This window comes from Esox lucius, chromosome 17 (genome assembly GCF_011004845.1).
Source record: "Esox lucius isolate fEsoLuc1 chromosome 17, fEsoLuc1.pri, whole genome shotgun sequence".
In the NCBI taxonomy this organism is placed as follows: domain Eukaryota; kingdom Metazoa; phylum Chordata; class Actinopteri; order Esociformes; family Esocidae; genus Esox; species Esox lucius.
Genome location: NC_047585.1, coordinates 14,512,414 through 14,775,633, shown reverse-complemented (window position 1 = coordinate 14,775,633; position 263,220 = coordinate 14,512,414). Strand labels below are relative to the sequence as shown.

General features: G+C 42.8%; 7 protein-coding genes and 1 long non-coding RNA gene across 22 annotated transcripts; 6 read left to right on the top strand and 2 right to left on the bottom strand.

Moving 5' to 3' along the window:
• The first annotated feature begins 72,056 nt into the window (after nucleotides 1–72,056).
• LOC105017413 (alpha-1,3-galactosyltransferase 2) lies at nucleotides 72,057–94,913 on the top strand. Of its 4 annotated transcripts, none has more exons than XM_010882015.4 (6): nucleotides 72,057–72,253; nucleotides 82,545–82,596; nucleotides 84,615–84,704; nucleotides 91,510–91,605; nucleotides 93,795–93,932; nucleotides 94,061–94,913. In XM_010882015.4, the coding sequence occupies exons 2-6, from the start codon at nucleotides 82,592–82,594 to the stop codon at nucleotides 94,746–94,748; spliced, it is 1,017 nt and encodes a 338-aa protein (XP_010880317.2). In that variant the 5' UTR covers nucleotides 72,057–72,253; nucleotides 82,545–82,591; the 3' UTR covers nucleotides 94,749–94,913. The 4 variants fall into 4 exon arrangements, with proteins under 4 accessions (XP_010880317.2, XP_010880316.2, XP_010880319.2 ...); XM_010882014.4 differs by having other exon boundaries at nucleotides 84,612–84,704; XM_010882016.4 differs by lacking the exons at nucleotides 72,057–72,253; nucleotides 82,545–82,596 and adding an exon at nucleotides 85,044–85,274 and having other exon boundaries at nucleotides 84,617–84,704.
• Nucleotides 94,914–101,545: 6,632 nt separating this feature from the next.
• LOC109616816 lies at nucleotides 101,546–104,353 on the top strand. The gene is made up of 2 exons (XR_002198092.2): nucleotides 101,546–104,133; nucleotides 104,215–104,353. It is a non-coding gene; the product is annotated as an uncharacterized LOC109616816 (long non-coding RNA).
• Nucleotides 104,354–105,903: 1,550 nt separating this feature from the next.
• Nucleotides 105,904–156,106, bottom strand: si:dkey-264d12.5 (trichohyalin). 8 transcript variants are annotated; one of them, XM_010882018.5, is made up of 15 exons: nucleotides 155,796–156,106; nucleotides 152,224–152,344; nucleotides 149,367–149,578; nucleotides 147,361–147,444; nucleotides 146,703–146,874; nucleotides 135,734–135,805; nucleotides 135,443–135,558; nucleotides 129,847–129,932; nucleotides 126,264–126,654; nucleotides 111,225–111,337; nucleotides 110,982–111,123; nucleotides 109,779–109,915; nucleotides 109,468–109,600; nucleotides 108,002–108,066; nucleotides 105,904–107,870 (listed from the first exon to the last, which is right to left on the bottom strand). In XM_010882018.5, the coding sequence occupies exons 1-15, from the start codon at nucleotides 155,808–155,810 to the stop codon at nucleotides 107,627–107,629; spliced, it is 2,103 nt and encodes a 700-aa protein (XP_010880320.2). In that variant the 5' UTR covers nucleotides 155,811–156,106; the 3' UTR covers nucleotides 105,904–107,626. The 8 variants fall into 8 exon arrangements, with proteins under 8 accessions (XP_010880320.2, XP_010880321.2, XP_010880323.2 ...); XM_010882019.5 differs by having other exon boundaries at nucleotides 149,442–149,578; XM_010882021.5 differs by lacking the exon at nucleotides 108,002–108,066.
• On the top strand, nucleotides 152,345–166,254 carry si:dkey-264d12.4 (epithelial membrane protein 3). 2 transcript variants are annotated; one of them, XM_010882025.3, is made up of 6 exons: nucleotides 152,345–152,406; nucleotides 160,789–160,935; nucleotides 162,158–162,362; nucleotides 162,815–162,917; nucleotides 165,019–165,159; nucleotides 165,529–166,254. In XM_010882025.3, exons 3-6 carry the CDS (start codon nucleotides 162,285–162,287, stop codon nucleotides 165,705–165,707), a joined length of 501 nt encoding a protein of 166 aa, XP_010880327.1. In that variant the 5' UTR covers nucleotides 152,345–152,406; nucleotides 160,789–160,935; nucleotides 162,158–162,284; the 3' UTR covers nucleotides 165,708–166,254. The 2 variants fall into 2 exon arrangements, with proteins under 2 accessions (XP_010880327.1, XP_010880325.1); XM_010882023.3 differs by having other exon boundaries at nucleotides 162,068–162,362.
• A 1,415-nt stretch (nucleotides 166,255–167,669) lies between these two features.
• fam83e (family with sequence similarity 83 member E) lies at nucleotides 167,670–177,061 on the top strand. 2 transcript variants are annotated; one of them, XM_010882026.3, is made up of 8 exons: nucleotides 167,671–168,018; nucleotides 168,219–169,012; nucleotides 169,298–169,444; nucleotides 173,449–173,573; nucleotides 173,662–174,105; nucleotides 175,324–175,552; nucleotides 175,674–175,886; nucleotides 176,156–177,061. In XM_010882026.3, the coding sequence occupies exons 2-8, from the start codon at nucleotides 168,542–168,544 to the stop codon at nucleotides 176,351–176,353; spliced, it is 1,827 nt and encodes a 608-aa protein (XP_010880328.2). In that variant the 5' UTR covers nucleotides 167,671–168,018; nucleotides 168,219–168,541; the 3' UTR covers nucleotides 176,354–177,061. The 2 variants fall into 2 exon arrangements, with proteins under 2 accessions (XP_028969613.1, XP_010880328.2); XM_029113780.2 differs by lacking the exons at nucleotides 175,324–175,552; nucleotides 175,674–175,886; nucleotides 176,156–177,061 and adding an exon at nucleotides 174,598–174,745 and having other exon boundaries at nucleotides 167,670–168,018.
• A 6,850-nt stretch (nucleotides 177,062–183,911) lies between these two features.
• utp3 (UTP3 small subunit processome component) lies at nucleotides 183,912–188,696 on the top strand. The gene is made up of 15 exons (XM_010882031.4): nucleotides 183,912–184,181; nucleotides 184,314–184,401; nucleotides 184,595–184,651; nucleotides 184,738–184,794; nucleotides 184,896–185,010; nucleotides 185,174–185,242; nucleotides 185,383–185,504; nucleotides 185,612–185,752; nucleotides 186,025–186,137; nucleotides 186,214–186,310; nucleotides 186,434–186,562; nucleotides 186,652–186,797; nucleotides 187,094–187,154; nucleotides 188,150–188,257; nucleotides 188,490–188,696. The coding sequence occupies exons 1-15, from the start codon at nucleotides 184,165–184,167 to the stop codon at nucleotides 188,577–188,579; spliced, it is 1,410 nt and encodes a 469-aa protein (XP_010880333.1). The 5' UTR covers nucleotides 183,912–184,164; the 3' UTR covers nucleotides 188,580–188,696.
• ppcs (phosphopantothenoylcysteine synthetase) lies at nucleotides 188,046–190,866 on the bottom strand. Of its 3 annotated transcripts, none has more exons than XM_034287540.1 (4): nucleotides 190,761–190,866; nucleotides 189,805–190,341; nucleotides 189,366–189,469; nucleotides 188,046–189,283 (listed from the first exon to the last, which is right to left on the bottom strand). In XM_034287540.1, the coding sequence occupies exons 2-4, from the start codon at nucleotides 190,337–190,339 to the stop codon at nucleotides 188,954–188,956; spliced, it is 969 nt and encodes a 322-aa protein (XP_034143431.1). In that variant the 5' UTR covers nucleotides 190,340–190,341; nucleotides 190,761–190,866; the 3' UTR covers nucleotides 188,046–188,953. The 3 variants fall into 3 exon arrangements, with proteins under 3 accessions (XP_034143431.1, XP_034143432.1, XP_034143433.1); XM_034287541.1 differs by lacking the exon at nucleotides 190,761–190,866 and adding an exon at nucleotides 190,657–190,748; XM_034287542.1 differs by lacking the exon at nucleotides 190,761–190,866 and adding an exon at nucleotides 190,423–190,519.
• Nucleotides 190,867–192,138: 1,272 nt separating this feature from the next.
• foxj3 (forkhead box J3) lies at nucleotides 192,139–262,898 on the top strand. The gene is given in 12 exon segments (XM_010882034.5): nucleotides 192,139–192,381; nucleotides 223,845–224,322; nucleotides 242,630–242,704; nucleotides 245,599–245,682; nucleotides 246,949–247,050; nucleotides 253,384–253,518; nucleotides 255,967–256,141; nucleotides 258,211–258,675; nucleotides 259,010–259,111; nucleotides 260,790–260,990; nucleotides 261,117–261,215; nucleotides 261,480–262,898. Coding segments are annotated over 11 exon segments (1,875 nt in total). The 5' UTR covers nucleotides 192,139–192,381; nucleotides 223,845–223,998; the 3' UTR covers nucleotides 261,593–262,898.
• Nucleotides 262,899–263,220: the final 322 nt, after the last annotated feature.

Genomic DNA, 263,220 nt, shown 5'->3' with positions numbered 1-263,220 from the left:
AGCACTTTGTATACATAGTCCCCCCTATTTCGGGCCCCAAAATTAATGGGACAATAGGGTTGACAAGTGTTTCTGGTTAGGTGTGTATAGTCACATCATTTTGTGCAAGCTTAACAGAGCTGCTAATGTCTAGTATTGATTTTAGGCTTTGTTTGCATTTGGAGTCTGCGGTGTCTGTCAACATGAGGACCAAAGTGATGTCAAGGGTTACAGCTTAGTCAGGTATGCCTGCCACTAAAACTGACTTACTTTTCTTTGTTGATAATGTAACTACTGACTTCAGCAGCAGCAGAATAAATTCTGAAGTGTACCGTAACATTTCATCGGCTGAAGTATAAGTGAATCCCTCCAAACTCCTCATACAGAAAAACAATTATCCTAAATATACTGCCATCGCAACTAGGCAGGTTTTTGCAACCAAGAAGTGGAAAAATGTTTGACTGGCCAAGTCAATGTATAAATCCAATTGAAAATTCCTTACTTTTGCTCTAAAGATGAGACAAAAAACAACTAAAAATAGCTACTGTCAAGGCCAGGCAGAGAATCACCAGAGAGGATACCCAGTGAATGGTTGGGTCAGTGGGTCACAGACTGTAAGTAGTTATTATATACAAAGGATATGCAACCCGTTACTAAACATGAGTTCTGACATTGGAATTTTCATTTTTAATGGTAAAACCACAATGTATACAAACTCAAATAAAAGCTAAGAATCTATTCCAGAAACTCTTAGTTGATTTCAGTTAAGAGCCAAAAGAAATAAAAATACAAAAGTATCCCAATACCTATGGGGGCACTGATGTTACAGAAGGATAGCAATATGGAAAGTCAATTTCGATGCATGTCTGTTTCAAATATCTTTCATTTAACACAAATATACAGCATAGGGGGGTTTACACAGAATGCACAATGTGTTTTTATTTTTATTCTCAACATCAGGATACTTTTTTGGCAGAAATTAGACTGTAAAACATCAGTTCTTGTTGTGTTTCTTAAGTCTCCAGAATCATTAACAGTGGATCTGTGTCCATCATGACCTCTAGGACAGTTGAAATGATCAAAAAGATTCCTAACCAATTGCTGCTAAGGTTTTTGGACAGGGCAAATCCATGAAGCAGAGTGTGACCTTAGTCACATTAAGGAGAGGTATATACTAGCTATAAATATTCAAACATAGTCTCTAATTTGTCAAAAATTATTTATAGGTAGGTCCTCTGCTCTGAATCCATTGCAAAAATAAAGTTTAGAAAGGACAAAGATCAGAAATGACATTGGCATAAGATCAAAACACACAGTGGAAATAAAAAGTATACACACCACTGTTAAAATGCCAGGTTGTGATTTAAAAGAATGAGACAAAGATAAATCATGTCAGAACCTTTTCCACTTTTAATGTGACCTATAATGTGAACAATTTAATTGAAAAACAAACTGAAATCTTCAAGGGGGTAAAATTAAAAATAAAAACCTTACAATAACCTGGTTGCATAAGTGTGCACACCCTCTCAAACTGGGGATGTGGCTGTGTTCAGAATCAACCAATCACATTCAAACTCATGTTAAATAGAAGTAATTACACATCTGCCATCAAGTGACTCTGATTAATCACAAATAAAGTTCAGCTGTTCAGAGACATTACCAAGAACTGGACGTCCCTCCAAAATTGATGAAAAGATGAGAAGAAAACTGGTCAGGGAGGCTTCCAAGAGCCCTACAGCAACATTAAAGGAACTGCAGGAATTTCTGGCAAGTACTGGCTGTGTGTTACATGTGATAACAATCTCCTGTATTCTTCATATGAATGGGTTATGGGGTAGGGTGGCAAGACGGAAGCTTTTTCGTATAAAGAAAAACATCCACACCCGGCTGAAGTTTGCAAAAAGTCTCCCAAAAGCATGTGGGAAAATGTGTTATGGTCTGATGAAACCAAGGTTGAACTTTTTGGCCATAATTCCAAAGGTATGTTTGGTGCAAAAACAACACTGCACATCACCCAAAGAACACCATACTCACAGTGAAGTATGGTGGTGGCAGCATCATGCTTTGGGGCTCTGGAACCGGGCCTTAGTCAGGGTTGAGGGAATTATGAACAGTTCCAAATACCAGGCAATTTTGGCAAAAAAGCTGAAGATGAAGAGGAAGTTCACCTTTCAGCAGGACAACGACCCAAAGTACACATCCAAATCCACAAAAGCATGGCTTCACCAGAAGAAGATTTTGTAATGGCCCAGCCAGAGCCAGAAACCGGAAAAAAAAAGTATATTTTAAAAGGCAAGTCAGTTAAGAACAAATACTTATTTTTCAATGACGACCTGGCAGGGAAGGGGTGTAGGGATTAAATCAAAAGGAACACAGACAGAAACCTAGAAGAACAACATAGTACTAACAAATGACAAACCAAACACACCAATAAGAACACCTATAAACTATGAAGCAACTAACAAGAAACCTTAAAAGCCATCACATTAAAACCAGTACTAAACTATGAAGCAACTATCAAGAAACCTTAAAAACATCAAATTTAACCAACACTAAATTATGAAGCAACTACCAAGAAACATTAAAACCATCTAAAAAACTATGAAGCAACTATCAAGAAACATTAAAACCATCAAATTTACACCAGCACTAAACTATGAAGCAACTATGAAGAAACATTAAAAGTAGCACATTAGAAACAACATTGAACTACAAAGAAAAAATGAACAGCACATGATAAACATAGACCTAACAGCAGACACTTTAAAAACAATACACCAGAAGACAAATATGTTTGGAGTGGAAAGACCTCAGGGCAGGAGTACAATGAACTGTCATCACAGGAATCAGATTTTGTTTTTGGAATGTAGCAATGGTGACAAAAGTTGATAGAGTACATACAGTATGGCAAAATCTATGAAACATTTAGAGTAAAACTAATTACATGCATTTGGTGATTCATTTTAGTGATGATTAGTTTGAAATGTTCAAATATAGTGCTGTTCAATCCTGTCAACAGGGAACTGAAAGGGGTGTACACTAGGGTGAAACCGAAATAGACATTTAATGGTTCCTCACTGATAGGGCCAAGAAGCACTGCTCAAACGATGGGCAGATACATTCTCAGCGGAATCAAGCCGAAACAGTCAAGAAACAGGACATATGTACCGTGGCGCAAATGAGCCCTCATCTGCTGAATCAGCATTGTACCAATGCCCCCAAGGAAGAAAGCGAGCAGGTTGCAGGACATTTTGCCAGCAGGGCCAGCCCCTTCGAGACCTCGTAAGGGGAGGCTTTCTAAAGACCCTGCAGGGCTGCTTGAGGCCAAAAGAGTTAATGGACAGAGAGGGAAATACAGGTGACACCTGTATATGATCCAGGAAAAGGTCCACGAGAAGAGACAAAAACAATTACAAGGTTGAGATTGGGACACAAGGCTCAATACTTCTATGAAATGGGCAGGGAAGCATCAGTTTGGGAGGTGTTATCATTGCCAGAGATGGAGACAGCAGAAAACATGTTATTTCAGTGCTATAGATATGGGAGGGAAAGGGAGGAATTTCACAATTTTTTACTGTTCCTGTCTTTGTTGCATTCATATTAATGATAATAGTAGAAACTCTAGTTGTCATGACAAAGATTGGAAGGGATTACTACTTGCGTTGAGAAATAGTGGTGTTGAAGTAGTTGAAACAAGATTTTTAGTAAATTATCAGGCCATGTTTTGTTTCATTAAGTAATTGAATTCCTTAGGGAGACAAGAATAATGTGGAGAATTTTTGACTTTCCTGGTCTGGTACACACAAGTGATGGGCATTCCGAATCACTAAAGTGAACTGAATCATTCAGTACAGGTCTTCGATAAGACTCAGATCATTTGGATCACTGATTCATTTAATGAATCTTTTTGTCCAAGCTCCTAATTCCATCTCTATATCATGGTAAAACCTTGTGGTTCACTATAATAGCACTCTGTTTACTGACTCACAAAAATAGTAATGTAACCAAATTAACCTTCATTTTTTTCAACAGTTACCAAATTATTCAGTGTACAGAAAATAATTTCACAAGTAAATGTAATAGGCCGCCATGAACAACAGCAATACAAAAGTTATTGAATTTACTGTGAATGTTTGGTTTCTGTAGTTTAGGAGAATGTACAATTAGGCTGCAATGAAAAACCACTGATATCATATCCTAATGATTCATACTTGTTTCCTGCAGAGTGTGGAGGCACTCTGGTTCTTACAGGAAAACCACCGGTTTCAGAATTGGCTAAAGTTGTAGTTATGGACCCTTAAATGACAGCCATTTAAAAATGTTCAATAACTTAAATATGACAGCACAGCCTATGTGTCATACATGTTAAACCTGAAGAGGAGGTAGAGGTCTTCACGGATACATCCGAAATCCGATTTCGCGAGATCCGATTCGTTATCCGACTTGGTGGGATTCAACACTATGTAGGGCTAGTTGACTGTCGGATCCCGAGTCGGATCAAGCTTGGTTGCAATGGTTCTCGGATAGGTGCGATTATATCCGAAATTATAGCCTATAATAATAAGAAAATATCCTCAAAATAATGAACATAATATAATTAAAAACAGCTATGCTTTGCGTTGGTTAAATGAAGATTATTTGAGCGTTCACAGCTCTTCACAGCATATGGTTTGAGGTTCTTAAAATTGCAACAACCAAAAAAAATCCCATATTCCGCGGTTCAGGTAGCCTATTTTAAACATATTTAATGGAGATATGCGATCAGATGCTTTTATGTTACGAGGCTTGGTGGTTAGTACTGTTGTTAATACATTTCAAATATATTATTCGCAATCGCAAGATGTCCAATGCGGAAGACTTTGTGTGAGGTGACGACAAATTACTTTTAGAAGCTCTGCGGCTCTGGAGTGCAGTGTATGTAATTATTCTAAAGTAAGACATCCCACAGGCTCTGTTATAGACCTACTTTTTGGCACAGGCCATGTAAAGGATGTGATTAAGCAGCCTACTGTATTTAATAAATACATTAAAGCGCACAATTTAGCGGAAGATAGCGCGTTTTGGAGAAAGATGAGTGCGACCGAGGTAAAATTGGTTTGATATTCGATACTGGACATTCAACGTATATTCAAACCCCGTCATAAGGTACTATTTTCCCTGACTCGGCCACACTATAACCTGGTGTATCGAACGACGTACAGCCGTCTACTTATGGTTAGGAACCATCAATAAATTACATGCCTCAAAGTTATTATCTTTTTAACCATGTGGCTTTGAAACCTCAAACCACTTTCAAATGTTTCATAGCGGACACCCACATATTGCATAGCCTGGATTTTCCCAAAAAAGTGTTGCATTTTTTAAATACACATTTGAAAATTGCAACATTCAATATATTTTTGGTTTAATGGCTTAGAAACCTCAAACCACTTTCAAATTGTTCAAAGAGGGTGCTACATTTTGCACAGCCTTTGGAATTTCAAAAGAACTTTTTTTTAATAAACACTTGAAATTTGTCATTAAACAAAACAAATGACAGCAGCACAAATGGAGCACAAGCAACTGAAGGTATTTTACCTGCGTAAAGATGGTCCCCCATACGGCGCAAAACAGACAGAGCTGGATGTGGAAAGAGAGTCAAGTCAGTGCACTATCCAGTAGGAATGTAGGTTATGTACCAAATTCTGTAGCAGCAAAAACAAAACTTTTGGTGGCACTAACAGAGCACAAACATTGAGACTATTTTGAGGCAGTTTGGAGCAGATTGGGGGCTGGTGATGCCTTCATCTAAAATTAAATGTCTAATATATAAAACGCTGCTTCAGCACAAACGAAACTTTTAATGGCACAAACCAGCACAAGCGAAACACAAACAAACAAGACTATTTTGGGTGAATTTGGGGGATGTTACAGGGCTGAGTGCCCTCAGAATGACCTATACAGTTTTATTTAATATCAAAAAAATTAGAGCAGCACAAACAATAATTTTAACAGCACAAACGAATGCACCTATTTTGACTCAATTTGGAGCATGTTGGGGGGCTGAGTGACCTAATCACCAGTAATTAAATGTCTAATATATAAAACGCTGCTTCAGCACAAACGAAACTTTTAATGGCACAAACCAGCACAAGCGAAACACAAACAAACAAGACTATTTTGGGTGAATTTGGGGGATGTTACAGGGCTGAGTGCCCTCAGAATGACCTATACAGTTTTATTTAATATCAAAAAAATTAGAGCAGCACAAACAATAATTTTAACAGCACAAACGAATGCACCTATTTTGACTCAATTTGGAGCATGTTGGGGGGCTGAGTGACCTAATCACCAGTAATTAAATGTCTAATATATAAAATACCCAAGCAGCACATACAAAAACGGCACATACGAAGTACAAACAAAGGAGATTATTTTGGTTGATTTTGTGTTGTGGGGCGACCTCAGACTGACCTACAAAATATTCTTTAATATCTATAAAGTGACAGCAGCACAAACGAAGACTTTAACGGCACAAACGGAGCACAAACGATTGAGCCTATTTTGCCGAAGTTTTGCGTTGGGTGGGAGGCCAACTTCACACAGCTGTTATAAACATTGATGATGTTCCTGCCATAATCAATTTTTCCCTGAAATGCACATAGAAGTTGATTGGAGAACTGAGCTGGAGGACCGGGTATGAAGCAAGTGATCAAGTTGTAGTAATCCGCTGTCAAACATTAGAATGAACGATACAATTGAACGAGTCACTACAAAAAAGATTTGTCCAACTCACATTTGAAATTGAACCTACGCCCCTGCGTTTAATTTCAAATGTGAGCGGAATAAATATTTTTTGCAAATGCCCATGGTTTTGGAATGGGATTACCAACAAGCTCATATAGGTGTGATGGGAGAGGATCTTCATACTTTTGGCCATATGGTGTATGTGTATGGTTTAGACACAACATCTATTTGATTCTGGTAGAATAATACTGAATAATACTGCCTTCAGCCATTTCATTTAAGGGCAATTCTTAGACTACGGGCACTTTCATGTCCTTTGATCATATTTTATGAAAAACATTTAATTTTGAAAGGTTCACACTTTCATAGTTAACTTTACAACTTTTTACCAGTAGTCTATGATGATTTTTTCACCTTTTTAAACATTATTATAGATGCAAATATTGCTGTTATGTGCTTGTCCCACACCCAGACTTCTGATCTTCAATAATGACAAAGAAGTGTAAAAAAATGATTTATAAATTTTTTTTTTATATGACTGAATAAAGTATCAGTAAAATAATCAAACAATAATTGTGGTATTTAAGGTCAGACAACTATTAATGTGATTTTATATACAAAATGTAGTTGTCCCACAGTATTGCCGTCATTTCCACCACAACGCTGTAATGTCCCTTTTAAAAAGTTTTTATGAAAGATTGTTTGGGTTGTTTCTATGGCGATGAACAATGACATCACAGCACATGTCTGACATGGAGGAGATTTTGAATTTCTTCACCACCTTGGAGAATAAAACTCAAGGTAAATATTGCTTGAAATGAAAATATTTTTATTGTACGTCATTTGCAAAACATCAGTTGAGTTTGTAAATAAATAGATTTTTTAACATAAATAGATGTGTTTTGCATGCATGCAATGCTAGCTACCAATTCATAGCTAATATGTAATACTAGCTTGGATTTTTTTACAAAATAATGTAGGATTGTCATTTCCACCACCGTCATTTACAACACATTACCTTCTTGGGTGGAAATGACAAAGGTGTGGTGGAAATGACATTTATGCTTACAAGGTGCAATTCATAGATTGTGTGGAAACTTGAGAGAGGACGAGGTCATTCTGCATATTGATTTTGCAGAAAACTACAACAGTGAAGTCCAGGCAGTACATTTTGGAGATTCGCATCACCAAGTCTCACTCCATACTGGTGTGGCCTTCACCTGGAAGGATGTAAAGTCCTTATGCTCAATCAGCTCTTCTTTTCGCCACGATCCCTCAGCAATATGGGCACATCTAACCCAAGTGCTAACTTACTTGAGAGAACAACATCCCACTGCCACCACACTTCATGTGGTCAGTGACAGACCAACAACACAATACCGCTAAAAAAAACCTTCTTCCTCCTCACCAATGTTCCTTACCAAATGGGTTGGAAAAGGGTGAACTGGAATTTCTTAGAGGCTAGCCACTGAAAAGGCCCAGTTGATGGGATTGGAGCGGCGGTGAAGAGAAGAGCAGATGATCTTATTGCAAGAGGAAAGGACATTCCAGATGCACAAGTACTGCTTGAGGAGCTAAAGCAGCAAAAGTCTGCCACAGAGCTGTTCTATATTGAGCCAGATGCCGTTGAGGCAATGGATGTTCATGTTCCATCTGAATTACAGACAATTCGTGGCACGATGAAAATTCATCAGGTATGGTCTCGCTGTTGTTTCTTTATACATTTTATGGTCTTGCTGTTGTTTCTTAACACAAGTTATGACTAATTGAATGCTCTGACAGACTTTCTTTTAATCTCCTTGCAGATCACCTCTCATTCTCCAAGCCAGATGTCATGGAGGATTCTTAGTTGTTTTTGCTCTGCACCCAACGATTGCAACTGTTTCACACCTGAAACAGTCAGGTTTCAGCCATGGGATGAAGCTACCCCCACAACCAGTACACTTCCTGTCACATCCCAAGATGGAGGTCTGCAACCAATTTTGGACTTGCATGATGGTCTTATCGGTCAGTGGTGTATGATGTACCCAGGTATTATTCAGGATTTTGAGTTATTGCTTTTATTGGCCACTGAGAGATGATGTCATCTGGTACCAACCGATGGATATAATAGGCCTCATCCCTGAGCCTGTACCAGTGACAAAACGGCACAAGGAGATTAAGACGGAAGTTTGGAAAGAAATCTGCAATATTTGGCCTTGAATCACATTGCCACCCTCTCTCTCTCTCTCTCTCTCTCTCTCTCTAATAATAGTGTTATCTCTCTCTCTCTCACACACACACACACTCCCTCTCTCATGAACTGTCTCTCTCTCTCACACACACTACCTGCACATTATCTCTCATACATACCGTCTGGTCATCATAATTGCCCTCTGGACAAACCTCCATGCTTACTTCTCTCTTAATCTCTCTCTCTCTCTCTCATGCACGCACAGCCCTCATGTTCAAGATGCTCTACAGTTCATGTTATATGATAATATGATAGGCTCACCACCCACAGGAGGGACCATAAGGGGCCGGTGCGAAGAGGATCGGGCGGCAGTCGAAGGCAGGGGCCTAGACAACCCGATCTCTGGACACGGAAACTAGCTCTAGGGACGTGGAATGTCACCTCGCTGGCGGGGAAGGAGCCTGAGTTAGTGCGTGAGGTTGAGAGGTTCCGATTAGAGGTAGTCGGGATCACCTCTACGCACGGCTTGGGCTCTGGAACCACACTCCTTGAGAGAGGATGGACTCTTCACCACTCTGGAGTTGCCCATGGTGAGAGGCGGCGGGCTGGTGTGGGTTTGCTTATAGCTCCCCAGCTCTGCCGCCATGTGTTGGAGTTTACCCCGGTGAACGAGAGGGTCGTTTCCCTGCGCCTACGGGTCGGGGATAGGTCTCTCACTGTTGTTTGTGCCTATGGGCCGAACGGCAGTGCAGAGTACCCGACCTTCTTGGAGTCTCTGGGAGGGGTGCTGGAAAGTGCTCCGACTGGGGACTCTATCGTTCTACTGGGGGACTTCAACGCCCACGTGGGCAACGACAGTGACACCTGGAGGGGCGTGATTGGGAGGAACGGCCCCCCTGATCTGAACCCGAGTGGTGTTCAGTTATTGGACTTCTGTGCTAGTCACAGTTTGTCCATAACGAACACCATGTTCATGCATAAGGGTGTCCATCAGTGCACGTGGCACCAGGACACCCTAGGCCGCAGGTCGATGATCGACTTTGTTGTCGTCTCATCTGACCTGCGGCCGTATGTCTTGGACACTCGGGTGAAGAGAGGGGCGGAGCTGTCAACTGATCACCACCTGGTGGTGAGTTGGATCCGATGGCGGGGGAGGAAGCTGGACAGACTCGGCAGGCCCAAGCGTACTGTAAGGGTCTGCTGGGAACGTCTGGCCGAGTCTCCTGTCAGAGAGATCTTTAACTCCCACCTCCGGCAGAGTTTCGACTGGATCCCGAGGGAGGTTGGAGATATTGAGTCCGAGTGGACCATGTTCTCCACCGCCATTGTCGAAGCGGCCGCTCGGAGCTGTGGCCGTAAGGTCTCCGGTGCCTGTCGAGGCGGCAATCCCCGAACCCGGTGGTGGACACCGGAAGTAAGGGATGCCGTCAAGCTGAAGAAGGAGTCCTATCAGGCCTGGTTGGTTGTGGAGGCAAAAACTCGGGCCTGGGAGGAGTTCGGTGAGGCCATGGAGAAGGACTATCGGCTGTCCTCGAAGAGATTCTGGCAAACCATCCGGCGCCTCAGGAGAGGGAAACAGTGCAGAGGTGGGCAGCTGTTGACCTCAACTGAGGATGTCGTCGGGCGGTGGAAGGAGTACTTCGAGGATCTCCTCAATCCCGCTGACACGTCTTCCATTGAGGAAGCAGAGGATGAGGGCTCAGAGGTGGACTCGTCCATCACCCGGGCTGAAGTCACAGAGGTGGTCAAGAAACTCCTCGGTGGCATCTTGTGGAGGGTGCTTGGGGAATATGGGGTCCTGGGTCCTTTGCTAAGGGCTGTCAGGTCCCTGTACAACCGAAGCAGGAGCTTGGTCCGCATTGCCGGCAGTAAGTCAGACTTGTTCCCAGTGCATGTTGGACTCCGGCAGGGCTGCCCTTTGTCACCGGTTCTGTTCGTAATTTTTATGGACAGAATTTCTAGGCGCAGCCAGGGGCCGGAGGGTGTCAGGTTTGGGGACCACACAATTTCGTCTCTGCTCTTTGCAGATAATGTTGTCGTGTTGGCCCCTTCTAACCAGGACCTTCAGCATGCACTGGGACGGTTTGCAGCCGAGTGTGAAGCGGTGGGGATGAAAATCAGTACCTCCAAATCCGAGGCCATGGTCCTCAGTCGGAAAAGGGTGGCTTGCCCACTTCAGGTTGGTGGAGAGTGCCTGCCTCAAGTGGAGGAGTTTAAGTATCTAGGGGTCTTGTTCACGAGTGAGGGAAGGATGGAACGGGAGATTGACAGACGGATCGGTGCAGCTTCTGCAGTAATGCAGAGCCGCAAGGCGAAGCTCTTGATTTACCAGTCAATCTACGTTCCTACTCTCACCTATGGTCATGAGCTTTGGGTCATGACCGAAAGGACAAGATCCCGGATACAGGCGGCCGAAATGAGCTTTCTCCGCAGGGTGGCCGGGCGATCCCTTAGAGATAGGGTGAGAAGCTCGGTCACCCGTGAGGAGCTCAGAGTAGAGCCGCTGCTCCTCCACATCGAGAGGGGTCAGCTGAGGTGGCTTGGGCATCTTTTTCGGATGCCTCCGGAACGCCTTCCTGGGAAGGTGTTCCGGTCCCGTCCCACCGGGAAGAGACCCCGGGGAAGACCTAGGACACGCTGGAGGGACTATGTCTCCCGGCTGGCCTGGGAACGCCTCGGTGTCCCCCCGGAAGAGCTAGAGGAAGTGTCTGGGGAGAGGGAAGTCTGGGCATCCCTGCTTAGACTGCTGCCCCCGCGACCCGGCCCCGGATAAGCGGAAGAAGATGGATGGATAATAATTGATATGATATAGTTGAAGGTGTCTTTTAAATTTTCTCTTCAGAACAGACTTTCATCTAAGAGACTGATTAGAATTTTACAACACCAAACTCACTCACACACAGCATGTGCATGCTCAAGATACTTTATAGTTTATGTTACAATGCATTGACATGACTAAAGTTTAGGTGTTTTTTTAAGTATTCCAAAATTCAAAACAGTTCATTTAACCAATTGGAATGTTACAATTTTACAATCTGCATTTATGCGTAACTTTTTTTTGTGATGTGGTTAAAGTTGTTTACAGTAAGACTGTAACTGTTCATCTGGTTATGGAACCAAACAGACTAATGACTAATGACTAATGATTTGTTAAATGGAATTGTCTGCTTCAGAAGGTTTCAAATAAATGTCTTCTGTTTTTCTACATGGATGTCCATTCATTGTCATTTCCACAACACCCAGTAATTTCCACCACTTCATAACTTTTTAAAAAATATTTACAAAATTCTAATCACTCATTAAAAACTTCTGCATAGTTTAGGGGATAATGTTCCACTTAATGTAATAACACAAGTAGTAATTTTTCTGAAACGTATCTAACCAATCCAATATTATATTTCATGTTGCGGTGGATGTAAACTTTGTGTTTGGGCCTCTTGACAATTAATTTACTTAATCCACAAATCTATGGTAATTGCAATATAGGTATAAACTGGTAAAACTATGTGTTAAAGTGATCGTACACTGTAAAGAAATGATGTACATCATAATATCTTTAAATAATAATCAAATATTTACATGTGATGGAAATTACATTTGTTCAGTGCAGATCAGAAAATATGTCAAAAAACACCAATTTGTCTTATAATGTAAGTGCGTTCTCTTATGGATCATCAAACTAGACTAGTTATATTAAACTGTTAGACTGTGACCGTTTTGATTAGACATTTTTTTTCCCCCTCAAGTTCACAAGGCCAAAAGTGCCTGTAGTTGAAGAAACACCCTTAAATATTACTAGTTAAGATATTTTCTGTGATGTCTGCTCTTAGAGAAGAGCAGTGGCATCATTTGGCCTGGGTGTCCGGGCTATAACACCGGATCTTTTATGAAGAGCCCCAATCTCAAATTGACCAAAAAAACTAAAGCAAATAGCCCCTGATCTATTCATTGTACATTGTGAAAATCAGAGAAGTTGCTAGGATCATAATACATTCGGGGCTTAGCCCATCCTCCTGACCTGCCCAAGACAGGAAGTACAGGGTTTTGAATGTACATGCGGAAAACTTTGATATAAACCCTAGCGGCCTAGATGTCTACATTGTCATAATTGCGCAATCGTAATTATAGATTAATAGATCAGGGGCTATTTTTTTTGGTCTGTTTGAGATCCGGGGCTATTCATAAAATGTCCGGGGCTAACGACGCCCCTGGTGACAATGTAGACGTGTAGGCCGCTAGCATGTACATCGACATTTTCTACACGTACATTCAAAACCCTGTACTTTTTGTCCCGAAGGTATTGTGATCCTAGCAACGCCTCTGGTGAAGAGCAACACAGACCTCTGTATTTCAATGTGTGTGGCTGATAATGTGATATACATGTACATTTTACTTTCTATAGGGCTTTTCATTTTAGATAATAATCAAAAAGCACTTGAACAAGCAAAATAAAGTAAAACGACTACAATAAAGTAGGTCTTGACTAGAACTTTCTGACAGAGCTGAAGGTTTTCAAAACAGAGCAGAGTGAAGAGGACTGTATTCATAATGACATGTACAGCTTGCTCTACATTGACGCCTGCAGAACCAGGTGGCAATGTTTGATCTATCCACATTAGGTTGAAAAGTCAGCTAACTATTAAAAGGAACCCTGACTATTAAGATACATAGGCCTAAATATGCTACAATTGCTCTCTCCTACAAAAAAAACATAGTTTGAAATACATAAAATATTTTCGTTATTTAAAAAATCCTCACAGTGTATTACAGAATTTGAACTACAAAGGCAACCATTATTTTTTGCGTGCGAAATGCATTCTGGGTCGATGACGTGTAATGGTTGTGTTCAGATTGAGAGGTGAGCTAATGACGCTAAGTTTAACTGTAGCAACCATAGACATAATAAAGAGAAATTAGAATATCATCAAAAAGTTGATTTATTTCAGTAATTCCATTCAAAAAGTGAAACTTGTATATTATATTCATTCATTACACACAGACTGATATATTTCAAATGTTTATTTCTTTTAATTGTGTTCTAAAAATATATTTTTTTGTATTGGTCTTAAGTAATATTCACATTTTCTGAAATACTGCATTTGGGGCTTTCATTAGTTGTCAGTTATAACCACAAAATTCAAAGAAATAAACACTTGAAATATATCAGTCTGTGTGGAATGAATGTATATATTATACACGTTTCACTTTTTGAATAGAATTACTGAAATAAATCAATTTGAACTACAAAGGCAACCATTATTTTTTGCGTGCGAAATGCATTCTGGGTCGATGACGTGTAATGGTTGTGTTCAGATTGAGAGGTGAGCTAATGACGCTAAGTTTAACTGTAGCAACCATAGACATAATAAAGAGAAATTAGAATATCATCAAAAAGTTGATTTATTTCAGTAATTCCATTCAAAAAGTGAAACTTGTATATTATATTCATTCATTAAACACAGACTGATATATTTCAAATGTTTATTTCTAATTTTATGACCATCACCTGTATAGTGAAAAAAGGTTGGGGCCTAAAATGGAGCCTTGGGGGACCCCACAAGTGAGAGGTACCGTGATTAAAGAGCAATGTGCAGGTTGAATTCATAACTGAAATACTACTTAATGTTGTCTGAAGAGGTCTTTTAAAAACACATAAGTAGAAATTGCTATGTTACACAAACCCTAAAGCAGAATTTTTTATGAAATGCCCGTTTTTAGCTTGGCTCTGAAATACGCCTTTCATGCTAGCAACGCGTCATATGACGTAGGCAAAGGCAAACAATAGGTTGTGCTCCCGCTGTGCTTCACACTCTACAGTGGTGAGAGAGAGCAAGATATAGAGAAAGTTTTAGAGAAGTCAAGTCATAATGGTAAATTATTGTGTTTGTGCTGGTTGTACAAATTCCAGCCTGTCTGGAAATCGTGTACATCATTTTCCTTCTAGGAAAAGCAAGGTCTTTTGTTTTTGGGTGCGTTTTGTGCAGGTGAAGAGAGCAGACTTCACTGCCGTGTCTGTCACCACACACACTCGGTCATTTGTGGCGCTCATTTCACTCCGGAGAGTTTTAGACCTGGAGATTTGTTGGAGTCTCGGATGGGATTTCGGAGTAAGGACCATGTGAGGCTGATTACCGATGCTGTTCCCTAGGTGCACTCCATGGAATCAAGTCCACCACCATCAAAGCTTTCACCTGAACCTGGCGCGGGCAGGACTGGAGGACCAAGTGCTAGCACATTCCATGCACCGAAAAAGAGCTCTTAGCAGAGTAAGTCTTACTTTAAATTATTTTAACTCTTAATTTGGCTGATTTCGGAATGTTTTAGTTTAATAATTTCAGAATAAAGAAGTGATTTGAGTGTGTATTGGGCAATCCACCATCTAACTAGTAACATAGCTACATGTTAGCTTGGCTATTGCATTAGCAAACATTTGGTAGCTGTTGATTTGATGACAGGAGTAGCTAAAATTGATCTGAAACCATTCCCTCATCTGGATTAAAAATTTACTGACTGAAAGTTCCTAGCATCAGGGCTTCAGTATACAGAGAGAGAGAGGGAGAGACTGAGCTTTAGGACAGGTTTTCGCAATTGCCTGCCTTGACATCAATGCAGTTTGCACAAAGTTAACCCAACACCCCCGTTTCCCCCGCATTTTATTAAGCTAGCTATGAGCTGTTGTCAGCTAGCTAGCCCAAATACCCCCGTTTCCCCCACATTTTATTATGCTAGCTATGAGCTGTTGGCAGCTAGCTAGCCCAATCACCCCCGTTTCCCCCTCATTTTATTAACGAGCTCTCCCCCCTAATCTCCCCCTGACCTCTATCTCGCCCAGGAGGCTCATAATTATAGGCCTGTGGGCCATCATAGGCATGCTCGCCGAAGTTGGAGAGCTTGGTTTCTTCATCCACGTCCATTGTAATTTGAGCATGAACTTGACCGGACTCCCTCGCGTTACGTCACTTTCGGTCAGTGATAGATAGATGCGGAAGTTAATTTATCACAATTTTATCTCAAAATATTGTTTATGGCGGTTATATATTCCTCCAGTTTTTGAAAATCTAGTTGTCTATCATTAATATACACTATGCTGTATAGGGGTGTCCAACCTGCACGTTGCTCTTTAATGAAAATTCGGCTAGAAGGACCAAAAAACTCCTATCAGTCAGGTAAGACTTAAACCATTTCAGGACAGTTCCTTTGATGCCAATGGACTGTTCAAGGCGTTTCAATGATCTATGATCCACCGTGTCAAAGGCTGCAGACAGGTCCAGAAGCACCAGAATAGTGGGGCTCCCTGAGTCAACAGTTTCAAGGAGATCATTAAAAACTCTTAAGAGTGCCGTTTCAGTACTATGATTTGGCTTGAAGCCAGACTGAAACTTTTCCTGGATATCATGATTTTCTAAAAACATTGTCAATTGGTTAAAAACTACACTCTTTAGTATTTTAGAGAGAGAAGGTAGCTTAGAGAAGGGCCTAAAATTTGAAAGACCATTGGAATCCTGGTTTATTTTTTTAAGAGGTTGTACTACAGCATGATTAAAAGCAGTTGGAACACACCCAGAAATAAGGCAAGTGGGTCATTGACAAATAAGGTTTTAAAAAACGGACAGAATAAATTATTTTTAATTTGGAAGAGTGTGTTTAAACAAGTCTTAATGGTTGCACAACTTTTAAAGGGGTTTTGATACATTTTTAGACTGTATTTGCAATTTCACCACTCAAAAGATGTCACCACTCAAAAGAGGTGGCGCAACCATACGTTTCAACAACGAAAAACAGACTTCCTTCTTTTTATTCTAAGTGGGTTTTTTTTGGTAAACATACCTGAGAGTGTCTACTGTGCCTAATAAATTATTTTGTAGTTGAGCTTGGTATTAAAACAAACTATTGCATAATTTATTGTAGTGGGTGGGTAATTTGGTTTGCCAACATCCAACTTTACATTTAAAATGTGAATCAATTCTTTACAAATTTAAAAAGTCTATTTTTCTATAGAATAATTATGTACCTTTATGTTCACTTTAATCTACTATTTCTTGGTTTAAAGTAGTATTTTACCTGGTTGCACCACCTGACGATGCGGTTGTGCTGCCTGACAAGATTCATAATGACAAGAAATATGTTGAATAATTGCATTTTAATTACAATACAGAATAAGAAAATCACAGGTGTCTTTGTTAACAGTCAATTAAAGTACAATTGGTAAAGATTAAAAACTGGTTATCAGTCCATTTAAGTAAACCGTATCAAACTGATCACAAACAACTTTGTTTGGGCAACATTACATGACAAAAATGACACTTCATATTGGGTAGAAACTGAATAAGCTACAATGGATAGAATTGACTAATTAATAAAATTTTACTGTAGTTGAACGATAGTCATGTTTTAGTTTGGTTAAAAAACAACACATCTGCTGATGTCCACTAAAAACATGTATTTTAAATATGTAAATTCATCAAAAGTACTGGGAATTTAAAACGTTTATCCCCTCAAATAGTAACAGGATTGCAAAATATAACTTACACAAGATAAACATGGATAATCATAACAACAAAGAACTATAAAGCTTTTCTTAACAAGACATTCTGAAATGTTTAACAGTGATCGTTTTGTGACCGGCATGTGGAAATGCGTCCGGTATGAATGACCAGGCGTGGGATTAGGCACTTATCTACCCCGGTGTGTTTTCACTGTAACTTCTTATTTTTAGGGGAGTCTACTGAAGCTGGCCCAGCCTGCATGGGTAAGCTGTGTGTGCCGTGAATTAAGAGGCTCTGGTTCTGATATAACTTGGAAAACATCGGTTAGGTAGTAATATCACATCTGCAGGATAGGGCTAAGTAAACAAAGTTTTATTGCCCAACTGCTGCATGCAGCTGACCTCAGTCTCCTCATCAACCACCTGAAGAACCTGCCCCACAAATGGCAGCTCCTCATATTTCACCAAAACAAACTTTCCAATGAGATCTGGATCCTGAAAGAGATATATTTTAAATATAATCATAAAGGTATTCAATGTATATTGTAACTATTAATGTACATTTAATTAATATTTGTAAAAATATACAATAAAATAATTGAAGTTAACATGTTTATTTGATCCAGAAGTGACATTCCTTCTGGTTGTGCCACCTGACTTACTGGTTGTGCCACCTGACATTTGCTACTAATTTCAAATTATACATGCATTTTCTTGGACACCTATATAACTTTTTGTCTTTGCTAGCAAGTTAATTCATTCCATTTTATAATACAATAAAGAGTTTTATATTAAAATAACTTGTTCTTAGTTTTACATTGGTTGTACCACCTGACAGTGTAAACTGTACAAGTCTAACTATGAAGAGAAAGTTGCTATTTTTATGAATATATGAGAGAGATTTACAAACCTTTCACTCATCAGTAAAGGTCAGTTGGAGTCCTCTTGATGATGCAATATCCTGTCCACTCTTTTACCTCATCACTTCAAAATAAAAGTTCTATAAATGTGGTTGCGCCGCCCTGACATTTCACATATGCATATTTCCGGACAAAGTATTTTTTCAATTTTCCAAAACATTTAAGAGCTATTAAACTAGTAAATTTTGTTTATTTTGAAAGGTCTTCAATGTAAAAGTATGCCCCCATGTTTATTTTTTATTTCCTTACCTTATAAATTCTATATTTAATACTTTGCACATAGTGTTAATTGGCTCAGACGGTTGCAGCACCTGACGTTTTGAGGCCTTTAGATGGCAAAAAATATATATATACCATTTTTATGATACACTAAAATATGTTCAAACTATACAGGTTTTATAGAATGAAATGATGCTTGTAAGGATCATTTTAAATTATTTTAAACAAAAGTAATGCACTTGGACACAAAAAGCTGCATGACACGTCACTGAACCAAGTATTAATCAGAATAAGAATACTGGGCCCAACCATATCAAAAACATATTTTAAAAGACAAGAACAGTACAAGTACAGTACAACAAAATGCAGTTAGTCTGTGGGGTTTTTATTTTACATTTATATTCTGCTTTACCAGGTGCCAATCGGAACAAAAGCAAAAGGATCTACAACTATCAACATTCACAGGCCAGACGTGTGATTGAGAACTAATTTGGTATGATGGTCGCAAGGTGAATTTTAGACCGTCGGAATTCCTATCAGACTAATGTACACGTTGTGGAGTCCTGTGCTGCACTGTACAACTATCTGGCCTATACAGATGCTGCCAACACACCTGCAACAAAGTATGTACCACCTCATTTCAAAGACTCTCTTTTTAACAATGGCGAGGCACAGCCAGGGTGTGGAGAAGACAGGTCACAGAGGGAGGCACCTTGGCTGATGCAGGGAGAGTCTCTCGGGCTGCTGTTGGATTCTGCAATGACCTGATGAGGTTTTTCATGTGCCATGACATGATATGGTGCTGAGGGCTGGCCTACTTAACTCTCAGTGAATAATGGACATACACTCACCTAAAGGATTATTAGGAACACCTGTTCAATTTCTCATTAATGCAATTATCTAATCAACCAATCACATGGCAGTTGCTTCAATGCATTTAGGGGTGTGGTCCTGGTCAAGACAATCTCCTGAACTCCAAACTGAATGTCAGAATGGGAAAGAAAGGTGATTTAAGCAATTTTGAGCGTGGCATGGTTGTTTGTGCCAGACGGGCCGGTCTGAGTATTTCCCAATCTGCTCAGTTACTGGGATTTTCACGCACAACCATTTCTAGGGTTAACAAAGAATGGTGTGAAAAGGGAAAAACATCCAGTATGCAGCAGTCCTGTGGGCGAAAATGCCTTGTTGATGCTAGAGGTCAGAGGAGAATGGGCCGACTGATTCAAGCTGATAGAAGAGCAACTTTGACTGAAATAACCACTCGTTACAACCGAGGTATGCAGCAAAGCATTTGTGAAGCCACAACACGCACAACCTTGAAGCGGAAGGGCTACAACAGCAGAAGACCCCACCGGGTACCACTCATCTCCACTACAAATAGGAAAAAAGGCTACAATTTGCATGAGCTCACCAAAATTGGACAGTTGAAGACTGGAAGAATGTTGCCTGGTCTGATGAGTCTCGATTTCTGTTGAGACATTCAGATGGTAGAATCAGAATTTGGCGTAAACCGAATGAGAACATGGATCCATCATGCCTTGTTACCACTGTGCAGGCTGGTGGTGGTGGTGTAAAGGTGTGGGGGATGTTTTCTTGGCACACTTTAGGCCCCTTAGTGCCAATTGGGCATTGTTTAAATGCCACGGCCTACCTGAGCATTGTTTCTGACCATGTCCATCCCTTTATGACCACCATGTACCCATCCTCTGATGGCTACTTCCAGCAGGATAATGCACCATGTCACAAAGCTCGAATCATTTCAAATTGGTTCCTTGAACATGACAATGAGTTCACTGTACTGAAATGGCCCCCACAGTCACCAGATCTCAACCCAATAGAGCATCTTTGGGATGTGGTGGAACGGGAGCTTCGTGCCCTGGATGTGCATCCCACAAATCTCCATCAACTGCAAGATGCTATCCTATCAATATGGGCCAACATTTCTAAAGAATGCTTTCAGCACCTTGTTGAATCAATGCCACGTAGAATTTAGGCAGTTCTGAAGGCGAAAGGGGGTCAAACACAGTATTAGTATAGTCCTTTAGTTGAGTGTACACATTTACATGTACACAAAGTGTAACAAAGTATTGCAAACAGTGAAAAGATCAGACTACATAGAACTTATTTAAAATGCAGAGAAAGTGCACTTGAGTATTCTGTTCAAACATGCACTTTCTCTGCATTTAAATCAACAATTTTGAATAAAATAAAAGGTCAACCGCCATGATGTATGCAAATTATTTTGACTCAAATCACAAACAAAAGTTATATAGTCACTTTGAAAAAGATGACTTTAGCCACATCGGGGTGTGTATTCAAACAGCGCCTTCAGCACTTTCTTTCCCCATCTCAAATAAAAGCTGATGGATTTTGAAATTGGCTAGACCTTTTATGTTGTGGCAGTTTGTGGATCAGTTCACCTATGGTGTGACAAAATCTGGCAATATCATCATCAAACTCTGAAGTTAGCATGGCATGTCTCTCTTCCCTCTTTTCTGCGCTGATCCAGAAGGTTAAGTAGAGCTGTAAGGTCATCATTCTTCCTAATTCTCTTTGGTGCTCTCTAGGAGGATGAAGAAGAGTCGAGACAGGATGTACCTGGAGAGACTCCTAGGTTGTTTTTGGTGGACAGGTTTTTGTTAATTAGACATGGCAGGTTCTAATGGTTGTCTGTTCTAAGACTCGGGGTCAACTGATGCAGCAGGTGAAGTTACATTTGAGTGCAGGTCAGTTTCAGATGACTGTAGGATTGATGAGCTGCTGGTGTACTCAGTCTGCAATGACAACATGTTACTATTCAACAGGCCTAATCAACCTGAATAGGGGAGGGGGGCATAACATAAGCTTGCAGTACATGACTACTGAAAATAAACCGGCATATGCCTGCGTTCAAGTAACCTTAAACTTATGCCACAATATCACTGTTGTATAAAAGTAATATTTTTGATTTGGTCATTATCTCCATCTCTTCTCTCTGCTGTCTCCTATCCTCTGTTCCACTATGGTCTACTCTCTCCTCTTCCATGTCCCCTGATGGCTCTCTATACCATTCTGTCCCTCACTATCAAGACTCTTGTCCCTTCTCTGCCTACTAAAGTAATGCATAAACTTATAAAAACACAAAGTATAATCTTTAAGAGATGGTAATAATCATTTTCTCCTAATAAGGTTATTCAGGTTCAAGTAAATACATAATTTCATTCAACTTAAAAATTGCCTGACACTTGTCCCTGCTCCCCCTTTCACTTTCAGCTAAAACTATTTACACATCTGAAGAAACATCACGTCAACACATTTACTTAGCATTTAATGTTGGATGAACAATTAGCTAGCATGGCAAAATAGTACTATTAGTGTTAGCTAGCCAAACCTTTACATAACTAAAGCATGGCAAAATAGTACTATTAGTGTTAGCTAGTGTTGAGGTAAATGAAGTTTAACTAATGCTGATTTAATAACCAGGTATGTTTTTGTTGTATTAAATTGTATGCTGCAGTCAGATTAGGAAAATATGATTGAATACAATAACCATCAAAGTTTAAAACTCCATGCTTTTGTAATTATCACTCCTTGTCCCTCTCTAAATAGGTCTAGACAGCCTTTGTAATTACTCTGGTCCAATTAAATAAGGCCACGCATAATACCCATGTCTTTTGATAATTTATTTCCACATTTTCTTTGTAAGACACCATGAAAACTACAAAAAGAAAACACACAAAATACAATGAGTCAAATATATTTCTTTCAGTCATTTTACAGTCTCTAAGCACATTTCTTAACCAGACATTCCCCACAATGTTAGTGTCACAACAGTACAGAAAGTGCATTTAATGCAAAGAAATTACAACAAACCTAATAAGGCTGAAATACAAAAGCACAATTACCGTGTGCGCCTCTTGGACCATGCAAAATTATTACACTGTTTTAATGTTTTTAATTAAGTATGAATTTAAACACTAATGAAATTATCAAAATATAGCCTAAACATGAAATCTCAGAAACACTGTCCCTCAGACAGTTACAGCCTTCTGTCTTACACTCACTCTGATTTTCCCCCTGGCATATTTAGAGAGATAAGATTAACACCCAACAATTAACTTGCAAAAGAAACCGCCTCCTATACAGCAGGAAGAAACCTTCTGTCTCCAACCCCCTGATGTTCTAGACTAGGTTAGGACAATAGAATGTAAATTCCTGTAACTTTGTAAAGATTTCACATCTGTATGCAAGAATCTGTTGATCTGTGACCGAAAATGACCCCATGGGGGGAGAGTTTAGAGCATGTCCTTCCTCATTGGACAGCGAAGAAAACAATGAGATTCGTCCAACATGTCATAACGCCAACGAAGAGCCATTAAGGTGAAAAGTAACCACCCCTGTGTTTAGAGGAATAAAACCGATAGGGGCGAATAGATCGGCGGGAATAGATGTGGAGACTTAAGGGTTAAAACAACTATTTTGCCCGCTGCAGCGTAATTCATGTATTATGACTTTAAAAAAAAAAAGTATTAATAAATATTTTTGTTAAATCTTCATTCGGACCAGCCTCTCAGAGATTCTGAAACACGTAAATTCTCTACACTAGCCAAACTTGCTTTACCTAAAGCATGGCAAAATAGCAATTATTGTTAGCTAGCCAAACTTGCTTTACATAAAAAGTCAGATACAATTGTGGCAGCAATATTGATAACAACATCTAAATATAACTACATTTAACTGAGTAGTTAAATGTTAATTAACGCAGCCATGCAAACTAACAACTGGTAAAATGAAGGCAACAGAATCACTAGAGTATACACTTTTAGTACTTGCAGTTTAGTTCCTCAGAGAACGTGACTAAACGTTTTGTTTACTCCCAGTCCATAGCATAGGAATAACTCAAGTGTATTGAGAAAAACTATTTACTGGCCAGTTAGCCAACTTTGTAGTAGAAGTAATCAACAATGAATTTGCCAATAAATAAAACTGAACTTACCTTGTGTCCTCGCCAAAATTGGAATTGGTTTCACTGTGTTTTATGTGCCCGGACAGCCAAGAAAGCATTATATTATACGGAGGTGCTTTTTTCCCTCCTGCATCTCCACTTTTACTCTTCAATTTCTTCTTTATTCTTACATATTTGTCCCTAATCAGCTTCCACCTTTTCTGACTCCATTGTTGTTTCGTCTTTGTTGATACAGGAAGTCAAATTTGGCCGGAATTCCGTACTCTCTGTAAAACCCTCACTCCGCCATCCAACCAATCATCGTTTGTGCGGCTCTGCAGTTCACGTACGCGCAGCTACGCCCTTTTAGATTTTTGAGCTGGAGCAGCCTGGCTGTGCGGGCATGTGCGGCTCTCTGCGCTGTCCACGGATCCTACTCAGACGCGTTTGACATTAAAGCATAAATCATCCTTTAAGTAGCTAATGTTAAAGGGAACAATGGAAATGGAAACCTAAAACAGAGGGTCAATGTAAAACGAATACTGTTTCACTGTTCACATGAACAGTATGCCGCAATTTGTAGTCATATTGAGTAGTTGAACACAGGAACAGATGTCCATTTGCTGTTCATCAAAACGAGTCCACACTTTGACAGGGCGATGAATCAGGACAACTCATAATCCTAAACCAAAGTATGCATTCATACAATCCCTCTCTGAAGGTAGTAATACAGACCATTTGAAAAAAGGGGTTCAGGGCAACACATTTGTTTATTCCATTTTGTTGCAAATCTAGCGCTCGCTTCTTCACATACGAGAGCATCTTCACCTGGCTGATGGAGGGCAGCTTCTGTCCAGCAGAATCTGAAATACAGGAAGGTATCTGATAGAGAATTTACTGGGGTTGCCTGCACATAGCAATGATGTAATTTAGCTGTCCCACTCACGTCTGATAGTTTTCTGAGAGTTTGAATATCCATTTGGTCATGCTTCTGACCAGGATTATGTTTTATAGACTCAATACATGAACCCACATGCATTTATTAATTACTACAAGTTGTAGTCCTAAAATGTTCACCCGGCACAGCCAGAAGAGACTGGTCACCCCTCAGAGCCTAGTTCCTCTCTAGGTTTCTTCCTAAGTTTCGGCCCCTTTTAGGGAGTTTTTCCTAGCCACTGTGCATCAACACTGTTGTTGCTTACTCCTTGGGTTTTCAGGCTGGGTGTTTTGTAAAAGCACTTTGTGAAAACTGCTATAAAAAGTGCTTTATATAAATACATTTGATTGATTTGAAGATGCTCATGGCCAAAGCTGAGGGACCAAAAGTTACAGAAGATGCTGTGGGAGAATCTAAAGCACCAGTAGAGAAAGAATCGACAACTGTAAGGCAACCCCTAGCCATGCTGCCCTCGCTATTTCTCTGCCCCAGCCATGCAAAAGCCAGAGGGTGAAAAAAAGCCAGGAGAAGAAAGCTGTAGAAGTCGCCTAAGCTATAACTGCTTGCCCTGTTTCCTATCAAACTTCCACTGGAATGCCACTCCAATAGTGATGGGCATTCTGAATGACTAAAGTGAAGTGAATCATTGAGGTACAGTTTTCAGAAAATATTCGGGGGGAAAAATATTTTTGTCCAAGCTCCTAATTCCATCTCTATATCATGGTAGGACTTTGTTGTTTACTATAATAGCACTAGGTTAAATGACTCACAAAAATAGTAATGTTAGCGAACTAACCTTGTTAATTTTTTTTTTTACAGTTACCAAATTATTCAGTCTGCAGAAAATAATATCACAAGTAGGTGTAATAGGCTGCCATGAACAACAGCAATAAAAAAGGTTATCGAGTTCACTGTGAATGTTTGGTTTCTGTAAATACACAATTAGACGGCAATGACAAACCATTGATATCATATCCTAACGTTTCATACTTGTTTCCTGCAGAGTGTGGAGGCACTCTGGTTCTTACAGCAACACCACTGGTTTCAGAACTGGCTAAAGTTGTAGTTATGGACACTTAAATGACATCCATTTAAAAATGATCAATAACTTAAATAAGACAGCACAGCCTGTGTCATACAGTGGGGAGAACAAGTATTTGATAACCTGCAAAATTGGCAGTGTTTCCCACCTATAAAGCATGTAGAAGTCAACATTTTATCGTAGATACTCAACTGTGAGTGACGGAATCTAAAACAAAATCCAGAAAATCACATGGTATGATTTTTAAATAATTCATTTGCATTTTATTGCATGACATAAGTATTTGATACATCAGAAAAGCAGAACCTAATATTTGGTACAGAAACCTTTGCAATTACAGAGATCATACATTTCCTGTAGTTCTTGACCAGGTTTGCACACACTGTAGCAGGGATTTTGGCCCACTCCTCCATACAGACATTCTCCAGATCCTTCAGGTTTCAGGGCTGTCGCTGGGCAATACGGACTTTCAGCTCCCTCCAAAGATTTTCTATTGGGTTCAGGTCTGGACACTGGCTAGGCCACTCCAGGACCTTGAGATGCTTCTTACGGAGCCACTCCTTAGTTGCCCTGGCTGTGTGTTTCGGGTCGTTGTCATGCTGGAAGACCCAGCCACGACCCATCTTCAATGCTCTTACTGAGGGAAGGAGGTTGTTGGCCAAGATCTCGCGATACATGGTCCCATCCATTCTCCCTTCAATACGGTGCAGTTATCCTGTCCCCTTTGCAGAAAAGCATCCTCAAAGAATGATGTTTCCACCTTCATGCTTCACGGTTGGGATGGTGTTCTTGGGGTTGTACTCATCCTTCTTCTTCCTCTAAACACAGCGAGTGGAGTTTAGACCAAAAAGCTCTATTTTTGTCTCATCAGACCACATGACCTTCTCCCATTCCTCCTCTGGATCATCCAGATGGTCAATGGCAAACTTCAGACGGGCCTGGACATGCGCTGGCTTGAGCAGGGGGACCTTGCGTGCACTGCAGGATTTTAATCCATCACGGGGTAGTGTGTTACTAATGGTTTTCTCTGAGACTGTGGTCCCAGCTCTCTTCAGGTCATTGACCAGGCGCTGCCATGTAGTTCTGGGCTGATCCCTCACCTTTCTCATGATCATTGATGCCCCACAAGGTGAGATCTTGCATGGAGCTCCAGACCGAGGGAGATTGACCGTCATCTTGAACTTCTTCCATTTTCTAATAATTGCGCCAACAGTTGCTGCCTTCTCACCAAGCTGCTTGCCTATTGTCCTGTAGCCCATCCCAGCCTTGTGCAGGTCTACAATTTTATCCCTGATGTCCTTACAACACAGCTCTCTGGTCTTGGCCATTGTAGAGAGGTTGTAGTCTGTTTGATTGAGTGTGTGGACAGGTGTCTTTTATACAGGTAACGAGTTCAAACAGGTGCAGTTAATACAGGTAATGAGTGGAGAACAGGAGAGCTTCTTGAAGAAAAACTAACAGGTCTGTGACATCCAGAATTCTTACTGGTTGGTAGGTGATCAAATACTTATGTCATGCAATAAAATGCAAATTCATTATTTTAAAATCATACCTTGTGATTTTCTGGATTTTATTTTTTTGATTCTGTCTCTCACAGTTGAAGTGTACCTATGATAAAAATTACAGACCTCTACATGCTTTGTAAGTAGGAACACCTGCATAATCGGCAGTGTATTAAATACTTGTTCTCCCCACTGTATATTACCAATTCTCCAAGGGTATGCAAACTTTTAAGCACTACCGTATGTCAAAGTCATCGTCATAGACATAGTCCTAGTTCTGTGTTTTATGTTTTGCATTTGCTAGCACTCCTTTGTGTGTTTGTGTCGTCTACACTTTGTGTAACTAATAGGGTTTCCTGTTTTAAAAACATCCTCCACCACCACCGTGTTTATGCTTCTGTACCGGGGCCTCGTATGAATCTTGCGTATTTGTCACAAATCCACTGGGTGCTTCGTCTCGGGGGGGATACATCATCACTCCAGGGGTCGTCATCGCCAACCTTCTAGCTGCCACCATCCCTTTTCCACCGGCACACAAACGCATCCTGGACTGTCATTACGCACACCTGCTTCACATTCCCTCATCACACACTGCTTAAAGCTCTCCTTAAGGCCACTCCTTGTCCAGTATTGCCTTATGTTCGTAGTACGTGCTTGTGTGCGCACCAAATCTTCCAGTTTATCGCCTTGTTGCTATGCTTTTTGTTTTCCCCTTGTTTGAGTTCGGGAGTGATATGCGTCGTTGTGATTAAAGGCTGTTCATTCCAATCTCTGTGTCTGGTCCCTGACTCTCTTTATTAGTTGGCTATGGTCCTGCTGTGTGCCACTCGTTACCATATACTACTTTCATTGGGAACTTGAACTTCCGTCGTACCATCGCAACAGTAAAAAGGTGGTTCTCTGAATCGGGTGCCCTTTAAGACCCCCAGACTTTAAGACCCAAAGGAAACCACAAAATGCATTTTAAAGCCATCATTTAATAAAACCAGGTGTCTTTGCATTATAATGCTAAATAAAACTTTTTTTTTTTTAAATGGGTTGTCTCAAATACACATTTGAATGTCCTCCGATACCATCATAACATTTTCATTGAATATTAAACAAATAATAAATGCTATTAATACCAAAAATGTGCTGCTAATATAATCATATGCTTTTCTACTTTAAAAAGAAACATTAAAAAAAAATCTTCATAAAATTGCAATATTGACACACTTCCCCCAGTTTGTTTTAACCCTGTCACACCCTTACACTTACACACTATAAAAATAATGGATCAGTCCATGTGACTTAAACTTTGAGGAAGTGACATCACACAAGTCTTTTAAACATGCTGCAAAGAAAGGCAGGGGGCAGTATCTCACCTATATTTAATTGTTTTTATGGTCAGATTATGATTTTCAGGCTCAACATTTCAACTCTGTTATATGAATAATTGATAGTAAACAATTGTTTAGGAAAAATTAAACAGTTGTGTTGTGTTGCAAAATATTAAAATATTGTGATGCCATGTGGTGCTACTGTCTTAGCCAAAGATTTGTAGCAATGGCTACTTTTAGCAAAAAACTACAACCTTGTCACATTCAAACCTGAATCATTGTGATGGGGTTGAATGTTTGACACCTCTTAGTAGATGAATTAATTGTAGACTTTGATTTGAACTGTCTGAAATAATACTTGATACTATTTAATGTTCAATATTTTCAGACATCACAATGGCACAAACAGGCAAAGAGAGTACAGGGCAAGCAGGAATGCATACCCAGAGAGAAGGGAAAAATATCTCAGGAGTGAGCATGAGAGGGTGAAGAGAGAAACCGAGGCAGGGAAAAAGAAAAACATCAGGGATCTGAGTGATAGAGCTAAATGACATAAGCGCAAGAGTTGAAAGAATTCTTAGAAAGACAGAGGTTAAGGGATGCTTTGAGGAAAATCAACACCCCTCCACAAAGTCCTGCTAATCCAAATGCAGAGCAACCCAGATCTGGCTCCTCAAGGTAGGTTGTTAGAGGTTACTTAAGATATAGTTGGAAAGTATAAAATGCAATTTTATTAGGGTGTGATTGAGTGTGCATACAGTGTACTGTATATGTAAGTGTATAGGTGTTTGTCCATGTGAGATTCTTATAAGTTGGCTGCAGTTTTGGTGATAATTTATTGCCTGGTTTTGTTTTAGTAAACATTTGGAGGGCAAGAAACAATCCCGAAGAGCAAGATACCAGGGCCTTAGGGCCCCCAAAAGGCTAGAGCCGGCACTGTCTATATCTATGACACCTGGGCCCAGTTTTTCAAAAGGTTTAATCCGGATAAAATTGATCCGGATTTAGTAATCCTTTTTTTGCGATCCGTGATCACGTAATCCAGCTTACTTTTGAGGCAGTTTTTCAAAGCAACATCAGATTGGATCAATCTGATCCGGATAGGAACTTTTCAGGATCACCAAATCTGGATAACCAGTGCTCAAACAGGATAGGAAATCACAATGTAGAACTATAGATATGTAAAGAGCAACAAGTAGAATAGCCAGTGTGGGGTCAATAGAAGTTTATTCATATTTGAAATGAAAACACACACATTTAATAAAAACTAAAAACAAGAAAAACCCCACCCCATTCTCATCCAGCAGTCCGCTCATCGGAGACCTACAACACAAACACTGTACATTGAGGATATTAATAACAAGTTTCAAATATAGTATGTATTGAATTTTAAAAAAAGACTTAATGTCAAATACTCCACAATAATTTCAGACTTCCTCATCTGATGTGGAGAGACCAGCTTGTCTGAGCGTAGCCTTTAGGAGGCGGATCTCAAGTCTGGCCTTGGTTTGCTGCAGTTTGGTCAGAGTCAGTTGTTCCTCTGCCAGACGAAGCTGTGCTTCTGCCCTTTCAGTCTCTTTTTGCAGAAGTGCCTTGTAATCATTATCTTTGTTTGATGAAGGGCGCTTCAAGCCTTTCCTCTGAGATCCTGTGGCAACTACCACTGGCTCAACCAATGAGGATCCAGCTTCTTCCTCAGGAACAGAGCTGAGATCCAATATAAATACGCTCTCTGGATTAGCCTCAGGAGGAACTGGCAGATTCTCCTCCTCCTCAATCCAAGGCTCGCCATCCCCTACAACACCTTGAATACCATGGAGAGCTTGCGACTTCTCACCTCCAATGATGTTGAGGACCACATCTGTGTAATCTCCCCTCTTAAATGGCTTGTTGCCTGTTTGTGGGTTTTTGGCATCAGCATGGTCCTTTGTTGCCCTAACCTTAAGATTCTTCCACCACAATTTGATTTGGTCTGTGGTCCTCCTCTGGCCAGACCCTATGGCATTCACATTTTCTGTGATTAAAGTCCAAACATCATTTTTCTTTTTGTTGGTATCCTTAGCAGAATTAAAACTTCCCACTATTGTTCCATAATGGCACCGAACACCCTCTAGTAGTGCATTGGTTTCAGAAGCAGTGAAGTTACAGCTTCTTGAGTCCATGGTTCCGTTGCTTTACTATAGTGAACATTGTTCATCAATTATAGGTCTTGGGTCCAATTGCCTCAATTGAACACAAGCCTAAACCAATCAGTTGTAATATGTGTGTTTGAAACGACCAACTACACAGCCATATAAATCAGCCTTCCTCAGAGGATTCACAGAGAGACAGTGACATGGCAGGTGTTGTCCACCGCCACCACCACTTTACCAGGAGAGGATACCGTCAAAGGGTGTATGTTGAACGTACCAAGCCACTGGGGAAATACACCACTGAGGAGCTGTATGTCCGGTTTCGCTTTGGGAAGGCTGATATAGAGTACCTTGTGAACCTTCTCAGGCCAAAACTTCAACACAGAACCCAAAGGAGTCATAGTCTGTCTGTGGAAGACCAGATCCTCATTGCTCTCCGATTTTATGCATGTGGGACTTTCTATCAAGTTGTTGGTCACTATATGGGAGTGGTGAAATCAGCTGTGTGTGATGTGGTGAGAGATGTGTCAATCGCACTGGCCAGCCTGGTCAATGAATTTGTTTCTTTTTCAAAGGACAACCAGATTGCCCAGGCCAAGTGCAGCTTTTTTCTTTTGGGGAATATGCCCAATACTATTGGAGCAATCGACTGCACACATGTGCATATACAAGCACCTCGTGAGGATAAATAGGAGTTTATAAACAGAAAGGGGAGGCACAGCATCAATGTCCAACTTGTGTGTGATGCTGACCTCATCATCACCAACTGCGTTGTCAAGTTGCATGGGTCTGTCCATGATGCACGCATCCTGAGGGAGAGCGCTCTATATAGAGACCTCCAAACCAACCGACCGGATGGCATAATATAATAAGACAGTGCCTACCCACTCCTACCATGTCTGATGACTCCTTTTCTAACAGCAAATACACCGGCGCAGGCACGCTTCAACTCTGCTCATTGCAGAGCAAGATGTGCAATTGAGCGTTTAAATGGAGTTCTTAAGAGGCGCTTTGCATGCCTTAACTACCTGAGAGCGGAACCACAGAAAGCATGCAACATAACCCTTGCCTGTATTGTCCTGCACAACATCGCTACTAAGCGCAATGTCCCTCTCCGTGCTGACAATGATGCACCTGAGCCCCTTGGAGACCCTAACCAACCTCCTGCATTCTGCCAGAACAAGCAAACAAGACGTGCAACAAGGGACGCAATAGTTAGACACTATTTCTGATTTGGATTTGTTTTGGATTTCAAAAATCGGTGATTGCCATTCTTTGCATTTTTTTGGTTATTCTGTAATCATTGCATGCATCACTAATAAATATTCTAAAAACGAAAATATTTTCGATTGTGATGAATATATATATCAATTAATGACAGAATAAAATGTATTGTTTCTGGTCAATTTTGACAGCTGTTTGGGGGATTATTTTATGAGGCCAAACTCTTTCTACTTTGCTGTAGGCCTATACTGAAAGGCTGAATACGTTAAAGCCTACCTAATCACTGTAGCCTGACGGATGAACAAATAAAAATAAAACCTTATGAATAAATAGGATATCTTGTAAGATACTGCATGATCCAAATATAGTATTATTTGATACATTTTTAATGTTTTCATTACATTTTGGGCATGAAATCCACGCTGAATCCACCCTTCTCAGTTTAATCCAGATTTTTTGGATCAAAGTGATCCAAATCCTACAAAAAAGTTCTGAAAAACCCAAACTAAAGGTTTGATCCGGATCAAAACCAAGATTGGATTACGTGATCTAATCTGATTGTGTAATCCGTTTTTTCTTTTGAAAAACCAATTTTCAAGATTTGATCCAATCTGTTATCCAAAATCCTAGTGGATGACTTATGAAAAACCGGGCCCTGGGTATCCTTTATCGTCATAACTGACAACACACCTCTTCCCTACATGATTAGGTTCAATGGTGCCAGGTCGGGCTGTTGATTATTTGAGCCATTTCACAAGAATTTTTTTGCACAATATTATAATTCCAAAATCATATGTTTCCAATCTGAATGAGGGAGTTTAATGCCAGTGTTAGAAACTTCTCAAATTAACCACGTCTGTTATGTCCATTTCAATCAGTTAGGATGTCTAGCCCTGGGGTGCAGAATATTAGATTCAACTTTCACATTGAACAAGTACAGTACAATGAAATGCAGTTAGCCTCTGAAGTGCCTCAGAAGTGCAAATAGATGAGGGCAGAACATTTACAAGTATTAAGTATAATGTATGTTCCAAGTGGGGTAAAAAGTTGTGCGGGTACAAATGGCAATTCTGAATGGCATTCTAAATGAGCAGTTGAGGCAAAGAGGTCCCCTAGGTAGCCATGTATATGTAACAACTGAAAAATGCAAGTACAATGGCAATTATGTGCAGTGAAGGCAAATTGAAGGTGCAAGGTTGTATGTGCAACTGAAATGCAGGGATAGCAGCAATGAGGTTCCCGGGGTAGACAAGTACATGTTACAACTGGTAAACTTCCTTATCAGACTCAGTAAGTCAAGCGGTACAAAGGGAAAAGTGCAGCAACCTCCCTGAGAGGCAGGGGGATATGGTTAGTGATGGTTCACAGAGTTCAGCAGTGTTACAGTAGATGGAAACTGATCCTGAGCCTGCTGGTGCAGGAATGAAGAGACCTGTACCGCTTGCTTGATAATAGGAGGGCAAACAGTTTGTGGCCTGGATGTGAAGGGTCCCTGACGATGCTGCGTGCCCTGAGGAGACACTGCTTGCACTGGAGGTGTACGATGGCTGGGACCTGGGCACCAGTGATGTGCTGGGCGGGTTTCACCACCTGTTGTAGGGCCTTCCGGTCGGTTACGGAGCAATCACTAAACCACTCTGTGGCGCAGTTAGTCAGAATGCTCTTGATTGTGCAGCGCTAAAAGTTCACAAGAATCATGGAAGACAAGCGGGCCTTTTTCAGCCTCCTCAAAAAGTAAGTAAAGGTGCTACTGCACCTTTTTGACCTGGGCTGAGGAGTTGAGGGTCCAGAAGAGCGTTTGACAGCTCTGTGGAAAGTTTTAGGCACAGATCATCTACTGAAAGTAATTTGCATCTTAATATCAGTATGTGTAAACCCAGTTTAGAAATGTTTATGCAATTTTATCGTGCAACATTATTATTTCATAAACAAACGCTTGTTCACATACGCAGAAGTATAGTATGGGTCTGAAGCCTGATGCCCACCAAATACGTCAAACTTGTTGTGTTGTGCAGAAAGTCATTAATTGCCAGTGAAGCAATCCAAAAAGGTACCAGTGAAGCCAGTGAAGCAATCCAAAAAGGTACCAGTGAAGCCAGTGAAGCAATCCAAAAATTGCATTGCGGTGCGCTTGGTGTAACACAAGCATTCAATATTTTCAACTTGTTTTTACTGTTGCAATGGTACGATGGAAGTTCAAGTTCCTCATGAAAGGAGTACGTGGCAACAAGTGGCACACAGCAGGACCATAGCCAATAAAACAAAAATGGCAGGTTTATCAAATGTATTATTTATAATGTCAAGCCTACTTTGGTCAAGCAAAATTTGATAATCTGCTAAATCAAATAATTCAAGTGGCTACAGTAGCCTACCTAACCAACTCAAAAACGAATGAATAGCCATTAGCTATTAACTTCTAGTAACTTCTCTTGCACTAACAGTTTTATATCAATACATCGCAGTGTCCCAAAGCACGTGTAAGACTGTGGGAGCCTGAAGTTGACAACCTCCACATACAGTTCACTCGGTAGAACCTCCCATCCTATCCAGAACTTAACAAGTTCTTTCAGCTGTGTTGGGGATGCTAAAAAAGAATCTGCACAAAACAATGGGTTCCATAAGGGGTTTACAGGTGTCCCTGAGGGGGAAGCTATCCTTTTTCGGTTCCTGGTTAAAACTTTTAGTTTCCAAAATAGTTATACCTGAAACCTAAAATGTTCAAAAAAGATGTTCTGGGTGCAGGAAAACCTATGTCCACCTGTCTTAGCTTTACCCCCTCCCCCCAATAAAAAGGACAATTTCGATGAACCTTCGGAGGTATTCTTCAAATCTGCATTTGGACTCTCTACAGCATTCATCATCAGAGTCCTCTGTCATAGTGGGCCAGATGATCTTTTCTAGGATAGCCTACAATAATAGTCATGTTCTCATTTAAAAACAGTGTCAAAACTCTAATGTACATGATTAGGTCACAAAATGTACCTCAGAGGTGTACACAATCCCTGTAGTCTTTGGCATCAGTAAGGGAATAACATCTGCCCTTTCCTACAGAAGCGGCCACACCATGGAATCCTTCAGACCTTTCCTCATCTGCTTTACTTGCTGTCTGGTGCGCCCAATGACCTACATGGAAATTGGGAAACAGGATATTCAATTAGTATCATGTATGCACAAAGCAGTGACATGCAAACATAATTTTTTCCCCCTCAAACACTTAATGTACATTGTAATAAATAAAATCATTGTTTTAATTTAGCCTATTTTAGTGTTTTCAAATATTAATTATTGCCCATGGTACAGCCATCTTCTGTTTTTTCCACTTAGTATGGGAAGGTCTTTGGACGATGCAATTGCGGTTATCAATCAATCAATCAAATGTATTTATAAAGCCCTTTTTACAACAGCAGTTGTAGTGCTTTACAGAGACATCCGGCCTTAAACCCGAAGGAGCAAACAACAGTAGTGTTGAATTTCAGTGGCTAGGAAAAACTCCCTAAGAAGGTCGAATTTTAGGAAGAAACCTAGAGAGGACTCAGGCTCAGAGGGGTGACCAGTCCTCTGAGATATTAAGTCCAATTGGAATAATAAATACATTTCTCTGGGCTAAATCCAGAGTCTATTTGAGAAGTATGACCAGGTGAACAAGGACAGGGACAGCAACGGGCCCCCCAAACCAGGTAATCCGCAGGTGTGGACCAGGACCTCACCTAATCCTAAAATTTAAAACTGGAGGAGACTGGAAAAAAAGTTAGTAGTGCATTCCTCATATCCCCCAGCACAATAATATAGCAGCGTAACACCTTGGAACTGAGACGGGGGGGTCCGCCGGACAGGGCCCAACAGGCAGGAAATCAATCCACCCACATTGCCAGGCATCAACCAAAGGGACACCCACCAACCGCAACCCCCCTGAATGAGGGCCGAGTATTGCCAGCAGCGTACAGCCCAATTGCACAAGTGCGCAACAGAGTGTCAACAACAAGCCAGTGACTCTTCCCCCGAAAGGCATTGGAGGGAGGGCATCCCAGTGGCAACGAGAGCCCACCTGGCAAGACAGCAAGGGTGGACAGAATCAAGCCTACTGGTCACCTTCACGCCCCCGGGCCAGGCTACACCTAATTATAAACCGTGCTGTAGAGATTAGTTTTTAGTAGACACTTGAAAGTTTGCACTGAGTTTGCATTTCTAACCTTAATTGGCAGATCATTCCACAGGAGTGGAGCTCTATGAGAAAAGGCCCTGCCGCCAGCTGTTTGTTTAGAAATTCTAGGTACAATTAAAAGGCCTGCATCTTGCCATCTAAGGTTACGTGTAGGTATGTATGGCTGGATCATTTCATCAAGGTAAGTAGGAGCAAGTCCATGTATTGATTTATAGGTTAAGAGTAAAACCTTAAAATGTGCCCTAACCCTAACAGGCAGCCAGTGTTAGGACGCCAGGACAGGAGTAATGTGTTCAAATTTTTTTGTTCTAGTTAGGATTCTAGAAGCCGTGTGCAGCACTAATTGAAGTTTATTAATTTGTCTGGATAACCAGAGAGAAGAGCATTGCAGTAATCTAGTCTAGAAGTAACGAAAGCATGGATACATTTTTCTGCATCAGTTTTTGATAGAAAGTTTCTAATTTTTGCAATCTTTCAAAGATGAAAATAAGCAACTCGAGACATATTTTAAATGTTTTTCAAAGGAGAGGTCAGGGTCAAGGGTAACGCCAAGGTTTTTTACAGTTTTTTGGGATACGACCATGCAGCCGTCGAGGTTCACAGTGAGATCTGCTAACAACGCTATTTGTTTTTTGGGTCCTAAAACGAGCATTTCTGTTTTCTTTTAGTTTAAGAGCAAGAAATTCTCTGTCATCCACTTCCTAATATCTGAAACGCATGCTTCCAAAGTAGCTAATTTAGGGGCTTCTCCATGCTTCATTGAAATATATAACTGTCTCATCAGCATAACAGTGAAAGCTTATATTGTGATTTCGGATTACATCGCAAAGAGGGAACATATATAGTGAGAACAATAATGGGCCCAGAACCGAGCCTTGAGGAACACCAAAGCATACCTTTGACTTGTCAGAGGATATGCCATCCACACTAACAAACTGATATCTTTCAGATAAATATGATTTAAACAAGGCTAGAACATGTCCACGTAGCCGAATATGGGTTTCCAGTCTCTCTAAGAGAAGGGAGTGATCAATAGTGTCAAAAGCAGCACTAAGATCAAGAAGTAACAGGACGGATGCGGAACCTTTGTTTGAGGCCATTAGAAGGTCATTTGTTACCTTCACGAGTGCAGTCTCAGTACTATGATGGGATCTGAAACCGGACTGGAGTATTTCATAAATGTTATTTGTCTTTAGGAAGGGATTCAGTTGTTGGGAAACACATTTTTCTAAGATTTTTGAGAGGAACGGGAGGTTCGATATTGGCCTATAATTGTTCAATATGTCGGGATCCAGATTAGAATTTTTTAGAAGAGGCTTAATTTCCGCTATTTTTAGTGAGTTTGGTACGCATCCGGAGGAAAGGGAGCAATTTATTATGTTCAGCATTGGCTGACCTAGCACAGGAAATAGCTCCTTAAGTAATTTTGATGGAATCGGGTCTAGCTGAGAGTTTGTGGGTTTAGAACTCATTACAAATTTTGTAAATGTGTCGAGCGATGCGGTATAAAAAAATTAAAGTGTCCCCATTGACACCTGGTCAGGGAGGTTCAGGAAATTTTTTGGACAACTGAGATTTTGAGGACCATAACTATTTAAGGAGGAGTCAGTTATTTGTTTTCTAATGGTGACGATCTTTTCATCAAAGTAGTTCATGTATTCAATACAACTAAAATGAAGACCCACTTCACTTGCTAAGATTTGCTTTTTTGTTAACTTTGCAACTGCAAAGAGAAATTTTGGATTGTTTTTGTTTGCCTCAATCAGGTTGAAGAAATAAGCTGATCGAGCAGACGTGAGTGATTTTCGGTATTGTAGTGTACTGTCTATCCAGGCTAGTCTAAATACTTCCAACCTGGTGGAGCGCCACTTTCGCTCCAATTTTTCTGGAGGCTTGCTTAAGTGCTCTAGTACTGTCTGTGTACCAGGGAGCAAGTTTCTTGTTGCGTATTTCTTTTGTTTTTAGTGGTGCAACTGTGTCTAATGTATTTCGCAGTATTGAGTTTAGATCCTCAATTTGATCGTTTTCAGATTTATTTACTCTGTCGTTAATGAGCGAACTTGTAATAATATCAAGGAATTTATTTGTAGTCCGAGAAATTATAGTACGGCTTTTGAAACTCATTGTTTGGGAGGCAAGTGGATTTCTTGTTTTAACGGTAAATGTAATAAGACAGTGATCCGATAATCCAAGATTTTGGGGGTAAATTATTAGATCTACAATATCTATTTCTCGTGACAGGACTAAATCTAAGGTGTGATTGTGGCAATGGGTTGGACCTGAGACATGTTGGATGAAACCCATTAAATCAATTATGGCTTCAAAGGCTTTTTGAAGAGGATCATTGGACTTTTCCATATGAATATTGAAATCGCCAAAAATTAGAATACTATCTGCCATGACTACAAGGTTAGACAATAATTCTGGAAACTCATTGAGGAACATTGTGTATGGCCCGGGGGGCCTATAAATAGTAGCTATGTAGAACGATTTATCGGCCTGGTTAACTTTCATGAGTAAAACTTCAAAAGAATGAAAACTCAGTGATATGTTTGAGAGTAAATGTATATTTACTGTCATAAATATTAGCAACACCCCCTCCTTTTCGGGACGCACGAGGGATATGATCACTAATATAACCAAGAGGAGAGGCCTCATTAAAATGGCAATTCATTCATTAGGCTTTAGCCACGTTTCACATAAACCAATAACATCTAGTTTATGATCAGAGATTAATTCATTTACTGCAACTGCCTTTGGAGCAAGGGATCTAACATTTAGGAGTCCCATTTTGAGATGCGAAGTGATACAATCATTTTTTTTATTATTTGTGACCGAGGTGGAGGAAGGCTTTATCTTAATAAGGTTGTTTTTGTTAGCACTACCTTGTTTAACTTTTCTCAGCCTGGAACGAGTCACAGTGGCAATAGGTAAAGCTGCACTAACTACTCTGGCTATGCTTTTGACAGACTCCACTGTGCTAGCAGGCTGGCTAACAGCATGCAGCCTGAGCTGCACCCTATGTTATCTCGGTTATGATACTCCACTGCTCCTCTGACCGTTCTGTGTCACCCTGGAGCTGGAAGCTCTGCCCTGGCCTTGTAGCTCTGCCCTGGCTCATGGACCTGGTAGCTCTGCCCTGGCTGGAGGACCAGGAGCTACCTCACTGTCATTAGAAGTTGCTGCTACACTGTATGCCATCCTTTTTGACTTTTTTGGAAAACTCAATACCTTCCCTTTTGACTTTTTTGGAAAGGAAAGAAAAAGGTGCAGTGCTCCCAATTTTTTTCTTGGGCTGTATGTTCAGGTTCAGTCTTGATTCATACTTCTCTCTCAAGCTGACACTAGAACAGTCAGACCTGAGATTGCACACCACATGTAAATCAAAAACATTACGGAATAAAATGCACAGCAGGTAGGCTAACAGCTAGAGCTTTGGTCCAGTACTCGAAAGTTCACTGGTTCAAATTCTCCAGCCAACGAAATGAAAGGCTGTAGCGATAGCCTTAAGCAAAGCATTTATCCTAAACTGCTCTTTTAAATCGCTATGTGTAGTTTGTTAACATTAACATTTCAAATAAAAAAAACTCAGATAAAGCAATTTTGCATGTGGTCTTCAGTTTGCAAATTAGATTGTGGATCAGACTGTGGTCTTCAATCTGATCCAAATGAAAGACTTGATGATAGGTTGATTACATCAATCAAGTGTTTAATGGGTAGGGCAACATTTGAAACAGGTGTGTGAGTGCTTGGGCAAAAACTAAAACATGTACTCCTTTGGGTCCCGAGGACCAGGATTGGGAAACACTGCTTTATATGTTTATTTTACCTTCCACCCATAACTTTCACACTTGCAGTTTGTTCTCATGAATACGTTGATATTATGGACGGTTTGCTTGAATTAATCAACTTCTATTTTCTCCTCGGTTTGAGGCACTGGGAGATATTAGTGTCATTGAGTCATTTATATGGTATTGTCATTAGTTTACGTACATTGAGAAGAATTTTGAGTTCTCAAAGCCTCCACAGAAGGAAAATCAATCGGACCTACTTGACACTGCATTATTCCTACGCAGTCAACTCAGTATACATGGGAAGCTTCATGGACACAAACTAATGCATCTTAAATGCATCCAAACAGGGGGGCATTGGGGGCTAAGCCCCGAATGTATTGTGATCCTAGCGACGCCTCTGATTCATATGATAAACTAAAGCCTTAGGGAATTTGTATCAATAGTGCAATTGATGGCTTTTCTCGAATGGTTATTTGGCTCCACGCTTGTTCTACCAGTAGCTATCCGAAAGTAATCGCTGGTTACTTTATGGACGAGGTCAGATCTAGAATGGGAACCCCTACTCAATTTCAATCTGACCTGGGAACAGAAAACGGTTTTATGGAGCAGATAAAGATGTTTTTGAGACACGACCACAGAGACAAATTCACAAGAAAAATCCATATGGATCCAGCAACCACAACCATCGGATTGAGAGCTGGTGGGGATTTTTAAGGAAACACCTTGCCCAGTACTGGATGAACAGATTTCAAGATTTAGAGGACTCTGACAATTTTTCAGGGGACTTTATAGACAAACAGTTAATCTTATTCACCTGTCTACAAATAATCGAGGCATGTAATGTTCCTTTAACAGTCATCACAGTCAACTGCCCATTAACCCTATAAACTGTAGCTCAGTGGTTCCAAATCAGTGGTTCTACGACCCTTGGGGGTACTTGCAGACTGTAAGCTTACTGGTAAAGTGAACATGAGGGAATACGTCAGGGAAAGCCAAAATAAAATAATGTTGTTGGTACAGTATGAATCAATGTAAAATATTGAGAAACTGTTTGATGTAATGATTATCTGGTTTGAATTGACTAGTCAAAACTACTTAAGCAGACTACATATGCCACTTAAGCCATCAATGCACAACTACCCATCACTCTGTGCCCTCAACTAAGAGAGAACATTTGTATTGATTTAATTATTCTGATACATTAATAAAATTAATTTGGTCTTGCATTTTTGTCTTTCATATAGGAAGAATTGCAGAACCTTCATCTCTGGAACACTAATCGAATCCGCCCCTGCAGAAATGCTGTAGCTCCTGGACGGCCACTGCTTATATACAGCCTTCCACAACTGTATAGGGCCAGGGATCACCTCAAAGGAGTTTTTCAACAACAGAGGAATGTCCTCCGAGATCAAAATGTCTGATATTTCATGCCTTGCAATGGCATCCACCCAGTAGTCCTGAGGAAGCTATCGAACTGTATTTGTACTTTCATATAAACTCACCTGTAACACATTGCTTTCCCAGGTAGCATTTGGGAAGAACTCACTTAATTGGTTATTAGATCCACAAAACAATAAGTGAAGCTTTCGATTAAATATCTTCGTTCAAATACGCTATTTTCACGTTCGCTTATTTTACGATTAGGCTACAATTTCTTCCCATTTCTTCCCACCACCCGATTATGAATCACACTATTATAAGGTGGAAATCATAGTCTTTCCATGCACTGCTTTCCCAATGCAACCTGTGGAGAGAAGTTTAAGAATTATATAAGATAGGCTAAATGTGTACAAACAGAAAAAAATACGGTTAGTCACTGTTGCCATGCTCACAGACAGGCTATGAAAGTTTAACATGTTCTGTTTAGGGCTGCACTATGTACTCGAAAATAATCTCCACCCAGGTTAAGGGTGACAGGTTGTAGATAAAACACGGCAAACTCACTGCTCGTCAGGCCTATCAGCGCCCAGTCTAAGGTGTGTATGGTTTAAATTGTTCTGCACTATGTACTCCAACATTATCTCCACCCAGTTTAAGGGTGACAGGTTGTAGATAAAACACGGCAAACTCACGGCTCGTCAGGACAATCTGCGTCCAGTCTTAAGGTGTGTGCGGAGTATTTAACTAATTAATTACTGTCAATGTTTATTTAATATACAGTTATTCTTAATGTAAAAAAAAATTGCCGTTACTGGGGTGGCAAAAAAACTAAATTCAAATGCAGTAAAAGTTTATACTTAACTAATTAAATTTTGCTGTTTGCTGTTTCAAAACCATTAGGCTTAGAGAAAATGTTAAGATACAATATCTGTGTCTGTGACCATGGTAACAGTGACATCTATGCAACCTCAGAACAAAAGTTTAGTATTTTGTTTGAATGTAAATATTTTGCCTAACTAATTTTTAAACGAATGGAAAGGCTAAATCGAGAATTCAATGCCCAGATAAAACCCAGCCTTCTAGCCAATAGAGGCTCAAAATATGGTTTTGAGAAAAGATTAATCAAGATTAGCTAGCGGTTAGCGTTACCTTGTACTATGTGGCAAAACACTAGCAGGGAAATTGCCTTCAAAAATGAATTCAAGCCATGCCGCTCTTCTGTCCTCTGCGGCTGGGACGCGATGGAGTGTTTTGTGCTCCTCTTTACAGCCAACAACAGCACAGTTTAAGTGGTGCTTCGACTTGGTGCTTCTAAATCAGTAACAAAATGGAGGAGACATTAGGTATGCTCTGTTGGGAGGGGGTGGAGGGTGGGAATATTCAAATTGTTCGGACTGTGACATCACAGTCCGAGGAGTTTTCGAACAGCTCACCCAGAGACTGAAGACAGAGGACATTAAGAAACCCATATCTCACTCGAAACAGCATGGATGTTTTTTTTCCAAAGTTTGTATGCGTGTGGAAGCACCAGAGACACAAAAGAGCACCCCAAAACCCAGAAAAATAGATTTTTTTATAATATGGGCTCTTTAAATACTTGTTCTCCCCACTACCGTAAGCACTACCGTATGTCAAAGTCATCGTCATAGACATAGTCCTAGTTGTGTGTTTTATGTTTTGCATTTGCTAGCACTCCTTTGTGTGTTTGTGTCGTCTACACTTTGTGTAACTAATAGGGTTTCCTGTTTTAAAAACATCCTCCACCACCGCTCTTCATTTTGTGGTTGTTATGTTTCATTTTTGTTTGTAACACATAGTTAAACCACCCATCCATTTTATTTGAGCACCCTGCAACACAGACAATATTTGAAAAGCCTGAGCCGTTAACATACAATAATTTAATAACAGTATAGTGTAGATTTATTTTGCAACGTTTGTGCAAAAGCAGAACCGCCAGTCTAGTTTACGTGTTATGCTTCTGTACCGGGGCCTCGTATGAATCTTGCGTATTTGTCACGAATCCACTGGGTGCTCCGTCTCGGGGGGGATACATCGTTACTCCAGGGGTCGTCATCGCCAACCTTCTAGCTGCCACCATCCCTTTTCCACCGGCACACAAACGTTTTAGTAAACATTTGGAGGGCAAGAAACAATCCCAAAGAGCAAGATACAAGGGCTTTAGGGCCCCCAAAAGGCTAGAGCCGGCACTGTCCATATCTATGACACCTGGGTATCCTATATCGTCATAACTGACAACACACCTCTTCCCTACATGATTAGCTTCAATGGTGCCAGGTCGGGCTGTTGCAATTATTACATAATTGCCTGATTGTGATTATTTGAGCCAGATCGCAATTATTTTTATGACCATGATCTTTTTGCACAATATTATAATTCCAAAATCATATGTTTCCAATCTGAATGAGGGAGTTTAATGCCAGTGTTAGAAACTTCTCAAATTAACCACGTCTGTTATGTCCATTTCAATCAGTTAGGATGTCTAGCCCTGGGGTGCAGAAGATTAGATTCAACTTTGTCATTGAACAAGTACAGTACAATGAAATGCAGTTAGCCTCTGACCAGAAGTGCAAATAGATGAGGGCAGAACATTTACAAGTATTAAGTACAATGTATGTTCCAAGTGGGGTAAAAAGTTGTGCGGGTACAAATGGCAAACACACTGTGGCGCAGTTAGTCAGAATGCTGTTGATTGTGCAGCGCTAAAAGTTCACAGAATCATGGAAGACAAGCGGGCCTTTTTCAGCCTCCTCAAAAAGTAAGTAAAGGTGCTACTGCACCTTTTTGACCTGGGCTGAGGAGTTGAGGGTCCAGAAGAGCGTTTGACAGCTCTGTGGAAAGTTTTAGGCACAGATCATCTACTGAAAGTAATTTGCATCTTAATATCAGTATGTGTAAACCCAGTTTAGAAATGTTTATGCAATTTTATCGTGCAACATTATTATTTCATAAACAAACGCTTGTTCACATACGCAGAAGTATAGTATGGGTCTGAAGCCTGATGCCCACCAAATACGTCAAACTTGTTGTGTTGTGCAGAAAGTCATTAATTGCCAGTGAAGCAATCCAAAAAGGTACCAGTGAAGCCAGTGAAGCAATCCAAAAATTGCATTGCGGTGCGCTTGGTGTAACACAAGCATTCAATATTTTCAACTTGTTTTTACTGTTGCAATGGTACGATGGAAGTTCAAGTTCCTCATGAAAGGAGTACGTGGCAACAAGTGGCACACAGCAGGACCATAGCCAATAAAACAAAAATGGCAGGTTTATCAAATGTATTATTTATAATGTCAAGCCTACTTTGGTCAAGCAAAATTTGATAATCTGCTAAATCAAATAATTCAAGTGGCTACAGTAGCCTACCTAACCAACTCAAAACGAATGAATAGCCATTAGCTTATTAACTTCTAGTAACTTCTCTTGCACTAACAGTTTTATATCAATACATCGCAGTGTCCCAAGCACGTGTAAGACTGTGGGAGCCTGAAGTTGACAACCTCCACATACAGTTCACTCGGTAGAACCTCCCATCCTATCCAGAACTTAACAAGTTCTTTCAGCTGTGTTGGGGATGCTAAAAAAGAATCTGCACAAAACAATGGGTTCCATAAGGGGTTTACAGGTGTCCCTGAGGGGGAAGCTATCCTTTTTCGGTTCCTGGTTAAAACTTTTAGTTTCCAAAATAGTTATACCTGAAACCTAAAATGTTCAAAAAAGATGTTCTGGGTGCAGGAAAACCTATGTCCACCTGTCTTAGCTTTACCCCCTCCCCCCAATAAAAAGGACAATTTCGAATGAACCTTCGGAGGTATTCTTCAAATCTGCATTTGGACTCTCTACAGCATTCATCATCAGAGTCCTCTGTCATAGTGGGCCAGATGATCTTTTCTAGGATAGCCTACAATAATAGTCATGTTCTCATTTAAAAACAGTGTCAAAACTCTAATGTACATGATTAGGTCACAAAATGTACCTCAGAGGTGTACACAATCCCTGTAGTCTTTGGCACCAGTAAGGGAATAACATCTGCCCTTTCCTACAGAAGCGGCCACACCATGGAATCCTTCAGACCTTTCCTCATCTGCTTTACTTGCTGTCTGGTGCGCCCAATGACCTACATGGAAATTGGGAAACAGGATATTCAATTAGTATCATGTATGCATTAATCGAATGAAGGTGGGAAGAAATTGAAATCGTAAGAAACTAACCTGTTTGAACGAAGACATTTTAAGATCGGACGCGAAAATTCATTTAATGATTTTAGCATACAGCTCTGGAAAAAAATTAAGAGACCACTTCACCTTTTTCTTTCCTTGAAAAGCAAGGTTTTGAGTGAGGAACGGAAGGGTTAAAATTAAGAGACCACTGCAAATTGAATGCGTCTGTTCCTCACTCAAAACTTTTTTGGAAAGAAAACGGTGCAGTGGTCTCTTAATTTTTTCTGGAACTGTACCCTTTAACCACGTTTGCATAATATTATTTTCATTTTCATACAATTGAATTTAGTTGTTTCATACTATGAAATATTGCATTTATGTTTTTCTTTTCTTACAGTCAATATATTTGAGCTCAATTTGGCTCCATAACAACCACTCATGAAACCAAACATCTCCCCACATTATCTGGCTAAATATAAAATGTGGCCCATAGATTCTGTTTAGATCATTGGGACCCGCAGCCGTTCCATGTTTTTGATCTACTCCAGATCTAGAACACTTGATTAAAGGTGTCAACTAATTACCAAGCACCTAAATTAGTGATTTAGGTTAGCCTGTCAGGGCTACAACCAAATTGTGAGTTGCCTAATGGTGGAGAGGTCTGAGAACCACTGGTTTACATAATTCTTACAAGGCTAATCTTTCATGCTAGTTTGGGAAACACTCTTAACCTCTGGGCTAGTAAATAAATAATGATATATCTGTTATGGTCATCAAAATGTTTAACTTACACCAAAAGTGTACACCCACACACACTGCTGGCAAACATCCCAATTGACGCCAAGTACTTTACAGTGATAGATTTGTGTGGTGCCTTTTTTACTATCCCTTTAGCAGAAGAGTGTAGACACCTGTTTGCTTTCACTTATGGTGGGAAGCAATATAGATACACGCGCCTACCTCAGGGTTTCAAACACTCCCCGGACATTTTCAACCAGGTGTTAAAAGCAGATTTGGAGGAGCTCGTCTTAGAGGGAAAACTGATCCAGGATGTAGACGACTTGCTGATATGTGCTACTACATTGGAGCAATGCCATGCAGACTCCATAAAAATACTGCAGACATTGGCTGAGAGAGGACACAAGGTGTCCAGGAAAAAGTTACAGTATTGCCAAACAGAGGTTAAATACTTGGGCAGGACTGTGGCTTATCAGTCAAAAACTATAAGCCCAGCTCAGCTAGAAGGGGTAAGCAAGGCCCCGCTGCCTCAGACGGTAGGGCAGATGATGATCTTTTTAGGGATGACAGGATTCAGTTCAGACTGGATAGAGGACTATGCAATGAAGGTGGCACCACAACGGGAGCTAATGAAAAGCGCTGGACAGCAGCAGCTTAGCGCTCAGTTGAATTTGAAACAAGATATGCAATCTGCATCTGCTCTAGTAACACCTGATTATACAAAGCTATTTTTATTATATGTTGCTAACAGAGATGGGGGACATGCGACAGCAGTTCTGATGCAGGAGACCTGTAGTGGCAGAAAGAAACAGCCCATTTCATATTATAGCACTAAATTGGATTCAGTGGCACAGGGTTACCCACCCTGTTATCAGGGTTTGGCAGCAGTTCAATATGCATATGATAAGGCCTCAACTACAGTGGGGAGAACAAGTATTTGATATTAACTGCACCTGTTTGAACTCGTTACCTGTATAAAAGACACCTGTCCACACACTCTCACTCTATTAAACAGACTACAACCTCTCCACAATGGCCAAGACCAGAGAGCGGTGTAAGGACATCAGGGATAAAATTGTAGACCTGCACAAGGCTGGGATGGGCTACAGGACAGCTTGGTGAGAAGGCAACAACTGTTGGCGCAATTATTAGAAAATGGAAGATGTTCAAGATGGCGGTCAATCTCCCTTGGTCTGGGGCTCCATGCAAGATCTCACCTCGTGGGGCATCAATGATCATGAGGAAGGTGATTGATTAGCCTGGAACTAGATGGCAGGACCTGGTCAATGACCTGAAAAGAGCTGGGACCACAGTCTCAAAGAAAATCATTAGTAACACACTATGCCGTCATGGATTAAAATCCTGCAGCGCACGCAAGGTCCCCCTGCTTTTCAGCAAAGGGGACAGGACGACTGCACCGTATTGAGGGGAGGATGGATGGGGCCATGTATCACGAGATCTTGGCCAACAACCTCCTTCCCTCAGTAAGAACATTGAAGATGGGTCGTGGCTGGGTCTTCCAGCATGACAACAACCCATAACACACAGCCAGGGCAACTAAGGAGTGGCTCCGTAAGAAGCATCTCAAGGTCCTGAAGTGGCCTAGCCAGTCTCCAGACCTGAACCCAATAGAAAATCTTTGGAGGGAGCTGAAAGTCCGTATTGCCCAGCGACAGCCCCGAAACCTGAAAGATCTGGAGAAGGTCTGTAAGGAGGAGTGGGCCAAGACGAGAAGGACCATACCAGATGTTCAAGCTACACCAACAGCGATACGGGGTAGAGGGCAGCAACACTTGGTACCACCTCAACCACTGTACCAAGGTTCCACGAGGAGCAGGTCAGAGGCAACAAGGAGAAGAAGCTGATCATGCAGATGACTCAAGTGGACCAGCAGAAGCTGAAGGAGACCTGGGACGTCCTGCTTTACCCGCTGGGACACCATTGCCTGCTGGAGCGGAATCGCCGGGAGAGGGGGCACGTCAGGCATGGGGCATGATGATGGTCTGTCTGCTATTGCTCGGTTGCACGCTATGGCCGATGCTATTAGCCCAAGGAGAGATGTGACGAAGGTGATGGGGAAGCACCCGATGCCTTGGAACTCGATAGCCCAAGAAGCCCAGGGGAGGCACCTGCAGAAGGTGCACAAGGAGAACCAGATTCCCCTATTCCTGAATAAGAGTTTGCTACCATAAACCTTGCAGACCTGGACTGGGAGTAATGTGACTGAACTTCTTCCTGACGTAAATGACTCAGACGTTGACCTGGACAGAAGGAATAAGGTATATACAGCAGCACTATTAGCAGGAATAAAAAAGAGAACCGATTTAGGTAGAGGTAGAGGCTTGCAGTGAGACAGGTGTGTGCGGCCCACCTGGAAGAAAACAGGTGCAAAGTGGGGAATATCAGGTGTTATGTAAGCAGCTGAAATGTAAAGTCAGGGCAGGACCAAAAATAAACAAAACACGGGCCAGAGAACTTTTTGAGGAATCAGCACCTTCAGAAATGGTAAGAGAGAGAGGTACAGTGAAGATTAAAGGAGAAACATGGGGCAATTATGGGATAGAGACATAGACAGCAAGGAATTGAATACCTACATACTGTGGGACCAAGAGAGAGAAACAAAGTGCAGGAGAAGAGCTGTAAGCACTAAAGAAATACTTGAGGCTAGAGAAGTGTCAATTCTGAGGAAAACTTGGTATGAGACACAAAGGTCCATCAGGGCAAGATCTCAGAATGAGAACAACCTGTGTAGTTGGACAGATTATGCTCAGTATGGTCAGGCAATCTGGTCAGGGGGTACCTGCCGGATCAGGGTTATGGAGACGTGGAGAATAATGGTTGAACATGACAAAAGTAAAGAAGGGTTATTTCTTGAACTGGTTATCACTGACTATGTGAGTGGGAGCAAGATACAACGAATAGATTGGTGGCACGATGACACGGGTTCAGGAAGTGTGGAAACATCAATTATGATGACCCAGACTCCTAGAAAGTACAGCAGATGTTGACTCCAGTGCCTACAATAGTACAACTGCATAGGTGTGTTACAGTTTACCACTACCACCTGATGGCGAATCACCTGGTTCTCTTTTTTGGAGCTCTTTTTTGGAGCTCTTTCAAGGGCGGAGAAAGTACAGTAGAACACAGTTCCATTGATTAATATGGATGGGTTAATCACAGAGAATACAATTCTAATTTCATAACTTAGGGACACATGGGTTATCATTACTCTCTCTGGACAATCGTTGCCTATTACTGCTTTCTTCTTTTCCTGTTCTCATGAAGCTGTTTTACACATTTGGGCAGAATATTTTGGTGAAGCAGGTAAGAGACTTACTACAGTTGCAGGAGACCCTGGGGTAAACAGACATTCTATATGGGCTATTCTGTCTCTCCTGCAAACAGTAAATATGGGATATTTAGCCTGTCGTGTAATTGTAATGTATAGGTGAGAGAGCCCCCAGAATGTGTTCTTGGAGTGTGTGGGTGAGTGGTGGATGTCTTGAGGTGCAGTGTAAAGGTGCAGTGTAAGTGTGTTTACGTGTGGTGACATCTGGTCTCATTGCTTGTTCGGTTCGGCTGTCAGAGTCAACTTCCAGGCCCGTCCTTTCATAAGATATTGAGCAGTCGTGTTGTTCATTGGGGCAAACTGCTAAAGCCCCTTGTTGATTGGTTGATCAGTTGTTACTTCCTTCGCAGAAGGAAGAACCGTTATCTTTACCGCTGTTTTCCTGGTTGGTGGGAATTGTTTGGGCTTTCCCAATGGAGTCCTTCCATTTTCTTCTGGTGTGAATATTTTCGCTTCAGCCATTCAATGTATCTTTACCCATCCCGATTTTACCTTTACTCCCATTGGATTTTAATTTAGCTAGTACATTCTAGTTACAAGTTTTGACTTCCCTCTTCATTTTGACCTGATATAACGCAACCTCTATCCCAACACATGTCAAAGTCAAAATGTAATTGTGAAGTTACTCCCCAGTCCTCTCCCTTTACCTGGCACATAGTGTTGTTGTTGTCCTCATCCATTGATATTGACCCAAAAGGCCTCTTTGCCTCAGTCTTGGTGCTGTACACAGTCTCATCTTCTTCTAGTAACCGACTCTGCGCCTAAGATTTGTTGCTGTTGGGCACAAGACTCAAGGTTCAATTTCAAATATTGTTGTTCTGTCTCACTGTCGGATTGGAGATGTGTTCCAGAAATAACAAGGTGGTAAGGCCTTCCGCCTTTCCCAAACAAATGTCCGTTATGCCAGAAATTCAAACTCAAAAAGTGCCAAAGGGAAAGGTTTCAGGAGGTTTCACTTCTCATGATTGTTCCCAATACGTCTCCATGCATTGAACTAGTGGTCTGCCACACTGTCCTTACAGGAGAAAGGACAAGACAAAACACTGCATCTGTTTAATTATTCTCCTGTGCCGCAGCAAACAGGCTACAACAATACGGCTACAAAATTATGATTTGAAATAAAAATATGGAAAAAATCTCAAGTGTAGTGAAAAAAATACCACAATGTCCTTGAAGTATAATAACAGTGAGAAAAAATTGACAATAGGGCTTTGCTGGTAAATTTGCTAAAACCCAAACATAAAATTTAATAATAAAACAAGAAAAAATGATCTCCCCATGTCCTGGTGAATGGCTCCTGACTGGTGTAGTCATGGATGTTGACGCCACGTTGTGTTGCGTGGTCCTCTCCACTCCTCCAACCTTCCTAGTTGTTAGATATTAAAAACTACAGGGGTTTAAAGACTGATACTGCTGTTTCGTGCCTTGTGATTTGATGTTGTCAGCCATTCTGGGGTCCCACGTTTAATGTGTGTGCCCACTATTGTCTGTACTGTACCTCCCTGTGACCCCAAAGTCCCAAAGTCAAGTGTCCCTCTTCCTATGAGTCAGTCCAGATGGTTACCACTCCTTCATAGAGCTCGGCTCCTCTGGCTGTGATGGTTTCCAGTAATGGTCCTTTTTACATGACAGTCTGTCCCCCACCTCTCCTTGGTTTTGGTGAAGTGGGAACCGTCAGTGTCCTGGCTGGCTCACCACTCTAACTGAGCCCAAGTCGGTCTCATAGGTCTGGGCTTGGTTTGGCCCTGGAATGATCTGGGCCACAGGTGTCATATTCAACTAACTCAATTCTTGTATCTGTCATTTCTCAATTGCAATTATTGCCTCCCCCACACACAAACTTTTTATCTTTTTATAAAGAGAATAACATGGCCCAGTTTGTAACAACAATAAACAACAACTAGGAAATAAAATGCTAAATAGGCTATCACCGATTAAAATCAAGACTCATGTATTTGTCTTCCCTTAATAATAATAGGAAGAATCTATTCATATTAGGCAACATTTCCTCCATGGTGGACTAAGACAGAAACAAAATGTACTTCATAATGACAAATGGTCATAAAACCCTGGCTCCTGACTCTTACTGATACTAGTCTAAGTGTTTACTGTTAGGGCGTACATTAGTCATTCCTAGTGCTTTGTCAAAAACCGAAACCTGAATCTGTAAATATAATACACTCACTAATAAAACAAAACAGAGGCTCTACTGAACAAGGCTGGGTCATAAAGAAAGAAGAGAATAGGTGGTGGAGAGGTTTTATTTTTGTCTCTCAGCACTGGTGAAGGCTAAATGACAGTAGTGGGATTAATGCTAAATGACTAAATGATTAATGCTAGCTTGCTCCTGGGCCTGCTTTATACTTCTAATACAAACAGCCAATAAGGATGCATCACCCAAATGCTTAATTTTATCATAGAAATGTAAGTCCGCAATGAACACTCCACCTTTCTGCTAACAGTGTCCTTCTCCCCGTTTTCTTCCCCATTCAACTTATGTCCTTGGACACCACTCTCTCGACACTGAGGGGAGACAGAAATTGTTACTATACATAGATCCCATCTGGGGATCTAACTAGTGTTTACCATAAAAGAAACAGTGGATCTAACCCAACAGCATTTGTGAGGATGTTGAATTTAACTAATGTAACATTCAGGTTATGGGAAGGTTATCACCATGCTAACAATGTATACATCAACCTATAAGGATGGCTGTCTTGCTTTTAGAGAGTTTAACTAAATGCATGGATCGATTGTGGTGACACTAATACAGTTAAATATGGAACTTCACCATCTCAGTAGCGCCTCAAATGTTGGATTGAGAAGGACCACACCACAGAGGTAACCACATACTCCTTCTTAAGACCATGAGTTCCTTCTAATAAGGCCATCCGCTCGTTCTAACAGTACTTTGTCTCTCTTGGTGGGCCAGGAAACCAGCAAACCCCTCTCCTATACTTATAACCATTGTGGCAGTCTAAATTGGGAACAACAATTGTCATTATGAACGCAACACTTGTAGAAACACGTCTAGCTTAAATCGGGAATAACCATTCTGCAAATGTCCCCATGAACGTAGCACGTACCATCTACTCACTTTGAATTATTTTTGGTCATAAACTTTGAGGTAACGGGAGAATCATTGACCATCCAGACATAAATGACAAACAAAACAAATAGCCACATAAGAAGTTAAAGAAGAAGCAGGCTTGCAGTTAATTGTTAGTTTTGTTAAGCAGACCGTTTGCATGTCTTGGACATAGAACAAACACATAACATTTGAACGTACACACACAAGACAATACATTTAACGTTGGCCAGTTGATTCTTATCTTAAAAGTGAGTCTTGGTCACATTTCATAATTTATATATTCCAGATTGTCCATGGAGGACCATTTCGTTTCGTGTACACTGAGTTCCCCAATTGGAATTGGAGAGCAACCCCAGGCGACCGTCATCTCAAATAGTGCACTATTTCCTTCAGGCTAAAATCTTAATTTATAACTGTCACACATTCAGGTCTTAGCACACAGCGAGATCTTAGCAAGTTAAACTATAAACAATTTTGTGGCTATTAATCTATTTGAATATTTTATAGTACCAGAATAATAATAATAATAACAGCCAGGGGCATTGGACTGGGGGGAAAAGGGGTACTAAGTATATAGGGCCCTAATGTGTAGAGGGGCCCTCAAAAATGTTTGAATCTTGAATAAAGTGGGGAGGGGCCCTCAGAGACCGCCTATGTACAGGGCCCAGAATTTTGTGCTACATCCATGATAACAGCTCTATTAATAAACAGAACCCAGTCCTATTTTGGCTACACTTTAACAGAGAATGGAATTGCATTGTATACATATATTCAGTTAATTTGTATTGCCTATATTATTACATAATTTTTTGCGAGTGCCTAGTGCTTGGCACAGATCTTCTTTTAGTTTATTTTATAAGTGTGTCCCTTTGGTGTATCCACTATAAAGTCTCCAACCTGTAGAGTCATACGTGTACCAGGATAGTTAAGCGTATGGACCTGGTACCACTTCTACCCTGTTAAATGTTTTGGTCAATTAAATGGCCTAGACAAGAGAGCTAGTGACAAAGACTGTACAGGCTTTGACTAGTCGTGATAAATAGTAAAAATAACTGTTTAAATCCCAAAATATGTTTAAACCTGAAAATGTGTATTAATGGTCTCATTAAACCATTAATATGTTTATATGAAAGATATGTTTAAAACAAACCATAGGAAAGATAAAAGTGAGTGTAAGTATGGCAATTGCCACTCCGGTGTTTATTTTAAAGATTACAGATAACTTTGCAAAAATATAACGCATACTCAATATTGCACACTATTATATTCGATGTGTTAGTTGTCTATGACGAACCTCCTTCAAATCTTCCAAAGAAGAATAGAGAGCCGTGGTGTAATTTAAATGTCCGGCTATACCATTACAGGCCCTAAATGGCTTATATTCATTAAAATAAATTGTATACACCTGTTGCTATAATTTTCAAGCAGACCACAGATCATTACATGCCAAAGATGGAAACAGTGTAGTGGTGCGATAGTAAGGAACGCAACCCAATCATTTGTTTTATTGAGTACATTTTCTCATTCACACACACATCCAGTCTCCAACTGCACACACAAAACTTTGGCCCACTCACTCACTTTCATATTTCTGTTAACAGTGCAGAGAGAATTTTTCAACCCTTCTGTTTTTTTAGCTCTTGGGTATCCACAATAGTTTGGGATATTTACAGCTCTTTAGCCCCTCACTTTTATCCACTATAGTGGGTTTTCTGGGTAGCCCTTTTCCTTTTAGTGGGTCTTGGGTATCCGCAATAGTTTTGGATATTTACAGCTCTGTAGCCCCTAACCTTACCCGAAATGTGCTATTAGCTTCTTGGGTATCCGCAATAGTTTTGGATATTCACAGCTCTTTAGCCCCTCACTTCCAGATCTTGGGAATCCGCAAGATAATTTTGGATATTTACAGCTCTGTAGCCTCTATCCTTACCCGAAATGTGCTATTAGCTTCTTGGGTATCTGCAATAGTTTTGGATATTTACAGCTCTGTAGCCCCTAACCTTAACCGAAATGTGCTATTAGCTTCTTGGGTATCTGCAATAGTTTTGGATATTTACAGCTCTGTAGCCCCTAACCTTACCCGAAATGTGCTATTAGCTTCTTGGGTATCCGCAATAGTTTGGGATATTTACAGCTCTTTAGCCCCTCACTTTAATCCACTATAGTGGGTTTTCTGGGTAGCCCTTTTCCTTTTAGTGGGTCTTGGGTATCCGCAATAGTTTTGGATATTTACAGCTCTGTAGCCTCTATCCTTACCCGAAATGTGCTATTAGCTTCTTGGGTATCTGCAATAGTTTTGGATATTTACAGCTCTGTAGCCCCTAACCTTACCCGAAATGTGCTATTAGCTTCTTGGGTATCCGCAATAGTTTTGGATATTCACAGCTCTTTAGCCCCTCACTTCCAGATCTTGGGTATCCGCAAGATAATTTTGGATATTTACAGCTCTGTGGCCCCCTCACCTTACGCACTATGTTGGCTTTGGGTAATCGTATTGAATTGTCTAATTTACTTTTCTAAGTGCCAAGACCTTGTCTTGGCACTTAGGGGATCGTCAAACACCATTGTCCTAGTGCAGCGGGATCAAGCGGAATGTGCGACCCAAACGGTTTGCGTCACACACCTATCTTATCATTGCAGCCATGGCTACAGCCTCAGTGATAACCAGTCAGGTAACTCCCTCACTTTTGTGTCGAATGAGTTGTAATTGGCTATACTAAACGTTTAGTTCTCTTAATTATATATTTTTTTGTTTTCTCTTATTGATGGATCGCTGATATATATAGTCCGTTCAACTTTCTTTGAAGGATCTCCTATATATAGTCCATTCAATTCTCTTTGAAGGATCTTTTATATATATCATCCAAACAACTAAGGATTTTTTACACTTTGTACAATCACAACATTATGAAAATAACAATCACAGTATTATGCACAGCATTATGACAATGAAAAACATGTACCATCAACAATCAACAGTTATTTCACATGTAATAAATCGGACGTCGTCACTCCTGGCTCCAGTGCAAACAATTCAACTCTCAAAACAGAATGATATGAACTAATGCGAATTTTGTCAAGTAGGTTTCGTTTACCTATTTATGATGCCTGGGAGTTCAGTGAGCTGGAGAGAGTCGGAAAGAAAACACAGTCACCGTGAAGATATTGAAGTCCCATCTGGGGTGCCAAATTGTGGAAAATGTTTGCGATTTATACAAGTAAAAACTTCTCAGAGTCTGGTATAACGATTGTAGTGTCATAACAATTGTTCTAAACATATTATGGCTTCTAGCTCTTTATACTCCTCCTTGTCAGCTGGCAGAATATTATCTCTAATGCTATGAGATACATACAAAACAAGTCGTCATACTAATATGAAAACAAGATAGAACCCTATAATGTCATGGCAACCATAGTTCTAGGTCATAGTTACCAGACCTCCTGATCTGAGCTACCCCTAGTGTTCTACACGAAAGGAAGAATACAGAGGAGACACAGGCAGCTTTACCTTGGAGCCAACTGAACAGGGTCAGATGAAAAATGAAAGTTACTCTTCCAGCTGTTGAGAATGCTGGGTAGACTTGAGTGTTTTCAGGCAAAAGGAACTGTTGATGTTAGACATTTTCCAAAATTTAAAATTACTATTGCTTTGGATAGAGGTGAGATATCAATGGTTCAAACATGTAATGACTTTACTCTGTTCCAGAGGGCAGGAACTCAAAGCATCTATTTGGAGCAAGATCAGGCTATTGCAGATGTATTTTGGATGTGTGGAGGAAGACAGCTGCGCTCAGTGTTACTGAGCAGTTCGTCAGTCGAATGCGCCAGAGTTAGGGTGGCCCAAGATGTGACCATAATACCTCACATCCAGGTACAAACGAATGCTATACAGCACCCAGAGGAGGAGCCAGTAAAGTCACAAAGCAAAAGGTCCTACATACCAGATCCACAGGTTATCATCGCTGCAATAGGTCAGCCAAGAGGGATCCCGAATGAGTTTAAGGCAAGGAGTGAAATTAGTGCAGGTTTCGAGTCTATAATTCCATGGATAACACCAGGCAAGAATGCAGAGTGGATCAATTACATATACTAAAATCAACAGCGATTTATCAATTATACAGATGCAGCCCTGACAGCCCTGGGTGAGTAATTACAAGCAAAATTACAAGTAAAATGACAGGCAGAATAGGCAGGCACTGGACTGGATTTTAGCAGAGAAAGGTGGAGTTTGTGTGATGTTTGGAGAACAGTGTTGCACTTTCATTCTGAACAATAATGCCCGGATGGTTCCTTTACCCAAGCCATGATCAAACTCAAGCAGTTGAGGAAGGAAGTGAAGGATAATGCAGGCTCAGATGCTCACACATGGGATTGGCTGGAAAGGTCACTAGGACAATGGCGTACAATCTTAACCAAAGTAGGGATTGTGATAAAGATAGTATTAGTTGTGTTGGCAGTAGTGGCATGCTGTGTAATTCCTCTCCTTAGAGCTTTTTTGACCAAGACTGTTGTATCCCAAATGCCTTTAAGGGCTATGGACTCTGCTGCTAGTGACACAGAAGTTATCCCGCTACAGGGTCACCCAGGACAGTACATGGAAAAGTATGGACACCCCTGCAATGCTAAAAGAGGACCCCTGAACTGCCGGTATGGAAACCCAAACTGTGAATGATCAGTCAGACCAGGAGCTGGCTGGGCGTTCATCGACTACTATCAGAATTCTATTTCAGCAAGTAACATTGCTGTGGTAGCCCCAGTCATGGACAGTAACATGCATTATGATTCTATGATGGATTGTAGTGTGGTTAATGTGATGGTAATTTCATCGATCAGAACTTTTAAAGGAGGAAGTACAGAGACAAAATTCTGTTGGCACAATTTAACAGTTTATTTATTTGCAAATAGAGAGACGCGTCAAACGCTTACAAACATAATCATCCGAGGAGTCTCTAACTTAATACATGAACAGTTCGTATTTATAGAGGAAAAAGGGGTGTGGCAAGATACTGTCCTAACTCAACAGAACACATTCCCTTTGTTCTATTACCACCTAGTCTTCACACAAGGGGCAAGCTGTCCTCCCCCAAATGGGTAACCTATTGAACTCTTAAGAGCTCTTACAGCATCTGGACAGACAATAGATTCCCTGATGAATTATACAGATACGCAGATTAAAGAGTAACCATTTCATCTGCTGATACCAGTCAATGATGCCCCCTAGGAAAATACCAGATCCCCCACTCCCACATTCCTTTTCTAATTTGAACAAGGGGACTCGGTCCTTACATCAGTGAGAATACATTGGTTAGAGAAATTTCCAAAACAATGGTTAACCAAGGCTATAAGGAAATGAAACTTCAGGCCTGACTAGGTTCAAAACATTACCCCTGCCCTAACAGAGAAACCTGGTGTCGATATTGTAGTAAGAAGATTAACGGACAAGTATTCTCGGATGGACATGATCATTATCCAGAACCACATGATTGTGTGTTATGTCAAAGGGGGGATTGCCTTTTATGTGCTGAAAAAGATTGTGCTCCAATATAAAGAAGGTTAAAGGCACCTAGGTGGCTGGTAGCCAACTTAGCACGAGGATATTAATGGTTGGAGATGATGGTTTTATTATATGTTTTCTTATATACTCTGTATGTTCCTGATTACAAGTGATTGATGTGTTGTTTTTCTTCGTATATCATGTTTACCATTTATATGCATAATCATTTGAGACAACACAATTGCAAGTCTTTGAGAAAAAGTTGCACATGCTTACACTCATGTTTAATTGATTGATCAACAGGGGTGGGAGGTCTTTTACTTCCTTCCAGCCAAAAGGGAGGGAGAGGTTTGGCTTCCTGACCCTCTGGGATGGTGATTGACAGAAGGGATTGTTTTAGCTAATGGAGCTGATTTCCTCACTTCCCATTCCCAGGCCTAGATTATGGGGCTTGGGGAAGCCTAAAAGGGGGGATTATATACAATATAAAACATAATATAAAACATAAGAGGTTTGTCATAGAATGTTTCTGAACTCTGAACTCACACTTTATGAATGTATATGCATCAGTATAAATATCACCCAATCATGAATCATTAATGTATCAATATAAGGTAATCAAGTGTAATAATAATGCATGGGTAACAAATCAAATATAATAATCAAATAACATAGTTATTTAAGTGCCCTAATGGCTCTGTCTGAAGCCTGCGCCACCAATATTTAACAAGGAACAGATCTTGGAAGGTTGCGAAACAATGGTGTCGCCGTTGTTTCAGTGCAGGTCAGTGGATACATGCGACCCTTAGGGAGTGCGCCTCCGTCAATGAGGTTTATCACGCAATCCCCCGGTCTGTGTCGTGGTAATACAGTGGCCTTTGCCTTGGAAAATAACCGCAGCCAAGTCCAGGTATTCGGGGGGAATTGGCACGGCGGGAGCACTGTCTGGATTTTCCACCATGTTCGAGCCAACGGAAACACCCAAACACCTATCTTGACACTTCCGCGACCACCCCGAAAGACAGTTCCACCAGCTGGTCAAAGGAGAGGCAGGCGTCCCGTCATGTCAACTCCCTCCGGACGTCCTTGCGAAGGCTGCATCGGTAGTGGTCGATGAGAGCTTGCTCGTTCCACCCAGACCCCGCTGCCTGGGTTCGGAACTCCAGTGCGAACTCATGCGCCGATCTCGTCCCCTGCCGCGGATGGAAAAGCCATTCACCCACCCCTCTCTCCACTCGTGTGGAGGATGAACTCAGCGTAGCTGACCTGGGTGGGTCCCTCTGTGTTACCGGACAGGCAGGAGATGAGCGAGGAGATCTTCTGGGTGCCTGTCGGCGCAGGATGGATCGCCTGGAGCGTGATGTTGACCTGCAGCAAGAAACCCTGGCAGCGGTCCTTTGTCCCGTCATAATCCCGGGGGAGCGGGATGTGCATCGCCCCCACACGCCCATGTTGCGGGGCTCTGCTGGCTCAGTTTTAGGCGCTGCACTGCTTTTAGAACGCTGTCCATCGCGACGCCTAGGCTGTCCAGCATGGACGAGTGTTCCTTTACCAGATCTGCAACACCGGCCTCACTTTCGGCTCCTCTGTGCTCCATATATTTAGGGGACCAAGTACCATAGGTACAGGTACCATGTTGTTTTTTGTTGTTTTTAGTATTATTATTTTTCTCCGGTCCCATTTTCAGAGGCCCGTAACTCGGCCATTTGTGGCTCAATTTGCATGAAACTTTGCATACTTGTTGCCATGAGAGACAAGTTTCAAAATTCGACTGAACTTCATTTCAATAGCTCCAACAATAAATATGACATGATAATAAAAAGTACATATTCTTGATCAGGGGAGAGTGAGAGTTGTGAAACTTCAGATTTTGTGTGTGCATTGATCATCACCCTGCCTTGATCAATAATATGTACTTTTTATAATCATGTCATATCTATTTTTGGGGCTATTGAAATTAGTAAGTTCTGTCAAATTTTGAAACTTCAGATTTTGAAAAAATGAAAGATTTGCATTGTTCCTCACCCTCCCCTGAACAATAATATATACTTTTCATAGTTTTGTATACTTTTTGTAAGAGCTATTGAAACTAGAAGTTTGAAGAAGATGGCTGCATTTGTACACTCTTTGAACGCTCCCACAACCAGCACCGGACGGAGAACGCTTCCTTTTCGGTTTCGGCTCTGATACACAGCGGATAGTTCGCTTACTTTATGCTCGGTTAAAATATGGGTAAATAAGTGCTGTGCAACATCGTATACACTTGTAATCACAATGAAACCAAAATTGGATTACATGAATTCTTCGTTAAAGAGCTATTGAGGTTTGAAGAGCCGAATGTCTGTCGAATGTCCAATATAAAACTAACTTCACCGCAGTGAGCTTGTTAGCAACCTCATTTCTCACAATGTTGTGCACAAGGATGTAAAGCATATAGCAAGCTAGTTCCTGTATCAAACAAGGTTGATGGCAGACAACGACCAAACATCTTACAGCTGTTTTGTATGCAGTATTGTAGCTATCTAATTTACTAATTGAGCTACAAGAAGTTCGCTAGCTTGTTGATTAGTGCTGTGCTGGAGAGCTACGCTTTAGACAGTTAACAAAGCTTGGACTTGGAGCACCATGTCTCATCAGAATATTCAATTGTGTACAATTTTAGAATTCAGGAGCTTTTCAAAAATCCTCACTTAAAAAACAATCCTGTATTTTACTAACTTAAATGTCGAGGTTGCTTGGCTAGTTTCTTTGGCTAATATTTTTTAATTGTATCTTTGCAATAGTGTTTTCCATTTTCAGTGTGTACATTTGCTTGGTGAATTCTGATCCTTGCTTGTTTGGTACTAGAAAATTATTTTCCATTATATTAAACCCAGCTGAAACCTATTTGGTTTATTTTATTTAAACTTAACGTTGTCTGTGTTATTGAGTTGTCACAGTATGTAATGCACTGGCATGTGTTAAGTTTGGTATTAGGTTACAAATAACAGAAAGGAATTAAATTAAGCTGAGGACGTGAGGAGTCCATTTCTGAAATTAGACATTCTGATGTACTTATTCTTTTGTTTAGTTGTACATTTGCTCCTTCCACATTTTTCATTTTTGAAAACATTGATTGACTGACTGGTTTCTAGTGGTTTCTTTTTTGCACCTTTTGACGTAATATTGACCTCAACACATGCCAGTCTACTGCATACTGTGGCTACTCAAAAACACAAAAAACATATATAGCTTAATTTATCAAATCAAATAGCTTTTAGCTGTTTTTGATATAATTAAAAGTGATGTTCTAGTACCACATTAGCAATTTGGCATGATCACTCAAGGATAAGGTGTTGGAGTAATGGTTGTTGGAAATGAGGCCTGTGTAGATTTAATCAAAGACTTAAATAGTAATGTTTTTTACGTCATTGATGTCCCGACTATACTTTGATCAGTTGAATACCACGTTGGTGAATGAAAGAAAAAATGTCCTTTCAAAATTATTTCCAACTTTTATTGAAATAACTTTTATTGACCTGTTGTAATGAATGGGGAAAGGGAGAGAGGGAGAGGCTGGTTCCAGTTGCGAAGCAGGCTGTTATTCAAGGAGACAAACTCCCAGTAGGGCAAGGTGAAGGTGAAGGGTCAGAATCACGAGATACGAATCAATACAAAATCCCAGGGCTAGAGATGGAGTCGAGGAGCAGATCAGGCGATGGTCAAAACATGGGCACTGTACATACTTGTACATATTTTTTATATTAATACATTTGATTTGTGTGTAAACACATTATTTTTATTTACAATCTTGTGTAGTGTAGTAAAACAAAAATGGAAATTGATTCCTTTATTAGAAACTTGCTAAATTAGCAATAAAAATGATTTGACATAACTACTCAATGCTGGTAATTGTTGGATTCTGTCAATTTTTTATCCATGAACAAAATTAATGCAACCGGAAGTCAGGGGTGAGCCATCTTTATTCAGCATGAGGTTACGATGTTAACCTTCCTTCTTTCATTTTTCTCTCCAATGATTACAAAGTGAACACAGTCTTTTATGCCCCAGCACATCCCTTCCAATATCTGTCTGTCTTCCAATCACATACGTGTATTCTACATCCTAACCTTACATGGCCTAATAGTGTCCTCTCTTAAGTTTCTTGGCTCCACAGCTTATCAGGTTGTGTGGGGCCCCTCAGTAGTAGATACCAACTGCTTGCGATACGGTACCTCATATAGCACAAGATAACGAACCACTCCTATAACAAGAGAATATAACTAAAATACATATTTCATCAGGTAAAGACAGACTTCCTCACAATGCTATGTGCCAACCTACGGTCCATGGGTCTATTCATAAAGTATATGACAGTCACATGGAAAACTCCTATCAGGAGGTACAGTGAAGTGTACTCTCACAGTTGAAGTGTACCTATGATAAAAATTACAGACCTAGGAAAACCTGCAAAATCGGCAGTGTATCAAATATTTGTTCTCCCCACTATATGTACAGGGTGTGTGGAACCCATCAGAAATAGGGCATCACATTTCCTACCTAGTGTCCTTCGTACAGAGATCTTTAATACTCTCATACATTGTGTCAAGCTTTATTCAGTTACATTTCATGCCCAATATCTATCATAATGGTGTGATTGTTATTAATGTACAGAAGTAACTTCCCTAATTTATTACCTACATTATCTAGCCCTGCTAGTTTTAATATTATTTTTAACTTAACCTTTCAAATAGTAATTTCCATATTCAATGTGTAGCTTAGAAAAATGAAGCTTTTCACTATATAAGATGTCTGTGAGTGTGACATTCATCTACAAACCCGATTCCAAAAAAGTTGGGACACTGTACAAATTGTGAGTAAAAAAGGAATGGAATAATTTACAAATCTCATAAACTTATATTCAATTCACAATAGAATATAGATAACATATCGAATGTTGAAAGTGAGACATTTTGTAATGTCATGCCAAATATTGGCTCATTTTGGATTTCATGAGAGCTACACATTCCAAAAAAGTTGGGACAGGCAGCAATAAGAGGCATGGAAAAGTTAAATGTACAGATAAGGAACAGCTGGAGGACCAATTTGCCACTTATTATGTCAATTGGCAACATGATTGGGTATAAAAAGAGCCTCTCAGAGTGGCAGTGTCTCTCAGAAGTCAAGATGGGCAGAGGATCACCAATTCCCCCAATGCTACGGCGAAAAATAGTAGAGCAATATCAGACAGGAGTTACTCAGAGAAAAATTGCAAAGAGTTTGAAGTTATCATCATCTACAGTGCATAATATCATCCAAAGATTCAGAGAATCTGGAACAATCAAGGCCGGAAAGGGTCAAGGCCGGAAAACCATACTGGATGCCCGTGATCTTCGGGCCCTCAGACGGCACTGCATCACATACAGGAATGATACTGTAATGGAAATCACAACTTGGGCTCAGGAATACTTCCGGAAAACATTGTCGGTGAACACAATCCACCGTGCCATTCGCCGTAGCCTGCTAAAACTCTATAGGTCAAAAAAGAAGCCGTATCTAAACAGGATCCAGAAGCGCAGCCGTTTTCTCTGGGCCAAGGATCATTTAAAATGGACTGTGGCAAAGTGGAAAAGTGTTCTGTGGTCAGACAAATCAAAATTTGAAGTTCATTTTGGAAAACTGGGACGCCATGTCATCTGGACTAAAGAGGACAAGGACAACCCAAGTTGTTATCAGCGCTCAGTTCAGAAGCCTGCATCTCTGATGGTATGGGGTTGCATGAGTGCGTGTGGCATGGGCAGCCTACACATCTGGAAAGGCACCATCAATGCTGACAGTTATATCCAAGTTCTAGAACAACATATGCTCCCATCCAGAGTGCATCTCTTTCAGGGAAGACCTTGCATTTTACAACATGACAATGCCAGACCACATACTGCATCAATTACAATGTCATGGCTGCATAGAAGAAGGATCCGGGTACTGAAATGGCCAGCCTGCAGTCCAGATCTTTCACCCATAGAAAACATTTGGCGCATCATAAAGAGGAAGGTGCCACAAAGTAGACCTAAGACAGCTGTGCAATTAGAAGCCTGTATTAGACAACATTGGGGCAACATTCCTATTCATAAACTTGAGCAACTTGTCTCCTCAACTTGAAACTTCCACATCATTGCATTCTGTTTTTATTCACAATTGTACAGTGTCCCAACTTTTTCGGAATCGGGTTTGTACTATCTTTTATTACACTGATACTGAGAATGTTTTGTTGTAATCATCTAAGCTATTCCACAAAGTCAATTGACAATGTGTGTCATTAGGGTTTCAACAGTATGCCAAAATCCTACTATGTTTGTTCCAGTTCACTAATATTATTCTTCTGGCTAAAAACTGTTAAAATGGTGTAAAGGTACCCAAAGTAATATAGTAAAGCATCAAGAAACACAACTTTTGGTGCAGTGGACATGCAAATCAGCCTCATGGTGGCACAAGCCTGTGAAGTTGGACTTTTTGAAAGGTCACCACGCCCATCCCTTGTGACCTGGTCTTGAAAGTCACTCACTATGACAATTTATGCCACTGAGACCCAAAAAATCTGCCAATTTTCAGCCATCTTAGTTATTTTGAAAAACACTTAAAACACTACTCATATGGCAGCAAATGACCAATCTTGTAAAAAAAAAAAAAAACTACATGGGGTCACCATTGGACAGAAAAGAACATTCTTCCAACATTGGGTTAATGTTTGTACACGTGTACAGTTTGTCTTTTACTCTTTTTTTACGCCATTGTGAGCCCAACGATGCTCACAATAACACACAAAGACCAGGGGAGCAGAGCGAACATATATACAGGGGGGAATGATTGTAAATGAGGACCAGGTGTGCTAAACAAGACAACAGGTGAGATGAACTGATGAAATGGACGGTGGTGTCAGAAGGCCGGTGACGTCGACCGCTGGAGCCTTCTCGCTGCAGGGGGAGGAGAGCCAGTAGAGGGCGCAGTCATCACAAATGACTGATTCTGCCAATGAGATTTCAAATGTTTAGAGTGTAAGATCAACTACAATATCTTTCCCTTGGTGTCAGCAAATAGACTTGGAAAGTGGAACCACCCAAATGTCGCGATCTTGGTTCCACTGGTCACGTGACCCATTAGTTTTTACCATAGACATTTCAAAAAAGGACTGGTTATGGAAAGCTACTGATGTCGGGAAGCTACTAGCTAGCATTACTTTGGTTTGGTAACCAGCAGTGGTAAATTTGTGCCGGATCCTGCTGGGACAACATCCAGCACCTCTCAGATTTAGCTGTTTGTTCAGGCACCTACTTTTCACAGATCCGGTCTGCTGCGCATTACTTGTCTTTTTCCATTGCTGTGTTCGCCCTGTAAACATTCCACTAGAAGCAATTAGAATTCACAAAGTTGCCTATTCTTGCAGCCTCTTGTAGCCTCAGCTCTGCCTGACAATATAGTGAAGTTTTAGCTTTTTGCTGTCAGCTATTTGTGCTACCGACGTGCTTTGTGTCGATTTGCCAAACAGGTCCATGTCTCTTGCGAATCCCAATGTGTTCTGGGACCTGAATATTCAAGGGGATTGCAGCCAGAGGATAAGCAATTGCCACAATCCCAGGAATGTCATAAATTGACATGGTCTTCCCAGGATTGATCCTCATTCAGGCATCACACACGGTATTGATGTGCCTCTTTAGTGGCCCGTATGCAGACCTGTTAAGGGTTGAAGGCAAAGTTCAGCTGTTCTAATAGGATTGTCCTGACATTTTCTTTGTTGAATCTCAGAGCAAAAGCCATGATCCGCAGAGAGCTTCCAAAGCATCAGAGGGATCTCATTGTTGAAAGATATCAGTCAGGAGAAGGGTACAAAATAATTTCCTAGGCATTAGATATACCATGGAACATAGTGAAGACATCATCAAGTGGAGAAAATATGGCACAACAGAGACATTACCAAGAACTGGACGTCACTCCTAAATTGATGAAAAGACGAGAAGAAAAGTGGTCAGGGAGGCTTCCATGAGGCCTACAGCAACATTAAAGGAACTGCAGGAATTTCTGGCAAGTACTGACTGTGTGCTACATGTGACAACAATCTCCCGTATTGTTCATATGAATGGGTTATGGGGTAGGGTGGCAAGACGGAAGCCAAAGAAAAACATCCAAGCCAGGCTGAAGTTTGCAAAAACAAACATCAAGTCCCCCAAAAGCACGTTGGAAAATGTGTTATGGTCTGATGAAACCAAAGTTGGCCATAATTCCAAAAGCTATATTTGGCACAAAAATAACACTGCACATCACCCACAGAACACCATACCCACAGTGAAGCATAGTGGTGGCAGCACCATGCTTTGGGGCTGTTTTTCTTCAGATGGAACCGGGGCCTTAGTCAGGGTGGAGGGAATTATGAACAGTTCCAAATACCAGGCAATTTTGGCACAAATCCTTCAGGCTTCCGCTAGAAAGCTGAAGATGAAGAGGAAGTTCACCTTTCAGCACGACAACGACCCAAAGCACACATCCAAATCCACAAAAGCATGGCTTCACCAGAAGAATATTAACGTTTTGGAATGACCCAGCCAGAGCCCAGACCTGAATCCAATTGAACATCTGTGGGGTGATCTGAAGAGGGCTGTAGACAGGAGATGTCCTCGCAATTTGACAGATTTGGAGCGCTTTTGCAAAGAAGAGTGGGCAAATATTGCCACGTCAAAATTTGCCATGCCAATAGACTCCTACATGAAAAAACTGAGTGCTGTAATAAAATCAAAAAGTGCTTCAACATAGTATTAGTTTGTGTGTGCACACTTATGCAACCAGGTTATTGTGAGTTTTTTATTGAATTGTTCACATTATAGGTCACGTTAAAGGTGAAAAAGGTTCTGGCATGATTTATCTTTGTCTCATTCTTTTACATCACAAGAACCTGGCATTTTAACAGGGGTGTGTAGACTTTTTATATCCACTGTACATGCAGTATCTCACAAAAGTGAGTACACCCCTCACAGTTTTGTAAAAAATGTATTATATCTTTTTATGTGACAACAGTGAAGAAATGAAACTATGCTAAAATGTAAATTAGTGAGTACAGCTTGTATAACATCTGTCCCCTCAAAATAACACAACACACAGCCATTAATGTCTAAACCGCTGGCAACAAAAGTGAGTACATCCCTAAGTGAAAATGTCCAAATTGGGCCCAAAGTATCAATATTTTGTGTGGCCACCATCATTTTCCAGCACTGCCTTAACCCTCTTTGGAATGGAGTTCACCAGAGCTTCACAGGTTGCCACTGGAGTCATTTTCCACACCTCCATGACGACATCACTGAACTGGTGTATGTTAGAGAACTTGCGCTCCTCCACCTTCCGTTTGAGGATGCCCCACAGATGCTCAATAGGGTTTAAGTCTAGAGACATGCTTGACCAGTCCATCACCTTTACCCTTGGCTTTTTTAGCAAGGCAGTGGTCATCTTGGAGGTGTGTTTGGGGTCGTTATCATGTTGGAATTTTTCCCTGCGGCCCAGTCTCCGAAGGGATGGGATCATGCTCTGCTTCAGTGTGTCACAATACATGTTGGATCATCGGATTGGATCAATCTGATCCAGATAGGAACTTTTCAGGATCACCAAATCTGGATAACCAGTGCTCAAACAGGATAGGAAATCACAATGTAGAACTATAGATATGTAAAGAGCAACAAGTAGAATAGCTAGTGTGGGGTCAATATAAGTTTATTCATATTTGAAATGAAAACACATTTAAAAAAACTAAAAAAAAAAAAAAAACACCCCATTCTCTTCCAGCAGTCCGCTCATCTGAGACCTACAACACAAACACTGTACATTGAGGATATTAATAACAAGTTTAAAATATAGATGTATTGAATAAAAAAAAAATACTTAATGTCAAATACTCCACAATAATTTCAGACTTCCTCATCTGATGTGGAGAGACCAGCTTGTCTGAGTGTAGCCTTTAGGAGGCGGATCTCAAGTCTGGCCTTGGTTTGCTGCAGTTTGGTCAGAGTCAGTTGTTCCTCTGCCAGACGAAGCTGTGCTTCTGCCCTTTCAGTCTCTTTTTGCAGAAGTGCCTTGTAATCATCATCTTTGTTTAATCAAGGGCACTTCAAGCCTTTCCTCTGAGATCCTGTGGCAACTACCACTGGCTCAACCAATGAGGATCCAGCTTCTTCCTCAGGAACAGAGCTGAGATCCAATATAAATACGCTCTCTGGATCAGCCTCAGGAGGAACTAGCAGATTCTCCTCCTCCTCAATCCAAGGCTCGCCATCCCCTACAACACCTTGAATACCATGGAGAGCTTGCGACTTCTCACCTCCAATGATGTCGAGGACCACATCTGTGTAATCTCCCCTCTTAAATGGCTTGTTGCCTGTTTGTGGGTTTTTGGCTTCAGCATGGTCCTTTGTTGCCCTGGCCTTAAGATTCTTCCACCACAATTTGATTTGGTCTGTGGTCCTCCTCTGGCCAGACCCTATGGCATTCACATTTTCTGTGATTAAAGTCCAAACATCATTTTTCTTTTTGTTGGTATCCTTAGCAGAATTAAAACTTCCCACTATTGTTCCATAATGGCACCGAACACCCTCTAGTAGTGCATTGGTTTCAGAAGCAGTGAAGTTACAGCTTCTTGAGTCCATGGTTCCGTTGCTTTACTATAGTGAACATTGTTCATCAATTATAGGCCTTGGGTCCAATTGCCTCAATTGAACACAAGCCTAAACCAATCAGTTGTAATATGTGTGTTTGAAACGACCAACTACACAGCCATATAAATCAGCCTTCCTCAGAGGATTCACAGAGAGACAGTGACATGGCAGGTGTTGTCCACCAGGAGAGGATACCGTCAAAGGGTGTATGTTGAACGTACCAAGCCACTGGGGAAATACACCACTGAGGAGCTGTATGTCCGGTTTCGCTTTGGGAAGGCTGATATAGAGTACCTTGTGAACCTTCTCAGGCCAAAACTTCAACACAGAACCCAAAGGAGTCATAGTCTGTCTGTGGAAGACCAGATCCTCATTGCTCTCCGATTTTATGCATGTGGGACTTTCTATCAAGTTGTTGGTCACTATATGGGAGTGGTGAAATCAGCTGTGTGTGATGTGGTGAGAGATGTGTCAATCGCACTGGCCAGCCTGGTCAATGAATTTGTTTCTTTTTCAAAGGACAACCAGATTGCCCAGGCCAAGCGCAGCTTTTTTCTTTTGGGGAATATGCCCAATACTATTGGAGCAATCGACTGCACACATGTGCATATACAAGCACCTCGTGAGAATGAATGGGAGTTTATAAACAGAAAGGGGAGGCACAGCATCAATGTCCAACTTGTGTGTGATGCTGACCTCATCATCACCAACTGCGTTGTCAAGTTGCCTGGGTCTGTCCATGATGCACGCATCCTGAGGGAGAGCGCTCTATATAGAGACCTCCAAACCAACCGACCGGATGGCATAATATTAGGAGACAGTGCCTACCCACTCCTACCATGGCTGATGACTCCTTTTCTAACAACAAATACACCGGCGCAGGCACGCTTCAACTCTGCTCATTGCAGAGCAAGATGTGCAATTGAGCGTTTAAATGGAGTTCTTAAGAGGCGCTTTGCATGCCTTAACTACCTGAGAGCGGAACCACAGAAAGCATGCAACATAACCCTTGCCTGTATTGTCCTGCACAACATCGCTACTAAGCGCAATGTCCCTCTCTGTGCTGACAATGATGCACCTGAGCCCCTTGGAGACCCTAAACAACCTCCTGCATTCTGCCAGAACGAGCAAACAGGACGTGCAACAACGGACGCAATAGTTAGACACTATTTCTGATTTGGATTTGTTTTGGATTTCAAAAATCGGTGATTGCCATTCTTTGCATTTTTTTGGTTATTCTGTAATCATTGCATGCATCACTAATAAATATTCTAAAAATGAAAATATTTTCGATTTTGATGAATATATAAATCAATTAGTGACAGAATAAAATGTATTGTTTCTGGTCAATTTTGACAGCTGTTTGGGGGATTATTTTATGAGGCCAAACTCTTTCTACTTTGCTGTAGGCCTAAACTGAAAGGCTGAATACGTTAAAGCCTACCTAATCACTGTAGCCTGACGGATGAACAAATAAAATTAAAACCTTATGAATAAATAGGATATATTGTAAGATACTGCATGATCCAAATATAGTATTATTTGATAAATTTTTTACGTTTTCATTACATTTTGGGCATGAAATCCATGCTGAATCCACCCTTCTGATGGGATCATAATAATCCAGATTTTTTGGATCAAAGTGATCCAAATCCTACAAAAAAGTTTTGAAAAACCCAAACTAAAGGTTTGATCCGGATCAAAACCAAGATTGGATTACGTGATCTAATCCGATTATGTAATAAGTTTTTTCTTTTGAAAAACCCATTTTCAAGATTTGATCCAATCCGTTATCCAAAATCCTAGTGGATTACTTTTGAAAAACCGGGCCCTGCACTCAACTTCTTTGGTCGACCATGGCGAGGCCTGTTCTGAGTGGAACCTGTCCTGTTAAACCACGGTATGGTCTTGGCCACCATGCTGCAGCTCAGTTTCAGGGTCTTGGCAATCTTCTTATAGCCTATGCCATCTTTATGTAGAGCAACTATTCTTTTTTTCAGATCCTCAGAGAGTTCTTTGCTGTGAGGTGCCATGTTGAACTTCCAGTGACCAGTATGAGGGAGTGTGAGAGCGATGACACCATATTTAACACACCTGCTCCCCATTCACACCTAAGACCTTGTAACACTAATGAGTCACATGACACCGGGGAGGGAAAATGGCTAATTGGGCCCAATGTGGACAATTTCACTTAGGGGTGTACTCACTTTTGAAGCCAGCGGTATAGACAATAATGGTTGTGTGTTGAGATATTTTGAGGGGACAACAAATGTACACTGTTATACAAGCTGTACACTCACTACTTTACATTGTAGCAAAGTGTCATTTCCTCAGTGTTGTCACATGAAAAAATATACTCAAATATTTACAAAAATGTGAGGGGTTTACTCACTTTTGTGATATACTGTGTATATATATATAATTCATTTACAGTAACATTTAATACTATAATCAGAGTTGATCACAATGTTTTTTGGACTGGCAATTACATTGCAACTTCAATCAAAAGACAAGACAGTATACACAACAACATAAATGTAAAAGGTTTATACTAATGAACAAATAAACATATATTACTAAAAATATTCTAAATACAGCGATTCACATATACAGATAAGTATAGGGGATTAAGAAGGTACAATTTAATTCTATTCATTTTTTTTGTAGACTACAATTCTATGTAGATCACTCTGTAGGTTGCCTGCACTGTCATCTGCAGTGTCAAACAAGCCTATGGTTGCTTTGGTAGTCACCATCCTTGTGGCAGTCTTTTGAATGCAGAAAAAAAAAAAAAACTGGTTCCTCCATAGAGAATGATAGATAAAGTATCCCTGAACAGTTCCCATTGTGGTTTTTGGAAGCACAGGCAGAAAAATAAAAGCATTTTTAAGTAGTAAATTGCATTCTTCATGATTGATTACTACAGGCCCATTGGGGGACATTGGGCAAGATCAACCAAGGAAGTAAAATCTCCAAAACCAGATTACTACATTAAAATTATGGAACCACTTAATGTTGCTGCTTTACTATGATGGTATATTTAAACATACATCCAATGATAATGAAGTCAAACTACTGTAGAATATAGTCAGTTAGTGGGACTTCCAACATATCTGCTCCTTCTAGATGGCTCCTCATATATACTGTAATCAAGCTGAAAGTCCCACCCAGCTGACTATGTTAAATTGGCAGCGTTTGTCAATGGCGATTTACTTGCAATAAGTTGTTGTTTTACTTTTACTGTATATCCTCTGGTAATATATATGCACTCCACGTGATATAACTATAGAGAATAATATAAAGCTCTATTGGCAAAAAATGTAGCCTACATGCCTGTTAAAAGCTTTCACCATTTTAATGTAATCAATGGTTGGGACTGATCTTTCCTGATGACCCGTTTGGAGTCAGGTCCAACTGGGTAATCTGGAGAAATCTACCTATTAAATGATACTTGCAAAATTGCGTGAATGAATATGCAATTGCTCTACTTTAAAACTGAGGTCGCTTCAATGTCACTGGCCGTGCTCAAATACGTCTTAATGATAAATCCACAGACATGAGTGCTCTATCCATTTCTTCGGAAAAACACTACCTGTTCTTCGCCGCCCACTCACCCACCCAGTTCGTTTACCATCTTGCTTAGACGTGTGATGACAAACACGCTCAGAACAACCCGACGCCCAATGACGTGAGCAGCTTTTCCTGCAGATAAACTCTTGCCATGGTTGTTTGGAAGTAAATTTGTTGTCTGCTATTGGATGGTACTTTTCTTTGGATTATTTTATAATTGAAGCAACAATAGACAAACTAGCAACGAGCAGGTAGGCTACAACATTTCCAACTTCACCATTTACATATTTGCGGTACTTTAAATTTGGTTTTAAATTGGCTTATCATGCTTTATATTTCCGTGAAAATAGTTTAAATTACAATGTATTTTAACTAAACTCTCATTTACTGTATTTCTAGTCTACTTTTCAATCACATATATTGGTAGTCTTGCCCGCAGTAAATGTTGGGTCGGTGGTAGTCATTTGGGCTCTTACAAAAGGCAAATAGGCTCTACATAAGAATCCAATGAAGGTAGAGAAGGTACATCGTTGTTTTTATCCACAGGTTTACTCTCTCCTTAGTAGAGATCAAAAGTAGGCTACATTATCTAATTGGTGGTCGTAAAATTGTTATACCTGTGGTGCTTTTTAAGCAAAAAAAAATGTGTTTTATTATTTCTTATTCACGAGGATGAAACTTCGGCTCAATCATTGGTTACTCTTCAAGGATACTTTTCAAGGATACATCCTATTAAGTAAAAATTTGAACATAATGTTAAGCCATGCATTCACTGATCCATTCAACCGTAATAATAATTAAAGTAACAGATTTTTACTATGGTAAAAATCTACATGGGCTATGTCTCAGATTAATTTATTAACAGTTGTTATCCTCAATGTCCTGCTTTACTGGCTTTGACACTTATTTGCTCATAATTTTTAGACAAAAGCGACATACTCCAAAAGCAAATGACACGGCTAGAATCACCTGTACTTGTGCAACACTGTAAAACCTAGAATACTCAATACTTTTGTGGAAACTGATTACATAAAAATATTTAAGTCAACTAACTTAAAAATTACCATTTATTGGAACTTAATAGTTAAGATTTTTAACTCTACATAAAGTTAACTGTACATAAAAATATAGAAGAAAATTCCCAATATGCATTGCCCTTTAAATGAACAAAAGAGTTACCACCCATGACTGTATTTGTTAATGCCTGAGACATGGTTATTGAACACATTCCATTTGTCAATTCCTTGCCAACAGTTATGAACTATTAAACTGTGAATCCTTAATATTTTCATAAATCCTTATTTTGAAGTCTTGTAAGCCACCCACCATGAGTTCATCGACTGTTTATTTCAGATGCCATCAAATGATGCTGTGTAATGTCATACTGAGATCTTACCACAGTGGCTTGAAAGATTACTTAAAGGAAATTTCCAGATTTTCAAAATAAAAATCAATACTACTGGAAAAGACTTCTGGAAATACTGGGAGTTTTGGCAGAGTTGGTTTGCATAGGCACACATAATTCCCATTGGAACCACAACATCTGAAATAAAGATGGATATTTTTATGTTATTGATACAATCATTTCAGTAGCGGGTGCAAAATAAATGTTTGACTAAATGATTGGATTACTTTTGACAAATGTATGTGTTTGATGTTTGTGTAGCTAAGATGAATTAATCAGTCAAAGTACATGCAAAAAAAGGATAATAAAACGTTTCCAAAATATCAACTTGAAGCAGAGCATGCTGGGACTGGGATTTTTTTATTTAAACTTATAAAAATGTAGTAAAAGTCAGTAAAACATAAAAGTTTTAAGTTATTGGGAACATTTATCTAACTTTGAGTTACACTTAGTAGAAACATTTGAGTAAGAAATGCGTTTGGGTATACAGTGTACTGTCCAAATACCAATATAGATCAACTGTTTTACACACAAAGTACTCCTTTTATGTTCTGTAAAAAACAGTGCCGTTTGAAAGTATTTGTACAGGAACAGAAGTAGGGGAGATTCTAGCTCATTCTTCCCTTTTTAAGTCTGTGGCTGACAACTTCCTTTTTTAAAGTTAGGTCAGCAATCTTGCTTGTTCAGTGTACCTACATGTAATTAGCATTTCTTTATGCAAAAAAGGGAAAAGTATAATATACAGTGGATATAAAAAGTATACACACCCCTGTTAAAATGGCAGGTTCTTGTAAAAGAATGAGACACTGATAAATCATGTCAGAACATTTTCCACCTTTAATGTGACCTGTAACGAGAACAATCCAATTGAAAAACAAACTGAAATCTTTGAGTGAAAAATGTTTTAAAGCTGGGACAAGGACAGCAAAAGACTGGAAAAGTTGAACATCTCACACCTAATTATAAAAAGAGCATCAGAGGGTATGAGTCAGAAGGGAAATTGGGGAGGGGTTCACAACTCTGTGAAGGACTGCGCAGGCAAATAGTGCAACAATTTAAGAATAACGTTTCTCAACTTAATTGAAAAAAGTTTGGGGATCTCATCCTCTAGGTTACATAATATCATTAAAACATTCAGAGAATCTGGAGAAATCTCTGTATGCAAGGGACAAGGCCAAAAACCAATATTGGATGGCTGTGATCTTTGGGCCCTCAGGTGGCACTGTGTTAAAAACAGACACTATTCTTTAGTGGACATCTCTGCATGGGCTCAGGAACACTTCTGAAAACCATTGTCTGTGAACACAGTATGTTGCTGTTATAACTCTACCATGCAAAGAAGAAACCATATATAAACAAGATCTAAAACTGCTGGTCTGATGAAACAAGTTAGAAAATATTTTTGAGAATCAGGGATGCCATGTCTCTGGACTAAAGAAGTAAGGGACCATCCAGCTTATCAGAGCACAGTTCAAAAGCCAGCATCTGTGATGGTATGGGGGTGCAATAGTGCACATGGCATGGGTAACGTGCACATCTGTGGAGGTACCATTGATACTGAACAATATATACAGGTTTTGGAGCAACATATGCTGCATTCCAGATTACATCTTTTTTGGGGAAGGCCTTACTTTTTTTTCTAATTTCAGCAAGGCAATGGCAAACCACACTGCAGTATTGTAAATACATGTCTCTGTAGTAAAAGAGTCTGGGTGCTAACCTGGCCTGCCAGGATCAGTGCTTGTGGGTCCAATTACAGGCTCAAAATGGCAGGAAACAAATAACTTTCTCCTGGAACTTACCAGTCTATTCTTGTTCTGAGAATTGAAGGCAGCTCAGAGCGAGAAATTGCCAAGAAACTGAAGATCTTGCAGTAATGCGTAGTGGTCTCTTCACAGAACAATTCAAACAGACTCTATCCGTACTAGAAAGACGAGTGGGAAGCCCCAGTGTACAACTGAGCAGGAGGACAAATAATTTTGAGCGTCGAGATTGAGAGATAGACGCCTTGCAACAACTGAATTGGCAGCTTCATTAAACAGTACCCACAAAATACCAGTCTCAATGCCAACAGGGTAAAGCCGACTTACATTGGCTAAATCTCAGACTGGCCAATAAAATTTAAAAAAATTAAATGGGAAAAGGAACACAGACACTGGACAGAGGAAGATTGGAAAGAAGTATTATGAACAGATTAATCTAAGTTGGAGGTGATGTGATCACAAAGAGGAACATCTGTGAGACGCAGACCAAATGAAAAGATGCTGGATGAGTGCTTAATGCCATCTGTTAAGCATGGTGGTGGCAATGTGATGTTCTGGGGATGCTTGGGTGTGGTAAGAGGGACATTTATACAAGGTAAAGGGATCGTAACTGTAATTTACTTTAAATTGTACATGTAATTCTCTGTATTTCAGAATTACAGTGAAATTCTGTTTTAAATTATACATTCAAACCTTCATTTAAAATTTGTCCTGGAAAATAACTGGAAAAGTCTGTTATCAGGAAACATAAGAATTATCTGTTTTTCCACAGACTTTGATTTGCAGTTTACAAAAAACAGTATTTCTGTTTTATTATTGATATCCCAGCATGCTTTGTGGCAGTTCATTTTGTTAATGTTTGTTGTACTTGATATGAAGGTGAAAGAGCTTTTTTTTTGCCATCTTGTTCTTTATGTTTTTTGCCATCTTGTTCAGTGTTACCCTTTGGAATGTTTTTTGGGGGATTATGGTGTGCCAACTATATAAAAGAAGACTTCTATTTTGTGTGATTTGCTGCTTGGTGTGAAATTCTTAGGGAGCTCTGACTATTGTGTCTGGTGGAAGTTGGTAAGGCACGAGTCATCAAAATACAAATAGTTGATGTGTAAGTGCATAAAACTTGAAGAACAGACATTTTAAAAAGCTATTGATGACAGCAACGAAAGGGAGAATTTGAGGGAGAAAATCGATTCTTGCTGTGAAATTATTTCAATATACTTTATTTTAAGTAAAGTAAATTTCCGTATTTCTACAGATTAATAATGTATTTTTACGCTATGTAGTTTTACAACATACCTGTTTTTTAACGGTATTTTTCCGGAACCCCAGCTGCCAGAATTTTTTTTTTACACTGTGGAGAAGGAGTCCGCACAAGTCCTCAACTGGCAGCTTCATTAAATAGTACACCCAAAACACCTGTCTCAATTTCAGCAGTGGGGGGATTGTGGCCTCCTAAGCAGAGTTGTAAAGAAAAACCGTATCACAGTATGGTCAATAAAAAGAAAAGATTATGATGGGCAAAAGAAGACCGACACAAGACAGAGGAAGAACTCTGCGTAGAGGGGCATAGGGGTGTAAACGGTACGCAAAAGTCACGGTTCGGTACGTACCGAAATTCTTTATCACGTTTTGGAACGATTTCGGTACAGTGGAAAAAGACATAACAAACATAACATTTCTTTTAATTTATTGCGATGTTATAAACTTTGCTCATCGCCACTGTAGTTAAAGCTGCACTACTGGTAGGATTTTTTTTTCCAGTAAAAAATAAATAAAAACTACAGCATTGCAATCACAGGTCAGAAGCAGTATCGCACCAATGCCCGATAGAGAATGAAGTTCCCAATAATAATATGAAAAATAGCATTTGCTACCTGTTCCAAAAAAAAAGCACTAACTCAAAGTTCAATGACATTATTGTTAGCCTTAATAACGTTGGCTTAGGGTTCTTGGTTGCTAGCTGTAGAGAGCTAGTCTAGGTCTTCTTTTGCTTTCTTTGCAGTTTTCGTAGTATATGCTGTAGTAGACAAGGGAGAAATTGGCAGTTTGTCACCCTTGTCTCTAGCTGTAAAGGTTATTACCATAGACATAATAAAGAGTAGACATCGCATCGACCGCTACTGCCTACTGGCGCTGACGAGCCGTGGGGCCGCCATCTTGGACCGGTCCGCCGCTCCACTCAGAGTAATCTGTTTTGGCAGGTGAAATGAGCTGTCAGCGCATTTAATTAATCATACCTCAGTGAGGTATGCTGCAAAGGTCATACATGTAGCTATGATACAGGACACATGGTTAGGCGTATTTTAATATTCATAGTGGGGTTAACAGTAATAGAATATTCTGATATATGATATAAAGGGACCAGAGGTCCGAGATCAAAACTGTGAACATAATCCCCAAAAAGGGAGAAAAACAGGAACATTTCCAGTTTGACTATCATTCTGATTGAAACACCTAATGTGTAAATAGTGGCAGTAAAGTCAGATATATATATATATTTCTCTCATTTCGCAGCCCCCCTCCCAACATACACAAATGGGTCCCAGTCTAAAATAGCAGGATAAAATTAAATGTGACAGTTTTCATTTAAACTGCACATTTACTTTGTTGAAACGCCCTTGAAAAGTCTGCAAACTTAATGTAGCAGTATTCAAAACACAGTTACAAGTGCTTTTCAGAACCCAGAGGGAAAGAGATCAGGGTTAAGACAATCACAAACACAAAGACATAACATAAAGATAAACTTCATTAAACACAATCTCACAAACCCAGTGTAAGGCAAAGGAGACCAACATTTTGATTCCTGGAGACACACACCATGAGGCTAGAGTTCATGAAACATGAACAGAGGTATTTACAGACCCACCAACACTTACAGCAGTATTCACATATAATGTGACAGACCACTGTTTCCAGGCAGTTTTAAGGCACTGCTTTCAGTTTCAGTGTTAATCTTGTCAGAATGATGACAGATATGACATAAAGATACTATGTGTGATGAGTAAGGTTAAAGTACAGATATAAAGCTTAGAATTAGTTTTTGGATGGTGGTATTTAGGATTAAAGTCTTGAATTTTCGTGGAACCACACACATGCACACGCTCTAAAACCCCTGAAAGAGGACAGTTCTTCCTCATGCTCCCTTTCTGCAGTTCAAGAGAGGTGAGTTTGGCAATGTTGTGCAGCCTTATTTTGAGAAACACAGACACAACCAATGACAACAAGTCAGAATGATGGTTGTCGATGCCAAACAGTCTCCTCAATGTATTCCCCAAGCAGAAAAACATCCTCCGTTTTGTGTGTGACTGTCGACACCTTAGGAGCTTGCATTGGTGAAGTTTGGCGGATCACCCTCTCTGCAGCTCTCAGCACCTTATTAAAATAATAATGAAAAAAACCCATTATATTTATATAGTGCTTTACACAGGTGAGACACTACACCGAACCATCAGGTGGCGGAAGATGGCCTAGAACTGGCGTGCCGATGGATTGTAAAATATGTCTCAAGGATTGCTTATTTTCATCTTCAAAACATTGCAAAAATTTGAAACTTTCTATCAAAAACTGATGCAGAAAAATGTATCCATGCTTTCGTTACTTCTAGACTAGATTACTGCAAATCTCTTCTCTCTGGTTATCCAGACAAATTAATAAATAAACTTCAATTAGTGCTGCACACGGCTTCTAGAATCCTAACTAGAACAAAAGAATTTGAACACATTACTCCTGTCCTAGCGTCCTAACACTGGCTGCCTGTTAGGGTTAGGGCTGATTTTAAGGTTTTACTCTTAACCTATAAATCAATACATGGACTTGCTCCTACTTACCTTGATGAAATGATCCAGCCATACATACCTACACGTAACCTTAAATCGCAAGATGCAGGCCTTTTAATTGTACCTAGAATTTCTAAACAAACAGCTGGCGGCAGGGCCTTTTCTCATAGAGCTCCACTCCTGTGGAATGATCTGCCAATTAAGGTTAGAAATGCAAACTCAGTGCAAACTTTCAAGTGTCTACTAAAAACTCATCTATACAGCACGGTTTATAATTAGGTGTAGCCTGGCCCGGGGGTGTGTGGGTGACCAGTAGGCTTGATACTGTCCACCCTTGCTGTCTTGCCAGGTGGGCTCTCGTCGCCACTGGGATGCCCTCCCTCCAATGCCTTTCAGGGGGAAGAGTCACTGGCTTGTTGTTGACTCTCTGTTGTGCACTTGGGCTGTACGCTGCTAGCAATACTCTGCCCTCATTCAGGGGTTGTGGTTGGTGGGTGTTTCTTTAGTTGATGCCTGGCAATGTGGGTGGATGGACTTCCTGCCTGTTGGGCCCTGTCTGGGGCCTCCCCCAGGTAGGGCCACAGTGTCACAGTCTCAGTTCCAAGGTGTTACGCTGCTATATTATTGTGCTGGGGGATATGAGGAACTCACTACTAACTTTTCTCAGTCTCCTCCAGTATAACATTTTAGGAGGAGATGAGGTCCTAGTCCACACCTGCGGATTACCTGGTTTGGGGGGCCCGTTGCTGTCCCTGTCCTTGTCCACCTAGTCATACTTCTGACCTAGTCTAAAATCAAATAGACTCTGGATTTAGCCCAGATAAAAAAAATTATTCCAATTGGACTCTTAATATCTCACCCGGCACAGCCAGAAGAGGACTGGTCACCCCTCTGAGCCTGGGTCCTCTCTAGGTTTCTTCCTAAAATTCGACCTTCTTAGGGAGTTTTTCCTAGCCACTGAAATTCAACACTACGGTTGTTTGCTCCTTGGGGTTTAAGGCCAGGTGTCTCTGTAAAGCACTTTGTGACAACTGCTGTTGTAAAAAGGGCTTTATAAATACATTTGATTGATTGATTGTTATTCCAGCCGGCACACAATACATACATTACTCACAAGACAAAGAAATTCATTAGGTATATTTTCCAAATTGTAATTAAAAGAACACCAACCCTACCTGACGCTCTGATTGAATTAAATTGGTGCTCCAAGTGATCTTGGCTGAACCTGTATGTGAGCACATACCGCTGAACTAAATAATGAGCTTGTTTGAAAACCGTTCTACTATTAGATGTTCTGTTGCCTTTATTTTAAGTGGGGTGGGTATGAGACATGAGAGGTAACTTACTTTTGTTAGGGTGAATTACATACATAATACACAGTGTTGGCGGCCTAAAGACGCCACTGGGCTACTCTGAGTTTAGAATGTTAGTTTTGCACACAAAAAAAGTAACGTGTGTGGTTAAACCTGGACTATATTCATTCGGATCACAACATGTACCAAACTGAATGTTCTGTACCGAATGGTATGGTTGTTATACATGCACCGCTACACCCCTTGAACGGCAGTATCCTGGAGTTGCCTCTTCACTCTCTCTACAATGGAAATCAAATGTCCTTCACAAACATTTTCTAGATGTTCCCACAAACTTTGCTTTCACCCTTATGCCCAGTTCATCCCAAGCTAGCTTGATGGGAGATTATGCCTGACGTTCTATAATTTGGAGTGTACTGTCTTTCTTCTAAAGTATAGTCTGGAGTTATGTTTTAGCTCATTATCTTGCAGTAGGATGAACCCTGACCAACTAAGCATTACCCAGACGGTATTATATTGCGATGCAAAATGCTGTTGCAACCATTTTGGTTTAGGGTCCCACTCACTCTGTGCAAGTTGCAGACTCTGGATCCAGCAATTGAGCCTGAAACCATCATGTGTTCTCCTCCATGTTTGACAGTTGGTCAGACACACTGGGGAACCATAATTTCACCTTCTCGATGGCATACAAAAACCCTGTGCAATGAATTGAAGATTTTAAGACCTCAGTAGTCCGCTGGCGGTGCTTCATGGTTCAGGCAAGCCTCTTGCTCTTATAATGCCATCTTAGCAATGGCTTTCTTCCACTTGACCTGTCAAACCTGCAGCTCAAAGTCTTCTCTTCACCGTTGAAACTGAGACTTGCTTGCTTTGATCAGTGTTAAGCTGTGCTTAAAGCTGTTGTCCTGTGAGGCACCTTTCCCGCAAGCTTTTAACTCACAAACTTCTGATCAATCCTTTTGTGGTGTTGGTTTTACCAAACCTCGTCTTGTCAAAGTTTCCTGCAGTTTCTAAGAACCTTTTCATGCTGTAGGAAGCTAACACCAAAGCCACATTTATTTCGCATTGCTGGCAAGACAGCAGTAAGTTATTTAACCCCTTACTTGTTACCTGAAAAGGCCCTTTTTTGTAACTCTGAAGGTACATAATTTTTTTGTTTTTCGTAGCCTAAATGCTTACCGTTGTACCATTTCAGGTTATTCACAGGACTTGAACTGCTTAATTGTCCATGCCAATAGCTGAAAGAATGTCAGAGTAAAACCCTACTGAGAGCAACCAATAATTGTAAGCACCTGGAGTGTAACAACATTGTTGATGACAAATTGGCAATATTTTCAAAATGTTCATATTTTTCAATACTCAACATCCATATGATCTAGAGATCTATAGACAAGTGTGTTTTCCTTATTACATTCTCTTATTAAAGGTATTTCCTTGTTTAATGTTCTGCAAGGTATTTAATGTATAGTTTTTCCCCCATATTTTTTTCCAGTTATAACCACATGGGCGATGTCTCAGGAGACATCTGGACATCAACTAAACATCTTAATCTGGAAGAATAATTGCATAAAAATTCTAACAAAAATAATAGCAATTTAGAAAAAGTATTTAATAATTGTGACTTTGAAACAAATCTATTAATTCATGTGAAAAAAAAAGTTTTTAAGTGACAGTTGTAGTAAGACAAAAGCATTTATGAAACAAAGCAAAGCCCTTATGAAAATAATAGGTACGTGTCATCTGGTTAGGAATCAATATAATTAAATAGATGTATGTTTATTTAAACAATAAATATTATTAAAAAAACTGAAAGTGTGTGTGTGGAAAACAAAATCTGTATACTTTTGCATTCATTGTGCTGCCATCAGCAGTTGCCTTGTCACATTATCAAGAAAAATGACTTACTACACTTCATGCTGATTATACTTTGCTCTTCATCTTTGTTTCATTCTAGATTAATGTTTCATTTTTTTGTGCCTCATAAAAAATTTCAGATTACTGAACTATCATTTCCTATTACTGATTTACAAATGGTACATTGAAACACCTACACTTAGAAAATACGAGAATTGTTCAGGGGATTGAATACATTTACAAAGCAAAGTATTTTAGACCTTCTGTCAACAAGCTATTGAAAACCAAATGAAGACATTTACTGAGACAGATATTGATATTTTGATTTGCTTAAATCACAACAATAATATTTTTGTGATACACAGTTCAATATTGCCAGAATGTTATCAGTTTTGGTATTCACTTTAACATTATACATTTAATTCCCTCAGCATATTTGTTTCACAACTCTGAAAACATCTTTGAAAAAAACAAAACAATGAGGTAAGCTGTGACCTTTTTAACTATTATTTTCTAGGTAAGTATGATATGAACACATTAAATGTTACATACATTTTCTGTGAGCAATCACAATGAACTGTCTTGCTCACTGGGTTTTTCATCTTGTCGGCTTAAGGATTAGAACCAACAACATCTTGTTTTGAGGCTATCCTGCTGCCCCATGTTGATTTTACATATATTATGTGATTTCAGTCTTATTATCTATTATCAATCAATGTGTAAGTCATCTGAGTACAATGTTTCAGTTTGGGATATGTCGATGTAAAATAATGCCTGGAATAGGGAAGTCAGGATAACAGAATTTTGATTCTTTAGATACAATACCAGAGAAATTACACAATTCTTGATGCATATTTTGATAATACAAAAAAAAGTGTAATACATCAATAGTGAAATGAACAATTACCATTTCAACATATAATATTTTGTAAGGAAAATTCAAAAACGTATTACAGAATCAACAAATACATTAAACCTTCGGTTTAATCTTTTAATGTACCAACACGTGTCTGAATCATCAAGTCGGGCCAACATTTTTTTACTTCAGTTGTAACAAAGAAAATTCTCCCATTAAATGTGTTCCACAACTTTTAGGCAAGTAGTGCTGTTGAGCAAAAACAGATCCCCAAATATTATTTTAGTTTTAGCTAATCGTAACGTAACTGTCACTCCTAACACTAAATACTGAGCCTTAAACATAGCTTGTGCTCTAAATTTCAGAGGTTAAGACCAATTCTACTTACAGATTTGCAGATATACAATATATTACACATCCTGCCTAAAATGGAGGAAATGCTTAATGTGCAATGTATCTTAACTAACAAACACTTCAGTATAATTTCCCATGCTTATTGCCTGCCTACAATGTGTTCTTCAATCAAGTGTCCATTCAAAAGTTTGGGGTCAAATGGTTATTGTAGCTGGAAATGGCTGATTTTTAACAGAATATCTACATAGGCGTACAGAGGCCTCCTCTTCATATTATAGTTAGAGCAAGTTTAAGCTGTTCTGTGTAGGGAGTAGTACACAATGTTATTTTAGTTTATCGGCTATTTAATCGATTAGCTTTGAAAAATGATAAACTTTGATTAGCAATCACAATGTGCCATTTGAACACCGGACTGATGGTTGCTGATAAAGGGCCTCTGTACGCCTATGTAGATATTCTATTAAAAATCTGCTGTTTTAAGGGAAAATCCAGCAGCGTTTTTAAGGACAAACCAGATAAGGAACCAGGCAAGCCTAGGTCAGCCGGCCCGCAGTTAAGTGATAAATGTTGTTGCCCTCACTGGATTGAAACTAGGGTCTCCCACGTGAGTGGCTGTCTAGAACCACTACACCACAGTGCTACACGTTTGCCCAGTGTCGGTATAGTATCTACTGTACCTAGAAAAATGCCACTTCTGAGAAAAGGTTTAGCATTTAGTTTCACTATGTAAATTCTGTGCAGTTACATTTGTAAACCTTCTCAAAGCATTCAGTGTTTTAATGTCCTAGATTGTGTGTGTGTGTGTGTGTGTGTGTGTGTGTGTGTGTGTGTGTGTGTGTGTGTGTGTGTGTGTGTGTGTGTGTGTGTGGGGGGGGGGGGGGGGGGGGGGGGGGGTTTAATAGGACACTAAGGTTAAGGTGTGCTTGGGGTAGAAGCACATCTCTCTGTCCTGATTTTGAGGCTCTTGGATCATCTCTGTCTGCTGTATGGCAGCAGGGCAGGACACCCAGGGTTTGAATGGTTATATATTCTGGCGCCTGCCTGGAATACTACACTTCTACAATATTTGAATGTCTTTCTTTGTCTCTGTAACATTGATAAGAGGGTTTAACATCTATTATGGTAACTTCTATGTCTTAAGTAATAATGGAAATGAGAATGTTTTCAAAATGATGGTCTTGGCTGAACACAAAAACGTTATTGCAATTTGTGCTTTGATCTAGGATTTACAAACTCACAATGAGATCCCTATTATACTCTCTGAAATGTTATCTTGTCTGTTTTCCAGCAGAATAATTTACAAGGCAAAGCGTCTATTTGAATTTGCATTCTGTTCTGTTATGCTGCTCAGCATTGTCTACTTCATACCTACATCAGTAAGGTAAGAATTATATTCATTAAACAGCTACTTGTTGCTGATTGGCTAGAAATTGACTTCTAAAATGCATGTTTATTCCTGATATAGGGGACAGTTTGTGTTACGACCAAAATAAATAAAAATACAAAAAATAAATGCTACAGAATATCCTCCCCAGGACCACACACAAACTTGCTCTCCATTTCCCTCCCTCTATTTTCTAACAAAGAAACTAGATTTTTCAGCTTTTCTCTTAATTTGTGTATTCCATGGCACGCACAACATTCCATGGGGCACAATGGTGTTGAAGGATGAGCTATAAGCAATGAACAGCATTCTCACATATGTGTTCCTTTTGTCCAGATGAGAGTGAGCAGAGTAGAGGATCAGAGCGATGGCATCCTCTGTGGATCTGTTTTGTCTGAAGACAAATTGTAGCAGGTCAAGTGTTGCAGGCATGGAGTCTGTGATGTGTGTTTTAACTAGCCGCTCAAAGCACTTCATGGTGATTGGTGTGAGTGCTACAGGATGGTAGTCATTCATCCAGAGGACCTTTTGCTTTTTGGCACAGGAAGAATTATGGACTTTTTGAAGGTGAGGACCACTGACTGACGTAGCGATAGGTTGAATATATCAGTAAAGACATCAGCCAGTTGGTCAGCACAGACCTTGAGAACACGGCCTGAGATGTTATCTGGTCCAGGAGCCTTGTGGGTGTTAATCCTTTTTAGGGCTTTACAGACGTCTGACCTGGTCATTTGGGAAGGGCAGCCGTCCTGGTCCATTTGAGTATCCATGACAGGGATGATGTTCTCAAAGCGAGCATAGAAAGAGTTCAGTTCCCCCACACTACCTGTATTGCCTTTATAGTCAGTGATGGTTCTCAGACCACTCCACATGTTCCTGGTATTGGAGCCCTGGTAGAGAAATTCTAGACGTCTTTAACTAGAATATGAAGAATACATAAATTGTGTTTTGGACCAGAAAATGACATGCTCGGAAACATAACATTTATTTTAATACACTGCTCAAAATCATTAAGGGAACTCTAGTGGTTATATTATATTGTGCACAGACTAACCTAACATGAATACTGGGGAAATACACTGCTCAAAGAAATCAAGGGGACATGTAATTATCACAGTATAACACCAAGTCAATTAAACTTCAGGGATATCAATCTTTCTAGTTTGGAAGCATAAGCGATTGTGTGACCTGTTTTTGTGCAAATGACACCAGGTGCACTGGAGAGGCAACAACAAGACAACCCCCAAAAAGGGAATGGTTTTGCAGGTGTTGGCCACAGACAGTGGATCTCTCCTTATCCTTCTTGACTGATTCTTCTCAATTTTTGCGTTTTGCTAGTGTCCTTGTCACAGCCCATTCAGGTTGCATAGGTAGTCCAGCTCCTCCAGGATGGCACATCCATACCTGCCGTTGCAAGGTTTGCTGTGTCTCCCAGTACAGCCTCGAGAGCATGGAGGAGATAGCAGGAGATGGACGTTACACAAGGAGAGCTGAACAGGGATGTAGAAGGGCATCAACCTGGCAGCAGGAACTGTCCTCTGCTGCTTTTGTGCGAGGAGGACAGGAGGGAGCACTTCCAGAGCCCTACAAAATGAGCAGGCTACTGGTTTGCATGTTTCTGACCAACTGTCAGTATGGCAGACGTCCATGAGGATAGCATGAGGGCCCGATGTCCTTTAGTGGGACCTGTGCTCACAGCCCAGCACTCTGCAGCTCAATTTACATTTGCCAGTGTGGAATCTGAGCATTAACAATTACAATGTGAATGTACATTTCATTGTAGGTGAATGTGCCTAGATAATGATAACAACAGATACCTCTCTGATTAGATTATCTCTCTGTAGGTTGCGCTCTACTAATCCAAGGAATGTTTACATTGACCATTTGGCATGGGGGCGTTACTGTCTTGGAAACCTGATATTTGCTAGGTAGACACACCCTTCAATGTACACTCACCTAAAGGATTATTAGGAACACCTGTTCAATTTCTCATTAATGCAATTATCTTATCAACCAATCACATGGCAGTTGCTTCAATGCATTTAGGGGTGTGGTCCTGGTCAAGACAATCTCCTGAACTCCAAACTGAATGTCAGAATGGGGAAAGAAAGGTGATTTAAGCATTTTGAGCGTGGCATGGTTGTTGGTGCCAGACGGGCTGGTCTGTAGTATTTCACAATCTGCCTCAGTTACTGGGATTTTCCACGCACAACCATTTCTAGGGTTTACAAAGAATGGTGTGAAAAAGGGAAAAACATCCAGTATGCGGCAGTCCTGTGGGTGAAAATGCCTTGTTGATGCTAGAGGTCAGAGGAGAATTGGCAGACTGATTCAAGCCGATAGAAGAGCAACTTTGACTGAAATAACCACTCGTTACAACCAAGGTATGCAGCAAAGCAGTTGTGAAGCCACAACACGCACAACCCTTGAGGCGGAATGGGCAACAACAGCAAAGACCCCACCGGGTACCACTCATCTCCACTACAAATAGGAAAAAGAGGCTACAATTTGCACGAGCTCACCAAAATTGGACAGTTGAAGACTGGAAGAATGTTGCCTGGTCTGATGAGTCTCGATTTCTGTTGAGACATTCAGATGGTAGAGTCAGATTTGGCAATAAACGAATGAGAACATGGATCCGTCAATGCCTTGTTACCACTGTGCATGCTGTGGTGGTGGTGGTGGTGGTAATGGTGTGGGGGATGATTTCTTGGCACAACTTTAGGCCCCTTAGGGCCAATTGGGCATGCGTTTAAATGCCACGGCCTACCTGAGCATTGTTTCTGACGATGTCCATCCCTTTATGACCACCATGTACCCATCCTCTCATGGCTACTTCCAGCAGGATAATGCACCATGTCACAAAGCTCGAATCATTTCAAATTGGTTTCTTGAACATGACAATGAGTTCACTGTACTGAAATGGCCCCCACAGTCACCAGATCTCAACCCAATAGAGCATCTTTGGGATGTGGTGGAACGGGAGCGTCCCACAAATCTCCATCAACTGCAAGATGCTATCCTATCAATATGGGCCAACATTTCTAAAGAATGATTTCAGCACCTTGTTGAATCAATGCCACGTAGAATTAAGGCAGTTCTGAAGGCGAAAGGGGGTCAAACACAGTATTAGTATGGTGTTCCTAATAATTGTTTAGGTGAGTGTTACTGTCAGCATTGATGGTGCCTTTCCAGATGTGTAGGCTGCCGATGCCACACACACTCATGCAACCCCATACCATCAGAGATGCAGGCTTCTGAACTGAGCGCTGATAACAACTTGGGTTGTCCTTGTCCTCTTTAGTCCGGATGACATGGCGTCCCAGTTTTCCAAAATGAACTTCAAATTTTGATTCGTCTGACCACAGAACACTTTTCTACTTTGCCACAGTCCATTTTAAATGATCCTTGGCCCAGAGAAAAACGCCTGCGCTTCTGGATCCTGTTTAGATACGGCTTCTTTTTTTACCTATAGAGTTTTAGCTGGCAACGGCGAATGGCACGGTGCATTGTGTTCACCGACAATGTTTTCTGGAAGTATTCCTGAGCCCATGTTGTGATTTCCATTACAGTATAATTCCTGTATGTGATGCAGTGCCGTCTGAGGGCCCGAAGATCATGGACATCCAGTATGGTTTTCCGGCCTTGACCCTTACGCACAGAGATTGTTCCAGATTCTCTAAATCTTTGGATGATATTATGCACTGTAGATGATGATAACTTCAAACTCTTTGCAATTTTTCTCTGAGAAACTCCTGTCTGATATTGCTCCACTATTTTTCACTGCAGCATTGGGGGAATTGGTGATCCTCTGCCCATCTTGACTTCTGAGAGACACTACCACTCTGAGAGGCTCTTTTTATACCCAATCATATTACCAATTGACATAATAAGTTGCAAATTGGTCCTCCAGCTGTTCCTTATCTGTACATTTAACTTTTCCGGAAAGTTTAGGAATTGCAACCATTTTCATACAGTCCCCTTATTTCAGGGGCTCAAATATAATTGGACAAATTTTCACAATCATAAATAAAATGTTAATTTTAATGCTTTGTCGAGAATCCTTTGCAGGCAATGTCTGGAACGCATTGGACATCACCAAACTGCAGTTGTCTTCAGTTGTTCATTGTTCGTGTGTCTTTAATGGGTATTACGTTTCATCTTCAGCAAGTGAAATGCATGCTCGATCGGGTTGAGATCAGGTGATTGACTTGGCCATTACAGAATATTCCACTTCTTTGCCTTAAAATGCTCCTGGGTTGCTTTCGCAGTATGTTTTGGGTCATTATCTGTCTGTAAAGTGAAGTGCTGTCCATTCAACTTCCCTGAATTTGGCTGAATCTGAGCAGACAATATATCCCTATACACTTGGGAATTCATCAAGCTCCTTCTTTCTTCTGTCACATCATCAATAAACACAAGTGCCCCTGTGCCATGGGAAGCCATGCATGCCCATGCCATCACACTGCCTCCTCTGTGTTTTACAGATGATGTGGTATGCTTGATCATGAGCCGTTTCAAGCCTTCTTCATACTTTTTTCTTCCCATCATTCTGGTACAGTTGATCTTAGTTTAATCTGTCCATAGAATGCTGTTCCAGTACTGGGCTGGCTTTTTTACATGTCCTCTTTGTCCTCTTCTATGAGAATATTTCCATGTGCTTTTGTTTTCATGATTGCAACTTGAACAGGTAACTGGAGAGCTTCCAGTAGAGCCATTAGATATATCACTTGATGTAGTAACTGCCCATTCCGCCTTCTCTTCCCCCTCAACAAGTTCAGGATTCATAAAGGGGTGAACTTTTATGAATTACAGTTGTGCTCATAAGTTTGTGTACCCTGGCAGAAATTGTGAAATATTGGCATTGATTTTGAAAGTATGACTGATACAATTTTTATTTAAGGGTACTGATCATATGAAGCCATTTATTATCACATATTTCTTTGGCTCCTTTTTAAATCATAATGATAACAGAAATCCCCCAAATGGCCCTGATCAAAGGTTTCCATACCGTTGAATGTTGGCCTTGTTACAGACACACAAGCTGACACACACAGTTGAAAATGGCAATTAAAGGTGAATTTCCAACACCTTTGGCTTTTTAAATTGCAATTAGTGTCTGTGCTGTTGTGGAAATTCTTGAAGTGATATATACTTGGTCCTATACATGTATAAATGGGTTACTATTTAAACCCATGTTGGAGGTTACCTTCTCCATCTGTGTATGAATAGTCAATGAGTTTGTTAGCTCTCACGTGGAAGCTGAGCCATGGGGAGCAGAAAAGAACTGTCAAAAGACCTGCGTAACAAGGTAATGGAACTTGATACCAAGCCAAGTTCAGGTAGACCAAGAAAGATTTCAGCCAAAACTGCCAGAAGAAACAAAGAAAAACCCACAGGTAACCTCAGGAGAAATACAGGCTGCTCTGGAAAAAGACGGTGTGGTTGTTTCAAGGAGCACAAGGAGCTGCATGGTCGAGTTGCCAGGAAGAAGCCTTTACTGTGCTAATGCCACAAAAAGCCTGGTTACAATATGCCCATCAACACCTTGACACACCTCACTCCTTCTGGCACACTGTAATTTGGAGTGACGAGGCCAAAATAGAGCTTTATGGTCACAACCATAAGCGCTATGTTTGGAGAGGGGTCAACAATGCCTATAGTGAACAGAATACCATCCCCACTGTGAAGCATGGTGGTGGCTCACTGATGTTTTGGAGGTGTGTGAGCTCTAAAGGCACGGGGAATCTTGTGAAAATTGTTGGCAAGATGAATGCAGCATGCTATCAGAAAATACTGGCAGACAATTTGCATTCTTCTACACAAAAGCTGCACATGGGACTTTCCAGCACGACATGTTTGGAAATGGTTTCATTTGCGTTCCTGTACATTACAATTACATGCCATGCACCTGTTGTTTTTTTCACTGTCCAGGCCTGGATGTTCAACGCAGAATGCGTCTTTTCCATAACACCCATGGCATGTAAATCTCCAATAACTACCTTAGTTGCAGCCAGGGTTTGAATTATGGGAGGGATTCGGGGGGTTCAATTTGCAGTGGTCTCTTAATTTTAACCCTTCTGTTCCTTACTCAAAACCTTCTTTTTCGACTTTTTTGGAAAGGAAAGAAAAAAGGTGCAGTGGTATTTTTTCTGGAGTTGTACAAATGAATGTTGTCATTAATATTGTATCAATGAAAAATCTTTAATATATTGTGATGTAAGTTTTGGGCTATATCGACCAGCCCTAGTTCATATTTATGTTTTATTAGTAATTATGCTTTCTCTTGTTTTGGTCGCGACAAATGAGACCTAACCCGTTCGCTTCTTTAGTTCTATAAACTTAAGAACTAATGAAACACACCACTGGCTGACATCTAGAGCAAACACAATATGAAAACTCATGAATTAATAACATGGAAACATTTTATGTAAACAAAAACAGGTCATTTCTACTAGTAATATGTTTGTATGTGGGAAGCCATGGTATAAACAATGTAAACACCTCAGTTTTGTAAATTGCCTTTGAAAACTCTGAAGGGTCCATTATTTCCAAGGTAATGTACAGAATGTTGTTTATCATTAAAGTACCATATGGTAATGTACATTACCATACCCTTTCAATAATCAAACAATGCCTTCCATTTACCAATACATGGCTGAAAGTATTTATTGAAGACATTTTAAATGCATGCTGTGTGGTTTGTCCTGTACCTAGTTAACTTTTTGTAATTAGAAAAATATTACCAATTACCCATTGAAATGACATTTTCAAAGTTTTGACTAAGCATGTTGTCTTGCAGGTACTTGGAAGGGATAATCCCCATGGACCAATGTCATCTAGCCCCTGGAGAGAAACTGAAACTAGGGGACAATATAGATGCCTCACTAGACCTCTGGTAGGGCCTTTTCGTTGGTTATTATTTTGTTGGCCTTGTCATAATCAAATGCTACAAGTTACTTGCACACTTGAAGTCCTACCCATGATTTAGCTTGTTTACATTATGAGAGAGAGAATATATCTCTAGATAAACTAATATAAGTCTAAATGATAATTTGACCGTTTGAATTTATACCGGCATGTTTGAGAATTGTGGCTGCCAATCGTGGGAAAATCGAGCGATAAGCATCCTCACTACACATAAATGTTATACAGTTCAAACACAGTTGTCTTCACACTTGCAAAACTACAGGGAGTGGGGCTCTATCGGAAATGTGGCGCACACTAAGTTTACACAACAAAATAATCTATCATCTCAAATTTTCTTTGATATATCCTTGAAAATGTAGCGTAATGTAAATAAGGATGCTGGGAACTGGGAGCCACCCTCCTTCCCAGGGAGCTGTCCCACTTACTAGGGCATTAAATGTCCATTGTCAAGTAACCTTTTAAGACAGATGGGTGACATACTTGCATGTCAAAGTTTATTTGTCAAATGCACCAAATAACACAGCGTCATCCTGTGTTAAGTTCCAGGGTCCAGACCTTAGGAACAAGCTAAGTGGGCACAATAGTGTTGAAAGCTGCGCTGTAGTCCACGAACAGCATCCTCACGTATGTGTTGCCTTTTTCCAGGTGGGAGAGGGTGTGTGTCGTCAGGGTGATGGCATCATCTGTAGATCTACTGGGGCGTTATGCAAATTGAAAGGGGTCCAAAGTGTCAGGAAGGGTGGAGCAGATGTGAGTTCTGACCAGCTGCTCGAAACACTTCATGATGGTGGAGGTCAGTGCTACAGGGTGGTAGTCATTCAGTGAATGAGGCGGCAGGCTGGGCATCATTGCTGTTTCTCTTTTTATAGTCTGTGATATGTCACAGTCCACACCATAAGCTTCTCATGTCAGAGCTGTGGTAGTTAGACTCCAACTTATCCCTGTAGTCTCTTTTGGAATCTCTGATGGTCTTCCGTAGGTCATATCTGGACCTCCTCAGATCCTCCAGGTCCCTGGAACTATAGGCAGAGAACCATGCTCTGAGAATAGCATGGATATTACCATTAACCATTATCATCATCTTCAAAGAACAGACAGGCAAACAAAGAAACTTGCATCTTTGCTGAACAGATAAAAATCCCTATAACCCGGTCAGCGTTATAAGTTATGCTAACTTATAAGCGGTCCCATAATTCAATGCCAGCCACATTAACTTGGCTGACATCTGACTCAAAGTCCTTCTCACTTCAGAGCCTGGAACATTTTTTTTTAATGTTGTTGGGAAGAGGTGTTGATACTGAAGGAGATATGCTCCATTGGTTGGATATTTCCATGTAGAATTGAAGTAATCATGTTTTACTAATTCAACACCCAACGAAACCATGTTGACATATGTTTCCTTATCTCTAAGACAGAGAGTTCAGGAGAAAGCTTGTGGCGTTGTGCATGCAAATAGCTAGAAAATAAAAATACATCAAAACACACATTTTCTGAGTGAATATTATAGTTACAATAGGCTCCTGTCCTGACCTGTGAGTCATTTTAGTTATGTCAGCCTGACATAACTAAAATGGCAGCGTTCACTTGGGAGTTGGTTTTTGTACCTGTAGCACAACAACATTTAGCAACTGTGAACTGCCTTTTGAAGAGTTATTTGCAAGCATCAATCACCTTTTTGTACGGGGGCGGACCTGTACGCTGTTTGAGAAAGGCCCAGTCATATGAACGTCCTGCGGGGCCAAGGTCTTTGTCATAGCAGTCAACCCCCACCTTTCCCATAAAAGCAGACTTTTCCAGTCCCCATCTACAGCAGTCTTTTTTTAATTCACCCATATGATTTCGTCAGGATGTAACATTACAAAAAAAACAGCACACCCACGGCATGGCTGTTTCTGTATACACATGTAAACATGCCTTGTACTGAAGCCATTATTTACAGATTTTGTGGGCAGAGAGAACATGTTGCATGTTTAAATCTACGTGATGGAGAGCACGAAAGAAAAGTAAATTATCCTGACTTCCATGCCATTCTATCCAAATTCCTCGTTTTGTCTTCCTGAAGGTTCAGATTTCAAACACACACTTGTCTTAAGCCACAGCTTTTTGGCCATTGTTGTGAAACCCCATGGCCCAGTTTGTCATTTTCTCACCTAACAGGTCGAGGGGAGATGTTCAGACCTGCACCACATGGGGGGCTCCTGTGATCTGGGAGACGATGTTTGATCCAGACAATTACGACCAGGCGCACAGCAGGAACCACTCCTCTGTCACTCTCACCGTATTCGCTGTGGGCAGGTTGTCTGTTGTTTCTGTATTATTATTATTTTTTTAAATATGTCAAGACTTTTATAAAACACTTGTCACCCAAGTATCTTTGGAAATGTTCTTGCTGAAACTGAGTTTCTGATCATGACTACCCCAAGGTATCTGGATGCCTACCTGGAGAAGTTCCTTCTCTCTGCCGAGCGTCATTTTATGGTGGCTTTACCCGTCACATACTATGTGTTCACGGATATGCCGGAGAAGGTGCCAAACATCGCGCTTGGAGCCAGACGGAGCCTGAAAGTTATAAGGGTGCCAACATATTCTCGTTGGCAGGACATCTCCATGATGCGCATGAGGACAATTGCAGAAGTCATCGAGTCAGAGATTCGTCACCACAGCCAGTATGTCTTCTGCTTCGACGTGGACCAGGTGTTTGTGGGTCGGTTCGGATCTGAGGCACTGGGAGACACTGTGGCTGTGCTCCACGCCTATTATTACCACCGGCCACATTTCATGTACACCTATGACCACAACCCCAGGTCCAGGGCTTACATGGAGACTGGGGACTTCTACTATCATGCTGCTGTGTTTGGAGGCTCGTGGCAGAGTGTGAGGAATATGACAAGGACCTGTTACCTGGCCATCATGGAGGACAAGGAGAACCAGGTGGAGGCTCTGTGGCATGACGAGAGCCACCTCAATAAATACCTGTGGGTGCATAAGCCTAGCAAAGTTCTGTCTCCTGAGTACTGCTGGTGTGGCGATATCGGCTACCGTGCTGACATTCAAAAGGCCCGCTTACTCTGGGCAAAAAAACAATATGACACACTCCGGGTTACAGTGTGAACCTCTGTGTGATCATCTAATGTGCAAAGGTGCTTCTGAATGTGGTTTCATTAAGTAATGACCAGATTGAGAGTGCACAGGTTTACTTTTTCACAGAATTGCACTGAATTAATGCTGCACTGAATCTTTTTTTTTATTGTAATTAAAGTCAGATTTAAAATACAAACAAATACAACAACTATACAATTGCGTGCATGTGCTTGCCGATATATAAGCACAATTGTGTGTGTGTGTGTGTGTGTGTGTGTGTGTGTGTGTGTGTGTGTGTATTTCTGGTCAGGATTGAGCCGAACATTTAGTGGTCTCGAAGTGTATATATGTCTATAATATGATATCTATATGTTATGAGATATACCACCGTTCAAAAGTTTGGGGTCACTTAGAAATGTCCTTGCTTTTCATGAAAACATACATGCAATGAGTTTGAATAGGAAATATAGTAATTAACAGAAGTAATGATCTTTAATGGAAATAAGTCTCTTTCATATTTTGCTTTTGTCAAATGCTTTGACTATATTTCATAATTTAAAATGTAATTATTATTTTCATAATATTTATATAATATTAATTATTGTTTGTATTATGAATTGGAATTTTGTTTTATGAAGGTTTATTGGCCAGTTGAAATCAGATTCAAAAACTACCTTTTTAAAAAGATCTGGGCGGGACTTGGCCCGACCGATTTACTCATTGGCCCGCCTAGAAATTTGTAAGGATCTGGATCGAAACAACACCCAATCATGTTGTCTTTATGCAGTTGCTATGAAACAGAAGATAAACATGTAACATATTAGAATTATCACGGCCAATTCAATCCAGAGCCATATAGATAGATCATAATTTAATGGCTCTGCAATCTACAGTGAATTTTATTTTTCTATTGCTATGAAACAGTACCTATACGTGTAAAGTACATCCTATAAGACATCATTGCATGCATTAACCAATCATAGAGTAGATTTGCTTTATTCAAATTACATTTACCTACAGTATACATTAGAAAAGCACCCTTTTCTTAGTTAGAGGCTATATAGCAACAAATTACCAAGCACGCGTTGAGCAAGTTCACTCCCAACCTGAGGGAACAGCCGCAGCGGACAGTGCAGGTAGTACCACAGTACCATAGTGCAGGTAGTACCACAGTCTTCTCAAGGTTCTTCTTACCCTTCCAATGACTACATGCACTGGTGAGCGACTCTTTTGCAGCGTCAACCATATAAAGACAGTGGGTAGAAACTCCATGCTTACAGGGCACCTAAACTCTGTGTCTGTTGACATTCAGACCTTACAGACAGCTTAAATTATGAGGTGATAAAACAAAATCTCACCGTATCGTACGTTAGTAGCAATTAGTAGGACTAGTACATTTGCGATTGGAACGGATATTTTCTCTTTATTGGTAGGCTACATCTAAAATATATCACGATATGCTGAAAATGGTCAATACTTCCCATTTAAGTGAGGTTTTCAAACTTTAAAAGTATTTTTTTCTACATGGCATTATGATTCATGGGCATTTGGTAATTGCCATTACCAAATGCCCACATATTGTGTAATCCATTAAGAGAATTGAGTGAATAAAAAAAATGTTTTACTGTTGCATAGTAAATAATTAATTTGTCTGTTGTAATTCAGTTTTAATTTTGTTTATGAATGGCACAGTGTTTGAAAACCATGTGTGTTCAATGCTGCCTATTGCCTTCACCTATGTACCTTGAGGCCTTAATTAAAGCCAGTTATCAGTATTGCAAAATTCAGATAGCAATAAATATTAGATTGATTTTGCAGCCCTAGATGCATTAAGAAAAATATATCCAGGGATCTTAGGTTTTGTTTTGTCTTTTTTTGCCCATCGATGATTTTGTCCTGCCCCGTCAATATTCAAATCCTGGAAACACCACTGCTCAAACATTGGTCAACTTATATGGTTAATAACTCAACCATATTTATTGTTTTTGGCCATTTTGAATTTGATGCCAGCAACGTGATCGTCCATTGTCTTGCTGAAATACATTTTGTGGCTCATACCCAGGGGCGTCGAAGCATGGAAGAGATACCAGGAGACGGGTTGTTACATGAGGAGAGCTGGACAGGGCCGTAGAAGGGCATCAACCCAGCAGTAGGACCAGTATCTGCTCCTTTGTGTGAGGAGGAACAGGTGCGACCTGTGCTCACAGCCCAACACCATGCAGCTTGATTGGCATTTGCCAGAGAACACCACAATTGGCAGGTCCACCACTGGCGCCCGTTCTCTTCACAGATGAGAGCAGGTTCACACTGAGCATGTGACAAACGTGAAAGAGCATGGTTAACGTTATGCTTCCTGCGACATCATCCAGCATGACCGGTTTGGCGGTGGGTCAGTGATGGTCTGTGGGGACATATCCTTGGAGTGTCACACAGACCTCCATGTGCTAGCCATAGGTACCCTGACTGTTGTCAGGTACTTGGATGAAATCCTCAGACCCATTGTCAGACCTTACACTGGTGCAGTAGGCCCTGGGTTCCTCCTGGTGCAGGACAATGCCAGCCTCATGGGGCCAGAGTGTAGGCTGTTCCTAGATGACAAAGTCATTAATGCCATTGACTGGCCCTCACATTCCCTAGACCTGAATCCAATTGAGAACCTCTGGGACATTATTTATCAGTGCATCCAACAACGCCAAGTAGCTCTCTGATGCCCTGATGTAGGTCTGGGAGGAGATCCCCCAGGACACCATCGGCCATCTCGTCAGGAGCATGCCCAGACATCAGGAGTGCATACAGGCACATGGGGGCCATACACACTACTGAGTCACATTATGAGTTGCTGTGATGAAATTCACACAAGTTGAAACAGCCTGTGATTTAAATGGTATACTTAGATTTTCGGTGTGAGTTTGAATCAACTTATTACACAATGTACAGTAAAGATTTTAGTCTTTAATATATTTTGTTCATTGAGACCCGATGTGTGATTTGTTTCCTTAATTGCGTATATATATATATAGAAAACATTTGTTTATAAATTACTAGCCCTGTTCCTTACTCTGTAAATACAGTTACAATCAGGTTGTGGAAATGTTGGTATTCTAGCCTGGCTCGCTTGTGCCAAAAATCCTTAAGATCTACCCCATGTCAGATTATGACATTATATATATCAAAATGACCTTGAAAAGCTTAACATCATGAAACACACAGCCCTTAGTTTCAGAAACAGCCATAGAGAGTGGAGCAGCGGCAGGTCCCTCATCATCTCCTGATGGTGTTACCGAGGACAGGACACCAGTGGGGTATTACATCAAGGCAGATAAAGGAAAATCCTGGCTTATTTCGTCTGGCTACTTTAAGTAAGAGTTCTGTTCCATTACTGTGGTGTATAGGAGTCCAAGGTGCTTAGTAACCAAGGTAACTTATTCCTCTGAACTAGCCTGCTCCCTGTCAGGCTAACTGTCACGCTTAATTTAGCTGTGTTTTCAAAGAGAATCCCAAAAGACCATTCCATGTTTTTTCTCGCTTGCATCACTTTTGTAACCAAGCATAAATTGATGTGTTTAATTTAGTTCCTGTCGTGGAAAACACTTCAGATTGCCAGACAATAAAAGATGCAAAGACTCAGGAGCCTTCGAATCCAAAAGTAGACTTTATTGACGTCATAAAGCCGTGCTGATCTGCAGAGCAACCAAGCCATGTTGGTCTGCAGAACAACCGACTTCCAAACCTTAAATGCACATTTTTATACAGTATGGTTATACAATGATATTAGGTCCTCCCATTATGCTAATTTCTGGATGGATCCTTCTTGAATTTTCCATCATGTTTTTCACAACCCTCTGGGATTCGCTCCCCCAGCCAGTACTCATCATGACTCAGCATATTCTTTGAAATGGAAAGATTTCCTTATCTATGGGCTCACTCATCCTCCCAAGATTTTGCCAAGACAGTCAAGGACAAGCTACAGGTCCTTCTGTCCTCAATATGAGATAACAACAACCACTCATTGTACTGACCATGGGAACAAAAGTTCATCACTCTCTCTTAACCATTAAACTGTTTGGGAAAATAATATGAGCCCTGGTTAAATGTTTTATCAATTAACACTCAATTAATATGCAAGTGATCACATGAGACGTTCTGTCTACTCTTCATCAGGTTAATGTGAAATAACATTTTATGAAAATATCCCTACATTCCAAAGAACATATCAATGAAAATAAACAAGTTAAGAAAAGCATGTCTTGAACTGTCACTGTCTTCAAAAGCCAATAGTTATTTGACATATACCTAGAATACGGCTGAATCTCAAATCGCATACTACAAGTACAGTATGTACCTTGATGGTGAAGTACATACTGTTTAGTATATAGTAAGCTAGTATGCCATTATTGGGATTGATTGGGACATATTGTCATAATAGGGTGTCTCAACATTACAATTGGTCACGCATTAACATCGCCAAGTTTGAGTATTTTGCTAGACACCATTAAGCATTGTGTTAAACTGACTAACATTTCTTATGAAGTTTACTTCCACCACAAATAGCATCTATGAACTGTATGGCTTTTGCCACTGGCCGTTTTAAAAGCTTAGAAGTCAGTAATACTAGTATCTTACCACTTGGAATAGTAATAAGAATTAAGCAATTGCTAGCAAGTGTCAGGTTCCTGTGTGTTTGGGGAAACATGATATTTGGTTGGAGTCTGGCTGTTTTTCTTCTGCTTGTGTGTGCTTGTTAGGTGCAGGTGGGCGTGGCTGTGCAGGGGTTGGTCCCTCGTTCGGCGCAGCTGCTGTTGATCAGCTCATCAACCTGTATAAGAACTTCGTGATCCAGCGCCAGATTTTTCTTCGTCCTCTCGTGGTAACCTTGTGTGTGTGACAGCGTTGGGTTGTAATATTCTATAATCCATGTTTGTTACTTACCTTGATATTCCTCTCGTGTTCCAGTTGGATACCTTGGACTCTGCACTGCCTTCTCACCCGCCTACCACAGCCGAAGACCAATACTTAATGAATCATTCTCCCAGAACTGGGATCGCCTTTTTTCAAGACTCAATCATTAAATCCTTATTTTTACTTCCGTCGTCTGAGCCTGTTTTTGAGTCCGCTATTACAAACCATAACAGCCCAATCTGGCCACCATGGACTCCGCAGGTTCAGACATTCCTCGTCAAGCACTCAGCGCGTGTTAGTAGGAAGCCACGAACAGGTCATCCAGGAATTCCAGCACTCCCTCCAACTACTCACGCACAATGTCGATCAGCTAAACCTGAAGTTGGATCAAATAGCCAACCACCTGGTTGCCAGTGTTACACCAACGTCCGTCTCTGGTCCTGGTTCCCTCTGCATCACCTGTTACCGTGACTCTGGTTCAAAACCAACCCCATCTATCCCGTGAGCCATTCTTTCCTCTACCCGAGCGGTACTCCGGTGATTTAGGTAACTGTGGGAGATTTTTGTTTCAGTGCGGCCTGGTTTTTCAACAACAACCCACTACCTATTTAACCGATAGATCACGTATCAATTTAATTATGGGGCTACTGACGGGTAGGGCAGCTAAGTGGGTTATGGCGTTAAGTGAACGCAACTCGGGTGTCTGTAACAACTACGTGGAATTCGTTGAGGATATGAGCAAAGTATTTGATCACCCAGTACGTGGCAGAGAGGTAGTAGACTGTTTTCCATTACAAAAGGCAGTAATTCGGTGGCAGAATACTCTGTGGATTTTCGTATATTAGTTACCGAGAGTGGGTGGCGACAACCAGCACTGCAGTCAGCTTGTATTCGGGGTTTATCTGATGAGATCAGAAGTCAGATGGCACTCCAAGCAGAAACAAGGGAACTTGATGACATTATCTCATTAGCCGTTCGCATTGACAACAGTTTGAGAGAACACAGACGAGACAAAGACCGCAATAAAACTAGACCGTCGAGGGACTCACAACCTCGATCTAGTCCAAAGCACTTCACTGTGATAGAAGCGTACATCAGTGTAGTCCCCCCGATTTGACTCTTATCCCTCCTGTCTATCATGATTTAGGTGAGGTTTTCAATAAGCAAAAAGCTCTCTCTCTGCCATCCCACCGTCCTTATGATTGCGCTATTGAACTGTTGCATGGTGCCACATTGCCAGCTAGTCGGTTGTTTAAACTATCCAGGCCTGAGAGAGAAGATATGGAGAATTACATTTCAGAGTCTGTTGAGATAAATGAAGTTTAAATAATGCTGATTTAATAACCATGTATTCTTATGTTTTTGTTTTATTAAATTGTATGCTGCAGCCAGGTTAGGGAAATATGATTGAATACAATAACCATAAAAAGTTTAGAACTCCACACATTACACTCAGCCACACTCACTCAGACTTTACACCTGGCTCAGATAGAGAGACAGGATTAAACCCCACAATTAACATACAAATGAAACTGCCCCCCTATACAGCACAAAGAGACATTCTGTCTCCAGCCCCCTGATGTTATAGTCTAGGTTAGGACTATAGAATGTAAATTACTGTAACCTGGTTAAGATTTCACACCTGTATGCAAAGAACCTGTTAATCTATGACCAAGAGTTAGAGCATGTCCGTCTTCATTGGATTGGATTCGTCCAACATGTCACCATGCCAACGAAGAGCCAATAAGGATGGGTTTTACTCACGAGAGTGAAAAGTAACCACCCCTGTGGCGGGAGTATCAAAACCAATGTTCGATCTTGATTCGGGGCGAATATTTTGTGGAAGCTTGAGGGTTGAGCAAATATTTGACCGCTGCAGTGTATTTCATGTATTTTGACTTATCAATTCATATTAATAAATCTTTGTGCTAAATTTCCATTTGGACCGGAGCCTCGTCCTTCTTCAGAAATTCTGGTACACATAAAATTCTCAACAAGTCCCTGGCTGCTGGCCTGATTTGCCGTTCGTCTGCTCCGGTGGGAGCGTGATTCTTATTTGTCAAGAAGAAGGATTCCACCCTCCGACCCTGTATCGACTACAGAGGATTAAACAACATCACAGTAAGAAATGCATACTCACTACCGCTAATGGATTCTGTGATTGAACCCCTGTGCAACGCTACAGTATTTAGCAAACTGGACTTACATAATGCTTATCATCTCGTCCCCATCAAAGCAGGCGATGACTGGAAAACCGAGACATGCTTAATCAGTTCATCTATGTGTACCTGGATGGTATTCTCATTTTTTCCCAGAACCTGGAGGATCATCTGAGACATGTCAGGCTGGTATTATGTCTACTGGAGAACCAACTGTTCGTTAAGGCAGAGAAATGCGAGTTTCACGTGTCCTCTGAAGTTTCTGGGTTTCATCATTCAGCAGGGAGAACTCAAACCAGACGACAGTAAGATAAAGGCAGTAACCGATTGGCCTCTACCTACCTCCCGCAAACAGCTCCAGCGGTTTTTAGGTTTTGACAACTTTTATCGTAGGTTTATCAGGAACTACAGTAAAGTAGCAGCACCTCTCACCAGCCTCACGTCTCCGGCCAAGCCTTTCCTGTGGAGTTCTGTGGCAGATGAGGCCTTTTCCAACCTCAAGTGGCTCTTCTCATCGGCTCCTGTGTTGGCTCATCCCGATCCCGAGTTCCCCTTCATCGTGGAGGTCGACGCATCCGACTCTGGTGTGGGAGCTGTTCTGTCTCAAAGAAACCAGTCTGAAGGTAAATTACGTCCGTGCGCTTTCTTCTCCAGACGACTGTCCCAGACGGAGAGGAATTATGATGTAGGAGACCGTGAACTGCTGGCTGTGGTGATGGTGCTGCAGGAATGGAGACACTGGTTGGAAGGATCATTTCATCCATTTGTGGTATTTACGGATCATAAAAATCTAGCATACCTAAGAACGGCAAAAAGGTTGAACTCTCGCCAGGCACTTTGTTTTTAGGCAGGTTTGACTTCACCCTGACGTACAGCCCGGGTTCTAAGAATACCAAGCCTGATTCCCTGTCACGCCAGTTTCAAACCACCGAAACCAGCCCAGAGATTGGGACGGTGTTGCCGTCGGCCTGTGTGGTGGGTGCAGCCACGTGGGATGTTGAAACTGCTGTCAGGGAGTCTCTCTTGACCCAGCCTAGTCCCGAGAGTGTTCCTGCTGACAGATTATTTGTTCCAGACGCTGTCCGATCCCGTGTCCTGCAGTGGGGCCACGAATCAAAACTTACCTGTCATCCTGGTTTTCATAGGACCCTTTTCTCAAACAGCGATTCTGGTGGCCCACTAAGTCGGCGTATACCAAGGCTTTTGTGGCAGTGTACCCAGTCTGTGCTCGTGGCAAAGCCTCCCATCGTCCTCCAGTGGGCCTGCTTCATCCTCTCCCGGTGCCCAGCAGACCCTGGTCGCATATTGCAGTGGACTTTGTGACTGGACTACCTCTTTCGGAGGGTAACACTGTGGTATTGACTATCGTAGATCGCTTTTCCAAGGCTGGTAACTTTATCCCTCTGACAAAACTTCCATCAGCTACGGAGACGGCGGACCTCATGATTCAACATGTCTTCCTTGTTCATGGCATTCCTGTGGATGTGGTGTCTGACAGGGGTTCCCAGTTTTCGTCTGCTGTTTGGAAGGCCTTTTGTGAGTCGTTGGGGGCCTCCGTCAGTCTCTCGTCGGGATACCACCCGCAAAGTAATGCTCAAACGGAACGCGCCAACCAGAGCCTGGAGGCCGCACTTCAGTGTGTTTCGGCCTGCGACCCAGGTGCTTGGTCTTCTCAGCTGCCGTGGGTGGAGTATGCCCACAACTCGCTCCCCAGTTCTGCTACGGGTAGGTCGCCGTTCCTTGTGATGTACAGTTATCAACCTCCATTGTTCCTGGAACAGGAGAGAGAGGTGTCCGTCCCATCAGTCACTGTCGGCAGTTATGGCGGGATGCCCTTGCCGCGCTGGAGGAGGCGGGTGGACACATGCGGCGAGGGGCGGAGAAGCGTCGCATCCCGGCTCTGGAATACACTGCTGGCATGGAGGTTTGGCTGTCGTCGCGTAATCTTCCGTTGCAAGCGGAATCTCAGAAGCTGGCTCCTCGTTTTGTGGGTCCTAATGTTGTGGACAAAGTTATTAATGCCTCCGCTGTCCGGCAGCGTTTGCCACCTTCCATGGGCATTCACCCGGTGTTCCATGTTTCCCTGCTGAAGCCTGTCTCCACGTGTGCGTTGAGCCCTCCGGCTGACTCGGAGGGGGGGGGGGGGGGTTCTGTCAGGTTCCTGTGTGTTTGGGGAAACATGATATTGGTTGGAGTCTGGCTGTTTTTCTTCTGTGCTTGTGTGTGCTTGGTAGGTGCAGGTGGGCGTGGCTGTGCAGGGGTTGGTCCCTCGTTCGGCGCAGCTGCTGTTGATCAGCTCATCAACCACCTGTATAAGAACTTCCAGCCTGCGCCAGATTGTTCTTCATCCTCTCGTGGTAACCTTGTGTGTGACAGCATTGGGTTATATTCTATAATCCATGTTTGTTACTTACCTTGATATTCCTCTCGTGTTCCAGTTGGATACCTTGGACTCTGCACTGCCTTCTCACCCGCCTGCCACACCACAGCCGAAGACCAATACTTAATGAATCATCCTCCCAGAACTGGGATCGCCTTTTGTCAAGACTCAATCATTAAATCCTTATTTTATTTTTACTTCCGTCGTCTGAGCCTGTTTTTGAGTCCGCTATTACAAAACATAACAGCAAGACTGAAGATGAACTTTACACTGCCAAAGCAATTTCATTACAGGGCACAACATTCGACATTGATGCACCAACTATCAATATAGGTGACGATAACTGACTTTTTCGTCAAGTGAAAAGATGAGAATCGTGAAGATTCCTCCTCTTTCACTGCACAAGTTATTGTGGTCTTTTAGTACCCTAAAAAGCATGCATGGATGCATACTTCGAAAATCCACCAGAAATAGTAGACCATCCGTACTAATCTTCTTTCATACTAATCTGGCATACTATATAGTATGCAAGTACGTGATTTGAGATTCAGACTATAAACCACACAAGGACACAACGTAGCCAAGCCTTGACCACTGTTTGCAGTCTGTCTGCATAGCGCAGCGTTTCTTTTGCATGTGGGAAATTCTTGTATAGTGTTGGTGATGCCGAAGGTCTTACGAAGGTAATCTGCATGCCAGGAAATAAGGGTATGTCTTGCTCTAAAGCAACACCTGAATATTTTCATCAATTTCCCTGGTCATCTTGAAACAAACATTTTTTAATTATCTTACAGGTTGACCCGCCTCTGTATTAATAATCTTTTTCAGGCTTCCTCAATGTTATAGGCACAATACACTGTTCCCATGTGCATGCCAGTCTCCATCTGGACCTTTTCAGGCATACTATGTCAGTTGGAAATCTTTCCATAGCCTAAACATACAGGGATCTACTGGGGGCATCTGTCCACAAACTGCCAGGCAGAATAGTAGTATTTGGATGAAATTTGCACATCTGTGAAAATAGATAAAATAAGTTTGGATATCAACAGTTCTGGATTGAAGTCCTATTACCCTGGCAGTTGTTCACAGAAATGTCCATTTCAATGTCAGCCTCACACAAAGTAGTAATTGTACTTTACTGTACAGAGATAATGTTTCACTTTAACTTTTCAGCACACGTCTGGTATTTTTTTGGCTATTCAGTTGGCCCCTGTTCAGATGTAATTGCCTAGAATGATTATAGGCCAAGGGTTACTAGTTCAAACTTCAATCATTTGTAGCTGTCTCAACAGAAAGAAGCTTAGCAACACTAACACCAAGTTACCTGTTGTCCTGTAAGTTAGGCAATGAGCAGGTTAAGAGGCTACTTTCAATCTAGGGTTGACAGTACTTTATGGTTCATGTTTGTAGAGGGATCTGTCCTTGTTGCAGATGGTGAACAAAAAGATGATATAAGATGATGAAAGAGAAAAGAACATTTCAAACTGTGCAGGCTAAAGCACATATCACAGATTAATCAGGGCTCAACGTTAACAGTTTTTGCCTTTTTGCATTTTTTGAAACTTAATGGCTCTCAAAAATGATTACTCTCCCACCTTCCAAAAGTTGTAATTCTTCACTGTTACAACATATAACCAAATACTTTTGTTACTTAACATGTTTAATCCTTAATGAAATGCATTCTGGATATATAAAACAAATATATATATTTTTTAATATTTAAATATTTCTTTCATCACATTTCTACTTAGAAAAATGTATAAAAAGATAAATCAACAAATCATTTTACTTTTAAACAAAACACTAACTCATTCATCTCCAAAGAACAAGGCAAACGTCTGGTCCGATCTCAGTTACTACTTATGCGGTTCTTCTAAGTCATGCAATCACCCAATGGGCAACTGCATTTAAATTCCTGACCAGTACAATCAAGGGCCCTGAAGACAGATTCACAAATTGCAATCCATTCATGGGGCTCAAAATTCATACTGGGGCCCCTGCTCATACCATATACATTTGACCATTTACATCTTTGAAGGATATGTAAGAAAAGGTGAAATGATAGAGCTAAGAAAGTTTAATAGTATGTCATAACACAATGCATAGAACATGTATGTGTGATTTGTCACAGCATTATTCCCTGCATCATTAACCTAGACACTACTCATTTTCATGACGCCTGTCCACAATGACCCTCTGTTTGTAGCACATACTTTTTGTATTCATTTGAAGCATCCGGTTCTTTACTACTCATTGGAAGCCCAGTGGACAGGCAACACAGAGCAAGATGGAACAGGGTAGGCATTCCTAAAGTTTTGCCTTAATTGAAACATTTATCTTTTTTCCCCACAAGTCGCATTTGTTAGCAAAAGTGGACTATGTTTTTTGCCTTTAACCTTTGAAATGTTTTTAAAAGCACTCTTTATGAGTTCAGACAAACTGAGTTATTGCACAACTGCGCTTCACAGAGCATGCATTCCTCTAAAATGCGTGTTAGAACATGCCAATAGCCAGGCATCACTCACTACAATTTCAATACTTTAGAGAGGACCCATTTTTTCTGGTGGGAGTCAAAAGCTAGGACCCTCCCCCTGCGTGTATACCGAGGGAGACGTAGGAGAGGTTGCATACATAAGGCTCTCAGTAAGGCTCATCACGGACATCAGCCAACCAAGCCATGGACAGTTCTCGTTGCTACTAACTTCAACAGATACAGTACACTGGCATCAGCCAACCAAGCCATGGACAGTTCTCGTTGCTACTAACTTCAACAGATACAGTACACTGGCATCAGCCAACCAAGCCATGGACAGTTCTCGTTGCTACTAACTTCAACAGATACAGTACACTGGCATCAGCCAACCAAGCCATGGACAGTTCTCGTTGCTACTAACTTCAACAGATACAGTACACTGGCATCAGCCAACCAAGCCATGGACAGTTCTCGTTGCTACTAACTTCAACAGATACAGTACACTGGCATCAGCCAACCAAGCCATGGACAGTTCTCGTTGCTACTAACTTCAACAGATACAGTACACTGGCATCAGCCAACCAAGCCATGGACAGTTCTCGTTGCTACTAACTTCAACAGATACAGTACACTGGCATCATAAATAAGACTGTTGGACTATCTGGCCTGTCAGATAGTCCAACCTTTGGTGCCCTTTTGCATTCTCTACTATGAAAAACATACACTAGCTCACTCACGCACTCACCATGGATACACAGTCTCTCTCAATTACATCCACGCTCAACATGCACATATCTAGTCCGCACTTTAATTCCAGTACATAATGAACAACCTCATTTTCACCTATAATGCAAATTACAAAGTGAACTGGTGTGCAAAGTTACATTTTAGTTACATTTAGTGCTCCTTGTTTAACTTTACGGTCACTTTTATATACACAATCACTTCGATAGATTGTATGAAGGTTCTTCGGTTGATTGTCTCTGCCTGAATGTCCTCAAACCTCCTCAACGTCCGAATTGGTGTCTGAGAGGATCTGATGGTCAGCCCTGGTAAGAGCAGAGGTCAGGTTCAGATTTTTGTCGCAGATTCCTGTGGACGGGGTCACGTTCAGATAGCCCATCTCCACAGGATGCCTGGTTAGTGTAGAGAGCGGAGACATGGAATCCTCTGAGTGACTGGACCTGCTCCTCTGAATGATGTCTAGAAGGCCTCTCACATCCAATGAGCCAGGCTGAAATCTGTTGACCACAGTAAAAGAGCAGTGTCTTACTTTTCAGAAAAGTAAAGCAAAGCTTGCATCAAAAGTGATTATTTTAACTTGATGAGAAATCACTTTTCTAAACAAAATGAGAACCAAAAGAGAAAGTACTTCCTGGTTTCCTGAATGCAAGGCATTACAACTGGGCTGTCAAAAGAAAAAAAATTCTTCAATTCCTGTAAAACAAATCAGAAAGCAGAAATGTGTCACTTTAATGAGGTACTTTCTGTCACTAAAGTCTTAAAGTGTGCACCATAGGGGCAATTTGGCAGTATGGTCAACCTGAGGATGAAAAAACCTTTTCAGTAAATAACTTATTTTTAATACATTTATTTTTGTCATGAAACACAGGACACCAGGCGCAGAGTTAATGGATGATGATGGTTTAAAGACAACACTAGGGAAGGCAAAAAAAAAAAAAAAAGACAAGGCAGGCAGGCAGGCTGGGACACATACATGAAACATTCTATGACTCAGCAAGGGCTGAACAGAACTGGGCAGGCTAAATAAGGAGAAAAGACACAGGTGAAAACAACGACAGGACAAGCTACAGAACGGCCTACATTCAGGTACAACGGCAAAAACAATACAGAACAAAACAGAACTTCACAATTTAGCATATTTGAGGCCATTTCTTGGTTCTCAGAGATGAACCAATTTGTTTAATGATAACATAGGTATTATAAGGAAATTATATACGTGAAACACATGCTTTTGCACAATATGACATCCATAACGTAGAATTCCACATCTATAACGATCAACGTTGCTCTCTAAAGTACATTTTAATATTTGTTTTTTTGTATGCAGCCAAGCCTTCCTTTGAAAGTGGCTATTCATATTTTACCCTAAGAATGTAAAATTCATAGATTTCTGTCAATAATTTTTTATCCCCAAAATGCCTGTCCATTTCTATCACATCCATTACACAAGTTTAGTTTTTCGGTTAACATGAAGTGGGATTACTTACAATTAGATAATTTTGTGTCTACACCTAGGAGGGTTCAACAAATACACACATTAAAATGCAATAAAATTCTTATTAATTACTTAAATCATACAATGTGATTTACTGGACTTTTGTTTTAGATTCCGTCACTCACAGTTGAAGAGTACCTATGATAAAAATTACAGTTTTCTACATGCTTTGTAAGTGGGAAAACCTGCAAAATCGGCAGTGTATCAAATACTTGTTCTCCCCACTGTAGGTGTTAGGAAACAAATGTGACACACAGCACTGATTGGCTAATAAGATAGTTTAGAGCCTACACCCTTACCGAGATCAGTCATTGATATTTTATAACCATAACAAAATGTGAGGTCATGTAGTTTGACACAGTAAAACTTTTGCCAAACGGACTGAAATTTTAGGCATCTTTTCCACACATAAAATCATTTCAGTGACTTCAGAGGGTTATTTATACATCGGTGTGTGTCATAGTCATGACATCATCAGAAAGGTTTTCTTTTTGTCCAAGCCTTTGAATCTCAATAATTCCACAGAATGGATCTAAATTCAGATCCAGATTCAAATCTAAGGCCTTAAACAACAACCCACATATTTCCCCCCTGTGTACCTGTACATCAGTGCTGCGTGATATTTTGAGATTCTTCAGAGCGTGTTGCAATGCTTTTCCGCTAGGTATCAGACGGGACATCTCCACTATAGTTTCTTGTAAGTGCTTATTTTCTTTCTCCAAGAAATCCACACTGATGAATGAATCGATAGGAAACACCACACTCAGACACTTAGACACACAGACATCCATCACTCAATTCAATGGTGGAGCTATGCTATCATTCATTTGCTAACTGGGAGTGGCGTTAGTTTCTGCCGGGATCTGATTGAGTTCCTGTGTTGAGTGAGGTTAATTGATGTTTGGTTTACCTGAATTGTGAGGCTGTAGCAGAAATGACGCTGTTGTAAGTTTTATCCTCCAAATCATTTAGCCTTCCAAGCAGATCCCTCTTTTCCGCCAACAATTTCTCATTTTCCTTGTTCATGTTCCCGATCATCTCTTTTTCCTAGAGTGAACAGTAAGACTTACTTTACTTAATCTATCAGGTGACTTTGAAAGCGAAACTCCAAAGTTTTCATTTTTTACACAGAGTTCAGGGGTTGTTAATTAAGAATTAATTGAACATTTTAAAGAGTAATTTGCCGGATCAAAAACTTCACAATCCCACAGTAATATTGACTTACACTGTAATATCTGATAAAAGTTTCTAGTAGCTAATTTACCAGGTTGGAAATGTTACCTATTGTTTTTGCAGCATTGTCTGCTTTGTGCATTTAGGGTTATTTATAGTTAAGAGAGGTCTCTTGAGGCCCTATTGGGATGTAAAGGTAGTGATGGCAATTCAAGGCTTCATTAGCATTATTTTAGCAGCAGGATATTACGCTGGCAGCACTCAGATTTTCTTTATCACAATAAAAGCCATTATTTAAATGTATAAGGCAATATAGTTAATCTGTGAAAAAGAACAGACAAGAATAACATTGGAACGAAAATTAAACAAAATGTACAGACTTGTTTAACTATATTGCCTTACATATTTCAATGACAGCTTTATTTTGACAAAGAAAATTTGAGTTAGTGCTGCAAGCATAATATCCTGCTGCTAGAAGAACAGTAATGAAGCCTCAAATGCCAATCACTATGTAAAGGTATGATTATCTGAAAACATTAGTGATTTAGTTAACATTTACACTTCATGAGATGTCATAGCATGTTCCAAATCATACATCAGCAGGAATAATAGTTATGATACTGTTATAATTGATTTTGTGAAATAGGGTTAGGATTTGAATTATTACATTATGGACAAAATGTTATTGGTTCAGAAATGTTATAACATTATTGGTAATTACATTACTGACTTTTATTACATTAAGAATGGAAAATTGATTACGTTATTGGCAGTTATTACATTAACGGTAGTTATGGGGTCTCCAACCATTTCTAGCATTTCTAAAATTTAAATTTCTAAATGTTCTGAACACATTTTCATTTATTTAGTGAGCAACTCATAGACAGGCTGATTGGAGACACCTGGTTAGAGCGTGTGTGTGAAAGAACTGCAGCATTACCCGGGTGGATGAAGTTAAGGCGAGAGCTAGGTCTCTTTCAAGGTTTCTTATTTTCTCATCACGCCATCCTGTCTCCTTAAAGAATATCTGTTTAGCTCGCTGCATTTTGGTTTTGTGCTGTGATCGCTTCTTGGCATTTTCACTGTGAAAGCAGAGGAAACCAAGCTATAGCATTGTCAAAAGAGAAAGATTGTTACAAAGCTGCTGCTGTGTAAATGCACGTCTCTAGGCATTTTGCTTTACCTTCTCTCTAAGTCCAGGCTTGAGAGAACTTCCATGAATCTTTCTTTCAGTTCCTCACAATCCTCCTGACTAGCTTCCAGAAGCTCCTTCAGATTCACATAATCAGCAGGGATCTGTAAATAGACAGATATTTTCATCTACATACATTAAGGCTGTATGGTCCAGTACACTGTCCTGGGCAATTTTGTTCCTTTGTATTTTTTTTTACTTAAAAAATACATACTGCCTATACAGTTAGGTCCGGAAAATGACATAAGTTTTATTATTTTGGCTGTTTACCAAAATATATTCAAATTTCTGTTAAATAATGAATATGGGCATAAAGTGTCTAAGCTTTAATTTGAAGGTATTCATATCTAAATTGGAAGAAGGGTTTAGGTCTCAGCTTTAATATGTAGCCCCCTCTTTTTCAAGGGACCAAAAGTAATTGTACAGTTGACTCAAAAGTTGTTTCAAGGACAGGTGGGGGCTATTCCTTTGTTATTTAATCAATTAAGCAGGTAAAAGGTCTAGAGTTGATTCCAGTTGTGGCATTTGCATTTGGAAGCTGTTGCTGTGAACCCACAACATGCGGTCAAAGGAGCTCTCAGTGCAAGTGAAACAGGCCATCTTTAGGCTGCAAAAGAAAATTCCATCTGAGTGATAGCAGGAACATTATGTCACGGTCGTGGGGTGAGAAGGACACAGGCGCAGAGTAGAGTTGGTGAAGATAATCCATGTTTAATGCAAAATAAAGAAGGACTCCGACAAAACAAAAGGCAGCAACCAGTGACGTGGGTATTCCTTACACAGGATAAACAAAACCAAAATGAACCACGCCTTGGGGCGTACAATGAACAACACGAACAATGAACAACTGAAGACAACTGCAGTTTGGTGATGTCCAATGCGTTCCAGACTTCACAGACATTGCCTGCAAAGGATTCTCGACAAAGCATTAAAATGAATGTTTTATTTAAGACTGTGTTAATTTGTCCAATTAAATTTGAGCCCCTGAAATAAGGGAACTGTGTATTAAAATGTTTGCAATTCCCAAACGTTTCATACAATATTTTTGTTCAACCCCTTGAATTAAAGTTGAAAGTCTGCACTTCAATTGCACCTCAGTTGTTTCATTTCAAATCCATTCTGGTGGCATACAGAGCCAAAATTATAAAAATAATTGTGTTAGTGTGTTTGTGTCAAATATTTCCGGACCTAACTGTATTTCATTAAAAAGAAGGTTTTACCCTTAAATATGTTGTGGTTTAACAGGAACTGTGTAATACACTTTACATTTTCCTTTGATTGAATGGGAGATGCAATATAATATTTTTCAGTTTGTACACAAGGTCCAACCAAGATTAGGCTTCCTCATTTAAACCAGCCCCTCCCAAGAGAGTCCTATAAGCCCCTGGGAACCAATTAGGGTTAGCAAGCAAAATTTATGTTAGATGTCCTTTCAGGTACTTGAATGAGCATTAGAATATTCCTTTGCATGTACCATTCATAAGCATATATAACACTCATATGTATCAATAATATCAATACCTCCACCATACTCTTCATACTCCCCATCCTAAAAATGTATGCTGGTTTATATTGTTATATTATTGCCATACTTGCCATATCTATAATATTTGTTAGAAATCAGTGGTTACATATAGTGGTCAAATAATGTAGAACCTGTATCAAATCGAGGGAGAAGTTTGCTCAAGTTAATTGGAAAATTGCAGCACAGATGTCATTCTTTGAACGTTCTATTGTCTTCTCACTTGATAGATAGTTGCCAGCTAGCCTATACATTAAGGGCTTTTCTACCTAGCAAAGATCAGGTTTTCAAGACAGTTACCCCCATGACAAATGGTCCTATGGTTATCAGAGCGCAATCTACAGATAGATAATCTAAACAGAGATGTTTCTGTTGTTCTCATTATCTAGGCACTTGAAACTTACATTCATATTGTAATTGTTAATGCTCAGATTCCACATATTCAATACTACTACCATATTGCTGCTAGTTTACAGTACTCTTTTTAAACTGCTGCTACATGTGTTACAGTATGTACAGTATTATATTTCTTTATCTTCTTGCTATATTTTTGCTGTGTATACATTTTTCTCCTTAAATTCTCACTACTTAATTGTAGTGTGCTATGCCAACATTCATAGGCTTATCACACACATATGTATCTATAATATTCAAAAACTACCAATTGCTGCTAGTTTACACTTATGTATATTACTGCCATACTTGCCATATCTAATAATATTACCCAGATTGCTGCTAGTTTGCAGTACTCTTTTCTTTAAACTGCTGCTAGTGTACAGTGTTATGTATATTTTTGCCTATATATTATTTTCCTTAACTCTATATAGCTGTTGGGTGCCATGTCATAAGAATGTAATTGTGCTTGATTACGCTGTGCAGTTTGGTGCATTTGACAAATAAACCTTGAAACTTCTAACTGTCAGACCATCTGTCATTGTAAAAACGATATGGCATATAGGCCACCACCCATGAAGAAGTAAGGCTACTTACAAAGGCTACTAAATAGGTCCCCATTAACATTGATCTGTAAACAATGGAGAAAACATTTCATATTCAAAACTACAGCAAACGGTCTCCTCTGTTCCTAAACTCGTGTTGCTTGCATCAAATTCATAATGGGCATGTATTTTCCAAAAAACAACATTTATCAGTTTCAACATTTGATATGTTTTTGTACTAGTTTCAATTAAAGATAGGGATAGATGATTTGCACGTTATTGCATTGTTTTTATTTGCATTTTATGCAATGTCCCAACTTTTTAGGAAACAGGGTTGTAAATAAAAAAGCATCTTTTAAATAAATGCCCACTCTACCATAGCACCTTGATATCTGCAGCTCTAATAATAACCTGCGATCCACTTTGATAAATGCACCTACTGAATCCCACACAATGTGTACAGTACGTCTTCCTGTATTTAATAAAACAGTTTATCCATTCCCTTCCCTTGATTTTCATTATTATTATTATTATTATTTTTAACTTATATAAAAAATTTAATTATGGCTGTTCTAAGTAGTGTCTGGTTATTTTTTAACTGAATGGCTTTGGCCAGATTGTCATTGAAAATGAAAAAAGGTTCTTGGTTAATCTGCTGGATACATTTTCTTTTTTTTTATTATTACCCTCATTTAACTTTGGGGCCCTTGAAGGGAGTATAATATTAACAACAACAACCAAAGTCTCCCTGTAAAAACCAACACACACCATAAAGTATGTGATAAACGCGTGTAGACAACTGCACAGTGACGCCCCTCTGAACACCTGGTCTGGCAGGATTGGGCGGTGAAAAGGAGAGACCTCCGGAGGGTAAATGTGGGATAACCCAGGGAGGACTTCATAAGCATCAGGACAAAAGGTAAGGGACACCTGTAATATTGCAACCCTGAGGGTGTTGGTGATGTAAGTTGATATTGGTGTACAGGTAGGTAGCTAAAACTGGAGCTTGACAGGAACCTGAGGGCTGTACGTCTAGTCTTGTCCTCATACCTCTGTGCAGTGCTCCTCTCGATGTTCAGCTGTTGCTCATCTTTGCTCTTCAGCTGCTCCAGACCCTACATCTGGAATGACCTGGGAATTTACACATTTTAATGACTATAAATGAGCGTTGTTTTGCAATGCCTCACTGAAATACAGTGCTGGTGGCTGGTAGCCTTTACTGTTTACAGCCGTGGCTCAACATTAGCTTTGACCTAATGGTCTGTAAAATGAAAAAATGCTCAGGCAGGAGAATATGAGGGTCCAATACTCAGCTCTACTGAGCTCCGGCACCGACCAAACACTGTTTGTGTAGAATATACTACTATTCTGTTTGCACCTCAGAACTACATATTTTTACCAGACCGCTTAACCGGAGCTGGCCAAGAACAGCGAATGTGCCTGCCTGCCTGACAGTCAGTTTATTTATGGTTATATTGCGATGGATGAACTGAACTGACAACGAACATAAGTGTTTATGGTTATATTGCGATGGATGAACTGCACCGACAATGAACAGATTGCTCTCGATTTCGATTTACATAGCGTAGTTCACATAGCGTAGTGGTTAGCTATTCAACTGTCATTGTTTTCTAAAGAAACAAACCAGCCATGGAGGGATTGGAGCCATTAGGCATGTTCACATGGGGCTAAGATTGCCCAGGGTTTAGAACAATGCAGTGTGAAAAGGCCTATTGTTTTCATTATAGATTCTGTATAGCTTTAAGCTAGCCATCTACAGTAATCTTTTTCTAATTTAACACTTTCAATATACTGTAGTGAAGTAAATCCTATTATACCTTTTGTTGGTTTGGACATTAATAGGTAATGTTGGGAGTTTCAGCTAATTGGTTTGACAAGGCGAGAAGTAAACAGACACCCCTTCTCTATACACGTATCACCTGCACCCACACCCACTGTTTAAATAGCGTAGTGGTTAAAGACACAGCAGTTGTGGGCCGGCTGAACTATGCTTGCCTGGTTCCTTTTCTTGTTCTATACATATTTTCTGACTAGGGATGTTTTTAGTTACTCTAACACTTCCTCACAGACATTAACTTTCTTCCTCTGCAGTAGGCATCATCCCTCAATGATGCCTGATTGTTTGCTATGGCACTCTCTATGAAGCTAGACACCATTTAAATATTGATCAGGCACAATTCCTTCCTCATCTCCCTCATGCAGGGACAGAGACAGCAGGTCTGGATTTGTGGTATGGTGAGCATTTAGACAGTGAAAAGTTCTTGTTCTTCAAGGCTGAAAGTATATCTATTGACTTTTGTCTGTTGCCTCTCTGCGATGACTATGTTGTGTAATACAGCATGAGCCAAAACAATGAGCCACACTGATGAGCCAAAACAGCGCCAACCCGGCCGGGCCTGAAGGTGTCCTGTGGTATCTGGCACCAGGACATCAGAAGCAGATCCTTCAAGTCCTGTAAGTTGTGAGGTGGAGGAGCCATGGATGAGGGTTTTTGGTCCAGCACATCCCACAGATGCTCAATTGGACTGAGATCTGGGGTATACCATTGCCATAAAGGGGTGTAACTGGTCTGCAATGATGTTTAGGTAGGTGGCCTGTGTCAAATTGACTCCCACATGATTGACCAGACCCTGGGTTTCCCAACAGACTGTTGCCCAGAGCATCACACTCCCACCTCCGGCTTGTTGTCTACCCACAGTGCATTCATGTGCCATCACTTCCCCAGGTAAATGGTACACATGTACAAAGCCATTAATGTGATGTAAGAGAAAACTGAACTCATCAGACCAGGCAACCTTCCACTGTTCCAAAGTCCAGTTCCGACGCTAGCATGCCCATTGTATGTGCTTTCAACGGTCGACAGGTGTCACCATGGGAACTTTGACTGGTCTGCGGCTGCGCTGCCCCATACGCGGCAGAGTGCGATGCACTGTGTTTTGGGACACATTCCTCCCATAACAATCATTAAAAATGTCTGTGACTTTCAGTGACCAGACAGGCTAGCCTCCGTTGCTTTCACGTGTCGATGAGCCTTGAGCGGCCAACACCCTGTCACCAGTTTGTGTCCCTCCTCGGACCACTGTCAGTAGGTACGGCTGCTAAACATCTCTGGAAAAAATGATGAGACTACTCCTTATTTTTCTTAATCAGCATCTCTACATGTATGGCAGCCATTCCATTCCAGTGTCTGTTAAATTCCAAAAAAGGCACACCTCATTTTACCTTATGTGGTACTGATTAGGTAATAACCTGAACCAAATCTAATTTAACAAAGAAAAGTATAAAAACCACTGCTGGGGTCATCACTATCCTCTTGCAATAGGACCAGCTGGATGGCAAGAATGGTTCAATCCTGGCTTTTTCTGGCAGAGGGACACAGTGAGTGTCAGGTTGCTTCCATCCTGAAAATGTAAGAGATGGCGGTTCATAAGAACAAGGTCAAGCAACAGACATTGGGGACAACAAAGCTACAGACTGGCAGAGGGCGAAAACGACGGTCCACTGACCGAGATGACCGTCAACTCATTTGCCTAGGGGCAGGGCTGAAGTCATGCAAAGCTAGAAAAAAGCCTTTCATCAATGAGAAGCAAAGAAGAGCCAGGCTGAAGTTTGCAAAAGACCATAAGAATAGGACCATAGAGCTTTGCCCAGCACCTGATCATCTAATGGTTAGACGGAGACTTGGAGAGGCCTACAAGCCATTGTCTTGCACCCACTGTGAAATTTGGTGGAGGATAAGTGATGAACTGGGGATGCTTCAGCAAGGCTGGAATTGGGCAGATTTGTCTTTGCCGCAAATGCATGAAAGCTGTGATTGAACATCTGGGTTATTCCACCAAATATTGATTTCTGAACTCTTCCTAAGTTAAAACATTAGTATTTAGTTGTGGAAAAATGAATATGAATTTGTTTTCTTTGCATTATTTGAGGTCTGAAAACAGTGCATCTTATTTTGACCAGTTATTTTCTACAAATATATACTCTGACCTAAAACCTTCCTTTGTACATTAACAATTGTTAATTTTAAAATCTTTATTGTTTGTCTTGTTCCAGGAAAGCAAGCAGCCATTATCAACAATGGATAGTTCATTGTTTACATCTACAAATATGACCTTTGGACCAGATGTTTGTTTCAAATGATTGTCATCTGATAAAACCTTTTTTTCTCCTTTTTGCAGCTTGCTTGCTGTTGTCAATGAAAATAGTAGCCTATGTGTCTATCCGAGATTGACAGCGTTGCATTCAAACTTTTTGTTGAACTTGATAAACCCTTTAGATCCAATAGCGGCCGGCAACAGCCTTCCTTTAGATCCAATAGCGGCCACAGGCTGTGTTTCATTAACAAATTATATCACAAAATCTACCTGATAAAAACGTGTTGCTTTTTTTCCGTGGATGTTGTCATAATTATAAACCAGAAAAAGGGTATGTTGTCATTTGTTAGTTGCTTGCTCAGTCTTGCAAATTAAAACTTTGCTGTATAGCTGTTGTCGGCTAACAAGTTGAATGTTTTATCGCGTTTCTTCAGATTTCATTCATATGCGCAAACTGCAATAGGTAACTAGACAGCTAATTGTCCGGTTCACTTCGTGTCAGACTATAGAAATGTTGTCTGGTCGCAAATGTGTTTCTCTTGTGAGGCGATAGCTGTTTCACTAGCTAGCCAAGATTGGATCCAGTAATGTTGTGCTTTGCTGACGACGTCGTCACTTGATCATGATATTCGGCATCTTCCGACACATACTTTCAATGCCTTGAGATATGTCTGCCTTACGCTTACTTTATGATCACGTTAGCTGTGCCTACCTCTAATGATTGCTTGCTCAATCTCGCCCAAAAGAGTCGCAGTGTTTTGTTATGCAAACTTAGATGTTCATTCTTGTTTCTACCGATCCCTCATATACAGACAATCACAACTGCTTGCTGAATTTAGTTTACTATCTGATTAGTCTATTAGACTATTAGAGAAATAGTTTAGTGGCAAACGGGTGCTGCGCTCGCAGATGAAGAGGAGTAGGAAGAGTGAGGTCGGCTTTTGATTTCAAGTGTCTACAGAATGGGAGAAAACGTTAAACACCATGTCAGTGGTGGGGTCAAATTAAAGAAGATGATGTGCTCTTTAAAAAAGTTAACTTGTCATTTTTATTTGTTCTTAATTTTTGTGCTACATGTGTTTATTTGAAATGTGTGAAAAAATATAGATTTTGAGAATTCTCAGTAGTCTACAGCAGCATTCTAGAATGCAGCTTCACTGTAGTTATACCTGGTGATGAGTGAAGCCTTGTTTCACCAGACTTATCGCTTGGCAAGACCTAATAGTTTGATTTTTTCATCAGACCAGATACAGTTGTGCCCATAAGTTTGCATACCCTGGCAAAAATTGTGAAATGTTGGCATTGATTTTGAAAATATGACTGATCATGCTAAATGTTTTATTTTATTTAAGGATAGTGATCATATGAAGCCATTTATTATCACATAGTTCTTTGGCTCCTTTTTAAATCATAAAAAAACCAGAAATTGCCCAAAAGTTTACATACCCTTAAATGTTTGGCCTTGTTACAGACACACACATTGACACAAAGGTGAAAATGGCGATTAAAGGTGAATTTCCCAAACCTGTGGCTTTTTAAATTGCAATCAGTGCCTGTGTTTACAGTGGGGCAAAAAAGTATTTAGTCAGCCACCAATTGTGCAAGTTCTCCCACTTAAAAGGATGAGAGAGGCCTGTAATTTCCATCACAGGTACACTTCAACTATGAGTGACAAAATGAGGGAAGAAATCCAGAAAATCACATTGTAGGATTATTAATTAATTTATTGGTAAATTCCTCAGTAAAATAAGTATTTGGTCAACTACGAACAAGCAAGATTTCTGGCTCTCACAAATCTGTAACTTCTTCTTTAAGAGGCTCCTCTGTCCTCCACTCGTTAGCTGTATTAATGGCACCTGTTTGAACTTGTTATCAGTATAAAAGACACCTGTCCACAACCTCAAACAGTCACACTCAAAACTCCACTAAGGCCAAGACCAAAGAGCTGTCAAAGAATACCAGAAACAAAATTGTAGACCTGCACCAGGCTGGGAAGACTGAATCTGCAATAGGTAAGCACCTTGATGTGAAGAAATCAACTGTGGGAGCAATTATAAGAAAATGGAAGACATACAAGCCCACTGATAATCTCCCTCGATCCGGGGCTCCTTGCAAGATCTCACCCTGTGGGGTCAAAATGATCACAAGAACGGTGAGCAAAAATCCCAGAACCACACGGGGCGACTTAGTGAATGACCTGCAGAGAGTTGGGACCAAATTAACAAAGGCTACCATCAGTAACACACTACGCCGCCAGGGACTCAAATCCTGCAGTGCCAGACGTGTCCCCCTGCTTAAGTCAGTACATGTCCAGGCCCGTCTGATGTTTGCTAGAGAGCATTTGGATGGTCCAGAAGAGGATTGGGAAAATGTCAGATGAAACCAAATATAACTTTTTGGTAAAAACTCAACTCGTTGTGTTTGGAGGAGAAAGATTGCTGAGTTGCATCCAAAGAACACCATACCTACTGTGAAACATGGGGGTGGAAACATCATACTTTGGGGCTGTTTTTCTGCAAAGGGACCAGGACGACTGATCCGTGTAAAGGAAATAATGAATGGGGCCATGTATCGTGAGATTTTGAGTGAAAACCTCCTTCCATCAGCAAGGGCATTGAAGATGAAACGTGGCTGGGTCTTTCAGCATGACAATGATCCCAAACACACCGCCCAGGCAACAAAGGAGTGGCTTCGTTAGAAGCATTTTTAAGGTCCTGGAGTGGCCTAGCCAGTCACCAGATCTCAACCCCATAGAAAATCTTTGGAGGGAGTTGAAAGTCTGTGTTGCCCAGCGACAGTCCCAAAACATCACTGCTCTAGAGGAGATCTGCATGGAGGAATGGGCCAAAATACCAGCAACAGTGTCTGAAAACCTTGTGAAGACTTACACAAAACGTTGTGTAACCTCTGTCATTGAGTATTGAGATTAACTTTTGTTATTGACCAAATACTTATTTTCCACCATAATTTACCAATAAATTCATAAAAAATCCTACAATGTGATTTTCTGGATTTCCTTTTCTCATTCTGTCTCTCATAGTTGAAGTGTACCTATGATTACAGGCTTCTCACATCTTTTTAAGTGGGAGAACTTGCACAATTGGTGGCTGACTAAATACTTTTTTGGTATTTCAGAAAGCAGAGTAGTGAAAACCTAGAGTTAGTTGACTCAGAGTTGATGGAAACGAACCAGTTTAGTGTTTCTCGGCAACATACTTGGTGAAGCTAACCTGCTCGCTAGCAGGTTTTATCCAACTAACCCTGAGTTGTACTACTCTTTCACCTGCCATTGTGAGGGATTTTTCTGTAAGTTGCTTATAATCACACGTGTTATGAATATAACAATATGCATTTTTAATTAATCACTTTATGAAATATTATTAATATGAAATCCAGGCACACTGACAGCGACTTCCCGAATGATATACTCCGCCCACACACACACCTGGACAGCTCTCATCATGATATGTACATCTTGACCCAGGGGTCATCATGAGTGGCCTCCTCAATATAGTATCATCCTGTACCTAGACAGTTATGACCCTAAAACTTATGACTGTGTTAAGTTCATTGGAAGTATGACCCAAAAATTAACCATAAGGTTGTCATGAGTTAGTAGTTCTAATTAAGAACACTCAGGAAGAAACAGAGAACAAAGAAGAGGGCCCTCATCTCAGGGGACACTCAAAAGGATGGTCAGATGGCGTTATGGGTAAAAGTTTTTGTATAAAAGCCATGGTCCCGGACTTAGAATTGGGGTGTATCTGCAGAAGGGCCTGGCTTTGATGTCTGTCATTCTTGTATGATTTTCATTAAAGTCTATTGGATTCACAAGTTCCTGAGTTGAAGTGCTTTTTGTTCTAGTCGTTGTGGACTTGGTTTTCCACGACACAATCTGAATGTGTCAGACAGGGCGTCTTTTCTCGAAGAGCCTGTAGAAGCACCAATACTCTGCAGAGAACTCTGCGGAGCGTGTCATTGGCTGCCATCTCCCCTCCATGCAAGGCATCTACCATACACAATGCTTTAGGAAAGCAGGGAACATCATCAAAGACTACAGCCACCAAGGCTATGGTGTATTTACACTGCTGCTGCTGTCTGGTTGTCCCTACCGGAGCATCAGAGCACACACTTTCAGACTCATAGGTTTTTTCCCCCAAGTCCATAAGGCTCCTCAACCTCAACATTTAATGTACATTAAAATATTATTTTGCATGTACCATTCATAGGCATATTACACATATTTATAATATTCAATACTTCTACCAATATTGTTCATATTTCCCATCCTACTCTCTTTAGAATTGCTGGTGGTTTACATTTTCATGTATATTTTTGCTTTATAGATTTCTTAATTCTTACAACGTAGATGTGTGCCATGTCACAAGAATGTCACTGTTCAGAACGATGCTGTGTTATTCGGTGCATTTGATAAACTCTGAACTTGATATTACACCCACACAATAGACAAATGTTTAAGAGTGGAACACTCGAGATGTGACTGTTTGGTTTTTTCATTGTCTTGGTCAGCAATTTTCTGCCTCGCTAGCTCACGTTCTTTTGCTGCTGCTATTGTATTGCTTTTTCCTATATACATATCCTACATGTGCATTCATTAATATATATTACTCCACTGGAGAGAAGTACGGGTTTCCGAGACTTTTGTCTCCTGTTGCCATGATGAATCACGTTATCTGCGTTCCATTGATGAGGGCTTTTTATCTCCTCGTGCACATGCTTTACTCAGGGTTAACTTAACTCAGAGTTGACTGAACTAATTGTTACCAATTACTCTGAGTTGGACAGCTCAGAGTCAGTCAACACAGAGTTGTGGTTTCAACTCAGAGTAAGTTAACCCTGCTTTCTGAAATATCCCCGTTGTCTTTGGACAACTTTCAATTAAATACTGGGATAAATTATTTGCACATAATTGCATTCTGTTCTTAATTGCATTTTACACAGCGTCCCAACTTATTTGGAAATGAGGTTGTAGTTTTATAGGCAACATGCTTCTCTGTCATCATAACAATGTAATGGCTTATGTTTTTTTTCACACGATAGAGATATCACCTGATATCCTAAACCTGTTTTATGCTAACAATGCACTTTTAAACATGTTCTGTGTGACATGACAGGGAAAGCAAGGATTGGAATTATTGCAGAAATAGACAGGTTACCCGGTGACACGTTTTGAAATATTTCTTTACACTTAAAAGGATATGACAAAGGGAAGACGGGTGGAAACGAGAAGTGAGTTCCAATGGCGGGAGTGTTCCAGCTAAAAAATTACCTGTACTACAAAACAACCTGCTTAAAACCTGCTTAGAGTACCTCCCCAGCTGTTCTTCTTTGTTGAGGAATTAGAAGAGTAAAACAGAAAACCAACTGCCAAGAGGCCGGTTGGATGTTCTGCCAAATTCTCTGAAACGCCTTTGGAGATGGCTTGTGGTAGAGATATGAATATTCAATTCACGGGCAACAGCACTGGTGGACATTCCTGCAGTCAGGAATGTCGTAGATCTTTGAGTTCAGCTCATGATAAATGGGGGCAAAAACAAAAGTGTTGCATTTATAATTTTGTTCAGTGTAATGAGATGTATCGGCAGTAAACAGTGAGCTTCTTCCTAGAGCTGTTAAACTAGTAATGCAACCACCATACTCACACCCACATCAACAAAGCATCCAGAAATGTTTTAAGCAAAAACACTGACTCACTATCAGTTTTAGGATTAACTCTGGGCTTGAAATAGGGGCTGACGATCTTGTGGTGTCATAAAATAAACAGGTCATCATAAATAAAATGTATGATGTCTCAGTTCCAAGGTGTTACGCTGCTATATTATTGTGCTGGGGGATATGAGGAATGCACTTCTAACTTTTCTCAGTCTCCTCCAGTTTTACATTTTAGGAGGAGATGAGGTCCTGGTCCACACCTGCGGAGTACCTGGTTTGGGGGGCCCGTTGCTGTCCCTGTCCTTGTCCATCTGGTCATATTTTTGACCTAGTCTAGAATCAAATAGACTCTGGATTTAGCCCAGAGAAATGTATTTATTATTCCAATTGGACTCTTAATATCTCACCCGGCACAGCCAGAAGAGGACTGGTCACCCCTCTGAGCCTGGGTCCTCTCTAGGTTTCTTCCTAAAATTCAGACTTCTTAGGGAGTTTTTCCTAGCCACTGAAATCCAACACTACTGTTGTTTGCTCCTTGGGGTTTAAGGCCGGGTGTCTCTGTAAAGCACTTTGTGACAACTGCTGTTGTAAAAACCTGTTAGTGAGCATTTCACCTTTGCCAAGATAATCCATCCATCTGCCAGGTGTAGCATAGGTGTGGCTTTTCAAGAATGAGATTAAACAGCATGGTAATTAACAGGTGCACATTGTGCTGTAGACAATAAAAGGCCACTCAAGTGTGTAGTTTTGTCAAACAACACAATGCCACAGATGTCTCAGGTTCAAAGGGAGCATGCTGACTGCATAAAAAGCCACAAGAGCAGTTGCCAGAGAATTAAATGTTCAAGAAAAAATTAAATGCACTAAAATGCACTGTGTAAAAATAAATATCATGTTGCGGCAATGTACAGGGATCAGCCTGAGGCCTCTGCCGTTTCCAAACATGATGTAGGAATCACATGTAGAACATTTAATAGTGGCTCATATGCGCTTAAAAATGTTGCATCGCAGTGGCAAAGGACTTGAATAAGGCTATCCCTTAGGAGTAAGGTCGCCAAATAGCACGTTGGGTTTCGTTAGGTTATGTCTGGGTTTCGTCAGTTGTCATAATCATAGAAATATTCCAAAGGATTGGCTGCTAGCAACACCAGAATACTTCCGTCAGACTCTGTTTCGGGCGGGCCATCACATACTGACTGAACCGCAGCAAGTTGGGTGGTCAGAGAAGCCACCAAGTGTCTAATGTTAAGTCTTAAGGACCAATAGAGTTCCTACGGCAGGATGGGAGAAACTGTCCAAGTTATCAATTAACCAGGTGATCCACATAGCTGTCCTACAGTGGGGAGAACAAGTATTTGATACACTGCCGATTTTGCAGGTTTTCCTACTTACAAAGCATGTAGAGGTCTGTAATTTTTATCATAGGAACTCTTCAACTGTAAGTGACGGAATCACAGTGGTCTTGGCCATTGTGGAGATGTTGGAGTCTGTTTGATTAAGTGTGTGGATAGGTGTCTTTTATACAAGTAACAAGTTCAAACAGGTGCAGTTAATACAGGTAATGAGTGGAAAACAGGAGGGCTTCTTAAAGAAAAACTAACAGGTCTGTGAGAGCCGGAATTCTTACTAGTTGGAAGGTGATCAAATACTTAGGTCATGCAATAAAATGCAAATGAATTAATAAAATCATACAATGTGATTTTCTTAGATTCCGTCTCTCACAGTTGAAGTGTACCTATGATAAAAATTACAGACCTCTACATGCTTTGTAAGTAGGAAAACCTGCAAAATCGGCAGTGTATCAAATACTTGTTCTCCCCACTGTATGTGGAAGAGTGATGGCATATGACACCAAACAGCAAGGGTTGCCTAACAGGCCCATTTGTGAGGATTATTTGCCTGAAAACAAACAAAATGATTAGGCAATAGTTCAAAAAGCTTATAAAAAAATTCTAAATGATTTTTAAAACGTATATTACAGAACAGTCTACGTTCTATACTATAAAACGGTAGCAGACAAGATTATGGCCAATGAAAGGCATTGGTATTCATGCATATGCTGTAGTGTAAAACAAAGTGTCAACACATGCCTGTAACAACTGTACCAGTCCATGTCTTCATGTGGTAAATTTGTTTTACTGTTGATGACATAAGCAATTAAAGAGCAGTAACAAATCCAAATATCCAAATAAACAAATTAAGTTTGTGGAGCTGTAATGCACATTTTAAACAGATTAAACACAAAGGAAGCTGCCAGTGCAAAATAAATTCAGGCTAACCTTTTTTGCAATGAGTCTTGTTCTGACGACAAACTTCCTAAAGGTAGAAATTCTGTGTTTGGTTTCCTCAATAACAATCATCCAGTTTTTTTGGGGTGATATTAATGATTAATATTAGGATGGATTGAAGAAATCTGTTGTGAGATATTGTCAAATTAGGGCAGCTGGGTAGGTTAGGGGTTGCTAGAGTGAATCCCCTTGGTGAGAAATCTGTTATTGTTCTAACCGTGAGCAAGATAGTTAACCTTAATTGCTCCCAGATTGTTGCTGTAATTCAGAATCTGTTTTTAGTCATACTTATCTGATAAAATAATGGTTAAAAAATTTGGTACTTTAATTTCACTATTCTATTAACTTGAAACTTAATTCCATTTACAAATATTGAAGGAATATTGGTTTTAATAGAGGATAAGGTTCTATTGGTCCTAAACCATTCAAAATAAATCTGTAGCCACTCCTAGTGACCAGTGTTAACAATGTTGGACAGACAGGAGTCATCTCACCTTAGTCTGCACTTCTTTCACCGGCCTTCTTTGCTGTTGCTCGTTCTGAACCAGAGGTTCATTCAGGTTCAACTCCATCTCCTCTCTTACTCTCTTCATAAATTCATAATCCTTCTTCTCCTCATCCATCTTAGTCTTCAGGTCCTTACACAACCTCTCCTCCTCCTTTTTCCTGGAAGTTATTTCCTCAAACTCCTCCTCAACCTCCTCAGTCCTCTCCATCAGTAGCTCCAGGACCTTTTCTTCCTCCTCTCTCCGCTTCTTCAGTTCCTCATACTCCTCCTGTGCATTCTTTATAGCATTTATAAGCTCATCGTATTTCTCCTGCAACCTCTGAATTTGATGCTGCATCTCATCCAGTTTGTATCTGGTCTCTGATTGCTGGAGGGATCTGTGTTAAGGAGAGAACAAGACGACCATCACCCTTCCTTCACTTAAGTGACTGGAAATGGAAACATACAGTATTTCACTAAAGTGAAATATTTCATTATATCTTTTCATGTGAGAACACACATGAAAAGATATAATGAAATGACACTTTGCTACAATGTAAAGTAGTCAGTGTACAGCTTGAATAACAGTGTAGATTTGTTGTCCCTTCAAAATAACACAACACACAGCCATTCATGTCTAAACCGCTGGCAACAAAATTGAGTACACCCTTAAGTGAAAATGTCCAAATTGAGCACAAAGTGTCAATATTTTGTTTGGCCACCATTATTTTCCAGCACTGCCTTAACCCTTATGGGCGTCACAGGTTGCCACTGGAGTCCTCTTCCACACCTCCATGACGAAATCACAGAGCTGGTGGATGTTAGAGACCTTGCGCTCCTCCGCCTTCCGTTTGAGGATGTCCCACAGATGCTCAATAGGGTTTAGGTCTGGAGACATGCTTGGCCAGTCCATCACCTTTACCCTCTGCTTCTTTAGCAAGGCAGTGGTCATCTTGGAGGTGTGTTTGGGGTCGTTATCATGTTGGAATACTGTCCTGTGGACCAGTCTCCGAAGGGAAGAGATCATGTTCTGCTTCATTATGTGACAGTACATGTTGACATTCATGGTTCCCTCAATGAAATGTAGCTCCCCAATGCTGGCAGCACTCATGCAGCCCCAGACCATGACACTCCCACCACCATGCTTGACTGTAGGCAAGACACACTTGTCTTTGTACTCCTCATCTGGTTGCCGCCACACACGCTTGACACCATCTTAACCAAATAAGTTTATGTTGGTCTCATCAGACCACAGCACATGGTTACAGTAATCCATGTCGTTAGTCTGCTTGTCTTCAGCAAACTGTTTGCGGGCTTTCTTCATCTTTCATCATCTTTAGAAGGTGCTTCCTATTGGGACAACAGCCAAGCAGACCAATTTGATGCAGTGTGCGGCATATGGTTTGAGCACTGACAGGCTGACCCCCCATCCCTTCAACCTCTGCAGCAATGCTGGCAGCACTCATACGTCTATTTCCCAAAGACAACCTCTGGATACAACGCTGAGTATGTGCACTCAACTTCTTTGGTCGACCATGACGAGGGCTGTTCTGAGTGGAACCTGTCCTATTAAACCGCTGTATGGTCTTGGCCACCGTGCTGAAGCTCAGTTTCAAGGTCTTGGCAATCTTCTTATAGCCTAGGCCATCTTTATGTAGAGAAACATAAAGATGTTTTTTTTCCAGATCCTCTTCAGTTCTTTGCCATGAGGTGCCATGTTGAACTTCCAGTGACCAGTATGAGGGAGTGTGAGAGAAATAACACCAAATATAACACACCTGCTCCCCATTTACACCTGAGACCTTGTAACACTAACGAGTCACATGACACCGGGGAGGGAAAATGGCGAATTGGGCCCAATTTGTACATTTTCACTTGGGGGTGTACTCACTTTTGTTGCTAGTGGTTTAGACATTAATGGCTGTGTGTTGTGTTATTTTGAGGGGACAGCAAATATACACTGTTATACAAGCTGTACACTCACTACTTTAAATTGTAGCAAAGTGTCATTTCTTCAGTGTTGTCATATGAAAAGATATAATCAAATATTTGCAAAAGTGTGAGGGGTGTACTCACTTTTGTGAGATACTGTATATAGTACCAGCTAAACGTTTGGACAGACCTACTGATTCAAGGCTATTTCTTTAATTTGACTATTTTCCACATTGTAGAATAATAGTGAAGACATTAAGACTATATACACACATGTGGAATCATTCAGTAGCCAAAAACATGTTTAATCAAAATACTTTTAATTTTAGATGCTTGAAAGTAGACAACCTTTGCGCACTTAGTATTCTCTCAACCAGCTTCATGAGGTAGTCACCTGAAATGATTTTCCATCAGTCTTGCAGGAGTTCCCACATATGCAGAGTACCTGTTGGCTGCTTTTCCTTCACACTGTGGTCCAACCCATCCCAAACCATCTCAATTGGGTTGAGATTTGGTGATTGTGGATGCCATGTCATCTGATACAGCACTCCAACACTCAACTCTCTCCCTCTATACCAGGGGTGTCCAAACCATTCCACGGAGGGCCGTCTGTCTGCAGGTTTTTGGTTTTTCTTATAAATTGGTTCCCAGTTCACACCTAAACAACCAGGTGAGGGTAGAAACTAACCAATTAGTAACCTAATTAGTCAATCAGGTACGAGGAGAGAGTGAAAACCTGCAGACACATGGCCCTCCGTGGAATAGTTCGGACACCCCTGCTCTATACTCTCTCTTGGTCAAATAGTCTTTACACAACCTTGAGATGTGTTTTGGGTTATTGTCCTGTTGAAAAACAAATGATAGTCCCAGTAAGCAAAAATCAGATGGTGTATCACTGCAGAATGCTGTGGCAGCCTTGCTGGTTTAGTGAATACAACATTTTAAATCACAGACAGTGATTATCAAGGCACACCCACACCATCACACCTCCTCCTCAATGCTTCAAGGCGGGAACTACACGTGGATATCATTCGTTCACCCACTTTGCGTCTCACAAAGACATGGCTCTTGGAACCAAAACTCTCATTTGGACTCATCAGACTAAAGGACAGATTTTCACTGGTCTAATGTCCATTTCTTGGACCAAGCAAGTATCTTCTTACTAATGTCCTTCAGTAGTGGTTTCTTTATAGCCATTCAACCATTAAGGTCTAATTCACGCTGTCTCCTCTGAACAGTGGATGTTGAGATGTGTCTGTTAGTTGAACTCTGTAAAACATTTGATGCATTGATGGTTTTGGGACTGCACGTGAAGAAACTTTCATTATGTCATTACAGACAAGGATGGTCTTCGGTATACCAACCACAATCCATGTCAAAACACAACAGATGGTTGTGACTACTTTGAAGTATCCACAATATGAAATGTATTTTGATCTGTTCAACACTTTATTGGTTGCTGCATGATTCCATGTGTTATTTCATAGTTTTGATGTCTTCACTATTATTCTACAACGTGGAAAATATTAACTAAATAATACCTTCAAAGGGGTAGGTGTGTCAACATTTATTACTGGCACTATATTTAAGAGACAACACAAATCTAAATCATACACTGGGTTTTGTTTGGAGTTCATTTGTTAAAGTTAAGGAGCAACCTTTTGTCCGTCTTATGTTGGTCCACAAGCTGCAGGTCGGTCTGGAGAGACACACTGTGTGTCTGAGGCACAGACTGCTCTTCTCTCTGACACAGAGCACAAAGGCAGTTAGGAACACTGCTGTGAAGGCAACACTCAAAACAACAGATAAAAACATCTGCATTAACATAAAATTATTTTGAAGTGACATTGTCATAAACATGTTTTTATTACCCCTCCATGAACTGCCACCTTAACGCGGTGGAGGGGTTTGAGTACCCGAGTGACCCTAGGAGCTATGTTGTCTGGGGCTATATGCCCCTGGTAGGGTCTCCCAAGGCAAACAGGTCTTAGGCGACGGGTCAGACTAAGAGCAGTTCAAAACCCCCTTAATGATGATAAAGACTTTGAGTTCCGTGACGTCGCCCGGTATGGCGCAGCCGGGGCCCCACCCTGGAGCCAGGCCCGGGGTTGGGGCTCGTAAGCGAGCGCCTAGTGGCCGGGCCTTTCCCCATGGGGCCCGGCCGGGCTCAGCCCGAACGGGCGACGTGGGGCCGCCTTCCCGTGGGCTCACCACCCACGGGAGGGACCATAAGGGGCCGGTGCGAAGTGGATCGGGCGGCAGTCGAAGGCAGGGGCCTAGACAACCCGATCTCTGGACACGGAAACTAGCTCTAGGGACGTGGAATGTCACCTCGCTGGCGGGGAAGGAGCCTGAGTTAGTGCGTGAGGTTGAGAGGTTCCGATTAGAGGTAGTCGGGATCACCTATACGCACGGCTTGGGCTCTGGAACCACACTCCTTGAGAGAGGATGGACTCTTCACCACTCTGGAGTTGCCCATGGTGAGAGGCGGCGGGCTGGTGTGGGTTTGCTTATAGCTCCCCAGCTCTGCCGCCATGTGTTGGAGTTTACCCCGGTGAACGAGAGGGTCGTTTCCCTGCGCCTACGGGTCGGGGATAGGTCTCTCACTGTTGTTTGTGCCTATGGGCCGAACGGCAGTGCAGAGTACCCGACCTTCTTGGAGTCTCTGGGAGGGGTGCTGGAAAGTGCTCCGACTGGGGACTCTATCGTTCTACTGGGGGACTTCAACGCCCACGTGGGCAACGACAGTGACACCTGGAGGGGCGTGATTGGGAGGAACGGCCCCCCTGATCTGAACCCGAGTGGTGTTCAAGTTATTGGACTTCTGTGCTAGTCACAGTTTGTCCATAACGAACACCATGTTCAATGCATAAGGGTGTCCATCAGTGCACGTGGCACCAGGACACCCTAGGCCGGAGGTCGATGATCGACTTTGTTGTCGTCTCATCTGACCTGCGGCCGTATGTCTTGGACACTCGGGTGAAGAGAGGGGCGGAGCTGTCAACTGATCACCACCTGGTGGTGAGTTGGATCCGATGGCGGGGGAGGAAGCTGGACAGACTCGGCAGGCCCAAGCGTACTGTAAGAGTCTGCTGGGAACGTCTGGCCGAGTCTCCTGTCAGAGAGATCTTTAACTCCCACCTCCGGCAGAGCTTCGACTGGATCCCGAGGGAGGCTGGAGATATTGAGTCAGAGTGGACCATGTTCTCCACCGCCATTGTCGAAGGGGCCGCTCGGAGCTGTGGCCGTAAGGTCTCCGGTGCCTGTCGAGGCGGCAATCCCCGAACCCGGTGGTGGACACCGGAAGTAAGGGATGCCGTCAAGCTGAAGAAGGAGTCCTATCAGGCCTGGTTGGCTTGTGGGACTCCTGAGGCAGCTGACGGGTACCGGCAGGCCAAGCGGGCTGCAGCCCGGGTGGTTGTGGAGGCAAAAACTCGGGCCTGGGAGGAGTTCGGTGAGTCCATGGAGAAGGACTATCGGCTGGCCTCGAAGAGATTCTGGCAAACCATCCGGCGCCTCAGGAGAGGGAAACAGTGCCCTACCAACGCTGTTTACAGTAGAGGTGGGCAGCTGTTGACCTCAACTGAGGATGTCGTCGGGCGGTGGAAGGAGTACTTCGAGGATCTCCTCAATCCCGCCATCACATCTTCCATTGAGGAAGCAGAGGATTGAGGAAGCAGAGGTGGACTCGTCCATCACCCGGGCTGAAGTCACTGAGGTGGTCAAGAAACTCCTCGGTGGCAAGGCACCGGGGGTGGATGAGATCCGCCCTGAGTACCTCAAGTCTCTGGATGTTGTGGGGCTGTCTTGGTTGACACGCCTGTGCAACATCGCGTGGCGGTCGGGGACAGTGCCTCTGGGATGGCAGACCGGGGTGGTGGTCCCTCTTTTTAAGAAGGGGGACCGGAGGGTGTGTTCCAACTATAGGGGGATCACACTTCTCAGCCTCCCCGGGAAAGTCTATGCCAGGGTTCTGGAGAGGAGAATACGGCCGATAGTAGAACCTCGGATTCAGGAGGAACAGTGTGGTTTTCGTCCGGGCCGTGGAACACTGGACCAGCTCTATACCCTCTACGGGGTGTTGGAGGGTTCATGGGAGTTTGCCCAACCAATCCACATGTGTTTTGTGGATTTGGAGAAGGCATTCGACTGTGTCCCTCGCGGCATCTTGTGGAGGGTGCTTCGGGAATATGGGGTCCTGGGTCCTTTGCTAAGGGCTGTCAGCTCCCTGTACGACCGAAGCAGGACCTTGGTCCGCATTGCCGGCAGTAAGTCAGACTTGTTCCCAGTGCATGTTGGACTCCGGCAGGGCTGCCCTTTGTCGCCGGTTCTGTTCGTAATTTTTATGGACAGAATTTCTAGGCGCAGCCAGGGGCCGGGGGGTGTCAGGTTTGGGGACCACACAATTTCATCTCTGCTCTTTGCGGATGATGTTGTCGTGTTGGCCCCTTCTAACCAGGACCTTCAGCATGCACTGGGACGGTTTGCAGCCGAGTGTGAAGCGGTGGGGATGAGAATCAGCACCTCCAAATCCGAGGCCATGGTCCTCAGTCGGAAAAGGGTGGCTTGCCCACTTCAGGTTGGTGGAGAGTGCCTGCCTCAAGTGGAGGAGTTTAAGTATCTAGGGGTCTTGTTCACGAGTGAGGGAAGGATGGAACGGGAGATTGACAGACGGATCGGTGCAGCTTCTGCAGTAATGCGGTCGATGTATCGGTCTGTCGTGGTGAAGAAAGAGCTGAGCCGCAAGGCGAAGCTCTCGATTTACCAGTCAATCTACGTTCCTACTCTCACCTATGGTCATGAGCTTTGGGTCATGACCGAAAGGACAAGATCCCGGATACAGGCGGCCGAAATGAGCTTTCTCCGCAGGGTGGCTGGGCGATCCCTTAGAGATACGGTGAGAAGCTCGGTCACCCGGGAGGAGCTCAGAGTAGAGCCGCTGCTCCTCCACATCGAGAGGGGTCAGCTGAGGTGGCTTGGGCATCTGTTTCGGATGCCTCCGGAACGCCTTCCTGGGAAGGTGTTCCGGTCCCGTCCCACCGGGAAGAGACCCCGGGGAAGACCTAGGACACGCTGGAGGGACTATGTCTCCCGGCTGGCCTGGGAACGCCTCGGTGTCCCCCCGGAAGAGCTAGAGGAAGTGTCTGGGGAGAGGGAGGTCTGGGCATCCCTGCTTAGACTGCTGCCCCCGCGACCCGGCCCCGGATAAGCGGAAGAAGATGGATGGATGGATGTTTTTATTAACAGTTGATTTGTTCTAGTTTGATTTGTTGAGTTCTCATCTTCATACTTTGGTTTTACCTTAGCCAAGTTAGTATGCTGCTGAGCGTCAGTGCATAGTAGTATAAATTTGATCTGGTGCATTGAGAGAAGATCACTTAAACGAGAAGAGAACTATCACATTCAAGCCCAACTGTGTAATTGACAGTTTCAATCAAGTGTTGGTTTTACATTTGAGTAACAAAAGAGGTTACTCCTATTGCAAATATATCATGATTGAATTTAATAAAAAATAACCAGAATTTGGAATGGTTGAAGCATGATACTGATAAGATATACAACTGTGACAACATCAGTGGGGAGAATTGCTCAGAGAAGGTAGGCCTCCAGGTGAGTTGTCCCTACAGGATAACTACCCAGGATCCCCAATGGGACATTCCTTCTCAGGCTTTTGATGTTGTTGGTAATCTCCAGTTGTTGTCTAAGTTTCCTAAGAAAGAACCTCATTTGTTTTTCACACTGTTTAAACATGTGACAGACTCTCAGACTTTGCCAGATGCAGACGACACATTGATGCTACAGTATGCTCTGACTGGTAAGGCCCAGGAGGCTTATTCATCTCTCTGTGCTACTACATGGATTAAGAGAAATTTAAAGTTAAAACTGCTTTTCTTCCTGCTTAAGAATTGGTGCCGGAATCGAATCAATAGTGTTTCAGAACAAATAATAGGTGACAAACAATCCCATGTTGAATTTTTGTGTGAATTGTTGACTGAATGTAATCATTAATGTAGTGCATCAGCAGTCACTAATTTTGAAGATTTGTGAAACTGATTGTACATTTGTAGAATCTTTCTAACAATCTGCTATTTCTGCTAATTTCCATATTGATTTAAACCTGGTTCACATAGTGATGAGTAAGATCTGTTAATATTGTCAAGGTTAAGGCCACTGGAAGAATATATTCTTGTTACTGGCCAACTTAAAACCTGTTGCGCTAGCAGGGCATTGTCTAAATCCAGTTGTGCAAGATTGTAAACTGTCTAAACACAGAGGGTTATGTGCAATGTTTCCAATTTTGAATAACTGAAATAACTGTCTGTTCCTTTGTGCAACTTCCTGGTACACAATTACAGTGAACACTGAGGCTGTACCCACTTCAAGTTAGTTTCATACAGTAGTTAATAGGCTGTTGTGGCTATTTGAGGCTACAATCAAAAACAGTGGAACAAATCTTATAGAATTTTCATATACTGTAGAAAAAGCTTTTAATTTACAGTAGCCTTTGTGATGTTCCGTGCAGGCCTACGCTCAATTAAACTTTTTTTACATTCATGATTTTGTATTTGGTCTTTATAAAACAACGGGCCACAACTCTGAAAAGTAAATAATAATTACTATAAAAATAATTATACAATGTATGCTACACTGTTCTTATTGACTTTTTTACAGTACTTAACCAAGCCTGTGTTTAAAATACATCATGCCTCTAAATTGGAAAAGCATTTGTACTTTACAGATACAGTGAGGGAAAAAAGTATTTGATCCCCTGATTTTGTATGTTTGCTCACTGACAAAGAAATTATCAGTCTATAATTTTAATGGTAGGTTTATATGAACAGTGAGAGAAAGAATAACAACAAAGAAAATCAGAAAAACGCATGTCAAAAATATTATACATTGATTTGCATTTTAATGAGTGAAATAAATATTTGATCCCACTGCAAAACATGACTTAGTACTTGGTGGCAAAACCCTTGTTGGCAATCACAGAGGTCAGACGTTTCTTGTAGTTGGACACCAGGTTTGCACACATCTAAGGAGGGATGTCAGTGGGCAAACGTACAAAATCAGCAGGGGATCAAAAAAAGAATTCCCTCACTGTTTGTGGAGAAAGCGAAGGTCTCTCGAGAATAATAAGCAATGTATATTCATTATTTTAGTAGATTACCATCTCTAACAGGGCATTTTTTCTGCATCCATGGTGCAAACCCATGTAGTCAGGGCTCTGATCTAATTATGTTAGTAGATTACCATCTCTATCAGGGCTTTTCTTTCTGCGTCCATGGTGCGCACCCGTGTTCTCAGGGCTCTGATTTCCTGGTTCAGGCGATCATTCAGCTCCTTTGCTTTACGCAACTCCACCACGTCTGCAGGAGTGACAGAGGGACATTTTAAACTTCACACTATGGGCATTGCTGTCTCCACATTAGTTCCTCTTACAGAGCCTTCATCAACTTCTGGAAAAGAGATATTGAGCAGTTCCTTTGGGATTCTGAAAGGCTTTTCTCTGAGAACAGAAAGAAAATATATATATAACTTTACCACATTTCTTCAACTTTTCCACTTCATGTCTAAGCAGTTCTACCTCCTGCTGAGCTCCCTGCAGCTCTGGCTCTGTTTAAAGAGAAAACAATAAACAGTGACATTTTAGAAATTGGGTGCATTTGGAAAGTACTGAGATCCCTTCCCTTTCTCCACATTTTGTTTTACGTTACAGCCTTATTTTAAAATTGATTAAATACATATAAAATGTAAAGACTTATCAGAAAATGCAATGATGTGCAATCATTTAAACCTTATATTCAATATAAGATAAACTGCTCAAAAAATTAAGGGAACACTTAAATCACATATTCGGTCACAATTAATGAAATATATTAAAAGGTGAAAATCTTTTTCTATACATTGTGTAATTCATTCAGAACAAAATGACGTAACAACGGCCAATGGCAACCAAAATCACCAACTGATTGAGGGCTGGATTCAATCCCACACTGAAAATCAAAGTAAACAATTGAAATCACATGCTGTTCCAACTCATAATGTGACTCAGTTGTGTGCATGGCGCCCACGTTCCCTGTATGCACTCCTGACAACGTCTGGTCATGCTCCTGATAAAACAGCGAGTGGTGTCCAGGGGGATCTCCTCCTGGACCTGGATCAGGGTATCAGTGAGCTCCTGGACAGTCTGTGGTGCTACTGGGAGGTGTCGGATGCCCTGATACATAACGTCCCAGAGGTTCTCACTTAGAACGTGAGGGCCAGTCAATTGCATCAATGATTTCATCATTCAGGAACTGCCTACACACTCTGGCCACATGAGGCTGGCATTGTCCTGCACCAGAAGGAACCCAGGACCCACTGCACCAGCGTAAGGTCTGAAGATGGGTCTGAGGATTTCATCCCGGTACCAAACAGCAGTCAGGGTACAGTTGGCTAGCACCTGGAGGTCTGTGTGACCCTCCAAGGATATGTCCCCCCTGACCCAACGCCAAACTGGTCATGCAGGATGATGTTGCAGGCAGCATAATGTTCCCCATGGCCTCTCCAGACTCTTTCACATCTGTCACATGCTCAGTGTGAACCTGCTCTCATCTGTGAAGAGAACGGGGCGCCAATGGCGGTCCTGCCAATTCTGGTGTTCTCTGGTGAATGACAATTGAGCTGCATAGTGCTGGGCTGTGAGCACAGGTCCCGCTAGAGGATGTCGGGATCTCATGCCACAATTTGGTCAGAAACAAGTTTGGTCAGAAACATGCACACCAGTAGCCCGCCTGAGGTCATTTTGTAGGGCTCTGGCAGTGTTCCTCCTCACGCAAAGGAGCAGATACCGATCCTGCTGCTGGGTTGATGCCCTTCTACGGCCCTGTCCAGCTCTCCTCGTGTAACGGGCCGTCTCCTGTTATCTCCTCCTTGCTCTTGAGACTGTACTAGGTGACACAGCAAATCTTCTTGCGATGGCACATATGGAAGTGCCATCCTAGAGGAGCTGGACTACCTGTGCAACCTGAATGGGCTGCAGGTACCACCTCATGCTATCAGTAGTGATAAGGACACTATCAAAATTAGAAACTAGAGAAGAATCAGTCAGGAAGTATGAGGAGAGAGCAATTGTCAGCCACCACCTGCAAAACCATTGCCTTTTTGGGGGTTGTCTTTCTGTTGCCTCTCCAGTGCATCGGTTGTCACTTTCATTTGCACCAAAACAGGTGACTTTGATGAACTACTGTTTTTGCTTCCTAACTGGATGGACTGATATCCCTGAATTTTAATTGACTTGGTGTTATACTGTGGTGATTACGTGTTCCCTTAATTTATTTGGGCAGTGCAGAATGAAGACAACATATCAAATGTTGAAACTGAGAAATTATATTTTTTCTTCAAAAATATATGCCCACTTTGAATTTGATATTTGAATTTGATGCCAGCCACACGTTTCAATAAAGCTGGGACAGGGGCAACAAAATAACAATAACTATTGTGTTCAAATTTGACGAGTAGGCAAAGTATTGTCTATGGGAAATAATGTGTACAAGTGCTGATTGGAAAAATGCACAGCTAGCATAACTGTGTAGATTATTAATCTCCCCATTCCCCTGATGGAGCACGTCGAAAACAGTGTCTTTCTGAGCGACCTGTTCTGAGCAATATGTCAAAAACACACAAATTACTACTACACAGGATGTGTTTTGGGCCTGGTCTACATCCAGATCCAGTATATTACACTGCAAGTCTACTGTCCAGGTCCAGTGTATTACACTGCAAACCATTCCTGAACCATTTTTGCTTTGTGGCAGGGTGCATTATCCTGCTGAAAGAGACCAATGCCATCAGGGAATACCACTGCCATGAAAGGGTGCACATGGTCAGCAACAATGCTTAGATAGGTGGTACTTCCATGCCCCCTACTGGTTCCCTGCCGTCAGGCAGTACTCCTTCATATCAACCTGTCCAACCATGCCCCTCATCACCCGAATAGTGATCACCTGTGTTTGATTACCACCTGTCCTTGGTTACCCTTTATATTCAGTCCGGTCCTTAGTTCCTTGTGAGGTATTGTTTGTTCACGACTCTACTGAGCTCTCCAGTTTACTACTCCCAGTGTTGTTTTCATGACAGTCGCTATCCTTGTTCATTTTGACCTTGTCTCTGCCTAGCCCTTCGTGTACTATTGCTTCCGCTGACTGCTTACCTGTGTACTGCCTTACCGCCTGCCTTGGGACCCTGTCTTACCGCCTGCCTTGGGACCCTGTCTTACCGCCTGCCTTGGGACCCTGTCTTACTGCCTGCCTTGGGACCCTGTCTTACCGCCTGCCTTGGGACCCTGTCTTACCGCCTGCCTTGGGACCCTGTCTTACCGCCTGCCTTGGGACCCTGTCTTTGGAGTGTGGACTGGGTGTGTTGCCTAATAAACCTTGGATCCCCATCCTGTGTCAGTGTATTCCTGACAGGTCAAAGTAACATCTACATAAATGGCAGGACCCAAGGTTTCCCAGCAGAACACACCTCCACATGCTTGTCTTCCCATAGTACAACCTGGGGCCATGTGTTCTCTATATGTTTGCCTGGTAAGTGACGCACATGCACACGCACGTGATTCATCAGACCAGGCCACCTTCTTCCATTGCTCCGTGGTCCAGTTCTGATGCTCACGTGCCCATTGTAGGCACTATCGGCAGTGGACAGGAGTCAGCATGGTCACCCTGACTGGTCTGCGGTTACACAGCCCCATACACAACTAACTGTGATGCACTGTGTTCTGACACCTTTCTATCAGTACCAGCATTAACCTTTTCAGCAATTTGAGCTACAGTAACTCGCCTGTTGGATCAGACCACAAGGGCCAGGCTTCACTCCCCACATGCATCAGTGAGCCTTGGCCGCCCATGACCCTGTCACTAGTTCACCGCTTTTCCTTCCTTGGACAGCTTTTGATTGGTACTGACCACTGCAGACCGGGAACACACAAGGGCTGCAGTTCTGGAGATGCTCTGACCCAGTCATCTAGCCATCACAATTTGGCCCTTATCAAAGTCACTCAGATCCTTATGCTTGCCCATTTTTCCTGCTTCTAACACATCAACTTTGAGGGCAGAATGTTCACATAATGACATTATCAGTGTTATTCAATTCACTTGTCAATTGTCATAATGTTATGGCTGATTGGCGTATTCCATTTTTCGGGGTCATGCATGACTTCCTGTGGATGCAGGACGCTAAAAGAGTACAGAGTGGACTAGCCCTGTGATGAAAACATCCAAAGCACAGCTCTCTATGACACTCGGAAACCCTTTAATGATTGTGTACAGATTTTAGGAGTTGCCAATGTATTTCAGTGGGAGGCCTTTATAACACATTGGGGGGGGGGGTCACAAGTGACACCCTGTAGACCCACAAGGCTACGGATCGTAATGGGAAGACTAGGCCAACCCCCGATGAAAATATTTGAAGCACAGCTCTCTACTACACTCTGAACCCCTTTAAAGTTTGAGTTGAAACTTGAGGAGTAGACAATGTATCGTCCATGGGAGACAACGTGCAACGTGCCTGTGTAGATTATTCATGGTGACAATCAATCAATCAATCAATCAAAATTTATTTATAAAGCCCTTTTTACAACAGCAGTTGTCACAAAGTGCTTTACAGAGACACCCGGCCTTAAACCCCAAGGAGCAAACAACAGTAGTGTTGGATTTCAACTGAGAACGGGATGGAGGCTGTGATAAAGAGAGGGCCGAAACAGGGGGGCTTATGAAATGGTGGATATGAAAGGAGCACCAAGCATATATTAAGTTTGCACTTTGTTATGCAGTGAAGTATATTAAGTTTTTGTGCAACATCAAGTTAATTACACTCTTTATGACTTACAAAATTGCCAGGATAAAATGTCAATATTTTGTTACCCGATTGTTAAGTACTTTAACGTTTAATCATGAATTAGAAAGTACACATTTGTACTCACATGTGCTGTTATTTATCACAAAAAAAGAGAATCATAAACTACTTCAGATGGATGCAGATGCTCACCGTGGGTAAAATGAATACTCCATTAGATGAATGTATAGACCAAGAGACAGTGAGAAACAGATATTATTCTTATTAACCTGTGTCCAGTACAATGGAAGTCAAATGTAATTTTAAGAGCCAATGAAACTAATATTAGCGGAATGACATTTAGCATGTTATCGGTTCCTAAATGTTTTCAGTCCCTGTTAGGGTGGCCATCTTCATTTTGGAAATGAAGATGTTTGGGCTTTCAAAAAAAACTATTTTGTATATTTGGAAAAAGCAAGAGCCCACTCTCCAGGAAGGATGGGGTAGCCTAGTTTTGTCTGTTGCTGCTCCCCTGCTCTGGAATAGTCCCCCATCCCACATTAAGTCCCGTTCCACCATTGCAATTCTAAATCAAATTTAAAGAGCCACCTTTTTCTCTTGGTTTTAGTTCAGTCTGAGGTTGTCCCTTGGTTTTTGTCAAGTCCACTCTTTACTTATTTTTAACGTCCTCTTACTATTTTAATCTGTTATTGGTTTTATTAAACGTTTTATTGTATTATTTGATGTGATTTAACATAAGTTTTGTTGTCTTAAGTGTTTTCCATTTTAGCTTTACCCTCTATGTATTATATGTAATATTGTATTATAGTATGTATTGTTGCATTTTATGTATTATTCCTTTAATCATGTATACAGACCCGGCGGCATGAGGGCATTGCCCCCCAGCAAGAATTCCATGGCAATCAAAAGCCCGTCCTAGCGCCTGCACGTTTACCTGTTTCGAGGCAGATGTTAATCCATCTGCCTTGACTGTAAAGCACTTTGTGTCAATTCCTGTTGTTTTTAAATGTGCTATATAAATAACAGTGACTTCATTTTCCACCAAGTGGGATATTGGTTAAATATCTCTCACACATACAGTGAGGGAAAAAATTATTTGATCCCCTGCTGATTTTGTACGTTTGCCCACTGACAAAGAAATGATCAGTCTATAATTTTAATGGTAGGTTTATATGAACAGTGAGAGACAGAATAACAACAAAACAATCCAGAATATAAATTGATTTGCATTTTAATGAGTAAAAAGTATTTGATCCCCTCTCAATCAGAAAGATTTCTGGCTCCCAGGTGTCTTTTATACAGGTAACGAGCTGAGATTAGGAGCAAACTCTTAAAGGGAGTGCTCCTAATCTCAGCATGGAACCTGTATAAAAGACACCTGTCCACTGAAGCAATCAATCAATCAAATTCTAAACTCTCCACCTTGGCCAAGACCAAAGAGCTGTGTCCAAATATGTCAGGGACAAGATTGTAGACCTACACAAGGCTGGAATGGGCTACAAGACCATCGCCAAGCAGCTTGGTGAGAGGGTGACAACAGTTGGTGCAATTATTCGCAAATGGAAGAAACACAAAATAACTCTCAATCTCCCTCGGTCTGGGGCTCCATTCAAGATCTCACCTTGTGGAGTTGCAATGATCAGAACTACACGGGAGGATCTTGTCAGTGATCTCAAGACCGCTGGGACTATATTAACCAAGAAAACAATTGGTAACATACTACGCCGTGAAGGACTAAAATCCTGCGTGCCCCACAAGTTGCCCCTGCTCAAAAAAGCACATGTACAGGCCAGTCTGAAGCGTGCCAATGAATATCTGATTGATGCAGAGGAGATCTGGGTGAAAGTTTTGTGGTCAAATGAACCCCTAATATCGAGCTCTTTGGCATCAACTCAGAGGAGGAGGAATGCTGCCTATGACCCCAAAAACACCATCCCCACCATCAAACATGGAGGTGGAAACATTATGATTTGGGGGTGTTTTTCTGCTAAGGGGACAGGACAACTTCACCCCATCAAAGGGACGATGAACAGGGCCATCCATCCATCCATCCATCTTCTACCGCTTATCCGGGGCCGGGTCGCGGGGGCAGCAGTCTAAGCAGGGATGCCCAGACTTCCCTCTCCCCAGACACTTCCTCTAGCTCTTCCGGGGGGACACCGAGGCGTTCCCAGGCCAGCCGGGAGACATAGTCCCTCCAGCGTGTCCTAGGTCTTCCCCGGGGTCTCCTCCCGGTGGGATGGGACCGGAACACCTTCCCAGGAAGGCGTTCCGGAGGCATCCGAAAAAGATGCCCAAGCCACCTCAGCTGACCCCTCTCGATGTGGAGGAGCAACGGCTCTACTCTGAGCTCCTCCCGGGTGACCGAGCTTCTCACCCTATCTCTAAGGGATCGCCCAGCCACCCTGCGGAGAAAACTCATTTCGGCCGCCTGTATCCGGGATCTTGTCCTTTCGGTCATGACCCAAAGCTCATGACCATAGGTGAGAGTAGGAACGTAGATTGACTGGTAAATCGAGAGCTTCGCCTTGCGGCTCAGCTCTTTCTTCACCACGACAGACCGATACATCGACTGCATTACTGCAGAAGCTGCACCGATCCGTCTGTCAATCTCCCGTTCCATCCTTCCCTCACTCGTGAACAAGACCCCTAGATACTTAAACTCCTCCACTTGAGGCAGGCACTCTCCACCAACCTGAAGTGGGCAAGCCACCCTTTTCCGACTGAGGACCATGGCCTCGGATTTGGAGGTACTGATTTTCATCCCCACCGCTTCACACTCGGCTGCAAACCGTCCCAGTGCATGCTGAAGGTCCTGGTTAGAAGGGGCCAACACGACAACATCATCTGCAAAGAGCAGAGACGAAATCGTGTGGTCCCCAAACCTGACACCCTCCGGCCCCTGGCTGCGCCTAGAAATTCTGTCCATAAAAATTACAAACAGAACCGGTGACAAAGGGCAGCCCTGCCGGAGTCCAACATGCACTGGGAACAAGTCTGACTTACTGCCGGCAATGCGGACCAAGCTCCTGCTTCGGTTGTATAGGGACCTGACAGCCCTTAGCAAAGGACCCAGGACCCCATATTCCCCAAGCACCCTCCACAAGATGCCGCGAGGGACACAGTCGAATGCCTTCTCCAAATCCACAAAACACATGTGGATTGGTTGGGCAAACTCCCATGAACCCTCCAACACCCCGTAGAGGGTATAGAGCTGGTCCAGTGTTCCACGGCCCGGACGAAAACCACACTGTTCCTCCTGAATCCGAGGTTCTACTATCGGCCGTATTCTCCTCTCCAGAACCCTGGCATAGACTTTCCCGGGGAGGCTGAGAAGTGTGATCCCCCTATAGTTGGAACACACCCTCCGGTCCCCCTTCTTAAAAAGAGGGACCACCACCCCGGTCTGCCATCCCAGAGGCACTGTCCCCGACCGCCACGCGATGTTGCACAGGCGTGTCAACCAAGACAGCCCCACAACATCCAGAGACTTGAGGTACTCAGGGCGGATCTCATCCACCCCCGGTGCCTTGCCACCGAGGAGTTTCTTGACCACCTCTGTGACTTCAGCCCGGGTGATGGACGAGTCCACCACTGAGCCCTCATCCTCTGCTTCCTCAATGGAAGACATGTCAGCGGGATTGAGGAGATCCTCGAAGTACTCCTTCCACCGCCCGACGACATCCTCAGTTGAGGTCAACAGCTGCCCACCTCTACTGTAAACAGCGTTGGTAGGGCACTGTTTCCCTCTCCTGAGGCGCCGGATGGTTTGCCAGAATCTCTTCGAGGCCAGCCGATAGTCCTTCTCCATGGCCTCACCGAACTCCTCCCAGGCCCGAGTTTTTGCCTCCACAACCACCCGGGCTGCAGCCCGCTTGGCCTGTCGGTACCCGTCAGCTGCCTCAGGAGTCCCACAAGCCAACCAGGCCTGATAGGACTCCTTCTTCAGCTTGACGGCATCCCTTACTTCCGGTGTCCACCACCGGGTTCGGGGATTGCCGCCTCGACAGGCACCGGAGACCTTACGGCCACAGCTCCGAGCGGCCGCTTCGACAATGGCGGTGGAGAACATGGTCCACTCGGACTCAATATCTCCAACCTCCCTCGGGATCCAGTCGAAGCTCTGCCGGAGGTGGGAGTTAAAGATCTCTCTGACAGGAGACTCGGCCAGACGTTCCCAGCAGACCCTTACAGTACGCTTGGGCCTGCCGAGTCTGTCCAGCTTCCTCCCCCACCATCGGATCCAACTCACCACCAGGTGGTGATCAGTTGACAGCTCCGCCCCTCTCTTCACCCGAGTGTCCAAGACATACGGCCGCAGGTCAGATGAGACGACAACAAAGTCGATCATCGACCTGCGGCCTAGGGTGTCCTGGTGCCACGTGCACTGATGGACACCCTTATGCTTGAACATGGTGTTCGTTATGGACAAACTGTGACTAGCACAGAAGTCCAATAACTGAACACCACTCGGGTTCAGATCAGGGGGGCCGTTCCTCCCAATCACGCCCCTCCAGGTGTCACTGTCGTTGCCCACGTGGGCGTTGAAGTCCCCCAGTAGAACAATAGAGTCCCCAGTCGGAGCACTTTCCAGCACCCCTCCCAGAGACTCCAAGAAGGTCGGGTACTCTGCACTGCGGTTCGGCCCGTAGGCACAAACAACAGTGAGAGACCTATCCCCGACCCGTAGGCGCAGGGAAACGACCCTCTCGTTCACCGGGGTAAACTCCAACACATGGCGGCAGAGCTGGGGAGCTATAAGCAAACCCACACCAGCCCGCCGCCTCTCACCATGGGCAACTCCAGAGTGGTGAAGAGTCCATCCTCTCTCAAGGAGTGTGGTTCCAGAGCCCAAGCCGTGCGTAGAGGTGATCCCGACTACCTCTAATCGGAACCTCTCAACCTCACGCACTAACTCAGGCTCCTTCCCCGCCAGCGAGGTGACATTCCACGTCCCTAGAGCCAGTTTCTGTGTCCAGAGATCGGGTTGTCTAGGCCCCTGCCTTCGACTGCCGCCCGATCCTCTTTGCACCGGCCCCTTATGGTCCCTCCTGTGGGTGGTGAGCCCACGGGAGGGCGGCCCCACGTCACCCGTTCGGGCTGAGCCCGGCCGGGCCCCATGGGGGAAGGCCCGGCCACCAGGCGCTCGCATTCGAGCCCCAACCCCGGGCCTGGCTCCGGGGTGGGGCCCCGGCTGCGCCATACCGGGCGACGTCACGGAACAGGGCCATGTACCGTCAAATCCCTCAGCCAGGGCATTGAAAATGGGTTGTGGATGGGTATTCCAGCATGACAATGACCCAAAACACATGGCCAAAGCAACAAAGGAGTGTCTCAAGAAGAAGCACATTAAGGTCCTGGAGTGGCCTAGCCAGTCTCCAGACCTTAATCCCATAGAAAATATGTGGAGGGAGCTGAAGGTTCCAGTTGCCAAACGTCAGCCTCGAAACCTTAATGACTTGTTGAAGATCTGCAAAGAGGAGTGGGACAAAATCCCTCAAGATGTGTGCAAACCTGGTGGCCAACTACAAGAAAGGGTTTTGCCACCAAGTACTAAGTCAAATACTTATTTCACTCATTAAAATGCAAATCAATTTATAATATATATATATAATAATGTGTTTTTCTGGACTTTTTTGTTGTTATTCTGTCTCTCAGTGTTCAAATAAATCTACCATTAAAATTATAGACTGATCATTTGTTTGTCACTGTTTGTCACTTTGTTTGTCAAATAATTTTTATCTGGGATAACCACACCACTGATGTTACAGTGCGTCTGACTCTCCATATCCAGGGCAACGATGACTTTGAGTGTCAAACTCTCCTGTCATTCTGATTTAATAATTCAGTTTTATGAAACTCTTTGGGTTTTATTATTTCTCGTGTCAATCCAAACTTGTGAAAACGTAAAGTAGGGTGTGCATGAAAATGCTAATCGCGTCCCGTATTGATTGTGTAAGGGACAGTGTCCCATATTATACAGGACGGGTGGCAACCCTAGTCCCTGTGCTAATGCTTGTTAGCGATTGTGTAAACATTCTTCAGATGTATTCGTTTAAAATATAGATTATTATTTACTACATCAATGAGCTATAATCTACATGCCTTTTATAAATGAAAGGTAAAGTTAGATTTTTGGAAAAAGACGGCCACCAGTGTTATCTAGGGTGACCAGACGTCCCAGTTTGCCTGGGATTGTCCTGGTTTCAAGCTGGTTGTCCCGCTTGAACTAAAATGTCCCGGTTTTCGACAATCACTAGCAAATGATCACGGTTTTCACCACAATTTTAATAATAATACTGTAATGTTTCCACATACGAGTCGGAGACAAACAAACAACTGCGTAGAACTGCTTAGCAAAGCTACAATTCTCATCAAAGCTAAAAATAAAACGCTCCACCAACCACAAGCATGCATGATGACCAACATGTGTGCATAAGCACATACATGTGCGGTACACAAGAGTTTGAAAATGCACAGGATATCCTGTATTGAGGGTAAAGTCATCTAGCAGCTCTCTTCTGGTCCATAATCCTTAGCAGGTTTTCTGAAGTTCAAAATCAAATATGGCAGTGTTATCCCCATGTACTTGCTTCTATATCTGTGACTCGGATCAGTGAAAAGTGAGGCCAAGAAAATCAGAGATAGAGATGGGCTGGATGCTATCTAGCCTCACCATATGCACTCTGGGTCATGCGGGCTGACTCCAGCTCGTCGGTCAGATGGCGGATCTCTTTGTGAGCCATGGCCAAGCGACGAGAAGCCTCCTCCAGGTCTCTCTCCAGACGGGCCCATTCCCGCTCCACACTGAGCGCTGACCCCAACTCTGACCCTGGCTTTAGCTCAACCTGGGGAGCAGAGGAGAGGAGATCACTTGACGGAGAATGGAGAGAAATCTGTAATCTCTCTAGAGGAACATTCATTTGAGGAATGATTCAGTGAAGAAAAAGTTAGCTGTGAGTCAATAGCCATTTCCAAAGCTGGGGATTGTTGAAGGGTATTAACTGAAACATAGATCAATTTGAATACATAACAATTCTGGTCAGAACAAGAAAGCACGCATGCATTTGGATCAGATACAATACCACGACACAGTAAAGCTTCAGACTTTGATTCACCCACTCAATTCACACCCAACTACCCAAACAAACCTGGATCGATGTTAATAAAACATAATAGAGAGTGAATGATGAAATGATAGTGCAGTTAATACAGATTATAAAGGACATGCATTGGGTCCCCACACTTCACTGAACAATACCAAGTATTTCATAATGTGTGTTGGCTTATCCAAGTGTTAATGGGGATGCAGAATCATTTAGAAGTCAATTTACAGAGGTAAAAGGGTGTCTGCTCTGAGCTGCTTTGCGGTGTCCAAACAGCCTCTTCCATGGGCTTTGGCTGTGTAAAGGTGCCCCCTTGTGGAGAGAGTTGAATAAATGAACAGTTCAGTAACAGACGCACAAAATGGCTCTTGAATGGTATACACACACACAGGGGCGTTGGACTGGGGGGAAAAGGGGTACTAAGTATATAGGGCCCTAATGTGTAGAGGGGCCCTCAAAAAATGTTTGAATCTTGAATAAAGTGGGGAGGGGCCCTCAGAGACCGCCTATGTACAGGGCCCAGAATTTTGTGCTACATCCATGCACACACACACACACACAAATATATACACATATATACACACGTGTATGTATATGTATGTGTGTGTGTATATGTATGTATGTATATAGACATTCCATTCTAGTGTCTGTTAAATCACAGGCACACCTCATTTTAGTTATTTTACTTGAGGTAGTGATTAGGTGATTACCTGAACCAAATCGAATTTAATGAGGAAAAGTATAAAAACCACTGCTGTGTTCATCACTATCCTCTTGCAATAGGACGAAATGGATGGCAAAAACAGTGCAAGTAGTACCTCAGAGGTAATTTGAATTCAGCATGACAAAATAGTTGAAAAGAAAAGCTTTGAGGAAAAGAAGGGTACAATTCTGGCTTTACTGGCAGAGGGATACTGAGAGCGTCAGGTTGCTTCCATCCTGAAATTTCAAAGACGGCGGTTCATAAGAACAAGATCAAGCAACAGACATTGGGGACAACAAAGCAACAGACTGGCAGAGGGCAAAAACGACTGTCCACTGACAGAGAAGACAGTAAACTTATTCGAATCTCTCTCAACAACCGTAGGATGACATCAAGTGACCTACAAAAAGAATGGCAAACAGCAGCTGGGGTGAAGTCCATGACGAGGACGGTTCGAATCAGGCTCCTAGGGGCAGGGCTGAAGTCATGCAAAAATAGAGAAAAAAGCGCTTCATCAATAAGAAGCAAAGATGAGCCAGGCTGAAGTCTGCAAAAGACCATAAGGATTGGACCGTAGAGGAATGGAGTAAGGTCTTCTTCTCTGATGAGCCAAACACCTGGTCATCTAATGGAGACCTGGAGAGGCCTATAAGCCACAGTGTTTCGCAGCCCACTGTGAAATTTGGTGGAAGATCGGTGATGATCTGGGGATACTTCACCTAGGCTGGAATCGGGCAGATTTATCTTTGCGAAGGACGCATGAATCAAGCCAAGTACAGGGTTATCCTGGAAGAACACCTGCTTCCTTCTGCTCTGACAATGCCCCCCAACTGTGAGACTTGGTTTTTCCAGCAAGACAATGCTCCATGCCACACAGCCAGGTCAATCAAGATGTGGATGGAGGGCAACCAGATCAAGACCCTGTCATGGCCAGCCAATCTCCAGACCTGAACCCCATTGAAAACCCCTGGAATTTGATCAAGAGGAAGATGGATGGTCACAAGCCATCAAACAAAGCCTAGCTACTTGAATTTTTTCACCCAACAGCAATGTGACATACTGGTGGAGAGCATGCCAAGACGCATAAAAGCTGTGATTAAACATCTGGGTTATTCCTCCAAACATTGATTTCTGAACTCTTCCTAAGTTAAAACACGAATATGAATTTGTTTTCTTTGCATTATTTGAGGTCTAAGGTTATTTTTGAGGTTATTTTGACCAGTTGTTATTTTCTACAAATAAATACTCTAAATGACAATATTTTTATTTGGAATTTGGGAGTAATGTAGTCAGTAGTTTATAGAATAAAACTGTACATTTTACTCAAACACATAACATAGTAAAACAAGAGAAACTGAAAAAAATTCCTGAGCTATATCTGTTAGATGTTGGCTAATTCCTTAACCACTGGAATGAAGGGAAACAGTGGGTCTTTGGTACACTTGTGAGTCTTATTTCTCTATTCTGAACTTAATTCAATTTAATCCTGGACAGAATGGAGAAAGGAGTTACTGAAGCAATTTAGTCTCACCTGATCCATGTTTTTAGGCTGGGACTGTGTCTCCTGCTGGCTGGCCAAGGTATTGTATGCCTTCACATTGTTTACCTGGGGGTCATCGGGTCTTTCCAGCAGGGAAGCCCTTTCCACCAACAGGTAGGCCACCTGTTCACTGGGGCTGCAGGGGATGACCTCCGCCAGGCCCTCTTGGTACAACATCTCAGCCACCTCATTCATCTGGGCATCTGCACACTCAGTAGCACAGAGAAGAGTCAAGACTACAGTCCATTTGTAAAGTATTCAGACAACGTCAATTTCTCCACATGTTGTTTATATAGACTTCATTTATAATTCACTAAATATTCTGTTTGTTTTCATCTACACACTACACCCCATTAGAGAAACCAAAAACAAATGTATTGAAAATAAAAAACTTATGTACATAGGTATTGAGACCATTTACCATGACACTCCAAATTGATCTCATTCATCTTGGGGCCTTTTATGTCTCTAGAACTTGATTTGAAATGAGCTGTAGCAAGTTCAATTGTTTGGACACTACTGGAGACACACTCCTGTCTACAGTGTGTATAGAAAAGAATCACCCCCCTTTTGCTTTGCAGCCTGAAATGAAAACGGACAAAAACAATTTTTGTTTTATTCAGCTGTATTTACAACTTATAACATCCAAGTGAAAGATATAATACCAACTTGTCAGAATTATTTTTTTTTTTTTTTTTTTTAAACTGAATCACTGAGTTGGAAAAATAATAACCCCCCTCCTAAAAATGACTTGTAAACCCAACCAGGTGTAGTTAATCACCTTCTCAATAGCACACAAAGCCAATTGACTTTCAACTGTGATCAGCTGTGGTCATTTTGATTAGCTCAGCATGAAACAAGCTTTTCCTGAAGCATTTCAGTCCTTGGTAGTGCAACTGAAGAAAACAATCAACTATGGGTGGCAAGGCATTGTCAAAAGATCTCCGGGATACAGTGGTGGACAGGCACAAGTCAGAAGATGGATACAAAAAAATGTCAAAGGCTTTATCAGTGTCTAGAAGCACAGTGAAGTCTATTATTAAGAAGTGGAAGGTATTTGGTACAACACAGACCCTCCCTGGGTCAGGATGTCACTCCAAACTGGATGAAAGAGCCAGGAGGAAACTGGTCAGAAAGGCTACCAAGAGGCCTACAGCAAATCTTGAAGCTGTTGAAGGAATTCATGACAGAGTGGTCATTGTGTGCATGTGACAACAATATCACAAATTCTCCACAAATGTGGCTTGTATGGGAGGGTTGCAAGAAAAAAGCCACTCCCCAAGAAAGGCCACATGCAGTCACAACTGAGCTTTGCCAAAACGCACCTTGAAGATTCTAAGGCCACGTGGAAAAAGGTGTTTTGGTCAGATGAGACTAAAATTTAATTATTTGGCCTCAACACCAAATGATATGTCTGGTGAAAATCCAATACAGCTCACCATCCAAATAACACCATTCCTACAGTAAAGCATGGAGGTGGTAACATCATGGTATGGGGTTGCTTCTCCGCAGCAGGGACTGGAGTACTTGTCAGGATAGAAGGAAAAAATGGATGGGGCAAAATAATGTCAATTTCTTGAGGAAAATATGTTGTTCTCTTCCAGAAAGTTGTCAATGGGAAAAAGATTTACCTTCCAACATGAGCAAAACAGCAAAACTGACCATACAGTGGTTGAAGGAGAAAAGGGTGAATGTCCTTGCATGGCCTAGTCAGAGCCTGGACTTAAACCCCATTGAAATTCTGTGGAATGACTTGACCATCAAATTTAACTGAACAGTTCTGCAAAGAAGAGTGGTCAAATATTGCAACGTCTAGTAGAGGCATATCCCAACAGACTAAAGGCTGTAATTAAAGCAAAAGGTGATTCAACCAAATACTGACACAAGGGGGTGATCCTTTTTCCAACTCAGTGATTATGTTTTATTATTGTTTTAATTTTTTTATGACATGTTGGGGTTATATCTTTCACTTGGATGTTATAAGTTGCACTGAGTAAATAAAGCTGAATGAAACAAAAACCATGATGGATGGATGGATGAAACAAAAACTGTGTCTGTCAGGCTGCAAAGCAACAAAATGTGATTATTTTAAAGGGGGGTGATTATTTTCTATACCCACTGTATATAAAGGCCCGATACTTCCTCCAGCATGTCAGAGCAAATGAACTACAAGGAACTCTCTGTTGACTTCAGCAATCTGGGGAATAAATTGCTAAAGCATTAATCATTCCCAGGAGCACAGTGGGCTCCATCGTTGTGAAAAGGAAGTTGTTTGGAACAACCATGAATACTCCAAGAGTTGGCTGTCCAGACAAACTAAGTAACCATATACAGTAACAGATATTCAGTGTTTGTCTGCAGAGACGAGAACCTGCCAGAAGGACAACCATCTCTGCAGCACTCCATCAATCAGGCTTTTAGTGTCTAGACAGAAGCTACTCCTGAGAAAATAACGATGTGACATTGAGTAAGGTTGCAGCAGGATACAGGCGCAGAGGTGGTGGACAAAAAACGTAGACAGTGATGGGACACGCGCAGCTGATATTTCAACCCAGTCTCCTCAAAGCGGAAGGGCCGAGGCTTTGCATCAGAGCAGAAATAACACATGATTGATGACGTTGGAAGCTTTGGACATCACGCAACCCTCTGATAGCGTTTCAGACCGTTTGAAAGATATGGCGCTTTCCCACTCCATTGTTGAAGCTGGCTGCTCAGCTGCTCCTCTATTTAACTGAACAGTGTCCGCAGTACTTTTAGCCTTTTGGCTGATGTAACAGATACACATTTGTTTTTCACAACTTTATAATCATCACATCATATTCATGTACCACTTTTCATTAGGTCCCACCTTGCTGTTGTGTAATGCGTTGAAGCTGGTCCCTGAGGACCTCATTCTCCTGTTCATACTGCCGGGCCAGGGACTCTCTCTGCTCTGACACTCTACGAATGGGCTCCAGGAACCTCTGCGCCTGAGAGAGCCATGTGTCATTAGCCCACCCAAACAGACACAACATGGTGAACACAGCTGAAGGTTTGCATGAACAACTACTTTCCGTGTTTTATTTGCATTCTTTTTAAAAGCTGTGTGTTAGCCTGCATTTGAGTAGTCTCTCTGTAATAGATGCGTTACCCGACCCGATCTAATAGCTAGCCAGAACACAATGCCAATCAGAGAGGTATGACAACGCACAACCAATAACACAGTGGAGGAGCTTAGCCTTCTCTCCCATGGGTGCCAACCTTAGCCATGGACAGGGACACAGAACAGAGAGACAGGGACACAGAACAGAGAGACAGGGACACAGAACAGAGAGACAGGGACACAGAACAGAGAGACAGGGACACAGAACAGAGAGACAGGGACACAGAACAGAGAGACAGGGACACAGAACAGAGAGACAGGGACACAGAGATGACACATCTGGCATGCAAATTCATGGCAAAATTCTATGCATATAAACAAATTAATAGTGCAGATTTTTTTGTATGGGAAAATGTACATCCATTTTTTAAATAAAGATCATGAAAAAAATTACAGTGAGGTAATTTCTCTTTAGCATGGTTTATGATTAAGCGTAGTCTGGCCCAAGGGTGTGAATGTGTGAAGTTGACCAGAAAGGCTTGCCAGGTGGGCTCTCATCACCACTGGGATGTCCTGCCTCCAATATCATTCGGGTGCGGAGTCACTGGCTTGTTGTTGTCTCTCTGTTGCGCACATCGTGCAATTGGGCTGAACTCTGCTGGGAATACTCGGCCCTCATTCAGGGTGGTTGCAGTTGGTGGGTATCCCTTTAGTTGATGCTTGGCAATGTGAGTGGACTGATTTCCTGCCTGTTGGGCCCTGTCCGGGGCCTCTCTTAGCTCCAAGGTCTTACGCTGCTCTATTATTTTACCGGAGGAATAGGGTCAGTTCTCCTTCTCCACTATAAATCCTTGTAGATCTAAGGAATGCATTTTCTGAATTTTCCCTGTCTCCTGCCCTGTTTTAAACTTCGGAGGACATGAGGTCTTGTCCGACACCTCCAGAGTACCAGTCTTGAAGGACTTGTTGCTGTCCCTGTTCAGGGTCCTCTTGGTTGTGTTGCAGATCAAGACGATTCCTGAACATTTCAGCGACCCCCCCCCACCCCCAGGTTGTTCCTGTCCTTGACCATCTGTTCATGCTTCCAACCTGGACTATGTTTAAATAGACTAATTATTACAACTTGTACTCTTAATATGTTCACCAGCCACAGCCTGAAGAGGACTGGTCACTCCTCTGAGCCTGGTTCCTCCCTAGGTTTCTTCATATATTTCGGGTGTTTTGTAAAAGCACGTTGTGACAACTGCTGATAAAAAGGGCTTTATAAATAATGTTGATTGATTGAAATGTATTTTCTTCTGTTATTAGATCTGAGTTAGGGTGGGAAATGTATTTCTTTCTTTCATTAGATCTGGGTTTGGGTGGGAAATGTTTTACTTATATTATTAGATCTGGGTTTGGGTGGGAAAGCAAGAAAATCTGCCTCCAAAATACTGGGTCTTCAGACATTCTAGAGGGAGAGGGCCATACCTCTTACAAATGTTTCAGTGTTGTTATTGATAGTGTTTTATATTCATAATTGAGCAAATTGTAATGCAAGCTGTAAAGCAAATTGTCTACGGTCAATAATAGACTGTTCACTCTGAAGGAGACATGACAAAATCTCTGTGCAAGCTCATTCTCCTATTTATCCTCCTGGGTTATAAGGAAATCTCTCCGCTCTGACAGGATGCTTATAAGCTCTATGTTTCGCCCAATGGTCAACACCTGACAAAAATGCTCATCCTCTGCATGTCAACTTGTAAATACTAAGATATTAGAAACAGACCATCCATTAGGGGCAGTTGTGACTGCAGTTAGAGTTGAAGCGGAATAATGACAAATATCTACAGTTCGTCTAAGTTTGAGTGATTGTTGGACTGCCTCTGCACATACATCTTTCACTCAGAGAGAGGAGAGTCGAGTTTGTGCAAGCACAGTTTCATCTGGTTATATTGGTCTTGCCCTACTAATGCGTTTTGATAAAACAAATGTTCTTTCACAGCTAAAAAATCATTGTGGAGCCTTAATCGATTGTATTACATATTATATCAATTTTATGTGATAAATGTCAGTGCAGGTTTTTTATTTGACCTTTTCTGAAATAACCTCCAAAAAATGCTTGTTGGCTTGTGCAGTACGCCATTCAGCCGCCTTTGGGGATGTTTGAAAAGGTCAACGTTAAAACCCATGAGACAGTTCAACATTACCAAAAGTGATTTGAGTGTATAGAAATTGTAGAACTTTGGGGTCACTTAGGAATGTCCATGTTTTATTAATGAAAAGCTAATTTGTTTATCCATTAAAATAACATCCAATTGATCAGAAATACAGTGTAGAAATTGTTAATATTGTAAATGACTCTAGTACCTGAAAATGGCTGATTTTCAATAGAAAATCTACATAGGTGTACAGAGGCCCATTATCAGCAACCATCACTCCTGTATTCCTGTGTTTGCTAATCCAAGTTTATCATTTTAAAAGGCTAATTGAGCAGTCATTAGAAAACACTTTTGCCAAAGGACAGTTTTATTGCTTCTTGAATCAGCACAATCAGTTTTCAGCGTGGCTAACATAATCGCAAAAGAGTTTTCTAACAATCAGCCTTATAAAATGATTTATTCGGATTAGAAAACACAACGTGCCATTGGAACACAGGACTTATGGTTGCTAATAATGGCCTTCTATACGCCAACGTAGATATTCCATTAAGGATCTACTGTTTCCATTTACATTAGTCATTTACAACTTTAACAATGTATACACTGTATTTATACACTGTATATCCATTAGGGGCAATGTATACACTGGACACTAACATTGCTTTTCTTTCAAAAACAATGACATTACTAATTGACCCCAAACTTTTGAACGGTAGTGTACGTCATTATTTCCCTTTAATTAATGTAACAACATACACATTCGGCTGGCAAAGATTTACGTATAAGATCCTGTATCCCCCTGAGACCAGTTTAGGACAAACTCTTAAGACTGGGACCGCCATCCACATAAGACTGGGAAACAACTGTTGGTACTGACGTCAACTGCCGTCGGGATAGTGCAGAGAACTTTCTTAAATGTGCAGCTGTTTAAATGCCCATCATATTTTACCAAGACCTTGCTATTTTTAGAGTTTGTAGAGGAATATATTAGAAGGAGTATGTTATTAAAATGGCAAATTGATCTTCCTTCAGTTTCGCCAGAGAACCTGTCACTGTTATGGAGGGCTTATTTCACTCATTGTGTACTTCTTGTCATCAGAAAAGTGGATTGGTGAATCAATACGTCTACAATAGGATACAAAGTACATCAAATTGTTTAACTGTGAAAATCTGACAATCAGAAATAACTGAACTTACCACTCTCTGCTCCATATCTTAACACAAACGAAACAACTCGAAACTTTAAGATTATTGTTATTCACGCGTTTAGTCCCAAAGATTCCCAGAGCGAAACAAAGAGATGTTTTCCTAAAATCACGTATACAAACTTGCTTTTTAAAATGGCACATTCATTGTCGTTTTTCTTCGACGAAACCAGGCATTTTTGTGCCACGCATCGTTATAATGCATAGAGCAGTCCACTGGGTTTTAGTTCGGACATGGCTGAAAGTGAATATACAATTAAGGCGTTAGCCTGTGTAAACCATCATTGCTCTACGATGCATGGACGAGGACTCCATATGAGCCAGCCCTATTTCCAAAAAAGGAGGCGTTTTTATAAGCAATTCTGTGACTCCTCTTGGTAAAATCTGTCCAAACATGAAATATTTCTCTATCGTTTGCGTAATAGCTTATACAGGATTCAAGCTCACCCTTTCGCTTAAATTTATTATCAATGTTTCTGGAAAAGGAATACAACATACATACGTTAAACCTGCATAGAATTACGTTTTCTACTCTCAAAAGATAAGGCTTCAATATTTCTCAAGTTATTTGCAGATTTTTTCTGCCACATAATTTACCAAAAAATTTTTTTATTTAAACATTACCGTGAGTGTTTTGGTTTTGTCACGGTACGAGACACTGACAGTGAACTTTGCCTCAACTCTTCTCTAAACCAGCAGAAACACTAGAGGGCGCTTGTATAACGCACTCCACAACCGATTTGCAAACAAACCAGAACTCGACTCAGAGGGCAGATACTAGGGTCGAACCTCTGTGGGGGTTGCAAATAACTAGATGGGCTGCGGATTCGTCTTTTTTTCAGACTTTATGTGGTTGTCTGAGATTAAACGCCTGAAATGAGAGCCCTGTTGCTATTTGAACAAGCATTCCAAAAGACAAAATAGGATGTGCTTTGCCAAGAGGTTCAAAGTAATGCTCTAAAGTAAAATGTTTTACTGTTTAATCCAGTAGTTTTTTTTTGTTTTCTGTTGTCCATAGTACACACATTCACAAAGAATTGTGTTTCAAACAAGGCCTGAGTCTTGATATCTACCTTTGATTTCCTGGAGCAGTCCTGATGTTCCCAATTGCCTGTTTCAGCTAATTCCTCTCTCTGAGTGGGGCTACTGCTTATTATGATAGCCACGGATAGCTTGCTGATGCTGGGAACAAATCGGGCATTAACAAGTGAGGAATAAAATTTACTTTCATAGGCAAATATAGAAGATTGTAACAACCTCCTGGATGTGAAATTTTTTAAAGATACAGCTGACTTTATCTTAGCAATGTTACTTCCCTCAGGGTGCACAATGGCTGGTGCTAATGAAGACATGACAAGTTGATCCAGTGGAATTATATGAATGTATGTTTCATTGGAAGTCAAATGTGACTAGGTAATGAGAACCACAGAAACATCTGTGTTTAGATTCTCTGTGCTTAGGTCACACTCTGCCAACCACAGGAATGTGAAATGTTTACTTTGACACTATTGATAGCTCCCTTATCTTGGACATATTGGGTTACGCGGACACTTTTTAGCCTGGTTTAAATCTTATTTATCTGAAAGATATCAGTTCATATGTGTGGATGGCATGTCCTCTGACAAATCAAAATGATGCTTTGGTGTTCCTCAAGGCTCGGTTCTGAGCCCATTATTGTTTTCACTATATATGCTGCCTCTGGGTGATGTCACCCGGAATCACAATGTCAATTTTCACTGTTACGCTGAAGACACACAGTTGAATATTTAAATGAAACATGGAGAAGCCCCAAAATTAGCTACTTTGAAAGCATGTGTTTCCGATATTTGGAAATGGATGACAGAGAACTTTTTCTTTCAAACTTAAGAATAACAGAAATGCTCGTTTTAGGATCCAAGAAACAACGAGTTTTGTTGGCAGACCTTACAGTGAACCTCGACGGTTGTATGGTTATATCCCAAAAAACTGTGAGAAACCTCGGTGTTACTCACGACCCTGATCTCTCCTTTGATGAACATATAAAATATATCTCAAGATATATACACTCACCTAAAAGATACACACCATACTAATACTGTGTTTGACCCCCTTTCGCCTACAGAATTGCCTTAATTCTACGTGGCATTGATTCCACAAGGTGCTGAAAGCATTCTTTACAAATGTTGGCCCATATTGATAGGATAGCATCTTGCAGTTGATGGAGATTTGTTGGATGCACATCCAAGGCATGATGGATCCATGTTCTCATTCTGTTTACGCCAAATTCTGACTCTACCATTTGAATGTCTCAACAGAAATCGAGACTCATCAGACCAGGCAACATTCTTCCAGTCTTCAACTGTCCAATTTTGGTGAGCTTGTGCAAATTGTAGCCTCTTTTTCCTATTTGTAGTGGAGATGAGTGGTACCCGGTGGGGTCTTCTGCTGTTGTAGCCCACCCGCCTCAAGGTTGTGCATGTTGTGGCTTCACAAATGCTTTGCTGCATACCTCGGTTGTAACAAGTGGTTATTTCAGTCAAAGTTGCTCTTCTATCAGCTTGAATCAGTCGGCCCATTCTCCTCTGACCTCTAGCATCAACAAGGTATTTTCGCCCACAGGACTGCCGCATACTGGATGTTTTTCCCTTTTCACACCATTCTTTGTAAACCCTAGAAATGGTTGTGCGTAAAATCCCAGTAACTGAGCAGATTGTGAAATACTCAGACTGGCCCGTCTGGCACCAACAACCATGCCACGCTCAAAATTGCTTAAATCACCTTTCTTTCCCATTCTAACATTCAGTTTGGAGTTCAGGAGATTGTCTTGACCAGGACCTCACCCCTAAATGCATTGAAGCAACTGCCATGTGATTGGTTGATTAGATAATTGCATTAATGAGAAATTTAACAGGTGTTCCTAATAATCCTTTGGGTGAGTGTATGTTCATATATGATGGCAATGCTTTTCTCTCCGGTTACCCTGATAAATCAATAAATAAACTTCAGTTGGTGATGAACACGGCTGCAAGTAATGGACACATTGTAGTCTCCCACCCCAGGACCGACCAGGCCCGACCTTGCTTAGCTTCAGAGGCACAAGCCAGCAGTGAGATGCAGAGACCTTCCATAGACATACAGACAGAACTTCTTCAGTTTTCCATGCTTGTCATTCCCACTAATATTCAACTAATCATATATTCTACAGTTATACCTAAAGGAGAATCCAAATCAATGCCCTTTTTTACTTATGACTTACAAACACACCTGTAGTAAGAGAAACTGTAGTCTGGCCTGACATCCTGATCTCTCCCACAAGGCAACCTTTATAATAAAAGCAGTACATACTGCACATTTTGTGTAAACTAAGCTGACATGGTCAGCCTCCATACCTTATAGAGGAGGGTTGGCGGTTAGGCTATCTGCTCTGCTGGACATTATTGCCTGTCACATTCCCAACCAGCTACAGGATGATCAACAGTTAGTGGACACCGGTTCTTCATACTTATCCTGGTACATCTATCTCCTAGTGGTGAACATAAAAAACAGAGTAATTTGTAAGTCAGTATTCAAGCAATTGAATCAAGAATCAAGGCAATTTAGTCAATTTAGGCTATATCAGTATCTGAAGCAACAACTGTATGGAGGGAATTTAGTAAATACATGATTTATTGGAAGCTACGGTTGCACTTGTTTACATTGATTAACTAACAAGATATACATTACTGGTAGCATTTGTTATTACTAACGATTAGGTATGAGACTAATTTAGCAAACATTAGGTTACTGTACTGTCATTTAGCAAAAACAATTGCTAACTCAGCACACATAAGTAGCTATAGGACTGGAGCTAGCTGCTGTATCGAATATTTTGCCGTCACTTGTGTCCACAGTGTCATCATGTTAATTTGGTTTACATACAACAAACATCTAGATATCTAACATACATATAATACGAAAGTAATGATGTTCACTTTACAAAGCAAATCTAGCTAAAACATTTACCTTAATCAAATGGATGTGCAAGCCAGGATGTCCTGAATTAGAGCCCATACCTCGTCCCATCGAAGTGGTTGGCAGCCTCAATAATTCTGAGGCTTTTCTGGGAGACATATTTATTTAATATAGACCTAAATGGCATTCCTTAAACCAGAGGTGTCAAACCGGTTCCACGGAGGGCCGAGTGTCTGCAGGTTTTTGCTCTCTCCTTGTACTTGATTGGTTAATTAGGTCACTGATTGGTTAGTTTCTACCCTCACCTGGTTGTGTAGGTATGAACTAGGAACCAATTTATAGGAAAAACCAAAAACCTGCAGACACTCGGCCCTTTGTGGAACCGGTTTGACACCTGTGCCTTAAACCAATACTTTACCAGCCCATCGGTGCATGTCACGCTTAAAATCAGTGCGTGCTACCACCGCCTGGTGGCAAAACATGCAGCAGATCTCTGCTGCGGTAGAAGTCTAGCATGTAAAAAGTCACGTGTAAAAAGACAGTCAATTGAGAGGCCCGTCTGAGTTGTAACTGATGACTTGACCTCCCATTTCCAGATTTGTCTGCACATTCACAGATGTACGCATTTACAGATTTGTCCACACATTTACAAATCTCAATAAAAGATCATATGATGTACAATTCTCCTGAGAAATAGAAATAATGATGTACAATACATTCATCTGACAGATGGCACTCAGTAGCCTTATACTGTTCTCCTCTTCCAATTTGCCTTAGGGTTTGGAACAGGTCTAAAACAAGGTATTTATCCAGATATGTGAATACTGTGCCTAAACACTTGGAACAGAAAATGTAAAAATGTACAATAGAAAACATTTTGCATGATTGACTTTGTTTTTGACTTTATGGGGTTCCAGTCCAGTTGTCAATGGTCATTCAGGCAGTTAGTCCTGTCTGTTGACATTGGGTGAGGGCAGAGGAAATGGGCGTTGAAGAACTCCCCTGAAACCCACTCCCACAGCATTCCAGCCCTAGTCTTTCTCTGAATATTGCAGATAGAGATTGTGGGAGAAGAGCAACACCAGAGGGGGTGGATATCTGGCATCTGTGAAAAAAACCCATGGGAGTAGCAAGAGAGGGGTAGGTACTGAGGGTTACAGAACCAGCCACTTGGCCCCAGGAACTGACATTTGCAGTCTAAGGTAAGCAATTCAGAATATCACTGATCTGAAATTGACTGGAGGGTCCAGATTAAACTTTGCTTAAATTGCTATCTATTGTGTTTTTGTCTTGTGTTTTTGTATTCAATATAACATCTGGTGTTATATGGTTATTCATAATCAATGAACGTTTATAATAAAGTGTTTCTTTATTCGCTATCTGAAGTGTACTGTTTTCAGTGTCAATGCACTTTGTTTTTCCTCAACAGTTCTCTCCTGTGCTCGTCCTTCAAATTGGCTTGTTTTCGTGCTATGTGCTGTTACTACATAAATAGTACAATGTGCCTCAGCGGTGAAAACGCTTGCAAGCCAGATAAAGAATGTGACAGGAGGCATACCTTTCAGAATAGTCATTACCAACACCCGTGACTCCTTCTGTTGCCTGCATAGTTACATGTAGTTGTTGTGTCTGAGTTTAAAGAGAAGACAGTCTGCCCTATTCGGTACTGGATGTGTGAGCTCCACTACTCTGTTGTCATTCATCCCATGAACAGGCCTTGTCAGAATGGAACAGCTATAAGGGAAAAGCTAAATGAGTCTTTGCCATAAATTAAATACAATTAATTGATTCATAACTCCTCTCCAAAATTCCTCTTATTCCATATGATATTTAATAGAAATGCATCTCAGATTATTTAAAACAAAAGTTTAAACCTCATTTAGGATGAGGATGTGTTTGATCTTGTCCATGATTTGCCTCTAAACTATGAATAGGCTGAAAGGAAATCGACAGATGTCTATATACAACATGTTTGTAGGGTAATTCAAATTCTAATAGTCATGATTATAGTAGAAGCAGAAGGGTTTCTGACAAGAGACAGGATGTTTGTTTACTCAAGCTATAGAGTGACAGAGCCTTGCTTGTGTTCTTCAGAGGCTGTTCAGGCTTTGTAGATACTGTGAAATTCCCCTGTCTGAGAGGCCTGTGCTGGTTTCAGAGATATGCAGAGAGAGATAGTCACTGAAGACAGATGTTGAGGAGCATGATAAATGAGAACACTTCCTCCTTAGAGAGAAAGAAAGAGATGGGGGAAGAGATTGACTGTAATTATTACTTTAATGTCGTTATATTGTAAATGAACAATTATTTCCAGAGTACACTCTCTATGTTTAGAACCGCTGGCTGTCCTCAGAGGAAGACTGTCTGTGTCCAGAACCACGGGCTGTCCCCAGTTGAAGACTGTCTCTGTATCCACTACCACAGGCTGTCCCCAGTGGAAGTCTGTCTCTGTGTCCAGAACCACAGTCTGTCCCCAGTGGAAGACCGTCTCTGTCCAGATCCACAGGCTATCTCCAGTGGAAACCTGTCATTGCTCCCAGCACCAGCAATTATGGTTGTCCTGCTGATATCCGTGACTGTGCTGCATCTGGTCACTCTAGCCATGCTTTTGATTGCCATAATGGAAAAGGTGCACTCCAAAAAATACTTATTTTATCTTGTTTTCAGGTTAAACCATCTAACAATCTTTAAAATAAGAAAAAAAATTCTTAACAAGCTGAAGATATATTAGATAATACTGCTTGTTCTTAGAAAATATGCCTTGAATATCAATTAGTTTGTCTTGTTCCAATACTAGATTATTTCATTTATTTCAAGCAAATATCCCCCCAAATGTAGTGGCATTTTCGGCAATGTGAGACTCCAGTGGTAAAGTTCCACTGATAATCCAGTGGTTAGGACCTAGCTGGATGGCCCGATAAAACTGCTATGCAGAGAAGATTTAAACAGAACAAAAATAGGCTGTAATACTGGCAAATTGTAAGGTATGCAGATGCAGTAGCATTGCGAGTTTGATCAACAATAGCACATTGAATGCATTATTATTTTACAGTGTGTATTGTTTTGTGTCCATGTTCATAGTCCTGGTGGGTCTGGGACGACACTGAGATCAGAAACCTCTGGTATAACTGCATTCATGACAACAGGACAGGGAATTGGCTGTGTGCTGCCTCTGATGAAAATGGTAAACACAATACGAAGTTAAGTATTATTCTCTTCATGATCTAAGTGAAAAAACATGACAATGGAGTGAGAACATTTAGCTTGTAACAAGAAATTTTTTTATGAAAACAAACGCAATGTAGTGTAATTCAAGCACAACTTGATTTTTAGAAGGAGACAATGGTTTTTTAATTCAGAAAACAAGAAGATCAGGGTTGTTTGTTGCTGTCTGAATTAGATTGTTTCCATCTTGCTTTCAAAAATGTCTGTTTTGGCAGATTTTACTGTTAATTCAAACATTTCTTTCTGAATTCAAGTTTATTTATTTTTTTACATTAAGTACCAGTCAAATATTTGGACAAACCTACTAAGGTATTTCTTTAGTTTTACTATTTTCGGCATTGTTGATTAATGATGAAGACATTAAAACTTTGAAATAACACATAGGGAATCATGTAACCACAAAAAAAAGATCAAAATACATTTTGTATTGTAGATTCTTCAAAGTAGACATTGCCTTTGCCTTGATGACAGCTTTGAACACTCATTACTTTCTCTCAACCAGCCTCAAGAAGAAATCACCTGCAATGTCTTTAAATTAACAGGTGTGCCTGGAATTTATTTTCTTCTTAATTTGTTTGAGCCAATCACTTGGGTTCTGACAAGGTAGGGTTTGTATTCAGAAGACCATCATTACATCTTTACTGTAATTGTCAAAATTATGTCAAGAAAAGCTAAAAGAGAAACAACAGTCCATCATCACTTTATGATATGAAGGTCAGGTCAGTCAATACAGAACATTTCAAGAACTTTGAAATTTTCTTCAAGTGCAGTCACAAAACCATCATGTGCTATGATGAAACTAGTTCTCATGAGGGCCCAGGGTTACCTCTACTGCAGAGGACAAGTCCATTAATGTTAACAGCCTCAGAAATCAGCAATAAACTCAGATTGCAGCCCACATCAGTGCTTCATAGAGTTACAGACACATTAAGTAACAGACACATCTCGACATGAACTGTTCAGAGTAGACTACGTGAATCTGGCCTTCATGGTAGAATTGCTAAAAGAAAAACACTACTGGAGGACACCAATAAGAAGAGACCTGCTTGATCTGAAAAACTGGCTCCGCCCCAGAAGCAAGATGCCGCACTGGGACAGGTGGAGGGAGGGTCCACCCCCGAGGCAGGACAGGGCACCGGTGCAGAGGGGGGCTTCGCCCTGAAGCAGGATGGGGTGCTGGACCACAGTGTGGCTCCGCCCCCAAGGCAGGACAGGCAGATTGAGAAGGTGGCAACAGGGGTTGGACCAACCCCTGCTGGAGCAGCAGGAACCCCTCTTCGGCCCACTCCAGAGGCGGTTGCGGTAGTTGCTCAGCATCCCTCTGGGGGTGGCACTGGGGTTTCCAAGCTGGGGAACGGTACTGGAGGTACCTCGCTGGGGACGAGTAGGCAAGAACAGGAGCTGTCGCCTCCTCCACCGTCTCCTACTCCTGGAGCTGCAGGTGCTCTCCAATAAGCCCCTGCAAATGTTGCGGCAGGGGCTCTTCATCCAGCCCCTCCAACGACCCCCATAGCCCACCCCAAAAAAACTTATCTCCCAAGTCTTCTGTGCTTGCCCTTGGGGTCGCCGGTGTGACCGCCACCCTGGTATCCTGAACGGGACCCAGAGCGAGGTTTCTGCTCTGCAGTGGTGGTTCATTCTATCATGGTCAGGGGTAGGCACGACATGAGGTGCAGAGCAAGAACGGGAAGTCATTCATTTTATTTATTCCCAACCAAAACAACAGAAGAAGTAGGTTAGAAGGAGCAGGTTACCACAAATTGAAGGGTTAGGGTTAGGCTGCATTAAGAATCGAAAGTATAAATGTAATTTGATTTGTTTAACACTTTCTTGGTTAAACAATGCAGTGCAGAAAAAAAGTAATTCAGTATAGGTTCCATGTTGTTGAGGATGTACTGTATCTTTTTCCAACCAAGTTCCAACATCCTTCTGCATGATTATACAGTTCCTTTGGGAGTGAATCTCTTTGTTATGTTGGTGTGTTCAGTTTCCTACTATTCAGATTAAATATGTCTGTTGGGTCCCAATGACATACATGGCTTCCATTCTTGTTCCTCCAGACTGGTTGCAGGCTGTCCAGGCGCTGATGGTCCTTTCAGTGGTGTTCTCATCTGTCTCCTTCATGGCCTTTCTGGGGCACCTCTTCACCATGTCTAAAGGAGGGGTCTTCTATTTCTCAGGCCTCTGTCAGGCTGTCACAGGTACAATCACTTGCCCGTTAATGACAACCAGGCAGCTTGTGTGTTCTGTGTATTAATTTAGAGGTTTTGTCATTAACGTAGAGTCAGTTTCCTGATTCACTTTTCATTGTGGTTATAGATTCAGACAGATATATTGTGGTTATAGAGTCAGATGTTTCATGATTCTCTGTTCATTGTGGTTATAGATTCAGACAGATATATTGTGGTTATAGAGTCAGACGTTTCCTGATTCTCTGTTCATTGTGGTTAGATATATTGTGGTTATAAGGTCAGATGTTTCCTGATTCTCTGTTCATTGTCGTTATAAAGTCAGGCAGATATATTATTCAAAGATGATTTCTGTCCCTGACCCCTCTCTTCCTCCTTCAGGTTTTACATCATTTGCTGCTTGTCTCATCTTCACATTCCACTGTAAAGAGATCCTGGGTGACACCAGAGACCTGAGAATCGGTCACTTTGGCTACTGCTTCATCTTAGCCTGGTCCAGTGTGCCCCTTCTGCTCTTTAGTGGAGTCGTGTATGTACACTTGCGCAAGAGCCCGAAATAAGGGCTGTTTGCAATATCACTTGACTAGTAAACAATAATAGAGACACAATTCATAGGTATTTTTTTCATGTTTCACAATTCATAGGTATTCAAATTCATGTTTGTTTCCGAATTTTCTTGGAAACACAAAGATGGGGATTGTATTTGATTTCTTATCTGATTTACATATACTGTATTCTGTTTATGTACTATTAATACATATGTTAATTACAACTTTGAAGAACTGAGTCTTCATTTTATGGAACATTTTAGGGGACTGCTGATTATACTGCTAGAGTGTTCATTCTGTCATTCCGGTAATTAACTATTGATTTTCACACAATCTTTCTCATGAAAAGCAAGACATTTCTGAATAAGGGATCTCAAGCATTTCATTTGTTTTTAAATTGAGGTGTAATATTCATTTGCACCACATGCCCACAGTGGGGCGCTCCAGAATGATACACAACAATGTGCCACTATGTTTTTTGTTTGAGAGACTCCTTCTGTGAAGTGTCAGTCCTGGTTACCTACCGCAGTGTACACCAAAACCGTCTTACAGTGTTCTATGGATATGCTCAAAGAACAACATTAACTGACATTAAAGAAGCATTCCATTTATCAACAACCCGCATCTATTAATCCACATCTTACTGACATTCTGGGCTTGAGGAAGTTGGCATCAAAAGCAGGTGTCAGAAGAGACTGAGGGATTTAGGCTTGCAGGACAGAAAGTGTATTTCAGTATTTCAGTGGAAGTGTTCATCCAGTCCATCTACTATTATGAACTGATCTGTCATTCTGGCTAGACCTGTTCAGCTGGTGGACTGTCTCAGTATTCAAAGTAAATTCAAAGGCAATCTTTCATCAGTACACAACTGATACATTAAAGGAGAATTTCATTCTTTTAAAACTGAATATTCCATTGTTCCTCACTCTGAAAGGAGCTTGTGGGTAAAGAAAATATATATTGTTCTATAAACAACCATTACAACATTTAGCTAACTAGCCACTGCTGGCTAATACTCAACAAACTTAATGGGTTAATATGTTCTTTTTATTGGCCAGTCTGAGAGATGGCTTTCTCTTTGCAACTCTGCCTAGAAGGCCAGCATCCTGGAGTCGCCTCTTCACTGTTGACTCTGAGACGTGTGTTTTGTGGGAACTTTTTAATGAAGCTAGACACTCTAATGTAGTTTTCCTCTTGCTCAGTTGTGCACCAGAGCCTCCCGCTTCTCATTTTATTCTGGTTAGAGTCAATTTGTGCTGTTCTGTGAAGAGAGTAGTACACAACATTGTAAAAAATCTTCAGTTTCTTGGTAATTTAAAACATGGAATAGGCTTCATTTCTCAGAACAAGAATAGACTGATGAATTTCAATAGAAAGTGCAATTTTTCTGGCAATGTTTTGCATTTAATCGAACCCACACATGCTGATGCTCCAGATATTCAACCAGTCTAAAGAATGTCAGTTTTACTGCTTCTTTAATCAATACAACCGTTTTTAGTGGTGTTAACATAATCACAAAAGGATCTTTTTAATTAGCCTTCTAAAATGATAATCTTGGATTAGCAAATACAACGTGCCACTGGAACACAGAAATTATGGTTGCAGATAATGGGCTTATGTACACCTATGTAGATATTCCATAATTTAACAGTATTAATAATGTCAAATCTGTATTTCAGATCTATTTGATGTTATTTTAATGGACAAAAAATTGCTTTTCTTTTTAAAACAAGGACATTTCCAATCATCCCCAAACTTTTGAACAGCAGTGTACAGCTAGTTTTTGTAAAAACAGAATAATGTATTACAGTATATTTAGGCACATACATGTATTTCAGGTTGAGGAACCATCAGGTTAAAAATCTGAGAAATTATTCTTTAAGGACAGAAATACGATATCTGTAAGGAGACACATAAACACGTGTTTATTTCACATGTTTAATGTGAAATAAGATTACAGGGTAAGCCATTATTAATATCTGACGCAGATAGTGGGTCCCAAGTTGAGAGATTGCAATAATAAACACTCAGAGACAGAAAGAGAAAGAGAATGTGGGCCTGTAACGTGAGAGACAGAGGCAGGCGAGTGAGAGAGAAAGCGAAACGTGAGGGACAGATAGTTTAAAAGGACTGGAAGGTGAAGGAGAGAGACGGGAAGGTTAGAGAGAAAAAGGGGAGGTATGGAGAGGCAGGTGAGAAAGAGGAATTATGAGCAGAGACACTATGGAAAGGTGAGGGAGGAGTTGGACCAGAAGACGGAGGGGAACAAAGTCTATAACCAGTTAGTGGTAATGAGTTCTGTTGGAGAAATGAAGCGTAAGGGGTGAGTGGTGTCTCTCTTCTAACATATCTATAATTATTTCAATATTTTCATATGTTTCCACCTTTAAGGACAGTGTAGTGATTATATATCATGACTCCTTATGTCAACAAGGACTTGTGAAATGTTTGTAAAGGGCTGGGAATGTTTTTGTCAGTGTTATAAAGATCATTCCCCTGAAGACACATATCTCTATGTTACAGGCGTTAACTCAGCCTAAATTGTACCAGCATATATATTTTTGGGATTCTGGACCATTCTTTTCATAAAATCTGATGCAAGAAACAAGATATATTGGTGACTGCTTTTCTCTCAGAGGAAACAGAGACTGTTCCGTTGTCCATACTGTTCCAGTGACATCTATCAGTCTGTAAGCATCACAAGTGTAAATAGTCTCAGGACAATGATCTTGGATCACTGCAGACCTGATATAGCACTGTGCAGACCTGCAGGTCCTATATGTGGGGACGAGCCCTGAGAGTTCAATAGACAATCCTCATACCCAAAGGCAGAGGAAGCTGCAGACATGTCCAACTCTCAGGAACAGAGTCTCGATGAGGATGTGATAATCCTGCCCGTGTCCGCCTCCAGCCCCAACTACCACCACTGCGAGGGGGAACGCTATGCACTGGAAGGCCTGCTGAGCTCAGGCCCTGAGGATTTCTACAGGAGGCTACAGGACGAATGTCTCATCCCTTTCCTCTCACAAGAGGAGGTGAACCTGATCAGTGACTGGGTCCAGGACTACCAAATCAGCCAGGTTCAGCTGGAAGAGATGGAGGGTGCTGAGGATGGATGTAGCTCAGGGGTGCAGGACTTCTCTACCAGTTACTTCCCCACCCAATCAGACACCCCAGCGCCCTGCCTGGAGCTGGGATGGCCAGAGAAGGTCACCTGGATGGGAATGGGTAAGGTGACGGTTCACACCAGCCCACATGCAGACGGACAGCCACCTATCAGGGAGATCATCAGAAGACTGCTGCAGGGGGCTACCAAGGTACGTCTGAATGGTTCAAAGTGACCTTCTGTCCAGACACCATATTGGAACCAAGCCTACGTGAATTTGTCACATAAGTAAAAATCTTGCTAGTTGTATGAAAAAGGTTATTTTCAGCGGATTCGCTTCAGTGAGTCTTAACAGCGCTGTCGCCCCGGCTACGGAATGGCCCTGGCTCCGATGAGTCAGCGTTAATGCGATCGCTTCGCAGGAATATGCACCGCAGCGTGGAACAGGGCTTTTTGGTCTGTGGATTATTCCTCTGATTCTCTGTATGCTCTACAGCTGATTGCCATGGTGACAGACCGACTGACAGACAGTGCTGTGATCGGAGACCTCCACACCATGGCTTCACAGGGAGTCCCGGTTTATGTCATCCTGAACCGGAGATCCATCCAGGAAACCATGAACCATAACAGACTGAGGCATCCGGTGGGTAACTACAGTATTTAAGGATGCAGAATTAGCACATATCACCCTTGATGTCTTTCATACCACATAGTCAATCCCACATTATATATAACGTTGTTAACCAGAAGTCTGGGTTTCCAGAAACCACAACTACATAGCAATAGTGTCTCCCTAATGATGAAGTACTGTACTTCATTTTTGCCGGTGTGTGGAATGTAGCATCTGGGGGAAGCAACCGATCTGAACAGTTGTTCCAGATTCCCTCTGACTTTGCATCTCTGTTTGTGGCTAATGAGGACACATCTGTGTTAATAATATCACAGAAAACACAGATAACATTGCTGCAATATTAGAGAATATTAGAGAGTCACATTGCATTACTAGTCGACTTGTTAGGCAAATGTCTGTGTGATGTGCAATAAATGTTTCCCAGACATCACTCCCTTAATGTCAAATGGAACTGACCTAGAAAGATGTTACTATCTTTTCAGAAAATAAGATAACTTTTCAAGGTAAAATGCCAAAAACATGAATGTTTCCAATTTTCTGTGAATGTTCCATCATCTTCACTTGAAGCATGGTTGTATTATTCTCAGAAGATGAGGTATGAAACATTTCTGTGTATTTTCTAGTTGTATTTATTTGTTAATCTTTTTTTACTTTTTAAAACAACCTAGGAGAAACCTAGGAGTGTTACCTACCATGCTTAATGATTAATTACTCTTTTGGCAAAGTTAGGGATGCTCATTTTACACCAATCAGCCATTACATTATGACCCCTGACAGGTGAAGTGAATAACACTGATAATCTCGTTATCATGGCACCTGTCAGTGGGTGGGATATATTAGGCAGCAATTGAACATTCTGTCATCAAAGTTGATGTGTTAGAAGCAGGAAAAATGGGCAAGCATAAGGATCTGAGCGACTTTGATAAGGGCCAAATTGTGATGGCTAGATGACTGGGTCAGTTCATCTCCAAAACTGCAGCCCTTGTGGGGTGTTCCCGGTCTGCAGTGGTCAGTACCAATCAAAAGTGGTCCAAGGACAGAGAAGCAGTGAACCAGCGACAGGGTCATGGGTGGCCAAGGCTCATTGATGAAAATGGGGAGCGAAGTCCGTGTGGTCCGATCCAACAGTTAAGCTACTGTAGCTCAAATTGCTGAAAAGGATAATCCTGGTACTGATAGAAAGGTGTCAGAACACACAGTGCATCGCAGTTTGTTGCGTATGGAGCTGCGTAGCTGCAGACCAGTCAGGGTGACCATGCTGACCCCTGTCCACTGCCAAAAGCGCCTACAAAAGGGGCACGTGAGCATCAGAACTGGACCACTGAGCAATGGAAGATGGTGGTCCGGTCTGATGTATCACATTTCCTTTTACATCACCTAGATGGCAGGGTGAGTGTGCATCGCTTACCTGGAGAACACATGGCACCAGGATGCACTATGGGAAGGAGACAAGTTGGAGGAGGCAGTGTGATGCTTTGGGCAATGTTCTGCTGAGAAACCTTGGGTCCTGTCATTCATGTGGATGTTACTTTGACACCTACCTAAGCATTGTTGCAGACCATGGCAACGGTATTCCCTGATTCCTCTTTCAGCAGGATAATGCTCCCTGCCACAAAGCAAAAATGGTTTGAGGAATGCAAAATGAGTTCAAGGTGTTGACTTGGCCTCCAAATTCCCTAGATCTCAATCCAATCGAGCATCTGTGGGATGTGCTGGACAAACAAGTCCAATCCATGGAGGCCACATCTCCGAACATACAGGACTTAAAGGATCTGCTGCTAACGTCTTGATGCCAGATACCACAGCACACCTTCAGAGGAGTCTGGTGGAGTCCATGCCTTGACGGGTCAGGGTTGTTTTGGCGGCAAAAGAGGGACCAACATAATATAAGGCAGGTGGTCATAATGTTATGGCTAATCGGTGTACAGTGGAGAGAACAAGTATTTGATACACTGCCGATTTTGCAGGTTTTCCTACTTACAAAGCATGTAGAGGTCTATAATTTTATCATAGGTACACTTCAACTGTGAGAGACAGAAAATCATATTGTATGATTTTTAGATAATAAATTAGCATTTTATTGCATGATATAAGTATTTGATCACCTACCAACCATTAAGAATTCTCACAGAGCTGTTAGTTTTTCTTTAAGAAGCCCTCCTGTTCTCCACTCATTACCTGTAATAACTGCACCTGTTTGAAATCGTTACCTGTATAAAAGACACCTGTCCACACATTCAATCAAACAGACTACAACCTCTCCACAATGGCCAAGACCAGAGAGCTGTGTAAGGACATCAGGGATAAAATTGTAGACCTGCACAAGGCTGGGATGGGCTACAGGACAATAGGCAAGCAGCTTGGTGAGAAGGCAACAACTGTTGGCGCAATTGTTAGAAAATGAAAGAAGTTCAAGATGATGCTCAATCTCCCTCGGTCTAGGGCTCCATGCAAGATCTCATCAAAGATCATGAGGAAGGTGAGGGATCAGCCCAGAACTACACGGCAGGACTTGGTCAATGACCTGAAGAGAGCTGGGACCACAGTCTTAAAGAAATCCATTAGTTACACATTACGCCGTCATGGATTAAAATCCTGCAGCACACGCAAGGTCCCCCTGCTCAAGCCAGACCCTCAATGTCCAGGCCCATCTGAAGTTTGCCAATGACCATCTGGATGATCCAGAGGAGGAATGGGAGAAGGTCATGTGGTCTGATGAGACAAAAATAGAGCTTTTTGGTCTAAACTCCACTCGCTGTGTTTGGAGGAAGAAGAAGGATGAGTACAACCCCAAGAACACCATCCCAACCGTGAAGCATGGAGGTGGAAACATCATTCTTTGGGAATGCTTTTCTGCAAAGGGGACAGGACGACTGCACCGTATTGAGGGGAGGATGGATGGGACCATGTATCGTGAGATCTTGGCCAACAACCTTCTTCCCTCAGTAAGAGCATTGAAGATGGGTCGTGGCTGGGTCTTCCAGCATGACAATGACCCAAAATACACAGGCAGGGCAACTAAGGAGTGGCTCCATAAGAAGCATCTCAAGGTCCTGGAGTGGCCTAGCCAGTCTCCAGACCTGAACCCAATAGAAAATCTTTGGAGGGAGCTAAAAGTCCTTATTGCCCAGCGACAGCCCCGAAACCTGAAGGATCTGTAGAAGGTCTGTATGGAGGAGTGGGCCAAAATCCCTGCTGCAGTGTGTGCAAACCTGGTCAAGAACTACAGGAAACATATGAACTCTATTATTCAATATATACCCTATCTTTGGCAGAGCTCCAAAAATCTTATTAAACATAGCCAGCAACAAACAAACAACCATTATCATTGATTTCTCCACTTTACGTTTTAATACCTCACAGTCTGTCGGCTGCATTTGGTAAACAAAACTTTAATAAGTTGAGTAGTGCACACTTCTCCCAAAACAGAATTACATTTTCTGTCCATTTTCTAAATTCTTTTTATGCAATTTTACAAACTGCATATGGAACAACTCTTTAAAATGTTTCCTATCCGGTTTGAAATCAGTAGTGAACATCATGTATTCGAGCCATTCAATTTCTTGAAATGTGATGTCCAATAAAATATTTTGTGTTGGTTGCAGTGGTTTATTTTTTTAAATACACAAATTGCCTCAACCTCCAAGGAGATTTGAAGATTTGGATGCATTGCCTCACAAGACAAGCTATATTTTAGTGCTGAAAAGAAAAACAAAAACTTTATATAAAAAAATATGCTTGAATTAGGTAAGACAAATCTGCCAATGGCTTCAGAAAATGTTACCAGTCATCAGACATTCTGTAAATAACTTATCCATAACTAAATAATTTTAAAAATAAGAAAATAGGATTTTTTAAGTACAAAATCTAAAATATCAGGCTTGTATATGTTGTTTTTGCAGTGCATGAGTTCCAAATATAAAGCAGAATTGAAGGTCCAAGCCTCTGTCCAATTCAATGACTGAATCGACAGGTTTAAAATCAGGCAAATATTAAGGTATTGTGATCTTTCGCAGAATATACGGGTTCGTGTTCTTGGAGGTAATAACTTCTTTTCGAGGGAGGGAAAGATGGTAATGGGAGAAATGAAAGACAACTTCCTTCTGGTGGATTTGGAGACCGTGGTTAACGGCAGTTACAGGTAAAGCGGCAACGTGTTTCCCCCTGTTCTAACTTCATTACACAGAGTTCCCTCTGACATAACAGCTTCTTTTCATTTTGTTCACCAGCTTCACATGGTCAGACGCCCACCTGCACCGGCAGCTGGTGACAGTACTGACTGGGCCAGTGGTGGAAACCTTCGACAGAGAGTTCCGGATCCTCTTTGCAGCATCACATCCAGTTCCAGACAACTGGAAGACTGGCAGGTCCCCGATTGATGCACCTCTATCCCACTCAGAGTTCCTGAACGTAGATAAACGGCCCAACTACCTCCCCATGGAGGCTATCGAAGGCCCCCCTCTTCATCCACCTTCAGACCCTCTTATGGACTGGGTGGCTCTTGGTGATGTCAGCAGTCCGGTTAATCAGTTCAAGGAAACCAGGGACATGAACATGAACATAAAGGAATCAGGGCAACATTTAACAGCTGTGAACAATAAGCCACCTTTTCAGGAGGAGATTTGTCCAAAGGAGTTAAACTACCACATGACTACACCTCTGGATGAGGGGAGGTACGTGTGCAATAAAAGTAGATGAATTCCCACTATGTGATTCCTTGTTATACCTGTTAACAAAAGGCCACAGCTCCTAACTGAAATCAAAAAAAATTGTTAAGGGCTTTAGAGCTGATAAGGTTTCAAAGTGAACAAATGTTATGTTTTATGATATCAGGTTTAATCTTTCACCTTTTGTTACCTTCTGAACTTTAACTCTTTTGATGGATTAAATCCTCTCAGTTGAACACTATAACTGTCATTGCAACACCACTGAACTTTACTGACTGTCAGTTAAAGTGTTGCATGCAAACCAGTTAAGCTCCCCTCTTCCCTTCAAAAAAACTAGTAAAATATGACAGACCTCTTAAACTACTACACTTTGAATCAGTATGGTAATAACGGATGTTTTGGGGATTTAGATTTGTTTTTCGGGGTGGGGGGTGTATCCATTGTGTAATATTGGGGCCTGGTGAAACAAAATCCTGCTCTTCTATTTTACTAATTCAGAGGTATACCCACAATTAACCCAAATTAACCCTAATCACACCAAAGATTGGAAGACATCGATGAAAAGGCAAGACTTTCATCTTTCAGCAGATACTCTGTTTACCCAGATACGGCCTACCGTTCAGACTGAATTAACATAGGTGCCACAGATATGGGGTACGTACATTCAAAAACAGATACAAACATAGCGCTTGTGTCAGTGTAGACCCATAGTTTTGTAAGATTGAGGGCGTAGAAGCCAAGAACATACAAAGCCAGATGTGAGGTGTGGCTGCAAATACTGTGAACAATTCTATAGTCTTGTCTTTTCATTTTGTGCCTTAGCACCATGTTCTTTTCAATACTTTTATATTGTGACAGCTGTAGCTGGTTCTGTATAATTTACACTGAGGTCTGTTTGTACTTTTCCTGTTCCAGGATATGGGCCAAAATAAATGTGATGACAAAAACAAACTGCTGGATAATGAAACAACATTCAAGCGAGTCCAATCTGGAAATATGTGTTCAGTTTAGAACGTTATGGCATCTTTTGAAGAAGCTAATGTGTTTACAATTAATGAATAGCAGTGTTATAACCACTTGTTTTCAGGCTTTAGTTTGACTTAATCAGACCACTGCCTTATGTGAAATAGTGTGACAGCCACCTACACTGTGTTACTTTCAGAATTTGGTAGACTCCCGTTGTGAACTGAGCCATGGTCCTAAAATGTACTCTTTCTTTCTTAGGGTCCAATACAAAACATACGTCAGACACTACTCTAAAGGGGATGTGAATGGGTCTGTGAGGCACAGTGGAAATGAAATGGAAACAGGTCCAAAAGAAGAAGCTGAGGCCTTATCCTCCATACAAAGAAGGGATCGTCCAGCTAGAAGGGAAGACATTACGGTAGATTTCCAATCAGATGAAGACAATTCTGTAGTCAGCTCTAGGGTCAATTGCCCTTCTACTTTTAGGGTGAGTCTCTGATATAAATAGTCCCACTGCGCCTGATTGATTGTGTGTGGAATAACAATTGTGTATCATGTAGAGAACGTTTAAGGACATAGTATGGAAGGTTTACTTTTCTCTCATGCAGAGACACGTGACACTGAACAGGCTGCAAAGTGAAAGCATTTCTTCTTTGAATGACATCATGAAAAGACTGCAGCCTAGTCAGACCTATTCAGCCAAGCTGAGAGAGGCATCTAAGACCACCATGTCAGATCTTAGCATGTCAATGATGGATTTAAGAATGATGAATACAAACCCAAGCTTTCAAGAAAAAGGACCATCAGTGCCACAAGCTAGTGTAAGTGTGGGTTTATGTTTTATATCTCTTGCCCCTCAGTGTGTGTGTATGTGTGTGTGTGTGTGTTTATGTGTGACCCACCAATTTAAGAAATCTGTTGTTTAACCCTTGAACAACACAGCTAATTTCTCCTGAAGTTGCCCTGAATAAGACCTTCCGATAAATGACAAACAAGTAAACATGTAAAGGCCTGTAAGAGTAGATAAATACAAAGATATAATTATAGAAACCATCTGCTAAGAAATTCTGATTTTCTCTTTACTCAACAGTACTTTGATGCTTTTCGAATGACCCCAGCCCTCACACTGATGAGGAACAGGAGTGATGAGTTAAAAACTGGGATCTTAAGGCCTCCCAAAACCTTCATGCCTCCCACCACCAGGCCTCGCAGTAACAGCTTTGGGTTCCCATGGACCTGGAGAAGGCCACAGACTGACTTGGACAGAGGGGGGGAGGAGAGGATGTGACTGAGTGAAGAGACCAGGGTACTGTTCCTATGTCAGCAGGACAATGTTAGCTAAGTTGAGTACAGAGTCTATTGTTGAATAGAACTGATACATCTGATCTGCAACTTCACTGTAAGTGATTAATGTGTTTACTTAGCTGATGAATCATGGACACCACCTGTTAATGGCAGCAGGTGAAGGAATGTATTGAGGTATTTTGTTTGAAATGTATTGAGCTGAATCAATATTTCTCAGTTGATCATTTCATATTAACATAACATAATGAGGAAACAGGACACAGGTGAGAGGCAAGCACAGGTGAAACCAATAAACTAAGGGAAGCTAAACAGAACATAAAAAGATACACCAGAACTGAAACACACAGAACATAGAAACAGATAGACCAGAACTGAAAAAAACTGAACATAGAAAGCAATCTGTGGCCGGGCGTTACAACAGTATTCTGGTTTCAGCCCCTAAACGAATGTGAAACATGTATCTGTTTACATACACACAGGTCTTGGTCCGCAGCACCATATTTCCTTTTTTTATATCTAATTTTCTTCTTTCTTATGATTATGATAAACTAAACTTACAAAAATTAATACAATTTGTTTTAGTTTATTTTCAATCAGGTGACCTTTTTTATATTATCATGTTCCCCAAAAATACAATCCTGTTTCCAAAACTGTTGTAATGCTGTGAAAATGTAAAGAATTACAGAATGCAATGAAGTGCAAATTATTTTAACCCAATATTCAATAGAAAATAGTATAAAGACAACATATCAAATAATGAAACTGAGAAATGTTATTGTTTTTTGTAAAATATTTGCCCACTTTGAATTTTATGCCAACAACACGTTTCAATAAAGCTGTGATGGGCAACAAAACGCTGGAAAAGTTGTGTAATGCTAAAAAGCAACCTGGTCGAACATCTCACAACTAATACGTTTTATTGGCAGCAGGTCAGTAACAAGATTGGGTATAAAAAAAACATCCCAGAGAGGATGAGTCTTTCAGAAGTAAATATGGGAAGGGCTCCATGAAGGACTGCATGGGCAAATAGTGCAACAATTTAAGAATAATGTTTCTCACTGTGAAATTGGGGGTGCATTAGTGTACATGGCATGGGTGACTTGTACACTAATGCACTCTGAACAATATACAGTGGGGAGAACAAGTATTCGATATTACATACTTACCAAGCATGTAGAAGTCTGTAATTTCTATCATATGTACTCTTCAACTGTGAGTTACAGAATCTAAAACAAAAATCCAGAAAATCACATTGTATGATTTTTAAATAATGAATTTGCATTTTATTGCATGACATAAGTATTTGATACATCAGAAAAGCAGAAGTTAATATTTGCTACAGAAACCTTTGTTTGCAATTACAGAGATCATATGTTTCCTGTAGTTCTAGACCAGGTTTGCACACACTGCAGCAGGGATGTTGGCCCACTCCTCCATACAGACCTTCTCCAGATCCTTCAGGTTTCGGGGCTGTCGCTGGGCAATACAGACTTTCAGCTCCCTCCAAAGATTTTCTATTGCTTTCAGGTCTCGAGACTGGCTAGGCCACTCATTGACCTTGAGATGCTTCTTACGGAGCCACTCCATTGTCCTGTAGCCCATCCCAGCCTTGTGCAGGTCTACAATTGTATCCCTGATGTCCTTACACAGCTCTCTGGTCTTGGCCATTGTGGAGAGGTTGGAGTCTGTTTGATTGAGTGTGTGGACAGGTGTCTTTTGTACAGGTAACGAGTTCTGGATTTTTGTTTTAGATTCCGTCTCTCACAGTTGAAGTGTATCTATGATAAAAATGACAGACCTCTACATACTTTGTAAGTAGGAAAATTGGCAGTGTTTCAAATACTTGTTCTCCCCACTGTAGTTAACACCTCCCTCTCCACTGGCATTGTACCACCCACTCTCAAGATTGCAGCAGTCACCCCCATAACCAAAAAGCCCAATGATGATCTTGATGACCTGAGTAACATCCGTCCCATCTTAAACCTTCCATTTGTTGACAAAATACTGGAGCAAGTGGTGGCTAATCAACTTCAACAACACGTTCACAGCAATAATCTCTACAAACAATTCCAGTCTGGTTTTCGCACTAAACACAGCACTGAAATAGCATTGTTCAAAATCACCAACGATCTGCTTCGTGCTGCTGACTCAGGTCTTTAATCAATCCTCATCTTACTTGACCTCAGCATAGCCTTTGATACCATCTCACATCAACTTCTCATAGAATGTCTGGCTGGTGTCAGTATCACAGGAATGGCACTCTTCTGGTTTTCCTCTTACCTCACTGACCATCAACAGTTTATCCAATTGAAACATCACAGATCAAGTTGCGTGACTGTCACACAGGGTGTCCCCCAAGGGTCAGTGCTTGGCCTTCTCCTGTTAATCATATACCTCCTACCCCTGGGCAGGATTAAGCAACACCAGAATATTCTCTTCCACAGCTATGCAGATGACACCCAGCTCTACCTTTCCACCAAACCTGCTACTGCCCATACTCCCATCTGCCTCATCAACTGCCTCCAAGACATTCATAATTGGATGAACACAAAACTTCTTAAAACTCAACAGCAGTAACACAGAGGTCATGCTCATTGGCTCCACACCACAACCTCAATCACCACTGACCCTGGATAGTTCCCTTTCATTTGAATCAGACATAAAAACAATTACCTGGATGTTGTTTTTCCACTTCCGCAACATCTCCAGGCTCAGCCCTTCTCTGTCACTTGCCTGCACTTAAACACTCATATATGCCCTCTATGACTCGATTACTGCAACACTCTACTCTGTATTCCCAAAAGATTCACCAACAGACTCCAACTGGTTCAGAACTCTGCATCCAGAATCCTCACTGGTAAAAATTCATCTGAACAAATTACACCCCTTCTTATTAGCCTTCACTGGCTTCCTATTAGCCTTCACGGGCATAATCAGTGAATATCCGATCAGCAACTGTTTTGGCAGACTTGGAAGTGGTGGCATAAGCCTGTGCAAAACGAATGAAGCGATCAACGATTACTAATATATACTCGTATCCACCTTTACATTTGTCCAACTCCTCAATGTTTACATGCAATCTTGACAGACTGTCAGCATCCACATTTTCCTTGCCTGAACGATACCGGATAGTAAAGTGTAAATCTGCCAATCTGGTTGCGTTAAGTTTGGCACTCGACAGGACATAAGTAAGTGGATTATTATTGCTGAACACAGTGAAAGTGGGTGCATAATACAGGTAATCTCTGAACTTTTCTGTGACTGCCCACTTCAAAGCAAGAAATTCAACATTTCCGGAGTGGAGATGGTCATTCCGTTCAGAGGCAGTAAGTGTCCGGGAACCGTAGGCTATCCTGGTGTTGGTACAGAACTGCCCAGAGGCCTTGATTTGAGGCATCTGTGTGGAGGACAAATGGTTGTGAGAAGTCTGGGAACCCGAGGAATGGTGGCTCAACCAGTCCTCGGTGACTGGTGGCTCAAAGAGTCTATTAGCCGCTCCAATAAGTGTTGATGTTCTTCAGTCCACACAATTGATTTGTGTGACGGCATTCCTTTAAACTTGGTTGTCACCCGTCTTGTGTTTATCTTGTTTTGCGGAAGATTGTTGTCTTCTGTTGTCCCTTTCAGCAAGTAGTAAAGTGGTCCCGCAATATGGGAAAATTCCTGTATGTATTGCCTGTAATAACGTAACAAGCCCTTTATGGTTCTTAGCTTTCCTACATTACTTGGTCTCTTCTCTTTCAAGGATCTCCCAGCGATGGTGTCAGCTGGATCGATCTTGCTACCTACGGCTGAAACAATCCTTCCCAGATAGCGGACCTCATGTTTAAATAATTCACACTTGCTGGGCTTCAATTTGATCCCGTACTTTCTCAACAGTTTAAGTACTTTTTAGACATGGTTGACATGATTCTCAAAGGATTGTCTCTACACTAGTGTGTCGTCCAGGTAGGGGATGCAGATGTTGTCTCGCACGTCTTCCAAACACTCCTCCATACATCGTTGAAAGGCTGCGGGTGCGTTCATTATATTCTTATCCATTCGTGCTGGCCCCATGGAGTCACAAATGCAGTAAAAGACCTGCTGCCTTCATCCATAAAACCCTGATGGTAGGCCTTTCCTTCGTCTAACAACACGAGTGGCCACCAAGACTCTCAAGGATGCCCTGCACTTGAGGAATCGGTTGTCTGCCAGGGTGGGTCTTTTTGTTTAGTTCTCGATAATTGATGCAAAGGCGCAGACTGCCATCCTTCTTCCTTACACAGACAACTGGTGAGGCATAAGGTGAGTTGCTTGTGCAATAAGATTGTGCAGAAAATCTTTCATCTCTTTATACAGCGGTTTCGGCACAGACAGATAAATGCGTGCGACAGGGTCTATGTCCTTCAATGATATGCTCAACTTCAATTTCTCGATACATCCAATGTCATCTTCTGATTTGGAGAAAGAGGAGAATTCCTCACGGAGCATGTTCTGTACTGCTACACTTTCAGGTTCACTCAGATGGTTCAGGTCAATTGGTGGGTCCCTAGGAGTGTCAGTTGCTTGCTCAGTTTCTGCATTCACATGGCTCACTGACACTGGAGGGTAGTGATTGGGTTTCTCTAACACTTTAGCCGGATATACTGCCTGAACTTGCAGTGAAGTACCCACAATAGTTCTTCCTGTCAATTTAATATCATGATCGGTGGGATTTTGCATATCAAGAACAATATAAGGTGGAACTCCACTTCTGAGCTCACAGAACTCAATGCCTTCAGCCCACTGAGGATTTATGTCTGGCTCAAAGAGACGAGGGTGGAGATACTTTTTCCTGATACCTTTTCAAAATGTGAACCAGCAATGTTTAGAAAATCACAAACTTCAATCAAAGAGTCTCTTGTCAATGTATATAGAGCAACCGACGTCTAGTTTCAAGTCTTCTAGATCTGAAGGATCCATTTCAGTCAATTACCTGTTGACGATATCAGCGGTCAGCGATACTCTCTGCACCAGTGGTTGGCCTCAGATTACACGCAAGTCTCTACACAGCTGTTGAAACACCATGCAGCTACCGTCCACCTTGGCTGTAGATGTGACGGGCTGAATGATGATCAGGGACATCTATCTGAGACAGCTGGTCCACGTCACATTCATCTCAGCAGTGCCTCCACTGTTACACCCTGAAAAGGGAGCAATCAATAAAGATGCTCGGACACAATGCTTTCTCTTAGGCAGGCATTCTGCAGGCATGACTAATCAATAGTTATCTCTCAAAGGCTGAACCAGTAGAAAATGGATTAACTGCTTCTACAGGTATACTTTATAATAAAGTTATTTTTTTACCATTTTATTACCCGTTTATAACTTAATACATTTTGTATTGCCTATTGGATTTATATCAATGATACATTTCCTAATAAAATCAATCTATCACATACAGTTGTGCTAATAAGTTTGCATACCCTGCCAGAAATTGTGACATTTTGGCATTGATTTTGAAAATATGACTGATCATGCAAAGAAACTGTCTTTTTTCTAAGGATAGCGATCATATGAATCCATTTATAATCACATAGTTGTTTGGCTCCTTGTTAAATCATAATGATAATAGAAATCACCCAAATGGCCCTGACCAAAAGTTTACATACCCTTGAATGTTTGGCCTTGTTACAGACACACAAGGTGACATACAGGTTAAAATTGCAATTAAAGATCAATTTCCCACACCTGTGGCTTTTTAAATTGCAATTAGTGTTAGTTAGAGTTTGTTAGCTCTGATGCACTGAGCAGGCTAGATACTGAGCCATGGGGAGCAGAAAATAACTGTCAAAAGACATGCGTAACAAGGTGATGGAACTTCACAAAGATGGAAAAGAATATAAAAAGATATCCAAAGTCTTGCAAATACCAGTCAGTACTGTTAAATCACTTATTAAGAAGTGAAATATTCAGAGATTTCTTGATACCAAGCCAAGGTCTGGTAGAGCAAGAAAGACTTCAGTCAAAACTGCCAGAAGAATTGTTCGGGATACAAAAAAAAGCCATAGGTATCCTCAGGAGAAATACAGGCTGCTCTGGAAAAAGATGGTGTGGTTGTTTCAAGGAGCACAATATGACGATAGTTGAACAAAGATTAGCTGCATGGTCGAGTTGCCAGAAAGAAGCCTTTACTGCGCCAATACACCACATAAAAGCCCGGATACAAAATATTCAACAACATCTTGCCACGTCTCACTCCTTCTGGCACACTGTAATTTGGAGTGACAAGACCAAAACAGAACTTTATGGTCACAACCATAAGCGCAGTGTTTGGAGAGGGGTCAACAAGGCCTATAGTGAACAGAATACCATCCCCACCCTTTAAGCATGGTGGGGGCTCACTGATGTTCCGGGGGTGTGTGAGCTCTAATGGCACAGGGAATCTTGTGAAAATTGATGGCAAGATGAATGTAGCACATTATCAGAAGATACTGGCCTACAATTTGCATTCTTCTGCTCTTGGACTTTCCAGCACGACAATGACCCTAAGCACAAGGCCAAGTAGACCCTCCAACTTGGTGGTTACAGCAGAAAACGGTGAAGGTTGGCCATCACAGCTCCTGACCATAATATCATCAAGCCAGTCCTGGGGAGATCTCAAACGGCATTTTCCAAGACTAATGGGCAGTTATACCACCTGCAAGAATTCAGGGCCTCTTAAACAACTATTACAAAAGACTGCACACTGTCATTGATGGAGGGGGCAATACACAGTATTAAGAACTAAGGGTATGCAGACTTTTGAACAGGGGTCATTTAATTTTTTTCTTTGTTGCCATGTTTTATGATTGTGCCTTTCTGTTATAACCTACAGTTGAATATGAATCCCATAAGAAATAAAAGAAATGTGTTTTGCCTGCTCACTCATGTTTTCTTTATAAATGGTACATATATTATGAATTCTCCAAGGCTATGCAAACCTTTGAGCACAACTGTACTAAGTCATTGAGTGTTCAGAAAGGTATCCGCCAAATAAAATGCATTATTATTATCATTATGCTGCCACCATTCTTCAGAGTGGGGATGGTGTTCTTGGGTGATTTGTGTTGGGTTTGAGCCTTACGTAACACTACAATTAAGACAACATTTTCTATTGTAGGTTTGTCAGACCAGAAAACATTTAGCTACGTGACTAAACAATTCTCCGTGTTTTTTGGCAAACAAGAATGAACGTGGGCGTTTTTAAGTAATGACTTTCTTTTTGCCACCCTAGCATACAGGCCAGATTTGTGAAGTTCTTGGGGTGTTGCCCATTCACACTTAAAACAGTTTTGTACTTTTAATATATAATTTCATGTAACAATAATACATTTTAAAAATCCACTTGAACGTGTAGATTAGGGTGTGTCGATAAATGATGAAAAAGTCTGACTGAAATTAATTTATTTTGATACAGTTATACGATCAAATTTGAAGTTGTTAAAAGGGGATGCGTTTCACCGAAATAGTAGTTCCCATTCAGTCACTAGATGGTGGTATGACGAGTATGTTTATTTTCTCTGGACAACTTGCGAATAAGAAAAAACCGGAAGCACGTGGAAGGAAACTGTGAAAGAAAATGTGAAGCTCAAGTTACTAGCAGTAGATTACGTTTTTTTGTATGTATTTAGTCGCAGGAGTAGTAACATTATTGTTGTTTTTGCCGAGAACTGTAATTAAGTATTAATATGTTATTAATTTCATTTATTTTTGGAAAATCACTTACAAACAGATTTTAAAGGATCTTCCAACATCGTAAGATAGCTAACTAGCTCCTCCATTCAGATTCTCAACATGGTTCGAGCGCTAAGGTACGTTTAGACAGCTAGATGTATTTGCAATTTATGTAGTTTAATATGGATGCATGTTGTTGCTAGGCATTTTACCTCGCGATGGTCTTACGCTAAGGCGGGCTGTGACACTTCCACTTTTACCCCATTTAGAAAAAAACGCGATCCTAAGGTGAAGAAGACTGAACAGTTTGACGAAGATGACCCTAAAGCATATAAGGATATGTCTGTGCCAGATAAGGTACATGCTGCATATTATGCATCTATATATATTATGAATAATGTAGGCATGGAAATAAGATCAAATCATATCAGTGTTTTGCGATGTTGTTAACCGTGCTATAGCGTGTATCTTTTACTTGATCTGGAGTTATCATTGTTGCTTTTGCATTTAAGAATTTATCAGTTCAATTGCCTTTTAATCTTTTCAACAGACATCCTCACAGTATACCAAGGATAAGGTGGATGAGTTCCATGATGAAAAAATCTCTGTGAGTCTCTATTTCCATACCTGTAGTTCAAGTTATTTCGTGAAATCTTAGAGCCTTCTCTCACAGTCAGTCTTTTTCCACCATAGAAACTCATGGCACGTGGTGTTCAAATGGACAGTGATCTGGAGGATGATGATGAAGAGGTGAGTAAGAGGCCAGCAACTGCCAAGTTGCATCTTATGAAGTTGCACTTAAGTAACTTCCAGCTGTCACATTGAGCTGATGAGTAACTTGTTGTTTACAGGAGGAGGTGATGGCTTTGGACGTCTCTGATTCAGAAGATGAAGAAGAGGATGAGGGGGACGACGATGAAGAGGAGGCTGATATGGATAGTGATCTAGAGGGGAACAAGGATGATGGTAATAACTGCCCATGTCAACCTGCTGAAGCAGTTGCTGTACCTAGTAGTTAACCACTGACCCATGCCTTACTTACATGTCTCACATTTCCCTGTGTATTGCTCAAAGTTCCACCTCATGTTTGATGAACTAACATACTGATTGTGTCTGTCTTCCCTCCTAGATCTCCCCAGTGATATGGCATGGGGATCAAAGAAAAAGATGTACTATGACTCTGATTATGTGGCTGCCAGTAAGTTTTAGGTTTTTTTCAATTTTGTCATATAGTTGAGACTATTATTTTAGTTGAATTCTATACCTTTCTGGATGGTAAACATTAGTTTGTTTGGTGGTGGCTGTTTTATAAAATCACTTGCTGCTTTGTTGTTGCAGAGGGGAAATCTCAGCAAGATGTGGAGGCAGAGGATCAGGAAGAAGAGGAAGAAGCTAAGAACATACAAAGGCGACTGGCTGCCGATCTTAGCGAGGAGGACTATGATCTAAACCTTCTTCAGGTACACATTATTAGCTACAAAATATACCTGCTCAATCTTCTAACGCTTTCAAATTTAAGATACATGTTTTCCATTTGTCCTCATGTTGCTATTATGTTGGTGTGTAGGAGTTTGCTGTAGAGGAGGAGGTGGAAAAAGAGGACAGGATCGTTAAGGACCTGAAGCAGATGTCTCAAAAGGAGAAGATGAAGCTTCTGAAGAAAGATTCACCAGAACTTTTGGAGCTCATTCAGGACTTTAAGACAAAGGTCTGACAAGCACAACCTAACTAGTACTGTATGTGAGGTTGAATTCAGACATTGTAGAACTGCCCAGTGAAAATCTCACATTGAAATGTATTCTGTTACTCATATCCATCTATTGTAATTACAGCTAATATTTAATGGGAATCTGGAAACACTGGACAGTTAATTTAACTTGAGTTAATCTGTAACGGGAGTTACATTATGCTGCTGTTTTAGTCACTGATGGTGGTTTTGAGTGGTAATGTTGTAGCAATGGCTTATGGTGTCATGCGCAGTTGGCAGAGCTGAACGACGAGTTACAGCCCCTTTTGGAGATGGTCAACGATGGACGAATCCCACCAGGCAAGGGCGCCGACTTCCTCAAGACCAAACAGCAGCTTTATCTGAAGTAAGTGTGAATTGTATTAGTAATTTTAACTGGGTAAACAACGCAAATGGACTCTTATTTTTATACCTCTTCCTAGTTACTGCACAAACATCAGTTTTTACCTGGTCCTGAAAGCAAAGCGTATCCCCGCCCACAACCACCCAGTGATTGAAAGACTGCTGACATACCGAAATGTGAGTGGAGACGTTATTATTGGTCTACGGTCGATGACGCGTGTAGTGAACAGTGTGTATTGTACTGCACGTCAGCATGGTTCCGTGCCCGGTAATAATTTGGTTCTCCGAATCTCCCTGCAGCTCATAAATGAGATGGGCGAGGTCGACACCCGGCTAGCCCCACAGCTGCACCAGCTGCTCTCTGTAGACCAGAGGAAGGCAACGGGAAAGCCAAAGGCTAGCGAGCGGATCACTAAAGAGACGGGCAAGGTGAGATACGGGTTTAAGGTTGACACGTTCTGCCATGTGCTTGGCATACTGTCACGCCTGCTGAAGCTGGATCGCCCGCTGTGTTTCAGGTATCAAATGAGTCTGAAGCTGAAGTGTCTGAAGAGTCAGACTCTGACATGGATGAGCAGGCTGCTCTGCGTTTCTACAGAGGAGTGGAGGAGAGGCTGAAGCTGAAGAGGAAGAGCAAGAGCAAAGATCCCCAGGATGAGGCGGGGTGAGTTTCTCCATTTTAACTTTGACACTAGTAATGTAGCAGATGCAGTTATCCAGAGTGACTTCTAGTCAGTGCATACCTTTTAAGATAGCCATGTGGAAAAACCATGCAACATAGTAGTTCTATGAAGTTGTTACTAGAAAGGCAACAGTGTAAAGGTGTTCTAGATGCTTTTTGAAAACATTTGGGTTTAGATGTTTTCTGAAAATGTGAATGAGAGCTGGAAGCCAGTGGAGCAGCAGGGTGACATGGGAGAGCTAGGGAAGGTTGAATGGGAGATGTTATTCTGGTTGCAGATTGGAGGTGGCAGCAGATGAGGTGGAGTATCCGGATGCCAAGAGAAAAATTAGCTACCAGGTACGGTGACACCCTTAATAATCTTCTTTAAACACACTGTTAGTGACGGACACAGTAGTTATCTTACAGCTTAGCTGTTATGCACATTCTGAACTTGTTTATGGCTCTCCCTGAAAAAGAAAAAAGATTATTGGTCAATTAAGAGTCCACTGTGCTTTTGATTGGTTGAAATGTTAGCATGTTCTTCTATATAGACACCCTATGGGGCAACTTTTCAGACAGAGATGAAGCCTAGTACAGTACTAAAAATAAATGTAGCTTGACTTCTAGTACAGGACTAGGCTTAAATCTCTGACTGGGAAACTGAGATTTTTTTATTAAACTGCCAAGGATCTGGATACTTTAAGTCATCATTTTCAGAACGAAGACCCGTACTTGTACTTTAGAGTACAGGAAAATAGGCTTGGGTCCTAAAACATACTTTTCTCTTCCCTGTGATGTTGTAAAGTGAATTTAGTTCTTTTGTTTTAATTTCATTGCTTCCCGCATTGTAAAAGTTTTGGGTTTACAGATTAGATAACATCGTTCCAATTTGAAACACCACTCAGAAGTTTGTACGGTTGATATGCTGAGTAGTGTGGTTTGGAAGATGGATGAGATTTGTTTATAACTTTGAAAAATTACGTGAAAATTAATAGGCCTAGCATACATCTGTTTTCAGAAGGAAACACTTTCAATGGTTAGTCTTGAGACTGCTGTGAATCAGGCAGGTTTTTGAACCTTGAAAAGAAAATCCATTTGCAGCTGCATAACTGAAATAAACCTTGGCCGACCACCAGCCTGTCAACCCCACAATGGACAAGTTAACTAAATGCGATCAGCACCAATGTAGTTTCTATTGATGTTGTGTATAGCACACTATCAGAAAATGAATATTCCCAATACATAAAATCCTGATCTTCATATCGGACAGATCTTTATTTTGTATAACAGATTACATCCCCTGGTTGAAAACATTGGTCTAATTAGAACGTGTTGCTCTATTTGTTTCACAGATGGCTAAGAATAAGGGGCTTACACCAAAGAGAAAGAAGATTGACCGCAACCCCAGAGTCAAACACAGAGAGAAGTTCAGACGAGCCAAGATCCGCAGAAAGGGACAGGTTTGTAGACTACATATAAACCTGCAGAGTATGAACTGTATACTAACCCTATGGATGATCATACTAGCATTACTGACACCAGCAGACACCCCTCAGGACTGCCACCATGTTGTATGTACAGGACTGGTGTACACAATAGACCACTTGTATGATTTCCATGTCAATTATAAGTCAAATTAAAAATGGTCCAGTGTTCAAGTTCAGATAAATGGAAATCTTCCATGTATTTCAGGTCCGTGAAGTCCGGCGTGAGGAGACGCGCTACAGTGGAGAGCTGTCTGGTATTCGTGCTGGAGTTAAAAAGAGTATCAAGCTCAAGTAACCCACCCAACTGTAATGTATCATTAGACATGTTTTTCATCTGTGACATGACGGGACAAGTCTGCTTTCTTGTAATGAAATGTAAAAACTATAAAGTTATAAAGTTCTTCTTCGTAAAGTCTGACTTGGTTCATTTACAAACCAGATGTTGTGATCTGCCTCCTGATATAATTTGGTATGATGAGAGATGCTTAACGATTGCTTTTCTGTTATGTAAATAAAGGCATACAGTGAGTATTGAAACCTGCTCATGAATGTCTAATCCAGGGCTACATAAAGCAAATTTAGATACCGAAAAAGTCTGAACATCCTAAATAAACATACATGGATTCAACACACATGGTGTCTACTTAGACCTCCAGCCAGCTCATTCAATCAAGCAGCCTGGTTTTGGGCTATGAACTGGCTGTGAGCTACACTCAGGTTACTGACAATCCTGTCCTCAATCTCCACGCCTCTGCTTGCTTCTTCGTCTGTCAGCACCAACTCAACTTGAGTGTCAGGGGTCACCACCACCACATAACCACGCCTGGTGTCCAGTATGTTGGCCACTACAACCTGGTGCCGGTAGGTGTCCAGGGCCCGCCGAGCTCTCTCCAGCAAGATGGATGGGTCGGTTTCCAGCTTGAAGGAAATGACAAAGGCCTGTGGTGCCCAGTCCTTCACCAGCGGTGACAACATCTTGGGGACCATCTTCATACTGATCTGTAGAACCGAAAAGAAGCTTGGCTTATAGTGGATCTCTGATAAAGACCATGTGGTTTCGTGTTTGATGGCTTTTACTTACCTGTAGTGGTCCATCGGAAGACTGGATTTTGTGCTCAGGCATATCAGACACTGGGATGTAGAAATCTGACACTGCTGCAGCCAAATAAAACATAGCTTTGGACCCTGAGAGGGGAGTGAAACCAGAATTCATTAGATATCCCAGCACACTCGTGTACTGTCCATTTGGTGCCTTCCTACTTCTAATTGAGCATCAGTACCTAAATATGGGGCTGAGTGCATATTAATCAAACTACCAACAGGTCTGAGTGTCTGTCGATCAGTAACTACTTTTGGGGTTGAGTGCGTATTAACATGAACCTACCTATGGGGCTGAGTGCCTGTGCATCAGTACCTACCTATGGGGCTGAGTGCCTGTGCATCAGTACCTACCTATGGGGCTGAGTGCCTGTGCATCAGTACCTACCTATGGGGCTGAGTGCCTGTGCATCAGTACCTACCAATGGGGCTGAGTGCCTGTGCTGCTGCTTTGAGGAGGTGCAGGTACTCAGAGAGTGTGCTAAATTCCACAGACAGAAGAAGCCCTGCATCTTTCACCACCTGGTAACGTTTAAGGACTTTGGCAATGTTGGGTAGGGCCTGTTGGTCAACGACAACAACTTGGCCAGAGCTACAACCCCCCATTCCACTTTCTAGCTGCAGGCTGTCCAGCAGATTAATCCCTGAGTAGAGGCGTGTGAACGGATATAAGGAGCGGTGTCTGTGGAGGAATATCACGGCGTAGCCCAACTCAAGGAAGTACTCTGCCGAGGAGGCACCACGGCGGCCGCTGCTGAAGTTATCCAGGAAGCGAACGGTGCGAGATTCCAAGGGGACTTTGGTACCTCCCGAGGTGATCAGCACCACTACACGCCCAGCAGCGCTGTGCCGTGCAGCGAAAGTTGCCATCTGCACTTTGACTTCCTCTACATGAGAAGGAACAGCAAAATCTGCAGGCAGATTCCCATCTGCACTAAGGGGCCCAGAGTCTGCCATGCCTGGTCACAACGGGAATAGGGGAACATCAGTTTACACAACAAAAATGACATGCCCAATGTATGGGCGAAGAGGAACCATACTTGTTAGTGTTCAGTTAGAGAAGTTTTAGCAGTAGGATACTTGTAACCTTGACAGACTTCTTAGTATAGTAGTCCCTGGTTGATTATTTGACATGATAGCAGGTTAACCGATAAGCATAAATATTGTTGGGCTCACTTTTGTCGTCTAGCTACAACTTCAAACTAAACTTAGAGAGCAGACAGAAAACAACGTTAGGAAATAGGCGCACTGGAATGCGTTTTACTAGAACGTACCTCGGCATTAAATAAGCGTTTAAGACTACTCGACTCGTATTGCAGTTGCCAGTGAATACCTAAAACATCAAGGAATCGTATCAATAAAAATAAACATTCCTTACTTTTAAAGGCACCAAGATGATTATTTAGCGGTTGAAGCTAACTTCCTGGTGCTGTCTTCTTCAATTAGCTATCAAATTGGAACAAATATCATTCGGGCTATGTCGTCACCTACCGTCGTGGGGGTAAAAGTGTCCAGTGACTTCGCAATAAAGAATATTACAAAATAAATGTAGCGATAGCTTGTAAACATATGCTATTTACCACACGTAAATAATAATAACACTTGTACTGACTGACCGACCTCGATCTACATTTCATTCTGTCTTGACAAGATATTCATATGGATTATGAGCAAGGCTACACCAATAAGGCAAACTTCCATTGACAGACCGCGGGATCAACCGGTTCCTCGCCAGTTATGCCGTTATGGAGTTATTGAACCCAGTGACAAAACAAGCGTACTGCCACATCGCTTGGCAGAGGCTGTAGTATGCTTTCATAAAGCCACTCTGTATAGGTATCAGCCTGTTAGGGCACAAACCGTTATTAGAATATGGTCAACCTTCGAAACAACGGCTCAAGATGTGGTGATTGCAGGAGCGCAATAAAGCAGGGCATCGCATCACAGGAAAGAGCACTATAATACCTTCTGTGCCATATAGATACACCTTTGGCAAGGCAAGACAGTAGTTCACAGGGATGCTACATTAACCTGTCCTGAAGTGATACAGCTATCGACTGCACAATAACTCTTTATTAATTTGCTGTGTTGATAGCTCAGTATCTCCATAGCTGGCTATGGTTTCAAAATCACGGGGTCTCTATTGCAACATTGTGCACACAAAGCAGTTGAAATTCACTTGCTTATTCTCATCACATATTTGGTCAGGGACCAATATAATTTGCAACCTGTTTGCAGCTCAGGTAAAGTATGTTCAGTGTAATTCCACTGGAGGCTCTGTTGTCCAAACAAAAATTGTATGAGGAAGCTGAGACAACCCAGTTCTATAGTAGTGATTAGACATTTCTGCGTCCAGCAAGGTATTAATTATTCAAATTAATTAACCTTACTTGTCCCATGAACATTATTAAGATCATGTTACATCTAACAGGATAATTCGTACAACAGCGTAGCATTTGTAAACATAGTGTATATAGTGTATCATTTCAATAGTAAAATAGTCACTCCTTTAGCATATTGTAGATACTAAAAGCATACAACAAAACATTGAATAGTACATATAGTATTTTAGTTTTAATAAAGTAGTTTTTGAGATTGAGACATATAAATCTGTGATATCCATGGAGAGGATTGTCAAGGAGGGGACTAGTTTTTGTGGCTGTGTACATCGATGTGTGCTGTAATGTAGCCAGTGCATTTAGTAATCTGCTTCGTTCTCTGAATTGTATTGAAAGTAGTTCCAGCTATTTTTGTGTAGCTGTAGCAAACGGCGGAGTCCCGGATGTTGGCTGTCGAGAGAAAGGCGAACGGGAAAAGGCGTAGAAGCCGAAGAGGACGCTACGGGCACACCGGCGAGGTTACAACGGGTCTTACCTTGCTAGGACAAACGCCAAGAGCATAGGCACCTGAGGGACTTTCTTGTTGAAGAAGAGTTGAAAGGGGAGGGGCAGTTGTTTCAACACTGCTCTGGACCAAGGCAACGACCTGACATACCCAGGGTAAGTGAGCTGTAAGAACATGGGAATGGAAGTTGAACAGAGGCCCATGAAATGGACGACTTTCATGGGGAAGTGAGCTGCACTGAAGTTCTGGGGATTGAGTTCAGCTATCAGGCCTTGACAGTTTTCTTTTTGTTGGGACGGTGCATCTGGGGAGATTATTCGTAACGATCCAGGTTGGTAACTCGATGCCAGCTAACATGATAGCTTGGTTGATCATATTAGCTACGTTAGCTAGATAGCTAGCTATGTAACAGCTAACAACTAGGCTAGCTAAACTCTAACTTGACATCTAGCTAGTTAGCTAGCTCCATTGATAACTGAGCAACTTTGACAGCTAACGCCACGATAGCATTCTTCTTTCATATCTTTAACTAGCTAGCTACCAATAAAATGGACCGTTTGAGAAGGTGGATTGCTAAAATGTTAGCCAGCTGTTTACCCCAGCTAAGTGGCTAACTTGGGAATGTCAGATTTGTCCAAACAAACAGCCAAGCCGGACTGTCACTCACTGTGCGCACGCTCTATCGCTAGGAAGCTTTGAGCTAGCTAGCTATCTTGACTGGTTGGTAAATTTGGTCGTAAAATTCAGCTGTTGGAATGCGTTTCGTCGGCTGTCATTGTAGCTAACTAATGTTTTTTTTAATGTTTTATCTGCACTTGTAACTAATTACAAATTTGCCAATATCCCTGGCAGGTTTATCTAACTACTTGCAAAACGGGGAGAAAAAAGCACTTTTAGGCCATGTTGGTTGTGTTGATTTAGTTTATAGGCTTGTAATATTTGACTTGCAGTAGTACCGTTTGACTCCAGAACTAGTATGGATGCACCTCGGGTAAGGAACCACTTCTGGTGGTCATTAAGAGTGTGCTGTCTGTCTGCCTGCCAACCTGAAGTGTTTTTCAGTATGTGCCGTTTCTGCGGTATGTTTCAATTAGTGAGTAGTCTTATTTCCAAAACTTGCTAATCCCACGAAAACCTAGTGTCACATTCGTTAAATCGCATCTACAGTGAAATTGCGGTCTAGAAACTTAGATTGAGGTTTAGATTTCAATCATTAGTCATTTTTAAATAATGAAAGGTATATAGGTAAACCTTTGGTTTTCACTTTGTTGATGCGCATAGATGAGTATTCCCCGAATTACAGCTTTTGTTATTGAGCAGTAATGGGGAGGGCATTGAATATGTGCATGACGAGACATTAATTGTCATGCAAAGTGTTGTTCTCACCCTTGCTCTCTCGCTCTTTCTCTGAGGGACTTCGAGGTGTACCATAAAATATGATTGTACTGCCCTCAAAGATCTGGATAATAAGGAAAGGTGTTCCTTATTGATCTCTAATTGCCCATTTTGCTCAATGTTATACAATTCTATCCTTCCACATTATCCACGGTTCTCGGGTCTTGAAGACCAGAATGGTTGTCTGTTTGTAGGTAGTACTTCATGTTTTTAATAGTGTTGGTGAGTGGAGAAATCCTCTTGAGTGTTTAGACATTATTTGGCATGTTTTATGTTTTGCATGCAACATGCAGGGAGGGACAGCCAGCATGCGGTGATGCATCATTGTTGGACTGAACTGTTCTTTGAGCATTGTGAAATTAGTCACTCAGTCAGTGCAACAAAGTCTTATACACTGTTGAGGGTTTTCATATCCCTTATCTATGCAAATGTATGGACCGTGTAGCCTGGACTTTGAACTGTATTGGCTGCAACATTTGAATCTGCATTAGACTCAGAGCCTAAGATGCTCTGTGTAGCCTGGTTGGTCCTGTGTGATTCAATTTATCCTCTAATCATTTCACGGATTTCCCCTTTCAGTACAACATCGTAGGACTTACCTCCATCTTAAAGGGACTCCAACATATTCCAGCCCTAATTTATTATTGCTATCATCCAACTAAGCTCTGTATGTGCTTTTGTAGAGAACATATTCTTTTCATTCTACTGGATGAGGACATTGAGTTGCACACTTAAACAGTGACAGTATAATACTTACAGTGATGTGAGGAGCAACATGATGCCCTCCCTCTGGTTAGAAACTCATTGCATTGGTTTAGCCTTCTTTTCATCTTCTTAGTTTCAATCATACCCTGTGATGTTGCAGAAAATTTTCTTAGGCACATTTCTCTTCTCTTTTACCACAAATCACAGATGTGCGGTTTTCATGATACAATGGGTAGACACCAGTGCTGGAGATAACGAATATGAGGTTAGAAAGTGGCTGAGTTGGTTTATGTTACCTTGCATAGGGATTCAGTCACAGTCGAGGATGCTTGGTTAGGATTAGCCTGCACGTTTGTTCTGTCTGTGGTGTAACTGTTTTGTATCCGAAGGCATATTGGGGTTTGGAGCACCTCAAATCACCTGGAAACCAAAAAGCTATCACTACGCTTTCAAATCTGTGAACCATTCTTCAAATAAAGCCAGTGCATTCGGAGCGCTAGAGAACCCGCCTGCATGCCGTTTCACTGGTGTTGACCAACATATTTCAGTTCTGACAAGCTAGATTGGCAGGGATGGGAATATTATCACAGTGTGCTGATGGTTTATGTAGTGGTTACTACGAACATGACCTCGGCACAGCTGCTTCACTTGCTACAGTCAGTAGCGAACTCCTGTAAGGAATCTATTGACCCGAGGTCCAAAATGGGTGCGTAGCCTAGATGGGCTTTAATAATTGAGCTGGCTAGCTGTCTACTTTGCAGGCCCAATTGAATTCAGTAGGAAATGTTCATGAGGTAATGCACCGACTTGGTTGACAGAAATATACCTGGTCCTCAACTACGAACCCTACAGCATCCCGTTCTTTCTCTTTGAACATACCATTCATTTTGGGTTTCTACTACAGAGCTGAGTGAATACAGTTCTTAACCACCAAAAAGCATTGAGAGCTATAATTTCAGGCACTCTGTATAGTGTTTACGCGCGTGTCGATCAGAGACAAATGGGCTCTCTGCTGTTAGATCCACACTGATGGAACCGGTACCATTGACTACAGCAGGTGTCTGGCCGCACCACGAAGCAGGCCCATTTAACTCTGGTCCTGGAGGGTTGAAACATTTCATGTTTTTATCCTCTCCTAAACAGAAAACCCAGAAGTGTTTCATCCCCCCCAGGACAAGGAGGTGAATAGCCTTGCCGTACAGTCGTATGGCAGTGGAGTTTACACGTGGTGTAGCAGCTCTGTTAGGTCGGTAAATGCCTCTGATGTACCCTAACAAAGGATCACTCTCCAGGGTGAGCTTGTTGTCTTCTCCGAGGCCTCTGAGGAAGAGCTAGATTTTCCCTTGCTTTGGAGAATTTCTTTGTACCGGGTTGATTTGAGGTTTCAGCCTACATTCTGGAGGAAATCTATTAACCAGCTGTGCTATAAGATTGAACGCACTGGTTCCACATGTGTTTTTCTGTAGCTCATTACGAAAAATCCGATTTCAGTCTCGGAGGCGTGGTTCGATGTGGCAGCTACTGATGTTTGTCTAACGTGAGATACCATATGAATGAAGTCACTATCACTTCCCGAGAAAGTTGACTGTACACATGTTTTATAAAGGTAACTCATCCCTAATGCATTGGCTATTTTGAATCTAAGGTGCTTGATGCAGTATCTCTTAAGTAGAATCTTCATTTTCTTATGGAAAAAATGAATGAATAAAACAACTGCTGGGGAGGTCTCACTGTGTGCCATTGCTTGGATCGCACTCACCAGTTGTTCATCCCATTAGTGGTCAAATGGATATTTTCAAAATCGGTCACCTTTCATACACCCTGACACATTAGTTATGATCAAGACATATCATTCATAGTTCATTTTGACACTGACCTGCATGCTTCTGATGAATGCATCCATGCCATTTACAGCGGAGTGAATGACATGAACATATTCATGTTTTGTTCTGACATTTTTGTGAAAGGTTTTATTTGCCGTCTATGTAGTCTTTGCAGCTTAAGGTATTTAGTACTTATTCCAGCAAGTACTGTCTTTCGTCAATGTAGCATTTTATGTCAGTTGTGATCCCAGTATTGAATATTGTGGTCTTTAATAAGCCTAATGGGATAATGACTCCATCATGGAGAGGTTAGGGTCTCCAAACTGACAAAGGCAGGCTAAAAGCCAGTTTCTCACCTTTCACACATACCAGCAACTCGTTTGGTATTCAGCTGTGGTCCCGCGCCTAGCTCAGAGAGGTTTTTTTAATTTTTTATTTCTCTTGTTGAAGTGATTATTCAAATGGCAGTCTGTGAGATGCTGTTATCAGACCGCTGGTGGTAGCTGTGCCCCGGGCCAGGCAGACTGGGTCAGGCAGAGCCCAGCAGGTAAGCTTTCCACTCAGTCCAGCCGAAGCAGTCCGACACCCAAATAAAGCCATCATGCCCCTCCTGCAGTATATGATACTCTGTCTTCAATCCAATTTCAGTCTGCTGTTGCAGTGTCCTTATTGATTGGCCAGATCTTTATTCATAAAGGAGAACTCCCAAAATAACCCCTTTTCCCCTCTGCCCTCTATTTGGGTGTTCGTGTGTGCCGCCTTCATTTCAGCAAGTGTACCAAAACCATGAGAGTGAATATTATTGAGGGTGTAGGGGCTGATTACCCCGTCCAGTCGTCACCGCAGTGTGGCCATCCTTAGCCACGTGGTGTCCCAAATCCATCTCTTTATTTTACAGCGTGTGCAATTTTGCACCAATTAACAGAAAGGCTTGCCTAATTTCGTGTATGGGTTTGTCAGATTTCAAGTGTTGATACATAAGAGGTGAAATACCCCTTAAATAAAATGTTTAACTTAACAAGGATAACATCTTGTAGTGGATTGCATAATTTCAGGCGATGTTTTCTGAAGTTGATGGGTTTTATTGATCTCCCCGCCACTCTTTGGAAGTCACCCTCAGTTTTGTCAGCAACAAGACACGGAGGGGACTGCGCACAAGATGGTAGGGCTAAGTGGCTGCTTTGAGATTCAATTAACTTTTGGTCTGTTATTTTTATCTCAGAGGCTTGAAGACTTACTGCTGTATGAAAATAGTTATTTAGTCCCGGCTCTGTCATCCGTCCACGAGACTGTCCCCTGTGGATTGGGCGGGCTCGAACATTCTCGTCTGTCACTATGATGGCAAACGACTGGTAAACTGTTGTTTTAGGCAGCCGGACATGGTCCTCTGAAGCATCTCTGGCTTAAGTAACTGTGAAGGGTTTGTTTAAAATCTCTTTACGTTATGCTCCAATCCAGTTCATAGTTTGTGCTCCATGTTGCGGTGTTATTGAGATGGGACTACCTCCGTCTTCATTAGCAACACTGTGGATCACTAGAATGCAGATTAGCTGTGAAGCCATTCATCTCCTGGAAATGGCTCCCTGATTCCAATTTAAATCTTGTTTGTAGTCATATTGTGTGAGCCCACTTCTCCATGTTAAAGAAATCTTTTTATCTGAGCGATCAGAGGGGGATAATTGCACTTAAGTGAACCTTATTTAGTGCTGGCCAGAGCAATTACAGTAACTGCAGTTGCAGGCGTTTTCTGTGGCCTGAAGCAGCTGTCATTGAACGTTCTGAAGCTGTGATATCAAATGGTGCATAGGAAAAGCATATTGGGAAACGAAATGTTTCAAGGATGTATTTTAATGAGTTTTTACAGGTTTCAAGGAAAGTAATAATTAAAATTGTCAATTAGTTACGCATTATTTTAGTAATAATTAAAAATTATTATTCTCAAGGTGCTGTAAGGTGAAAGAAAGCCAGAACTTTTATCCTCAAGCAAAACCCCTAGGGCTTGTGAGAAATATTTTATCATTAATGTTATTCTGGAGTGAAATTTTGAGTTTTGCTCAGCTGGGCGCTTTAATCTATTTTTGCTGTAAATTAATGCATTTTTAAAGAGTCCCTCGCTGGATCCGGGTGGATGTGGGAGTGCAGCACTGGTTCAGAGTTTTCAAACAACCCCCCCCCACCACCACCACCACCACCACCCTCATGGGATGGAGGGAGCGAGTTTACTGATGCACTACACTTTCATTTTTTATTCATCTGGCAATATACAGCCTAACTTTCAGTCTTTCCCCAATACGCTCGCCTGACATTGTCTCTTGACTGTACTTGCGTTCCCAGTTTGGGCAGGACTTGGGTCAGTGTACGAGGGTATGAGTGTGCACCCTGGTCTGTGGAAACCAACAGATACCGACTCAGTTCTTTGCTGTTGCCGTCAGCAGTTCAGATGAGGGCCTCGTGTTGTGTGCTGGTGCCGTGCGATGTTGCTGGATCAAACTTGGCCGTGTTGACGACTGAAGCAGAGGAACCAGCCGTCCACCCTTGTCTGTCAGTATAGAGCCAAGGAAGGTGTGGATAAGGAAGGTTTGGAGGGAGCCTTAGGGACACATGGGACTTTATTATTATTATTATTATTATTATTATTATTAACATTTTTGACTCCAAGTGGCATCTGTTAGCAGGCCTAACCACCTCAAGTAATGTTCTGGGGAAATGCTTTACAATGAAGGTTTGGGCGTAAAGGACATGTGGTGAACATTCATTGTAGGAGATTCTCTTGGTCTAACCGTATGGTTAAGGAGGAGGATTGGCTACTAAACCCTAGAAAGGATTTGATTTGTGAATGGTATTGTACCCTGTGTCCTTGAGTTGAAATAGCCTTTCACAGGACCTGCAGATTCTCTTCAGTTTTTTTTTTTGTCCTGTGCTCAGAAGCAATTGATATGCCGATACGATTCACACTCTTAAAAGACTTCGGCGCTGTGTGCTGGCAAAGGATTTACTAAGCTTACACAGCTTAAGTAATGATAATGGAGCTCTCTTCATACTATTTTGTATCCATTTTAATTACACTCGCAAGCTTTATGCACTCTCAGTGAAAGCACATTTCACCTCTAAGTTTAATGGTTTAATACTTTGCTAAAGATGGCCTTTTGAGAGAGGACTCTGCATCCCAAAACAAAGTTGTAGCCAAGTCTGTTGCTGGGAGCGTTAAAACCATAAAAACACAATAACCATGGAGGTGTTTTGTGTCTGTCTGCGTGTGTGCCTGTACATGTGCAAGTGTGCTTTGGAGCGTTGCTGTGTGTTTATACTGTCATCCTCTCCTTTGTTCGCTGAGGAAAAGCAGGGTCGGTTTAATGAAGTCCAAGTTGCTCTTAATCCTGATTAGTGAAGTCTTGGTAAATGGGTTAGGCCTAGTAGCATGTAACCTCATCCCTAGGCTATTGCTCCTATCAGCCTGTCACAACAACCATTCCAACTAGGCCTCAGTGGGAGTAAACATATCAATCAATGGGAGTGACCTTACGGAGTGTTGTGTTGTATTTAGTCGTCTTTTGATTTTAGCTAATTTAAACTCTCAGAAGCGCGTCTCCAAATGAAGAGGCATTTTGGGTGGTTCACCATGTCTAAAACACACACTGTTATCCAGTCTAGTGCCATATGCTCAGCTAGCTCAAAATAAAGTTACAATGTAGCAGTCGGTTCTTGGGTGAACAAGAGGGTGGATGTGTTGTGGGAGATGATTGGTTGGTAGATTAAGCCAATGCCTCTTGTGGCAGGGATTTCTGAGGACATTCTTATGAACTAATCAAAGCAATGCATTGTTCCATCAGACCATTTAGGAATAGAAGTATCTGGAGAAGAAATTGTGGGGCCAGTACTTACTGTGACAGTCAATGTCCTTGGACAGGTCGGCTAGGGTTGAACCAGTTAGACGGCCATTAAATAGCCCTCTGGCACTTGAAATGCTCAGTTGGACTTTGTGGACACAGACCTGATTGCTTTTGTATCCAAACTGGGCTTGTGGTGTCGACATGAAGAAACCTAGCAAAAACTTAGTTTGCCAAAAATGACCGTTTACCACAGTTTTAAATAAAGGAAATCACTGGTGAGTCAGTCTGGTAGGCCTGGGAAGACCCCTACAGTGAATGACTGGTGCATGCTCATCATAATGGAAAAAAATAAGAACTGTTTGACACATCAGCGACACATCCAGGAGTAAGGCATGGATAATATCCACAGAACACCAGCTGAACTACACAGATCTGCAATGCCTAAAAACAAGATGGCCCACTTACAGTTGGCTAAATGGACTTAAAAGCCACTGCTGAGGTCTGTAAAAAGGTAGTGTGGACAGATGAGACCAAGATGGTCAGATTTCTGGCAAGACAAAAGCTTTGAGAGAAAATTAAATTGCTCAAGATTGAGAGCAATATAACATCTCATCTGAGAAATGTGGTGGAGCGGGTGTTATTTTGGTAGTGCATTGCTGCCGGCCACTAGAACTTACTCACTTGTCTTCATTGAGGTGTCCTGTAATGGACAGAAATGCCTTTGCTTAGAACTCTGGTAAAGTACTAAGCAAATACCTCAAAACGCTATGGAAAGGACAGCAAGACTCCGGCCCAAAACATACTATCATTAGCGACTAGGGAGTTTGTCTGTGCCATGAAGAGGATTTATTATTGATTAGCCGAGTCAGTCTCAAGATTTAAATTCAATTGAACATGCCTTTCATTTGCTTTAGATGAGACTTGAGGCAGAAATACTTAAATACAAACAACTGATGATTGCTGCCGTAAAGTAGCTTGGCAGAGCATCACCAGAGAAGATACCCAACATCTGGTGCCGTCCATGGGTTGCAGTTGTAGCACGCAAAGGCCATGTGACCAAAACCTACATTGCTGAATTTGGAAATGTTAATATCTACCCTAACATTTAGTTCCCTGAAATACAACTATTCTCATTTCCAAATGTGGAGATCTGTATAGTAATTGTTTTAGGACCAAAACAGAAAAAGGCTCAATATCTCATTTATTACTGGGCGCAATATATTTGTAAAAAAATGGGAAATGAGAATGTTGACTGCACTGGGCCTTTGTCTCACTATGTTGTCTGAAAGTCCAATAAATAATTCTTCACATAGGCCTAGTTTATGTGCACATGAAGGTTTCATCTGTGATTCAGAAAATCCCGTAACGAAGCCAAGGAATCTCTAGTGGAGTTTGAGGGAACGTCGATCTGTGGAGCCATAGCTGACATAATGAGTGATGACTCTCTTCCCCAGCCAGGCCTCCTTCTCTCTTGTTTTTCTTGTTCTCTCTCTGTCTTTCTCTCTTTCATTCGTTCACTCACTTATTCTGATTGATCTATTGGCATTAAGAACAATGTGGATATTACCAGACCAATATAGTTCATTATAATCCAGTACCTATAAGACTCCCTGGTCTCAGAATTGTTTTTGCTTAATCAACATTGCCCTGCATATTATGAATACTGACTTTGAACCAGTTGCTGCACTATTTTGAATATGAGTCAATCACAATAATAAATAAAATGACAGCACCTTTGCAGATATTGTCCTGGTAGATATCGTAGCCATGGCGAAGGGAAGCAGTGTCCAGGTTGGAAGGCCAACACCCTGCATCTTGCCAATAGGGTTAATCCACTTAGTGGGAGTTGGGACATGGCCCCAGTAGTGATGACTGTGACGGTAAGGCTTTTGGTGTGGTGGTGGGTGGGGGGGGGGGGGGGGATCTTTTCAAATAGCCGTTGCAGCACCTTTCCTCTGGCAGATAGTGTAGAGACTTCAGAAGTGTTCACTTCTGGATGAATTTGAGAGTTAATTTAGTTGCAGTGTAATTTTTTTCAAATTCAATAAAGTGGAAATCTTTATTAAATAGGCTTTAATGTGAAAAGGGGTATCTTTCATACAGTAAGAAGAATGGCTGTTGAAATGAATGTAGGCCTACCAAATGTTCATGGCTGATGGTTACTAAGTCACTCAGCCAACCCCATACCACTACGCTGACTAGCGGCTCCTCGCTTAGCAAACAACATGTCTGTGGAGATCTCCGAAGAATGCGTCTTGTTACTGAGATGAGTCATACTTCCTCTGGCCTGTGTGCTTCTCCCTCAGGGTGGATGAATGAGAGGGCGGTAGGTGGGGATGGTGGGGGAGGGGCGAGGGGAAAGGCAGGACTGCTGCGCTGCAGTGACAGGGGCCTGTGCCAGTGGCCTGTCATGTAATTAAGGTGGTGTGGGTGTGTGTCGGTGAGGGCCGCACGGTGAGGCGCGGCGCAGGCGGATCGATGGTGCTACACGAGGACTGCCCACAGGTGGCTGCAGTGACGGGTCGGTCAGGCTGACTCATCCACCTCAGTAATCAAAGGCGGGCTGCTCCGGTCCCGCTGTCGACCCCCTCTGTTGACCCTGGCTGGGGCAGCGTTGCGCTGGGCTCGGAGAGGACGGAGCTAGACGCACCTGGTCGTGTGTGAAGGAATTAGTCTCTGGGGGAATGTTTGGTGTGTTGTCAACTTTGCTCAGTTCAGGAATGAGGAGAGTCCTTTGTGTGTTGTCTGTGACTAGACTATTCTACGGTTCCTGTGCTTCTCTACTGTGCTCTACTCTGACCCTGTGAGTCATGTTGCATGCCTGACTACCATTAGGCCTCACTGGGCTCAGTCCCTGTCTTTCCTATACCTGCACTATTTGGTCTCTTGCCAAAACTCTGACTCACCAGAGGCTGAGTGACCTACTTATGTCTTCTAGGAGTGCCAGAGAGACTTATATATAGATATTTTTGTGATTGAGATCTATATATGTGTATCTGTATATATCACAAAAGTGAGTACACCCCTCACATTTTTGTAAATCTTTTCATGTGACAAACCTGAAGAAATGACCCTTTGCTACAATAATTCTGTGCGTTTGTTCGTGCTCGTGCACAGTACCAGTCAATAGTTTGGGCACCTACTCATTCCAGGGTATTTTTTACTATTTTCCACATTGTATAGGCAATTAATATTCAATTTTAGAACTATGAAATAACACACATGGTATCATGTAGTAACCAAAAAGCATTTAACATTCATATTTTTTATTCTTTCTGGTAGCCACCATTTGCCTTGATGGCGTCTTTGCACATTCTTGGCATTCTCTGTACCAGCTTGATGTCCTGAAGGAGTTCCCATGTATGCTGAACGCTTTTTGGCTATTTTCCTTCACTCTGCGGTCCAATTCATCCCAAACCATCTCAATTGGGTTGAGGTTGGGCGATTTTGGAGGCCAGGTCATCTGATGCAGCACTCCATCACTCCTTCTTGGTCATATAGTCCTTACAGAGCCTGGAGGTGTGTTTTGGGGTATTGTCCTCTTGAATAACAAATGGTAGTCCAGTAAACACAGACCATGTGGGATGGTGTATCGCTGCCGAACGCTGTGGTAGCTGTGTTGGTTGAGTGTGCCTTGAATTCTAAGTAAATCACAGATGGTGTCATCAGCAAAGCACCCGCACACCATCACACCTCCATTCTTCACAGTGGGAACCACACATGCGGAAATCCGTTTACCCTCTCTGCATGTGGGCTGGAACCTAAAAATCTCATATTTGGGCTCATTAGACTAAAGGAAAGATTCCCACTGTTCTAATGTCCATTTATTTTATGTTTCTTGGCCAAAGCAGGTGTCTTCGTATTGGTGTCCTTCAGTAGGGATTTCTTTGCAGCAATTTGACCATGAATGCCTGATTCACGCAGTGTTCATTGAACAGTTGATGTGGAGATGTCTCTTCAACGTTTCCTTTTTTCCCCCCAGCAGTGTTGGGTAACTGAACTACTCCCTCTCAATTAACTGTTCTCTACAACTGTTCATGAATCACCTCAGACTCCACGTTTCTTCCTTGAAAAGTTACACCATACACACTATATAGACACACCACAGACTTTTAATTTGAAGGCAAAAGGTGAAAACCAGAGGTCTTATTGTTGCTGCCAAATCTGTTTCCAGCATGACTCTAATCTGTTGTAACTAATTGTAGCTATCGAGTTGTGGCAGTTTGCAACCTAGCTTCTTACATTTGGTTGTCGCTCAGACGATGGCTACCTTCTTTTTATTAATGTCACAGCCACTTACTGACAGTTCAACACAAACATGCGTGTGTACAAGCACCAGCCAGTTACTTTTCTCCGACCTCACTCCAAAGCTTGATAATCTGAAAGTCGGGTGCAGGACGTTGTTGCTCTGTTCTGATGCTTATGCGACGATAAACTGTGCACTATGATAACCTGCGCTCAGCTTTAAAATAAAAATGTGCCTAGTATTTCATAAAAATATTGTTTCTCTGTGGCGGTGCATCACATTTTAGCAGTGGTGGATCGCCACAGTAGTGGTGTGTTGTTGATTCTCTCTGTTTTTGGCGCTTTTCTTGCCATAATATGGACTTCGACAGTACCAATATAATTATTTATTTTTTGCTTGGGGCACAAAGGCAGTTGTGTGAAATAAGAGGATTTGGAGCTTACAAATAAACAACTTGTGAATTGTTGACCAGAAAAAAACTTGCAAGACATTAAAACATACAATAACTTTTTTATAACTTATTATAACTGATGTAAACCGCTAAGTATCCTTTAATATCACAATCACCTACGCTAATGAGTATGACCTAAATAAACAAATAGTGACTTATTTGTGTGCGGAGCGAGTATTATTATTATTTTTTTATCTTTCACCACAAACGCTGCCGCGTCGAGTGATGTCAAACCTAACGTTACTTCTCGGAGCTCTCAAAAAGCATTCAGGTATACTGTATTCTCCCACTCGGAGGTCAGAACTTTCCCACCTCCCAGTTGCTCATGAACACACCTACCGGAACAGAGAGCTTTGATTCCGGTAAGTAACAAATAAGTCAGCTATCTATCGATAACTAGGTAGCTTGCTTACCTGCATGTATTCTGTTCTTGTGGTTGTCCTCAAACAAACTTAGAAACAAACTGCTGACCGTGAGATTTTGACACTAGCAGGGGCACAAAGGCCATGGTGGCTGTAGGGCGTACAATGATTTTCGGGGCATCACTGACAGAGCGAAGGGCAATGACGGCCATTGCGTCGTGAAATTCCTACGCTGATTACAACATGATTCCGTATGTGCCCATTGTTGGTTGGTCCTTCCAATCTATATCACCATAATCTCGATCAGCAAATAAGTGAATTAAAATGTAGTTCAACCTCTTTTGGGATTGAAGCACCCAAAGGCTGTGTCAGCATGGTCATCCTCAGAGGATTCTCTTCATTGTTGCTGAGCCACAGAGGCATTCTGCAAACATTTCACATGTAATATCTCATTAGCAACAAATGATTGCATTTTATATTGGCTCTCCCTCCTCAAGCCAATTCCTGAAATGTCAGCATCTCTAATTTTAAGACTTGTCAAAGTCTGTAATGGTATACTTTCAGTTTGATGTATCCAATTTATCCATGCTGTCACTCAGACGTATGATTCAATCAATACCAAAGGCTTTTAGCCAAGAGTAGTGGCATGAATGGAAGTAGGCCTTCTAATGCTTAGGCCAGGGTGAGAGAACCAGATTCAGCCACAAGCTGTTTAATACATTTTTATGTCTGAGTGGTAGGTGAATGTGCCAGAAAGTAATTGTAATTACTAAAACAATATGTATTTGTACACTGTGAATTGAACTCAGGCCATAAATAGATTCTGTTTCAAAATTGACATTTCATACCTTTAACTTTAGACAATCACATAACCAAACTTATTATTGGGTTGGGAGTTATTGAACAGATTTCCTGAATAAAGTAATACTAACCTGAATTCCAAAAAGACAAATCCCCCTGCCATAGCCTGTTACCCACCTGTGGGCTAGACCAAGGTGGGCTTACATTTGTACTGATGGAAAGACAGATTGTACATGAATGAGGTTTAGCAGACATGACAAAGTTTGAGCGTTCTTCCATAAGCCTGGGTAGTGGTTACAGTACCACTAAAAAAGAAAGCAGCGGAAGATCAAAGCTCATGAGAACAGTCAGATATGAGGTGGCTTTGATTGGAAAACGGTGCCGTTTCCCTCTGCGGACAGCATCTCAAACTTTAATCGCTAATTGCCGTTTTTCAGCGTGTCGTCTCATTGAAGCTGAAACAAGCTGTGCCGTTGAACGCGGTGTCTTGGCTGCTCTTTCCCCTCTACAAGGCGTTGTTGCTTTGAAATGTCAGTTCTGTTTGAGTCTGCTGCCTTCGTTTTGACTGGATCGGCCCCGCGCCGTCCTACCCCCCTGGAACCCCCCTAGGCATGCACGCCCCGGGGTGTGTGTTCACTCATTTATTCAGCTTCCTCTGAAACGCTGTGATGCCTTCACTTCCCTTCCTTCTGGATTCCCTCCCCCTATTAAGATGCAGGAGGCAGTGCTGCGTCTGGTCTGAAAGCCTGTGTGCGGCAGGGGGTGATGGTCTGTCTGTACGGTAGGGGGCATGGGAGGGACCGGGCGAACGTCGGAGTATAATGACTTAATGTGCTCTGTGAAAATCTGGCCACACGCTCTTGCTAAGGTCCGTAGCTTACAGGCCCGCCGGCTGCCTTTTGTGCAGATCTGGCTGTGGAATGTCAATATGAGCTTCTGACAAAAGTGATCATGATTGAGGATGAGGAAATTAGCGCCTTTTTGCCTGATACTGATTACTACTGGGAGAAGCGGTTCAAGACTGATAATCCCTGTAGTGCTCTCTTCACATGATCCTTCCTCAGAAATGACTGGCTTTTGATTCCCCTTGCCTGCCCGCTGCTTGTTCTGTGATTAATGTTGCCTTATTAACAACTCATTTTCAGGGGTCATGCTAGTGAGGCTTTAACCATTTGGTTAGCATTAGCCTATTTGTTTTCAGCTCTTGCGATCTTTCAGGTTTTTCAGGCCCACTTACCATGCAAGCTTGGTGCCTAAGGCAATAATTAGCAAATGCTTGTAATTTTTTAGTTTTTAAGTGAATTTTTACTTTTAAGATGGCTCTACACCCTCAGCTTGAACTTTAGCTAACTTTTAGCCACCGGTAGCTGAAAACAGCTGGAATTAATGAGCGTGTGAGAATGTTGTGCTTATAGTTGCTCATTGCGTGATTGTGTGACCCAGACTGGCAATTTCAAGTTAAAATTACTAAATAAATCACATGTGTCATTGTGGAAAATACTTAATGATGTTGTTACATCTCCTGTCCTATTTAAATCAGTGGTGTAATGGGGACTATATGCCTTATCTGCACTTGTTTTCAGTACGCATGGAGTGAACCTCTTAATCAGCACTGATCTTGCGTATGAAAGTAGTTTAGTGGAGCTATATGCCGTATAAATTAACACTGATGGAACATGTCAATGTTAACTTAGTGTTGATAAACTCTAATTTAGTCACCACTGAATGCACTGTGATGTAGAACACACAAACGTTCCAAAATTGCGTTATTAGCAGGAAATGTGCACTGCACATTTGAACGGAGAATTGAAGATGCATCAACCATCACAGGTTGCTAATTTGTCTAGGTTAGTGCCTTTGGCTGCTAGATAATTTTAAAGAAGAGAACTTTTAAGAGTGTGCGTGGCATATACTTCCCCCAACATTTAGTTTATTACATAGCAAAGAAAAAATATTTTTCCTAAGAAGTATTTTGCTTTTGATCAAACCCATCTGTTGATGATGGGAGCTGTCTTGATTTAGGGTTAATTGCCTTGCTCAAGGACAGAATAACACATTTCTCCTGTCCATAATGTGATCATTATAGGTTAGTATAGCCTTGCTGGAAGACCAATATGTTTAAAGGGCTGGTTTCAAGATATTTGGGAAGGAGAATGGAGTACCACCCCTCCCCCACACTCACTTAAATATTATTCCACCTGTGCACTGATGTTATTTAGGGCCAATGTAAAATCAGTGATGTGGGAAATGCTACTGAAATCATGGAATCCTTACATTATATAATGTGATTCAACAATATTAAAACATTTAATGAATTTTGTAGGGAGCATTTATTAATTGCATTGAGCATTTATTAATTTGCCCAGAAGAAAAAAGCAAATGCGTGAGTGATTCGTGTTTCCCGCAGCTTTCTGAAGAGGCGATGAGAATGTCTCCGTACAGTGAGAGAAAAAATGTGATCCCCTGCTGATTTTGTTCGTTTGCCTGCTGATAAAGAGATGATCATTCTATAATTTTTATGGTAGGTTTATTTGAACAGTGAGAGAATAACAAAAAAATCCAGAAAAACTGATATACATTTTACATTGTTAATGAGTGAAATAAGTATTTGACGCCTCTGCGAAACATGACTTAGTACTTGGTGGCAAAACCCTTGTTGGCAATCACAGAGGTCAGATGTTTCTTGTAGTTGGCCACCAAGGTTGTACCCATCTCAGGAGGGATTTTGTGTCACTCCTCTTTGCAGATCTTCTCCAAGTCATTAAGGTTTCGAGGCTGACGTTTGGCAACTGGAACCTTCTGCTCCCTCCACATATTTTCTATGGGATTAAGGTCTGGAGACTGGGTAGGCCACTCCAGGACCTTAATGTGCTTCTTCTTGAGCCACTCCTTTGTTGCCTCGGCTGTGTGTTTTGGGTCATTGTCATGCTGGAATACCCATCCTCGACTCATTTTCAATGCCCTGGCTGACTATATATATATATATATATATGTATGTATGTATGTATGTATGTATGTATGTCATAGTATATCGTTATATGTAAAATGTTTAGATTGCCTGAAGAATAACAATTTTCACACAAGTATTTGAATACTAAATACATTTCGGGTATTCGAATATTACACTTTTCATGCCCATCCCTACCCTATACGCTTCAGAATTAATCCGGCTGCTTCTGTCTTCTGTCACATCATCAATAAACACTAATGACCCAGTGCCATTGGAAGCCATGCATGCCCATGCCATCACACTGCCTCCACCGTGTTTTACAGATGATGCGGTATGCTTCGGATCATGAGCCGTTCCAAGCCTTCTCCATACATTTTTCTTCCCATCTTTCTGGTACAGGTTGATCTTTGTTTCATCTGTCCTAAGAATGCTGTTCCAGAACTGGGCTGGCTTTTTTACATGTTTTTTTTGCCAAATCTAATCTGGCCGTTCTATTCTTGAGGCTTATGGATGGTTTGCACCTTGGGTTGAACTCTATTTGTTCTTGTGAAGTCTCCTCTATATGGTACACTTGGATAATGATATGCCTACCTCCTGGAGAGTGTTCTTCACTTGGCTGGATTTTGTGAAGAGGTTTTCTTTACCATGGAAAGGATCCTATGATCATCCACCGCTGTATTCTGTGGACATCCAGGCCTTTTTGTGTTGCTGAGTTCACCAGTGCGTTCTTTTTTTCTCTGAATGTACCAAACGGTTGATTTGGCCACTTCTAAAGTTGCTGTTATCTTTCTGATGTGTTTTTTGTTTATGCAGTCTAAGGATGGCCTTTTTCACTTGCATTGAGAGCTCCTTTGACTGCATGTTGTGGGTTCACAACAGCAGCTTCCAAATCTGAATGCCACACCTGGAATCAACTCCAGAACATTTACTTGCTTAATTGAAGAAATAACGAAGGAACTGCCCACACAGCTTGTCAATATTCCAATTAAATTTTTCAAGGGACCAAAAGTAATAATTGCTTTTTATGTGAATACCCAAATTTTTAAGCTCAGAGACATTTTTAATCCTCTATTCATTATTTAACTGTAACTTGAATATATCTTGGTAAACAGCCAAAATAAAACTTGACAGTTTTCAATTATTTCTGGACTTAACTAAGTAATTGAGGATGGTTTGGTGTTTAGGCTAAGGTGGCAGTCCTGTATGGTAGTTTTGAACCAGGTCATACTGTGGTATGCATTATTAACATGGTAACAAGAACCTGCCTTTCAAGTGTCAAATTTCAGTATTAACAACTGTGTGGATGTTATTCAGCATGTAAACAAGAAATGTGTGAACTGATTTTGCCACCACCATTTTACCCAGCAGTTGCACCTAATAGTAATACAGGTGTTGCTCACTTTTTTTCCCCATTACTGTAGGCCTGTTACAAATGTCATCATCGTTTATCTGTTTCTCATTCAGCCAACCATGATCAAATCAACAGACTAGCAGTTTGTCTATTTAGGAGAAGTGAAGGCTCTATTTCTGTGCCTGAGCTATACGCGCATGATGTCATATCCTGTCTATTCATAGGCAAGAGGGAGAACCTCAATCGTCGATATACTAAGCGACAGTTCGACTTTTCCATGGAATTGGTGTTGGCTCATCAATCTTAAGAACCATTGCCATCGACAGTCAATCTTTCAGAATGTGCGGCTAGTGTTTGGCACTGCTAATGGACGATGTGCATGTTTTCATTTAAAAGTTAAGGAAAGGATTAAACCGTTCCGCCCACACTGCTTCAGAAATTATACGGTTGGTCTCGTCGCGCGGTCTTCTGTTTGCGGTAGGTCAGGCTATATGTACTTTAAAGACAGTCCAATATCTGGCATGTATAGATTAGATGACACATTTCAAATCAAACACCTCCGGGTGCTGTTGATGAAGGAGGCCTCTCCGGATCTGTAGGGGGCGTTATCTTTGGGACGCCTCCATACCAATGGCGAGCTGCTTGTGGCCCGGCCCCGTGGCCCGGCGGTCTGATCTACAGCCCTGCAGAACTGCTCCTCTGCTCCGCGGCCCCGGTGAGTCATGTTGCATGCCACATGACGTGCCACTTTTGCCCAGTGAGTCATCCCCAGACAAAAGCACCTCATATGCAGGAAACTGAGAGGGAACCGGGGAACGTCACACTCTCCTTTTTTTTCATCTTTAATTGTGAAATTTCAGTAGCGGTCATGTGATGAGCCTTTTCTCTACCATTTCCCTGCTGTTGTGCTTTTCTCTCCGCGTCCGCCCGGTCTTTGGTTTGAGCGCCAGCACACCATCCGCTGCATAGTCAAGACGTGTGCGTTCATGCTGTTTTCTGCTAACCAGGAATTGACAAGGACGGTATAGCTTAGTGTGTCTTTGAACGGAATGTGTTTTCATGTTGTTTGAATGAATTCCCTCATATTTGTCATAGTTAAAAGGACATGGTGTGTTTTCTGTGTATTTAGTCTGTTTGAACAGGGTGTAAAAAAAAAAAAAAAATTAAAAAAAAAAACTCCTTTGTGGCTGTTTCACAAAATAGGCCCAGTGTTTGCACATGTTTCAAACTCATAAGGAGTAAGGCTTCTGCTTGGTGTTTCTTAGGACCTAAACTCCTAGTCAGTCTGCTGCAGAACGCCATGTGAACCGTCTGCCCTGTGGGTTGCCGCGTGTTGTGCTGGATCTCCCGTCTCGCGGTTGTAAAACGGCTGCTAAAACGGGCGAAGGCAAGCCATGGGATGTTTTATTGACTCGCACGTGTCTCCCGGCAGCTCGGTTTGCCCTTGACCTCTTGGCTTGTAATAAAAGCCACGGTGAAGGGCAGGACGGCCAAGATGCGTGAAGCTGAGGCGATCGTCTGTCGGGTGTTCTCTGAGCCAAAGGAGAATGAATTGTCACGCGATCCGGCCCTCGCTCATCAGCTGACCAGTGGTGATTGCCGCAGCTTACAGAGCATCTTCAGCAAGCATTTCTTGCCTATGGATTTTTGAAGTTATGTATTATACACGATACGGTCGCGTAGCCCCTTAGCTTTATTAGTAATCCTGTTTGTATGGCTGGAGCCCATCTACAGTGTCACCCTTTGTTGCTACGGCCCCTTTAAGGGGAGCCTGCGTTTGTTTGCTGGCTGTGTCTGGGGCCCCTAAGTGAAGCTCTCTCTGTCAGATGAGTGAAGCTCAGCAGAGGCAGCCACTGGGAGTTCTGTTTCATCTCTCCTCATACTGCTCTGGAGCAGACATGCAAATCTGCTGTAATGAGCGTGTGTGTGTGTGTGTGTGTGTGTGTGTGATGGGGGAGGGGTGTGTGTGTCTAAGGCTGAGGTTGGGATGTGCTCAGGAATTTAAAGTAGAGCGAGAGAAGGAAGGTAAGATGAGCTGCAGACGGCCAAAGAGCCCAGGAGGAGGATAGCGCTCTGGGATGTAGGAAGATTGAGGGCTATGTCAGTAGAGGTGATGGGAAGTATCCTCTCAAATATAACATTCATTATCCCTGTCTGATAGGCTCTTTTGTGCTAAAAGACAGCCAAGTGAATCAGCAAAATGTTGTTTTTTGCAGGGTGATTATTTGAAACCAGTCAACCAATAAACAGTCATGCATATTGCTTCATTCAGGTCGTTCGATTAATATGGCTTTGGTAGTTTGGATGTTTAGCAGGAAACCGTTTTTAACACCCCACCCCCTTTTCAAAATGTTTACACTGCAGTGGTTGTATTTAGCTGAATGGTTTGTGCTTCATTTAAATATGATTTGCCTCATATGTAAACACAATTTTCAAATCACACTATATAAAGAGAAATTCTCGCTGGTATGTGGTAAACCTTAACAAATGCGCATCGCTCTTTGGCCTCCTGTTCTGATGTTCAAACTCACTCTCTTGTCTACCTGGTAACTAACATGGAGCTTTTTGTCTAACAGGTGCTCTCTGCTGCTGACAGTACAATTGATGTTGTTTTTAATAGGGTAAACAGGTGAAAATGTCAATTGTCACACGTCAACTTCCAAGGTGCGTGGGACACTTTTCCGACCAATATTCCCTGCAGTTAATAGGGTATAAAGACGACACCTCGGTCAATGTGTGTCAGAGTGGTATGAGAGGTTTCGTATGTAGTCTTCTTCTGAAATCCTTCTAGCTCCATGAACAGAATCGGAAGCATCTGAAAACACCTCTCATTGGCACAGAAACAATTCTATTCACTGGCAGCACTCCTTTCGACGGAGATCGCTGTGTTAGTTACCAGGTAAACAACAACGTGAGTTTATACTCCTTCCAGGTCAGGGGTCTGGCTGAAGCGTCTGCGCATGTTTAGAGCCTTACAGCCGCGAGACACTCAAGTTGCTAGTGTGAATCAAAAATGGTATTTACATATTATGTTAATGTTATTTAAATTGTATTGTTTTCACAACCATTGATGTAGTCGCAATAGGCTCTAAGCCACTGCATTGATGTCACTTGGCACAGCCCTGCTCAGACTTCTTGTCCCAGAGGTCACCATTCAAAATGTTTATTCAAAATGCCGATTTGTCGGTGCATTTCTTTTGTTCAATGTTTACTACCTTAACAAATTAAATTTTTGCAATATATTAAACACATGGTCCAAGCAATTTCATTGTCTTTTAGAGGACATTGGCGGTGTCCAGAAATATGTTATGAAAATCTAGACATTAGCCATTGCTTACTGTCTTAATGTCCAACACCTATATAACATACTGCATTTCATCATGTACTCCAATCTGAGGGTTTTACGCCTGCTGTCTGTCGTTTCTAACATGCTTTATATTCTCATTTTGAAGTCTATGTAAACGTCAGGTACTAGGCTGTTATCGAGTAATAATTGATTGGAAAGTCCATTGCTTTCAGTTGTGATTTTTGCCACAGTCACTTTAAACTGCTCCTGATTGTCATAAAATGAAACAGAAGACATGTTATTGAAAGTTAACTTTTTAATATAAGGTGTCATTAAAGCAGCGTTATTTTGAATATGAGAATGTTCCTAATCTCAGAATATGTCCCTAATCTTCTGTTGTCATAGTTTTTAAAAACGCTTCGTCCTTTGTTTCCTCAAACAAACGATGGAAGACAGGCAGGCAAAGTCCCATGGTCATTTCCATGTTGCTGAAATTTGACAATGTTCACTGAGAAAACAACCACTGACTAATGTTGGCCATCCCTGTGTTGTGAAATATCCTTAAAATAATATGCATATCTCTTTTAGAGCCAAAGCACCAATCTTTACAAAGCTAGCAACTGATATGACAAAATGCCTTCTATATACTAACCACTAAATTGCAGTAACTGAAAATTACGCATGTGACTGCAGTACTATGAAATGAAGCATTGCAATCAGTTGTGATTTTTTTAAATAACAGATAGGCAGGCTCCTTGACAGTCCGGAGGCAGTGGCACTGAAGAAGATTGACAACAGTTTTGAGGGCCAATTGTGTGGACTTTGCTACCCTTGATACTAAGATGGCGTGGGACATTGTCTTGGAAGAGTACCAGTCCATATAGTGTCACATCTCTGGTTGTCGTCAAAAAGTCATTAGGATGATTTAAATGTCATTTGTGACTGATCACATAATATTCTGTAGTTAATCTCTGTTTGTCAACAATTCAGATTTTTCTCTAAAGCCCCATATTTTTCAGTTTCAGAAGCACTGCGTTGAGTTACAGGTATCCAATTCTTTCAGTCTAAGAATGGAAAAACACTTATTTACCTCTGGTTTTTAATATAATTATCGCCATAAACCACAAAGTGCTTGGAGCAAGCATGTGTACTCCCAAGATTTACATAAGCCTAATTTTGGTAAGTCATGACAGTAGGAAAATGCACATGCTCTTGTGATAATAGGAATCTTTTAAACCTGTCCAAGAATTTTACGAAAACCTGTCACCTTTATTTACTGTTCAGATAACACTCACAGATCTACATGTTCTCCTACCCTTCTACTTTTTGGGACTTACTCCCTCGCACATGAACAAATCCACACAATCTTGAATGTAGTGTGAAGCCATGTTTGTAAGCACGTCTCTTGGAGCAGCTTTTTGAGTATTATCTTGAAGTATTTTGGAGTTTTTTCTGTGTCATCAAATTGTGTTGCCCAATCAGTGTTTGAGTTATCAGCTCATTAGCTAGCATGACAAACTAAGATTTTTATTTTTACAGACAAAATAATATCTACTCTGTAGTAGGCCTGTCACGATATAAAATGTTCACTACACGATTATCGTGTAAAAAAAAAAAATACAAATAAGAAACTAAGCAAACCTAGTTTAGTCAACCCGCAATAGAAAATGTTCCTTTGGACAAATACACCTTTAGTTTTGCCTAGTGGATACGGTATTATCATATGTGTATTATTAATGTTATTAATATTTCATATTTTAAATATCATGGTTATCGTCAGTACCGGTATATTGTGACACCCTTACTGTGTAGTAGCTAATTTAGAACTGCTTTTTACATGTTTTTTGTTCACAACATTCAATTCCCATTAATTTGACAGGGAAGAAAAATACACTTCCAGGAGTATTGGGAATAACTTGATTTTGGGAAGAACATGTTTTTGGCTGGCGGATTTAGGCAATGTGAAGACCCACAGTGCTTCAGTTCCATGCGTTAAAGGGTCTGCGGCCAGTTGAGGTACAAGTGTGTTCAAGGTTCCTTATGTTGGAAAAACTAAGTGTGAACTTTGACTAAGTGGTAGTAAGTGACTGCTGGGAGGCAGGATGAAGTGATAAAGATGGTGAAGCCTTGGATCATTACTGGAAGTACAGTACTGCTTTAGCCACTGTCCTATAATATACCATCTGGACTTAAGAGTCCATTTGATGAGCTTTTCTAAATCTGTTTTTGGGTAACAAACCCAGCTGCCACTGATTTGAGATCAGAATATCCCTGGAGATTTTTCCTGCCCTGATAACTGGCTGTGCGCTTGCGCGGCTGTATCTACGTATAAAACACCCAACCAGTTTAAAACCAAAGCAATAGACAATTCTCTCTTCATGTTATACAATCTTTAATTTATGATACTTTTTGGATAAGATGCCGACCTACAGATGTTCATAACCTCCCAACTGGATGACCAGACCGGTCTGACCCACCAGTACGTTTCCCCGGATTCCCAAAATGTCAGCCAACTCCTACGCACCCCTTGGCGTTCCTGCAGTATGATTTCCCCCGAAGAAGCTCTCCTCTACTCCTGGGCTGCTGCCTTCTCTGACAGCACCGTTCACGCAGATTCCACCGTGTTCCTGACAGCCAGGCTGCTACAGCATCAAGCCATGTCACTGGACACAGCGCTACTGTCTGCTGGCTTGAGGGAGAACAGGGGGCTGGTTCTGTTGCCCTGCCGTTTCAGTGGTAGAAAACTGGTTCAGCGAGCCAGGCTACTCCAATGTTCCGCAAACTCATTGTGTAATTTCCCCAGTTTTTCATATTTTCCATCTGTGCGTACTTGTCACCAGGTGGCGTAAATCTCTGGGGTAAGACCTGCGATAACCCAAGTCTTGTTGGCAGCGGCTCCGATGGCCAGCTAGGTCCAGTCACAGAGGGGATCGCATGGCCCGGCTGCTCCACTGTGGCGATTTGGGCAGCATGTCAGGAATTGCCATCGAATCATCTGAATGCTTCGGGAAGGTTTTTGGATCTAAATCAAATGGCTGGTCTGGTGACAAATCCTCTGGTTTTGTGATGACGTGTTGTACCCTTTTATGAGCAATATCATGATGATCATTCCCATTCGCCTGGTGTTATTTCAACGGCCGAGGCCTACAATAACAGTGACTCTCAGCAATACCTCTCCTCCTACTACCCCTGCACACCCAGACAATGTCGTCTCTTGGTAACCAAATAATTTGAAGCTACCTGGAACAGTGCACGTGGGAGGGATCATGTTGACTGGTGGAAACACTGTTAGCCAGTCTGTCCCTGAGTCTTTGTCTCGTACTTGGCCCGAAACTTCTGTAAAAGCCACCGTCCGCTGTCTTGTTCTCTCAGCCAAGGGGAGTGAAGTGCGCCTCTCTGCTCCTGTCACTTCAGCTTTGGTGGCTGCCAGAGTATGCCGTAGGAATTTATTACCTGGTATGACTGTGGACGAGTCCCTCCCAGTTACTCGTGTCCCCGGTCAAATTCCAGATATGATTGTGGTCCCTCAGCTCTCATTGCTGGAGCTAATCGAACACACGGCAGTAGTTCTCTCAAATGGGATGGAATGTAGAACATTCAGCTGGCTAATGAGGAGTTCTTCATTGTTTCTCCTGGACTTGATTATGGGGCTGTGACCTGTAGACCTTGTGATGGAATACACACACACACACACACACACACACACACACACACACACACACACACACACACACACAGCACTCTGACGTCACATTACATCAGAATTTGTCTGCAAAAGATGGCCTTCCCCTGCCTGTCTGAGCCCCGAGCTAAACAGCACCTTGTCTTAGCTGGCCAGAAACTAAGCTGAAGCGCCAACAAAAGATGAAACTGTTGACCTGTGACTTAATCCCCTAATCTCTGTTGTTTCGCAGCGGTGTAAAGCAGAGGCGTTGCCTTTCTGTGGAAAGGGCTCAGTTTTACGACGTCGTCCTCCTGGCATGTCTGTCCACTCTAGCGTCAGCGTTTCTCTTCGGCAACCATTGGTCAGGGACGAGTCCACTCCGTACCGTGCCATTGCATGGTGTTTATCAGTTGGCGTGTTTACCACGTTGCCCACTGTTTTAACTGGCCACCGAGCCGCGGTGTCTCCCGGAGGCTGGCAGGTGTGGCGAGGACGTCCAAGCATTTTATGAGGGTTGGAAGGGAGCTGGCAGAGCTGTGCCCCGGATGGTTGGTGCCGTAAAAGTGCTGAAATGGGACTGCAGGAGTCAAAGAGCAGCTCTTCCACGGCTTAATGATGGGGGGGATGCATCTAGCTCCGTCAGGCAGTAAACTCTTTAATATGCCGTTAATTATTTCAGAGAGATTGGATATTGATTAAAAAGCAAAACGGTTTTAATTATAACTCAAATGTTAATGCCATCCCAAGTGAAGACAATTTTAAGGCTTACGTGAGGAGAACTCCTAATGAGTGAACCAAAGCGCCATACTCTCCCAATTAGTCTTGCTTATTTTTCTTCGCTTTCCCCCCCGCTAAATGGGCTTAAATGGTTTTGTGTGTAACTGTATGTTGTCACTACTCTCCGTCTCTGCTCAACCTGCTCCGTTGACTGGCTTGAACCCAGTCTCCATTAGATATTCATGACATTATTCCAAACCTGTACTGTGATTTCCCAGCATGCCCACCCTGGTAATTCCTGTGGTAATTTCTTTTAACTCATGCTTGGACAACTTCGGCTTGTTCCTCATTTTAACACGTTTCGTTTGCCACTTGAAATAAGCGCTCGTGCAGTTATTTGTTAAGGGGATGATGGGGGATTTACAAATGCAGCATGTTGTTCCGGAATCAATATGAAGACAAAGCAGTCTCTTTTCATTCAGACAGAGTCTATACGTTTTAATTGCAGGCGGACTTGGACGGCTGCCTGATAATAATGCCAGGTTTGCCTTTCGCTCTACTGATGTGACATTGGAGTGAATCCTCTCTGGTCCCAATGCAGTGCTAGCGCCAACGCCTCTCTCCTTACCTTCCTGCCTGTCTTCCTGCCTGTCTGCCCCAGAGCCTGGCTCAGGATTTAATTGTGGCCTATAGGACGGGATCTGCGGAATGCTAATGAGGCGAAGCCTCTCAAGAATGCCACCAAAACGGTCCTCTTGCCAGTGCCTTAAGTGGTCTATTTGGGATTCTGCAGCTCTCTTTTACGCTCTCTCTCTCTCTCTCTCTCTCTCCCCCCCGTCTCTCGTTCCCTCTCGCTCTCCGTCTGCTCGGCTGGCATGGAGTCAAGCTCCCAGGGGGAGAGTGTGTTAATACGAGGCCCCAGGGTAATTGGGTTTGCATGGTCCGTGTCAGGGCACCCCCGCCGGTCCCTACACAAAGGCCACCTCCTAGCCAAGCTGTTAGGGACAGGGAAACAAACCCCTCCTGATCACTGGTCTAATTCATTGGAAGGGCTTATTGAATTACTGGAATGCTGTATGTGTTTTTTTTGCACAATGAGCTCAGGGCCCTCTGTTCGCCCGCCTGCTCCGCTCTCTCCAAGCCCGGCTGCTTGGCTCTGAACGTCGCGGCGAGTAACGGCAGACTGCCTCGAAAATCCCTCTAATATCCCCGAACGGCGTAATTACCGGATCTTCCATTCAGACCGCTTCCGCTTTTCGGCATGTCTTTGACCATGTCTGAGTCACGGAGGACGTCGACCGCCCTGTAACCTCACGGCGCCGACTGGGTGCCCCCCATGTGGACTTGCTCCTACCGCTCCGGTAGCACATTCAGCTCAGAGCGACAAGTGGAAGTGCAACATTTCTCTGCCTGCTTGTCCTGTTCAGGTCCATTTAGGGAACCCAGCGGTGATGTTAGCCCCTTTGTCACATCAACCTGGATATATGTAGTGGTATAGCGCATGGACATTCCTCTCTGTTTGGCAGAACCTTTGTGCAGGTTTGGACAGCGTGCCAGTGGGACTACGGGAGCTGGGTCAAACGCAGAGAGCCCATCTCCCTGTCAGTGTACTGCAGTGCCATTGGTTGCATCACACAGCCACCAGAAACAATATAATAACTTGTTTTCAATATGGAATCTCTCTCACTCACACACTCACTCACACACACACACACACACACACACACAGTTAACTGCTAATTCCAGAGAAAGGTCCTTTTTCTGAGCCCAGCTTGGCAGCGAGGTGAAATAAACCGAACAATGTATTCCGCAGTGTGAGCACTGAAGCGATAATTGACACATCTTAAAAATGCAAGTAAGGACTGGGTTATTAATGTTCTCCGTCTCTTCCTTAAGGTGCTTTCAACAGAACCATTAAGCCTTTAATTGAGAAGGAAGACTGACATTGAAAGCCGTTGCCTTGGCACTGCCTTTACCTGCTTTTTTCCCCCTTTTCTGTTTTGTGCTAACGACGAGACCCGCTCGGGGCGTTCAAGCGACACACTCTGACGCTCGCTTGGAATCGCAACTGCAGTCCATGTTGCTATTTTCGTTACTCAGGTTTTCAAAAATAACTTGAACGGCTGGAAAAAGTGAGAAGTCTTCCCTTTTGTCTGAGTGGCAGGTGAGCAGCGTTCCCGCCCCTCCCGCCGGTTTCCCCCCTGGCGTATCGCTAAGACAACAAGGGCTCCTCCAGTCCTGGAACAAGACTGTTGATATGGAAGGTATGACCTGGGTTTCGGTCGAGAGCGAAGATGTTGCCAAGAGCTTGTTACCAGGTTACATCACTGTTGTTGTTGTGAGTTTGGTGCCAGATCTTCGGCTTAGCGAGGGGAGCTCGCAGAGCGATTCCCCTCTCCTTCGCCAAGTTAACCGTCCCTCCCACCACAGGAAGATCTCTGTCGCAGCAAGCTCCTCTCTTTCCCCATTTTCTCTCTCTTTCTTTCGGTCTCACACTCAAAGGCCAGGCTTTGAACAGTGTTTAACTCTGTGACACAATTGGTTTTCGTCTCATGTTTGACTAGCATTGCTTGCGTTTTAAAGATCTTGCGCTGCACTTGTTTCATGGCCACCGGTCTATTGGTGTTGCGTAGCCAGGTAGATGTGCACTGACCTGAACTGAACTGGACTGGAGTACAACAATGATGAATCCCATATAAGTGGAAGTGGAACACTGATCTGGTACCCATCTGGGGTTTCCTGTTTGGACGTGGCTCCTGATGTTTTGGTGGTTGCATTTCTTTCTGACATGGGAAATGATGGAGTGGTTAAGGACATCTCCTGGGTTCTACAGCTGGCTGAGGAAAACCATAGACAGCAGCCCAGGGTGTTTGGAAGCGTGTCCTGTATGAAGCACTAGGCACTGAAACCAGGAAAGCCATTCCAAGCGTAGGCCTACATAGAACATTAGCAAGAGTGGAACACCACAAAGGAGATGTAATCTGCTGTGATGTTATAGTGAGGACAGCAGGCTCCTGCATTAGTCACCCTTGTTGCCTCAGTGCAGACTATGGCTCCCAGTGAAAGGGTTTGGCTCGATTTAATGACTTTGCTGTGTTTGATTGAGCCACTCTGGACGTGTTGACAGTGACACATGACTGAATCACCACTCCACAGAACCAACAGGTAGGGAACTCAAGTCAGGAACATGTTAGATTTCAGATGTTCCCCCTTTTTTGATACCAGATTCCGCAGTTAATCCAAGGGGGATAAAACACTTCAAGCACCACTGAATAGAAGCTAATTTGCCCGGGCGTTTGTTCCTCGTCAGTGGTCTAACGCGCCCCGCCGCCCCACACTCAAAACAAACTAAAGCGGAGGAAAAGCCCTGGTTCGTGGACGCGACAGTGATGGACTCAAAGCGGTTCTGTGTGTGTGCCGTGGCGGCCTCCTCCCGGGGGGGCGGGCTCCTGAGAGTTGGATTCCTAAACTCTGACCTCAGGATGGTCTGCTACTGCTTCAGCTGCGGAGGCCGTTCCTCTCGGCTGCCCCCTCCCCGGCCCACCCGCGTGCCTCCCTTCCCTGGCTGCCTGCCTCCCCCGCACCCCGTCTGGCCCGTGGCGCGTGCTCCGGCTGAGGCTTCCTGCCGCTGACCTCCTGTCAGGGTGCCTTGGCATAACGAAGTCAGCGGGGCCGTTGCCGTCTGGTCTTCATCATTCCTGCCCCGGCCAAGGTTCTTTTAATTAAGATGCTTGGCCCGCAGATTGTGAAGCGTCTGGATCATTAGCACTGGGTCAAATGGCATTGGTTTCAATGTCGCCGACGGCGCGCATATCTTCGGCGTGCCGGCCGTCAGCTGGCCAGCCTCTCGAGCCGATGGGGTTCTGACTGCATCGCGGCCCTGCTTCTTCATCCCTGCTTGATCATCCCATTAGGATGCAGCGGATCACTGCTACTTGGCCGCAGGTTAGAACCAGCCAAACCATGCAGAGGGGGAAGGCTGTCTTCTGTCATGGAAGGGTCCTTCACTTTTAGCATAAAGCGGCGTGTTCACGGGCAACAGCAGGGGATTCCTATTGTAAACGGAAGGAAATTTGAACAATTAGTACTGTATTTAGTTGATCTAAACGTCCGTCAAGCTCTGATCTTGGTGTTATGCCCTGTTGTAAAATAAATCTAGAATGAGAAATGTCATTATCAGGTCTCAACTGGTCTTCATTTCAATTCGACCCGGAGCCTGTGTGAGGCATGAAAGGTTGGCCTTAGTCAGGTCAGAGTCTTAGTTGCCAGTCCCCCAAGGCTCCAGCTAAGCTAGCAGATGAGGAAGAAAATCTATATTGCAATAAATTGTCATAATTGTTGATGTAATGATTAGGATTGGGTGCCTTTCGCATTTGAACCGATACTGGTACCTTTAATCATTACTTTTGTAGTGCTAACATTAGCTGCGGCTGCTGCGGTTGACTTTCCTGCTATCAAATACGGAACACGCTTCAGCTTTAAGGAATATTTTTTTGACCAGGTGTTTCCTCAAGTTAGGCGTGTTGCCTTGGCCAGCATTGCATTTCGCATCACAAATATTGCAGTAAGCGCTGTCTGTGACAAGTTTTGAAAAGTGTAACCACACTTGGGAATGCTTTCGGCTCACCATTGCCCTGACTCTGTTGGATTTGAACATTGAACACGCTGCAGGGGTGAGGTCATCTCTCTCTTTCTCTCTGTCTCACCCAGAGACAGTCTCACCCGAAATTTGGTACCGATTGATTTTTCGTGAATCGGTACTCTTTAGTACCGGCGCAATTCGGTCGGTACCCTTAAAAGTACTGAGTTTGGTACCCAACCCTAGTGATGATAGCGCATTACTTTTACAACTGCTGCTGCTACACGTTTGATTGTTGTAGCCATGGTTTGGGACTGTGTTAATTCACCCATAATGGCCAACTTTTATTTTCTTCAAACGTTATATTCTATTACCGGCTACTCATCAAAATGTGGACAATAAGTGGTGGGTGTCCATCACCATTGTTGTTTTATGTTCCCAGCTCCAGGCTCCACTTTGAGTTAGATCTGCATGGTATGACCAAGTGTTAGTATCTCAGGGAAGGGCATTCCTGCTGCTCCTCAGGCCCTCCGAGGCCTGGGGTGTATTTATTACATCAGGGCGGGTTGTTGAGGAGGCGAGTGCGCGCACGAGATTCCACTCTGTTTCTACCATGGGGCTTTCTCTATGCTGGAGCGCCGTGTCACTTACACAGGGGCTTGTTTTGCATGGCCGTCTTCCTTCACCTATCTAAACCGGTAACATTAGGCCTCTCCTCCGCTGCTATTTTGACGCCAGAGAGGGCGACATGCCCAAACAGGGGGGCTGCATGTCGGCACAAAGCGAGGTGGACAAAGAGGGCTGAGCTGACGATAGGACGGTTGGCACGACGACACAAGCCTGCTTGTTTACGGTTTTCTGGGTGACGGAGGGCAGGCGGTTTACTACCCTCAGGAGAGGTGGAATTCCTCCTGAGCCATTCCCCCTTTTGGCTGGCAGTTGTGAAAACAATTCCCTCGCTAACATTGACTCTGTGTCAGCTCTGTGGGCTGTAGTGCACCGGGGCCAGGGAGAGTGAATGGACTGCGTTGCGGGGGTGGTGGGGTGGGGGCACCTGGGCTTTAGTTCCTGCGTGCCGTCCTGGGACCAGGGGGTTAGGGAATAGGGACTGTTTAAACACTGCCTGGTGTTGTGAAAACGACTCTGATTCTTTTCCCAGACCAAACTGTAATAACACTCTACAGGAGTGCAGCAGCATGTGGAATTGGTGCCCGACTCAGTCAAACAAACCTTCCTGTTCATGCAGCAAATTGGGAACCGTTCATGTTTTCTGAGGACCCCGGTATTTTCAACGTTTTCTAAACCAGTTTGAAGCACTTTGTGTTCCCTAATGTGAACGTGGTACTAATCGCGTAGCAACCACGTAGCTAGCCTCTGTTCCCTTTGTGTGGTTAATTAAGAAGTCTACTCTGAGAATGTGTCTGCTTGCTCTAAACCCTTCCTGTCTTCTGTTTCCAGGCCTCGCTCGGAGACACTGCTAGACCGCTGAGCTGGGGGAGCCCTGGCCTCATCCTCAGCCCGCACTCAGCTGACCTCACCTGGCCTACCGTCTGCCCGCCAACCCCCCCCCCCCCCCCTCCACCACTGCAGCCCAGCCCAGCCTGCCGTCGCCATGACGTCGGAGCTGGAGAGTAGTCTGACCTCCATGGACTGGCTGCCTCAGTTGACCATGCGCGCGGCCATCCAGAAGGCGGATGCCCAAGGGGGCCACGGGGGGCCGGGCATGGGAAAGAAGAGCGCCATGCTGGACCCAAACACCACGCTGGACCAGGAGGAGGTCCAGCAGCACAAAGACGGCAAGCCACCGTACAGCTACGCCAGCCTCATCACCTTCGCCATCAACAGCTCGCCAAAGAAGAAGATGACCCTGAGCGAGATCTACCAGTGGATCTGTGACAACTTCCCCTACTACCGGGAAGCAGGCAGCGGCTGGAAGGTATGTTCTGGCAGGGACCTGACCCCTAACGGTGCTGAGCGGTAACACGTCTCTGTGTAGGAAATGATTTGGAACGTAGACTTTTATGTGCTGGTCAGTTAGGCTTAGTTGAGTTAGATGCTTAACTGAACAGCATTTTGTAGAGTCCACTTGATTTATAGCTGGGGCCTATAGACCGAACCGTACCGACCACTTAGCTCAGGCTTTTCTCTTGATGTCTCTGAGTAGCCCTATGCTGCAGATTAGTCTGGTAATAAGTTAGATTTGTTAATGAAACCGCTGATGGCTATAACCAAAAAACTAGTTGTAGTAGTTTAAAAGGTAATATAAACAATCAGGTGAATATTGATGTTTCTTTTTTTTCCTACTCGTTATTGCGTCAATTCGGACAAATGATTCCATTAAACTGTGCCAGTCAAAGGTTTGGACACACCCATTCACTTTAATTTTAGTCTATATGGCCCAGCTGTGCTCTCTCTCCCCCAGCGCTCCCGGCGAGGTGCCCTGCTGTGCTTTGCCCACTAAGTGCCTTACATCTTTGAACGGGGGGATGAAATCGGAGCAGCCCTGAGAGAACAATGTGAAGTGTAAAATCCCGGATTAATATTCCAAGAGACGGCCATATCGCATCCAGCACAGACGAAACAGCCCATTCATGGGTGGCATTATTCATGGCCGATGCCTTGATAGGCGAAGGCCATTATGAGCTGTAGGAGAGATCCAGTGCTGTGTCATCATCTCAAGCAGTACATGATACACGGAGATGAAGCTATGCTGATTGCCTTTTAAAGAGGCCAGATGGAAATTGATATTAGAATGACTTTTCCAATCAGTCTACATTTATGTGGAGTAGAATCTCAGGCACAGCTTTATTGCAGTAAGGCTGTGTGTGTGTGTGTGTGTGTGTGTGTGTGTGTGTGTGTGTGTGTGTGTGTGTGTGTGTGTGTGTGTGTGTGTGTGTGTGTGTGTGTGTGTGTGTGTGTGTGTGTGTGTGTGTGTGTGTGTGTGTGTGTGTGTGTGTGTGTGTTCGTTCGAGCGTCTCTCCCACTGTCTTTCTCCCTCTCTCACCCCCCCCCCCCCCCTTCGTCTCTCGGGTGGAGATAAGAAAGCATCCAAAATGAAACTACTTGATTTGGCTTGGTGTCACCTCTGATGTGTGGTATCTTTACCGTGGATTAGTGGAGGAAGAGTCCGTTTGAACATCTGTACCCGATGTAGATGATGGCCGGTGTTCAGGTTGGGGACGTGAAAGGTGCAGCACCGTCCTTTCCTTATTGTCACCTAAGGCAGCGTTGTCTTTAAAAGGATGCTGGAACGTTCACCGTGGATGCCGCGGCAGCATGCGGGAATGGTCGTCGCCCATCGCGGTCCTCCTAGGTTGCGCCTAGTACGATACGAATGCATTCACAGGTTGCGTCTGCGTCCCGCGTGTCCGTGAGGCAGTTGATTCAAGCACGTCTGGGCGGGGTGAATGTAGGTCACCGCTTCGCTCTTCCCCCGGAGATGTCGGCAGGCTGCAGGAATTTAGGACCCAGCGCACGCACGCGTCTGCTCCGTATGATAATGCAAGCTGCACCGTGGAGATGAGACCGGGCTAATCCAGGCGCCGGCAACTCATTTAATCATCTCAATAGAACTCCATTAGCCGGCGCTTTTAAGAAACGTCAATAAGAGCTGTCAATAAGAACGGATAATTCATCAAGGTCAGAAATATGAATGCGGCGGGGTTTTGCTTATGAAGGAACGAATATGAACACGTCGTCCGCTAGCAGGCAATTAGACCGAGCCTTTCTCACACCCTCTCCGGCTCTCTAAAGCACTTTTGATAAATGTTTGCCCGCTGAAGCGATGCAGAGCAGTTTAAATATCTAGTCTCCCTTTTCATATGGTGCTGTATGGTCGGCTATAAGCTGAAGGGAACCGTGTTGTTTAGGGAATAGTTTGTACATGGAGAAACCCGTCTTGTATGTTTTCCTGGCCCAGTATGCTCCTTACATGGATCCTTGCCTGGGGATACATCACCCCCTCTGAAGCCTATTTTATCCCCCCTCATCCCGTTTGGTTTCGACATCGTTGAGCATGTTGTGAAATGATAGAAACGAGCGGGGTTTCTTGGGTTTTCAAACCAAACCTCTGTGTCATGTTCTTGGTTAACTCCAGGCCAGCTCAGTCTCTCCACTCCAAATGACCAATTCCCGTCAGTTTCGTTGCAGGGGTATGTGGAGCTTGCCCTAATGAAATGAAATGATCCGGTCTCCTCCAGGTTTGGCGCATCAGCACCGCCCAGTCCGATGCCGTTGGTTGGACTTTTAACTCTGTCCACTAGCGGGAATTGACCTATATGGATAAGGTGCTTTAAAGGGTTTCCCACAAGAAACGGCACCCATCGTGGCTGTTGAACCAAAACCATTCCTAAATTCTGGAACTTAACCAGAGCTGAGGACACAACCGTTCACCTGACATAAGGCTGAAACCAAACATCACGCACAGGGCTCCATGTGTTTTTTAAACTTCCACTATACTTTTCTTGAAATCGCTCATACAGTGATATAACAATGTTCCAGGAAATATGTGGGTTAGGTGAAATCCCTGTGGTTACAGTTACATGGTAATAATGTTCTTGGAAGACGTGGGTTAGGAGCAACTAGGATGGAAATATGAGTAGGGTTTGAGTGAGAGGAGTAAACGGCTTGTTGATTCTCCAAAGTGGCCAGTGGTTTAAAGGACATGGGTCAAACTATACACTGAACGTCACTTACCTCTATTGTCTGTAGGTTTTTGGTTGGCAGCATTCCTGCCATCACACAGCTCCTGTTCTGTACACAATCTAAGACGGCCTGTTTGTAATTGAAAACTCATTATTTTGCTGACATTACCAGCTAGGTAATGACATGGCAGATATAAGTGTTGGGCTTCCATCAGGCAAATCAGAAAAACTGATTTAAATGTTGGCGCATTTAGAGATGTCGTGACAACATCGACCACAATGGTCTAATTGTGTTCGGAACCAACCACGGTATGTCGCCATGTCATCTTGTAAATGTAGACCAAACATAGTGACCATAAACCTTGACAGTATAGGTGTCATCAGATTTATGATACGGACCTGTTTGGGATCACTGTCATTTCATCCATGCAGTGTTTATTGTCCAAATCTTAGCTTTCAAAAGGCACAATCCTCTGAATTTGCAGCATCTTTTCCCATCACACGTTTAACTAAACATTTGGGGAAGTTGTCTGCTTTGTGGAAGAGATGGAACTTGTTGTGGCGCGTTGCTCGAGTGCAGAGTGGTCGTCCATCTAACCTTTACGGCACTGAAGCGTGAAGCCTGAGCTCTGATTTTATTTAAAGCACGTAATTCTACAGCCTCTGTGTTCATATTTAGGCGCTTATCAGTCTCCTTTCTCAGCTATCGTTCTTGTCATTTTTCAAACCTGTGTATGGTCCTGAGCATAAGGAGTTAATGCTATCGGAAGATTTGGCTGAGGGTCAGTTTGTAAGCTTATGAGTTTGACACTGGCTGGCTCCTGTCTGATAGGCCGCTAATACATTTTAAAGCCATCAAGTTCTACCTGATCCATCTACCTCTTTATTCTTACCACGGCCCTGCTGTGACTGGCTCTCCTTGCAGCACGCAGCTTATTGGCTAGGGCTGAAGTATTTTTGCTTAGAATCCTTTGTCGTGACTGGCTCTCACCTCAGAGCCCACAGCCTATTGGCTGGGGCAGAAAACACATTGTCACACAACTAAGGATCACACATTATAAACCTCAGCCTAAAAGCATTAAATATGTGTATACTCTAGGATTACAGGACACCAATTCCGTGCAAAAGCCTTTGTTATCCTCAGAGATTTGAAATCTCTGTTTACAAAACAGGTTTATAATCCTGCGACGAACCGCCCGTCTGATCTGATCAGGAAGACTGAAAACGTGTGGCTGGGCTCGTGGCAGATGTCAGGGCCCCATAGATGACGGCAGAAAAAAAACCCTTTTTGCTGCGCTCCTACTTCAGGAAACCAGATTGTGTTAGTGGTAACATCTCTCCCGAGGAGTCCCCTTGGCAACAGTATGGCTGGAAGCGTCTCACAAAGCAAACATCACATGCGCGCACGCACGAACATGCGCACACACACCTTGCCACCCACCCCCATCCTCAGCTCCCCACTGATAATGTTGTCCAGTGTAGGCAGAAACTCTCCCTCCAGAAAATTCCTTGCTGTATTTCTCACAGGTGAGGAATGCCAGAGAAAGATGCCAAAGAAAATGTGGAGCGGTTCTCGACCAGTTTAAAAATGCCTGAAATGTTTGTTCTTTGAGCTTTAACTGTTGCGGAGGAGATTGTTGCTACTGGCATGGTTTAACCCCCCCCCCACCCCCCCCCCATGTTTTTTTCAAACTTGTGTTCAGGGACGAAGGAAAACAATTAATGCTGCTTGTGATGATTGCCCAACAGCGCAGTCTCCCTTACTGCAGCCCCACCCCCTCTGCTGCTCCGGTGTCTCACCGGCCCGTGTGTGGACCGAAGACAGGGCGCACCGCTGCCTTCTGTGCTGGGGCGCGGTGGGGGTCTGGACAGACATAGCCTTTCTGATCTCATTATAAAATGCAAATGCGCATCACCCTCAACAGATCAAAGGTCGCCGTTCCTATTGGTTGGCGCAGGTTTAATAATAGCAGCCCGGCGGCGTTTCTATTTTTTTAAGAATTGATTTTGAGCCGGCGTGCCTCGGGACGTTATTTACTTTGGAGATAGCGTTAGCGCTCGCTAACGCGGCGTCTGCAGCACACGTCTCCTATTTTAAATACTACCGGTCAGGTACGAGTGTTTGTGTGTCTCTCTCTGCCCCTGCTATCTCAATCACCCCGAGCTCGGCTTTCGGGGTGTGGAATGTGGACGTGCAAAATTGCCTCAGCGCTAGAATCTGTGATACCTCCATCTGCTTCTCCAGCTTGTATCATCATTACGTTGTTAAGCAAGCATTTAAATTTTTAACGCTTTGCTGTTGCTGAATAATTCAGCAACCGAGTTACATATTTAGAGAGTAACGCTTATTTTCCCCCGTGTCCGAAAAAGGAAACCCGATCATTTTAGAACGCCGTTTGGTAGTGCTGTGTCAAAGCCAGTGCTAAGCGAGAGGCCTGTTTTATTTTATTTTTTTGTTTTTTGTGTGCGCGTGGGATTATTTTTAGCGACTCGGTCTCTCCCCAGATTGCTGTTAATTGTAGATGCAGCAGAAGTGGCTGCGCGGCCCGGCTGTGTCGGCTGTGGGATCCGTGTAGTGATTCATTCGGCAGCCGGTTTGATCCTGCTGTGAGGCGGGTTCCCGTGTCAGGAAGCTCCAGCGCGGCCGCCCGCCCACCAGCCTCACCTTGCCCCTCTCCCCACCGCCTCGCACTCTGCCCCTCGGAGTGGGCGCGGAGGATATGCTGGCTGGCATTCCTCGGATCCATTTGGCAGGAGCTGCTGTCCCGACACCCCGCTGAGTGAGGAGTCGACACTGTGTATAAAAATAACAGCGTCTCTGCCCCCATGATTTCACAGTGCAGCCTATGATCTATAGGTTCCATTTCATAAAAGCACGTCAGCCTAAACATTACCCACTTCTGGGTTTTCCCCCTTTTTTTCCTTTTCCCTGAAACTTGTTTTGGATGCCTTAGCATCATTCTTCACTTGTGGGTTGTTGTACCAGCATTTGTACCGGCAACGGTATGGGTTGTACCGGGGATTGTGCCGGGAGTTGTACTGGCAGCGGTGCGAGTTGTACTGGCCGTTGTGCCAGGCTTTGTGCCGGCGGTGGCGGCGGGAGTTGTGCCGGGCGTTGTGCCGGTAGTGGTAGTTGTACTGGGGGCCGATTGGGGGGTTGGCCTGACACTCATCACGGTACCACAACACATCAGACTCCAGTGGAAGGATGAACTCAGCGCCTCTGAGACGTATGCCTCTAATGAGCCAGGAAAGGGGGGGGGCTTCTGTTCCTGTATTCCTATGGCTTTTCTAGATCTGTTCCCTTTTGTGGCGACTGAGGTAATTACCTCCAGTGGGCTTTGCCCCTGCTTCATGCCATCTGAAAGATGAAAATGTAGACTGTGTTCAGTTTTGGTGGGGGAGGGATTCCCCACATTATACTGAGCTGCAAGTAAATTTAGGCAATTAAAAAAACTCCTATAACTGGAATTTATATATTAGCTGTTCTTCTGAAGGGAAAATAAAGGGCCATGGGAGTATCCTTCTGCCATCCTTTTTGCAACCAATTTGAATTGAATGAATGAAAACCGTGAGTTTTTATTGCATTGTGGATGTGATTTTTGTCATGGTAAGAAGTCTAACCTAAGCTTAGCCATTCTTGTGTAATGAACCCTAATCAACAAAGTCTCAGCTTGGACAGTCACGTTTGAATTGAAAACTTCCCCTCTCATTTTCATTGAAGGCCTATTAATAACCTTCCAGCGTTAGGGCCGTTTGAGTCTGAGCGTGGCCTTTTGTAGATACTGGGGTTTCCTAGAAAGTGGGTGGGGGAGTGATGGGGAGAGATGTAGGTGGAGAAGGGCAGGAAGAGAGGGCGAGAGATGTAGGTGGAGAAGGGCAGGAAGAGAGGGCGAGAGATGGGGAGAGATGTAGGTGGAGAAGGGCAGGGAGAGAGGGCGAGAGATGTAGGTGGAGAAGGGCAGGGAGAGATGGGGAGAGATGCTGTGAACCAGGATAAATCTGCATTCCATAAATAGAACCTAGCCCTTGTAATCCATCTTTAACTCTCAATTTGCCCGGTTGAATCCACCTTGTCTGGTCTGGCTACTGCTACTTCTACTGGCTATAGACACATACAGACACATTTCATTAATACTCAAAGGGACGGATGATAAGCAAATCATTAAGTTTTTCACAAAGTACTCGTCTGACAGAGTTCTCGCTGCCTTTCTCCATTCTGGTCTGGGTTGGATTTCATTAATTAATAATTTCCCTAATTGAGGTAGCCCGCCTCTCCCTGTAGACCCGTTAGCCTCCCGCAAAGCTTGCTGCTAATTTGTCGGCTGCTCTCCCATGCCCCATGTTTTTTATTTTTTATTTTTTTGAAGTGAAGAGTGAGGTAAGACTAATTAGCCGTGTGAGAAGGTGGTCCAGAGAAACGTGAGATGGGCTGGTGATGTGGCCTGGGGTGTGTAAGCAGTCTTCGGTAAGCCCTCTGTGGCTACATGCAGATGGACCGAGCAGGACCTAAGCCACGCGGCACGTGTTCACGCTGCTCATCACTGTCATCCGATAAGAAATACAACTAGAGGTAGCCGGGCCTATGATTGACGTGTTGATCTAATCAGCACGAATGGTAATTATAGCGAGAACATGGCAAGCCAGTGTCGTTTCATTTCATCATTGTTTAATCTGTCCTTTCTACTCCAAGGTAATTACTTAACCCCGGTCACCCTTCCTGTCATTCTCCCACAGCTAATAGCCTCCCTCATCCATTTACATTCTCTCCTTCCTGCATTGAAACGGCAGACATCTCTGCGAAGGATAACACACGGCTGGATATTGTCCCGTTGATCAGGTCGGTGTGATAGAAAAATCGTAAAGGAGGCCGTTTTCTCCGAAGGGGAACTTGATCTCGGCGCTCGCACGTCCTCGTTCAGGGGTCAGCGCTCTGGGGAGAGGTGGGACAGTGGATACAGCTGTGGCAGCGGAGCGGAACCGGTGATGGATGACGTGTCAGAACGGGCCGCTCAGCCGTCCCTCTGCTCCTATTGACAGCCACAACTCTCCCATCCAGCATCAGCGGGGCTAATTGCAGGTCACGGCAGCCAAGGATATGACACATGAATATCTCTGGTTGTAATTGCTCGTTTGTCAATGTCTGTGTTTTCAGTGCATGTTTTCTGCAGTTAATTTATCCAATGAAAGTCCCATTAAACAAGGATCAAAAAGGAATTTCTGCCAGTGAATTTGAGGCAAGGCCAGGTTTTTTTTCTTTTTTTAATGCGGAATACTTTTCCAGGGCAGACGACATGGCCTGCAGGCGATCATGTCGTCTGTGCTTAGTACTTGAAAGTCTTGGGACTATATTGTTGTACCTTAGGATCTTAGCGGCAACCAAGGTGAACGGTTAACGTTACCTTGGGTTTGGTTTATTGTTACCTTCGGGTTTTGCTACCTCTTTCTGTAAGTCTGTGTAGGTAGATGATGCAAGGGGTATTGGCTGCTAGCATGACCGTGGATGGGGTTCAGTACAGATGGGTGTGGGGTTCATGCTCTGGGTGGTCTAGGACCTGGCTTTGAGCCCTGCTCCCTCTGGCTCTGCTAGCCTTGAGGCCACAGCCCCCATCAACCATTCTCTGCACCAATTAATTGCCTCTGAATTTGCCCGTTAATGTGGGCGTGTAGAGGGGTGAAGGGAAGCTCTGCGGTGGCTGGCCTCGTTTGACCACTGCTGTGTATTATTGATGGGTAAACGGGTCCGGCTCTACATCTACTTGGCTAATGGACTGTTTAGGAGGGCCGTGACATTGACTTCACTAGCAAGTCAAATTGGATCCAGGACAAGTTCCGGTTCGGTCTGTAAGGGAGTAAGGAAGCCCAGGCAGCACTTCAAAGTCTGAAAGTGCGTCTCTGTTCATCAGGTACATTCCTGTCAAAATGGAATAATGCACCCTGAGGACAGGTTACAGAGGGAGAGCTACCCCGGTTAAGGGATTGAGTCATCCTCTGTCTGCATGTGATGCAAATGGATGACGTTTTTGGCCGCCTCATATGCACTTCAGTTTGTTTTGTTTGAATGATCCTGTCTACGTAACTCTGAATGAGGTTCAAAGACAGTTTCTCTCTTACCTTTTATGGGATCTTTTGTATTTCTTATTACTTTATTTACATCCAGAGGTTTCGGGCGGTGGAAGTAAATGTGAACCTGAAGAGCCCATGTTGGTTTACGGCCCCTTTATCCATCCCTGTCTTCTCCCTGCTGGTTTTCTGTGGTTCTATGTAAAATATTAATTTCTTGCAAGTCATTGAACAGCCGAATTCCCAGAGGCACCCAGTTTGCCCAGCATAGTGAATGTCTTGGGTAGCCAGACAGCAACCACTTTTCTGATGAAATTGTCTCAAGCGCGAAAAACCTGCTTCCTTCTGCCTTTAGTGGTGCTCAATCATAGCTGGCATGTCATTTCCGTCTCCATGATGTTTAAATAAAAAGTCCTGATGCTTTTTTTCAGTGTCCTGTTACTCCCGTTTGACCCTCTCGCTGCCTGGGATCTGCCTTTTTTTTTTATCCTTTCCCTCCTGGATAAATAATTCTGCTATTCTTAGGCATTTAAAACGTTTGACTGTGCCAAGAATGGCAGAGCAGATCTGAGTTATATGCTTTCATCATTGCTCTTATTGGGGAAATATAAAGGACTTTGATATAGACATGGAACCGAATTATAGGTCAACATTATTATTTTCTGTTCCTTTGCCGTACCTCATGGCACCAAAAGACCACATCATTCCCCATTATCTGATTATGTCTTTACGAAGTCACTGTCAAAGAAGCAGCCTGGCCAAGGCGAAACGTAACGTACAGCACGTGCCACATTCTTACCCTCATAATTAGGACCTCTACCGCAAAAAAAAAAATACGTGCTTTTAGCATTTGGCAATTGCTCTCTTTTCCAGTATTACTCTGATCTTAACCCTACAGAACAGGCTACTGAGCACTTTCCCATGTCGTACTCCTTTTAGTTTTTCGCACGGCTGTATATAAAGCCTGACTTATAGCTGCTGCCCAATACATCTTTGTAGCGGTTAATGTATTCCACTATTCAGTGGGCGTTGGGCACTAGGCACCTAAGCAGGGTGCTTGTTAGTGTGTGGGCTGGGCACTGTATAGGTCTGCCCTGGCAGCCATTGTCAGTGGAGGGATACTACAAGACGCAGCTCCACAGCCCGATAATTAAGTGGCACACTGACAAACGGCTTTCATCAGATCTCTCATGTGGAACTGAGAGCACAGGAAGGCTTTCGGGGAGGATAAACTGGAGGACGTCACTTTGCCTCCAATCTCTGGCGGCCTTGCGCTGCCTCTGCAGAGGCGAGGGCGGCGGCGGGGGGTGGGGGGCCTTGTATAGCTCAGCGACACAAAAGTGCAAGCCCGCATTGCTCAAAAAGAAACCAACCAAGTTGACAATGGCAGCCAGGCTGATTGTGTGCTTCTCTTCGCTGGCAGATGTTGTGAGTTCAGCACAGTTTTGCATGTTGTGTCAAATGTTGCCTGCTGTGCATTAGATAATGGGTTTTCCCTTGTTTTGAAAACCTGTCGATCTGTCTTTGTTTTTTCTTGGGATTTTGAGGTTCAGAAAAATAGAAGTGCAATTGGTCCTCATCTGTGAGATGGAGATCTTGTCCGGTTTCCAATTTCTGCCAGTTCGTTCACCGAGACCATCAACACACATGTAAGACAAGACAAATGGAAGCCCTGGGCAGTACGGGAGATTGTTGCTTTGCCCATTCTGAGCGTTCACGACCGTTCTGACCACCTCGTCCTCCAGGCCGTTCCTCTTGGCCCCATGATACTGGTCTCTTTGCGCCATACCCATTAATTTGTGAAGACTAAAACAGTGCCTCCACCTCCTCCGGACCGTTTCTAACCGTGTCCTTCAGGTCCCCTTAACGCTAGCTGGCTCTAACATCTACAACGCTGTCAGATGGCAGAGAGATTTCCTGAGTCTATAATCCACATGCCCATCAATTGTAGTGAAATGATTGGAGCTTGTCTGCTGGCTGCTGTAGTTAGCTGCTTCGCTCCAGAGGCTGCTGAAAGCCCTTTGACTGTGTGTGCTTTGCTCTCAGCGCCGGCTGGGGGGGGGGGGTGCTCTCTGAAGGGCTATGATTAAAAGAGGCTTCAGACCGAGTGGCTCAGATCTTTTTGTCGTTGTGTTGACCTGTCATTCAGTGTTACATTAAGTGAAATATTTTCCACACAGCCTTTCAAATAAATTTGAAGCAGCCAACCCGGTTCCCAATTTTGAAATGTGAACTGTAAAAAACAATTTTCAAAAAGAAATGTTGCACTATAGAGTCACTATAGAGTCAGGGCTGTAACCTTGAATGCATCTGGGGAATGCTGCAAGGCAGCTCAAGGTTACCCGACAAAGCAGGTAAAGATGTGGGAGTGATGTAGGTTGAGCTCAGAGCACTTTCATTTCCGTCTGGTTGGTTTCCAACCCTGCCTCTCTGCTGACAGGGGAACATCCTTGGTGCGGCTTCACAAGCCTCTGATGTGCCACCCTAGAAAGCGTTAAGTCAGCCTCCACTATGTGGGCTGAAGTGTCCTTGGATTCTACTTCCACCAAGTTCCACCTCGGGTCAAGACCAATATCTTGACTTAACTCCTCTGCTAAGAAGTTCCCTCTGTTTGCCTGATTGGAGATTGCAAATATGGGAGATATTATATTATGCAAATGTTTCAAATTTAAGATTGTAGGGGCAGTTTGGATCCCTCTGCCTCTGTGTGAGAGACACGTGGTGTCATTCCTAGGCCCGCTTGCCTTTTCGCAACTTTTAAAGCAGGGTGTAGGGTAATCATTCGTCTCCAATGCTGCGCACATTTATTTTTGGCCGGATTTGGTCAGAAACAGGGGCAGTTATTTCAGTGTAAATACCAAGGTCCGCATTTAGTCGTCTGCTGGGGCCAGATCTATACAGATCCATACCGCAGTATTTAGCTGTTGAAGTGTAGTTAAAAGGGCTGGGACCAGTATTGCAATACTCATTTGCATTGTAGGAATGTAACAAACCATGAAGAAGTTAACTTCTTTAGGAATATCACGCAAAAAATATATTTCAAAATACCCTACAAACGACCAAGGAGTCTGACAAGTTTTTCCTTGTTTTGCAGTGTAACAAATGCCGCTAAAAAGGCAGCGTCCCAGTAGTAGACTGGTTTCTCTGTAAGCCCGGCTAAGCGAGGCTTCCCCCATGACGAACTCACCTGATGGACCAGAACCAGCCTGTTTCTATCTTTTACCTATTCCCTAACCTGTCCCTGTATGTACGGAAGTGTATTTTAGATCTGTACAGAATCCAGTGACCTTGGCGGTCAACTCCGTGGTTATCCAGTGGGTGTAGTCAGAACAGCTTCACCTGGGGTCAAAATGGTCTGCGTGGGCTGCTTTTGTGTTACACTGTACCTGAAGCTCTTCAGAACCAGCGCTGAGGAGAAACATTTCCAAACAGTCGGTGCATTAAAAGCTTTACCTGATTAAAGCTCAGCAGGATTGTCACTCGAATCGGACGTCGTCGAAGCGCGGTTAGTTTGGCCACTGGTCCCTGCGCCGCTTATGCGCACACTTCTCTTTTGAATTTCCACATGCACACACTTATTGCTTTCATCATTTAAATATACATGTGAAGCATGGGTTTAATTTAACCGTGGAAAAGACAATTTCCCTATGGTGCGATTTCCCTTTGCTGCAGGAGAGCATGTTTTAATGACTATAATACCGCCTGTTACACCCAGGTATGAAAGATATTCGACATCAGAAACGTTGCCTTTTGTCATCAACGTTTTATTACTCCTTTTGTTTCCCCCTTCATAATGGGCTTCTTACGTTCATTACGGTTTTCACCTTGGCATACGTTTTGCTGCAGCAAGCAAACTGTTCATGTTTTATTAAAACAACATACAAGCGAATAAAGATCAGAGACGAAGGGGTTTAAACCCTAGCATGCCAACTCTGCTCCTCGATGCCAAGGGAGGCAGATCAAATGCCTTTGAAGCATGTAAGGGAGAGAAGAAAAAATCTACTTGAAAATCGTTGGGGTTGACACGGTTTTTCAAGTGTGAGCTCTCTGACGTCTTCGGAGACGAGCGGTTCTTCGGTGTGTGCCGCGGCCCGCGCTCGAGCTGTTCTTCAGTCAGTTGGCTGGGGTGGGGGGGCGTGGAAGAACGTCTCGGGGAGGCCTTAACTGGAGTATTGGTTGTGTGGTTGGCTTGTATGAGGTTACGGGGTGAGGTGGGGAGGGCCTAACCAGCCTCCTAATCTCATCAGGCTCCGTACTGTCAGTCAGCCAGGCCTCATCTCCGTCTCCCCGGAGGTCACTGTTCTTCACGCCGCTAAACGGATTAAAAGCATCTCATCAGGCTGCACCCAGTTAGACGCTAGCTTGCCACATTTGGGTGTTTGTTTACGTTTTGTGCACAGTGTGTGTATCGTCTTGATGTCTGCACGACAGAGGAGGAGGCCAGTGAATGTTGTGGATTTCAGGCCATCCCACAGGTATTCACACACCCACTACAAACAGACTGTCAAGGTGCTACATTCTATAGCCCCTGTTGATCTCTGAAGCTGACCTCAGGTGTGTGCAGGGGCACTGAGACCTTATATAGAATGTCTCTAACCACCATGTCATACAGTGTCTAATACTCACCTGCTCTAGCAATACTTTATCCTGGGAAGTGCCTGCACAACCTTTGTGTTCTGCCTCGCAGTTCTTCCTTTAAATTTCAGGATATAAATTTTACTTACTGAATCATATTTAAGGCAGCGGAGTAGGGATGGTTGTTATTTTTCAACTTCTCCTGACCCACAGTGTTTGTAAAGACATTCCTCACTAACCATCCATACTTTTTCGTGGCGTCCTTTCTTTATGGTCAGAGTCTGTATGTTGATAGTAGCTTCCTTTTAAAAATTATTTGATATTTGTTTTGTGCTATCTTGATATCTCTGTTCAGTTAGTTAGTGACACTGAAATTTTTTAAATTTTGATTTAATATTACTAATAATTAGTGTATATTATTTTCGCTGTGAAATAAAAGAATTGGGGATATAGCCCAGTAAAATAATTTAAGCCAAATTCCTACTGGGGTGTTAAGTTTAGGGTCTTTCTAATTGCTGAATATTCTCTGTGGGCATTCTCTGTTAAGCCATGTCAAAACCCCCAGATTAACTTAGTCAACTGGTGTTTCAGGGTTTTCTGCGATCTGGCCCTTTTTTCGCTCTCTACCTGTGTGTGTGTTGCTAGACATGATTTGACGAATCACATCCCATTATGTCTGGCTAGAGTCAATCTGATGGATAACATACCATTACTTGTGGCTAGACTCGATCAGATTGATCACATCCCGTTGTGTGTGGCTGCACTTAATCAGGTGGATCACATCCCATTACATGTAGCTAGTCTAGATCTGATGGATCACATCCTATTGCATGTAGCTGGTCTAGATCTGATGGATCACATCCCATTACATGTAGCTGGTCTAGATCTGATGGATCACATCCTATTGCATGTAGCTAGTCTAGATCCGATGGATGCCTGGCAGCAGCTGTTGCCCGGCTCTTCCTCTGCCTCAGTCATTCACATAGAGCATTACCCACAGGTCAATTAAAGGTCATGCTATCCCTGTACTGCGGTTGCTCTGTCTGCAGTGCAGACAAGACATGCCAGCATTTCTCCTCAGTCCCTCTTAAGTAGACTCTATAAATGGCCATACAGGCCTGTAGAATGCCTTCTTCGTCCACAACTTGATTTTTAAGTTGCTCTTAAGCCTTTGGGTGCCCTTCAAAGTCATCCATTGATGACGTTGAGAAGGCGTGTTGATTTTGTAGCAGGCTGAACCTAAATGGGAGGGAAGGCTGGACCAGTAGGTTCAACACTGGCATCTGCATCCTTGCTTTTAGGACTCCTCCCCTAAGAAGGGAATGTGCTCCTGGCCTTGATGGGAACGGAAAAGTTGTAGGTACTTTGTTAGTTTTTTAAAGGGGGTACGTGTCCTATGAGAAAAAACGACCACGGGTGGGGGCTATGCCATTTTATGAGCTAATTCTGCTCACTTCTTTTTTTACTAAACTGTTTTTATAGCGATGTTCAACTTGGAGTTCACTCTAAACACTAAATAGCTTGCACTGGCCTTTCAGTAGCTAGTAATGCCTTTTAAAAGGTCTCGCATGCAGTAAATCCTTGTCATTTCCTGAGGAGTGAAGTGTCAGGTCAGCCACGTGTGTTGGGGGGCCTGTTTGGAGGAAGTGTTAGAGCGGCAGCAGAGAGGGGTTAGAAAGGATGAACCTTCAGACAGGCTTATGGAGTGACCTCTGCCTCCCCGTCTCCCAGGATGCTCTGGGATTACATTGCAGTGTGTCCAGGAAGCTCTGACCCCCCCCCCCCTCCCCCCGAACCACCTCTGACTGTGAGGAGAAGGGCAGGGCTCTGACCCCCCACCACGGACCCCTAACTGTGTGGAGAGGAGCAGCTCTCTGACCCCCCTCAACGTCGCCCTGACCGCAAGGAGAGGAACTGGGCTCTGACTGACACGGCCTGTCCCTTTGGCGCACTCTCCACGTTTGACACGCGGAGCACCGAGGTCAGCGTGACCTACTTCGCCTCTCCCACCCCCGGGGGGGACGCAGGGTAGTGGGGATCTCAAAGAGGAAAGCGTGAGGGGGGGGCGACACGGGGCGGAGAGGCTTACTCCTTTACTGCTGTCCCGGTCTGTTAGATCAACACAATAGTTAGGAGACGCATTACGGTGTGTGTGGGAGACGCGCACACGCCGCCGCCGCACTGTGGGGGTTGCGGGTACATGCCTGGCCACACTGTGGGGGTTGCGGGTACATGCCTGGCCACACTGTGGGGGTTGCGGGTACATGCCTGGCCACACTGTGGGGGTTGCGGGTACATGCCTGGCCACACTGTGGGGGTTGTGGGTACATGCCGGGCCGCACTGTGGGGGTTGCGGGTACATGCCTGGCCGCACTGTGGGGGTTGTGGGTACATGCCTGGCCGCACTGTGGGGGTTGCGGGTACATGCCGGGCCGCACTGTGGGGGTTGCGGGTACATGCCGGGCCACACTGTGGGGGTTGCGGGTACATGCCGGGCCACACTCTGGGGGTTGCGGGTACATGCCGGGCCGCACTGTGGGGATTGCGGGTACATGCCTGGCCGCACTGTGGGGGTTGTGGGTACATGCCTGGCCGCACTGTGGGGGTTGTGGGTACATGCCTGGCCGCACTGTGGGGGTTGTGGGTACATGCCTGGCCGCACTGTGGGGGTTGTGGGTACATGCCGGGCCGCACTGTGGGGGTTGTGGGTACATGCCGGGCCGCACTGTGGGGGTTGTGGGTACATGCCGGGCCACACTGTGGGGGTTGTGGGTACATGCCGGGCCGCACTGTGGGGGTTGTGGGTACATGCCGGGCCGCACTCGGGGTGAAACCCCTACTGCACGCCCTCCTTGCCGTCTGATTGGCTAGCGCTCATAGCCGACGGACTCGTGTTCCTTTCTGTACGCATGACAACGCTCTGTCCTCACGTCGTGCCAGTATGACGGTCTGTAAGATATAGCCAACCGGCTTCCAGAGGGTTCTTAGTTTATTGATTACTTCTCGTCTGCCTCCTTTTTAAAGGCGACGCCCGTCACACCGCCATCATTTTCCTCAGAGTTGCCGCGGTCGCAGTTTTTTGAACTCTTCACTCTGCTTCACCCTTCGTCTCATGAGCGACCCTCAGCCTGTTCCTCTTAGCGCCGGTGATGTCTGAGCTTCCGTGGGAGGGGTGTTTGACAGAATAAAGCATGTCACTGGAGCGAGGAGCCCCGTCGGAGCCAAGTGGGGCTGCCAGCCAGAGGAAGGAGTTCATTAAAAAGTAACCCTCTAAGTGGCACTATCCTGCTGGGTCGCGCCGGACGACTGTATCAATGATTTAGACCTGCTGGAAGGCACTAAATGGAGGCTGGGCCACGTCTCTCCTCATGTGAGCCGGTGCGTCTCCTCCCGATCTCTTCGTGCCCCCATCCCCTCCCCTACTCGGTGTAGTCTTGGAAAGTGGCTGGTTTTACAGAGCCTTAAGTGCTTGGCGGTTTTTAGTGTGACATTGTTCCTCCGTCCTTCCCGGTCTCTGGTCTTCTTGGGGGCCTAATGGCCTTGCCTATGTTCGTCCAAACGGATGACAACACAGCCCTATTTGTCGAACATCCCTGCCTTTATGTAGACTCTGAATATTTCCGTTTAGCCTTGTCCGTTTGACGTCAGTGTCCGTGGCTGAACCGTTTTGGAGTTCTCTGATGCATGAGGCTGCGTATTGCTGTGCAGGCTCCAGCTGGTGGTGAGATTGGTTGGGTCCTGCTGGTCAGTGCGTTGGTGTGTCCAGGGCAGGAAGCACTGCTAGGCTGTGAACAGCTTCTCCAGCAAAAGGAGGCCGGCTGCCCCCCTGACCAGAACACAACCCACCGCTGAATATGGAACGCTGTAACCAAGTCCCACTCTTAGGCCAAACAGACTGTGGCTAAGATATTGGCTTCTCGTTCTCTTTATTGACTCATAAGGCTGTTTATGTAGGTTTTGGTGATATGGTAATGATATGGTAATAATATGGTAATAACATGATTCATAAGAGACTGCTGTTCCTGTCCTGACCCTAGTTGTTGTCTACAGCTGGCACATTGGATTTCTTTTCTATTGACATTTCAAGGGATTTCGCCATGAGAGATTGACGGCTCCGTAATGAGACTATCGTTATTCCCTCTCGCTGATGTTCCGACCAGCTCGATCTCAGGGCTTTGAGCTGGAAGTTACACTAAACGCGTCCACGCAGCGGCCAACTTGTCGGAACATCCCACAGCTTTTTAGTGAAGCCATCTGTCAATACTACTCCATAAAATGAAGTGGAGACGTGCATTCAGTTAGTCTGCTAAGCCCGTGGCCTGGCTCCAGCTGAATCCAGGGCTCTGTCTGGTGGGCTCCATCCTGGCCGGGATAATAAACTAGGAGCACCACTTCACTCTGCAGCTAGCGCTTCAAGCCACTGATCGGCCTGATAAATCACCCTCTCCCCTCTGTTGGAGAGCTAGCTAACACCATAATGAGTTAACTTTCAGAAGGATGTACATCCTTTATATATTTTCCCCCAAGGAGCCTTATGCAGCATTATTAATATCAGACATCGTCCCAGCATGGGATTTATTTGCAGTGCTTGTCTCTTCGTTTAAGTGCTTTGATTGTTACCTGGTCTTTTCTTTGGTCCCCACATTTGACCCTCTGTATTCCTGGTGCCTATGAACTGGTTTGAGACAAAGTTCATGCAGCGATATTGTGGAACAGCATCTACAGTAGTCGCAGGTTTACAGCTGCAGATTGATTACTCAAGTTATCAGGAAATATGACGACTTGATGCAGAGGATGGCAGTGTGGCATGCTGTTTGACTTCCTGTTTCGCATTTTCTCAGAAGGGCACAGCCTTTGTGGCCGTGGCACGCTCTCCGCTCACAGATATGAGACCTTTTCCTCTAGTGTGGTTTTCTGATCTCTAATGTCTAACCCGGATTCTCTTTCTCTCTCTTCCCACAGAACTCAATACGGCACAATCTGTCCTTGAACAAGTGTTTTCTCAAAGTGCCTCGCTCCAAAGATGACCCGGGAAAGGTAAGACGTCGTTGTTTAATTCAAGCCCATGATATAGAGTTGACCATGTAATGTAGTGGCAAAATAAACATCTGGTGTCTGCTTTTCAATGTAGCAGTCTAGACATCACGACGATGAGTTTGTGCAAGACCGTCGTGCGCTATCTGAGCTCGAGAAATGTTAGCTTTGAACGCCTGCCAGTGTTCAGACATGCTCCTAATCTATTATGAACATTCCACCCCCGCAAAACTGCGTGGCAAATGTAAATGCATGGTATTTTTTAGACCTCGAGGGCAGACCGAGCTGGAAGGCCGTGGGGGACAGGCATTGGCTTTGCGGGAACAGCCCCGAATTAGGCCACCGGCCGGACGTTTTGCGTGATGCATCAGAAATGCCTCTTGGGAGCTCTCTGAGGAGGAGGGAAGCCCTCAGTTCAGCAGTTAGGAGACAAGTGGCCACTGGCGTGTAGAGGGAGCACCTGCCTCCCAGCCCTCCCTGTTGGGTCCTCCCATCCTGCCGTGACACACCGCCCACCTCCCATACCAGCCTGTTTTACCCCTCCCCCTTGCTACTTGTCTCTTTCTTCATTGTTTTTTCTCACATAGTTGTACTATGCAGGCTTTTATATGGTGTTCTTGGTCCCGTGAAATGGTCTAGCCGTATGTAGCCCAGATTGTTTCCCTACTCTGTCTGGAGCGCACACATTCGCATGGCGGCTCAGAGAGCTACGCCGAGCTACGCCGAGCTATGCGCTGTAGAGGATGGGGACTGAATGCTAATTTCATGTTTTGCTGTAATCCTCTGATATTGACACTCCTGGGAGCTGCTCCACTAAATACAAAATAATATATTGCTGTATGGATCCCATTCCGAATGCATGGCCAACATGCTTGCATCCTTAATGTTTAATTTGGAATTTTCCTCACTCCCTTCCCCCCTGAAGACGACTTCAAAGAAGCACTAGCCGCTCTTGATATGTTACATCAATATTGTAATGTGGTAGGAATATGAGCACTGCTGGTAGGATGAGATAGCCCCACGTCTCCCTCTGAGATGGAGAGATGATGGCAGGACTATCATGCTCCTTTACCGTGGAGGTGAGGGGGGGGGGGGTTACCGACTCTCGCTGAAGATACATATTTAATTGACAAGATGGCAAGGAATGCTAAATGTTCTAGGTTCCAGTCCAGCATCTCTAGTGGAGATTGAGATGAGAATATTAGACTAAACAGAATTTTGTTTATAGATGTGTTGACATTGTACTGTAGGAAAACACCTTCCTTTTTGAGAAAACGAGAGGCTGTTAAACGGGGCTTCTGGTGAAATCCCCTTTGTTTAGGGACTACGTAGAGGGCGGAGCTTAGTTTTCATTACAGTTGTGGCTTCCGCAACAGCACTCTTGCTGTACCGGCTCTGCTATAATGCAGTGTATCTGAATAATTTAAGAAGTCGTTATGTGTTGTTTTTTTTTTCTCCCATTGAGTCTCATGGGAGAAATGCAGAAACTCCCTTCCCAAGGGTTTTTTTTCCAGCCTAATTAAAAGAAGCTCCAACCAGCCCTCCACTCCACCAGCGCCGGGACCCTGAGTCTACCAGGAGATTTAATTGAAACGGTTAACCCCTAAATCATGGTACATCTAGTCGGGAACAGATGCTGTGATCAGAACGCGGCTCACCTTCAGACGTCCTCAGATGTCTCCCTGTCTGTTACCCTCAGCGTCTCAGAGAGGCTTCACCGCCCAAATATACCAACGATGAATTAGGCTGCAGTGCCGGGACTGGAATAGGACAGACTTCAGCTATATGCTGTTATGGGATGTCTCTTTATCTCTGGTTGATTGCACTCTAAATTATTCTCCCTCTGAGGGAAATGCTAATTGACCCCAAGCTTTGAAAATATTGAAGCAAATTTGCTCGAAATTGTATTGTTGCAGCATTGAGCTAAAGTTGCAGTGTTTAAAAATTAAAGCCAGGGAAGAAACAAAGGACCTTGTTTTTGATGGCAGCGTGACTGGAGTATGAAATACTATGGAACGCTTGTGTAGACATACAGGCTGTTACAGTAAAGATCACCTCAGACTTCCAACCTGTGTAGACCACTTTAGAGACACTGTTACGACAGGTATAGACTACCTTTGACACCCTGTTACGACATGTACAGACCTCCTTAGACACCGTTATGACATTATTTTTTCTAGTACTGGCTGTCTGTTTGTTAGAAAATATCAATTATTCTCTCTGCTTAGGAGATTTTAAAGGTCCTGATCTCACTTTGCACTGACAATAGAAATCTTATCAAAAGTAATATAAAATATTTCTTGAAAAATCCAAACTTGTAAAGGCCTGGGGACAACAATTTCATTTTCTACCACTGTAAGCAGTGTTGCTCGTGGCTTGAGGGAGGAACACCATTGAAGAGAAATAAATTAAACGTGGCCAAATGCGGCAATAAATAATGCAGCCGGGTTGTGTGGTGCCCCAGTGCCAGCAGGTCCATTCTCTCCTTGATTAGCCTGGCTCAGACCTGCGTGGAATACCAAGGTGCCGCTCCAGCTCCCAGCTACAGCGGCCCGGCAACAGCCTGCTGCCTCCCGTTTCTGAGGCTGATGGTGCCCCGGGTCAGGACGGGCTGAGCATTCATTCCAACAGCCCCCGTCTCAGAGACCCGGAGCCTCAACGCAAGAACACAGCTGCCCCTGATCACAAAGAACACACACACACACTTATTACAGCACATCTACTGGCAGGTTTAAACAGATTGGGTTTCATCCTGGTCATTTTGATTGCATGCTGGTACCCGGGCCTCTTATGCCCGTACCCGTTGTGCCCTAAGGTAGGACACCCTCCCTTCGGGGTTCACACCTTTGGTTGTTCGGTTCTTTACTCTAGTGCTCATGCCTCTGTCTTCTCCACAGGGCTCCTACTGGGCCATCGACACCAACCCAAAGGAAGACGCCCTGCCCACGCGGCCGAAGAAGAGGCCGCGGTCTGGAGAGAGGGTGAGTCTGTGTCCCCGGGAACAAAGAGTTGAGCGGAGCTGATGGGGATCATACACTATCCTGACATGCAGCTCATTCTGGGTTTTCTCTCTCTCTTCGATTTTTAATCTCTCTGATCGTGTCTTTGTCTCATGCTCTTTGTCTTCGCTTCTCTCTCCTGTTTGTGCGCGCGCGCACACACACACAAACACACACAAACAGCCCCCTGAATGTGGCTTAGCCTCATCTCGTAGCATGGCCCTTATTAATAAACTACCCCCCAGGCTGCCATACAGGCATACACAGCGTTCTGCATACATTTAAAAAATACAATTATTGTAGTGTTTCTGAACAGGAGCGTGGTCCTTAATTATGTATGCGTCGTGTCCAGCGTCAAGCACCACCCCTGCGGGTTCGTCCACCGTCTGATTCGACCAAGGCTCGAGGCAGCCAAGGCCTCCCTATCTCTTCGGCCGCCCCTCCGTGGGCGCCAGTGCACAGGGGCACCGGGACGTGCACAAAGCCGCGCCACGGAAAGGCCGACCCAGCCGGACTCGCAGCCGCGTCCGTGTGCCCGTCTGCGGTTTAAAGATAGGGACCGATGGATCCCCGTGTGGCGTCTGCAGGTCTGACAGGCGCACGACCAGACTATGGCAGATGAGTTTGAACAAAAGCCCAGCGTTTCACGCCCTGTTCAGCCTCCCTCAACATGGTACGCTGACGTCTCGCTCGTGTGACTCCGTCCTCCCCTGCGGCTGGGACCGTCTGTCGGCGTGGCGTCCCATTAAGTCCTCAGGAATTTAGAAATTGTGACTTGGGAAATGTCACTTATGTTTATCGTGGAATTAAAACTGGTATTGTTGCGAGGGCAATCCTCTTACAGTAAGCAGTTTTCCGAGACAGGCGTGGTGGAGTTATCTCCCCGACCGAGCAGCCGAGTCGTGCAGGAGCAAATGAGGCTGTGCTCTTCTCTTCATCTCCTCAGGAAATATTTAAAATGTGACCTAAATAAAGGTGCTGCTGCCTTTTGTTATTTCTAAACGGTCTTGGTGGTTTTACATACTGGGATCTGTTCCCATCACTTTTGCCTGGGACTGAAACTAGCTTCCCAACAACAGCGGTAACTTGAGTGTGAAAACCTTTACCTCAGCACACATGGCTCAAGGTCTTGCATTATACTCAATAATCACACGAGACGTTCTTTTTTTTCTTTATTTGACATTTTGCAGTCTTATATTTCATAATTAGCTAAAAGAGCGAATTGTTTTTGTCTCCGTCCTCCCCCAGGCCTCCACGCCCTACAGTCTGGAGTCAGAGTCTCTGGGAATGGACTGCATGATCTCTGGAAGTGCCTCTCCAACGCTGGCAATCAACACTGTGACTAACAAGGTAGCTACCCATCATTACACCTGAACACACGATCAGCCTGACCCCTCCTTCAGTCCATCCACCTGAACACACGATCAGCCTGACCCCTCCTTCAGTCCATCCACCTGAACACACGATCAGCCTGACCCCTCCTTCAGTCCATCCACCTGAACACACGATCAGCCTGACCCCTCCTTCAGTCCATCCACCTGAACACACGATCAGCCTGACCCCTCCTTCAGTCCATCCACCTGAACACACGATCAGCCTGACCCCTCCTTCAGTCCATCCACCTGAACACACGATCAGCCTGACCCCTCCTTCAGTCCATCCACCTGAAACACACGATCAGCCCTGACCCCTCCTTCAGTCCCATCCACCCACAACTTATTCCCCACTGAGAGCAGGAATCCACTGAGACATGTGCATGCACACCCTTTCCCATACCTCCCACACAGTTACATCTGCACAGTAAGTACTGAATAGATAGACGTAGAACGTAGAACTGCAATATGAGACACTGCACATCCAAGACTGTGGCATGTGATATTCCACACACTATGGGTACATTCCAGTTCACTCTCTGTTCAACATGTACACTGAACATTTCGAGTAAGCTAATTTGGGTTCAATCAAAATGGAATTGACCCCTGACCTACTCACTGGAAGCTAATGAAAGTTAATAGCCAGTCCTTTGGGGGTGCAGCTAACTAATATTTTGATTATTGATTAATCTGTCAATTACAACTTTGATTGATCGGATATAGAAAAATGCATATTGGGCGATGCTTTACTGTGTAATGCCTAGCTCGACCATGCATTTAAGATGAAAAATGTCTCCCTGAAACTGGCCTGTTTTTGGTTAGCGTATTGTTCTAATTATTTTATTATTTCTGAAGGTGCCTAAACACTGTAGGTGGTGTAAGCCTAAACGAAACGGAACTTGTTGTAAGTGGATCCCCATAATTCCCTATTGAAGAAATTAATGGTGGAATAACGCAAAGATTTGCACTAAGGTGTTCTACTGCTGGGTTATATGGAGATTATGACTGGAGTCTGTAGCCTGGAATCACTTGTTTTATGCCTAAACCTAATACCTTTTGGGCTTGCTTTTAATAAATGTATAATGTTGGTTCATTGTTAAAAAAAAATCTCGTTTGTTGTGAAAGCAAGCAAGAGACGTCTTCTCAAGAATAACCTTCCAGCAGTTAGCTACATAGCAAACACATGCATGTGAAACAATCAAATCTATCATGAAAAAAATTTAATCTGTGTAATATTTTTGTTCATTGTTAGTCTCCTAGAAGTTTATTCCAGTTGAATATGCTGCTTTAAAGTGGTGATTCCCATTAGCTAAATGTAATATTTTGGTTATATAAAAAAAATCATGGTTAGTTCAAGTACTGTCATTATGCATCAGCTGGGACTCGTTGTTAGTCCTACTTAAAAAAAAAAAAAAAAACGGTGGAATTGAATTAAGCTACTTTGTGGTTTTGGTTGTTTCTTTTTTGAATAGTTGAAGATTTAATCAATTATGACGCTAAATAGGCCCTTTATGCATAGCCGAGACATGCACAAAGACAGCGACAACCCTGCCACCCGTGACTTCGCAAGGAATTACACCTAATGTCAGAAATTTTTTGGGCCCTGTTTTCTGACTACTATTCAAGGGGCTGTCCATTTTATAACATAAAAAGCCACTTTAAACATCCGCTACGGCTTGTCTGTTCTGTTAGCGTTGACTGTGGAGAGGCCTTAACCCTCCCTGGTGTGTGTGTCTGTGTGTGTCTGTGTGTGTCTGTGTGTGTCTGTGTGTGTCTGTGTGTGTCTGTGTGTTGTCTGTGTGTGTCTGTGTGTGTCTGTGTGTGTCTGTGTGTGTGTGTGTGTTGTCTGTGTGTGTCTGTGTGTAAAACATCAGGGACAGAAAGCTGTTGGCTTTGAGAGCGCCGTTCACTGAAATGTAAAGGCTTTTTAACCTTAAGCCCTCTCCTCTGGGCCCTGTGAAGGGCGGCTCTCTGGAGTACTTTTATAAAGCCTTACAAGAGTCCCTTATTCGTTTACTGCAGCAGGCATTAAATAGAGAATGGCTTTAATATAAACTGGCGATGGGTGGGGGTGCACTAGGGTAGAGTAGTTAGGGTGGGGTGTGTGTGTGTGTGTGTGTGTGTGTGTGTGTTTGTGTGTGTGCGCGGGGAGGGCTAAGGATGTCAAATAATTGATTTGTCTGGGAAATTGACGCTTCCTCAGTTGGTAATTTAACCATTGTCCTCCACAGAATAAAAACAGTTTTTATTTCACAACTTAAAGGAATCATTTCGTTTCTTTTTTTTATATATTAAATAAATAAATAAAACTAAACCGTGATCTGAACATGGCCACTTCAGGTCGTGTGTGTGACAGGAAGTGATTATCAGCTTCTTCTGTTCTGCTGATTGAAACTGTTGCTATGGTAAAGCCATGTGAACACAAGACAAAGGGGAGAAGAGGATCCGAGCCGTGCGTCTCAAAGAGCCCGTTTCCCTCTGTGCTGCCCTGTAAATACAACTGGCCACGCCTCTTTCAGTGTACTGTGCCAAACCACAGGAATTCCCTCTCTCTCTCTCCCTCTTTCTCTCCATCGTCCTTCCCGCCTTCTCCGAGAGGCCAGTAGGAGGTTGTGTCAGGACGACCGAACCAGTGAGAATCCCACCGCTTCTGTCAGACATTCCTCAAGTCTCCCTCCCTCTCACTTGCTCTGTCATTCCCTCCTGCTCGAACACACACACCATTTTTTTTCTTTCTTTGTTTGTTTTTTGAGGCTCTATTCTGAGGTAGCTGTTTGCAGGAGCGTGGATGAGACGGAAGTCTGGCGCTAGAGTGTGATAAAGGAAGGACGAGTGTAGAAAGTGCGTTTACTGAGGAAAAGTCTGGCACTGTGCTTCTCCCTCACTCTCCTGCCCCCTAAATCCCGTTAGGAGGGATTCGGCTGAACACACTGGCTGGCATTGTTAGAGCCACCTGGAAGAATCCTCTCTTTGATTTCATAATCCATGTCATATGGTCCAGATAAGACTCATGTAAAAGACACTCTGGCTTTTTCTTTTTTTTCTTTAATCTTTTTTTATTTCTTTTTTACCGAATTTGCTTCTAAGAATATCACAACGTACACTGACTCGGGCTAGTCGCTAGCACCAAACACGCCGTATGGAGGGGAGGGAGCTCCTGCCTGTGTGAGCACACTTGTCTTGTTCAGGGCTGTGTGCGTGCGTGCGTGCGAGAGACATGATAACTGGGTGTTCATCTGGGACTATGTGGTGTGCGTGCTCGAGTGGGCGTTTTGACTCGAGGGACTCTGTGGGGTCTGTGTAAACCGCCGAGCAGTAAGGTTTGAAAACCATCACTTTTTATGGACGAATGCACTAAAAATAGCCTGGTGGCGAGCGGCTTAAGGCTAAAAGCCTCCTTTATGACTCCATTACACATAACATTTGTATTTCTGCGGCACGCTGTGTTTGATTAGCATTGTAGTGCCGGTTCTCAGACGCGCCTAAGCCCTCAGTCTTCGTCGCTCATTGAGTCCCCCTTCACGCTAATGAACACTGGAGCCAATCCCACACTGAGCTCCAGTCCACTAATGAGCTTCTCCTCCATCCCCCAGCACACGCACAAAACCGCGTCGGATCTGATGCTCCGGCTCCAACGGATGCTGTTGTGGAAACACCACCGTTCTGTGTCCACTCCAGGCTGGGGAAGTGAGAGCCCACAGGGACTGACGTTACGGAGCGAGAGGGTCGCGTCGGGTGTCGGCACCACCACTGTTGTTGGTTAGCTTTCGTAATGGTGGGGTTGAGCGTCGAGGCCAGAGGAGGTGTACCAAGGCCCGGGGCTGTTCTCCGTGTCAGTAAAACATGTTGCAACTGGATACGTCTTTTAGCCGTGATATATTGGCCCACATACCACAAGCCCCAGGGTGCCTTATTACTATTATAAACCGGTTACCAACGCAATTAGACCGGTAAAAAAGGGAGGTTTTGTCATACCCATTGTATACATGTCATGGCTTTCGGCTAGTTTTCAAACAAAGTTGGCATTCATTCAGGAATATCTTGACTTTTTTAATTTAGATTCTTGCTCAAGGACAGAATTACAGATTATTGACGGCTTGGGGATTCAGCCTAGGAACCTTTAGGGTTGCTGGATGTGATGGATGTGTTCACATTCCTCAAGTAGCCATGTTATGTAATACATATTAACACTTGGACCTTGTCGGCGTGTTGCCAAATATGATAAAATTGACCATTATAAATAGGACTTGCATGGAAATATGGGCAGTAGTCTTTACCCAATTTTTTATATGTATTTGTTGGAGACTTCTATGCTTAGTTTTTTGGTTAACAGAGCACTGGGGGACCAGATTCAAAAAGGCTGCATTCTTCAAGCTAATGTGTGTCAATGTTGCAGAATGTTTGAAAAAGTAATTGCTAAATACTTAAATGTTTTGTGACCCGCCTGTGAAAGAAACTACTTGCATTCAACGGCTTCTTAATTTCTTAACTGGAGCTTCGATAGTCCGTCAGGATTCTAGACCACTTTCAGGTTTATATCAAATGGAAGCAAAGTTTGAAAATGGCTTAAGGAAGATCAGGCCACTTGTAGTATGAGTAGAAGTGTGTGGGTGGGGGTGGGGGGGGGGGGTATTCCAGTCTGATGTAATGTCTTGTCCTGTCCTCTTCAGAAGGTGAACACGCGTCACAGTCCTCTCTGTGAGAAATGGGGTCATAACATTTTCTAGCTATAAACTCTTTGGTCGTAGGAAAACAAATGCTCTGGCTGGTACAACCTTGTTTTGCAGTTAAGGGAGGTTACTTGTCTTACTCCAGTTCTATTTACCAAGTGCCACTTCTATTTCTCTCACGACCCAGTTTTCAAATCAAGTGATCCCTTGTTTGGGAAATGCTGACCTAATTCCATTTGTACCAAATTAAACCATAAATGAAGTGCGTTATTGTCGACGTGAGGTCCATCCATGCCATTTACCCGGTGGAGTTTTAATGCTTATTCACACGCAGACACTCCTGATAGGTCAGATTGACACCGGGATGTGTTCACCTTCATGCCGTATGCAGATGTTTTGTGTGCTAGGTAGTGGTTGGAAATGGGCCACAGGATACTAAAGGGTTAAAATCACATACCAGGTTCTATTTTACAATAAAATCCATTGAGGGTTTTACTAAGCTTGTGTCGTTTGACAGACTTGTCAGGTTTTCACTCCCCTTGGGTTTAATTGAGTGCGCGAGGCTAGTCGGCTCTGGTTTCTGGCTTGAGACGAGCAGAGCAGCCTGTCTTCATGTTGCACTGCTGCGTTGGCTGGACAGGGGAAGGGGAAGGCAGGCAGCCCCTAGGCCCAGAAGTTGTCCCCTTGTGCTGAGCCAAGGCTCATTCCACACTCCCGATGGGCGGGAACCCCTTTGGCTAGAAGGGGGCTCGAACAAGACCCATCACCTGCACTGTCCGGGCTGATCCTGCTGCCGAAATCTGTACTGTAATGCACCCCAGCCCGGCAGCCTGAAGCAGCACTCATAGCTGCCATTCCTCACATCCTTTCAGTTTCACACAATGGAAACAAATGAATGCGGCAGCTATTCTCTCCGGATCTCATTATATTCATCACCAGATTGTTTCCACCACCAGGACTTCTTATTTGCGGTCTGTTGTGTGACACCACAATACACTGTTTTATTTTTTTTGTTCATTTTCCTTTTCTTTTAGCAAACAAAAAAAAAAACAATGTTTCAGGTGACGATAATGCAGACGGTAGTTCCGAAGTGCTCTGGCTGCTCGTGTTGCCGGTATCGAAAAGGTCACGGTCTCTGTTGCTTCGAAGACCTTTTGTTGGCTGTCCCAAACCGATTCGCGCTATGTGAGCAGATGGGTCTGACGCGCCCGGTTGTGTGACCTTTAGTTTAGAAGGGGACGTCCAACGTTCCGTACCCAGAGAGGAGCAGCCTTTACCTGGGCTGTTATTCAGAAGGAGCCCCTGTGGTTGTAGCAGCCTCAGAAAAAGGCCAGCCAGCCTCTAGTTCATTGAAGCCTGTGCAGTAATGACAACTGATAATCTGGTACACAAAAGCTTTGCATACATAAACACGCAGGTGTCAAATTCCTACGCACGCACCGAATTGAGTTGGTTTCAAAACCCAAGCGTGCGTTCTCGTCCGTCACCAACCTCTGTCTACTGACGCGAGACCACACCGTCAGAATGAGAGTGCTCGTACACGACACGCAGTCATTACTGAAAAGCCTGTGGGCATGTTTCGAAGACGTGTGTGGTGCTATGCGTGCGCAGCTAACCCGGCTCGCTCTTTCTTGTTTCAGGTGGCGTTATACAACCCCGACCAGGACGGCAGTGACAGTCCAAGAAGCAGCCTTAACAACAGCCTGTCTGACCAGAAGGGCCTGGCCCTTCCGTTAACCTGAAACAGTGTGGGCAGTGTCCACAGCTACACGCCGGTAAGGACGGCGCCCCACCGCTTCTAACCACAACACGCACACTGGTTACAGTCGAGAACCACAGCATGCACGCACACAACGGCTCCAGGATTTTCCCTTGACTGCACAGAAAGTGAACATCAGCGCCATGTAACCACACTGATAAACCACTGGACACATGGATACAGAAATAGCCTGTGTCGCGGCTAGACGTGTTATTGTTTAGACTGTGCATGCCAAGCTTTAACCTCAGTATCGCCTTGACATGGCGGTTAGTTAGCCTTTTAACAGGGCAAAGCAGCTCCACCCAGAAGGCAGTAAGTCGGTGCACGTCTCGAATTGTCGGAGCAACCTAGGGGTTTCCCCCGTCAGAAGATCCGCGGACGGCGAGGGATTGGAAAGAGGTGGTGGGGGGACGGGCGCTACTACACACTCTTGGAGAGCAGACAAAGAGCGCCGCAGCCTGTGATGTCCTCCCACCAGAGATGCCCCCTTCTTTGGTGCGGTTCTCCCATTTCCCTAGGTAGTGTCTGCTCCGGGCTATCCACATCGATCCGTTCAGACTGATGGATGTTCCTCCAGCGCTGCCGAGACCAGACTCTGTTCTCCCTGCCGTCTCTCACTTCAGCCGGGCGGGTGGAGACCAGATTCCATAGCAAGGCCATCGATAATGTAGCCAAGCGATATGGCTTCAAAGCTCTGGCGGTTGTAAAGGATGTGTACTTTAACATCAAGACTACTTCATAAGTGACTGTGAGGAATCCCCCTAGTGACCCAGTACGCTGGGGGGGGGGGCTGCAACAAAAGATGTTGATTCAACATAGGCCAAGTAAGGCAACCGGCTGCAATCGGATGAGCAAACTCGCAACCAGAAAGTTTCACAATCCTATTGCACCTGGTTGCCTTCGATTTCTATGCTGAATTAATCATGTTTCTTACAATGCGGTAATGGTTCTGTTCTTAGTGTCCATTGGTGCGTTAATTCTGATCCTTCTTTTTGTGATGCTACTGGTTAAAAAACAACATGGACTTTTTTGTGAATGCAAGGCATTCAGTTTCTGAAATAACGATAGCCTTTTCTGAATGTTCTCCTCATGATCCACCTCATTTAGACGGTCCCGAGCTACAAAGCAACACTACCTGCACTCCTACTACATCAGGGTACACACATCGACGCCCACACATACTGTACACCAGTGGCAATGAATGCTTATTCGTGCAAGGCTTTGGTATTGGATTTTGTTTTAAGATAAATGTTGCAGGTCAACTGAGCATTGCTTTTGTGTTCATTTAGGTTGCTCTTTTACTATTGGAAATGAGGCAGCAAGCAGTGATCAGGATATTTAGCTGGGTTCATTGTGGGTTCTGAGGTTTGATTAGCTTAGTGGGCTAGACAAGATTCAGGCCTGAATCGGACGTTGGAGTGTTGTCATGAATGTTGCTCTGGAGGCCAAATCTGCCTTCAAGGCAGAAATTATTTGATTGGTTGGGCTGAACCTGCGTTTGAATCAGAACTGCATGCTCTGAGAGGACATTTGACCCAGGATATAATGCTTGTCCCTAACTAAATTTAAACCTCAACTGTTTTGAATGTAAACCTCTTGAAGGACTTGAGGACTTCTTAAGCCCTGCCCTCAACGTTTGAGTCCAACCAATCAGATCATTTCTGCCCTTTGGGGCAGATTTGCCTCTGGAACAAAATTCATGACGAAGAAGCCTAACCTGCCCTAGATCTGATGCACTAAAATAGAACCGTGTTTCGCATGAAACGATTCAGTTGTTCTCCCCGTCTACTGTATGTCTGAGGAGCATGTTTCTTAGTCCACTGGCGTTGTCCGCACTCACCGTTACAGTCGGTTTGACCCGACCAATGGAGGACTAGATCCTGACTGGTTTTAGGGTCTTTAGGGACTAAAGAGGATCTAGGATTTGGGTTGACCTTCAGTGCTTCTGAACCTTGCACTGAACTCTGAACCTTGCACTGAACTCTGAACCTTGCACTGAACTCTGAACCTTGCACTGAACTCTGAACCTTGCCTGAACTCTGCACATGCACTGAACTCTGAACCATGCACTGAACTCTGAACCATGCACTGAAACTCTGAACCATGCACTGAACTCTGAACCATGCACTGAACTCTGAACCATGCACTGAACTCTGAACCATGCACTGAACTCTGAACCATGCACTGAACTCTGAACCATGCACTGAACTCTGAACCATGCACTGAACTCTGAACCATGCACTGAACTCTGAACCATGCACTGAACTCTGAACCATGCACTGAACTCTGAACCATGCACTGAACTCTGAACCATGCACTGAACTCTGAACCATGCACTGAACTCTGAACCATGCACTGAACTCTGAACCATGCACTGAACTCTGAACCATGCACTGAACTCTGAACCATGCACTGAACTCTGAACCATGCACTGAACTCTGGTCTGTTTCTCAAACCCCCCCAGGTCACTAGCCACCCAGAGCCTGTCTCTCAGTCCATGAGCCTCCAGCAGCCCCCCCAGCCACAGTACAGCATGCCGGAGCGGGACAAGCAGCTCCTCTTCTCCGACTTTGAAGATCTCAGTGCCTCCTTCCGCAGCCTTTACAAGTCCGTCTTTGAGCAGTCCTTCAGCCAACAGGGTGAGTGCTCATCGGGGCGGCCCACTGTCCTTACCACCGGGATTATTGTTTGTACTAAACAGCTGGTCGAAGGAGACTGGAAAGCGGCGCTGATCACGTTTAGTGAGTCGAATGAGTAGTTAGTCAATAGGCAGTAGCTCCAGTGGAGATCTGTGTGGCTGTTGTCATTGGGTACTGTGCCATGGAATGCTCTGGCATCTGGCCTCATTTCCAGTGCAAAACACAACAGATTAATTGCGAAGTACCACAGTACAATATTTATTCAGTTTTATTATATGGAATAAATCTGCTACATGCAAAAAAAATCGATTTATTATTACTGTGCTTGGAATCCAGTACATCTACATCGTCTGCGTGTCTCAGGTCTAACTATACTCATGGCCGGTCCCCGTGAGGCAAAAGTCATTTTCCGGCTCAGGGTTTAGGTTTAGGGTCAAATAAATTTATTTTATAGTAAGAATTGGGGTTTCTTTAAAGTCCAGGCATTGTTGGTTGAGTTTAGGGTTAAGGTTAGGCATTACATCTAGGTAAAGTTTAGGCATAAATGTTACTTTATTGAGGTTAAGGTTAGGTTTAGATTAGGGTTCGGTTTAGGGTTAAGATTAAGGCAAGGGGGTGTGCAATTTCTATTTTCTGGTACCCATGAGGGTAGCTGTACAAACGTGTGTGTGTGTGTGTGTGTGTGTGTGTGGGGTTCATATTTGATGAGTACAAGATTGCAGAGTTAAACCTTTAGAGCACTTGCCATGATGATATTCATTATAATGATATCATATAGGGATATCACACGAGGCCAAATCAAGTGTGGCTCTCCAAAAGGCTGGCAGCCCTTTAGAACGGAAGGCTTTTTGTCTGTAATCTGATCGACCGACGAACAAAAAGCATGTGATAAGGGGGTTATGGGCCAGTGCAGACACTGCTTTTTCTTGTATAACCTACTTTCACAAATCAAATGCGTTTCATGCTAATGATTTCCAAGTGCTCCTCTCCTATAATCTATCATCTATGTTTCATGAGTTTAAAGTTGTTACCTTTTTTCATGCGCATAAAAGGGAAATCTCTTAGTCAGACGAGCCCTTTGCAATTAAAAAACGTAAATAAGTGAGCGAGAAAGCGAGCCAAAGAATTTCACACCCTGGTGCAGTAGACAGTGAGCTAATTCACGGCTTTGATAATAGGTAATGAGCTCGCATTATTATTCTGGGGGCTGCACGCTAATTGCTTTCTGTATTTCCCTGGTCGGACAATGGGCTTTCTGTGCCGATAAGAGATGCACCTTTGTCACCCCTGCGGCGAGTGTTCTGGGGCGATTGTAGCGGCACAGGGCTGGAGTCAGCTCTAAAAGCACTCCAATGAAATGGGTTTACCGCGCCAAAGCCCTGATGAACATGGCCTCTTAAGAACTGCTCCCCTACACTCAGATGATTGCTGTTTGGTGTGCAGATGTTCACGCTTCGGCCGTGCTCGTTTCAAAATGGTACGGCAGTAAGAATTGTCAAAATAATTGGGTTGGGAGAAGAAAGGCTCTGGCTCTTCGTGGCCTGCGGAAGCTCCTTGCGGAAGCTCCTTGCGGAAGCTCCTTGCGGAAGCTCCTTGCGGAAGCTCCTTGCGGAAGCTCCTTGCGGAAGCTCCTTGCGGAAGCTCCTTGCGGAAGCTCCTTGCGGAAGCTCCTTGCGGAAGCTCCTTGCGGAAGCTCCTTGCGGAAGCTCCTTGCGGAAGCCGGTTGGGTCGTCTCTAGCGTTGTTTTGAGTTTGACGCTGATGTCGCAATTTTCAAATTGAATGGGCTCTTTTAAGCTGCCAACCACAAGATGAGATGTTATGACCGATGTGCAAAAGGCAAGATGGTTACTGAGTTAAGTGGTTGTCCCGCCTACCCGTCTATCCCAAGGGTTAGGCACCGAGTGGGGGTGTACCCCACAATAAATAAGCGTGTCAGACAAATTACTGAAATGTGGGTTTAAGTGTTCTAGGTGGTTTGATACACTATGTACATATAATGACCATTCTCTGAGAACAGGGTGAGTGAACCCACCAACTTTTTTGTAACGTGCGTGTGCTAACTTGCAGGTTTGATGGGCATGCCGACGGAGTCGTCCCAGCAGACCCACACCTCCTGCTCCTATCAGCACTCCCCCAGTAGCGCCATCAGCGCCCAGAGCAGCCTGTCAAACAACCACTCCAGTGGCGGTGGCCAGGTGCCCCTGTCCCACCCTCCCCAGCACCCGGGCCACGGCTCGCCCCACACGCAGCACCTCTCCCAGCACGGCCAGCTGGGGCCCCACGCTCCGCACGTCCCCCACGCCCAGCACGGCCAGCACCAACACTCCCAGCACCCGGCGCACTCTCAACACGGGCAGCACTCGGCGCACGGCCCGCAGCACACGCCGCACCCCTCTCAACACGGCCAGCAGCACGGCCAGCACCCCTCTCAACACGCCCAGCAGCACGGACAACACCCCTCCCAGCAGCAGCAACATCCGAGCCTGGCTCACCAGCCCCATCCTGCCCAGCAACAGATGGCCTGCAACACAGGTAAGACCTGACTCTCTCCACCGCACCAATGTCACACACACGCGCGCGCGCGCACACGCACGCATTCAGATGCTCTCACTGAGATCATTTGTTCTGCATTAAGTAAAGAGAAATGCTTTGGGGCAATGGACAGTAAATCATCTGATTTATGCTGTTTGCTGTAATGAGAACAAAGCAAAATGCTCCATCCTTACTGCAGACCTCTGGAGCTCAGTGAGCTTATCAGAGGGAAGTGGCTCCTCCTGGTGGGCGAATTGGAGTATTGTTTAAAAAGAAACTTCACATAATGCTTCCTCTGCAGCCTTTAAAAGCCCATCTCTGTCTGTGTCTGCAGGTCTACCCTCTGACTGGTACCCCAATCTGGATGCACTGAAAGAGAGCTGCCGTATTGCGAGCAGCTATAACTGGGCTGACGTCGACCTGTCACCTTTTCAAGGTGCGGCCTTGATGGGTCATGTGAATGTAGTTGTTTTTACGCTGACACAACCAAACTCTAGCCTCAAGAAGGTGGCTATCAGAAGAATTCACACCCTTTTGGACTTTTCCACATTTTGTGTTACAAGATTAAATCAAAATCAATTTAGTTTTTGCCACTGATTAACAATAAAAAGGAGCTATAGTGTCCAAGTGAAAAAATTTATCTGAAATTTTCAATGATAATTACTCATTTTAAACCATTAGCAATTGATTACATCTTTCTCTGGGAAGTTCCACATATCATGAAGACGCAGGAACATTCCAAGCAATTCTTATGTAAGGTTCTTCAAAAGCAGCAATCAAGGGTAGGAAAAAAAAAATCCAAGACCTGTAATATCCCCCAGAGCACAATGAAGTCCATTATTAAGAAATACAGAGGCAATGTGGCCTAACTGTTGACTCAAAATGGAGTATCTTTGCGAGAAGGGCAATAGTCAAGGTGGGAACTCTATGGGAGTAACAACAGCACAGGTGCTTCATAAAAGTGGCCTTTTATGGGAGAGTGGCAAAAAGAAAACCACTCATTTAAAATCTCCGTTACAGTTTGCAAAATGGCATGTGGAAGACTGAGACCCAGTGGAAGATTCTGATTATACCAAACTAGAGGTTTTTGTCCTCAATGCTAACTGCTGTCTTTGGCAAATGCGTAACACTAAACAACCTCCGTGCTGTGAAGCATGGTGGGGGCAGCATCATTCTATGGGGATGCTTTTCTGCATCAGGGCCTGGACAGCTTGTCAAGATAGTGGGCAAAGTGCAGAGAAATCCTGGAAGAAAACCTGCAGAAGTCTGCAAGAGACCTGGGACTTATTCCATCAGGACAATATCCCCAACATACAGCCAAAGCCACACTGGTGTGGCTTAAAAACAAAATCAATGATCAATGTCCAATCTAAGTGAGAATATATGAAGTTGGAAATTGCCGTTCACAAAAAGGTTCCCATCCTACTTGAGCTTGAGCAATTTTGCAAAGAAGAATGGTCAAATGTTGCTGTGTCCAGACATGCGAAAACAATATGGAGATTTTATTTTCACTGAGTTGTTTGTGCTGATCACTGGCAAAAACCCTTTATTATTCAATTTTGATTTCAGTTGGAAATATGGCAAAACTCCAAGGGGCGTGAATACTTCTGAGAGCCCCTGTAAACTTCTAGTTGTCTTGTGTTGTCATGACTACGATGCATTCCTTTTCCTGTTCACCTGTAGTCTTTGTACCAGCATTATAAAAGCTTTTTACAAAATGTTTGATTACAAGTTGTTTTATCTTAATTATTTCATGCCTGAATGCCTATGATGAGCAGTTCTCTCTTGTATGCAGAAGAGTTGCCAATCAAGGGTTTAATTTGAAGGAGCTCTTCAATTAAAGAACACTGTCTTCAAGTTTAATTACCAAATGCAGTGTAGCTCAGCGGGTCACAGAGTTGATCCAGTTGAAAATTGCAATGTAGGAGGTTTTAATTAGATAGCAGCGCTGCAGGCTTTTGTTATGCAAAGTGGTGGTTTTGAGCATTTTGACAGGATTTAAAAAAAAATGTATATTCATTTTTATTGATTTTCCTTTTTTAATATGACTGCCTTTTCCGAAACGGTCTCGCCTCGTCGTCCTCCCTGTGTGTGTCGGGACTGACCGCATGCAGGACTGAAGGAGAGCATGAGACAGGCGGAGCTCAACAACTGGTCCCTGGAGCCCACCCAAATCGCCGACCTCTGCTCGTCCATCAACCAGTTCTTCGCCCGCACCGGCGTCATCCAGCCGCAGGCGGCCGTGCAGCCGCCCCCCGTCCCCGTCTGCCACGGCTCCATGCACCCCAACAAGCCCGGCCAGCACATCACCACAGGTTAGTGGCCCACCCGGCCGGAGCCGTAATGTTGGAGCTGCCTGATCGATTTAAGCCCCCGCCAATTGCGCAATGTCGTTTTGGGGTTGTCATATCGGAGTCAAGTTCCTCCTTTTCTCGTCCCAGGTAATCTCTACATGGACTCCAGACAGCCCATGTCCATGATGGGACCCCCAGTGTATCCCCACTTGTCCCAGATGAACAGTGCGGGACCCACCATGACAGGTAGAGTAGAGCCGTGGGGCCTTGGCAGCCGCCTCTCAGCATCCATCAGACCTGGCCTTCCACATATCAGACCTGGCCTTCCACATATCAGACCTGGCCTTCCACATATCAGACCTGGCCTTCCACATTATACAAGCAACCGCAATGACACCGACTTCTTATCCCCTTTCGACGCCCCATTTAACCAGCGAGTCGTGTGCGCGTGCCGTCGTGTGTGTGTGTGTGCGCATGTGTCCTCACGACCCTGCTCTTCTCGCTCCACAGGACACCACGCGCAGATGAACCAACAGCACATGATCCCGCCCAGAAACTTCCAGATGCACCGCATGCCAGCTGACGACATCCAGGACGACTTCGACTGGGACTCCATTGTGTAACGCCAGACGCTCCGCCCCACCCCCCTTCGACACGAAGCGGCCAGGAGGCGCGGTAGGAGGGAGAGGCCTAACAGAGCTGTAACTCTAACAGGAGGAGACTGACTTACTGACTGTTGATGGAACACAGAACAATAGATACAGGTGTCACTTTGGAAGAGAGAGAGACTTCAGAGTCCTGACATTTTTACAAACAAAAACAAAACCTACAAAAAAAAGGTTACTTTGAAGACAATCATATTTAGTAAAAACTTGTTTCCGTGGTGGCTCATGTGCTTGCGCACGTTCATGTCGAAACCCATCCACCAGTCCCCCCCCCGCCTGCCCTCCTTCATCCCCGTCTCAGCCAGCAGCCTTCCAAAGTCACCTCCCCCCACTCGTTACCTGTTGTGTGATACAAGCGACTCGTCCAGCCTGTTATCCTCCTCGTGTTGACTTCAGGCCCTCAGCTGCCTCTCGGATGAGTTTCCCCCTTTTTGTTTTCGTTGTTGTTGTTTTTTCCGGAAAACGCAGGCCGCCTCTTTGATCTACGCTTGGCCGTCCCCTTCGGGTGGTCGATGGGTCCTGGATGTTGGGCGTGTGGTAGTCAGGTTTATACTATCTGAGGCTCTTTTATTAGCGTCTAACCAGGCTTGATCTAAATAACACCATCCTCGTACGGAGTCACCTATCCAGTTTCAGCGAACCAGTCCATCCAACCCATTAGGAGAAGCTCAATTCTGCACTCCGCAGCGTTACCGGCAGTATTTGTGCTTTTGTGGATTTTCTTTGAACACCGTGTCATACCTTAATCTCCAATACTCCCAACATGACTGAAAGAATGCTTGAGTGGGTGACCGAGACATTCAGTTCTCCTTTTCGCCATTTTGCCTGACTTAACAATACTTAGGCAGCACCGAAAGTCTGGTTCTAATTCGACAAATTTGTTCGTTAGGCCGTCAGTCGACACAGGACAGACGTGTGAGGGGGGAAGTCAACGGTGAAAAAGGAATCAGAGTACTTTGTCTGCTTGTCGACTCGATGTCTCTACCTTTTCAACTCAGTGTTGCCCAAACAGCTGTCGGACATGTTACCGTTCTCTTCAAAAGTGGGAGATAAAGTCCATGATTTGATTCAGTCATGTAATGTAAACCGTGGCGTCAACACGCCGATTCCGCCTGGTCCAGGATACGCCCTGCGTACGCATTGACTCCGTCCCACGTGAGACCTCGAGGGTCTACTACAAGCCATACAATAGGAATGTTCTTCATTCAGATGTTATACATCTGAAATTGTACGAATCAGTCAAAACCCCCCCCCCCCCCACCCCCCCCCCCCCCACCCCCCCCCCCCCCCCCCCCCCCCCCCCCCCCCCCCCCCCCTCCCCAATATTTTCCCTGCTGTGACCCAGCCGGAGAGAATATGCTGTAATACAATCATGAAACAAATGGGAATGAGCTGTGTGTGTCTGTGTGGTTTTATTGTCATTTTAGGGCTATGATTGTTTGTTGCAGTCAACTGCGTATGGTATCAATGAGCACAAAACTGATGCACAAATGAAATGAAAGCGAGGGTTAGAAGCAGATATGCATTTTGCAGGCATGGTTTCTTATGCAGAGCAAGCCCTTTGCCTGGTCTACAGCCAAGTGGAG

Excerpts from the sequence above, each read along its gene's own strand:
- LOC105017413 (XM_010882014.4), top strand. Across the intron at positions 84,705-91,509 it reads TTCATACCTACATCAGTAAG|GTACTTGGAAGGGATAATCC; the intron begins GTAAGAATTATA and ends GTTGTCTTGCAG. Across the intron at positions 91,606-93,794 it reads GATGCCTCACTAGACCTCTG|GTCGAGGGGAGATGTTCAGA; the intron begins GTAGGGCCTTTT and ends CTCACCTAACAG.
- si:dkey-264d12.5 (XM_010882018.5), bottom strand. Across the intron at positions 108,067-109,467 it reads CACGCAGCACTGATGTACAG|GAATTGAAGAATTTTTTTTC; the intron begins GTACACAGGGGG and ends TTTGTTTTACAG. Across the intron at positions 107,871-108,001 it reads TGCATTCAGGAAACCAGGAA|ATTTCAGCCTGGCTCATTGG; the intron begins GTACTTTCTCTT and ends TGTGGTCAACAG.
- si:dkey-264d12.4 (XM_010882025.3), top strand. The coding sequence starts at position 162,285 with ATGGTTGTCCTGCTGATATCCGTGACTGTGCTGCATCTGGTCACTCTA. Across the intron at positions 162,918-165,018 it reads TGCTGCCTCTGATGAAAATG|ACTGGTTGCAGGCTGTCCAG; the intron begins GTAAACACAATA and ends TTGTTCCTCCAG. Across the intron at positions 165,160-165,528 it reads CCTCTGTCAGGCTGTCACAG|GTTTTACATCATTTGCTGCT; the intron begins GTACAATCACTT and ends TTCCTCCTTCAG.
- fam83e (XM_010882026.3), top strand. The coding sequence starts at position 168,542 with ATGTCCAACTCTCAGGAACAGAGTCTCGATGAGGATGTGATAATCCTG. Across the intron at positions 173,574-173,661 it reads GTGGTTAACGGCAGTTACAG|CTTCACATGGTCAGACGCCC; the intron begins GTAAAGCGGCAA and ends TTTGTTCACCAG. Across the intron at positions 174,106-175,323 it reads ACACCTCTGGATGAGGGGAG|GGTCCAATACAAAACATACG; the intron begins GTACGTGTGCAA and ends TTTCTTTCTTAG.
- utp3 (XM_010882031.4), top strand. Across the intron at positions 185,011-185,173 it reads AGAGGGGAACAAGGATGATG|ATCTCCCCAGTGATATGGCA; the intron begins GTAATAACTGCC and ends CTTCCCTCCTAG. Across the intron at positions 186,311-186,433 it reads GACTGCTGACATACCGAAAT|CTCATAAATGAGATGGGCGA; the intron begins GTGAGTGGAGAC and ends ATCTCCCTGCAG.
- ppcs (XM_034287540.1), bottom strand. The coding sequence starts at position 190,339 with ATGGCAGACTCTGGGCCCCTTAGTGCAGATGGGAATCTGCCTGCAGAT. Across the intron at positions 189,470-189,804 it reads ACAGGCACTCAGCCCCATTG|GGTCCAAAGCTATGTTTTAT; the intron begins GTAGGTACTGAT and ends CTCCCCTCTCAG. Across the intron at positions 189,284-189,365 it reads CTTCCGATGGACCACTACAG|ATCAGTATGAAGATGGTCCC; the intron begins GTAAGTAAAAGC and ends TCGGTTCTACAG.